General features: G+C 41.3%; 1 protein-coding gene across 2 annotated transcripts; it reads left to right on the top strand.

The window, feature by feature from the left end:
* The first annotated feature begins 43,682 nt into the window (after positions 1–43,682).
* Znf462 (zinc finger protein 462) lies at positions 43,683–188,922 on the top strand. 2 transcript variants are annotated; one of them, XM_042697387.1, is made up of 14 exons: positions 43,683–43,952; positions 103,327–103,576; positions 104,515–110,141; positions 110,918–111,070; positions 112,782–112,850; positions 112,962–113,065; positions 117,284–117,402; positions 121,591–121,782; positions 154,500–154,767; positions 156,298–156,434; positions 166,843–167,066; positions 178,845–178,977; positions 185,001–185,124; positions 186,608–188,922. In XM_042697387.1, the coding sequence occupies exons 2-14, from the start codon at positions 103,357–103,359 to the stop codon at positions 186,816–186,818; spliced, it is 7,581 nt and encodes a 2,526-aa protein (XP_042553321.1). In that variant the 5' UTR covers positions 43,683–43,952; positions 103,327–103,356; the 3' UTR covers positions 186,819–188,922. The 2 variants fall into 2 exon arrangements, with proteins under 2 accessions (XP_042553321.1, XP_042553326.1); XM_042697392.1 differs by lacking the exon at positions 112,782–112,850.
* Positions 188,923–288,358: the final 99,436 nt, after the last annotated feature.

The following is a 288,358-nucleotide window of genomic DNA, read 5'->3' on the forward strand; positions in this document are numbered from 1 at the left end:
TCTTTATTCATCTCTGGCCAATTGTTGACAATCCTTATCCCTTCTTACAGAAAATACTACCCTGCTCAAAATCACACTGCACAACTTGCTCAACTCAAAGTATATTCAGAAAAAATTTATTGTGACGATTGCATGTAGTGAGTTGTAGGGGGGAAAAATCACACTTGAATCAAATTTGAATAGTACATTCAGAAAAGGTTCATGATCTTTCTGCCAATGTCAACATGGCCACCAATAAACTGATCTGGCTAAAGAAACATATTTGTAAAGAAGAAATAATAGATATTATAGTCCAATCTAGGAATTCTAGAAGAGAGTCCAACACAGAAGGGTAACCAAAAAGGCAGACCTTAATAATAGGAGGGAACATGGGGGCGAAGGTAGATGTAGTACTACATAAAAAGGCACAGTGACAAGGTATTTCTTGTCCTGAGCATAAATAAGAGGATTGACTAGAAGAGAGAGTTTCAATCAGGCCATGCTCAACAGTGAGGAGAGAGCTTTATAAGGATGTCTATAAACTGTCAGGTAGAAATAAAAAAAAAAAACTATTATTCCTAGATATATAAAACACCTCATACTTTTCTTTAAATGTAGTGCTAGGGGTGGAACCCAGGACCTCCCAAATTCTAAATAAGCATTCTAACAGTGAGTTACACCCCAGCCCCAACTCATTTTTTAAGAGAAATATATATATTTATATTTTTTGGTCAGTTGTGGGGCTTGAACCCTTATACATATAATCAAGTTGGTTTTTATAACAACTCTCATTATTATTTATGGGTACTGATAAGAAAACTGAATTTTAGAAAGATTAGATGACTTGCTAATCACACTGCAAATACTGAGCTGAGATTTTAAATAAAGGGATCTTTCCATTGGAGCACCAGCAACTCCCTTTGAGTATCTCAAAAACTAAAGGTGATAGAGCAATTAGCATGTATATTTACATTGATGGAAAGAAACATTGCACAATGATTAGACAAACCAAAAATTGGAAAACTACATACCAATGGCTTACACTTATAATCCTAGCTACTCAAGAGGCTGAAATATGGCTGATGAGGGTCTGAAGCTAGCCAAGGCTGAAAAGAGTCTGTGAGACTTCATCTCCAAAACAACCAGCACAAAGCTGGACTATTGGTATAGCTCAAGTGGTAGAGTAAGCATGAGGTACAGGGTTCAAACCCTAGTACCAATAAAATAAATAAATATATTAGAAAATATTTTATTTTTCCCTTTCCAGATTATCCTCTCAAATGTATTCTTTTCATTTTTTTGAATTTCATATTTTTATTTTGTTTTATTATAAAAGTTCTATACAGGGGAGTTACAGTCACTTAAGTAAGATAATGTGTACATTTCTTGTTGAACATTGTTTCCTACTCCTTCATTTTCTCCCACTTTCCTCCCCCCCATTCTTCCCCCCACCCCTTAAAGTTGTAAAGCTCTTTCCAACATAGTGTCTTGTGAGTATCATATTACCTTCAGTCATCCTTAGTATATACAAGACGTAGGGTACCAGAATCAAAGTGATTGCCAAGGACAAACCAAAGGGAAAAAGAAGAATACAGTAAAATAAAAAGAAAGAACTTGATTGTTGTCAATGTGCTGTATCAAGTTCCTTCTCCTCATTTTAAAACAAAAATGAGAACGATTTTGAGTACATCCAAGATGTAAATGAGGATAACTTCATATTTCAAGATTGTTCTTTATGTTATACTTGAGTATTGATTTCTGAACTATAAATCAATTTATACTTATTTTATAAAATTTTGAGAAGAGAAGCCCACTTTGATCCAATCTCTTTCATCATTTTATTGATGTAATATTTTGTTTCTGTGCATAAGCCAGCAATTTCTTTCTGAGACAGTTCAGCATCAAAGGTAGCAGAAAAGACAGTCAGACTGTCTGAATTATACAAAACACTGAATGGCAATCGAGCTACAAGCTGAGATTTCTAGAACTGCACCAGATCTTGCCATTGGGGCAAATAGTATATATCAAAAAAGATCTTGACCCAGTCCAACCAAAGATACCTGGATATTTAGAGAGTGTTTAGGTAACTAGTCCATCACAAATGTAGGAATCCAAATTGGCTGTACCAAGATCAATGGTTTAAAAAAAAAAGTCATTTGAAACATAATCAGATTGGAAGTGAAGTTTTATACTTCTAGTTAGGACAGATTTATTTCCTGAATCTATGACTCCCATAAGGAGTTAATTACTATTTGCTGATTCCCCATGAAGTAATATGAATGTTACATTTATACTGCCTAAAACCCATGTTCGGAATGTGTCAAGTTCAAGTGTGGACCATGGAATCTAGGATCATAAGACAGTGGTCAGCACTAAAATTTACATCAGTAGGGAAATCCAAAAGCAAGAAAACACTCTTCGGATCAGGATACAAACACAGCAAATTTGCCCTCTCATTCATGGTCCTATAAAAATTTAATTCTTAAAAGAGGCTCATTCGCAAAACTGTTCTAAAGATACATGATCATCACTTAAAATAAGTTAAACAATATGAATCATATCATCTTCCCCACTTAGACACAAAACATGCCTCTTTCACACCTGGATGGAAGTGTTTCTCCCTGCGTCCTTCTGTAGGTCAGGGTCACCACTGAGCATAACCTAACGTCTACCATCAATAAAACTTCCAGCTTAGGTTACAGTCACCTCTGAGCATAACCTAACGTCTACCATCAATAAAACTTCCAGCTTACTCATAGTAAGTAAAGCTCCAGTCCCTATGTTTTCCCTGTACCAGAGAGTTAAATGCAAGAAAATGTTTTTTAAAAGAAAACTTTTGGGGGTACTTGTCTGTATTGAGAACATTTCTCACCTTTTGTGGATGAGGGTTCTGAAAATTTCTGAAATTCTTTATTGGTCTTTGTGGATATTTTCCATCACTTAAGTAATAAGCAGAGACACCTTGGTCACTTTCAAACCAAGAGTGTTGTAAAGTGATGGAGAAACAATAGAAGGAAGTTCCATTTCTTCTCTGGACAAGCTTACAGTCTGGTAGATGAATATGAGTAACACAAGAGCTAAGTATATAAATCAGGGGAATTCAGGATTAAACACAATGACATTAGAGTTGAGTGTTGTTCAAGGGATAGCTCACCTGTGTAGTAAGGCAGAGGCCCGGAGCTCAAACCTCACTACTGAAAAAAAATTTAAATAAAGAAAAGTTTTAAAAATTAAAAAGTTTTTTAAAAGTTTTTTTAAAAATGTAAATACTGCATTGTAAAGAAGTCACTCTACGCAGCGTTATCTAATGGAAAACACACTGAAGTCAGATGTAGGTTCAAATCCTCGCAGCATTACTTTCTAGTTGAGGGACTTTGGCAACCCCTTTGACTCTGCATTAGATGACTCTGATCCCTTCCTGCCATAAAATTCTATAACACTCCATGACTCATCCTGAGGTACAATGAAGACAACATAAACAAGGAAAGAAGAACAAAAGGTCATTCAAGATATAAATAGTGTAGAACTAGAGTGCCAGCAGCTCATGCCTGTAATCCTAGTTACTAAGAAGGCTGAGATTTGAGGACTGAAGTTCAAAGCCAGCTCAGGCAGGAAAGACCAAAAGACTCTTATCTCCAATAAATCACTCAGAAAAAGCCAACTAATGGTGCTGTGGCTCAAGTTTGTCAAGCTCTATCTTTGAGCAAAAGGAAGCTCAGGAACTGTGCCAGGCAGTGAGTTATAAGCATACACACACACACACACACACACACACACAGAGTGTGAATTGCTGGAGAGAGGTTGGAATAGCAAAAAGAGTTCCCCCATTCTCTCCTCCCAACTCTAGACCCTCCCTTAATACCTCAGATCCAAATACCAGATCCAAGCCCCACCTCTAGACAGACAGCCAGATGGTAAAAAATAAAGTTCAGAAGGGCTCTGAACTTTAACATGTCACCTACTCCAACCCTACTAAAACTACTTTTATGATGGATTCATTGAAATAGCATATGGGATTCCTCTGAGAAGCAGCTGTAGGATAAAAGAGCTAGGCCTCATTCGATCTGCAAGTTCCTACCAGGTTTCTATCTGTTCACTCCATCTCATCTTCTGGGCCACATGGTTTCTTCCTTTGCAGTAAATCTGTTTCATTCTCCTCTCCCTACAAATCAACTTGTCCTTCCAGACTCAGGTTTTAATTCTTCAGTGGAGTATTTCAATGACAATCAAGTTTTGGTGACTCATTTCAAATTCTAGGAAGACCATTTGAACATCAGCCTGTTAGCAGATCTGTACGCTTTCCGAAATTCCTCCAAGCCTCAGAAGCCAACAGAATTTGTATTCTGCTCCTTCTAGTGCTTTAAATTAACTTAAGCTATATTAGTAGATGCTTTTCCTGTGGCAAGCAAATCAGCCAGTATCTGTGCTTCAAGTTACTCGTGTATGATAGTTTCCATATCCTATCAGTTATTAAGATTATGTGAGCTAATCTAAAGACCTGACTATCAAGTATAACAGAAAATAGTCTTCAATCAACTGCAACCAACTTTTGGAACAAAGTTTATCTTAGATTGAGGGCTCCCTTAATATATTGTCTACCAACTGAACATGATGACAAAATATAGGGGAATATGAGTCTCAGCTTGATTCCATAAAGACATTCCTCCACATGACAAAATCTTCAGCATTTTTAGATACAAATACAGGGAGAACAACAGCTAATCATCTTGAAAACCGTTTTCTTTTAGGACTGTCAAGGAGAAGGTGGTCAACTTTTGAAGGTTTCTAAAGAAACCTCCAAAAGGAGGGAGCTAATATTTGTGTGATAGCCATATTGGGTCTGCCCGTGGCTCACACCTGTAATCCTAGCTACTCAGGAAGCTGGGATCTGAGGATCACAGTTCAAAACCAGCCCAGGCAGGAAAGTCTGTAAGATTCTTATCTCCATTAAACACCAAAAGTGAAAAGTGGAGGTATGGATCAAGTAGAAGAGTGCCAGCCTGGAAGAGAAACTGCTAAGGGACAGTCCTGAGTTTAATGTTCAATCTTCAGTACTGGCACACACACTCACACACACACACACACACACACACCAGTATTTTCCTCAGTACCATTCACTTTGCTTCTCTTAAAGTCCAGCTGTCTTTCATTGAATTGGGTCAAGGTCTCCTTGCCATACCCTATTTGCTCTAATAATGAGATTCGAAGCAACCTTGGTGTGTAGCTAGTTCAGTATGCAGAGTTTCAATAACTCAAATGATCTGCTTGTCTTTCCCTCAGCCTCTGTTGATGAGCAATCTGAGAAAGAAATTGTTGACAAATGATGTACATGCACACACATAAATATGCATGCAAGCAGAAAAAAAAGCCTGCACCAAAGCCGCTATTGTCTCCCCCACATTGTTTTGGATGCTATGATCCATGACCAGATGATTAATACTATGAGAAGGGAGAAGAGTCATTTGCTTGGATCTGATCACAGATACAAGAGTATCTGCAAGCTACCAGATCCACTAAATGTTGAAAGAATATAAGGAAATCCAGGTAATAAGATTTACCTAAGGGCAAAAGAAAAGCTGAAACCTCACCCACACAGACATTTTAGGATGAAGGTGGACCAAATACTGAAGAACCAGAAGAAAGAATAAAATCTGCGAACAGAGTAATCTCAGTGCTGGCCCTAGGGGGATAAACTAAGTAACCTAATAGGTGTTTTCCATCTTTGAATTCTATGACTAGAATAGTAATGAAGGTTTTAGCTCAGAATTGGGATGCTGCAGACAACTTAGGAGGTCTACAGGAAAAAAAAGTAAAAAGGCTGTACTATTACCACCCACACCCTGTCTGGCTTAAACTAGTGCTGACTGATTTCTATTTTCCTAAGTGTTCACTCACCATAACAAGGATTTTACACACTGTGTGCAATCATCATGCACATATGCATGCAATTATGGCTCAAGATACATAAGCATTTGTATATAGATGTTTCTTGAAAGGTAATATTCATCCCTGATGCATTGGTTGTCTGATTTATATTCAATACATAGAGAATGAAAGCATATTTCTTTTAGAAGGGAGAAAGCAGTTGGCTGATGTAGGTTGGAATTTATGGGTCAAATATTAATTCCCTGAATATTTTAGCAAATGAGTATTATACTTCTAACTTTCTATGTTTATCTAAAATGATGGTGTGTGTTTATGGGGTGAAGGGAGGAGAGAAGAGAGCTATAACTTCCTTCATTTAGCGTTCATTATCTGCATTACTTAGCCTACCTATTAAAATTATTATGATTATGTCTTTGAAGGTAAAAATATGTTCCTACTAATCACAATAATTTCCTTATGATGGTAATGAGTTTGAATTACAGTGCGAAAATACTGAAACTAAATAAGCACTAATGCTCATTCAAAGGTTATTAAGAACAGAAGATTTTTCCAGATGGTCTAGAAATTATATCAGTTAAATCAATAGTTAAATAATGTGTGGGTCAAATTCCACAATCTTAAGTTCCATAACAATGTGGGCTTGCAAGAGTACTTTTGTTTAACATTATGAGTAGATGGATATATTAAATGAGCATTTCTTATCATAAAATAGCAATTACTAACCTGGGATCTTTTCATCTTTTACAAACCCATATTTGTTGAAATGCAATCTACATCCCATAAACAAATTTATCTGTATGGATGTAAATCTGCTGTGGCAGAATCCCTTTCAAAACTCCATGTCATGTGTTTTTTCCATTACTAAACATGCTCAAGGATACCCGCTAAGTGCAAGTAAAAGTTATTTTCATTGTGTAAGTCATTAAGTTCTACCATATAAATCTTAGAATATAATAAATTATCATAAAATATGAAATCAAACATACATTGAAAAGCACTTGTAAAATGTATGGGAAAATACTTGAAAATTATGGGGAAAATACTTGGGAAAAACTTGGATAATTATTTCAGCATTTAATCCTCTCGTTCAGATGATGATTTTGTGTGTGTGTGTGTGTGTGTGTGTGTGTGTGTGTGTGTGTGTGTGTGTGTGTGTGTGTGTGTGTGTACCAGTACTCTGGCTTGAACTCAGAGCCAAGCTTTCTCATTCATGGTTGGCACTGTACCACTTGAGCCACAGCTCCACTTCCAGTTTTTTGCTGGTTAATTGGAGGTAAGAGTCACATGAACGTTACTGCCTGCTTTGACTTGGAACCAGTAGCATCAGATTGCAGCCTCTTGAGTTGTTCAGATTACGGGCATGAGCCATCTGTGTCCCACTTGAGAAATAACTTGAATATGCAGACATTTCAATTTTTATTTCCCAGTAGTAGTCTAGAAACATTAAAAATAACTTTCTTGGGGTTGGAGGCATGGATCAGGTGATAGAACACCAACTAATGAATGAAAGCATCAGTTACAGAGTTCAAGCCCCAGTCTCAGACCAAAAATAAAATAACTTTCTTGCACAGTCTCCTACCTTGGACTCTCCCAGAAGAAAAGATGCTTGAGTCCATTAAAGCCTGAGAGCTCTGATTACATGAAGACCCTCATGCACACTTTAAAACTACATAGCGCCCTCCTCTGCAGGCACCAGCCACAGTGTTCAGAGTCTAGGCGACCTTTATTCATTGCTTTGTTCTTTTTTCAACTAACAATTATCTGTTTTGCCAGAAATTATTCTGAATGTTTCATGTGGCTAAAGGCAGACTAGCAGCTAAGGAATAGAGACAAAAACAACAACAACAACAACAACAAAAACCTACATTCATGGAATCAAGTTCTGACTCTTTAGTACTGCCTTTGTTAACAATAATTGCAATAATTACCTTCTGACACTATTGTTTAATTAGAAACATACTAGGCAACTAGGTGCCTAGTAATCCTAGCTACTCAGGAGGCTAAGGTTAGAGGATTGAAGTTTGAAGCCAGCCCAGGAAGAAAAGTCCCCATAAGACTCTTATCTCAAAAAAAAAAAAAAAAACAAAACCAGAAATGGTGCATAGAGTGTTGGCCTCAAGCAAAAGAGCTCAGGGACAGTGCCCAGGCCCTGAGTTCAAGCCTTATGACTGACAAAAGAGAAAGAAAGGAATGAGAGAAAGAAAGAAAGAAGAAAGAGAGAGAGAAGGAAAGAAGGAAGGGAAAGAAAGAAAAAGAAAGAAAGAAAGAAAGAAAGAAAGAAAGAAAGAAAGAAAGAAAGAAAGAAAGAAAGAAAGAAAGAAAGAAAGAAAGAAAGGAAAGAAAGAAAGGAAAGAAAGGAAAGAAAGAACAAAAGAAAGAAAGGAGAAAAGAAGGACACTAGGCCTTGCATCTCTTATCAAATATATAATATGCCAAAATTACAAGCAGGTGTTAGAGATGCATATTGAAATGATACAATAATAACTGCCACCATCACAAACATTTCATATTTAACTACAAGATTATTCTCGTAGATCAAAAATCAGGTGCATGTACTGGGGAGGTAGCTGTGAATGATACATCATGCCAGTATCATGTAAATTGTAAGTGTTCAAAAACACTTTTTTTCAAAAGTATGAATAGATGAATAAATGAATCTATTATCTCATTGATTGCCCAAAAGGTGGGCAAAGTTACCTTTTTGCAGAAGAGTAAACTTCGGCATAGAACAAAACTATGATTTAAATCCAGTTATGACAGGTACTGGTGGCTCACGCATATAATCTTAGCTACTCAGAAGAGGGGGAATAGGAGGGGAGGAAGAAAAGGAGGGGGAGGAGGAGGAAGGGGTGGAGTTGGGGAGGGGGAAGGAAATGAAGGAAGAAGGGGAAGAAGAAAAGGAGAAGGAGGAGGAGGAGAAGGAGGAGGAGGAGGAGGAGAAGGAGGAGGAGGAGGAGGAAGAGGAGAAGGAGGAGTTAGGAGGAGGAGGAGGAGAGACCACCAAAGAGGTAGGCATAGGTAACCTGAAACTTCTGGCTCTACTTTACTGAGAATCAAACCCATTCTCTTATTCAGAGAATGTGCTGAGTGACAATCTTTGTGTGCAAAGGAGAAGGGACAATGACTTCTTGAGTCTAGGCCTGGAGTTTTGTTCTTTTGGGACGACCAAATGTCAACTCAAGCAAGCAAAGTCTCAGGAGTAGAAACTGGTAGAGGGTCAGAAGCTTGGGATAAGATCTTTTCTGCAGTTCCATCCAGCAGTTGCATTTTATGATTCTAACCTCTGACCAATTTTCTGGAGTAATTTAAATAGTCTCAAATACCTGTAAGTGTTTCAAAGCAGAACACCATAGTGTTGCATGAAAGAGGAAGATAAGAGAAACTTCACAACACCCATATTGCAAAGCCCTAATACTAGTGAAATGATTTTTAAATGGAACCACCTGAGTGAGGATGAGGCCATGAATTCAAAAATCCTAATACCAGGAAAAAAATGCATAACCAAGCAGATTTGAGAGAGGGCAATACCTTCCAAGAATGTATTGTGTACCTTGTGAATCTTTCTTAAAAATACATGTATATATAAATATGTGTATACATATACTATCCATATATCTATATATTCATACATACAGATAGATACATAGATACATAGATAGATACATAGACTATGCAGCCTCAGATAGAATATGCTAAAAGCATACAGGAAAAGCAGCTTCTCAAATTTCATACGAAAAATAGAGGCTCTTCTTTCTAGCTTTGCAAAGACCATCAACAATATACTAAACACCTGACTGGTGCCTGTTACAAATAAAAGAGGCAGATATAAGGAAGAAAACTTTCCATTCTTAAATATCTTAATTAAATGAAGATGATAACAACCAATATGTCAGAGTAAAATGACTTCTAGGAGGAAATACAAATAATCTGTTATGGGAAGGTAAAGATTGAAACTAAGGAGCTAGAAGAAAAGTCTATATAGAATGTATTTTAAATTGAAGACTAGTAGGATTTAAAATAAGAAAAAAAAATGGAGAAAATAGCCTAATTTTATTAAAAATAAAAGCTACAGACAAATGATTTCCTCAATGCACAACATAAATAACCAAAAAAACCTTTAAAAAAATCCATTGTGGTAATACTAAAAAAGAAAAATAAGGGAGCTGGGAAGAGTGCTTGCCTTGCATGCATGAGGCCTGGGTTCGATTCCTCAGCACCACATAAGCAGAAAAAGCCAGAAGTGGCGTTGTGATTGAAGTGATAGAGTGCTAGCCTTGAGCTGAAGAGCTGAGGGACAGCACCCAGGCCCAGAGTTCAGGCCCTACAACCAGTAAAAAAAAAAAAAGAAAAAGAAAAAGAAAGAAAAGAAAAGAAAAGCAATTTAAATAGTACAAAGTTATGTTCTGTCAGATTGGTAGACATTCTGTAAATGATAATACCCACTACTGGCACAAATATGATTTTTAAAATAGTTTTATTAAATATCATGCAATATGTATTTATCAAGACCTTTAAAAATGTTAATATATACCATACACCCATGGCTTATGCCAGACATCCTAGCTACTTAGCTATTGCAGAGATTGAGATCAGGAGGATTGTAGGTTCAAGCCAGCCCAGGCAGAAAAATCAGTAAGACTCACTCTATCTCCAAAATAACTAGCAAAATACTAGGCTGGAGGTTTGGCTCAAGTGGTATAGCACTAGTCAAGCAAGTATGAATCTTGAGTTCAAAAATCACAGAACTAGGTGGGAAAAATAAGTTAATAAAATCCTACTCAGCAAATTCAAATGTAATATTTTATTCAAGTCTTATATTTTATACTAAAAGGAAAAAAATCCATATATATAGAGAGAGAGAGAGACAGACAGACAGACAGACAGACATATATCAAGGAATCAGTTACAATGATAACAGGAACTAGTTAGAAGTTCAATGATAGCTATATACTAAAATATAATGCATATATTACATTTATTTTAAAAGATTGTTTAATTTGTTATAATATACGAAGTCAAAAAGAAGATGTCTAAATATATACATATGTCCATGAGGAATAGGCTAGAGACTCTATCTAAAGATATAACACTATTTCTGGATTATAGGATTACGTGATTTTATTTTATATGTAGTAATATCTATAATATTCCAAATTTTAATTTTTAAAAAATGTTATTTTTTAAATAAATTTGAAAATTAGACAAGCAGGGAATTGAAAAATGTCATTTTAGGCCATAAAGCCCATGAGTAATTATGATTATGATGGGCACTTTGTAAGGGAAAGACTTCATATCCAACTCTTCCAGTGAGGAGGGCAAAGTCAACGAAATTAGAAAGCTACCCAATCAGACTACTGAAAACCTTGAATGCCACATTTAGGATTTATTCCTGTTAGTTGTGCAGTTCCCATCCAGGATGATTGCAAGACTGGTCTGGTTCACTGGAAGACCATCCATGTAAGAATGTGCAGAATACAGGATGAATCAAAGGAGGAAAACTAGAAGAGAGTGAAGTTCATATTCTCTATCCTAGTTGTACCTTCCAAACTTTTTAGATCATGACTCACAATGAATATGTTTCATATTGGGACTGCACACATACATACACAAACACACACACATACACTCAATTGTCATTACAAATAATTAAAAGTTTTATGAAAAAGTCATATACTTACATTATGAAAGCTACTCAATACTTTCTATTCTATTGTTCCTTTTCCTTTCCTCTTCTGTCCTGTTCCTTTCTACTTTTAGTTTTTTATTTTTTGTTTTTGGTTGGTCGTGGGGCTTGAACTCTGGGCTTGGGCACTGTCCCTCAGCTCTTCAGCTCAAGGCAAGTGCTCTACCGCTTGAGCCACAGCACCACTTCCAGTTTTCTAGTGGTTTATTGGAGATAAGAGTCTCACGGACTTTCTTTGCCCGGGCTGGCTTTGAACCTTGATCCTCAGATCTCAGCCTCCTGAGTAGCTAGGATTACAGGCGTGAGCCACCGGCACCCGGCCTCCTTTCTACTTTTATAACTTTGTGTTTGTTTTTGTTTTGTTTGTTGTTGTTGTTTTTGCCAATCTGGGGTTTGAACTTAAGGCCTGGGAACTGTGCCTGGTCCTCTTTGTGCTCAAAGCTATTGCTCTACTACTTGAGCCACAGTGCCACTTCTGTGTTTTTCTGAGTAGATTATTGGAGAAAAGAGTCTCACGGATATTCCTGCCCAGGCTGGCTTTGAATCACAATCCTCAGATCTCAGCCTCCTGAGTAGCTAGAATTACAGGCATAAGCCACCAGTACCCAGCTTGATTTGTTTTAATGCTAGCCACTAACTGTAAAAAAATGATTTGATGACTTACATTGTGATAGTCCTCTGAGAAAAATCCAGCCTTCTGTTTTGTCTCCCCAACTCTACTCTTGACCTAGAAAATGCTCCAGTAATGAACTAAGTCCAGGACCCCAGAGCTGGACCATTATAGCAGGAGCTGAAGCTTCCAAGGGAAAAATCAAGGGGAAACATCTTTAATCCCATATGGAGAAATAGTTAAGCGTCTCTTGTCTACTGGCCTCCTTTTCTTGCTTGAAATGCTTCTTGGTCATATAAATAAGTTTACAGCCACATAGTCAGATAAGATAAGTTTGAGTTTTCTCTCTGCTCTCTACTAACCCATCCTATCCCCAGAAGGCCAACAGAAAACTAAGGTTAAGTCAGGAGAAAGGAGCTTGACAAGGATTCTGATTCAGTTCAGACATGGCCAAACCTTGTGGCTAGCATATTATCATCCAACCTAATTCCTAAAACAGAAATTTGGAACCAAAGTCCCATCCATCAGAAAAATACAGTAAACTGGTAGACTGTGGCCAGTATACCTTTCCCTTAGATGCATATTCATAGGCAGTGTCTATGGATAGTACTCATGTTTCCATCTGTCCTGGCAGAAAAGGATTCAATAGTCCTGGTGTAAGATAGCCCAGGCATTTTCTAAGACAGTAGTTGAAGGACAGATCTAATAAACCATCTGTAATAGAATCAGCTGCTTTTGAGATCAACTGGAGAGGCAGGGGGGGGGGGGGGGGGAGGGAGGGAGGGAAGGAGAGAGAGAGAGAGGGAGTGAGAGAGAGAGAGAGAGAGGTTTCCACTTGGGAGGTTGGGATTGAAACGATGTATTCTGATGTCATCTGTAGAGAGGGAAATATGGAAAGAGGAATGAAACTTATGGCAAAAATGATGAATTCTCTTTTGGTACTTGTCCAGAACAGAGAAAATTCAAAGCAGACACAAATTCATTCTATTTCTCTCCTTGAAATTTTCCTCTTTCTTACAAAAGAAAGCAATCTATGAAGAACCAAATAATAAGGCAACTCATGGTTATAACGCTCTACATTCAGATGGAAACGAGACATGCCACCTTTCCCAGGAGCCTGCAAACAACCCCACCTATTCCCCATTTCACCAAAGGTTTCTGGGTCACCTTTTCATTTACCACAGAATGGGAAACCTCGCAACCACTGGCACAGGTCATTGTCTCCACCTTGCAATTGAAAGGGGTTTGTCTGGAATCATTTCAGGTTCTAGAACTTTGTAGCAGCACCTGATCCACCTATAGATTGGATCACGCAAAGAGAGAGAAAGGCTGTCCAGGCAGAGGTGGATCAAGTGGAAAAGTCGTCTCCAACAGTAATGTTGGAATGTTCCAGGGGGTAGGAGTCTTAAAATATGACTTACTCAGATTACAAAGTTAAACTAAGCTGTTGAAGCCTGGGGAGATTGGTCAGTGGTAGTGCATTTGTCTAGAGGAAAAAAAAGCAAAGAGGAGTAGAAGAAGAAGGAGGAAATGGAGAAGAGGGAAGAGGAAAGAGAAGAGAAGAAAGGAAGGAAGGAAGGAAGGAAGGAAGGAAGGAAGGAAGGAAGGAAGGAAGGTAGGTGGGCAGGCGGGCGGGCTAAATTATTGAACATAAAATCCAGGTCACTAGCAAAGTTACCCAGAATTTGATGCTACTTAGGTCATGAAATATGGGCCCAACGAAATCACTTTTACAGCTTTATTGCCTCTCTGAGAAAAAAATCATTTTTTAACTTTTGTGCCAGTCCTGGGGCTTGAACTCAGGACCTGGATGCTATTCCTGAGCATTTTTACTTAAGGCTTGCACTTTTTTTTGTATTTTCTTAGGCAGAAAAGGGTTTTAGCCATTTGTGAATGGTACTAATTGACATAAGTCATACATCCTTTAGTAATGTCAGTAAGGTTAGTATGTGTGAATAATATATATATATATAATTTTTATTTTTTGTCTGTCATGAGGCCTGAACCCTGGGCCAGGGTGCTATCTCTCAGCTCTTCAGCTCAAGGCTAGCACTCTACCACTTTAGCCACAGTGCCACTTCCAGCTTTTTCTGTTTATGTGGTGCTGAGGAATCGAACCCAGGGCCTCATGCATGCAAGGCAAGCACTCTACCACTGAGCCACCTTCCCAGCCTCTGAATTATGTTTTTGTTAGCAACAGTCCAGACCTTTTGGCAGAACATAATCACATTAGCTATACCCCAGCAGCACAGTCCAGTAGGTAAAGAAAAACTTTGGATTCAGACACCCCAATTTCAGTTCTGGCTCCACAATCTAGTAGTTTTGTGACTATGACTGGACAAGTTTTAACAGAATATATCCAAGTCTTAGTTTTAACATCTGAAAAATACAAATAGAAATATCTATCTATATAATAGATTAAAAGACTAAAATGTGAAGCTGGACACAGATGGTTGACACCTGTAATCCTGGTTACTTAGGAGGCTGAGGTTTGAGGACTGTAGTTCAAAGCCAGTCTAGGCAGGAAAGTCTGTAAGACTCTTATCTCCAATTAATCACCCCCAAAAACGTAATAAGTAGAGCTGTGGCTAAAGTGGTAGAGTGCTAGACTTGATCAAAAAACCTCAAGGACAACACATAGGTGCTGAGTTCAAGATTAAAATGTAAATTAAGTTCTGAGGGTGATGCCTAACATAGCAGAAGTTCAATGAATAACGTCCATGATGACAGAAAACAAAACAAAACAAAGAAAAAAAACTAAGACAGTGAAAGCCAGTTTGAAGAGATAGTATTTTTGGATCACTAAGGTAAAATTCACTCTAGAGACTCTAAACTTTCCATAAAAGACAATATGCACTTAAATATATGTTTGGTTTTGGGGTGATCTTGGAAAAAAATATCTTCTGTTCTTTGGCTCACATTTTGCAAAACACCAGAATAAAAAGACTTACCTCTGACCTTTCCAGAAATATAGTGAATATTTGCTCTTTAAAGATCAGTCATGGTTAGAAGCTCCCTTTATCAAAAATCAGTCCACTTCTTGTCGTCAGATAAACACATACCCACTCACACTAACATACAAAAACATTGCAGGCAGAGAAGAGGTAAGCCCACTGGGTGTAGGTTTCCAGAAAGGACATGTGGCCACCCTTTACAAACCCCACCAGGCTATTCAGATATTTTCATGGTAGGAATTTCTTCCTTAGAAGTAAGCAGATTATATTTCAGGTATATTCCCTCAGACTCCTTCCTTAGCAGACCTGCTAAGGAGGACAATTGTTTTCCACTCTCTGAGGGGAAAAAAAAACAACACACAACCTCTTTAAATATTGGAAGATTTACAACAGCTTCCTCTGTCTGTTCCCTTCTCCAAGACAAATCACCCTGGTGTCTTTGACTTCTGCAGAGCATGCTGGAATGCTCTGATTCTATTAAAGCACTTGGCACCCCCATGGACCTTAATAAAATACTCTGGACAAACTAGCTAATGGATTGACTTTTGCCATAGATCTTATTTCCCAAAGTTCTAAACATGCCTGTAGCTTTCCTGTCCAAGTTCAAATGTAGTATAACACATCACAAATGCAGAGAAGCAGAAAGTCCATCGCTGAATCTGGCACCATAATCCTGAGTGGAAAATACCATTTGTTCCCTCGATAATCTATCCTTGGTAAGTAGAAAAGATAATGAAGCAAAGGGTTGATACTACTGTGGAAGAGGTATACTTATACCTCTTAGAAGATAAGGCAAAGTCGGGAAATTTTACTACAAGTAGGGACTGGAAAGGAAGTAAATGCTCTATTATCCACAAGAAGTTGGAGACAGGTCCAAAGGTCTAATGGTCTCATTAAAGGTTGTTTCTGCTTGAAAGTTTATAATCAGGAGTTGTCCCACAGGAAGAAACGGACAGGACAACTAATGAGCAAGTCGCTAGCTTTGCGCAGAGACTGGAAGGCAGAAGACCTTTCCAACATGTTGAGAGCCAAAAGAGTACCTTTTAGTGTTTGTTTTGATTATATTTGCCTTGTAACCCAGCAACTAGGCCCAGATGCCAGGAACCCATAGAGAACATTGCTGATGACTGGGGTAGGGGAAGAAAAAGAATTCCTTTTGTGTCCTTTCTTGTAGAGTCCTTCTCAAGGTGAGTGAAAAGAGCTAGCTAGGACCCTTGGAAACCATTTAGAACCCTTTCTCATTTTTCTAACAATAGTCACAATGATTTATAACAGCACATGTGCTCACTGGTGGTTTCCTCTTTTTTTATTTTTGAAGACAAGACACAAGTGGGAAATATGAATCTTGAGCCAGAGTGAAGCTGATCTTTTAAAGCAACTGAATGTATTTTCCAGTCACTGTACCCTGGTCTTGAGGCTTTCCTTCCTGAGTCATTGGTTTGATCCCTCCAAAGGCAATCATTTATATACGCAGTGTCATTGTAAACTTTAGGATGTCAAGAGTTCCAAGGTGGCTCAATCTGTTAAAATGGTTTTGTTGTTAAGTTGGCATTCTACCAGTTGGGCCATTCCTCAGGTACAGCTTTTTGCCTGGATATTTTTGGAAATGACATCTTGCGGGCTTTTCTGCCCAGGCTGCCTTTGAATCATGATCCTCTAGATCTCAGCCTCTTGAGTAGCTAGGATTAAAGAAAAAACTGCCTAGTGCACTTTTTATTTTAACTCTTCTTCCCCCCACATTTTTCACTGGTACCAATTAGTCATGAAAGAAGGTTTCATTTTAACACACAGCATAAGTTCCTTAATCAGATTTGTCCCCTCTGTTACTCTCACATAAAGCGATTTGATTTCCTTCACTCTCTCTGTTCACCCTCCCACTAGTACCACTTCCTCACCTCCTAACAGGACCTGTTTCACATTCTTATCATCCATTATTTTTTTAAGGGATGCTAATTATTCAAAGGGGTTTCACCTTGTATTTCACATGTGCATATATAGTATTTTAATCAGATTGAACTATTTTATTTTACTCTTCCCACCCTTGCTACTTTTATTATTCAATAGCTTTCAGTGAATTTCATTAACTCATTTTTATAGTCGTTTGCAACCTAAGTTACATCCCCAATGCTGAAAATAATTATTAATGCAATTCCTTTTTTTTTTTTCTAACACTGGGGACTGAACCCAGAGCCTTGCCCTTGCTAGGCAAGTATTCTACCAGCTATACCCAATCCCTGAAGGAAAAAAAAGTTTTATCCTCATCTTTTCCGGATGAATGAATCCAAATTCTTATGACTCCTCACAGGTCTTGTTTGGAATGTTAGAAAAAAAATAAACATTTTGTTATTTCTTTCATTGAGGGACTTCTAGAAGTCCCCACTGATCGGCTAATTTAAGTGGAAAAATCACATACATAAATTTCATTTGGCTGACTGATTTGATAAATGGGCTTCTCTGATTTATTGAACAGTCTCTGTTCATTGAACATTTGAAATTTTGTGAACTATATTTTACAATAATACTACGTACAACTGAGCTTAACTACTGTGGTGACTCACGTGTCATTTTGGAATTCTACATTGCTTCAAAACCAGTTTGCAAGAACCCATTACGCAACTTACATTGGTAGCTTGAAATCAGCCACATGGGAGTCTTTAATCCCACAGAAAGAAGTCAATCCTATGAGGAAAGCCAGCTGTTAAATACTTATATGCCACTGGCACGTACGTAAGAAATAAGGATGTTTTAATTCATCTGCTAAGCAGACATGAAAATGTGGGGGGTTTTTGTTATATTTTTGTTTTTTTGTTGGCCATGGGGCCTGAACTCAGCCTGGGCACTGTCCCTGAGCTCTTCAGCTCAAGGCTAGCACTCTACCATTTCAGCTACAGCACCACTTCCAGCTTTTTCTGCTTATGTGATGCTGAGGAATCGAACCTTAGGGCCTCATGCATGCAAGGCAAGCATTCTGCCACTGAGTCACCTTCCCAGCCCCAATGAAAATATTTTAAGAGAAGCAATTTCTTTAAAAAAAAAAATGAATCAGGCTTTTGAACTCACATAGCATAGGAGGTATGTTTATAAATAAAGAAACTATTGACATCCAGATACTGGTGGCTCATGCTGTAATCCTAGCTACTCAAGAGGCTCCATCTGAAGATGGAAGTTCAAAACCAGCCCAGGGAAAAGTCTGTAAGACTCTTATTTCCAATCAATCATGGATCAAGTGGCAGAGTGCCAGCCTTGAGCAAAAAAGCCAAGCAAGACCATGAGTCTCTGAGTGCAAGTCTCAATATTGGTACATATAGGGGCTGGGAAGGTGGCTCAATGGTAGAGTGCTTGCCTTGCATGCATAAGGCCCTGGGTTTGATTCCTCGGCACCACATAAGCAGAAAAAGCCGGAAGTGGTGCTGTGGCTCAAGTGGTAGAGCACTAGCCTTGAGCTAAAGAGCTGAGGGACAGCACCCTGGACCAGAGTTCAGGTCCCACAACTAACAAAATTAAAAATTAAAAAATAAAAATATTGGTACATACATGCAAAAAAGAAAAATAATTTTAAAGAGTCTATAAAGCTTAATTTCTTACTAAGAACATGCAATATAGGTACAAAAATGCAGGGATAGATATTCCTATGCTAGTAAGAGTGTAAGATAGCAGAAGTTTCCAAGGCAAGTTGGCAATGTATGTCAAAAGCCTTAGAAATATGTACAACCCAGAAATTATCTCTCTAGCAAATGTAGCCTAAGAAAGCAATCAGAGTTTGAAAACAACTATTTGACAATATTAGATTGCTAAAGTAATTAGATGCTTAATTTTTCAGCCAGGTTACATTGAGTAATTCATACAGCAGTACCCATTAATGCATAAAAGAAGTAGAAAGAAGAAATTTAAGTTGGGAGCCCAACCAAGACCAGCAGAGAGACAATTCATTCCCTTAGATCCTTCACATAGAGAATATAATCCATCTTAACTGCGAGTTTTCATTAATGAGAACAAAACACATTGGAATTGGGTTACTCTGATTACTACAGTGGTACTAAGATTTTGCATTCTATTCTTCTCAGTATCCCTTCTACAACATTTCTAAACAGCAGTGTGTTCTGTACCTTTGTTTTAAACCAATTTCTAGTAAGTATTTCCATAGACTTTGCCATGTCTACAGACATCTCCTGCCCACCACTGCAATAACCTCCCAAGTTGTCTGCATTGTTCTTATACCTCCACATTGCATGTCAGGCACTTTCTACTTTGTTTATTTGTTTAAGACAAGGTTTTGCTATGTAGCCCGAGATGCCCCCAAACTCATCATCCTGTACCTGGGATTGCAGGCATGTACCACCATACCACGCACCATTCTTGAACACAGCCTGTGTGTTCTGGGTCACCTCATACACTCCACCCCAAATGCTTCTCAAATTCTCCTCCATCTTTCAGTCCAGTCCAGCTTCTGCCTTTGGCTTTTCTAGAACACTATCTACTCATTCCGTTCACATGCTCACCCTTGGATTCATTCCCTTGGCCCTTTCTGCCCATGATCACCTCCATCCTCACTTCACTTTCTAAAAACCTGTTTTTCAGAGCCCTTGTTTTCGTCAAGGAAATTGTTCTCTGGCATGCTCTCACCAGCAATTTCCTTCAAGTTCTATGCCAGCCGGCCAACGTACCTTTCTGGGAATTACAAAATGTGTCCCTTTCTTCAGAACGCCTGGGAGGAATTCAAACTGCACTAAGGCCAGTGTTCAGACGTTCTTGCTCCGTGGCATTTCAGATGTACTAACAACCTGAACAAACACGGAGGGGCTGTCTTCCTTTCACACCATCACAGCGGCACATTTTCATGTGGAATCATTTCCCCCAGCCTCCTGCGCTCTACTAGATTCTAACCTCCAGAAGCTCACAGACCTGTCTGGTTTGCTTACCATTGAATCCTCATCATCTAGAATAACAGAAGTACTTGTAACTACCAATCAATACATGAATCTAATCTTCCTTTATATCACCATTATTTTCCTTCCTTCCACTTACCCTTTTTATCACCCCACCCCTCCCCACATACAAGGGTCATAGACACTTTCCAAAAGTCTCCAAGAGTGGCTTGTTAGGTGGGAAATACCTTAGGAATGGAGCTACACTGAGGTCCTTTGAAAATATAGGCAATTCCTGTTTGCACAGAATATCCAACACATACGTTTATCATTTGATTCATGTTTTAAATGTACTTACTGTCGTGTTATTTTCTGCACTTTAATGTGCAACTAATAATGGGATACTGGAAAATGCAAAGGATCAATAAACTCATAGTTCTACTTGGAAAATAATTACAAAACACTTCTAAACTACCAGTGGGAAAGAAAGGAGGGGAAGTAGGGTAGTCAGGGTGGAGGACAATTTTTTGGGGGGGAGTCCAGTCGTGGGACCTGAACTCTGGGCCTGGGCGCTGCCCCTCAGCTCTTCAGCTCAAGGCTAGCGCTCTACCACTTGAGCCACAGTGCCACTTCCAGCGTTTTTCTTTTTGTTTATGTGGTGCTGAGGAATCAAACCCAGGCCCTCATGCATGCAAGGCAAGCGCTCTACCACTGAGCCACTTTCCCAGTCCCAAGGCGGGGGGGGGGGGGGGGGGGACAATTTTAAAAAGAAAAGACTAGGTGAAAATATTGCTAGGTTAAGAAAATAAGGAAAACTAGCACTGAGTAATCAAGTACCCAATTGTGCTTGAGAGTGAGAGGGGTTTGTCAAAGGCTAGAATCAGTCCTTTTCCTAGTAGATTTCAAAGAAATGTGAGTTTCCATCATTTTGGCAAATATGAAAGAAATCTAATTCTCAGCTTTAAGGAAAAATTAAGAGAACACCTATGTGTCCATAAATTTTAAATGAATATTTTACAGCTGCCTGAATAATTTCTCAGATTCTAAATGAAGCAATAACTGATTAAGACAAGTGGAGAAAATACAAAACAATGAACACCTAGTGGTTGGAGCAGAGAAGATGAAGGGATGTGACTTAGTGCCTTGGGTTATTTGTGCAAATGTAAAACCGTTATCATGGCTCCTTCCTCTTTTCTATTGATTTTGTAAAAGTAGCAAACAGATGAATGGGAGCATTTTTTAAATATGTTTTTTAAAATATTGAGTGATCCTGAACAAACAATGAATCCTGGTTTCCTCTAATCCTAAATGCAAATCCTATTTGGCACACATTAAAATGCTAGATACAAACTATAATTAAGGCAGGAATAAAAATGAAAGACATATATGAAGTTGTCTGGAACATCATGCATATACATGCACACATACATATACACACACATATACAGTCATTAACTCAGATCTAATTCCCCAATGAACAGAGAGTTGACAGGCAATCTTAGAAAATTATTTTAAAATAATGAAAAAGGGAGGCATGGTTTCTGATTAAACAAGTTATAGAAAACCTTCCATACTTTTGTAGACTATTAAGATTAAGTTGTTCTTAAGAGAAATGATAGTACAAATCTTAAAGCCAATCTCCCCTAATTTACAGCTAGTTTATTCTACCATTCACAATATGTGTGTTGGGTGCTGATCTGTATAAGAAGTTGTAGTAAGTGCTAGGGATACAGTAAGAAATAAATCAAAGTCCATGATTTCTAAGAACTTATATTCTAGATATAGGACAAAGACAATATCCAAATAAGGAAAGTGTAATGTGTCATATAGCACTAACAGAAATAGTGTGTGTATCTGTGTATTTGCACATGTGTGTGTACTTGTGTGAGAGGCAGTGGCAGAGAGGATAGAGTGGCAAGAAAAAGCATCTCATGCTGGGCGCTGGTGACTCATGCCTGTAATCCTAGCTACTCAGGAGGCTGAGAGCTGAGAATCACAGTTCAAAGCCAGCCCGGGCAGGAAAGTCCATGAGACTCTTATCTCCAATAAACCACTAGAAAACTGGAAGTGGCACTGTGGCTCAAACGGTAGAGTGCTCGCCTTGAGCTGAAGAGCACAAGGACAGCACCCAAGCCCAGAATTCAAGCCTCATGACCAACAAGAAAAAAAAAAGAAAGAAAGAAAAGATAAAGCATCTCATCTCCAATAAACCACTCAGGAAACCGGAAGTGGCACTGTGGTTCATGTGGTAGAGCACTAGCCTTGAGCTGAAGAACTCAGGGACAGCACCCAGGCCCAGAGTTCAAGCCCCACAACAAAGAAAGAAAGAAAGAAAGAAAGAAAGAAAGAAAGAAAGAAAGAAAGAAAGAAAGAAAGAAAGAAAGAAAGAAAGAAAGAAAGAAAGAAAGAAAGAAAGAAAGAAAGAAAGAAAGAGAGAGAGAGAGAGAGAGAGAGAGAGAGAGAGAAAGAAAGAAAGAAAGAAAGAAAGAAAGAAAGAAAGAGAAAGAAAGAAAGAAAGAAAGAAAGAAAGAAAGAAAGAAAGAAAGAAAGAAAAAGAAAGGAAGAAAGAAAGAAGGAAGGAAGGAAGGAAGGGAGAGAGAGAGAGAGAGAGAGAGAGAGGGAGGGAGGGAGGGAGGGAGGAAGGGGGGAGGGAGGGAGGGAAGAAAAGAAAAGAAAAGAAAAAGCATCTCAGTAAGTGAATACCTTAATGGAGATCATGCTCAAATGGACAACGCCTGAGTACAAATGATTGAAGAGAACTCCAGTAACGAGGGCAAATACAAAGAATCAAGTTGGAGAAAGGAGCCGGATGAAGCTAAAGAGCTTGAACAAGAGGGAGAATAGAAGGAGATCTGATCCTATTAGATCAGATGGAGACATGATCCTATTGGACTCAACAAACCAAAATATCCAAAAAATAGATTTGATACTGTCTGATTTGGAAATTCATCTGACTTGATGTTTCCAAAAGGACACTCAGAATAAACTTTAAAAGGGTCAAAAATAGATCCAGAGAGATTAGTCAAAGACTATTGAAATAACCCAGTCAAGAGATGATGATGCCCAGTCACAGATGAGTCATGGAAATGTAAAGATTGGCTCAACTGAGGGCACATTTGGAAGTCAGAAACATACGCTTTCAGGAGGGGGAATTCCACTGAGTGAATGTGAGACAGTGAGCTACTGAGGAGATGGCATGCTCATCTCTATCCATTGAAGAACTGCATGAGAGTGCACAGAAGTCATGACTCTCGTGTGTTGGCATCAGGAAATGCACAGCTTCAAATTGAAAAAAAAAAAAACAATAAAACACAAAGATGACAAAAAATATGTTTTGAGCCAGGTGCTGATGGCTCATGCCAGTAATCTTAGCTACTCAGAAGGCTGCAATCTGAGGATCGTGGTTCAAAGCCAACCCAGCAGTAAAGTCTGTAAGGCTCTTATCACCAGTTAACCACCAAAAAGCAAAAATATCTGTGTACCTAAGCACATACCTGGCTGGCATTTAGTGGATAATGCTTTTATCTACTACATAAATGAAACAATCGTCTGGATTTGTGTGTGTGTGTGTGTGTGTGTGTGTGTGTTGTCTTGCTGATCTTTGTTTTTGTTGGTCATGAGGCTTGAACACAGGGCCTAGGCGCTGTCCCTGAGCGTTTTCCTCAAGACTAGCTCCGCTTCTGGAGGTTTTCATGGGTAATTGGAGATAAGAATCTCAAGGACTTTCTTGCCCAGGCTAGCTTCAAACAGCAGTCTTTAGATCTCAGCCCTCTGAGTAGCTAGGATTAAAAATGTGAGCCACCAGCATCTGCCTGAAGTAATAGTTTAACAAATAAATATTTGTCTGAAAACTTGAACCATATTTGCCACTTGAAATAAAAAATTCAAGCACAAATGCTAAATTAAATCTATTTGATCAAGTCATACATCCTTTAATCCCAAACAAGAAAAGTAAATGATAAAGATTATAATTTACTGGTCTCTAAAATGAGCTAATCAAAAAACTGGCATTTGTTATCCACTTACTATGGACCAGATGTTTTTCATAAATGATCTCATTTCATCTGTTAACCCACCTATGAAATAATATTTGACTCCATTTTTAAAGAAAGATATAAATTCCCTGAGAACTTACAAATATTTGAGCCATGAAGCTATCATATATTTGCAGAAGTTAAACCTCAGTCTGATTAATGCAAATACTAAGTTGTCCATTTAAAAATGATTCTTAATTGCAAAAGTAATGTGATCTATGCTTATGTAGATGAAAATATTTCAAATGCTTTACAGCTAATTTCTCCCCACCCAATCCTCTTCATAAATGTACTCCAACCTTTAAAAGTTCTTTATACCTGTGCACTAGTGGCTCATCCCTGTAATCCTAGCTACTCAGGAAGTGAAGATCTAAGGATTGTGGTTCAAAGTTAGCCCAAGCAGGAAAGTCCATGATACTCTTATCTCCAATTAAGCATCAGAAAAAAGCCAGAAGTGGAGCTGTGGCTCAAGTGGTAAAGATTAGTCTTGAACAAAAAAGTCAGGGACAGAACCCAGGGCCTGATTTTAAGCCCCAGCACCAGCATAAAAAGAGGGAAAGAAAAGAAAAGGGGGAAAAAAAAAACAAAGAAAAGAAGAAAGAGAGAGAGAACAAGAAGGAGAGAGAGAGGGAGAGAGAGAGGGAGGGAGGAAAGGAAGAAGGGAGGAAGAGAAAGAGAAAAAGAAATTATGACCATCTTACCTATGCTGTCTTACCTATTCCTATTTGAGAGACTAATTCAGGCTGCTGACCTGGGAAGGTCATTTGAACCCATGAGTTGAAACCTCACTCATACAATAATAACAGCAATAACAAATGAATAAGAAAGTATCTAAAAAGCATCTTTTTAGATACTGTTTTATACATTTATGTGCTTTCATATTAAAATATGTAAATTATATTAATAAAAATTCAATATTATTAAAATATACTGTTTAAGAAATGACACATTATTTCTATTCAACATATCTTGAAGGTGTTTCTCTATCAATACAAACAAATTTTTATAGTAATAATTAAAATATAGAAATTCTTAATAGAATAAATTCATACAAGTTATAAAATATTTCCACTATGGCAGGATGTTGATGGCTCACACTTGTAATCCTAGCTAGAGGCTGAAATCTGAGGGTAGTGGTTCTGTGTTTTGCTTAATAGAAAATGTAAACAATTGAATACATATGTAAATATTTCTATAGGATACATTCTTAGAAATAGTGTCCGGATCACAAACCTACAAATACTTTAAATATTAATAGATTCTCTCTTCCTATCCCACTGTGTAGATCACTGTACAGATTTATATTTTCACTAACTCAGTACTTCTGTAGATTATACTGACACTAAAATATTGTGTTTTAAAATGGTACTTAAAACAAGAATTAAACAATGGAAATAATGCTCAAGATGCCTTGTACTCATAAACTGATATATTGAATTAAAGCCCTTAGTACAACTACTTAAAGATAATTTAAATTTTTAAAGGAAATAGAAAAAGTAAAATAAGGATCTTCAATTTGACTGTCAATTAAAAAAACATTTTCACAATATGATAAATATGATTGTTGTATCATTGCAATTACTTTTACCTTCAATCTTTTTGTAATGTTTGCTTTGTCAATTTTGTAAGACTTTCATTAACAACTCATTAATACTCTATTCATTAAAAAAAATACCATTGTCTTTCTTTCATTGAGTCGTTGGAATTCTTTGAGAATAATATTAATCATTTGTTATATTTGTTACAAATATTTTCTACCATTTCTTCACCTACAACATTTGTTATGTAAGTTAATTGGTCAGTCTTCTGGATTTTATATTGTTTTAGAAACTTCTTTTCACCCCCTTCTATAAAAATAATTTCCTACAAACATTTTTCTGTGTTTATAATTTTAGTCTGACTGGAATTTATTTTTGTGCGTGGTGTATGAAAAAGAAATACAAACATTTCTTCCCAAAAGGAAACGTATTTCCAAAAATAAATCTAAAATAATCAATTATTTCTGAATTGAAACACCTATTTATGATACATTAATACTGGGATGCTTTTAGACTTTGTATTCTGTATTGTGTTCCATTCCTTGTTCTGTTATTTGTACTTTATTCTTATTCTAGTACTACACTATTTTTGTCACTATATTTCCTCCTCTTTCTCCTTCTCTCCTTCCCTCCTTCTTTCTTTCTTTTTTTCTTTCTCTCTCTCTCTCTCTCTCTCCCTCCCTCCCTCCCTCCCTTCCTCACTCCCTTCCTTCCTTCCTTCCTTCCTTCCTTCATTTCTCTTTTGTGCAAGTACCCAAGCTTAAATTCAGAGTTTGGACAATGTTTACTACCTTTGTATCTCCAGGCTGGTCTGCTCGATCCAGAGCTCCATTTCCAGCTTTGTAGTTAAGTGGAGATAAGATCCTCAGATCTCAGCCTCCTGAATACTAGGATGACCAGCGAGCTGCCAGTGCTAAGCTTTCTTTTTATCTTTATACTAAATATTGTGATCTCTGATGGGGAGTCAGGCTACTTAGCTAATAGTCACATTTTTGCAAATGTTCATTTCTTCGTATCTACACATTTTAGAATTACTTCTCAAGATAAGAAAAATGGGCAATTTGATTAGAAAGATTGCTATAGATGTGGAGATTATTTATATGAAACTAACACTTTACCATATGAAATCATATATGAAACTGAACATTTGCCATACTGAGACTTTTCAGATGGCAACATGACATGTCTGTATTTTCCTCATCATTTAAAATCTTTCAGTAAAACTTTGAAATATCATATTAAGTTGAGTATTTTGCTTTTTATTCAAGATATGTAATAGACTTCTATAAGTCAATGTTGGAGTGGCTGAGATTTTCTACTTCCATTGCATTTTGCTATCTATCTTGTATCTACGTGTTACTTCATACAGTGGAGTTCACTGTGAGTCGTGTACCACCACATGGCCCTCTTGTACTTGTCCCTCAACAACCAGAGTCCTAATTTTTGTTTGGGAGAAGCAATGTGTTCATTCCCAGGGGATAAATCACAACTGATCTAAGCCACTGTGGCAGCCTAAACAATTGTGTCTTTTGCTACAAGTGCCCTTTCCCTAGTCACATAGTTTTATGAAAAATGGGGGATGAGAGAAATTCTGACCATTTCTATTCCTCAGTTCAACAAAGCTCCTTTTCTCTTCTTTCTTTCTTTCTTCCTATTTTCAATGTGATTGGATAGCCATGTTGCCTGGTTGGACTAGCTACTCCACAGGCCCCAACTATGAAGGTAAAAAGCCAGCCCTAAGTTGCAAACATTAGTGAACCTGTGAACACACTGGTGAATGATGGCCTTCTCCAGATTCCCTTTTAAAGAAACTAGGTTTAAATTTTGATTAATTCAGTAACTGAAGGCACATAAACATAATAAGATAGTACTGGCAAAGCTAGACACAAATGGCTTGTGCCTGTAATCCTAGCTACTCAGGAGGCTGAGATGTGAGGACTGCAGTTTGAAGCAAGCTAGGGTAGGACATTCTGGGAGATTCTTATCTCTAATTAACCACCAAAAAAAAAGCCAGAAGTGGCGATTTGTCACAAGTAGTAGACTACTAGCTTGAGCTCAAAAGCTCAGGGACAGTGCCCAGGCCTTCAGTTCAAGCCCCAGGACCAAATATTACTGACATACAAGAAAATTATTGATTTTTGCACATTTACTCTGAACTCTAAGTAGTTCCAGTACTTTTTCAGAGGAGTAGTTGAGAAATTTGAATCTGTATTTCCAAATAATAATGACAACTTGCCTACCATCTTTGTAATACTTCTTTATTTTTTCATTATTTCATGAATTATCAAGGAAATATGGAACTGTATCAGCACGTGACAAGTGTGTGTGTGTTTGTATGTGTGTGTATGTGTGTGGGGGGGGGTATGCTAGACAAATGTTCTGTAACTGAGCTGGAATCCTCAGCCTCTTAATTCTTGACCTTCATGGGATTGTTTCCAATATCAAGTGTCAGATTTTAGCTGTAGTTTTCTGGTAGGTTCCTTGGTGATGAGAGATATACCTTAGATTACTAGAAATCCAGTCTCATTTTTATTCTACTTTCTTTTTAGTCAAAATGGGCATTAAATTATACTGAGTATTTATTTTGCTTCTATCAAAATGATCACATTCAAGACAGAGAAGGAGCTTCATGGTTGAGCTTTTGGTAATGTGTACAGGCCCAAAGTTAGTGCTCCCCAGGTCCATGAAAACAAACAAAGGTCATTTCATCATTCTACAATGTTCAGTCAATGTGATGGGCTATAGCAATAGATTTTCTGATTTGAGCATTCATAGTTTTTTGTTTGTAAGTATAGTTTCTTTTAGTAACAGTTATATATTATATATAAAATATACAAATGAGTAAATAAAAACACCAAATAAGTTTAATAAAGTAGTCAGATGAGTGCAAATAAATGGTTAGAAAGCCTACAATATATAAAATATATTTTAGTTAATCAAGTTAAGGAAGGTTTGCTATTACTATTTGTTTGCTTGTTTATTTACTTATTTGTGGTACTAGGGTGTAAACTACCGGCCTCATACTTGCTACAAGTACTCTACATGAGCCATTCCTCGAGCTCTTTTCTTACTTTGGTTATATTCAAAGTATTCAGTATCTATTCATACACTGGTGGGCCTAGGCTGTGAGCCTCCTACCTGTACTTTTCCATATTGCTAGGGATGCAAAAAGCAGGCCTCTGTTCCCTGCCATTACTTGAGATAGAGTCTTACATACTTCTTTTTGCCCAAGTTGTCTTTGAAACACAATCCTCTATTCTCCATATGCCAAGTTGCCAGGATGGTAAACTTAAGCCTTCACACCCACCAAGAAAGGACTTTTTAAATGATGTTGTGATCATTTAGAAAATAATTTTTAGATTCCAACCTTATATCACATATCAAAATAAGGTCTATGTAGATTTGTGAAATGGGAAAATAAAAATCCAAGAATTAATTTAAAAACCAAGTTGATGATGGTTTGTTCTATTAGGGATTTCCTAGTATTTAATCCATGGTAGAAAGCATAAAGAAATAATGAGTGGATATAAATTTATATACAAACAATTTATGCTGGGTGCTGATGGCTCATGCCTATAATCCTACCTACTCAGGAGGCTGAGATATGAGGATCACAGTTCAAAGCCAGCCCAGGCAGGAATCTTTGTGAGACTCTTATCTCCAATTAACCACCAGAAAACAAGAAGTGGCGCTGTGGCTCATATGGTAGAATGCTCACCTTGAGCTGAAGAGCTGAGGAACAGTGCCTAGGCCCAGAGGTCAAAACCCATGACCGAAAAAAGAAAAAAATTAACTGAGGATGAAGATATGGCTCAGTGTGAAATCATTTACCTACTTACCTAGTATGCAAAAAGCTCTGAGTTTGAAACCTAGCAGCACAAAGTCAATTAATTAGTTAACTAATTCATTAATTAGCTTCTGTGTCAAAGGAAGTATTATTGAATTAAAAAAAGAGAAAGAACTAAGGAAAACATTTCATTATATATTACAAGTATTAATAACTTCTTTTTAAAAAGTGGTTCTGGCATTCAAACCCAGGGCATTACACGTGCTAGGTAGGTGTTCTACTACTCAGCCATAGCCCTGCCCCAAATTAATATCCTTAGACTAAAAAATACATCACAAGTAATGGGAAGACACGTATATCCTACCAATATCAATAGAAAGTCAGCAACTTCCAAATAGAAAAGTAAATAGGAGAATTCATTAGTAGTTAGTTTTGTGTTTTGAGGACTATAGATGAGTTCTCATTCTTTAAAGAAGGTTTATTTGCTAAATTCTGATTACTTCATAATCAGAAAACATATATAAATAAATACATAAATGTGTATATATACACACATATACATACATACATAAATACATGCCCCAAACCATGTTCTTAGGCTATTTTGTGAGTTGAATATAGTTAATGATGAGGGAAGATGGCACTACTAAGAAGCAAAAGTTCTGAACTGAAATCAAAGCTGAATGATCTAAAACAAATCTTAGACAACTTAAAGGTTGGTTTCTCCAAGTATAAGATGGGAAATAATTCTCCTAGTACAAGTCATAGTGAAGAATAATTTAAAGTATAAATGTGGAAATACATTGTGAAGACCGTTGTCAGATTTCAGAGATTCCCATGACTGACCTGGTGTAGTATTAGGGCTTTTCCCATCTCGCAGGCAGTATCTGTGCATCTTTTACAAATATCACATCCCTATGTCTGATGACAGATAGGTTGTTCAGGTGGCAGTTGGATAGAGGTGTCTTAGATTTTTCTATGGCCTCAGTGAATGGGACAGGATCATTTACTAGATACTGGCTATAAGAGTGATCACTATTACCTATTCTTCTACCTCAGCAAATGCTTCGTCTTTCCATCTAGTGTCCGTGGAGTTAATTTAACTACCAATTTGAGGCTATAATCTCATGTTCATGACATTAAAAAAAAAAATCCTGACTAATATCACATTCTGTGCTCTAGAGTAAGTCAAATGAGAACACTGGCCGACCTCCTTTTTCAATAATAGAAATAATTCCTCTGTGAGTCTATCAGGATACAGAGTAAACCCAGAAGGGCCAGAGAAGCAATTTTTCTCTCAGGTGATACCTGGTATGCAGAACAAGCTATGCCTCTCCGTTTATATCTCTACGTGAAATAAAAACCAGTATTATAATCTTCCACATGAAAACCATATGCCCTCCTTTGTCTTTTCCTTCTTGATGTGAAGTCTATAAAAAAATCACTTTAGATTGTAAGATGAGAAACAAAATAAGTAGAGGCAAATACTAGCAATACTCAACAATGAGATGCTGATAGGTGAAAAATACACTGAGCTATTTTTCTAGCCCTCAAAGGTTAAAGAAATGTGAAATGAGTTGGAAACCATCAACATAATGTAATGATCATGTAAGAAATATTTACAGGTTTGGGCTGGGAAGGTGGCTCAGTGGTAGAGTGCTTGCCTTGCATGCATGAGGCCCTGGGTTCAATTCCTCAGCACCACATAAGCAAAAAGAAAAAAGCAGGAAGTGGTGCTGTGGCTCAAGTGGTAGAGCGCTAGCCTTAAGCTGAAGAGCTGAGGGACAGCGCCCAGGCCCAGAGTTCAGGCCCCACGACCAGATCCCATCCCCCCAAAAAGAAATATTTATCGGTTTATTAAGCCTTTCATTATTTGTTGGTCTGGTAAAGTATAGTTTCTAATTTTTGGGAATCCGAGGAAAGAAGAAAGAAAGAAAAGGGATTCTAAAAAGCATGAGAGAGAGAGAGGAAAATGAGAGAAAAGAAAGGAAGGAGAAAGAAAGGAAGGCAAAAACACGGCTGAGATTTCAGAGATTTCCACTCAAGAAAATCTCTCAGGCTGAGGTAGGCTAATGGGAGGCAATGGGAGTAACCATGAAGAGGGATGGAGTGATTCTGGGTTTAAGCTTCTATAACTTGGTGTGAAGCCCTGGGCAAATCACTTTTCCTTAAGACCATTTTGTCATCTGGAATAAATCAGTGGTTTTCAACTCATGCTCCAGCCAAGCACGGCTAACCAAAAGCTAGACAACTGAACAGTGGCGGCTCTGTACAATCACAGACAAACAAAGGGAAGCAAAATGCTCCCTCTGCTTTTGTTGATGAGTATTATAATAATTCCTTCCTAGTATGGATTTTTCTAAGAATTGTTTATGGATTTCAGATATTATAAAGTTTTCTTGATTTTAAGATTTCTTTTCCCTTCCACTTACAAGAAACTCCCTGTTATGTCTGTAGCTTTGCTCTTACAAATGACAAAACAAGTTAATAAGCAATGACTAGAGTTGTAACTTAGATACAATTAATAATACTTAAATTTTTTCAAATGTTTAGCTATTGTTGTTGATCTTTTTGTTTAAGCAGTAATGGACTTTTTTAAAAAGTCATAGGTAGGGCTGGGAAGGTGGCTCAGTGGTAGAGCACTTGCCTTGCATGCCTGAGGCCCTGGGTTCCATTCCTCAGCACCACATAAGCAAAAAGAAAAAAGCCGGAAGTGGCGCTGTGGCTCAAGTGGTAGAGCGCTAGCCTTGAGCTGAAGAGCTGAGGGACAGCGCCAGGCCCAGAGTTCAGGCCCCACGACTGGACCAAAAAATAAATAAATAAATAAATAATAAAATAAAATAAAAGTCATAGGTAGATTATTTGTGGAAACTAAATCTAAAGGATGTACGTATCCACGGGTATATGTGTGTGTGTGTGTGTATATAAAATCATGTTATAGATGTATAATCATACTATATAATCAATTAGATATAATTATAATATATATGTAAATGAGTCTACTAATGTGACTGTTTAGAGAGATGAGGAGAAAAAGGATAAAGAAAGATGGAGAGTAAAATAGCATCAAAATACATTGCCAGTAAGAATGGAAAAAAAAAATCACATGTATTTATTCTGGTTTGGGTTCATTGAATTAATGTACCTCTCTCTTTTAAATTTACTTTTTTAGTTTCTTTAAGTAACTGTACAAAGGAGCTTATGAATACAATCTATGTTGATCCATTAGAAGAATGGCACTGTGCCATTTGTAAAGAAATGGAAAGACCTGGAAAAAAATTATACTTCTCTCTTGATCCCATGTCTTGCTTCATCTATGCTGCCTTACAGTAAAGATTTATGTATATAGATCATACTAGTTTACAATTACAGAATCCTATGTTCCCTTTCTTTCTTCCTTTCATTCCTTCCCTCCCTTCATCCCTCCTTTCTTCTTCTCTTCACTCTTCCTTCCCTCTCTACCTCCCTTCTTGCCTTCCCTCCTTCTCTCATTCCCCCCCACTTCCTTTTTTCCTTTTTTCCCCTCCCTCTCCCTCTCCCTCTTTCTCTGTGCCTAGGATGGGACCCAGGATCTCATATGCTACATGTAAGCACTGTAGTATGGGTGGGGCTGGGCGGGGAGGGGGGAGAGACCATTCCCAGCAGCCCCACCACCACCCTGCTCCTTACAGATATTTTAATGATATCTTCCCATAGCCATTGTGCAAGTAATTTATTTCCCTTTTACAGATGTGAAACCTCATGCAGGGAGCCATTAAGACATGCTTTAAGACTTTGTTGAAGGTCATCAGGAAAGAAAGCAGGAGCTTGAAACCAAGCAGATGTTCAGTACTAGATTTGTTGTGTGTTTTTTTGTCTTTAAACAAATGCACTTGTTTATTTATTTATTTATTTTCCAAATAAATACTTACCTTAAACTTTTCTTGTCAGTGAGCAAAATTTTAGGGTAAACAGAAAGCTTCTAAAGAAACTAAACTTGCTTTGCCTTCCAGTAAGTTTCATGGAACAGTGTACTTAACAAATTGCTGAGAAACCCAACTACAGCCCAATAAACAGGGGAGAGTGTGGACTGAATCTCTGCGAGGAAGAGGAGCTAAGGAACTATCTTCAAGACACCAGTTTTAGGCTGGTGCTTTGCAAATGCAGTCAAGTGAATCTCGGGCAGCAAACTCTGTACTAGATGCTGAGCTCGATCAAGTCTGCTTGGAAAATATACTGACTCTATGTAAGGGTTCCAGGACTGCTTTTAGCTGAACATTGATGTCAAAGGCTCTCATCACAGTGTGTGGGAAGTGGAGGCCAGAGGAACTTGAGTTCAAGGCTATCCTGGGATACATAGTAATGCCAGGATAGTCTGCTAGCCAGGAACAACACAATATGACTCTGTCTCAAAAATTAAAAAACAAACAGTAAAAAAGCATGTGTACTTAAAAACAAGGAATATTGATTCTTTTTTTTTTGGTCCGGTCGTGGGGTCTGAACTCTGGGCCTGGGCGCTGTCCCTTAGCTCTTCAGCTCAAGGCTAGCTCTCTACCACTTGAGCCACAATGCCACTTCCGGCTTTTTTTCTTTTTGCTTATGTGGTGCTGGGGAATCGAACCCAGGGCCTCAGGCATGCAAGGCAAGTGCTCTACCACTGAGCCACCTTCCTAGCCCCGGAATATTAATTCTTACAGTTAAAACTTCATTCACAAGTTAGACTAACATTTGATATGGCCAATCTTTATAATGTAGGAGAAATTTTGTATTGCTAAAATTTATTTTCAAGCTCTGAATTTTTTCTTTCTAATTGCAGACAAGCTCAATGAAAAAAACATGAAAGGCCCAAAAATATTGAAACTGGTCAGTCTCACCAATAGAGAATTATAGGATCTGTCTGTCCATATCTTGAAGAGCTTAACAGTGGGGGCTAGGAAGGTGGCTTAGTGGTAGAGTGCTTGCCTAGCATGCATGAAACCTTGGGTTCGGTTCCTTAGTACCATATAAACAGAAAATGGCGGAAGTGGTGCTGTAGCTCAAGCTGTGCTCAAGGGAGCACAAAGATGCTCAAGAACAGTGCCCAGGCCCGGAGTTCAAGCCAGGACTGACAAAAAAAAAAGAGCTTAACAATGTAGAAGTATAAATATGTATAAATAAATATACATATATATAATATTCAGTTGTAAAGGGCATTGTCTTTCATTTTTATAACTGATGAAGTTAAGCTTTTTTCATACTGGACACTGGTGATTTTATTTTGATACTATTTGGTAATACTTTTGGGGATTAAGATTTCCAAATATAAGGATAGGCATTTGGGGCTGGAGGCATGGCTCAGTTGATAAGTTGGTAGAGCACCAGCCAGTGAGTGAAAGTATCAGGTACTGAGTCATGTCTCTGTCTCAATCCTAAAAAAGAAAAGAATGGGAATTAAGAGTCCCAAATTTTAGTTCTCGCACCATTAATGTTGGAAGAGGAAACATTAAATCATTTTGGTCTTCAGTGTCTTAAATTTCGTTTTTCATTTAAATTCAAAATGACTATTTGAAACTTCATTCAATTTTTCTCTGTAAAAATCAAGTAAGAAATATCTATTTGGCAAACAATGTAACACTATTTTATTACTCATATTAATAAATTCTCTGAAACACATGTGTAGTTACCAGACACACAAAACTATCACTTAACTTCAACTATTTTTAAATATTTTAAAACACGATGGGCTATTTTAACAAAGCACTAGGATCTATAGCACATAGATGGGTTATAGATCACTCTATACAGCTACATAATTCATATTGCATATTTACACTCTATACTTTCTAAATTTTTTGTAATGAGAAGTCAACTTACAATGAACACACTGACTTACTTTGTTTCAGAGTAAATTGTTAGGCATGCATTATGGGAAAAAATAATCCCATAATCATATTTTTTACCCAGGTTTCTTACCTAAGATTAGGCCATTTTTCGTTTTAATTACGAAAATCTCATAAACAAATTGAAGCTGTCTCATATGTCATAATGAGGACACATTGTCATCTATCTAAATAGTGCTCTTCTTTTACTCACTTATTTCCAGCTACTTCCTTTACCTCTATCATCTCTTATGCAAAAGTTTTCTGGCTGTTTCCTCAGAGTAGAGTTACTGAAGAGAAACTAAAGGGACAAGAAATATGAACATATTCAGGTTCTAAGTGTATATTGTTAAAATTGAGTTTAAAAGGCCTGCTCTAGTTGTTAATTTCTACCACGAATGGCTTAATGTGGAGGTATTCTAGCCACTATCATACTATCTCTCCCTCTCCCCCACCCTCACACACACTCATGCACAAAGTTCTAGCAGCACTTTTCTCTTCATTTCTCTCCCTCCTCATCATACCTTAGCATGTGTTCTATCAGACTGTTTGATTTGTTTGGGGTTTGAACTCAGAGCCTTGTACTCTGTAGAAAGCACTTTACCGTTTGAGCCGTATCTCTGGCCCTTCTTAGCATGTTTCTTAAGCCAAAAAAATCTTTTTTGAGCCAGGTGCTGGTGGCTCATGCCTGTAATCCTAGCTACTTAGGAGGTTGAGATATGAGGATGGTGGTTCAAAGCCAGCCCCGGCAGGAAAGTCCATGAGACTCTTATCTCCAATTAACCACCAGAAAACCTAAAGTGGCACTGTGGCTCAAGCAGTAGATTGCTTACCTTGAGCTGAACAGCTCAGGGACAGTGCCCAGGCCCAGAATTCAAGCCCCATGACCAACAAAAAAAAAAAGAATCTGTTTTGATTTTTTCTTTTCTTTTTCTTTTTCTTTTCTTTTCTTTTTTTTTTTTACCAGTCATGGGGCCTGAACTCTGGGCCTGGACACTGTCCCTCAGCTCTTCAGCTCAAGGCAAGTGCTCTACCACTTGAGCCATAGTGCCACTTCTGGCTTTTTCTGCTTATGTGGTGCTGAGGAATCAAACCCAGGGCCTCATGCATTCAAGGCAAGCACTTTTATCACTGAGCCACCTTCCCAGCCCTCCTCTGTTTTGATTTTTAAAATTTGATCAACACTATTTGTTTTGATACACATTGAAATGTGCCAGCTGGTCATGTGGCTTACTCCTGTAATCTACATAAGATGGGAGCTGGTCATCTGAAGATCATGGCTCAAGGCCAGCCCAGGCAAAAAGTTCAAGAGTTCCCCATCTCAACCACTAAAAAGTTGGGTATGATGGTATGTCTGCCTGTCACCTCAAGTTTGTAATGAGTGTAAGTGGGAGCTCAGACCAGCTTGGGTAAAAATTAAGATTTTATTTTTTTAAAAAATCAATGAAAGCAAAAAGGGCTAGTTAAATGGTCCAAGTAAATGATGGACCATCTACCTTGAAGCTGAGTTCAAAGCTAACGTAGAAAAAAGTACTTGAAACACAGATGTGTGGAGATTATTGCTTTTAATAAATTAACATTTTTGTTTTGTTTTGTTTTTGTTTTTCTTTATTTTTGAGAGTCTCACTAGAAAGTACAGGCTGCTCTTGTATTCTCAATCCTCTTGTCTCAGCTTCCTGAATGCTGGGATTACAAGCATGTATCATTACACATGGTTTTAATGTTTTAAAAGTTGATTTAAAACATACACACACACACATACATACATACATACAGATATACAGATATAGAACATACATATAGCAATTAATCATACAAGTGATATGGAGACAGCTTTAAAAAGTCTTGCAGGTGGTATGAAAATGACTGGAATAACTGTCTTGTAGATTTTAGGGCTGACAGTCCCTGAGCAGCTCCATATTCTGACCAGACAACTCTCCGGGCTTCAATTTGGCTACAAATCATAGGAAACTGACCTTACTGTTGGAGTGGAAGCCTCTACATTTGAGCAAACTTTCAACAGAAGCTTTTCTTCAGAATTTGAATTAATCTAATTATAATTGACCAAGGTTGCTAGTAATGTATTAATAAATTAATTCATTGTTGAGTACTCAACTCTAAGCTCTACCACTGAGCTATATCCTCAGCTCTTATTTTCTCTTTTAAAATAATCTCTTTGAGTAAGAACTTCATGCTGAATTCTGAGTGAAGGCATGATATAGACTTTACAATGAACTCTGAAATGTTTACCTTAACAAAATATTACCCCTGAATAATTTGATTATAGCAACAGAATTGCTCCAATTCATCAGTTTCCTCATTGGCCAAATTCCTGTATCGCTCTTGAGTATGGAAAAAAAAATGGAAAGCTGTGTAACCAAGAAATGTGATTTTGAAGCTACTTCATAGAGGAGATAGGACATCAAAATCTTGACTCATGGTGGGCTCCAATGGGTCATACCTTTAATTCTAGCTTATCAGGGGTCTAAGATTTGAAGATAGAGGTTCAAAGACAGATAAAGTTGAAGGCTTTTACTTTCAATGAACCAGAAAAATGCTGGAAGTACAGCAGTGGCTTTGGAGGCAGAGTGATACCATTGAGTGAAAAAAAGCTAAGGGACAGCATATAGGCTCTGAGGTCAAGTCCTAGGACTGGCATATTAAAAAATTGGGCTCTTAGCTGGGCGCCGGTGGCTCACGCCCGTAACTCTAGCTACTCAGAAGGCTGAGATCTGAGGATCAGGGTTCAAAGCCAGCCCAGGCAGGAAAGTCTATAGGACTGTTATCTCCAATAAACCACTAGAAAACCAGAAGTGGCACTGTAGCTCAAGTGGTAGAGTGCTTGCCTTGAGCTAAAGAGTACAGGGGCAGCACCCAAGCCCAGAGTTCAAGTCCCAGGACCAACAAAAAATAAATAAATAAATAAAAATTGGGCTCTTTTCATTCATTATTGTATCTTGAGTACTCAGCTCTAAGTGTGGCATATTGTAGATGCGAAACAAATACCAATGGTTGAATTCTTTCACTGGTATCTCAGAGTATCTAGTGTGATAGAACTGTAAGTTTAACTTTTACCTGGGAGAGAAAGCGTTCCTTTTGAATTTAAGAATAGTGCTATTGAAACACCTTCTTTACTATCCAAAGGCATATATACAAAGACTCATACAGAGTCAGTTTAATATAAGTTATTGCAATCTGTCTTCTACTGAGAGCTGCTCAGGATCAAGAATCTTCTACCTTTGTCTTCTTTTTTTGTCGTCCTTTCTTCCTATGCATGAACATCTGTCAGCTAGATACATCTACTTGCATATGGATTATGAGAAAATACATTGATTTTTCTATATGAGATCAGAAAGGAGGTATGCTCTTGACTTCACTGTCTTAGTATCTGAAAGGTTCATAATTATCAATTTGAAGTTTTCAGACAGCTTTTCTGAAGTCTGAGTAGTTTCCAACAAGAGTAAATGTTTCAAGAATTAAAAATAAATGATCTGTTATGGAATCATAAACTCAAATAGTAAAAACACTATATTGAATTGCAAAAAGCACAAACAAACAAAACCCAGGAATTTTTTTTATAAGCACAGAAATGCCAGCAAGAGGTGTGTTAACAATATGATTAAATGTTTAAGGTTGGAATAATTAAGATTTTTTTTTAAAAGTCATAATCTCTATTCACCTGCTTTTCCAGCTGGAATGTAGAAAGTGGAGCTATCTACAGCATTATTAGTCTTTCTTTTTGGTATAGTTTCCAGGAAGCGAGAGACGTTCCTCAACATTTCCTTTTTCATATGATAGAATAGAATGTAAATATTGAAACAATGACTTCAGAATAGCTATCCACTCTTGTTTCCGTGGAAATTTTATCTTTTTCTTGTAATCTCTGGACCAGCCTCCTCTGCACCCCTACCCCTCCATGAGTGGTCCTGAAGGTTTGGTAATAGCCCTCTCCCCTTCCATAAACACTTCTCCTTAAAGCATTTAGATACCTTCTTCTTCTTTTTCTTTTTTTTTAAGGCTCCAACAACCAAAATAACTTCGGGACTATCCTCATGTCACTACTGTCGCATAGCTTGGGCCACTCTGGTTATAGAATTTTTATTATTTCCTGGACGAAAATGGCCAGATTTATTATTCTACTAGTGCTCATAAAGTCACATTTTTGATGAGCCATAGTTTCTCTTTATGAAAACGCTGTATGCCAATCACCCATGGTAAGGGAGAAGAAAAGTCCAGACTTTCAATCATATTCTTATTTCTTGGAATATTAATAAAGTTTCTAGATCCCATGGGACTTCGGGGAGTCAACAAGTCCCTGAGACCTTCTTACGGCAGCCAGCCGGAGAACCAACCTGTTTAATTTTTTTTTTAATGCAAACTTTAACTCTTCCTCCCCCGTGGAGAACCCATCAACTAGGCATTATCTTTGTGAACCATCTTAAGGAACGCACCAGCAAGCGGTGTGAACTTTCTCCTACTTATCTAAATGACCTGCTAATGGCAAAGCCTAATTAGGTTACTTAAGTGCCAAGTTTATTAAGGTTTTTCACTCAAACCATCACCCTCGGTCCTGGCGTTCACGTATCCGAGTTGTTTTCCTTAGTATTTGAGAAACTGTCCTCCATAAAAGCCAACCACTCAAAACAACAACGATAACAACAAACAACAACCCTAAACAACCCACGCTTCTCTTAGGTTTCAGATCTTTGGATGGTTTTACTTGGGGGAATCCAGGCACTTGGGATTCCTTCCAAGTCCGGAGGATCAACGCGCCATAGCATCAAAATGGACTTTTTTTTTTTTTTTTTAAAGGCTTGCCACTTTCCAAAAAGCGGGGCTCTGCCCGGGCGTTTTGTAAGAGTTTACTCCTGGCAACTTTGGGGAGCTTGGCGTAGCTCCTTCTCCAGGAGCAGCAGGCTGGTCTTGGAAAGATCATCCGCTGGTGCCCTACTTGGGATGAGCACCAGCTTCCCCCCCGCCCCCCGCGCCCCAGACACCCACACCAGAAAGAAGGCAGCGGGCCACCGGTTCCCCATCCGCGTCTGCATCTCCACGCTGTCTTTGTCCCTTCTAGACGTGGAAGCCTTGGAGAGGAGGTTTGGTTTCCAAGGATTGGAGCGTTGGAAGGGCGGGGCCATCTCCAAGTCCATCTCCCCCCCCTTTGTGTGTGTGTGTGTGTGTGTGTGTGTGTGTGTGTGAGTGTGTGTCCGCTTCTCCTGGGACCGGAGGGTGGAGCCAGGTCCCCCCGCCGCCGGCTTGGGAGCTCTTGTCTGTCTCGGTCGTTCGAGGTGAGTGTGAAAGGGCGGCAGCCCGTTTAATTGTAGCGCGCAAGGTTAATTTCGCGAGTTCACAGCGGTCGGCCCGCCGTGCGCCGTCGCCGGCCTCCGCCAAGTGGGTTGCCGGGGTCGGAGGCGTGTTGGGGCGCGCTCGCGCGCTCTCCCCGAAAGGCTCCTCCCCGGGGCTCCTTCCCCGGCTGCCAGAGCCTGGGCTGCCCCGGGAGCCCTGGCACCCCAGAGGTTTCCTCTGACCCCACCGCTTCTTCCTCTGCCTCCACCCTCCGGTGCCCTACGCCGCATCCACAACCTCCCTCCCCCCCAACACCCCAGGGGTGATGGTGATGGTGGTGGCAGAGCTGGGGAAAAGGGCGACCCCCCACCATTTTACGACCATCCGACCCCAAGCCAAGCCAGAAAGGGGGGGGGACCGGGTACCTTCACGTCGAGGAAGATTTAATCTTAGCCTCTAAACCCCAGCGGTCCTAGGAGCTTTCAACCTGAGATAACCATGGATATTCCCCCCATCCACCCATCCCATACCAAGCTGGACACTAAAAGTCAGCTTTCTTGTCTTTTCCTTTTAAATATTAAAAACAAAGAGGTAAATGATCAGCCGGGACGCTGGAGACCTGGCGCGCTTCCTCTTGGTGCCACGAGGAATTTGGGGGGGGTGGTGGTGGGGGGGAGGCGGGGAGCGGCGGCCAGCGCTCAGATACTCCCGGGGTCCCGCCAGGGAGGAGGTCGGGGGTGGGGTGGGGTGTGGGGGGGGACTTCCAGGACTTGCCCAGCTCCCATCAGGCAACCTGGATCCGGGGAGTCCGGTGACTGTTCTGCACAAAGCAGAGCAGCCTCACGCTCTCCTGGCCTTTTCTTTTTTAAACTCCCTTTTTGCTTTCGCCTGGCTGCTTTCTCCTTCTGGTCTTCTCTCCCTACTTCTGTCCCCCCTCACCTCTTTCTGCCCACCCCCCTCCTTTCTTCTCCACCGCACGCGTAGGGTCACTTATTTATTTATCACCGCACCCCCCCCCCCAGGCCATCAACACCCTTTTAGGGCTTTCGGTGCTTTTCAATGTGAGTAGGATGAGGAAAGGGCAGGAAGTGTTGAGTGGAAGAGGGTGCGATCGTGCGTCCGGGTGAGAGATTCTGCTCGGGAATATACAATCGGTCGCCCATGGGGCGGAGTGGGGGCGGGGGGAAGGCCGGGAGGACAAAAAAAAAAAAAATCTTAGGCGGGAGGTGTGTGTGGAAATGAGGATTTTAAATCTGTTCCTGAAATCCTGCTCTCCGGTGTGAACCCACTCGGCGCGCGCCTCCTCCTTTCCCTCTTTATTGTACGGATTTACGGGTGTATCTGTCCAGGCTGTCGGGGAGTGGAGCGGGGGGAGATGGTTAGAGGGGGGGGCGAGTATTAAAAGAGGACGATCTCGCCCCGGATCCTCGACGCGGGCGCTTTCACCGGATGCGCGCTCCTCTATGCGAAGGAATCCAACAACATCCCCTCCCTACCTCCCCGCAATTCAGACGCGGACAAAAGAAACTTTAATTAAGGTCTGCCCCGCGCGCTGCGTGCCTCTCTCCTGAGGCTGTGGATGTCCAACTCGAGGATCTGAGAAATAGAAACGGTACCACCAGCCCATGCCCTTGAACTTCATTTGCTCCTGATTTGCTGCATTGATTTTTTTTTTTTTGATACTGTAGTCTCCCTCGCTCCCTACCTTCCCCCCCCCCCCCCATGCCTCTTGCCTCATCCAATAAAAGCCATGGGAGACATTTGACCTGGTGAAAGTAACTGGGGCGGGGGGGGGGGCGGTGTGGAGGGGCGGGGGAGAGTAGAGGATTGGGGGTAGCTGGAGGCGGAAACCCACTCTTTTGCAAAAGAGATAGTCCAGAACGATTTGGAGGCGGGGGGAAATTGCACTAAATAAAAATCCAAGGGGTTGAAAGCTTCATCTTGGCTCGCTCGTCTTCAACACCATGACACCTTATCATTAGGAGCGCTGATTGTTACTTTCCGGGGCTTTAGATGATCAGCCAGAAAGTGCAAACAACGCGGGGCTGGAGGGTGTAAAGTTATTTAAGTAGGCTTTTTTTTTTTTTTTTCCTTTTTGGTGCGCAGTCAAAACACTTCACAAGTTAGGAAAAGAAAGTGGTGGTTCCGAAGCTTGCAAGGATGGGTTCCCTCCCCCCACCCCACCTCCCGTTCCATATCAGGAAAGAAGTAAAACGCACAAATAAGCCTTTATTCCAGAGGAGACGGGCATCAACATAGTGCCAGTCATGGACAACTTGCGCTTTTTCACTGGGAGATACTCACACCGCAAGCTGGGAAGGAATTAAAAAGCCCCACGTGGTTGGCCAGGGCTTTCGACTTGCAACCTCTAGTTTCCCATCTAGGTTCTGGGCAAAGATTGGCCTCTAGATGGATGCGAGTGGAGGGACCCCCGGGCGCCGGGACTGGGCGCCTCGGGCTAGGATGATGGTGGGAAGGCTTTGAGCTTCGGGGCAGGGTCCTTACAAGGATTCCTCTGCCCGCCCGGGTGATTCGGTGCCTCCAGGACGCAAACGCGCACGCTTCTTCGGTCCCTGCGGCCGCGCTCCTCGCACCGCCTTCTCCGCAAGTCTTTATTCATCTCTTCTCCCTCTTCCCCCCCACCCCCTCCCCTCCTCCTTCTCCTCCTTTGCCTTCTCCTCCTCCTCTTCTTCCTCCTCCTCCACGGCCGCCGCCACCTCCTCCTCCTCTTGCATCTCACTGGCCTGGCTCTTGGGTTGCTCCGAGTGACAAAGACAATGTCCCAGCCTTAACTTTGCAACCACCTTGCCTCTTCCTTCTGGGGTTCAGCAAGGGGAGGGGCGGGGGGGGGGAGACAGCAACCACAGCCTGAGCATCTCTTCCAGCGTCTCCTTCTGCGCTTCTCCAAGCTCTTGGGATATAATCCTCCCCCCCCTCCTTTTTTTTCTCCCCTCCCTCCCCTTAGCCCTTTCCTCCGATCTTTCTTTTCTTTCCTTCCCCTCCTTCCTGTCTCCTGAACGTGTTGTTATTAGGAAGGCTTCGCGCACCCCCTGGTGCTCCGGCGTTTTGTGTGGCAGCAGAAGATTGTCTTCTCTCTTTCTGTCTTGCTTTCTCTCTCCCTCCAGTTGCTCATTATTCAGAGAGAGAGACACAGAGGGAGGGAGAAGAGAGAGAGAGGAGAGAGAGAGGAGAGAGCGCGCGAGGAAGAGGGAGGAGAGAAGAGCAGAGGGGGAGAGAGAGAGAGAGCGCGAGAGAGAGAGGGGAAGAGAGAGAGAGATATCTCAGGTCATCTGCAGCTGCAGCGAGTCTGAGGAGCCGAGGAAGGCAGGGAAGATGGCGATCCTCCATTGCTGAGACCCGGCAGAAGCACATGAGACTCCCAAACAACTTCCACAACAATAACCCGAGCAGGAAGAGGAGAAAGAGAAAGAGGATCAGGAGGCGGTGGGGCTGGAGAGCCCGAAGCACCTCCCGGCGCCGGGACGCTTCTTCTGTAAGTTACTGCAATGAAAGCAGCACCTCTGGGTGGTCCGAGTGGCTCGGGGGAGGAGAGCCGGAGCGCGGGGCGGCGGAGGCACAAACGCGCTCATTCATTCGGTCCAGGAGGGCTGGTGGCGCCGGGAGGAGAGGAAGTCCCCTGTATGGACTGGCTGTTGGGCAGAGAAGCTAGAGAGGAGAAGCAGGAGGTGGAGGAGGAGGAGGGGGGGAGGAGGGAGAGCAGCAGGGGGAGGAGGAGGAGGAGGAAGAGGAGGAGAAGGAGGAGGAGGAGAAGCGAGGGAGGAAGAGGAGGAGAAGGTGGTAGGGTGGCACTGGAGGTGGCTGTGCTTTTCCTGCTGACTGCTCCTTCTGCACGGGTGGGGAGGGCGGCTGGGGAGGGGGTGGGGAGGGCGAGCGCCGCGGCTTAATTAATTTCATGTTAGTTCCATCCAGAGAAGGGGAGGCAAAAAAAAAGAAAAGAAAAAGAAAGAAAAAAGAGTGAGAAGAGAGATCTTAGACGGGGATGCTCGGAGCGAGTGCGGGGACCGGAGTGGGGACGGAGAGGGGGGCGGAGGGCGGGAGGCTTTGGAGACCCGGAGCCCCAGCCAAGGCGAGCGAGCGAGCGAGGGTCAGAGGAGGAGCGCTCCGAGCGAGCGGCCCCGACCTGAGCGGGCTGACCTCTTTCTTTCTCTGTCCCTCTCCTTCCTTGCCCCCCTCCTCTCTGTCTGCCTGCCCCCCCCCCCGATGGCACAGGCGTGCGGATTGGCACCCCCCCTTTCTCAGGTATTTGCCTCTCTCTCTCTCTCCTCTCTCTTCTCTCTCTCTCCGAAGTTGGGATGCGGGGTCGGGATGTGTTGGGGGGCCGCTGCTGCCGAGGAGGAAAGAAGTGGGGGGGGGGCGCAGGCCGGGTTGGAGAGGTGCAGGTTGAGGAGCTGTCTCCAAAGGCTTGGGGGTTCCGAAGCGTCTGGTGGAGGAGGACAACGGTTTCTGGAGAAGAGAAGCCATTACACACGCTTGGCTCTCTTCTGAGGCTGGCAGAAAGGAAGGCAGGGGTCTGGAGGGGGGCGTCTCGTCCTGGTGTGGTTCCCAGGGGTCCGTCCTCTGCGAGGCACGAGGGAAGCCGCAGCCGCCCCTCATTGGAACAGACCTTCTCTTTCCTTTTCTTTATCTCCCTGTCCTCCATTTGCAAGCTGTCTGCCTTGGTTCCAGTCCAGACTCCCAAACACAAAGCTCCTTCTCACGTTCATCCTCCAGGCTGTTCACCACTCCTGAAGGAACCTTCATTTTCTTTTCATTGTAGCTTCTGACCTACAAGAGAGCCAAGGGAGGGAGTCTTGCCTGGAGTTCCTTTTCTAATCCTTCCCAACCCCCCAAAAAAAGAAAAAAAAAGTTTTATTTTTAAGCACTCGTCTGGGATGGGGAAAGACTAACCAGTTGGAGCTTTCTCCCAGGGTTCCCGGGAGGCTGTGTCTGAGTGTCTGTTGTTGGCTGTTTGGTTTGCTTTGGTTTTGTTTCTGGATTGCTGGCAGGTTTCTTTATCATGATCATGATCATTATTATTTGAGGAAGTGCCTAGTGTTTGGTTGAGAGCTGGGAACTGAGTCAGGTGAGGGTTGTCATGTTGTAACTCCATCAGAAAATGGAGGAGAGTGGGTTTCCAGGAGACAAAGCTGAGATGAGAAGTGTTTATAAAATTATGAATGTCTCCATTTTGAAGCTCTTGGTGATGGCTGGAGGAGGAGGAGGAGGAGGCGGCGGAGGAGGCTTGCCTGCCTACTCCTTCTCTCTCTCCAGAGGGAGACCTTGTGGTGGCTTCTCACTGGCTATTCATTATGCAGGAAGATGAGGGCTTTCTAGGGTTCCTCAGATTTTTCTCCCACCCAAGGAGTGCTTTCACAAGTTATTGAGACGTTTGTTTCCATTTTAAAGTAAACTTTTGGAATTCTTCCCCCCCCCCCCCTCCTCTCTCTTGCCTCTGGAGTGGACCTGAAGGGTTTTCACCTCCTTCAGGAATGGCAAGGCAAAAACCTTAAACGCTTCCACTGAGGTCTCCTCACAACTTTAGGTCTCCTCAGACTCACCAGGAAATGTTATTTCCTCATTGTGAACATGGCTCTAAGCTGAGTTTTGTTTGTTTGTTTGTTTTGTCTTTTTTATTTCTTTTGAGTTCTGAGGCTGGGTTATCATCATGTTGGATGTACTGCAAGACTTTATTGTCTGGTATGGGTTGGTTTCTCTCTCTCAAAAAAAAAAAGCAAGGCAAAGCAAGTGTTCCTGCTTAGATCTTAAAGGAACTCTAAGATTGACTAGCACCAGCTTCTCACGTTCTCCATTTCCCTTCTAGCTGCTCCATTTCTATGTTAGGCCTTCTTCTGGTTCCTTTGTTTCCCCCCTTTCTCTTTCCTTCTGCTATTTTTTTCCCCCTGTGTTCTCAAGTGCTGTAAGTCTCCTGCAATATCTTCTTAACAATGTCACTATGGAAGCAAATTATGTCAGTTGAGAAAACCTTATGTCTAGGTAGCTTCACCTTTTTAATTGGAAGAATTTATTAATCTTATAGGAAGACATTTTGTGTGGATGATTTGGGGGGAGGTGGGGGGAAAGACCCATTCCTACCCCAATCTACACACATTGGAGTTCTTCACAGATCACTTCTAAAGAATGTAGGAAATTGACTTAAGGAAAGAACTACATTCTGAAATGCTTCAGGAATTAATTTAAAAAAAGAAAAGCCAACCATGAAGATGTTGCTTTTCCATTAGGTAAGGTAGCCATCTTGAGGATGAGGGAAGATGTTGGAAGAATTTGAGGTAGACTATTGAAGATAGGAGAGGAGGACTCCAGAGTGGAATGGAAACTTGAAGGGAATTCAGAACCAATTAATATATATTCTAGGGACGGGGGTTAATTGTACATTGCTTTCAACCAAGTAGAAATACAGGAAAGTACCAGCTTCAACAGCAGTAAGAAGCACACTAGTTAGCAACCTGCACCAGCTTTTTTCTTGCCTTGTATTCTCATTATGTGTCAGATGTGTGAGTGTGTGTGTATGTGTGTGTGTATAAGTTCCTTATGTCTACAGCCTTTCTTTGCATATTGAAGTGGTATCTGATTCCAGATGTAATTATATTCTGTTGAGTAGCTGGTAGCAGTATCACTCAGAAAATGCACAATGCTGTATATGACAACATCACATTTTTTTCAAGCCAAACAGTTGTGTCATTAATTGAGGGTTATTGTTCTTCTGTGGAGTGTGAAAGGAGAGGGGCAAATACATGGTTCTTTAGCTGATAATTGTCCATGGTCAATGAAGTAAAACTATTTGTGCAGATGAAGATGTATGGTTTTCAGTTGATGTGTATGCTCATTTGAAAATATTCTGTTCAAATGTCTGATCATTTATGACAGACGTAGGCTTCTCCAGTAGCACTTACCCAGAATCATACCTTTTATATTCAACTGTAGCGTGTTACCTCTTGATAAAAATAACTGTTGTTCTTAAATGGGATGCTGTCAATGTATGTATATATACACATATAGATGCATATGTATATACATGGTTGCTACATGCTCATGCTTAAAAGTTCAGATGCAGTGGATAAAGAGTTATTTAGCAAAGTATCAGGTGATTTTGCATCTTGTCAACTATATAAGCACAAACATGTTGATCTTGAAGCAAACTTTCATGATATTCTTTTTATTGTTATTGATAACTGGACAGGTGATTAACTTACTTCATTGTGTGTGGGAGAGAGTGGTGGGAAGGAATTTCAGAGTGCCACTTCACCAGTTTGACTCACTGCAGTTTTTACTTTATAACTAAAAGATTTGGTGTCTTCATGGACACATTTCTCAGTTGAAATTTATGGTGCTTTTGGAGTTTAAGAATATGTTCTAATTGATTATCTAAGAAACACACAGTCCTGTCTGTTGTACTTCATCAACATGAAAAGGTCCATGATATTTAAAGGCATTGTTTCTTGAATTAGTCTAGATCTATACATTTGAGCTGAGACAAATATCTGGATAAATCATCATGAAAGAAATAAAATGCCACCAAATTCGACATTCTCAATGGTCACCAAAGCTCAAATACCTTTTTTGTTTTTGAGACATCAAGCTCATAAGGCTTGTTATGCAAATTTCTGCCATAGTACTAATATAACCCAAGGGAGAAAAAAAAATCATTCTGGAGATGTATTTGTGAAATATGTATACTGCAATACAAGAGATTGTTTTGGGGATCTTCATACTTCCTAGTGTTTGCTTTTATAGCAATCTAATTCATATCGTTTTTATAGCAATCGAATTCATTAACCATATTCACTAAGAACTTGTCTTTCCCCTTTACTCCTGCCTGACCTTGGAGTTGGAGATAACTTTTAGAGAAAGAAACTCTTTATCTATTCTCCTAATAAGTCTTCCTGAAGACCATAAGGAAAAAAAAAATTCAACTCTACTAATGGTCTTTAGAGTACTTGTGGTCAGCTTTCCTGAAAGAAAGGAATGGTAAAGTAGCCTTGGGAATGAGTCCTGTTAATATGTGATGGAATTTAATAGGATCTAGTTTGCCTTGAATTATTTCTTGATGTTCAGAGTTCTTGGTTTTTTTCTTTGTGTCTCTTTTAGACTTATAGTTCATTCTGTCATGGGCTAGAGAACCAACAAATCTATATAGAATGTTCTAAGTTGATAACTTGGGGATAGAGATACTACTTCATAATGTTATAGCTATAAATGAAGAACCATACAAATAATGAATGAATTCAGATTGTACAACAGGATGGTTAGGATATGGAAACTATAGAAATCCAAAAGAAGTGGGTGGAGAGTGTGTTTCCAGGGTCTATTGATAATATCCAGTGAGGTGAAAAATGCACCAACTCTGTGTGTGTGTGTGTGTGTGTGTGTTTGAAAGTAAATGGCTGGTGTGATTCACCTACTTCTGAAGTTGATGTCCTTGAAATATTAGCGGGAGTTTGGTGACCAATTAATTGATTATATAAAAATAGGAGATTGTAGATACTGCTAGACAAAAATTCCTCTCCTTCTGTGCTATGCCAAGACATCTGGCAGATGTTATGTTGGGCCCTAAGGAATGGACAGTTTAATTTTAGCTCTAGCAAGGAAATGGGAAGTTCTAAGCTCTTTTAATAGCACAAGACTTAGTTTGGGGAAGGTTGCTTGAAAAAATAAGAAAGGGAAAGAAAAGAGGCATTTAGTATAGTATAGTAGTACTCTAGAGAGTGGAAATTGAGGGTGGGGTGAGGGGGAATAAACAATAGTATTATTTCCCAAATAGACTGTCAAAGTAACTTAAAAATGGACAAGTATGTATACTATGTAAGTTAAGAATACTAGGTATTACCAGGCAAAGGTTCCAATTTAGAAGCTACAATTTTTTATGCCTTAGAGAGATGTGCTTAACTATCCTCCCTTTACCCCCCCCCCCCTTTTTAAACTGAGAAGGAAATTTGCATAAAAACATGAAATGACTTGCACAAGGTAAGAAAGTTCAGCTGTAACCAAGCCAGGAGCGAGCACAGCACAGGCCCAGGTCTGCTGACTACAGCCTAGTGCCCTTTCCACTACCCCAGCTGCACTTAGTGAAACAGCTGTTTTCCTCTCTGGGGCCCAAGGCTCTCAGAGAAACTCTATAGTCATCCACTAGTGGGACAGGAGTAAGGATTTTTAGTTCCTTGAATTTAACGTAGTGGGTACTCAAGGCTGAGCATAAGTGCTTCAGTCATAGATCCAGAAACCCAATCTTGTTCATGAGACTTTAGCTACATAACTGTGCTTTTTTTTTTTAACTTTTTTTTTTCTTCTCTCTTATTTGTTCCACCATCTTCCAGGGCTTGGAAGTCTTTTTCAAATTAATGCCCTTCTTTGGAACTTACAAAAGTCCCTACCACAATTGGACTCTGAGGGTCTGTTTTGCAACAGGGTACTGATTCAAACTGGCTGCTTTCAAAGATTTTATTTTGAATGGCTGAGGGGGTGAAACTTCATCTCAAACAATTACTGGTGATTTTCCAGGGTTCCTCACTCATTCAAAATTGTGTTCTCCATGTATCTTCTTGAAGCCCAGCTCTCTCTTGCAGATCCATGCCTATTTCCTCCAGTATTCATGCAGTCATCATTCGAATAACTTGTAATAACACACATAACATTTAACCATGTGGAATAGGAGCATACGCTAGGAAGGGTGACATGCATTTTCATTCCTGACTCCTCTTGGGTGAGCCAGTCATTTTATAAGGATGAAGAGTGATGTTTGGAAGTTTCCACATTTTCTAAGCTTCTTCCACACGAATGCATAAATTTGTAATCCAGGAGGCAGGTAGGCTTGGATGTGGACTTCTGGGAGAAGCGCAGCCAGCACTGTAAACAGTCGAATCTCAATGTGGCACTCCTCCAAATGAGTTGACTCTCGAAAATAAAATGTTCCAGAAGAACTGGGAGAACAGGAAAGAAGTTAAAACAGCATGGTTTGCATGCCAGTGCTAAAGGGAGAAGAAAAAAAAATTGGAGTTAGAAAGAAGATAATCATTAGTTGCATAGTCTTAAGGATTTATAAGACCCAAGAGAAATTTCCAAGTGTAGGAAAATAGATGTTTTGTTTTTTCCCCTATGAATTTAGATTGCACTTGCAGTTTGCTAGGAAGGCCTTTTGGCATTTTGTCCCCTTGAACTTTGTTGCTGCAGAATTACTGTACTGATAAATAAGAACTCCATTGGAAGTGATTTGGAAATACTATCATAAAATGGGTCATGCCCAGAACTCTTGTCTTTAAGACAAGAAGCATTAGTAAGATCTTTAAAGGCTTTGGATATGTGGCTTCACAAAGTTGGCTTTTTTGTCTTTTGAGGAGTAGGGAAGTAGGTGTGCTGGTGTTGTCAACTACAAAGTCATTGTCTTTTTGCTTCTAGTGAGCAGCTTACTTGGTGCGTTCAAAGCATTCCTTCTTAATTCCTAGCTGGAGACATTTCTTCTTGAGTTATTCTTGGAGGGCAGGTTTTTTTGTTTTTTGCTTTTTTCCATGCCAGGTCATGGGTATTTTGGTATTGATTTCCTGGCTTTCATGGGTTTGCTTGTTCAGTTCACTGTATGTTGCTTCTGGATATTAATAAAATTCTTAGGCAGTGCCTGCCTACATCTTACTCCATTCAAAGGATAGAACCAGCTTGTTGAAGTCGAGGGAGGGTTGGTAGGTGTTTATTTGTATAAAACAACAACAACAAAACCGTTTGAGATACTCAGTGCACAATCCAGCAACTTATTTTCTAGCTATTTCAGCAGACTTGTAACCAAGAGCCAGCAAGAAAAGATGGGGGGAAAAATGCTACCAGGAAGCACTGGATCTTGATGAAAATGTTCTAGAATAACTTAGTGGGAAGTGAAGCTTTTGGCCAAGGTGAGTAGAGCAGAGACTTCCCTTTGGATTCAGAGTGGAAGGAACACAAAAGGAGCTGGAGGCCCAGGCAGGACAACTGTGTCAGAAGTAATTAAGCCCAGGATTTGTGGCGAAGCTTATCCCCTACAGGGCCCAGCTGGGGAAGGCCAAACTGGCTCCCTAAGCCCTTGTCTGGCCAGTTGAACCAGAACACAAGCAAAGGCCCTCAAATTTTGGATTCTTCTCTACCCTATTCAGATGTAAGAAGGGAAAGCCATTATTCTTCAGTTTTTCTCCAGTCTGCGGAGTGTTTTTCTCCTGAGCTAGAAAATGCCAGGGGCTGGGGGTGGGAGGGGGCGGGGGGAGGGGAAAGAGGGAAAGTAGGGTGGGCAGTAAGTGGAGGGGAAGGGAGGGGTGTGCAAGCTGATTTCCGCTGAGGGAACATTCTCCCTGTTAGCACTGCACATGTGCCTATCACATTGTACTTATTACTCAGAAAATAATTGTGCAGTGGCACAATGTGGGATACTTGAAAGATGTTTGCTGCACAAAGGTTCCAATACTCACCTGCAGATTAAGAAATAGGTTTCTAAACCATCTCATTTCTGTTGCTAATGAAAAGCTTTGGAAGGCACCTGTGAATTAGAGCTCCAGCTGCTATCGTGGTAGGGGAAGTTAGGCCTTGAAAGGATACATGGATTAGCCCATCAGAAAAGCAAACAGTAGCATCAGCACAAGTATAAAATAGACAGGGTTGTTAAGCTAAAGAAAAGTAGGCTAAAGTATTGCTGTGATTATATGGTAGAAATTTACTGGGAAGGAAAAGCCTGCTTGGATGGGAAAGGGTAAAGAAGAGAGGCAGATGAATTAAGTTGACAAGTCCAGATAGAAGAGGTCTGCCCACTGGGAAGAACCTTCCAGAAGTAAGGCATTGCTGCTCCTAAGAAAACAGTAAAGCAAGTTGAAAAGGCCTTGTAATCTGGTACCTATTGCATGTGAAATATGAAGACCAGAGCACAGACCCACATTCTTCAGTAAGTTCCTATTGTTAAAAAAAAAAAAGAATAGAATTGTGCTTAGAAGACTATGTGATTTCTGGGTTACACATTTTGGCCTTTTGGATAAGGGACAGATGGAAACTAGAGGGAACTGGTTAAGTAGGATTGGTGGAGATTTTCCTGGAACATGAATGTCCTAAAGAATAGAGCACAGTAGAAAATAGCTGCATTATTGATGGGCAGAAAATTTGATAGTCCTCTAAGGTTATACATAGAGCCTTCTCTTCCTATGCTCTGGGTACTAGAACGAATGCGCAACCAAGAGATTGCTTACTTTGCAGAGGAAAGGAGCAGGTCAGGACCACTACGGAGTGGTGTTCAGTTTGGGATTAAGTCATTTGCTTGAGCCAAACATCACAGGCTGGTCTGTCAATCTACTCCCAGCATTTTAAGATCCAAAATGAGGCCATTGTAGTGCAGAATAGTTTAGCCATTCTAATCCACAAATGCCATCTCTCTGTAGTGAACAATTAATCAGCAGTTAAGCACCAGTCTTTTAGCCCAGGTGGAAATGATCCTAACCTGGAGATCCTTCAAGTAAGGGACAATTCTGAGTTACAGACTAAAAATGGACAAAGAGAGATACCAACTAGAAAGCATGCAATGATTTAAATAGAAAACATACCTACCACCCAGAATATTTTCACTTCTGTGGTCTCCATCTTAAGTAGTCTCTGAAGACAGTTAATTAGTATTTAATCGCAGTAACAGGGAAAGGGATGTATGTGGAGATGGTTTTCGTTGGAGTGTCAGAGTTCAACTGCAAGAACATCACTCCTTTCAGCTGCTAGTTGAATGTGGTCCTAATATTAGGCATGAACAATAGAGAATAAATATGATTGCTTCATCAAAAAATTGTACCACTCTGTATAGCATTTTTATAATAAAAATGCTACAAAAAACTGTACCAACTCCTCTATATCAAAGAGAATTATCATATGGACTTTCAAAAAATATTATTTCCTCCCCTGGACTGACTCACAGTTGGTATTAATACTAGGAAATACTTTCTTTAAAACTAGGGACCATACATATTGTTGAAGAAACCAAGGGTTAAGGAGGTACCCAAGGCTACCAGGGAGGAGAGCCAGGTACTCACACAGAAGATAGCTGTCTGCAAGGTCTAGCTCTTAACTGGTGGGATCTACGGCCTTCCCCCCACCCTGCCCTCACCTTGGTCATTACTTACTTTGTTACCAGCTCATGTTCCTGATGTTGATTTCCTTCAGTTGTCAGGATGATATCCTTGTTGCTCTGGAAGGAAATCTGTACATGGAAAATTAATTGTAATATATTGGTTGATATGAGAGATAAAACCTATTGCAATTATGTGGCAACAGGGTATCTTTTACATTCTGTTCTTCTGAGTTATAAAGGAGATGATGTGGGGAAACAAAAAGACCACGGAGGAGACACTTTATTCTTAAATCAGATCAAACCCATAAAGTGCTTACATATATGAATCTTTAAAAAGCACCTATCTGTCCAAGCTATGTGACTAGTTTTTTCTTTTAAGTATAAGTGTTTTATATTTCTCGTCTTAGGGTCCCTTTTAAAAGACTTTGGTGTTCTACACTAGCTTTGGTTACTACGAACCTGAAAATTGTTTTCAAATGCTATACCTATAGACACTTGAAAATTAGTCCCATTATCTAATGGTCATGTGTAGAAATTGGGGCAGATCCTTTTAAAAAAGTGTGGGTGATGTTCGTCACTCCCTTCAGTGGTCACTGTGTGCTCTGTTTAGATCACGGAGACATGATGAATGTTGAGGGCTTATTTGCCTCTTCCTGACATTCCTCTATAGTAAGGAAGCTGCTGTTCACAGAAGACCACAGATCCCCTTAATAGAGTAACAGGCTGTACTAAGGGAGATAATGCCAAGTTCAAATAACCCTTTAGATACTCAAGATAGTAGATTTTCTTTTCTTTTTTTGGGGGGGGGGTCCGGTTGTGGGGCCTGAACTCTGGGCCTGGGCGCTGTCCCTCAGCTCTTCAGCTCAAGGCTAGTGCTCTACCACTTGAGCCACAGCACCACTTCCGGCTTTTTTCATTTTGCTTATGTGGTGCTGAGGAATCGAACCCAGGGCCTCAGGCATGCAAGGAAAGCGCTCTACCACTGAGCCATCTTCCCAGCCCAGTAGATTTTCTCTAAGATAAGAAATTGGACATTAATTGTGGAGTAACTCTTCAACCCCAAAGCGATTGGTGGAGGCTTCACAGAATGCTCTGTACTGTACATCTGGTCAGTTGATCCCTAGTCCCTAGACAGACCCATAACCAAAACTTGTAGAATGACAAACATATGTCTCCAAAAGTGTGGTAGAGGTCATAGTTACTCATTTTTACCTTATCCATATCATTATCTACCAAACTTGTCAAAACCATTGGCTTTTGTTTTGTAGTGATGGAGTTTAACCTGGGGCCTTTCCCATGCTAGGCAAAGCACTCTACCATGGAGCTAATTCTCTAGTCTCCCGAACATGCCCTTAGATGAAGTACTAGAATAGGAAAAAAAGCTTAGAAACAAAGTAATGATAGCATGGAAGAATGCAAAAATAAATTCACCCAAAGAATGTGAATCTGGATAGAGTTTTGATATAGAGGAATAAGGACTTCACCCAGGGTGACATAGGGGAAGCTTGACATCATGGGGCTGCCCCTCAGCTCTTCAGCTCAAGGCTAGTGCTCTACCACTGGAGCTACAGTGCCACTTCCGGTTTGCTGGTGATTTATTGGAGATAAGAGTTTCATGGACTTACTTGCCTAGGCTGGCTTTGAACCCTGATCCTCAGATCTCAGCTTCCTGAGTAGCTAGGATTACAGGCGAAGCCACCAGTGCCCGGCCTGAACTTGACTTTTTTGCAGAGAATACTACCCATGGTACCCTCAGGAACTGCTTTGCAGAAAGCAACGTGAATTGCATTGACATGCCTTTGTGGGTTCAGTGGCCATCAGACAAAGTATGTTGAATGTGAGAGTTTGCTCACCATGAGAGGAACTGTTGGAGTGGAAGTCTTGGGACCCAAGGAGGTAAACATAAAAAGTTTAAGTATGTAGGCCTGGCAGAAGAATTGAAAACAAAATCACACTTTGAAGTTTTTTTTTCAAAAGCACAATGTATAGATCACATAAAGTAGTATGTCTTTAAGAAAGCTGAATTACATTCTTCCACATATACAGAACTTCTCATCATTCAATCCATCTTCTCCCTTGGCTTGTCCTCTGGTTGGTAATTTGATAGAGAGGGGATATGAGAAATAAAGGGGTGTTGAAGAAGAGATATTGCTGACCTTGAAATTCTTCCCTGACCCAGGTTGACTCAACCTCCCAAGTACCTCATCTATTGTTTTTCTGACCAGTGGAGGTAGCTTGTTAATAATGAATGAACATCACCCATAGGTCCTGAAATTAGCAAGTGTTAAATGTTATGTGATTATTAGGGGGAAACAAGATAATCTAGTCTGTGGGTTTAATTAGGTTGTGATTGCCCAATTGCTGCTTCATGGTAATTATATTCATAACCCTGTTTCTAGACGTCAACTACAATTATCAAAATTGACCCCAGCACAGGTAAGTGTTAGTGATCTTATTTGGAGCAGCTCAATGAACAGGGAACATCTGCTTTTCAAGGTGTTTCTGTTTCCCCTCTGCCACCTTCCCCTGATCTTTTCCCTGCCTAGGTAGGAAAGTCTGTAGCAATATTCTTTGCACATACTACATGTCTTATCTTGATTTCTATGAAAAAATAGAGACTTAGGTTTTCAGGCATTAAAATATAATGGAAACATTAATAAATTAGATGAGATCTTGAAGCCAACAAGAAAACTTAGAAGCCCAAATTGGCTAGACTGATTTTATTTTCTTAGCATAGGAACCTTTGCAGTAGCTTTAGTATGGTACATTTGAGTAGTTGTTGAGGTCATCCAGTGAAAAAGAAAATCACTGTGTGCAAGATAAGGACCATAAGAACTTTTCATGTTGTTCCTTTCTGTCTCCCAAATTCAGGAAATTTCCTAGTACTGTATTATTGTATAAAGTGAACATGTCATTGCTTAGGGATGTTGCTTACTGTTTAATTTCCCAAAAGGAGACAATGATTTCTAAGAAATATAAACAATAACCTGTATGAGAAGTGGGTGTATCAGTGTGAATTATTGGGCCAGATTGTCATTTGGCAGTCTTCCCTTTTGGAAGTGCAGCGTTTATTGGAAATAGTGCACTTACAAGTTTGCTCATCGTGGCTGAGTTTTAGTGTAGTTAGATCTGACTGAAGAATAACTAGACACTTGGCCACTGACAGATATGTATCTATCAGTGTATGTATCTATGTGTCTAGATACATAGACAGGTAGATACATAATACATGCATACACGTAGATGTATATGTAGGTAACATAGCTAGATTCTAGGCACTAGTTTTGTTGCTATTGAAATATTAGGATTGCAGATTTCTACTAGGCAGTCATTTCTTGGACTTGCTGGGTGAAAATGCAGTTTGTTGAGCTGTAGTCTCCTTGAGAAAGTAGTTTCAATTGGAAAGACCTGCCTGAGTACAGGTTAAAATTTGTCTCTATCTTTTCCTAGTGTATGACTTCTATAAGTCACTTAACTGCTCTGTCTGCATGATTTTCTATCCAGTAACATGTGAGTGACAATGATGCAACTGTAGTACTAATAGAATATATATCTACATATATATATATAATTATGTATTATACTGGGTACTGGTGACTCATGTCTGTAATCTTAGCTACAAAAGAGGCTGAGATCTCAGAATCACAGTTCAAAGCCAGCCCAGGCAGGAAAGTCTATGAAACTTATCTCCAATTAACCAGCAAAAAACTAGAAGGGGAGCTGTGGTTCAAGTGGAAGAGTCCTGGTCTTGAGCACAAAAGCTCAGGGACAGTGGTCAGGCCCAGAGTTCAGGCTCCACGACTGGCAGAAAGAAAGAAAGAAAGAAAGAAAGAAAGAAAGAAAGAAAGAAAGAAAGAAAGAAAGAAAGAAAGAAAGAAAGAAAGAAAGAAAGAAAGAAAGAAAGAAAGAAAGAAAGAAAGAGTGAGTGAGTGAGTGAGTGGAGTATATATACATGTGTGTGTTTGTGTATAGGTCCTAGTTTTTTCAAAATGAATTTCTCCTTTCTTTCCTGATGGAAAAACTGAGAAAGAGATCTTCTCCCAGTAATCTACATTCAGGATATCAATGATTTTGTCCTTGAGCTCTTTTATTTAGTTAGTGTAAATTCAGCTCATTTACCTTTGTTGTGTGTGCCTTCACTGGGAGAGGGCCTGCCTGTAGATGTTGCTCATTCTGTTTGTGGACCCAGAAGGATTTCAGCCCTAGGTGCTAGCATCTGTAGGAATTTGTAAACTACCTAAGCACAGTCCCCTTTTCTGTTGCAAAGGTACATTTACATTGTTGCCTGCTCTCTCTCTACACCTTGCAGAGATATTCCCTGGAGAGTTGCAGAAGAACAATTTTTAATAAATGTGATATTTTCTGGACCTTTTGAAAGAAGTTATTAGTGTTCCTGTTGTTTGTTATTATTCTGGCCAAAAAAAAAATTGATTTGTCTAGAAAAACAGTACTCTTTGCAAGGAAATCCCTGGCTTTGTTGTTTTCTGTAAATCTTGGATGGTTCTTGGTGGCCTTTTGCACATTGGATATCTGAGACCCAGCTTGTGGATTCCCCTTGAACCTTGCTTTTAAGTGTTCTGGTTTTCTCTGTGCAAATGTTTATTTTAACAGTTCATGTCTACTTGGTCTTACTAATGGACTATAATATCAGATGTTTTGAGATCTCAGGGGCTAAATTTAGAATGTCTTAAGGGTAGATAATATTTCAAAATGTAGAGTGTGTGGAATTGGGTTGGTAGGGCCTAACAGGCCTTACCCTACCTTGTTTGCTTTGGCTAGAGAGCATTCATTGGTGGCTTCAATGGTGGCTGTGTGGTGGGGATGGGGATGTTAGTGACAGAGGTGAAGAACATGTAGGTGGCTTTTTGGTAATCTCCCATAAAGCTTTGTTCTTTTTGTTGGTGTCTCTCTTTTTTTTTCTTTCTTTCTTTTAACACTTTGGAAATTTCGAAAAAGGCAAAAGTGTCAATGGAATGACACATCTTCAGTAATTATAAAACACTTCTAGTTCCCATTTAAAAAGTTATGGACAGTGCTGTTATTGAGAAGAAAGTTGGCCATGTACTTACTTGGTAATCAAAACTAAGATTCTTGCAAATGAGAGATTATTTTAGTCTTAAGTGGACTTCAACACTAAAGGAGTAGAGATACGGGCAACAGCAATTATAATTCACCATGCTCCCAGTACAGTAAGAAATAGGGGATGGAACAGTAAGAACTGATACCTGAAATGTTTAGCATACCTAAAAGACTCAGAGTGGAAAGGTGTTTTAGGGAGGTCATCTCTACAAGGATTCAATCCTTTACCTGTTTGTTCCCTACCTGACTGCTAGGGAAAGCAATTAGCTTTGGAGTAAGAATTAAACTTTATGCCTTTGCTCTACAGTTATGGGTTCCGCTCCTAGTCCCCCTCTTTGTTTTCTTCTCTTCAGAATGGGACACCGGTGAAGGAAGGCTAAGAGGCATAATGTATGTAAAGCACCCAGCACCCTGCCAGGTCCCAATAAATGGCCACCTCGTGCAGTTCATTTGTAGTGATGAATTAGTGGCCACCTAGTGCCTCTGGTGCCAAAAGGTTGTTTCTGGCCATTCATCTGACGCCTTGTTAGCAGTTGGGGGATGTTCACAGAGTTGGGAAGAATGGTAATGTGACCGCCCTGAGAGGTGTTGTGTAGAAGCCGTTATATTTAAGGAAATTGGTGCCCGTTCATTTATTCATGCATCAAACATTTATTGAGTACCTTTTGAATACCAGACCCATCTGGAGTTTGCCTGAGTCTGATCCAACTCAGGGAATATGGGATCTCTCCCCCAGAGTTGTATTAGGCTCTTTGTTTTGGTAATTGAGGTGATTATGAGGGAGAAGGGTGTCCTTACCCACATTCAAAATAGCCTGGAGTCAGGGAGAATGAATAAGGGTGGCTTAGGCTGTAGGGGGTGGATTGCTGTGTAGATGCCATTCCTTTCTGTGTCTTTGTGTGTATATATTTACAATGTAATTTGCTAACCATGTAGTCAGTGCTGCTGCGGTTCATAATCTGGCAGATCATTTAAATATTTACTCCAAAATATCTTGTTCTCTGTTGGTGTGAAGTAGAATTTCCAGTTATTTTTAGGTCATTTTCATCTTAGCAACCCTGTTGGAGATGAACCAGACACGCTGCTGTAAACTGTCCCCACATTTGGATAGAATTTAATAAAGTAAAGTTTTAATGGGTTGGTCCCAAGAGGCAAACAGACCATCTGGTTAGCAGAAGGTGGGGTCAAGAATTGCATGGCTGCTCAGAGGGCCACAAACCAGCCCCTCTACACACTTGGTAACGTGTCCAGTTGCTGAATGCATGAAGCATTGAAATGGTGCTTTCAGGTCTGCCGAGCCAGCAGTTCTGTTACCACCGCTGTGACGCAGGAGATAATTCAGCTGGGCAAGCGGCAGCATGGGGGTGGATCTACAGTACAGGATGTGTAATGTCAACATGAAGGATGGGAGCTGGCAGAAGGAAGGGAAGCAGTCATTTCATGCCAGTGCAGGAAGCCTAGAGAGATGCTTTCCACCCCCTTCCTCCTCCTTGTCCTCTTCTGGAACTCTCACATTATGTGTTAAATGATTACCTTGTGCATGGTCCATGGCAACCCTTCAGCTGATTTTCTGCCTCTTTTGGAACCTGTCAGCAGAAACAGTGAAACCACATACACATGTAGGGCGGGCAGAGGGAAGAGTTTTGCTGCACAGACTGGGAGGAGGAGAAAGGGCTTCATTAGGCAGGAACATCTTTGTGCTTGAGATGGAATCCCATTGTACGTCCCTTTGTGCTCAGCGTTGAGACCAGCCATCCATTCAAAGGCTGCAATCATCTCTGCACATTGTGCCGCAGCTGTCCTGGTAAGGAGGCTGCAGAACGGTTCCTGTGATTCTGCAGAAGCTTAGCAATTACATAATTGCTATGTAACTGGAGAGAGCCATCAGGGCTGTCTAGTTCTCCTGGGAAGAAAGCATCCACAGTTTGAAGGGTAGATTGTTTTCTTCTGGTAAACTTGAGCACTGGTGAGCAAGTACATCAGGCCATCAGGCTGAAACTTGGTCCTTTCCCTGGCATGGGAGTGGAAGAATTTCCCAAGTCCACTTGACTGGACACTCAGTAACTTCTCCGTGGTATGACAGTTGCACAAGATTATGTTCTCTATGCAATCAAGGCATGGAGCATTCCGGAGCTTTCCTAGGAGTTGGGCTAACAGTTGTCTGTACTCACCAAGAGCTCAATTCTTTCTGCTTTCTGCTTGGAAGGACTTCCACAGCTCTCTTGAATGAATACTTGCCTCAGAGGCTCTGAAATGCTGCCATCTTTGTGGCATCAACCTTTGGTGGCATGGTGCTGCTTCAGTGTAGGGGTTAGAGCAGACTGAGCCGTTGGTTTTGTAGGAATCTCACAGGAATGAATTCCTTCTTTTAGCAACCCCGGCACTTGTTTTTCAAACTTGAGGACACTTTTTTTAGGTGGAGTTGGTTAAATGTAGGTGAGAATGGAGCATTACACCAGTGAGAAGTCAAGCTCCATTTCAGCTAATGTAAAAACCCATCATTTGAAATTAGCAACATCTCCTAAACCCAAGCATGGCCTTGGTGTTTGTTTATGTTAAATAACTCTGCATTTCAGCAACTCTGCCTTTCTGGTGTCAGCTTGTGGAGTTGCTAGAATAGAAAGTGGTTGTTGGGGTATACCTTTATTAATGGCATAAGTTGGACCTTTCATAAGTCTGTATTTCTCTATGTACATGAGTCTGTAGCCAGAATTTCAGTGTAAGGGGTGGGGGTAGGGCATTTTTGGTTCCTTCGTGATTTATAAAGAAATGAATGCCCAGTAGAAAAAGTGAGGATTTGGACACCAGGATGGATTAGGTCCACAGATTCTGAGTCCTTTAACCTTTAGACCTCTGTTTTACTCTGGGTTTAACTTTGAGGTTGATAGATGCAAATAACTTGAATTTTGATTCCTATGAAACAATGTTGTCAGGTTTCCAAGGAGCAGCCTGTCTCTGCCCTGATCTGTTATTTTGTAGCAATCTGGAGGGGAACAGGATCACCCATGATGACCTCGCCTGCGTCATTCCAGGCAGGCCTTGGCATGTTCGAGCAGATGAGTAAGGACAGGGCAATTGGCTAGAGGATCCATTGACTTCATCTTGCTCCCTATCTTAAGAACTGGCCTGACCTTGTGCCACCCACAGTGTTTGGGGACTCTGAGAACCATCCTTGGAGGATCCTGGAGATTGTGCCCAGAGCAGTGTGCAGCCATACAAGGAAGGAACTCTTTAGTCCTTCCTGTGAGGGGAGGCCTTGGCTATCAGTACTGGTAGCCTGTGAAGACCTTGGCAGTGAGGGCTATGGAGTGTACTGGAAAGATCATAGATCAAAGGGTCAGAGAATAATTGAATGGTTTTGAGTGAACCATTAAACCCTTGATCCTTGATTACCTTACTACCATGGTGGTAAGGAGGGTATGGGAATATCTGCTTTGTTAAAAAAAAAAAGTGTTTTTTTTGTCAGTCGTGGGATTTGAATTCAGGGCCTGATTGTTGTCCCTGAGCTTTTGCACTCAAGGGTAGCACTCTACCACTTTGAGCTGCAGCCCACTTCCTGTAAAATTCTTATGGAGGAATATATGACACCATGAATATAAATCTCTGGTGGTACTGGGCCTGGCATATAAGCGGACATATCAAATCATGAATTCCCTTTCTTCTCATTACTGAGTTTTTATTTAAAAAAAAAAAAAAAAAGCATTGGTAGAAACCAGGCACTGATAGCTCATGCTTGTAATCCTAGCTACTCAGGAGGCTGAGATCTGAGGATCACCATTCAAAGCCAGCCAGGGCAAGAAAGTCCATGAGACTCTTATCTTCAATTAACCAACAAAAAGCCAGAAGGGGAACTGTGGCTCAAGTGGTAGAGCACTAACCTTGAGCACAAAAGCTCAGGGACAGTACCCAGGCCCTGAGTTCAAGCCCTAGGACTGGCATAAAAACCAGAAAACAAAACCATAGGCATAAATACTATCGGGTCAGGAGTGAGGATACCCTTCAGTTTCCTACAAAATACCTGTGAGGGTCCTCTCTGGAAAACTTGCCTTGGTGAGACTGATAAACATTTAGCTTTTTTCATTTCTTGACTTTGGAACTGAGCAATACTTTTTATTACATAGTGACTTCTGTGTGTGTGTAGATGCATGCAGTCCTGGGGCTTGAATTTAGGGCCTGGACACTGTCCCTGAGCTTTTGTGCTCAAGGTTAGTGCTCTACCTCTTGAGCCACAGTTCCCCTTCTGGCTTTTTATTGGTTAATTGAAGATAAGAGTCTCATGGACTTTCTTGCCTTGGCTGGCTTTGAATGGTGATCCTCAGATCTCAGCCTCCTGAGTAGTTAGGATTATAAGTGTGAGCCATTAGTGCCAGGCTTACATCATGACTTAACGTCCAGTCTAGTCCTCTATGAAACTCAACTACAAAATCTAGAAAAGGAAATAAAAAGTACCTCTGCAAGTACTATCTTGAACATTCTGTAATGGGTTACATATTAAATTCCTCAGATGAGAGTCTGTGTGTGTGTGTGTTTTGACTTTAGCTACACAACGGACTCTTTTAATACACAACTTGGACATTTCCAAGAATAGCATAGCAGTGAGGGATGTGGTTATGCAGAATCCAAAAGACCTCACAATTAAAAAAATGTTTTTATTATGAAGGTGATGTACAGAGGATTTACAGTTACCTAAGTCAGGTAAAGAATACATTGTTTTTTGGACAATGTCACCCCTTCCAAGACTTCATAATTCTTATGTCTTACAGTCCTCTCTTTCTGCCCTCCAGCTTAGTGTACCATAATCTATGTTGGTGCTCAATGAAGCCTTAATGACTACTTTCAAAGAAAACCTTAGTTAACTTCTAGCCGAATAAACTTAGATGGTCAACCAGTTGTTTGTTTCGTGTCAATTACTAAATAAGACTAGACTACAGCTATAGGAAGACAGATTTTCAAGTCCCCTGTGTCCACGCCTGTATCAGTGGTTCCCTGCTCAGTGCCTAGAATAGATGTCTCAGGTGATACATCTGTTTTGAGTCAATTAGCCAAACCTAACTTTTCTTTCTTTCTTTTTTTTTTTGGTCTGTCATGGGGCTTGAACTCTAGGTGCTGTTCCTCAGCTCTTTAGCTCAAGGCAAGTGTTCTACCTCTTGAGCCACAGAGCCACTTCTGGTTTTCTGGTGGTTATTTGGATTTTCCTGCTGGGGCTGGCTTTGAAATGCAATCCTCAGATCTCAGCCTCTTGAGTAGCTAGGATTACAGGTGTGAGCCACCCGCTCCTGGCCAAACCTAATAATTTTTAAAGGTAATTTTTCTTCTAAATCTTCACTTCCTAAATTTCCATACCACAATGTGCAGTTACATGTCCCCAGAATCCTATCTTTGAAGAAGTATAAATAGGAAGGCAGTCTAGTCTACCTAGGCAAAAAGTGAGATCCTATTTAGAAATGAAGGAAAATTAAGAGGTCTGAGAACATGGTTGAAGTGGTAAAGCACCTGCCTAGCAAGCAAAAAAAAAATCCATCAATTCTGACCCCACTACTGCCAAAAAGGAGGATATTTTAAGGAGAGGATTGCAAGGACTTAATAGCTTTGTGCATGGTGCTTATTGAAAGGAACTCCAAGAAATGGAGTTTTTTTATTCTACTTTTTGTAGGTTTTTTTTGGTTTTGATTGCTGTTTATGATTTTGTCTTGTATGTAAGTTTATCTGATTTGGAGAAGGGAAGGGGACACCCAGAAATGGTAGGACAAAGTGTAAACCAAGTTAACAGTGATACTTACAAGACACTATGTTGAAAATGAACTATACACTTTGGGGAAAGGCAGGGGTCAGTAGGGAAAAAATGAGGAAAAATGAGGGAGAAAAGAAATGGAGTCACGGGCTGGGAAGGTGGCTCAGTGGTAGAGCACTTGCCTTGCATGCATGAGGCCCTGGGTTTGATTCCCCAGCACCGCATAAGCAGAAAAAAAAGCTGGAAGTGGCGCTGTGGCTCAAGTGGTAGAGTGCTAGCCTTGAACTGAAGAGCTGAGGGACAGTGCCCAGGCCCAGAGTTCAGGCCCCTTGACCAGACCCTCCCGCCCCCCAAAAAAAAGAAAAGAAAAAAAATGGAGTCACTACCTTACCCATGTAACTGTCACCTCACTGTACATCACATTTACAATAAAAATTAAATAAATATACCCCAATTCCTGAGACAAAAAACAATGTCTCCACTTCTTTAGAGCGATGATTGCTTTTCTAAATATTACTAGACAGTAAGTAAAGATTTGGTCCTGACATTCTTTTTTTTTTCCCCCAGTACTAGGGGATTGAACTCGGCCTCATGATTGCTCAGCTAGCACTCTATCGCTTGAGGTGAACCTCCAGCCTGTTTTTCTGTTGGTTATTTTTCTGCTTTGGGCTGACTTTGAATTGCATTCCTCCTGAGTAGATAGGACTATAGACATGAGCCATTGGCCTTCAGCCTCTGACATTATTGTAATTTAAAGATGAAAGTTAATATAACTTTTCATCAAAGGAAAACTGCTTACCTCTAGTAATGCATATTACATATATTTTGGAAGAAACAATGTCTAAATAGTAATCTAGGTTAAAGAGTCCAAGGAGAGTTTGATGTTTGTAGCTTTGGGAAGGCTACTAATTGGAGGATGATGCTATAGATTTAGATTTGTGTCAGAAACACTGAAGTAGAAAAAATCTAAGGTTAAGAATATTCAACAATTGAAGGCTATTTGTATGTACTTAAGATATTTGGCCTATTCAGTTTGAATGGATTGTGGTTTGTATTTTATAGGGGGGCGGGCGGTGAGGTGGGAAATGTGTGGTATGGAAGCCTCAAGGAATGAAGAGAAAAATGTGAAAAGAAAAGATGAGTATGCTGTTTTCCTATCAATTTAACAGAGTTGGAGGAATGGAATCATAAAAGCAGGATAATAGTCTATGTTCTTTGAGGATGGTCAAGCGGATTCAGAAAGCCTGCTTCTTCACCTTTGGCTTTAGTTCTTGAACATTTCAATGGAATGGTTTAGGAGGTTGAAAGTCTAGTAGGAGCCGAAGCCTTCTAGGTATTAGGTGACCTTGTTGCATTAAAGAAACCCATGGATCCTGTTAGTTCCAACCTCACTGAAGGACATATTCTGAAGAGCCAGCTCATTAAGCAAGCTTTTGAAGGGTGTGCGCTGCAGAGCAGTTTCCTGTTATTTGGTTAATGGTTGACCTAGTTCTATTGCCATATGCTTCCTGGAACGCATTCTAATATAAAGTATGTGTTAAAGCAAGACTAGGATAATAGCAGGAAAGTCAAAGCCTTTCTGAAGCAAAGACCGTATTAATGCTGGCCCCGTGAAGGTAGAATAGTGGATGGGAAAATGAAAAGACTTTCCTTATAGTCCTGTTTGCTAGATCTGATCACCTTTCAACCCTGTTCATTGTAAGGAGAGTTGGATTTTCCCAGAGTACCTTATATACAGGGCTGTATCATTAGCTCACTGATGGTACATGTGAGACCAAGTTGGGTGTTTTGGTGCCCTGAGTAAAATTATTCCTGCAAGGAAGGATTAGATTAAATTTGGCTAGTGGCAGGTGGTTTTGTTTATGTATTATTATTTTTATATTGTGTACGAGGGATTACTAAATCTTTTTGTCTGAAGTCTGGATGGAGTCCAGAGCTAAGACTGAGGCTCCTTTGACTTATTTATAAATTTACCTGGTATCAGCAGCCTTGGTTGTCTATTTGGGTAGGTGGATAGGAGAGCTCACTTGGTGGTGGGGGCTGGTACAATGTTTTAAAAACTTCAGAATGTGGAGAATTTGGATCTTGACTACTATTTGCTGGCTATTTGGGTGGTAGAGGAAGCTGTTCTGCTCTCTTTTTTGCTCATAAGGAACATGATTGAGGAACTACAAGGGGAAGGGTGGTAAGGGGGAGGTTCCTTTAACAGTCACCATGAAATTGTGGAAAAGGGCAGTGATTCCTAATTCACAGTTATTCTGAGAACTTAGAAACAGAAAATGATTTATTAAAAACATGGACTTTTAGGTTCTACCCTGAGGGAGGGATTCCTTAGATATAGGATGGGAACTTATAATAAGTATTCCCAGAAGCCAAGTGTTAAAACCACTGGCCTTAAGAGTATGATAGAAGAAGCAGCAGCCATGGGGCTGGAATGGCTTATATGTAGAAAGTAAGAAAAGGAAGAATTGTTGTTAGACTTAATAGTCTTTTCTATCCCTGAAATTTACTGTTTTTTTTTTTTTTTTTTGACACCTTAAATGTACTCTAGGATACTATATCCCATGTGATTTAAGCTTGAAAAATGTCATCGTAGTGGGAAACTACTTACTGAGCTTCACTTCTACCATTATCCTTGTCTGTACATCCTTCCTTCCCACCTTGGAAGCTAGGTCAACAAAAGGTCCGTCATTCATCAGTTAAATTGGATGCACATTTTTTAATGTCAGAAACACAGTGAAATTATGTACATTAATTTTTAAATAGAAATTTTTACTGATCTACCCAAGTAATTTTTTGTATTATTGGGAAAGAGATGAGAGAGAGAGAGAGAGAGAGAGAGAGAGAGAGAGAAGGAAGGAAAGAAGGAAGGAAGGAAGGACGGAAGGAAGGAAGGATTTATTGACCAGGTACCTATTCCGTGTTACTTGCTGCCTAGCCTGGTTTGTTGCTGTTGACCCTGTTAGGCCAGTGATATGTGACCTATTTATGAATCAGAGTGGCTAGAAGATCAGCATGATCTAGGAACTAATAGTATTCATGATATGTAGTTGTGCTGGATAGTATAATGAATGGCTGACTAAACCAGATCTGTACACCTTGCCCCAAAGGATAAGAATTGGCTTGGAAAGAAGATTCTGCTTCAAAGTGTTAAGTATGGACAACATAGCTTTCTAAGATGTGTCCTGCATTAATCTCACCAAAGAGAAAATGACCGAGTTACAAAATCAGATAGGTCACACGTTTGCTTCCTAAGAAAGGGGAATTACTTCTTTATGTATTGTCTACCCTCCCTTAAATCTGCTATTACTACTACCATAAAACACATTAGAGTGACTGTAGAAAGCCTCATCTTTCTCTTGTTTTCGTTCTAAGTTTCAAGGTCTCATGTTTAGAAATGGAAGGAAGAAACAATGAACTAGCAAGTAGCAAGTTGAGGTGATTTGTCTGGTTGCCAGTAATCTTTTAGTAACTGAAAGCAGGGAACATGACCCCAGAACTCATGGTCATGTCCTTGGCATGCTTAGAAGTTCCAAGAAGGGAGGAGAGTCTCTTTAAAGTTATTTTGAGGAGTTGGACACTACCTGCTAGGCTCCTAATGCTTACCCCAGTTAAGAGGCTGAAGTGCCTCCAAGGCTTTAAGTAGCAGCTGTACATGTGATCTTGTTAACCCTGAGATGTTGCTGAGCAGCGACTCAGATCACTGTGGCAAATGATCCTGACCAGTCCCAGCTTCCCCAAGAGAAAGCAGCATGAGGTCACTCCTTAGGCCTATAGTCCTGAGCTAATGCTACCATCAGGACTGGAGATGAAGCATCACTTGAAATGGCTATCAACTGAGGTTGAGGACTGCTTGATGTGTTGGAGTCCATCTAATGCCTAAGAGTTTCCACCCCAATCCCTCCTTGTCCTCACATAAACCACATGGGGAGAAGGAGAGGAGGCCAGAGATAATCTTGTTTTTGTAGTCATTTGCTATTTGTATGTGTCCTCATCTAACTAGACAGAGGCTTTTTTTTTTTTTTTTTTTTCAGAAAAAGGTAAAGTATGCACAAGGTAGCCTAAACTCTGTGATCCCTAACTAACTGGTAACTCCAAGAATTGGGTTTGTGGGCGTGAGCATGACAGGAAGTTGCTTCCTGATGATTCATTTAGCATTATTGATGCAAGGTGGGACAGTAGGTGGAAATTGGGTACCAAGAAGGTGATTGGGATTGGGATTGCTCTCGACCATGCTTCCAATTTTCTCTTGTCCTTTCATGGCTCCAGCATGTATTATCCAGACTGACTTTAAAGCCAGAAGTATGTCTCTTGTTCAGCTGTATGAATGCACTGCTTGTTTCGAAAGTTGATAATGGCTCAAGGGCATCCAGCTTTCAGGATTCAAGCCCCTGCATGTTGGCAATGATACTGGGTCCTGGTTTTAAAACTAAAATGCTGGGGATGGCTTCCTTGAGGATCTAGACATAGACTGTAAGCACATTCTAAATCTTGATCCTCCAGTACACAAGCAGAGTTGGCCATAGAAAGCTGGAGGGAGAGAGGGGGGCTGAAAGGGAAGGAGGTGCTGTCATCTGCAGTGATTGGAGTCACTGGTTTTATGGACCTAGGACACCAAGCCACCCAACCCTGTTCACTTGGCGGTTCTGGAAAGGGTTAAGTGATAAGTGATTTGTCCAAAGTCCATAATGTAGGAAGTTAGTTTAGGGAAGCCTGAAATGGAATGGCAGTTTCCTGCCTTGGCGATCCTTGCTTATTCCACTACAACTGTGTTGGCAGATAGCTTCTATTTCTCGAGCCAATTTTGATTGATTGGTAGAGACTGCCTGGAGCTCCACTTTGAGGATTCTGTGCCTTGTCTGGGCTTGTTGGAAGAGAATGTGGAGATCAAGCAGAGAAGGCTGCAGTAGGCGGGAGGGGGTAAATGACAAGCGGTGGCATTTCCCCATACTTGCTGTCCCTTACAATTATGTGATTTAAAAATCTCAGATTTACCCCTGACCAAAACACTTTCTCACTTGGTGTTTATGAAGACATCCTATTTCCAAATGGTTCACAATGAAGAAGAGGACATTTAGTCAGGAGGCAGAGAACCTCATTGGGAATCGCTTGTCCAAGTGGCTTATCCAGGGTAATGAGTTGTTTAAGCAGTGGTTTGAGCCAGTGATGGGCTTTACCAGCTGGCTGGATGGAAGAGCTTTTTGTGTATTTTTACTGAGAGCACTGGTCTCTTGGTATTAGTACCATTTTCTTACATGTTCTTACACATGGCCCATGGTTTGCTTGTCACTGCTGCATCCTCTAAGGGACTTCACAAGCCATGTACTAAAAACTTGCCCTCTAGAGAGATTGGGTGTCGATGGAAGTAAGCAAAGATTCACAAAGATCAGAATCACTCAGGTAACAAACACAGAACAGACTAGAACTCTGATGCTCTGATCACCACTATTGCAAGATACTATGTGAGAGGTTCCTTACTACCATAATTTTGAAACTAGAATCTTGAAGGTTACTTCTTTAATCTCATTTTATAGTCAGAGAAATTGAATCCAAGAGCATTTAAGGGATTTGTTCAAGGCGATTAAGTTGTTAGGTGGCACTAAAATAAATAAATAAATAAAAAATAAAACAAACTCTAGATCTTGACGAGCAAAGCCAAGTCCACATTGTACTTTTTTTCCCCTTTCCTTTTTTATTCCTTCCTTATTTACTATTACCTGTTTATCAAGAAATTCATAGGAAGTATGATTGCCTTGAAAGACATTAGAAACGAGACTTCCTGTGGTTAGACTGATGAATCAGGAATCAAAGAAGACTGACTTTTTTTTTTCTTGAAAGAAGTTCCTCTATGATATAGAATCAGAAGGAAAACCTTTGGTTTGCATAAGGAGTAAAATTTTGGAACCCGTTCTACTTCCAAAGACCAGGACAAATGTGAGGACAGTTGTAAAGAATTCACGTGCCTGGCAATGTACAACATGCTGAGGACTTGTGGTTTCCACACAATGTCATTTACATGATACTTGTAGGTGTAGACTTTAACTTCTGGGTATGAAGGACCTACCACCAGAGCAGCTGATGTGCAAACTGGCAATATTCTGCCCTGAATAGGGTTGTTGTCTAGTAGATTTCCCTGGTAAAGCAATGTGTTAAAGTCTAATACAAGATGAATGCCATTGATAAAGCTACTATCATTGCCCATTCAAGTATATCTGTTTGTCCCACCTCGCTCATCAAAAAGCAAAATTGGGGCTTCTGGGGCTGGGAAGGTGGCTCAGTGATAGAGCTCTTGCCTTGCAAAATTGGGGCTTCTTTGTATTTTTGGCATCTTCTACATCAGGCAGCTCTCTTTTGGCAGCAGTTCTATGGTCTCTTTCCACTTTTTCACATCTCCTGCCATTTCAGCCAATGAAGAGGAAGAGATACTGATTTCTAGGTGATCTGGGTGTCAAAGAGAGTGGCTCAGATCTCTTAGGAAGTAGGTGAAGCAGACCACTTTGGAGCTTTTGTCCTGGGATGAAATTTCCTTTTTGATAGTGTCACCAGTTAAAGAATCCCATCAAGCCAGGTGCTGGTGGCTCACACCTGTAATCCTAGCTACTCAGGAGGCTGAGATCAGAGGGTCATGATTCAAAGCCAACCTGGTCAAGAAGGTTTGTGAGACTTTTAAGTCCAGTTACCCACCACAAAGCTGGAAGTGGAGCTGTGTTTCAAGAGGTAGAGCACTAGCCTGGAGCAAAAAAACAGCTCAGGGACAGTGCGCAAGTCCAGAGTTCAAGCACCAGAACCAGGAAAAAAAAAAAAATCAGCAATAAGAATACTTCCCTAGGGGCTAGGAAGGTGGCTCAGTGGTAGAGTGCTTGCCTTACATGCATGACGCCCTGGGTTCGATTCCTCAGCACACCTAAGATGAAAAAACCGGAAGTGGCGCTGTGGCTCTAATGGTAGAGTTCTCTAGCCTTGAGCTGAAGAGCTGAGGGACAGTGCTCAGGCCTAGAGTTCAAGCCCCACAACCGACCAAAAAAAAAGAAGAAAGAAAAGAATATTTCCTTTGTGGAACTTTAGTCTACCCATGAGCTTTTTTTTTTTTTAAATGGAAGCTAATGGTATAATTTCTATACAAAATCCTGAACAAACTACTCTTAAGTCCTTTTCATACTGTTTCGGCAGTATGGTTCCCTTTCACTTTAACACAAAGATTCTCTTTCAAACTTAAAATATTCTGGATATGCTTTAACTTGCCTTGGGGTCATAGCACACGTCTTCCAGGACTGATGAGTCTTGTCAGTTGCCCCAGGGTGAGAACTTTAATAAGCAAATTGCACACACCTGGTTTTGCAAAATATTGGCCTAATGGGGCACCTAGGTAGAAGTCAGTGCGTCCACTTCCTGTGTACACATCCTTCCCCTCTCCCCTTTTTAAAAGAGACACCTCAGAAATTGCTGCCTCTCCATTTATCTTGTAAAACTTTCCTGTCTCTTCGCTCCCCTGTGCTCTGGTTGCTCCAAGGGGTTGTGATCGTTAATGAGCTCAGGCTGTTGCTATCGCTGCTGCTGTCTTTTGGATTTGAAAGTAATGCCAGTGATGGGTTGTGGTGTATGTGTAGGGGAGTCTGGTTAAAAGGGAACAGGGCTGGAGGATTCTCTTTGTCAGAGAGTGCATCCCCCTTGCCCTTCTCTTTGATTTGTGGCTACCATTGGTGTTTATAAAGCCCAAGCTCAGACTCTGCTTGGTTAGTTAAAAAAAAAAAAAGACACCTGTTTCTCTGTTACTGAATGCTGGAAACTAGGCTTGTTTTTTTTTTTTTTCCCTCTCTCTCTCTTCTCCATTCATTTGTTCATTCATTCAAACTATCCATTCATTCATTATTGGTTGAGTGAGTGGAATGGTGATCAAAACCAGGCCCTCAGGCATGTCAGGCAAGAGCTTTACGACTGAGTTACGACTCTCTCAAAAATGTATGATCTGACCACTTCCAAGGCTCTGTGCGAAGTGTTGGCAACACAGAAATGAAAGATTTAGACCCCTCCACCTTCTAGAAGCTCATAGTTCAGCAGCCATGGGCAGGTTTGACCTATTGCCTTCCATTCTTAGAAGTTCATTTTCTTTGGCTTCTGTGCTCTAATTCCTAAAGATGACCTCTCCCAAATCAAGCTGATTGGATGTTTTTCTTGCCATCTATTTTTCTGGACATATTGATTTATCCAGATGATGAGGATACAAGATGTCTGCCTTAATCGGCAAGCCGTATTCTTACATATGCGTTCCAGGCTCACCCACTGTTTTGGTTTTTAGTGTTTCACTGCACAGTGATCTCAGATTCCATCTATCATCCTTCTGATATGGCCACAAAATTCTTATGCGAGATTTTTCATTTTTATGTTGGTTAACCTCTATATCCTTGACTGATATACTGCCCTAAAAATTGGTAAAATCTGGTTATGGCAATAAAGGCTATGTATATATTATAAGGATTTCTCACCCTAGATTAGAATGACCTCACTCTTCAAATCTGTTGATAGCCAGCCATTTGTGTATATGGACCTCAAAAATTCCAGACAGATACAATACCTTATGTACCCCTTTCCAGGAACACTGGTGATCTAGTTTGTCGTTGTGGTTTTGCTTTTGCCAGTCCTGGAGCTTGAACTCAGGACTTGCACACTGTCCCTGAGCTTCTTTTTGCTGAAAGCTAGCATTCTGCCACTTGAGCCACAGCACCACTTCTGGCTTTTCTATTTATGTGGTGCTGAGGAATTGAACCCAGGGCTTCATGCATACTAGGCAAAGCACTCTACCACTAAGCCACATTGCTAGCTCTACTTACTTCCTTCTTTTGGAGTTTCCCAAATATCTTTAGAAAAATTCTTTCATTTCCTTCTGGAGTACTTTTGGGGAGCAAACAAAGTTAGGGCATGAAATAACTCAGTAAGATACCATATCTACCATTGCGCAGTTCGTTATATCTGTAGCTATGGTGTTTGTCCTTGTGATATTCAATTGGGCTTAATTCTATTTATGATGAGAAATATTTGAGATTAATCTCCACTTCACTGCTGCACTAAAGCGTCTGGTCATAGATCTCATGTCTCAGGTTAACAGAATGTGTCTAGGTCAGAGGGCAGATGCTGAGATAAGAAACTCTAGAGGTCATCTCTGCTTTTGTCCTCTGCCCTAAAGCTCATGTCATTTGCATCATACTGTGACATTGATATAATATTGCATTGTAGGGAATGCGTAAAGAACTGTGTTGTTCAATTATCATGAGATTACTGTACTCTTTAGCCTGGAAAGTTGCCAGTAATAGTGAAATGCGATGACCAACCAACTTTCTTACTTTTATTCTTGAAGACAAAATGGGATACTTAAAACCTGAGGGTCAACTGGGCATGGGTGGGGGTGGGGGAGGGGAAAGCTGAGGATTGCAGTTCAAAGCCAGACAGGACAGGAATGTCCGTGAGACTTTTATCTCCAATTAACTTGCCAAAGAGCAGGAAGTGTAACTATGGCTTAAGTAGGTAGGGTACTAGCCTTAGGTGAAAAAGTTAAGAAATAGCATCCAGACCCTAAGTTCTAGCTCCTCTCTGGGCACAGAAATTAGTTAATTAATTAGTTAAAACTCTATTCTTATTGTTGAGAAAATAATTAGATAATTTAAAAACCATTGTTATTGACAAAGAACGTGGCTAATACAGGAAATCAAGAAGTTTTTTTTAGCTGATTTGTTGAGTAATACTAAAAAGTCAAAAGGTGGAACAGAAAATAGGTATAGCTTAAGAAATGAGCTGATTGATTACCAGGAAATGGAAGATTGGTGTATTCATAGTACTGAAGAGCTCAGTTCTTGGAACGAAAGTACTGAAAAAAGTAACAGACAAAAAGGAAAATGCATTTCTCGTGGTACCCAAAACTTTTGTTACTGGAAATTCTGAACATTTCTTGAATTCTCAAACTTACTTGATTAAAAAAAAATCTAACTTTAATCCAAAATCATCTCTGTTTTTCTGTGTCTTCTTTTCCCCTGAGTTATCTGTGTCCTCTGAAAGCTTAAAAACAAGTGATTTTCCCCCCTCCTCATTTTGTTGGCAGAAACTCACAATGAGCTGCCTTTCCCCTTCTCTGTGGAAAGAATGGAAACATACAGAGAGCCAGAGGACTCTGTAGAGATTGACATTCCTTGCTTCTGCTCTTGAAGTTAAGATGGTCACGAGAGAGAAAAATAATTTTTAGTTCCAAGCCTAAGAAAAGGACATTCCTTTTAGTCCCTTTTCTTCTTGCTTTCAGGGTGTTGACTTCTCTCCAATCATCTTCAGTCCCGTTAATAAATCTCATCTGAAAATGATAATCATTCTTCTGAGTTCTTCATCTCTCTCTACTCTTGATTTTAGAATGCTTTCTTTCTTTCTTTTCTCTCTCTCTCTCTTTCTTTTTGAGGGTGGGGTCTATGCGGTTTGAACTCTGGGCCTGAGTGCTGTCCCTGTGCTCTTCAGCTCAAGGCCAGTGCTCTACCTCAGGCCACAGTGCCACTTCCAGTTTTCTAGTAGTTAATTGGAGATCAGATCACGGACTTTTCTGCCCGGGCTGGCTTTGAACCTAGATCCTCAGATCTCAGCCTCCTGAGTAGCAAAGATTATAGGCATGAGCTACCAGCGCCGGGTGACAATACTTTCTTATATTCATTGCAAGTAGTTTAGGGTATATTGTCCTGGCATTCTTGCCCCCCCCCCCCCCCCCCAAACATCCTCTGGATGAACTCCCATTGTTGATCAAACACATTTGAGAGCGTTTTCCAGAGAGTCCTGAGAAACCCATTCATGCATTCTGTTCTTTTAAACAAAGAATAAATTTTAGAAGTTCCATTTTTCACCTTGCTTTTTAGAGGTAAATCTCAGAAGAATCATTTTCCTTCCAAGAAGATTGGGGTTTTTAGGTTAAATTCCACATTATACAAATCTCCTAATGACTAAGAACCTATGCTACCCACAGTCTTCCTTTGAAATGTATTCCTCCATTGAAAAACAGAGGATTCCATTGGAGGTTGTTGATTAAGATATGACGACAGGGTTTGAAATTGGTGGTGGCCCAAGGTCATTGGTAGAACTAATGGACCATTTGAACATTATTAGCAGCTGGTTTAATAGAGTTTTAATAACTGCAACCACCGTGTGAGAAAAATCCAAGCACAATGTATTTGGAATGCCATCTCTGTGATCTTTTCCTCTTGTTCCCTAATAAGCCTGACATCCTTTTAACAAAAGTGGACAGAAGAGTAAGTAGCTCTGTATACATGAGCATGTACCATAAGTTTTATTAGCTTTACATTTCAGACCCTCTCTTTCTCTTTAATTTTGGCATTAATAAGCACATTCCCATGCCCTACCCAATAACTATCACCTCACTGTCTCACACTCTTGGGGGAAATTTCAGCAACTTATTTAAGAATTCTCCTTCCACTTCCTTTTTTCTTAAAGCTTTTAATCATAGTTAGGAGTTGATGAGGTTTCATTTGTCAAACTCCAGGGCAATGGAGAAAGAGACAACCAGAAGGAATATTACACTTTTTGTTTTTCAAAACATTAAATCCATTTCAATATTCCTACAACTAACAGAATATTCCTAATAGAAAACTATTTTGCTACCGTTGTTGCCTTCTAGCTGAACACACATGTATGCATGCATGTATAAATAATTTTTGATGGGCAAAGAAGTATGCCTGTTTCTGTCTTCTGTACCATGTTAACCGGAGACTTGACATGGAGGAGACATGCAGAGAGCATTCCACTGTTAATGGATTCCACAGCCATGAGTCATTTTGGCCTCTGGCTTCTCCTTTTGCCTCCTTCTATTCCTGCCCTCACAGCCAGAGGTCCAGGTCTCCAGTTACTGCCTTGGACACCAAAAGGAAGGAGGAGATAACATAGGTGACCTAAAGCTAGAGTCCTCTTCTACATCTCTGAGCAAATTCCCTAAATATCTTACCAAAGTATAAAAGGATGGAAGTCAGTTTAGACAGCCTTCCATTGATTTCCAAAGCTTTTTAGACAAAGAGCTTTCAGTCTATATGACATAAATTTATTCTCTACCATAGTCCCACAAGCATACTCTGTGACCCACAGAGTTTAAGCGACTTCTCCAAACTTATAGCTAGTTGGATTTCAGGACAGACACCCAAACCTTGTCTTCTGACCAGTCCTTTCCAGTACAGCATGGATGACTCATCCACCAATGACCAATGCTTGGTAGGCTTTTGAAGGAAGTTGGGGATATTCAGGGGACATTCTCTAACCTTGTGAGGATGTATCATCGTGGAAGGAAATCACCATGTTCTTCTAGAATTCTCTTCAGAATTAGCTGAGATAGGTTGTTATAGCTTATATGGAATGGATTGTAGTAATGCTGAAGACCATGGTAAGTTAACACGTACTCACTGAAGCAATCAACAGTATTCATTACCTTGTGCCTTCGCCTGGAAGAGATCTACTCCAAATCATCTTCTGACTAATGTGCAGAGACTGTGATGGAGAAGGGAAAGGGGAAATGCTAATGGAATTCAGGAGAGACAGAAGTTCTATTTTCCAAGGGCCAGGTTACTTGCTCGCTTGTGATCTAATTTCATTTTTACCGTATTGTTGTGTAGTAGAGCCAATTTTATTGTTCTTTCTACTTTACCTATGAGGAAGTATTATTCTTGGAGGAAACAGAGGCTCCCATAGGTTGAATGACTTTTCCTAGGATTGCAGATTTGTTAGGTGTCAAGGCAGTTATGTGAGAACAGGCCAGTTGTGCTGTTTATTTTGTGTGGTGGTGCCTACAGGTCTTGGGGGAATATTTAAGAAACATGATGCTGGCAGCATCTCTGGAGGACTAGAGACGTTCCTGAGTACATGCTAAGAATTACTATGAGACTATGTGCCCAAATAATTTTTGTGTACTACCTCTTATAATCCTTACTACAGTCCTGTGGATTAGTGCCATTTTTAGCTCCTGTTACAGATGAGGAAATGAAAGGGTAGAGAGGTTATCTAACTTACCAAGACCAGACAATTGTTGTATGGTAAAGGCTGGATCTTTTACCATGGACTCAGACAGGTGGGCTCCCTGCCCAGGCTTCTGGCAGCCATACTGGATCCTAGTAGGCAAGCCAGTGCCAAGTTCAACACAGTCCTTGTTGGCCAGAGGTTGCTTTCAGCTGGATCAGCTCTGTAGTTGGTGTATTCTGAAAATGACCGATTTGGCAATGATAGGTAGTAGAGACATTGTGTTTTGAGAACTATCTTTGTATCTCTGTTGTTATAGAGAGAAGATACAAAAATATTCATTCAACAGTTTATTACAAAATAATCCTTTTTTTTTTTTTTTTTTTTTTGGTCAGTCGTGGGGCTTGAACTCTGGGCCTGGGCGCTGCCCCTTAGCTCTTCAGCTCAAGGCGGGTGAGCACTCTACCATTTGAGCCATAGAGCTACTTTTGGTTTTCTGGTGGCTAATTGGAGATAAGAATGTCAAAGACTTCCCTGCCTAGGCTGGCTTTGAACCTCAATCCTCAGATCAGCCTCCTGAGTAGCTAGGATTACAGGCACAATCCACCAGTGCCCATCTACAAAAATAACCTTTTCTGAAGGGGAAGTGTCTTTAAATTGTTGGTCTTCATCTTAAGGAAAATTTGCGAATTTCATAAGGGTGAAGGTATATTACAGGATGTGATTAGATTAGCATTTTAAACCTCTTATTCTAGATGTTCAGCCGTATTAGAGGAGTGACAATGAAAACTCTTGAGTAAATACTTGGTTCAAAAAGGTCCTTCAAGGTTGTGTAGGTCTAGAATGTCCAATGTGATAGCCTTGACTTGCCTGTGGCTCTTGAGTGCTTGAACTCTGCCTTGTCTAAATGAGTATATCATTCTAGGTCTTAAAATATACTGAACTGTGAAACTTACTAGAAAGAAGACAATGTAAAATGTCTTACTAAGGAAGCTCTTACATTGCTAGACTGATTTTTTTTTCTCTCTAAATTAGGCTAATAGCTTGGACGACTGAGAAATACATGCACTTGTTTATGGCTGCTAGAAAGGGTGAAATGGCATTATGGCTTCCATTCTATTTCTCTATGACGCTGCAGGTCTACATTTCCTTGCTATCTAGTTCAATAGAAAAGACATGGAATGGGGTTCTCAAAGGCTGATGTGCTGTCAGTGAGCACTGTCTGCCCAAACTCTTCCAAAGGAATGACTGCTTTCTTGGGCGACACTCTACACCTTCATTGGCAATATTCTTTTTACATTCAGTTAAAAATCTAATTTTTCATCTATCACTGAAGAACAGATAGCCCTTGACATATATATTTTAATATCAAGCGTGGACCACATCTCATTAGTTACTCTGGACGGGTCAGAAAGTGATAACCTGGTTATTAGAGTTCAGTGAGCAATAGCTTCGGTCCTTTCTCCCTTCCAAATACTGTGTGAGAGTCACCTGTCCACTTGACTCCTCATCCATCTTCCTGGCCCAGACCTGCTTTATCTCTCATCCTGGACACTCATCTCAGCAACTGCTTGGCTGCCTATGTCTCCACCCTTTCTGGTCTCCAGAAGTCCTTCATATTGCCACCAAAATCATCTTGAGAGGATATATCTTTTTTCTTCTTCTTCTTTTTTCTTTTTCTTTTTCTTTTTTTTGTTGGTTTTGGGCTTGAACTCTGGACTTGGGCTCTGTCCCTGCGCTCTTCAGCTCAAGGCCAGGGCTCTACTGTTTGCGTCACACACCACTTCTGGTTTTCTAGTGGTTTATTGGAGAGAAGAGTCTTATAGACTTTTCTGCTCAGGCTGGCTTTGAACTGTGATCCTCAGATCTCAGCTTCCTGAGTAGTTAGGATTACTGGCGTGAGCCACCAACACTCAGCTACTGCTTTTCATTCTATCACTTTCCCCTGATTTTAGATTTCAGGGCTCTTACTAAACTGGGTAAATGAAGAATCTGATTTTGAGACTTTGAATTAGATGTTATCTTCTTTAATCCAATTAAGATGGATAGTTTCCCAGTCCCTTCCTTTCAGGGAAGGAGAACTCTCACGTCTCTTGCCTGAGGTCAGGTGGAAGGTGGGTGGGGTAGCACAGCTGAATTTTAAATGCTGGGGTGGGGCCCCATTAGCTTCTTTTCTTCTTTTTTACTAATACCTCTTCTCCTTTGGTCTTCTGTCCCTTAGCCGTGTCCTACTGGCTGTCAGCTTTCTCAACTTTCTGTGTTTTTTGAGATAAGATCTTGACTCCCTCCTCTGAGCTCGGCCTCCCTAGTACTAAGATTATGGGTATGCCCTACCATACCCTGCTCCAAAACATTTGTTATTAAACCCACCCTCTCTAACCATAAATCAAGTCCTTTCTTTTCCCACTCACTCAGATCATTACTATTTTCTCTTGGAAAATATAACAATTTTACATTTTTGTATAGAGTTTGTCACTCTCTGATTTAAAAAAATAATTTAAAGAGTTGTACAAAAGGGTTTCAGTTCAACAAGTCTTATTATGAATACAATGCACCTTGATCCATGTCACCCTTTCCTTCTCTCATCTTTCCTAATCTCTTTGACTTTTTTTTTCTTGGTCAGTCATGGTTTGAACTCAGGGCCTAGGTGCTGTCCCTCGGCTCTTCAGCTCAAGGCTAGCCCTCTACCACTTGAGCCACAGAGCCACTTCTAGTTTTCTGGTGTTTTATTGGAGATGAGAGTCTCATGGACTTTACTCCCCATGCTGGCTTTGAACTGTGATCCTCAGATCTCTGCTTCCTGAATAGCTAGGATTATAGGCATAAGCCACCGGCATCTAGCTTGGTTTTGCTTTTCTGTGTCTAGAAGAATATCCGTTTTCTGGTAGGCATTTAAATAAATGGTGTTGGCACAATAAGTGGACAGAGTAGATCAATAAATATTTGGTTTTGGTTCAATTGAAAATGATTTTTTTTTAAATGAAGGTTAATTATTCTGTCTACACCAGCCTCATTGTGAGATATGGTGGACCTTAGCAGTGATAACATCTTTCTAAGCTAGACTTTATTTAGCTGATCCTGATCTCAGTATCTTAGATGTTTGTTTCTACATGTTTCTACACAATATATGTACTCCATAGGCCCTCATAGAATAATAGTAACCATTAAATGAGATAGTGAGTCAAGTTTACATTCAAATATGGATTTCTTCTAAATCCTCCAAGTGGGATACATCTGCTCCTGTTTGAAGTTTATGAAGACAGCAATTCCATTTGCTAATAGGCAGTAAAGACTTTTGTGGTCAGTTTTGGCTATCTCTCTTTTATTCACTTGCCCACATTATTTTGTGGACTCATTAAGTATTTAACTACCACAGTGATCACACACCCACACATTCTCTGAAATGTGGGCTGACTTGCTGGCCAGCCATTCATGGACCTCAGGATTTATTTATTTATTTTTTTAAGAGAGACAGTTTCACTGGCTTTCTTATTTCTCCAAAAATACTTAAAACTTTAAAAATAATTCCCAGCTTATAAACCCCATATACTCATAAAACACACACATACATAGACACATTGGAATTCTGACAAGGTGAAAATTCTTTTCAACTCTACAAACTGTTCAGTTTGAGGCATGTCTTCCACTTACTTTCCTATATTTCTATACTAGTGTGCATTATCATTATTTAAAACTATGCATTCTGTTTGCAACTTTAGAAATTCTCAAAAAGAAGAAGGCATTTGGGTGGATAGATGATAGATAGATGATAGATAGCTAGACAGACAGATAGATAGATTGATAGATATACTAATAGAAATAGAATATATATGGAGACCAGTAAGTTCTTTTCCATCCCAATATTTCTTTCTCATCTACCAAATATACCAGTGTAAGGACACTCATCTGTGTCTGAAATCTCATGGCCAGGTGCAGGAATGATAAAAAGAGCAAAGGCATGTGTTAAAGGTTACAAGGAAAGGAGAACAAAAATAAGTCCTAAACTCCCAAGTCTTGAAACAAAGATAGTCTGGAAAGCTGGGCACATGTGCATCATGCCTGTAATCTTAGCTCCTTAAGAGCCTGAGACCCGAGGACTGCAGTTTGAAGCCAGCCCTGATGGAGAATTCATAAGACTCTTACCTCCAACCAACTACCAAAAGCTCAAATTGGAGGTGTGGCTCTAGTGGTAGAATGCTTTGAACAGAAAAAGTTAAGGGACATCGCTCAGAGTTCAAGCCCCAGTACCAGCACAGTCAGTCCATCAATGGATCAATATTTAAGAGGATGATTTGGAGTTTAGGAAGAGTTGGTTGTATTTTGGGAACAAAGTAGAAAAGAGGCATGTGCAGGGTCCTGTTGATCTACTTGAGAAGAGTTCCCAACCATCTTCTGGCTACTGGATTTGTGGCCACACAGAAGAGGATCTAACTCTTAACGGTAATCCTCAGATTCTCTACTAAACCCTGCCTCACACTTCCCTTCCACATGTCCATAAATATATTCAGCCCACGAATAACTCCTCAGAATCATTCATCTCCAATTTCTTATTTCCTCAATCCTAGGGCATTTTGCTCACTTATAGATTTCTTTTTTTTGGGGGGGGGGTCATGGGGCTCGAACTCTGGGCCTGGGTACTGCCTCTCAGCTCTTCAGCTCAAGGCTAGCGATCTACCACTAGAGCCACAGCGCCAACTTCCAGCTTTTTCTACTTATGTGGTTGGTGCAGAGGAATCGAACCCAGGGCCTTATGCATGCAAGGCAAGCACCCTAACATTGAGGTACCTTCCCAGCTCCCACTTACAGATTTCTTAAAAGAGAGACATGGATGGCCAGGCATTGGGTGATATGTACCCATTTGTTTTTTTGTTTTTTTGTTGTTTTCTGATGCTGATCCTGGGGCTTGAACTCAGGGTTTGTAGCTATCCCTGAACTTTTTTGCTCAAGGCTAGCACTCTTCTTAAGCTATAGCTCCACTTCCAGCTTTTTGGATATTTAATTGGAGATAAGAGCCTCCTGGACAATAGAAACATGAATAAATATTCAACTTTTCTGGCCATAAAAGAAATGCAAGTCAAAACAACATTGGGATTCCACCTCACCCCAGTTAGAATGCCATTAGCAAAAAACTATCAATAACAAATGCTGACATAGATGGGGTGAAAGGGAACTCTTATTACATTGTTAGTGGAAATGTAAACTTGTTGAACCACTCTGGAAAGCAATATGGAGGTTCCTGAAAAGACTATGCATAGAACTTCCCTATGATCTAGCAATTCCACTCCTAGGCATTTATTTGATAGAATACAAACAATGGCACACTAAAGGTTCTAGCACAACCATGCTCATTTCAGCATTATTTACAATAGGCAAGATATGCAACCAGCCCAGTTGCCCCTCCAGTGGATGAATGGATCAAGAAAATGTGGTATATGTACACAATGGAATTCTGCTCATCCAACAGAAAGAATGATTTTGTACCACTTGTAAGGACATGAAAGATATTAAGGGAAGTAAGCTAGATCTAGAGAGAGACAGATTGCGTGCTTAGTTTCCCTCATTTGTGGTAGCTTGAATATGCCTATAATTTCACAAGTAAATACACAAGTAAATAATATATATGTATATATATCTATATATATATATGCACACACACTAGGTCATGATAAATTATATAGGTCTCTAGACATTCATATATTTAGGCCAAAGGAGTATATGCATAGGAGTGGATGACAAAGGCTCTATAGCTATGTGCATATGATCATCTTAAATAATATTTTTTGGCATGAACTCCAAGAAAAGGAAACGAGAGAGGTTCTTTTTTCTTTCGTTGCTGTTTTGGTTTTCTTTACCTTTTGTCTTGTCTGTGTTTGGTAGGGAAGGGAGGGGGACACCGAAAAGGTGGAACAAAGTGTGAACAAATCCAACAGTGGTATTCACTAGACACTATGTAGAAAATGTACTGTAGATCCTGTGGGTGAGAATGGGAGGGAGAAACAGGAGAGAGTGAAGGAAGGAGAGAAAGAGATGTAGTTCAAAAAGAATTGTACTCATTACCTGATTCATGTAACTATAACCCCTCTGTATATCACCTCTACAATAACAATTTTTTTAAAGTCTCATAGACTTGACCATTTTGGTGGACTTCAAAACCATGATCCTGGGGCTGGGAAGGTGGCTCAGTGGTAGAGCGCTTGCCTTGCATGCATGAGGCCCTGGGTTCGATTCCTCAGCACCACATAAGCAAAAAGAAAAAAGCCGAAAGTGGCGCTGTGGCTCAAGTGGTAGAGCACTAGCCTTGAGCTGAAGAGCTGAGGGACAGCGCCCAGGCCCAGAGTTCAGGCCCCACGACCAGCCCCCCAAAACAAAACAAAAAAAAACATGATCCTCAGATCTCAGCCTCTTGAGTAGCTAGGACTATCGGTGTATGCTACTAGTACCTGGAATTAGATTATTCTTGACAGTTACTTTGGCTAGGTAGGAAGATAAAGTTTGGTTAATTTATATAGCTTGTCAAGAATTCATTAAACTCATAAGTCATGGGGTTAAGGTCCAACCTAAGGTCTCCTTGACTCTGCTTATCTTGTTTTAGTAGGGAAGATGATATGCTGATAGGCGAGACAGACTCATCTGTGTGTGTGTGTGTGTGTGTGTGTGTGTGTGTGTGTGTGTGTGTGTGTGTGTGTGTGTGTGTGTGTATAGGCGAGACAGACTCATCTGTGTGTGTGTGTGTGTGTGTGTGTGTGTGTGTGTGTGTACACCTCTTGGATGTATAAAAGTTTAAAGTGATCTAGTGGCAAAAGGAAATGAAGGATGAAAAAGAAGTAGCCAAAAAGAAAAAGGAGGAGTTACAATTAGGTGGACTCCCAAATAAAGCAGTAGAGCGAAGACTGGATCAAAGCCTGAGACAGGCAAGTCACCTTCTGTAGTAGAATGTGGAATATCGTTTCCATTGTGGGAGATAGGTGAGAGGGAATGGATAGATGCCTTTAGAGATGAGAAAGGAAAAGCCAGACGGAAAGTGAAAACTTTCAACAACAATGGAGAATAGGAGACAGACTTGGCTGTGTAAACATCAGATTACTGGGTAGAGTTAAGACCACGAATTTGCAGGAATACCATTCTGGGGATATGTAAAGAGAATTTAGGAGAAAACACTCATTTAGACTCTTCTAGGACTGAGACTTTTCCAGCTGGTTATGAAGGAAAATTAATGGGTTGGTCTTTATAACTCCTTCTGAGGTTTTTTCTTCTTCATCATCTATTTAAATTCTTTCAAGAAGAAGATAGAATATAGCTATTCTTTTCATGGAAATAAGTACCTTTAAATGTATTCATAGAGCAACATATTGACTGAAAATATATGATTATCAGATATCAATTAAAAATTGACTTAGGACCTTAAGGCTGGAGTTGTAAATGCACTAAATAAAAACCATCTTAAATTATTGACTTCACACTGGAGAGTTAAAGGAATGTGATGGTGAGTAAGAAAGCCAACCATCTTTTTAGTAACCGGAAGTCACTGGAATTGCTTTACTTTTGATGATTACTTAATTCCTTAGTAAGGAGCTGTATAAAGGGGTTTTCAGTTCCAGAAGTCAGTACAATGTGTGTCGATGGATGTCACCCATTCCATCATTATCCAGCTTTCCCCATCTGACCTTTCCTTAAGTGATGTTTGTGTTTTTTGTTGTTGTTTTGTGCTTGTCTTAGAGCTTAAACTCTCTAGGCCTGTTCCTGAGCTGTTTTGCTGGGGCCCTGTTCCTGAGCTGTTTTGCTGGGGCCCTGTTCCTGAGCTGTTTTGCTCAAGGCTAGCACTCTACCAGTTGAACCACAGCTCCACATCTGGGTTTTTGATGGTTAATTGGAGATAAGAGTCTCACTGACTTTCCTGCCTGGACTAGCTTTGACTTAAGATCCCTAGATCTCAGCTTCTTAAATTAGCTAAGATTACAGGCCCAAGCTACCTTTACTTAGATGTGATGATTTTGTTGTTGTTGTTGTTTATTTGTTTGTTTCTCTGTTTTTGTCTCGGTGGTGGGCCTGAACTCTGAACTGTGGGCCTGGACACTGTCCCTCAGCTCTTCAGCTCAAGGCTAGCACTCTACCACTTGAGCCACAGTGCTGCTTCTGGCTTTTTCTGCTTATGTGGTGCTGAGGAATCAAAACTAGGGCCTCATTCATGCAAGGCAAGCACAGTACCACTGAGCCCCCTTCCCAACCCCTGATGATTGTTTTTAAATATTAAAATAGTAAAGTCTTGTTGAAAAATTTCCAGGTTGTTAGGTAGAAAATGAAAGTGTTCTCCTTGCCTACACCCAGGAACTCTCTGCTCTTCTCCTTAACTTTTGCTTTCTTGAACAAATGCATCAACTAACATTTTCATAACGGCTCAGACGGTTTGACTTGAGTTTTTCCAGTTTTGTCATTAAATGTGATAAGTGTATCTTAAATTCTATCAACTGCCACTCATGTCTTCTCTCTGAATTGATCTAATTAATTTGTTTCCTCTGAATCTCATAATACAATAGTGATAGTTTTCTTGTGTTGAAATACTGCCTTTCTACAGGCAACTCTACTCAGTCTGGAGTGATTACCCATAAATGAGCATCTGGATCTTGATTTTTTTGCTTCAACATTTATTAATGACATTGGTCTGTTGATTACCATCATTGTTATTGTTATTCATTGCTTCACTATAAGCTTTGATACCTGTGTTACATTGGCTTTCATAATACATAAGTAGAAGTCTTATACTTCCGGAGTGGCCAGTTTTAAAAGCATCTGATTTGTAATTCATTGAAGTCTCTCAAGGACTTTGCATATGCTAGGCAAGTGCTTACCACTAACCTATATCTCCCGTTCATCCTGAAGTCTCCTGTAACTTGTGAGTAGATAAGCTTTTTGACTCTTTCCTAGTATTCATTTTTTCCCTTAGATTAATTTGGTAGAATATATGTTTCTAGAAATTACGCATTACATTAGATTAGCAAATATTGTCTTGAGTTATATATGGTAACTTTTTTTACATACTTTATATTTGTGGATAGTTGCTATAACTTTAATTTTTTAAAAGTAGTTACTGGGGTCTATTACTGTTCAACGTTTTGTATCTTGATATTCTATCTTTGTTGTAATCAACTCCTTTTTTTACTTCTCTTCTTCGTATGTGAGTTAGATGTTTGATCATTTAGTATTATTATTTCTTAGTTGGTGATGAGGTATTATTCCTTGATTTATAACTTTCTTTAACTATGAGATTTCTTCTAAGCATCACTTTTACAAAATTTTGTAACACTTTTTCAAGTCATATTCTGCAGTTGATTATCCCACAAATTGTTTTGGAGGATGTTAGAAAGTTTCCCAATGTTTGGAAATTTGTTTCTCTTTTTCTCTACCTTTATTACATTGCAAGTTGAAATTGTACATTGTTTTTTGTGATTATAACCTGTTATGTCTTAATTCTGGAATTAAAGGCCTCGTGGGCACTTGGAGGCCTTTGTGAAAGTCCCACAGATGCTTGGGGAAAAAGGAAGAATGTTTTCTATTTCTAGTATATGAAATTTGAAATGTATCTCAACTCAATTTTGTTAATTATATTAATTTTATCCTCAGTTGTCTTTCTCTGTTCATCTATACATGCTTATGTCTATTTTTTGTGTCTGTTGCCATTTTTTATGTATATGTGAGTATTTGGTGCTGCTAAAAGAGCAGAAATATTCATAATCTGTGGATTGTACATTCTTCCATTATGAGCATCTTTAACATCCTAAAAGCTTTTTTGCATCTTGAATTTAACCATGAATACTATTAATCATGAGCCATACTTTGTTTTGCTTGATATGTTTTTGGCCAAATTATTACTTTTATACTTTATGTCTCTTACTTTAAGAAAAGTTTGTTTTTTAATCTACTTTGAGGATATTTCTAGAAGAGTTTTTCAATTCGCATGTTTTGATATATACTGGAGTACAATTGATTTTATTAATTCTCTTTTCTATTTCAATGTTATTTTCTTTGCTTTCTGCCTTTCACTATATGACCTACATTTTCTTTGATTTCCTTCTTTAATAATGCAAAGCTATAGTCTACTTTTATTTTTATTACTAATTAAATTTTTGTCTTTAATTAACATGCAGCTATCCATCTACTTGGAGTTTTATTAACTTTGGGAATGAAACAGTATCGAGTATTTATGTCCTACTACAAAAGTTAAAAATATTCATTGACATAGTGTCCTCTAAAGTTTCCCCACCCACCTCTTTATTTTGTTATAATGGTTATGATTTTTGCCCCTTCTGAATACTTTTATGATTATTATGGGATAATTTTTGCTATTGTAGTTATTACATTTGAAGGGTTATAATTTCATTTTGCAAGTACTATATTCTTCAACCTTAGTTTAAGTGGATTCAATGCATGCAGTGTCTGCTTACCGGCAAATTCCCTGTTGCTGTTGTCATGGTGGTAGGGGTGGTGATGGTCGTGGTGGTGCCGATACTGGAGGTTGAACTCAGTACTTCATGGTCTATGGTTGTTTGTTCCCCTTATGACTGGTGCTCCAGAGCTTTTAGTAGATTATTAAGAGCTAAGAGTCTCACAGATTTGTCTGCCCAGCTAGGTTCCAATCCAGACTCTCAGATTTTATCCTCCAGAGTAGCTAGGATTATAGGTATGATCCATTAGTGCCCAGCAAATTCCCTATATTCGAGACTTTGATTTTGAAACTTCTCTTGGTTGGACATACATCTGGAGGAGGTTTTGAAGAAGAGTTACTCATGAACTGCAGTTCTATCTGGCGATTTGAATTAGGGGGAAAACAAATGTATGTATGTCCTTTATGTATGTACTGTCCCTTAGTCTTTTCTCTCAATGTTGGCACTTGACTATTGGAACTACAGCTCCATTTTCAGCTTTTTACTGATTAATTGGAGACATGAGTCTCACAGACTTTCTTCACCAGGCTGGCTTTGAACCTCAGTCCTCAGATTTCAACATCCCAAGTAGCTAGGATTAAAGGCATCAGCCACTATTACCCAGTTAACTATTACGTTTAAATGTAGTTGGGAATTTAGTTAGGAACTGAATACTTTTAAGTCTTTCTTAGTTCTCTTAAGCCTCTATAGACATTGCCTGTTTTCTGTCATCGAATGATACCATTAAAATGTCAGAGGCCACCTGACTTTCCTCACTGTCACTGAGTAGCTTTTAAAGGCCTGTTATTAGAATCCAATGTTCATTCTTGAAATCCTGTAAATTCCCTGATGTCTCCGTTTTGATCATTCAATGTTAATTCTTCCTAGAATGTCATCTACTCTATTTTCTCAGCTATGTTCTCTCAAGGATTTGTGCCTGTTTTGTGCTGCTTTGTTTTATTTTGCTGTTTCCTTCTACAATACCTTTATCTGTATATTGGATCTCTCTGTTCAGACCTCATCTGTCATCTCCCCTACCTGCTTTCATCGGCAGTCCCCTTCCTCTGCATTTTGCTGAATGTTTTGATGACTGTTTTCCGTATCATCCCCTTTGGTTTTTGGTTTGTGGATCATACCTTTTATAACTTTAATATATTTGCTAGTTCTGCATGATATTTTTGTCATCACTTTCTTCAAGTGCCAGCTCCGCTCTTTCATCTGATTCTACTGCCTTAGCATCTTGTCTTTGATCTCTTCTTCCATGGACTCAATTAATTGTTGTATGTAATTTTCTTCTGCCTCCTGGTCTTTCAGAATATATTGTTTGCTCATTGATCTTTTCCATGCTATTTTTTTTCTGTTACCTTCTCCCTCAGTGTATTTTTTTTTCTTATCTTTGACTCAGATGTATCTATTAGAACTTCCCTGGCTCCCAACTAATGAGAGTACTATCTCTTGAAATATCCTTAATTGGGTTGGAGGTTTGGCTCAGTGGGTAGAGTGCTAGCCACTGAGTGAAAGTGTCAAGTACTGAGTTCGAGTCCCAGTCTTGGACTTTAAAAATAAAAGAAAAATCCTCTTTAATGCCTGCTCCATTTTCTTCTTAGAGACTGAATCTTGATGCTGTGGGAGTTTTGTTTTGCTCTGTTTTTCCTCTATCTTTTCCTTTCTTTTTAGGAGTCCTTACCAGTCTCAACAAATTCAGGAACATAGTTGGCCAATTTTATGCCTAAATTCTATGATTCTAAGTTTTAAGCCCTATTTTTATAGGTCTATTGGTTTTATATGGCTACAGTTTCTTTTTCCTCTCAATTATCTATACTTTTCTTTGCATTTTGGGATGCTTAGATGCTCTTTTTTTTTTTTTTTTTAAGTTCTCTGTTAATTTAAAGTGAATATCCTTCCTTTGAGAGATTTTGAAACACTTTTGTGTTTCAGGTGTTTCTTAGTGAGTTTGGCTCTGAATTACAGTCTTAGTGCAACATTCAAATGACCACTTCAAGAATAGGGGTGTTTTCTTTTATTCACCACAAAAGCTTTCTATCATGCAAGAATTTAGGGACCTGAGGTTTCACTCAACCTTTAGAATCTTCTGGAAAAAATGTTGTCTTTATTTGTTTGTTTATTTTTGTTTTATTTTGTTTGGTTTTGTGCTGGTACTAGAGCTCTGGTTTGGCTTTTTCCACACAAGGCTAAGGCTCTACCATTAGAACCACACTTCCAATTTATGCTTTTTGCTGGTTAGTTGGAGATACCAACTTCTCAGATTTGTCTATCCAGGCTTGCTTGAAACTGGAATCTTCAAATCTCAGCCTCCTGGTCTTGGATAAAATATTGACAATTTCTATGTATTTCCATGTCTCATGTGAGAAATATCCAGGACACCATATTACAAACAGTTCTGATGTTTTTAAGGGAGATAAATATCAATATCAGCCTTGTATTGGCCACATCATTCATACTTTTAAAGATAGTAATTTTCTCTTTTACGTGTTTTCTTGCTTGCTACTAATAGTTGGGCCCACAAATTAGTATTTTCCCATTTAATTAGTAAATAAGCTGACTATTTGCAAACATTAGTCTCCTCTTTATCCTTAAGAACTGTGCCACATAGCTATTACTATGTTTATTTAATCATCTATTTTAAGCTAAGGTTTCTACACAGTACACAGGGAAAACTCTGTTCTGGTTAGAGGTCTCAGGTACTGTTTCATACTGAAAGGAAAATGGAGCTGGGTATTAAATCCTCTGAGGACATCAGAATTGCCCTGAAATAATGGTAAAGCAGATTGTTAGGCCTTGTCTTCAAACTGGTTGAAGCTTGTAATGGAACCTGGAAACTTGCATTTTTAACAAGGTCTTCTATTAAGGTTGATGCTACAGGTGTCAGGACCAGGCTTTTAATATTAAGAATGAAAGCTATCAGGCTCAACACGGTTAGCTCATACTACTCCGGAGGCTGAGATCAGAGGATCTCAGTCGATGCCAGCCAAGGTAGAAAAATTATGAGAGACTGTTATCTCTGATTAACCAGCAAAAAGCTAGAAGTGGAGCTGTGGTTCAAGTGGTAGAGTACCACTCTTAATGGAAAAAGCTAAGTAAGCAATAGCTTATTCTGATGAACAGATATGGAAAGTTCAACATCTTCTCATCAGAGTGGTAGTGGCCTTCTCCCCTTTATAAAAGACTTCGATAATCAATTAACAGAGAAAAATATCCCAAGTTGCATTTCTTTTGAATGAACTATTAATTTCATTTGGCAGCTGGTCTCAGCCATGTTCTGGTTTGGTTGGTCTGAGCCATTTACCAGGTGGGCCATGAGGAGGTTGGTGTCCTTTCTATGTGTTTGCAGGACTGATGGGTCGTCTTTCTGCGTTACGTGGAACTGACTCTGATGTTTCCAGACACCCCTAAGGCTCTTCACTGACTTTGTTGGCAGTGCACGTTATCCATAAGAAACAAGGCAATGTATCTCCTGGGGTAGATTTGGCAGGCATACCGTTACTACATAACCTTGTTCTGATTCTATGAGGTTAGAGTCTGAAAAAAGATAATTCAGTGTTATAGCTCTTGTTCTGCTGTGCATACCTTTGTCAGCAACTTTCAGACTTTCAAATGTGTTTCCAGAGTATGAACACACTGCTTGCATGCCTAAGAAGTTCTCTGAACAGTCAAATAGATTTTATACTATTTTTGGTTACCCTCCTGAGTGTGAATTCATGGCAGAAGAGAGACACTGGGGGGATTCTGGAATCTGTCTCCCTAGTGAAGAAAGATGCTTATTACTGAGAATCTGTGAAGCATGGACTTTTTAGTGTGAATAGTTGTGGATAAACTGAATAGCACTGTGGAGCATCCTTACTGCTGAGCTCCTTTCTCTGATTATGAAATTTAAAAGTTTAAAAAGTCATTTTCCCTCCCTCCCTCCTTTCCTCCTCCCTTCTTCCTTCCTCCCTTCCTTCCTTTCTTCTCTTTCTTTCTTTTTTCTTCCTCCCTCCCTCCCTCCCTCCACTACTCTACCACTGGAACCACAGCGCCACTTCTGGTCTGTGAGATCAGAGTCTCACAGACTTTCCTACCCGGGATAGCTTTGAATCGTTATCCTCAGATCTCAGCCTCCTGAGTAGCTAGGATTACAGGCGTGAGCCACCAGCGCCCGGCTCAGATTGTGTTTCTTAAGACCTTAGTTCATCATCTGAAAAATGAAGATTTTTGAACCAGGTTGGACTATCTGGTCTTTTAAGTTTAGACTCCCTAGTGGATGTCATGATATTATGGATAATTAACAGAGAATTCTTTCCTGCTTTAAGGAAGGCACAAGTAAATATATTGTTTCAGTGTTTTTCAGGGAGGCTAAGGAGGGAAAATTTGGTTCCTACCTAAATGTGGTGCACTCTGTCCACTGAAAATGTTTCCATGTTCTTATTATACACCGGGGCGGGGTGGGGGGTGGGGGGACTACTCTCAAGCTTCCTAGAATGCTTTGCAAGTAATGTTTGGTGGTGAGCCCCCAGCTGCCACAGCAGTTCACAGTAGCTTAGCAGTGCGATGTACACATGGGTAGAACAATGCAGCCAGGGAAGAGATGGTAGAGGAGAATGGCCCTAACTTAAATATGAAGGACCAGGGCTTAGAATTCTTAGTATCACAGTAGTTAGCTAGCTAATCAGTGTGATGTGTTTTCACTAGCTTTATTAGTTGGAGTGGAACGTGTCATAGAAAATAAGTTTTCTTTTTCTGGTGAGAGAGGGTCTCTGGACTTGCTAAGTTCCTAAACATTTACTTCAAGTTAATTCTGGTTAATTTTCTCTGGCAAAACAGAACTACAGATAGTCATTTATACTACAAATCCAATAAGAGCACTTCATTTGTTCTTTGAAAGAGTAATTTTTGGGTTGCCTGTGGGTCTAGCACTTGAAGGAAGATAAAGTTTATACATTGAAGAGAAGATGTGTATTGTGTTAACAGAAATTTAGTTGGAGACCATGTGCTAAGTGTCAGACATTTGGCCACTTTTTGTGACATTGAACTTTTATTCACCAAGTCCACAGGATAATCAACAGTGTAAGGACCCTAGCACTAAAGAAGGCTAGAATGCTCATATGCCTTCATCTAGAGTTTTCTTAGAAGATTTTTGGTAAAAGAGCCAGATCAGAAAAATAAAACTGAAAACTCATGGTGCTGGAATCAAATACAATGAAAATAGGGATTATACTATGGGGGAAGAACATACAAAGAGACAAAAGAATCACATAGTACATTATACATACATTAAAAACAATAGCAAGAAAGAAAAAAAAAAGTTGTGTTCCTATCTTGGGGTTCATTTTGCTTAACATCCTCTTATATTTTTTAATTTGGGGAGGGGAAGGGAAATAACAAAATGCTGAAACAAGGATACAGGTTGACCCATCATAACAATGAGATGTATAAGACACTATGTTAAAAACAAACTTTCCAAATTGGAGGCAGAGAGGAGTTGGAGAGGTGGGAAGGGAAGTGATGGTAGGGGGAAAACAAAGAAGGTAACAATGCTGGATAGGAAATGTACTCATTATTCAGGTAACAATAACCTCTCTGTGCAGTATTTTTACAATAAAAAACATTTTAAAAAACTCATGGCAATTGCTTGACAGGAGGGCTGCTAAAATCATTTACAATTTAGAGTCATAAAACTTGCAACTAAGAGATTGCTTGTTGATCATCTGAGTTAGAAACTCCTCAGTTAGGACCCTAGAAAGGACTTGAGAAAGGGAGGTAGGTTTTATGAAGAGGCGGAAAGTACCTAGAGATCACTTGTGAGAGGGTTTCCAACCTCAACATCAATGACATTTTGAGTCAGGTCATTCTTAGATGAACTGTCCTAGGCATCATAGAATGTTTAGCAGCATCCTTGGCTTCTACCCATTAGATACTGGTTGTATTCCCTCATCTGGTTATGCTAACTAAAGCTACCTGTGAATATTGCCAACTAGCCCTAGGTTAGGAGTGATAGTGTTTAAAACAAAAATTGTTTAATACAGAGAAGAATCTAGCTTTCATGGCTCATCTTTTTTGTTTTAATGATCCGTGAGAATACTATCCGATTCATTCATTTAGCCACTCTTTTATTCATTCAACTCTTATTTGCTGAGTGCTTATTGAATATAGTGAGGAACCTGTCTCTAGGACTGAAAATTCCATGGTGAAATGACAGACATTCATGACAGAGACAGACCTTCTCTCAGTGTAACAGATAGTTAGAGAAGAACAAATATGTCAAAAAGGAAGGAAAAAAAGAAGCATAAGAGAAAGAAAGTGTGTTTGTGTTATTATTGTGAATGGGAGTTCAATTTTCTTTTTTTTCTTTTTTTTTCTTCTTTTGTCGGTCATGGGGCTTGACCTCTGGGCCTGGGCGCTGTCCCTCAGCTCTTCAGCTCAAAGCTAGCACTCTACCACTTGAGCCACAGCGCCACTTCTGGCTTTTTCCGCTAATGTGGTGCTGAGGAATTGAAGTTAGGGCCTCATGCATGCAAAGCAAGTGCTCTACCACTGAGCTACCTGGGAGAGTTCAATTTTTTAGGGAGAATAATAGACTACTAACATTAGATGGAGTTGTCGTGGAATGACCTTTGAAAGGCTCTCCTTTGAGCCTGAACTTGAATAATGAAGAGGCAGCCGTATGTAGAGTGACATTTTTATGACTTTGAAAAATAATAACAAGTAAGTGAATGAATTTAATCAAGAAAGTCTTTTAGAATATGAGAAGAGAAATCTTGTAATACAGGCTCCTCATACAAAAAGGATAAATATCATAATCTGATCTCTTCAGTTAGAAAAAAACGATGAATGGCTTTAATAGTTTGCTCACTGTGAAGATGGCATGGACATCACACCCACTGTCCCTTTTCAGTTGTAGTGACCTGACAGCACATTCTTTAATGGCTGGATCGACATTTCTGCAGTTTTGCTTTTTTGGACAGCTCAATAGTGAATAACTCAAAAGAACCAAGTTCATTAAACCAAAGTAGGATTTATCAATAAGAACTTGCAGAATATCAGGGAGCACTGGAGTGGGGAGTTTTGTTTGTTTTTCATAAAGTTTTATTGTTATTGTGAAGGTGTTTACATACAGAGGGGTTACCATTTCACAATTCGGATAACGTGTACATTTCTCTTTTGGACAATGTCACCCCTTCATTTTCTTTCCCACAGTTTCCCTATCTCATCTTAGGGGCACATAAGTGAGTGTTTTTACACCATCATAAAATCCATATAGCTATGTTGCCAGTTACATGTCTACACTTTCTGCTTAGTTCTTGCAGGGCAGCAATTACTGATGGCAAACTTGAGGAAAATAGATTGAGGATGGGAAGAAAATAAATTCTTCAGTTGTCCTTAAAAAGATCTAATTCCTGAGTATCTGCCATATAATGTGTTTTTTGTTTATTAATTTGCTGAAGCAAAGGTAGGAAAACCAATGGAGTTAAATGGATCGAATAGTAAGTCAATTTTCTGAATGCTTCTACTACAGGTGGAGGCCAAGATGAGAGGAAAAACAATCTTTTGTAGACAGTCTTGAAAATGTTTATGGTCCACTTAGACCCATCCATTGTTAGCTTTTTCAGAAAGCAGGCCTCTGAGACTTTCACCCTGTTGCTCTCTGCAGGGAGCCATGGTTTGGAGAGAAACCCACAGGCAGATCCTCAGGTGTCAGGCTTAGAGAGTCAGTGTTGTTTCGTGTAAAGAATTTAACTAGAAGAGTCATTATATGAGGGCCTACTACTATTGATAGGCACTGCCACGTGCCAGTGGCGCTCCCAGCTGTGATCCTAGCTACTCAGGAGGCTGAGATCTGAGGATCACAGTTCGAAGCCTGCTCTGGCAGGTTTGAAGCCAGTAAACTACTCAGAAGAAGCTGGAAGTGGTGCTGTGGCTCAAGTGGTAGAGCATTAGCCTAGAACACAAAGATATTCAGGGACAGTGCAGACCCTGAGATTAAGCGTCAGGACTGTCAAAATAAAAAGGTACCTAAAGGAAGTGACCTTTCAGAAATTGTCATTTAAAATTTTTTAATATCTATTTTAATGGATGCATAGTTATTATACATACTTCTGAGGGTGCTCTGTAGCATTGCAATATATTTCATTTCAATACATACATTTACCATGTAATGATCAGATCAGAATCATTACATATCTGTCACTGCATGTATGTCATTTCTTTGTGCTGGGAATATTCAGAATCCCTCCTGGAAACTATTTGAAGATTTATTCATCTTAGTGGTTAGAGTGTAGCTCAGTGATATAGTACTTATCTAGCATATATGAGGCACTTGATTCCATCCCAGACTTTTCTAATACAGAAGTTATACTTCCTGTCCGATGGTACCTATGTATTTGTTAACTATCCTCTGTCCATCCTTCCTTCCTTCTTCAACACTTTTCCCAGAGTCTACTCCTTTGAGACCAACTTTAGCTTCCACATATAAGTGAAAACATGTAGTATTTATCTTTCTGTGCCTGACTTATTTTACTAAACACAGTGTGCTTTGGGTTCCATCCATGTTGCTGAAAATGGACTTGTCTGAATTTTTGGAGCCAACCATGAGTAAAGAAGTCTCCCAAGAGATTACAGTAGGACTTTTTATGGGCTTTTCTCAAATTAAAAAAAAAAAAAAAAGTTCTGGCAAAACTTTCTTATGCCCTCCACAGATCAGCAGCCATCATGCGTTTGTTTGTTTGTTTGTTTGTTTGTTTGACTAATGATAGAGAACAAGGTAAGTTGTTAAAACCCAAACCACTGAATTGAGGCTTAGTATGTGTGACTGGATCTTTTTTTTTTTTGGGGGGGTCCAGTTGTGGGGCCTGAACTCTGGGCCTGGGCGCTGTCCTTCAGCTCTTCAGCTCAAGGCTAGCGCTCTACCACTTGAGCCACAGTGCACTTCCGGCTTTTTTCTTTTTGCTTACGTGGTACTGAGGAATCGAACACAGGGCCTCAGACATGCAAGGCAAGCGCTCTACCACTGAGCCACCTTCCCAGCCCTGTGACTGGATCTTGAGAGCCAGGAACAGTTGGGACCATAAAGACATGTCCATGGCTCAAGAGCATCCAGGCTCAAAAGCTCACAGGGAATAGAGTCAGTGTACATTTTTCATCTTTCCTGATGGAGATGACTTTTACTGTAGATTCTGCTTACTCTGCGTCTTAATCAGTTCTGTAATGAAGACCCAGCAGTATATCTGCAACTTCCCTTTAATTTTACAATTTTTATAATGAGAGTGCTTGTAGTGTGGAAAGTGTTTGTAGAAACCCAGCCAGCATTCTGAAGAGTCTCTAAACAGAGCACTGTGATTTTTTTTTTTCTGTCTCTCCTGTGTGGGTGAGGACAGAAATCAGTTACCTCTCATTCAAAATGCTAGAGCCAGAATGGTTTCAAAAGTTTCCCAGGAACTTCCCCATGAACTCATGACACTTCAGAGCATTCCTCTGTCCTTATCATTTCTAATATATTTATTTGACAGCAAGAATGGTTTCCCATTATTTGAAAGAACACGATGAGCCAGACTTGTCATTTGTCCTGGTTGCATTTTGAGAAATGGAGTGTGGGAGAAGCATCGTCATTTTGTTACTAAGTCTCATCTCAAGAAAATTGTCTAGACTCTTCTCAGAATTAATAGTTATCTGGTGAACTACAGGTACCCTGTTTATAGACAATGAGGTCTAAAGCTACTAAGATACCACCCTGCTTCCTTCCTTTCTTTTCTTGTCCCCTCTCTCCTTTTATCTTCTTGTTCCAGTCACACGTTTCCTTTTTCTAAGGACAGGGGAGTTGGCAGACTGCCTATTGGCCTGTTGGCCCCAGTTAGCCTTAGATCATAGCAAAGGAATGCATGAATTCTCTGCAAGGTCTGTGGTATCTCTTTCTGTGTTAGACATTCACTACCTGCTTTCATAACACGTCACTCAGCCAAGAATCACTTCTTACTTATATCTCTGGCATTTTTCCCCCTGTGCTTGGATTACATGTCTAGATGCTCGTCTCATTTGAATGACCATCCCAAATGCATCTGCTATGAAATATTACTCTAGCCTATGCTATACTACTTGAAAACTTTATGTAGGCGAGCAAGCAGTCCTAAAATAAGAGATAATCTGAAGATTAGCATCTTTGTCCAGGTGACTGGATTATGGATCTGCAAGTTGTCTGTTTCAGACTTTGTGCTTGTCTACAAGATCCCACAGATGGACCAGGCCAGCCACATACAACAGAGGCCACATGCCCTGGCAGAACATGGTCACGTGGTATTTCCTGGCTACTATTTAAATTCAGTCTCATATTGAAGGCTACATATGTGACTGCAAATTAATCCTTTCTCTTCTGAAAATTTGGTTTTGAAGAACAGCTGTGTCTCCCTTCTGAATTCCTTAATTATTTATCCCCCTTGATATGTTAGACCTTTCAAGAACACACAGCATGGCTTCGATCATGTGGCAAACAGCAAAAGCATTTGATGGACATTTGAAGACACCAGTCTATAGTCATAATACCAAATGCTGTGGCATAGATGGTGGTCGCTAGGTGTTGGGAGTTCTATTAGTTTGTTATAATTTTTATTTTTGAACAGCTTCTCAATTCACTGCCTTTAGAAAGACACATTTAATAAACTTTGAGTTAGCCAACGGTTAGCAGGGTTATGGAACAGTGCTCATTGCTAAGAATAGCCATCCAGTAGCACTCTCAAGTTGATTAATTTCATTTGTTTCCCTATTACTTATTTAGGCTCTGGGGCTTGAAATTAGAAACATCAACCTCCTAATGTCCCCCTCCCCCCAATACTTCAACCTCATCATATCTATAGCCTTTGATCTGTAAATACATTTGTTGTAAGGATGCTCTTGAAGTTGCTAGTTTTCCTGTATTTCAGCTATTTTCAATGTTGATGCATTTCGCTACCTGCCCTTGGGTAATAGGGGTTTCCATTCATTGGAAAGTACGTAAAGGAAAACCAAAAGAGGCTAACAAAAGCCCCTTCTTAAGACTGTGACTGAAGAGAACTGGGGAATCCCTGTCTTAGAAATGAAGGTAGGTTTCTGGAGTGGAGAGAGGAAAAGCACCTTATGGTGAACCTGGATCCATTTCTCAAAGGCTTTAAAAGGTTGTAATTAGTTGCCACCGAATCACATGGCTGTGGGGTTTCACAGCTTTATTTCTGGTCTGCAGTCTATCAGTTAGAGAATAAGTTAGATCAGGACCAGGCCTATGTGTTTTCATTTGGTTCCTTCCTAAAACCACGTGGACATTGGCTTGAGGTCCATCTCCTTGTCATCAGGCTTAAAGAGTAGTGTTTGCCATGCTGACCTGGACCAGGGTTGATGGTGACAGGCTTGTGAGAATGCTGAGAAACATCAAGGACACCTTCCCTTCCCTGTGACAGTAAGTTGGAAGGACAAAGGGATGAATGAACCTGTGGCTATCCTTACCAGGTGGAAAAACTGATATAATAGATCCTTGGATTTATGAGCTCAGAAAGTAGGTGGGCATTCTTCAGATTGAGAAAGAGCAGTTTGTGTCATAATGTCCTTTCTCTTGTTCCAGCGTTTATATTCCAGATCTTTAACGTGATCCCTAGATGCGTTTTTAAGAGATTGTCAAGCATGCACGATTGGGTTTAGGGTTTCTCTCTCTCTCTCCCTCTTTTCTCTCTCTTCCCTTTTCACTCTCTTCCCTCCCTCCCCTACATTTTCTTTTCAGACCTTAACAATTGGGTTTCCCTTCAAAGCCTCACATTTTGAAATCTGCAAACTATCATGGTAAACTAAAGAACCCAACCAAACCATTAAACTGAAGTAGTTTGAAGACACAAACAATTAGGATAATACAGTTAGGAAGACTCATCATGTTAGGTGTGGGCTCTTGGAGAGTGACACCTGGCAGGTGTCAGTACAGGTGGCATCCAGAGTCTAGTTATCTGACAGGACTGTTATCTGTTCTAGTTATCCGGCCTTGAAGAGCCTAGAAGTACTGTGTTGGGGTGAGAGCTGGAGGTGCTTGTGTGATTTGTAGCTTGATCTCATCACTTCTGAAAATATTTCTTTTTAGTTAGTTTCAGAAACTTCCTTTTCTGCTTTTGATTATGCTGATTTGGCAAGTAAGAATAAAAAATACCGCTTATCTCCTAATCACAATTGTTACTAAATGAAGTATGTGGATAGAAGATGAAGGCTTTTACTTGCTATCATAATTTTGTGGCAGATCTGGGTCGAGGTTAATTCTAAGGGTTGCTGTTCTTCTGACTAATTGAAACAATCTATGCAATTGTTCAGTTTCTCACCTTTAGTCTCGTGACTGGATTCTTAGAGGATTATTACCTTTTGAAAAATAAAAACCAACATTTTTTGTTGATGAATGAGTAAGTCATTTCCTAGGTCTGGTATTTTCCCTTGCTATCCTTTCTTACTCTTCTTCTACTCTTTTTTTTTTGCAAGAGTAGACATCCACAGTCTTATAAACATATCAAGTTTCTGCTTCTTTGATTGTTTGGGCCATGCCAGCAATTTCTGTTTTCTTCTTCTGTCAGCATCTTCAGAAGAAATGTGTACACAAAGGCAAAATGGCTCTCAAAGTAGGCAACATCCTCATTTCAGTGCAGGTGCAGACATCAAATTGAAGGCCATTCTTTCTACCTGCTGCTGGTTCCATCAGTAGCCTAGAGATTAACCTCTTCTAAGGCTCTGAGCTCTTTTTGAGGTCAAGACTGCTACAACATTAAAGCTAGAACCCATTAGAAAATCACTTTCATCATCTCTTCTTTTTCCAAATCAGTGGTTCTTTTTTTTTTATTATCTGATCTCATAACCCTTTAATCTCCTTTCTAGCGAGAACAAGAAGATGTTTGTGTTTGTATCCAATGAGGTGAGCATCCTTGATAACAGTTTCAGAAGACACCAAAGATTTTAGAGAATGAATCAAGAGATAAATTTTCATCCTCTAGGTGGATGACTTAATACAGAAAGGGACCCTGTGGTTCTCATACACTGCCATAATTTTTGTTGTGGTTATACCAGGCTCAAATTTTCCGAAAGACACACAGCAGAAAGCCTTTTGTTGCATTATTTCTAAAGGCTTGAAGTTTTGAAGGGAAGAGATTTTGTTTTCCTCTCTGCCACACAATGGAGCTTTCAGAGAACCTCTTCTAAAAGGAATAGCTACAGCCTTTGTGTCGAAGGGTGTGTCTGCTGGCAGGGTCTGCTGATGCAGACAGACTGGCTGGTGATTAACAAAGGTCATTAGACTTTGGAATCTGGCAAGCCTCATCGGATGGTATGTCTACTGTGAGGGGAAGGACAGCTATGACTCAGGAAGTCAAGACATTCTGGAGGCGCCCCCAAATCACAGCCCCAAATCCTGGTGTTGTACAACAGTGTCTAGGTCAGGGTCTACATTGTTTCTGACCCAGTGCTCTGCTGGGAATTAATGAACCACTATATCAATCATGGAATTAAAAGAACCCTTGGAGATCTTTGAGGAGGAGCAAGGTGCTGCTTTTTTGGAAAGAAATGCAAACAGTTAATTCTTTGTTGGGGAGGAGAAGAGCTGAGGAAGAGGCCAGCCTGCCTGGGTAGCATTTACTTATGATTGTCAGCCAGCCTAGCAGAATTCAAGAGCAAGAAGCCATGTTGTGCACGGGAGAAGAAGCTCTGAGCTAAAATGGCTGCTCCTAAAGCTCAGAGGACTAGGGCAGCTTAGTGAGTCTTAGAGCTTCAGTGACGCAGGAGCTCCTATCTCCTGAAAGTGTGATAAACACATTCAGCAGAGCGGTGGCTTGTTTGGCTGAGATGAAAGGACTAAGCTGGGGGGGGGGGGGGGGGGGGAGATGGGAAGTACACACTGGATGATCTGCTCTTTTTTTTTTTTTTCCTGTGAAGTGTTCTAAATGCAGGAGTCGTCTGCACCATGGAAAAATTTGTTTTCAGGTCTAATGGACTGTGCGCAAGGAGAAGTGGGGTGGGGCCTTGGTGACTGCTGTAATTTGATCCAGAGCTGATAGCAACCTCTTCCACACAATTTGGGTTGGTGCTTCGACCTGAAAGCTTGTGGATCTGGAATATTGAGACTTCGTTAGCTGAAAAAGAAAAAACAAAACAAAACAAAAGAGTCTGGTGCACAGTTCAGTGTTTATTGAGAAAAATAAATAAAAGGATAAATTACTGGGTGAAAGAAGAGGAGGTAAATATCTGTGTCTCACTCTGCAAGCTCAGGCTGTTCAGAGCTAGACGTGCCAGAAGTTATTTTAGCAGGCAACCAGGAGGAGCATTCTTTCATAGAAAATTGTCATGCCCAGGGCTCCTTGCATGACATTGAATGAGTATTACTGGCCTTTGTTCCCCTGCAGAAATCATTTATTTTTCATTTAAAAAAAAAGGCACAGAAAATTGTATCATAAAATAGATCTGGCTCCAGCTTTAGTTCTTGGACATCTGGTTCTAGATTATAATGACTCAGTAGAGTTTGTGGTGAACTTAATGAAGTAACTCACTCATTAATGTAATAACTGGGTATCTCGATGTAGGATGTATATTTAGATTGGAAGGATGACACCTTTCTAATATGTATTTTGATTTCTTAATGGTGGGACTCTCCACTGAGTTAGTCTGAATCTTTCTATGTATTTCATTCACAAAGTGAACCACCAAATGAAAGAAAGCTGGGCATATTACGCTTTATTCTATACCAGATCCACAGCTTCTTGCATGTATATAATTCCTGTCTATAGCGAAGAAAAGAAAAAGACAATGTTACAACTTAGAGTCACTTCTTCAACATGTCCAGCTTTTGTTGTCTTACTGTAAATTGAGTGCCAAGGTGCAATGTTAAACTAGAATCTGGATTGTCATCCAAAGTTGTTTGAAAACCTCATGAGAAATATTTTATGACCTAATTAGATGGAAGAGGCTGTTAGGTTTTAATTGGTAGGTAGTAAATGAGCAAATAATCATTTAGCTGATGTGAAAGAAAAAGGGAACAACTAGATTATTTGGGGAAGGAAAGAGGTGAACCCCAATATCATCAAGACATTAAATTAGTAAAAGTGATAAACTCTTTAATGCCACTCCCGAGATTTGATCCTGTTCTATCACTTGGTGCTAAAATGCCAATATAATAGTAGTATTAAACTGACTAATCAAGATTAAGATTTGCCTTTTTCCCCCCCTGAATCGAGGTCATCTTTCCTTCTAGTTCAAAAGAAAACGAATCCAAGGCAGGACTAAAGTCAATATTAAGTTACCAAGAAATTTGAATTTAGTGGAGAAGCTCAGAAACTGTTAAAACTTTTGAAGTATTAAGGTTTCTTGAACAAACGACATTTGAAGATATATCAAGCCAGAAAACATTTATCTGGATTTTCTTTCCTTCTTTGAAGTGATGAAGTCAAGGACATCTTCTCTATTATGTCTGCTTGCCTTTCTTTGGCCAATGCTCCAGTTGGCAAAGCCAATAGGAGCAATGTACTGGTAACTGGAGTTTTTTCCATTAGTCCCTGGGTGGCCTCCTCGGCTTGAGTTATGTGCCGAGCACATTCTTTACGCTTTGCTCTGACTTGTGCCTCAGGTTCCTAATGTGAGAGGGTAGCCCCAGATCATGGAGGTTCTTCAGTGTGATGGCTGTGACTTCAGAGCCCCATCTTACGAAGATCTCAAGGCACACATCCAGGATGTCCACACCGCATTCCTGCAGCCCACTGATGTCGCGGAGGACAATGAAAATGAGCCCCGATCCGGGTCCATGAATGCTGGGAATCAGACAGAAGTGGAATTTTCTTCAGTAAAGGATGAATTTGCCATTGCGGAGGATTTATCAGGTAAACCTGTACTACTAACTCATATATTTTTATTGCACTCGTTTTCTTTTCTTAGCCTGTAGCCATGGTTCATAGTGTGTGTGGCTTTGACATTTCTTGGTCTTTGCAAGTCATTGGACATTGCTTTTTCTCCACTTAAGTATCCATATCCTAAATTATTCTCCTTCCAGCTTCTGTATATCTTCTGCTTTTAACTGTTTTTCTTCTTAGGGGATTGAAGGCAGGCTTGTGCTTGCTAGGCAAGAACTCTACTACTTGAACTACACTCCTACTTTTAATTTTGAAAACAAAGTTTCTCTTGGAAAGTTGTAAATATTACAGTTTATAAAAGTTGTCTTCTGATAGCTGTGTTAAAGTATTTTGTATCTAAAGTTAAGTACTTTATTTTTCATCTGTCACAAGGTATAATACATGTATGTTCATCAATGCTCTGTGAATACTCTTGAAGAATATTATTGAAATGGTACTGATTTGCCTGATGGATTTTTTTTTTTTTGAGGTGGGGGAGAGGGAGGAGGATAGTGGGACTCAGGCCCTTGAACTTGGTAGGCAGGCATTCTGCCACTTGAGCCACCTCTCTAGCCCCTTTTTGAATTGATTACTTTTGAGGTAAAGTTTCATTTGATTCCCTGGGCTGGCCTAGGCTGGAATCCTACTGCTAAGCTTCGCCATGTTGCTGGGCTGGCAGGCATATGTTACCAGCCATTGTGTTTCCCCTATAGCTGGAATGACAGGTATGCATCACCACCTCTTTCCACTGGTTGAAGATGAGTCTCGTGTTTGCCCTTATATGGGCTGACCTCACATTTGTATCCCATGATCTCTACTTCCCAAGCAGCTATGGTTATAGACTTGAGCCACCACGCCCAGCCTAAACTTCTTAATTCCCTTTTGCTTTACTTTTCTCATCATTTTTTTTTTTAATACATTGTCTTTAGGTCAAAATGCAACTGCATTGGGGACCGGAAGTTACTATGGCCACAGTCCAGGATATTATGGTCAGCATATTTCCCCTAATCCCAAACCAACAAACAAGTTTTTTCAATGCAAGTTCTGCGTACGCTACTTCAGGTCAAAAAATCTCCTCATAGAACACACTAGGAAGGTCCATGGAGCTCAAGCTGAAGGGAGTTCGGCTGGACCACCTGTCCCCGGATCCTTAAATTATAATATTATGATGCACGAGGGATTTGGAAAGGTCTTCTCTTGCCAGTTTTGCACATACAAGTCGCCAAGGAGGGCAAGAATCTTGAAGCATCAGAAGATGTATCACAAAAACAGTCTAAAGGAGACCACGGCTCCTCCACCTGATCCTGACCCCCTGCCAGATCCTGTGGTCCCGCCTTTGTCCCTGCAGGACCCCTGCAAGGAACTCCCAGCAGAGGTTGTAGAGCGTAGCATCTTAGAATCCATGGTCAAACCTTTGACGAAGTCTCGAGGCAACTTCTGCTGTGAGTGGTGCAGCTACCAGACGCCCCGGCGAGAACGCTGGTGTGACCACATGATGAAGAAACACCGTAGTATGGTCAAAATCCTTTCCAGTCTGAGGCAGCAGCAGGAAGGGACTAATCTACCTGATGTGCAGAAGAATCCTCCAAGCCCCACATCCAACTCCAGCTACCTATCCATGAATGCTGCAAGCCGGGAGATACCCAGCACTAACGTATCTAACTACAGGGGCTCCATCGGCAACTCCATCATGAGACCCAATTCTTCCACTTCCAAGTATTCGCCCATGTCTTACCCTCAGATGAAGCCGAAGTCACCTCATAATTCTGGTCTCATTAACTTAGCAGAGAGATCGCGGTATGGAATGACTGACATGACCAATTCTTCTACTGACCTGGAAACTAACAGCATCCTAAATGACTCTAGTTCTGATGAAGAATTAAATGAAATAGACAGTGAGAACGGTTTGAGTGTGATGGATCACCAGACATCAGGCCTGTCGGCTGAGCAGCTGATGAGCTCAGATGGCAACAAATTATTGGAGACCAAGGGGATTCCATTTAGAAGGTTCATGAATAGATTCCAGTGCCCCTTTTGTCCTTTCCTGACCATGCACCGGCGTAGCATCTCCCGTCACATAGAAAACATCCACTTGTCTGGGAAGACCGCTGTCTACAAATGTGACGAGTGTCCGTTTACTTGCAAGAGTTCATTAAAACTTGGGGCTCATAAACAGTGTCACACGGGTACAACGTCAGATTGGGATGCTGTGAATTCCCAGAGTGAATGCATTTCTTCCTCACTGAACGAAGGCGTGGTGTCTTTCGAGAGCTCGAGCATCAATGGTAGAAAGTCAGGGGTCCTGTTGGACCCTTTGCAGCAACAGCAGCCGCCACAGCCACCACCACCACTACCACCACCACCACCACCACCATCACAGCCACTACAACAGTCACAACCACCACAGCTACAGCCACCACATCAGATGCCCCCTCAGCCACAGCCACCACCTACCCAGCAGCCGCAGCCCCCCACGCCAGCCCCGCCTCTGCACCCTTATAAGTGCACTATGTGTAGTTACTCCACCACCACTCTGAAAGGGCTAAGAGTCCATCAGCAGCACAAGCATTCATTCTGTGACAACTTGCCAAAATTCGAGGGGCAGCCCTCAAGCCTACCACTGGAAAACGAGACAGACAGCCTCCCCTCTTCCAGCAACACTGTGAAGAAAAGTCAGACCTCAATTCTTGGGTTGTCCTCCAAGAACAATTTTGTAGCTAAAGCCTCTAGGAAGCTCGCTAATGACTTCCCGCTTGATTTATCCCCTGTGAAGAAGAGAACTAGAATTGACGAGATAGCAAGCAACCTGCAGAGCAAGATCAACCAAACCAAACAGCAAGAAGATGCGGTGATCAACGTTGAGGATGACGAGGAGGAAGAGGAAGACAATGAAGTGGAGATAGAGGTCGAGCTGGACAGGGAAGAAGAGCCCACAGAAGCCATCCTGGAGGTCCCCACTGCTTTTTCAGCCCAACAGATTTGGGCCAGAGATACCACTGAGCCCCAGAAAGAGCCCAACTTCCGAACTATCGCCCACGATTACAATGCCACCAATGGGGCTGAGATTGAGCTGACCCTTTCTGAAGATGAAGAAGATTACTATGGCTCCTCAACAAACATGAAAGACCATCAAGTCTCCAATACTGCTTTGCTAAGTACCCCAACTCCTATCTATGGAACTGAGCACAGTAATGAAAATACAGACTTTGGTGACTCTGGAAGACTGTACTATTGTAAACACTGTGATTTTAACAACAAATCTGCCCGGAGTGTTAGCACCCACTACCAGCGAATGCACCCATACATTAAATTCAGCTTTAGGTACATCTTGGACCCAAATGATCACAGTGCTGTGTACAGGTGCCTGGAATGCTACATCGATTACACCAACTTTGAAGATCTCCAGCAGCATTATGGGGAACACCACCCCGAAGCCATGAATGTACTCAACTTTGATCATTCGGATCTGATCTACCGGTGTCGGTTTTGTTCCTACACGAGCCCGAATGTTAGAAGCCTGATGCCGCATTACCAAAGAATGCATCCCACAGTGAAGATCAACAACGCCATGATATTTTCTAGCTATGTGGTGGAGCAGCAGGAAGGGCTGAACACAGAATCTCAGACCTTGAGGGAGATTCTGAATTCGGCTCCCAAGAACATGGCGACGTCCACTCCTGTGGCTCGTGGTGGTGGTGGTGGTTTGCCCTCTCCGTTTAGTAAAAACACACCTTCAAAGACTTTTACTCCAGAATGTGAAAACCAGAAGGACCCTGCGGTCAACACCGTTGTCGTGTATGATTGTGATGTGTGCTCATTTGCCAGTCCCAACATGCATTCTGTCTTGGTTCATTATCAGAAGAAACACCCTGAAGAAAAGGCCTCCTACTTTAGGATCCAGAAAACCATGCGCATGGTGTCTGTGGACAGGGGCTCTGCCCTTTCCCAATTATCATTTGAGGTGGGTGCTCCAATGTCTCCCAAAATGTCCAACATGGGTTCCCCACCCCCCCCACAGCCCCCGCCACCAGACCTCAGTATTGAGCTTTACTACTGCAAACACTGTTCCTACAGCAATCGGTCAGTTGTGGGAGTGCTTGTTCACTACCAGAAAAGACACCCAGAAATAAAGGTCACTGCCAAATATATCAGACAGGCTCCTCCCACAGCTGCAATGATGAGAGGGGTCGAAGGGCCCCAAGACTCCCTTCGGCCTCCTGTCTCCATGCAGCCGCTGAACCGGAGCAGTGCGGAGAGAGATGGCCCTCCTGTGGAGAATGAGATGTTCTTTTGCCAGCATTGTGATTACGGGAACCGGACGGTCAAAGGTGTCCTCATTCATTATCAGAAGAAGCACCGAGACTTCAAGGCCAACGCAGATGTGATCCGCCAGCACACAGCCACCATCCGAAGCCTCTGCGACCGGAACCAGAAGAACTCGGCCAGTTGTGTGCTGCTTTCCCCTTCTGGTATAGAGCGAGATAAGACGAAGCTCCGAGCACTCAAGTGTAGGCAGTGTTCTTATACCTCCCCCTATTTCTATGCACTGAGGAAGCATATCAAGAAAGACCACCCTGCCCTGAAGGCCACGGTCACGTCCATCATGCGATGGGCGTTTCTAGATGGCTTGATAGAAGCTGGCTACCACTGCGAGTGGTGCATTTACTCTCACACGGAGCCCAATGGGCTGCTCCTGCACTACCAAAGGAGGCATCCAGAGCATTATGTAGATTATACTTATATGGCGACCAAACTCTGGGCTGGGCCAGACCCATCGTCTCCCTCTCTCGCCATGCCAGCTGAAGCCAAAATGTACAGATGTAGGGACTGTGTTTTTGAAGCTGTCTCTATCTGGGACATCACCAGTCATTATCAAGCCTTTCACCCCTGGGCCATGAATGGTGATGAGTCCGTGCTGCTGGATATTATCAAGGAGAAAGATGTGGTTGAGAAACCCATCCTTCCGTCCGAAGACTTGATAGGTCCTGTGAATTGTGAAAACAGTCTCCCCACCCCACTCCCCGAGCAGGAAGCTGAATGCCCAGAGGATGCAAGACTTTCCCCAGAGAAAACCTTGCATCTGGCTTCAGCAAACCCTGCCATCTCCTCTACCCCGTACCAGTGCACGGTGTGCCAGTCCGAGTATAACAACCTGCACGGGCTCCTCACGCATTATGGGAAGAAGCACCCTGGCATGAAAGTGAAGGCTGCCGACTTTGCCCAGGACATCGACATCAACCCCGGTGCGGTCTACAAATGCAGGCATTGTCCATACATCAACACCCGCATCCACGGCGTGCTGACCCATTATCAGAAGCGACACCCGGCCATCAAGGTGACCGCTGAGGACTTTGTGCACGACGTGGAGCAGTCGACTGACCTGTCCCAGAATGACGTGGAAGAGACGAGCAGGATTTTCAAACAGGGGTACGGCGCCTACCGGTGTAAGCTGTGCCCCTACACGCATGGCACCTTGGAGAAACTCAAGATCCATTACGAGAAGTACCACAACCAGCCAGAATTTGATGTCTTTTCCCCATCGCCCCCAAAGCTGCCAGTTTCCCTTGAGCCAGAGATAACCACTGAAGTGAGCCCCTCCCAAATCTCCATCACCGAGGAGGAGGTGGGAGAAGAGTCCATGTCCACTTCTCACTTCTCTACCTCGCACCTGGTCTCCCACACTGTGTTCCGGTGCCAGCTCTGCAAGTACTTCTGCTCCACCAGGAAGGGCATCGCCAGGCATTACCGGATCAAGCACAACAATGTCCGTGCCCAGCCAGAGGGCAAGAACAACCTCTTCAAGTGTGCCCTGTGTGCCTACACCAACCCTATCCGTAAAGGGCTGGCTGCCCACTACCAGAAGCGCCACGACATCGATGCCTACTACACCCACTGCCTGGCAGCCTCCCGGACCATCAGTGACAAGCCCAACAAGGTGATCATCCCATCGCCACCCAAAGATGACTCCCCACAGCTGAGCGAGGAACTCCGGCGGGCAGTGGAGAAGAAAAAGTGCTCCTTGTGCTCCTTCCAGTCGTTCAGCAAGAAGGGCATCGTGTCCCATTATATGAAGCGTCATCCGGGAGTGTTCCCAAAGAAGCAGCATGCCAGCAAGTTGGGAGGCTACTTCACAGCTGTGTATGCGGACGAACACGAGAAGCCCCCGCTGATGGAAGAGGAGGAGAGAGGCAGCTTTGAGAAAGCCGAGGTGGAGGGCGAAGCTCAGGAAATCGAGTGGCTCCCGTTTCGCTGTATCAAATGCTTCAAGCTGTCCTTCAGCACGGCCGAGCTGCTGTGCATGCATTACACCGATCACCACAGCCGGGACCTGAAGAGGGACTTCGTCATTCTAAGCAATGCCCCCTGCCTGCAGAATGCTACCTACCAGTGTAAGCACTGTGATAGCAAATTGCAAAGCATAGCAGAGCTGACCTCACATTTGAACATTCACAATGAGGAATTCCAGAAGCGTGCCAAACGCCAGGAGAGGAGGAAACAGCTTTTGAGCAAGCAGAAATATGCAGATGGTGCTTTTGCAGATTTCAAACAAGAGAGGGTAAGGATATGTTTTGATTTCCCTTCCCCCAGGAGGCCTCTCATCACTGGTGCCCACATGCACGTCTCCGTTGCCAGCCAAACTGCTGCAGGCTTTGCTTGCCAGAGAGCTCAATAAGTCAATTAAACATTTCGAGCTTGATTATCTCCCCATTCTATGCTCACCCCTCTTCAAGGTTCTGTTTCCCTCCTTCTCTCCCTCTGACTCCTCCGATGGCTCCCCAGGGGAGGTTCAGGGTGGTTTCTATGTTATGTCTCTCTGCCAAGTAGCCCAGTCTGAAGTCTAGTTATACAACAACGTTGTTCGCTCTCTTCTAAGGCAGTTGTGGGGCTGTCTCTTGGTATCCTTTAATACTTCTCAGCCATGTCCTGGTCTTCAGTGCTTGCTTCAGGAACCTAACACCTCATGGAGTAGATGGTTATTTTAACCAAGAAGTTCATTCATGGCGCAGTCAGCTAATGCAACGTGTCACCCGCGTAGTTGAAAACTGGTTGGAAAACCAGATAACCTTAGTTGGCAGTGACGATGAGCTTCTGCACAGAGATCTTCTCTCCTCACAAGCCGTAACATATTTGGGTTCCAGAGACCGGTGTCTGGTAGGCAGTGTGCCATGACTGATGAAGTTTGGTAATAGGAAAAAAAAAAATACACACCTGTATCCCCCTTGGTGTTTCACCTGCTAATCTGCTTTAAAAACCACATATACCAGTAAAGAATATATGCCTGCCATTGCGGGAGGGCTTGGAGTATTGATGGCTACCACTGTATTTTACCAGCCTTTTGGTCATTTAGAAGAGGTGCCAAAGATCAAGGAGAGGAAAGTGGTGGGCTACAAGTGTAAATTCTGTGTGGAAGTGCACCCAACGCTCCGAGCCATCTGCAATCACCTACGGAAGCACGTCCAGTATGGCAGCGTCCCGGCCGTGAAGGTGAGATGGGGAAGGTCCAGATGCACCTTGTCCTGTGTGTGAGTGACTCCAGTTACTTATTAATCCATGGCTTAAAGAAGCTCAGGAGACAGCATCCTGGGATGTGGACATCCCTAAATTATGCTTGGATTGCTTTGGTTTGTTTTGATTTCTTTGCAGGTCGGACCTTCCTCGTCATGGTGTTCCAGAAAAGCTTGGGTTTTGATCTGGTTTTCTTCCGAGGAGCTAGTTGGGCGAACTGAGCTGTTGGATTCTAGGGTGGAAGAGGCTTGGTGATGTCCTCGTATTCTGTGCTGAGTGCCTTTAGATCTTTCCTCTCCCAAGTTGCCAGAGCTCTTGAGCGGAGCCCGGTGGACTCTGTTCCCATCATTTGCTCCCCCCACTGCCTGCCTCTTACTTGTCAATTTCTGGCTGAGGACACAGAGCTCTAGAGACTGGTTTCTGCTTTTCATTCTGGGTCTGCTGGGGAGTACAACGGATAGTAATTAAACCTCAATGGAAAAGGCTTCAAGTCACACTTGACCTCGGGAGCCCTTTGACCTGTCTTGTCTGCTCCCCTCCCTCTTCCTATTGAATGCTGCCCAGTATCTTCCCTCTCCACCCCCACCTGGATGAGGCAGCGTATTTTGAACATCATCATCTAAATAGGAATGACTTTCTACGCCCGAGTCTACCTCCCAGAATATTGCTAAGCACCTAACCATTTCTGATCACAGAAGTGAATTCTGTGGGAGGAAGAGTGTATTACCTTCAGATTCACAGACATTGTTTCATGTCCCAGACAAGAACAACCTGTGGACCAGCTATGTTGTCCTTTCTGTCTGGATACTTGAGTCTTTTGTCTTCTTTCCTTCCTTCCTTCCTTCCTTCCTTCCTTCCTTCCTTCCTTCCTTCCTTTCTTCCTTCCTTTCTTCCTTTCTTTCCCATTTTCCCATTTGCCCTCTTGATATTACCTTATGATATCAAGTTTGGCTAATTTTGTCTCAAAGTAAAACCTCTCCTTTGAACACTGAAGCTTCCGTCTTTGTGCAGAACCGTGACAGCCCAGGGACAGCAGCAGCGAGTAGCTTCTTCTGCAAGCCACTGCTGTGTGTTGCGGGCTTGATTCCTGAAATCCAGTAATCAAAGGAGTGAAATCCATAAATGTCCCATCCTTCATTTTTTGCTCCTTAGTTATTTGGCAGCAGCCTTCAGTTAAGAGGTGAATGCCACATCTCCAGAGCCGCAAGTAGACAGTACTCTGTTTCCAAGTGATGGCTCAAGACTGTTCAATGGCCACTTTACCCTGCCTTTTTACTTTCTATCTTTTCCTTCTCCCTGCTTCTTCCCCCACCCCCACTTTTCTTTCTTCTCTCCCTGCTCTGAGCCATAACCCTAACACATCTTTATTTTAGTTTAGATAAAATCACCATTTGAATTTTCTTTTTTAAGATGAGGAGTCAGCGAACTGGCTTCAGGCTTGGAGAGTCTCCATCACATTTCCCAGGCAATAGCAACCTAGGACCAGATGATGTTGCCCTAAGTCCCCACCGTAGCATGAAAAATGACAGTCAGGCTTGCCCTCCCTCTAGGGGGAGCCGGAGAGGCAGGGGAGGACGCATTACAGAAAATGCTGATGCTCTTGGGAGAAGGAAGGGAGAAGATGAACGCTGTGATGATGGATATTTATTTTGTTGGTGGGGCATGTGTGTGTGTGTGGTTCTCTTAGCAGGAGGCTGAAGACCCTTCCCATTTGTTCCTGGATGGATTGGAAGCAGCCAAAGATGCCAGTGGCGCCCTGGTGGGCCGGGTGGATGGTGGACACTGCTTGCTTGATGGAATGTTGGAGGATGAAACCCGGCCGGGGGGATACCATTGCAGTCAATGTGACAGAGTCCTGATGTCCATGCAGGGGCTGCGTTCTCATGAGAGGAGCCATCTGGCCCTGGCCATGTTTACCCGAGAGGACAAGTACAGCTGCCAGTATTGTTCCTTTGTTTCTGCTTTCAGGCACAAGTAAGTGTTACCAGGGGTAACGGGGAATGGGCGGGGTTGTCCCTGGGAACTACTGAGAGATGTCTTGGTAGTTAAGAGATAGAAGGAGAATCTTAGGTGAGGAAGAAGGGCTCCATTCATGGTTCATTCTTGCTGCTATATCATCTTGAGCCTCAGCCATTTTATCTGTAAGATCGGCCTAAGTAGTGATCGGCAAATGTGGGCATTTCAAAAACGGGAATTGAAAGATGGCTCTGATGTGCCAAAGAGAAGATGCGGATACTAAGAACAAATGAATTTGAGGTAGATCTTCCAGACTTTCAGCCCAAACTTAACCATCATTCAAAGCAATAAAGTTCCATTTCAATATAATGACTGCATCGCAGTGTATGATCTATAAAAATTGAACTTGGTAACTTGAGGATTGGGATGGGAGGGGGAAAGGTGGGAGAGAACAATGAAAATGCAACATTGATCAAAAATCAGCGCACATATTTAATATTTATACAACAACAAAACAAGTTCCATTTGAAAAATGAGTTCTTAACAAAATTCAGACTGCTACCCTATGTGACTAAAGAGTTATTGCTTGAGATATTTTTTTTCTTTAAGTACCTTTAAAAGGTAAAAAAGAAAAAAGAAGAAGAAAGTTATAGATGATAAAGAGTTGTTAGAGATCCAGGGGGGTTGAGAAGTATGAATTTCCCATTACTCACCACAGTATTAAAAGCATAAATTTAGGTCTGGGAAGGTGGCTCAGTGGTAGAGTGCTTGCCTGTATGCTTGAGGCCCTGGGTTTGATTCCTCAGCACCACATAAGCAAAAAGAAAAAAGCCGAAAGTGGCGCTGTGGCTCAAGTGGTAGAGCGCTAGCCTTGAGCTGAAGAGCTGAGGGACAGCGCCCAGGCCCAGAGTTCAGGCCCCACAACCGGACCCCCCCCCCCCAAAAAAAAGCATAAATTTAGGGTAGATATGAAAGGCCATAAGGAGTGATGAAAAGAGAAGAGGATCCTAAGAAGATACAACTTTTCATTGTATAAAAGAGATTAATACCAATAATGTATTCCACAGTCTTTGAAGGAGTTGATTATAATACCAGCTTGCAGTCCATTTCCATGATAAATGAAAATAATTGATAGGCTATTTGCTACTTAAAAAGAAAAGATGCTGATGGGTGCCGGTGGTTCATGCCTGTAATCCTAGATAGTCAGGAGGCTGAGATCTGAGGATCGCCGGTTCATGCCTGTAATCCTAGATAGTCAGGAGGCTGAGATCTGAGGATCGCCCGCCATTCAAAGCTAGCTGAGGCAAGAAAGTCTGTGAGACTTTTTTTTTTTTTTTGGTCGGTCATGGGGTTTGAACTCTGGGCCTGGGCGCTGTCCCTCAGCTCTTCAGCTCAAGGTGAGCGCTCTACCACTTGAGCTACAGCGCCACTTCCGGGTTTCTGGTGGTTTATTGGAGATAGGAGTCTCACGGTCTCTCCTGCCCAGGCTGGCTTTGAACCGCGATCCTCAGATCTCAGCCTCCTTAGTAGCTAGGATTACAGGCGTGAGCCACCAGCGCCTGGCTTCTGTGAGACTCTTAACTCCAATAAACCACCAGAAAATCAGAAGTGGCTCTGATGCTCAAGTGGTAGAGCACTTACTTTGAGCTGAAGAACTGAGGGAACAGTGCCCAGGCCCAGAGTTCAAGCCCCATGACCGACAAAAAGAGAAAAGAAAAGAAAAGAAAAGGTGCCAATTGGAGTTATTGCCAAGCAGGAAGAAGCAGTAATGAATAAATCCCAAACTTTTTATTATCACACACACCCTCAGACCCAATCTTTGTCCTCATATCCATACACTGGTATAAAACTTGTCTCATTCTCTTCAGCTCATTATTTATTAAACAGCACCTATCACACTGTCTGAAGAAAGAAGTGGACCCTGCACTTGGCACTGTGCCTTGGGAGAATGTCAAAATAAACAGTACATAATCCGTGTCCTGAACCCTAGCTTCAGGACACAGGGTTGAGCTATAAAGCTAACAGAGCACTTGCTAAAATAAGGCTTATCTCTTTAAAAAAAAAAAAAAAAGAAAGGATGCCAGTATAATTCTGTAGAATTCAAAGAAAGAAGAGTCTTATAGAGTATGGAACACATTAGAATTAACTGAAGGAGAAAGAATAGAAGGGGGAGGTAAGATATGGAGGGGCAAAAGCCATGAGAGGGGCTGGGAATGTGGCTTAGTGGTAGAGTGCTTGGCTAGCATGCATGAAGCCCTGGGTTCGATTCTTCAGTACTACATACTCAGGGGAAAAAAAGTGAATAAATGAAAGAAATACAATTAAAAGAGAAAAAGTTATTTTAAAAAAGAAAGAAAAGAAAAAAACCATGAGAGGATCCAAGGTGAGGAGGAAATAAGTCTCCTTGGGACTACCTGGAGGTTCATTTGTTTGGTCTTGAAGTTATACGTAAAGGAACTGTAGAAGATAAAGGCTTTAGTAAAGATACTTTAGTAGAGACCATGTTTAGAGTCTTTAAATGCCAGGAATTAGGACTCTTCATTGCATAACTTGTCATATGTAGAGTTTGGTGATAATCGCTCACATTAATTGCATCTCCTTATATGCCAAGGCACTAGATTAAGTGTCTTTACATATTCTCCTTTACATTCTTAAAAGAGCCCTGTGAAGTCCAGTTTTCATTATTAGCCCCGTTTTATAGATTAGGAGATGAAAGCCTAGAGAGATTAAGTAACTTGCCAAAGGCCACACGGTCATAGCTATGATTTTTATCTCAGGAGGTCTGACTCTATAGTTCCCCTACTTGAGTTAGAAAACAACAACATAAGAGCAATAATTTGGAAGAAGTAACAGTAGGACTTAAGAAGTTAGGGAATAACTGCAAGAATGGGTCTGTGTGACTTAGAAAAAGTATATGGGATGAAGGCCAAAGGAAAGTGTTGACTGGAAGGGTAGAAGGGCCACTTATAGAAACGAGGAAATGAAGAAGAGAACTGGTTATGTAGAAAATCCCTGACGGGCTTGTGTAACACAAGTTGAGTAGATATAGAACATCCAGAGGGAGATGTCCAGAGGCCAAGGAGAATGTTGCCTTGGAGCTCAGAGGAGCATTACACATTAAGTGGTCAACAGTAGTATTCCCATCTGAGTCCTTTCGAATGGAGTGTAGATCTCCAGGGTTCCATACAGATGACAACTTCCCATACCTTGTTTGGTAGATTTATTATTTTTGTGACTAGTGATTACTATGAAGTACTAGAGGTTTATTTTAATTAATTCCTCATGAATTGCTCTGGAAGACTGATATTCAACAAACATGGTTGTGTTTATCAGGAAGCATGACCATCCCTTTGATCATTGGACTTGTTTACTGTTGTCCTGTAGCCATGTTAATGTGGATGGTGAAAGTAAAACAGCCCACCGTTTAAAATGCAAACCCAGTCAAGTACAGTGGCTCAAGCATGTAATATTAGCTACTTAGGAAGCAGAATTCGAGAGTGGATACCATCTCAACCAATGATATAGCACAGTAGCCCAAACTTGTTTTTCCAGCTTTTGGGGAAAAAGGATGGCTGAATGTGGTGGTGCTTGCCTGTTATCCCTGATGGTAGGAGGAAGCACAAATAGGAAGATCAAATCCCAGGCTTACCCAGACATAAACTGATACCCTGATTTAAAATAACCAGTGCAGAAGGAGGTGTGGCTCAAATGGTAGAGCACTTGCCTAGCTAGTACAAAGCCCAGAGTTCAATCCCTAGTCATCCTCTACCGCCCCCCCCCAAAAAAAAATTTCCCCACTTGTTAAATGTTAAATTTCTCTAATTCCAACCGTGTGTGTGTGTGTGTGTGTGTGTGTGTGTGTGTGTGTGTGTGTGTGTGTGTGTGTGTGTGTAAGTTAAAAAACCATTCTCACTGCCTGGGCAGAACACACCTTTTCCTTTTGAATAATAACTTGCAATTCTGTCTCCTCAGTAGAAAAGAATATAACAAACTGCCATGCTATAACTTGCCCTACATCTCAATCCAAGAAGGTGTCTTAGCATCTTCCTTTAGCTTCTCCCTGCATGTCCCCACCCCTTAGAATTAACTCTTGCCTAGTTGTAATGATGTGAGCACCATCATCTGAAAATAAGCAGAAGAACAGCTTACTAGTGGATTCCCGGAAAGTGATGATGAGAAGATACTGTATGCCCTTTTAAATCTTGCCCTTTCTCCTTTCTTCCCTTCTATATCAAGTTTGGATCGCCATATGCAGACCCACCACGGACACCATAAACCATTCCGCTGCAAACTCTGCTCCTTCAAGTCCTCCTACAATAGCCGGCTGAAAACGCACATACTCAAAGCTCATGCTGGTGAGTTCATATGGGTGGATCACTTGAGTGTGCTCACGAGATTTGAAAAGTCTTTTGTTGCACACATGAGCGTAAGTTATTCTTTGAAGTGGTTGCAGGTTCTGCTTTACTTTTATCTAATAAAGAAAACTAGAAAAATAAAGCTTATTTGAAGCCAAAAGAATCAACTCTTCCATCAGGTAAGAATTAGAGTCATTTTTTTTTTTTGTAGTTGTTGTCAGTTGGTTGGTTGATTGGTTTTTGTTTATTGGTTTGCTTTTTTGTTTTCATTTTTGTTTTTGCAGGTCCTGGGTCTTGAACTTAGGACTTGGGTGCTGCCACTGAGCTTTTGTGATCAAGACTACCACTCTACTGTTTGAGCTGCAGCTCTACTTCTTTTGAGTGATTAGCTGGAGATAAGAGTCTCATGGACTTTCTTGCCTGGGCTGGCTTTGATCTGAGATTCTCAGATCTCAGCCTTTTGAATATCTGGGAGTACAGGCGTGTGCCACCAGTGCCCAGCTTGGTAGTTTTTAACTTTGGAATAACCTAGTCTTGCTAATGGAATTGCATAGAATTTTTTGTTATTGTTGTTTTTGTTTTGTTTTGTTTTTTGTTTTTTGGGGTTTTTTTTGGGTCCGGTTGTGGGGCCTGAACTCTGGGCCTGGGCGCTGTCCCTCAGCTCTACAGCTCAAGGCTAGCACTCTACCACTTGAGCAACAGCGCCACTTCCGGCTTTTTTCATTTTGCTTATGTGGTGCTGGGAATCAAACCCAGGGCCTCAGGCATGCAAGGCAAGCGCTCTACCACTGAGCCATCTTCCCAGCCCCCTGCATAGAATTTTTATGCACACTAAAGATAAATTTACCACATTATGAGATGCCCTTTGATTAGTCATTTCCTTTTGCTTGAGTCAGGATCGACCAGGAGCTGTGCTGGTTTCTGTCACTCCTTACTTACTAGGCCGTGTACCCCCATGTTAGAGATACCCTATTTAGTCCTCATGATATTCTTAAGTCTCCTTCAGGGTCACTTTTTACTGAACCTGTGTAACACTTTATAACACTTTTAATGATGGAAACAACTATCTAGAACCTGGGTCCTTCACTGGGTCCTTCTCAGCGTTGGGCCTTTGAAACTAGCTTATTTTAGGGAAACTACAAAAGTTTGTCTAGGTGTCCCAAGCCTCCCTGGGGATACCAGGTGGGACAGGGAGATTAATTAATGGGCTTGTCTATCTGTTAGTCATATTATGTTTTCAGGAAATGTCTCCTAACATCCACAGAGTAAGGGGCTTAAGAGTTCAACTCACTCTTTTCTGATGTCTGGGTATTGTAAATTATCCAGTGGAGACAATCTTGGTGAGTTTTTCCTACAGGTCTCAGCCTTGTTAAAAGTCCTCTGCCAGCTGGGAGCTGGGGGAATGATTCAGCTCGTGGGAAGGACTTTGAAGTAGCTGCCCATGGGTTCCAGGGCACACACTGAAATGTATGTTCTTGGAGCTGACCGAGTGAACTGGCCTCCCTGTGCTCATTGCTTGTCAAGAAGGAAGCATCCAGAAAGAGAAGGAGAGCTGTGTAATTCTGCTCTTATCACACCTTAGATGCTTAGCCTCTATGAAGAGGCTCTGAGCCACTGAGAGAAGGTTGGCTGAGGAAAGCTAATGCATTTTCTAAAAGTCTCTGAATTTATTTTGCGTGTTCTAAGTGGATTACTTTATTGAGGAGTAAGCAGTAGTGTGGACCAAACAAGTAATCCAGAATTGAATTCTTTCTCAAATTGTGGGACTTTATAGCCATCCATCAAAGTTCCTGCAACTAAATATTTTCTTTCCTAGGACTTCTGACCTCTTTGTACTTTTTTTCTGTGCTGCATAATGTTGAGGAATTTGAGGGTTTTACAAATCTGTAGTCTAAATGTAATAATAATTATTTTCAAAATACGTGTTTATTACAGAAAATTTAAAATAAAAGAAATATATGTCATCCAGAACCTTATTATCTAAAGAGCACTGTTAACATTTGGTGTTTCCTTTTGGCCATTTTGATGTTAATTATTTTGAAGAGTTGTGATTATAGTGTCATCTAAAATATCCTTTGCCTTTCTATGTATTCTCTTATTATTGTCTGTGTTATTACAAATTTTTCAAGAATTTATTTTAATGATAGTTCACCAGGAGGATATGTTCACATTATTTCTTTGTGCTTGAAATTTTGCTTAATACCTTTATCAAAGCATAAATAATGATATTTATGCCCAGTACTGGTAGCTCCCACCTGTAATTCTTGCTTCTCATTAGCCTGAGATCTGAGAATTGTGGTTCGAAGCCAGCCCTGACAAAAGAGTCGATGAGACTCTTATTTCCAGCTAACCACCAAAAAAAGCCAGAAGTGTGTCTGTGGCTCAAGTGGTGGAGTATCAGCCTTGAGTAATAAAGCTCAGGGACAGAGCCCAGGCCCTGAGTTCAAGTCCCTAGACAGGCACCAAATTTTTTTTTAATATACATATATATATATATATATGAATAAAGTTTTCTACGTGTTAAAAGATACTTTTCTAATAGTGACTTTCAGAAGTAGGACAATTAGATTGTAGGCCAAATTGCTTGTTGTTACCAAATGTAAAATTATTTCTGAATTGATTAATCTAGTATATATGCCCACTTCATACCCACTTCACACCCTGTATCCTTAAAGTATGATTAACTCAGAAGTTGATTTTATGGGCTGGGAATGTACCTTAGTGTTGAGGTGCTTGCCTAGCATGCATGAAGCTCTGGGTTTGATTCCCCAGTACCTCATAAACAGAAAAAGCCATAAGTGACATGGTGGCTCAAGTGTTAGCCTTGAGCAAAAGCAGCTCAGGAACAGTGCCCAGGCCATGAGTTCAAGCCCCAGGACTGGCAGAAAAGAAAAAGAAAAGATGATTTTATGACAAAGGTAAATCACTCATTTTAATTTGGTTTTGGTAAGTTATGCTGTATTTCAGCTCAAATATACTTTTTATTGAAGAATATTAGAGATAGGCACAACTGATTCCCTCCTCTTCTATGTTTGCATGTGAAATTCTCTTCTTAAAAAAAAAAAAATGAATCATTAGCTGGATGCCAGTGGCTCACGCCTATAATCCTAGCTACTCAGGAGGCTGAGGTCTGAGGATCGCTGTTGGAATCTAGCCCAGGCAGAAAAGTCCCTGTGAGACTCTTATCTCCAATAAATTTTAAAAACCTGAAGTGGCACTGTGACTCAAGTGGTAGAGTGCTAGCCTTGAGTACAAAGAGGCTCAGGGAGAATGTCCAGGCCATGAGTTCAAGCCCCAGGACTGGCCAAAAAAAAAAAAAAAAAAAAAAATTATTATTTTTTTTGATTCAGAATTTTTTTGGACGGTTTTTATTGTAAAAATGCTGTACAGTGGGGTTACAGTTGCATGAGCAAGGTGATGAGTACATTTCCTATTGAGCATTGTTACCTCCTCCTTTGAGGAAAAAAAAAAGAATTATTTGGAAGTGGTGTTGTGGCTCAAAGTGGTAGAGTGCTAGCCTTGAGCAAAAAAAGCTCACAGACAGTGCCCAGGCCCTGAGTTCAAGCCCCACGAGATATCTCTCTCTATATAGTTATATAGAGAGAGATATATGGATATATAACTATAGAGAGAGGTATATCTAGATATATCTAGATATATCAATATATCTCTCTCTATAGTTATATTTTATACCCGGTTTTGTACTGTTGAAAGGAAAGTAAGAGTCTGGGATGAAGAGGTATGTAGATAGCCTGGAAGTAAAGATTAAGAATTGCAGACTGAAACTTCCAAAGAGGAATTATGTGCTTGGAAAGGCCATTCATAGCTATTAGATTAGGAATTAGGCATATCATTATGTGTTTATGAAACGTGGCAGAATCATCTCTAGTGTGAAAAAAGAGGAAGACTGGGATTCCTTTCTAAGGAAGGTAACAGACAATCAGTGAGAATGGTCTGCAAATCTTACCTCTGTCCATAGAACATGAGATGAACAGGGATCAGGTTGACTTGATTACGAAGTTTCTTCCCCAGGAAGCCCCTGGTTATGGGAATGGGCCAGTGATTGTCCTGTGAGGGTTCCTAGACCACAAAGCTTGAGAACCGCTTTTCTAGATGGCATTAACTGTATTGTTTTCCACTTGTGCTTTCTCCCCTCCTTGTTCTGTCCCTGTCACCATCTCCTTCCAGGTGAACATGCCTACAAGTGTTCTTGGTGCTCATTCTCTACCATGACCATCAGCCAGTTGAAGGAACATTCCCTCAAAGTCCACGGAAAATCCCTGACCCTCCCCCGGCCACGGATTGTCAGTCTCCTCTCCTCACATGCCCACCACTCCTCACAAAAGACTACCCCAGCTGAAGAAGTAGAAGACTCCAATGGTAAGAACAGGCTTCCACGCCAGAATTAATTATTTAGAATTGAGGTGGACCTGAAGGAATTTCCCACAGGGAAATCTTAAATGGAAAGAGGATGGCTTAAGTGAAGGAAGAACTGTGGGGTAACCTAGATATTAGAGCTGGGGGAGGAATTTGAGCTCTGAGCAAGTAAGTAGAGTCCTGGTAGAAACATCTCTGGGTACCATGTTAGCATTGCCTGTGGAGGGAGCATGCTGGGTAGGTATGTCTGTCTGGATTCTTCTATGGTGGGTTTGAGCAAAGCAATATCTGGCAGATTTCTATTTGTGTTTTTTTTTTAACTTTATATCCTGTTTTATTGTGAACGTTGTGTTCTGTGAGCCATTTGGGCTGCTGGATATTAAGTTAACTACACAGAACTCAGAGTAGGAAGAGCATGGATGGATTGAGTGGAAACTGCCTGTCTGGGCAGGTCATATGATATTGTGGTACAGACTTAAAAATAGTACAGTGATTTCTTATAACTGATGGGTGTTGAGAAAGTGTTGTTTGGGAAGTAATCAATTTGCGAACTTCAGAAGAAACATAGGAATGTTTTCCATGGACAACAGGATCAAAGTTTGTTGGGGAGAAAAAGAGAGTAGAGTCTCGGAGCTTCAGGCAATGGCATAGTGAATGAAGGGAAAGTTTATTGTTTACTGTCTTCATCAACCTGGAAAAGAGACCACCTCAGGTCACCCCGAATAGTTCCAGAACCAGATGCTTTGAAGAGAAGTGAGAGAAGGCTGTGGATCTTGGCAGTGTAGAATTTGGAGTTGTTCTTCTTTGTGTCATCCTTCAATCCCTCTTGGCAGTATCTCAGAGCTGTTGGCTTGAATATTCCAGCAAAAGGGCTATTTCCCAAGCTGTCTGCTCTTCCATTCTTGGTAGGAGCTTGGTGGACCAGAAGGAACGTGGCTCTAAGACCTGGATATTTGAATCTTACTTCTCTCAGTGCTAGTTGTCTTTCCCATCGCAGTTGTATTTCCCTATAACTATATGTAACGTTGGGTAGTGATATCCTCTGATGGTTGTCTTGGGAGATTAATGAGCAAAGGTGTACACAGGAAATATCTAGTATGACATTGGGCACATCGAAGGTACTTAATGGATGGTCAATTTATTTTTGTATTCATGTTTGGTTGCAAATGTGGTTTAGGGGATTGTTTATAACAAGTTTGAATTTGGTGGGTTTTTTTGTTTTAAGTATGTGGGTTTATACAAGAGACTTGAACTTTGTGGCCCAACTTGTTGACTTGGTCTAATTTATGTATTATCTAAACAGCAAATAAGGGTTTTTGTTTTGTTTTATTTTTCTTCATGAGGTTTGTGTATAGGAGGGAGTGGAAAGGTAACTCCTGAGGCAAAAAAAAAAGAAAGTCTTTCTTGAGTTCGATTTTGCAAACTATTAAACATTGTGTTAAATACTCTAACCCCTTACTGGTATCCTGCCTCAAAGGACTTCTGTTTCATAGAGAAAACTGTGCTTATGATCTCCTTAACTGTTGAGTAATAGTTTGAAATGCAGCAGGAAGTCTGTGGTGTTTGCTTTTCTTCCAGAAAAACTTGAAGAATCTCAGACGTAGGGTTTGGTGAAAATATATGTGAGCCAGTAGAGAAAATGCTCCTTTTCTACCTTGAGATGCTATTCATTGGGAGAAAAAAATAGTACATTGCAACCAGAGGGCAAGATCCCAGCCTAAATTGAAGGGTTCCCTAAGGATTTTGTGCTTGTTTATTTGTGTGCATGCACCAGTACTTGGGCTTGAACCCTGGACCTTATGCTCTTGCTTGGCTTTTTTGCTCAAGGCTCTGGCCTTTTGATGGTTAATTGGATATAGGAGTCTCCTGGACTTCTTGGTCTAGGCTGGCTTTGAACCATGATCCTTAAAACTCCTGAGGATGATAGGGCTAAGCTACCAGCTCCTGGCTAAGACCTAATAAATATTAATTAATTGTTTTCTGCTGACTGGAAGCTATACCTGTAGAGCCTGTTAAATGAAATGGATCCATCCAGTCACCATTCCTAGGAAGTAGTTTTCCTAGAGCATTTTTTCTTGTGTCCTTTTGCCTTTCTCCTTGTCACAGGACAACAGAATTTAATAGACTTCCTACTACCTGGATCATCTTCCTCAGTATAGGCTAAGAAAAGTTGAGTACCATCACTTGGCCCTCCAACAGCTTAACCTTTTTAGGGAGTAGTTTTCAACTCTTAGAAGCTGGACTAGGGAGAAGGTGAGTGCTGCAGAAACATGACACTTGATATTGACTAACCCTGTCTAACACAGACAGCCTTTTGACTCAGCCACTGGCAGATCGTATCCTATATGTAAAAGTGTAATTTTATTTTCCTTCTTGGTGGGAAAGAATGTTATGAGAGCGCTGGGTGGCAACCATCTAGTGAGGTCTCCACAGAAGTCATTGAACCCGAGCTGCTTGTAATGCACGTAATAACCCATATCAAAGGAGCAGCCATGATTAGTTTTAACTTGATGACAAAAAGTTGATTAGAAGGTGGCCTGAACAGAAAGGAGGCATGGAATAGGCTGTTCTCATGAGGGAGTAATTATGTGGAAAGAATAATTAATAGTTTATTTGTTCAGTAAGTATTTCCTTGAAGTCTAACTCTAGGTTTTGCATCATTTTGAACAGCCAGGAATAACCAAGGGGCCCACAGTAGGAAGACTCCCATTCAGGGAGCTGGATGGTGGATTCCTAGAAACAGCTCAGTCTGGAGGATGGAAAAACAGCTGTGGGGCTAGACAGTAGCCTGTAAATCATGCTCTGAATGGTGTTTGAAACACACATGTGAAATCCAATTGCACATTTTAATAGGGAGAAGCTGTTGGGGCTATTGGCTCTCAGTTAAGGTTTCCCACAATGCAGATGCCAGGACACTGTGAACACACGACCCAAAAATGTGTTGCAGGCCTGGGGGGAGTTGAGATCCATAAACCCAGGGAAATCAACAGTGTGTCCTTGGCTTGCTGAATCCCTAGTGAGAGATGTGAATAAAATGAGTCAGCATGCTCACTGCTCTTTGCAATGGTCAAATGCTTGCAGGCTTGAGAAGAAGCCAGCCCTCTCTGGCAGAAGGAAGCAGCCCAGATGGGAGGTTCTTCTTAAGCTGTTCTCCGCCCAATGCAGAGGGAAGCACTGTAAGGAAGGCTAGTGGAGAAAGCAGAAATAGGAGGCGCAGGGCAGATTCTCACCCCAGCAGCCTGGCCATACACCTGTTCTGGGCTTCAGCAGAGCTTCTGGGCTCAGAGGTGTCAGTCTTGACAGATTTCGCCAGCACATGGGGTCCTCTGTATATTCTTCATGATGGGCTGATGGAAAGAAAAGCAACAGTTGTATGGTGTTGGTTTTGTGTACTGGGTAAATGACACGTAATTGCTATTCAAAACAATGCGTTGAAAGGGCACAATCAGTTGTCAACAAAGGGAAGTGGAAGCGCTCTGTTCATCTGTTTGTGTTTACAGCGTTCCTTCTCATGCCATAGAAGATACAGGACTGGCTTTGATCAGGTTGTGTATGTGTCTTTGTACAGGAAACTAACACATACGCGCACAACAGTAAATTAACACAAGAAACTAGGACAGCATAGTCTAGCTATGAGATTTGTTCAGGTCTGAGAAGGTACACAAAGCATGTGCAACGGATAGGTAATCTAAAATTCAGTCATGCTTTATAAGAAGGCAAACGAATGGTGACATTCCATCTTTTTCCTCCCTTGTATTTCCCCTGATGAGAGAAAAAATTACTTTATCTTCAGTTATGTCACCAGGAATTATCTGCTTTAAGAAATAGCTATTTTGATACATTAAAGCAAAGGCAAAAAGTAGATACTAAGATTGGGCGCAAACTGAATGTGATGAATGTTTTATAGCAACATAGGTCATGCATACATGCCCTAATTTGTAACAGACAAACCATAAGGAACTCTTATTTATGTACCCATCTCACTGCAATCTGGGTATCTATAGACTCTACCCAACAGAGAAGTCATTGCTGTTATGAAATGATAACCACAAAATGTTTCGAGATGCTTTATGGTTTTCTGTTAAAACGTGTCACTTGCCTTTTCTATCCCAAACTCTAGAATATTTGATCAACAGTTTTTTTTTTTTTTAAATTAAGGCACTTCTTTTTCTTTAAATCTTAATTACCTTTAAGTAGTTGTATAAAGGGGTTTCATTCAACATGTTCACAGATGAGTACAATGCATGTTGATCTTCCATCCTTTGCCTCTCCCTCTAAATGGGCCCTGAACATCCGCAAATCAAAGTGTTCTACATTACACTCACAGATGACCATGTACTTGCTCTTTTTCCCACTGCAGAGTGGTGTAACAACTGATATGCTCCCATCTGTTTTCTTGCTACTTTCAAGTTCTAGCTTCTTCAGCTTGTTTCTCTAGTTCTGCTGGGAGTTTAGAAGGATTTCCTCCCTGTCTGCTTCTTTCTCTACAAATTTACAACTTTTACTCCCTTCTAAGATTGGTTTTTACTGTGTTTATCCTCACTCAGGTGACTCTATCACTCTTAAGGCTCTATTTGTATTTGTAACTAGATTGTTGGTTCTGCCCTTAGTTTTCCAGTAGGGACAGTTAAGTAGGTACTTAGTAAATACTGTGCTCTTTTGACTAAAGCACCCTAACTTTCAACTCAGTTCACTGCTCCCAGTCCACTCTACAGAACCAAATTATCCAAGATATATATTCATTTCACTTTCATTTAAGGGACAAGATTCTAGGCTAGTGGAATAGCTCAAGTGGTACTGAGTCTACATAGCTGTGTGAGGCCCTGAGTTCAAACCCTGGTACTAAAGAGCGGGGGAAAAAAAGACAAAAATCTGAAGAGAAAACTTTAGGAGCTGTTCTCAGTGAAACTTTCTGATGCAATTATTTTGTCAAGATGAAAGATCCTTCTTCACATAGAGTATTTTAAATGTTGTCATTTTTCTCTATGTGAAAAGCTGTCTATGGTGGTGGAAAAGATAGAGACATGAGCCTTTGCATCCCACAGAAAGAGGCTGGAGGGTGATGGAGCTGGAGAAAAGGACATTGCTAGGATGGTCAACAGGTAGCCACACCCCTTCTTAGAGCCAGTGCCCTGGACTGGACAACTTGTTCTCCATGACCTTGAACATACCAGTGTTTGGGAGAAGCCTAGTTCAAATTCCGAAAAGCTATCATCTGAAACAGACCAATAAAACTCATCTGTGGATAGAACTTTGTAATCTCCTAGAAGACTTTTTTTCTCACCTGGCTCTTAAAGTACAACAGTATCTTAGCCAGAATAGACTTACCCAAAGAGAAAAACAATATATTGTTTAGATTAGGCTCATTTTTATAGGTTAACTTCTCCAAACAAGAATTAGCAACCTTGAGCCCAGCACTGGTGGCTCATGCCTGTAATCCTAGCTACTCAGGAGGCTGAGATTTGAGGATCGTGATTCAAAGCCAGCCTGGGCAGGAAAGTCTGTGAGACTATCTCCAATAAGCCACTTGGAAAACTGGAAGTGGTGCTGTGGCTCAAGTAGTAGAATGTTAGCCTTGAGCTGAAGAGTTAAGGGACAGCGCCCAGGCCCAGAGTTCAAGCCCCATGAGCAACACACACACACACACATACACACACACACACACACACACACACACACACACACACACACACACACACACACACACACACACACACAATGGGAGCACCCATGAAATTAACCCAGTCATTCATATATGCCATTCTGAATCTTTATGTTTAAGATATGGAATATGCCTGGGTGTCACTTAAGAATGTAACGACCTAAATATATTCTTTGTATCACACATGAAATGTAAGGCAGTAAAGCTTTAAAAAACATTAGAGCATGCATTACATTTAAGCTTAAAAGAAAAACCTCTAAGAATTGTGTTGAGTGTAGCTTCAAACTATCAACTCATTTAACCTTGACTTCAGCAATACTTGACACTTAAAAATTAAGATCTGAGATGCCTGCTTTTCGAAGAGAAGCTTTTCAGATCTCTAAATAGGTCAGACATAAAATTCAACCTTTAAGAGGATCCAATTAGTTGCTAGGGCATCAGACCTTCTACGCAGGTTCCAATTGCAATCAGATTTCTCTTGGGGTGAAAGAAAAAAGAGGTAGTTTCTTTAAAAAATGACAATAATGAAATGGAGAGTCTCATGAATAATTGTGAAATACAAAGATGTACATCGTTTATTACACATGGGATATAAGGCATAATTTTAACAGCTTGACTATAATTTTTAATAGGTTCAGCTGATCTCAAAATTATCTGACCCAGACATTCCTAACCTTCCCTTTTTGACATCAGAATTTCTATATTAAAATGTGAGCTAGACTGTATTTTAATGCTTAATTTAAAAAATAACATTTCTACAGCGAAGTCTTAGAGGTCTTCAACTACAGGGCCACAAAGCAGCCAGTTTTAAACACCGAAAAAATCCTAAGGGCATAACTTTTAGAGCTGGCCTCATTGGCAAATAGGAACTCTCCAAAATATCATTACCTTGAACTTGAAGACCCTTCCCATGTAACCCATCTACCTAAGATGTGTGACTTTTTGAATCAGCCAGTGTTATGTGCCAAAGATGGAAAGAAGGAGAAGGAGAAGGAGAAGGGGAGGAGGAAAGGGAAGGAGAAGAGGAAAAGGAAGAGGAAGAGGAAGAGGAGGAGGAAGAGAGCATTTTAAGTCCTGGGTACTTAGTCAACTAATCTGCCTCTCTCTTCCAATGCCAACAAAAACATTTGGTCATCCGAAATGCAAGCATTTGCTTCATACTCTATACCTGGCATTTGAATCTCTTGGTGGACTGCTTGGATATCACCATATATCCTCCAGCCCCTCACTTGTGGTGGTACTTTACAGAATAGGGCACTGCTTTTTTATTTATTTATTATTTATTTATTTATAATTTTCTTTTGTAAAGGTGATGTGCACAGGGGTTACAGTTTATATAAGTAAGGCAATGAGTGCATTTCTTTTCAAACAGTGCTACCCCCTCCCTCATTTTCTCCCACTTCCTCCTCCCCGCACCCTTTCCGCACACATTGTAAAGTTCACTTCCAATATAGTGTCTAGTGAGTGTCCCTGTTGCATTGGTTCACCCTTTGTCCCACTGTTTGTGTGATTCCCTTTCCCTTCCCCAGATCAGATAAACTTACATACAAGACAAAGAATATAGAAATCAGAGACAGTTGCCATGGGGAATAAACCATTGGAGAAAAAAAGAAAGAACTGCAAACAGTACACTTAAAAAAAGAAGAAAAAAAAAGAAAAACAAGACAGCCACGAAACAAACCCTCTTGTTTTCATAACATAGAGATCATTTTGATTAGCATCATTTTATATGGTCAAATGTACATAGCTATTGGGCTATTGTGAGCCTCTACAAAGACTATCCTAGGTGTATACTCATTATTACAAATGTTTCTTTGGGTCTGGCTTACTTGACTTAATTTGCTTTTTCCCAGGTTCCATTTCCTTATGAATGGGTCGATGTCATTCATTCTAATGGAAGCATAGAATACCAATATGTATCATACCACATTTTCTTGATCAATTCATCTACAGAGGGGCATCTGGGTCGATTCTTATTCATCAGGAAATCCATGGAATTATTAGTGCGATCACTTTAAATAACCCATCTCCATTCCTTTTTTGGGGGGCAGGATCTTTCATCTTTACATTGCCCACCTTGAATCTTTATGTCCTTGGAGCTGAAGCTAGATGTCTTAGTTTGATTTTATTTGAGTCAAAAATCTCTTAAGTTCTTCTGAGACTTCTTATGACTCAAAATTTTCTTCTTTCAAATATTTTTCCTCTTTCTTTGAAGTTGAAGGAAAGGTATTAGGATTGAGAGGAATGATTTGAGGAGGCCATGATTTGGAGGTAAAAGTCTTAGGCTGTCCTTGCTGTGGTACAGGTATGTCCTAAGAAAGGTGGTAAAAGTCTTAGGCTGTCCTTGCTGTGGTACAGGTATGTCCTGAGAAAGGTGGTAAAAGTCTTGGGCTGTCCTTGCTGTGGTACAGGTATGTCCTGAGAAAGGTGGGTACATGGAAGAGAATTTTTATTTTAGTACAGAGATGAGAATAAGATGACAGAAATAACTTTGAAAAAAATTACTGTTCTTTAAAAGAAATGATAAGTTTTGATATTGTGGTCCAGGAAAGCATGGCTAAAGGATGTGCACATTTTCTTAACTCTCTCAGCATCCTGCCTCATACTCAATAGAACAGTCACTCTGGTGGTGATTACATAAAAATGGCCAAGTTGACATGAAAGGCGAGTTCAGGGAGGAGGATGGGTTTACTTTTTGCTCTTGCTGCTGATAGCCAGGAAGGGATATGTCCCTGCCATAGGCTCTCTAATCCTTTACAAGCTCTACCCAGGGCAGTATTTGACTGAATGTGCAAAGCACAGCAAGCATTTCATGTATTCGTACAGAAAGAGCTCTTGGAGAAGTTACTCCAGGGCTAGGTTCTACAGCCTCCTTGGGGACACAAAATATTCTTAGATGGCTCGCACAAGTCACTCTCCTTACATCATCCTTTATGTTCATGTACTTCAAGTTCTTTACCGGAACTGCGTTGACAGCCGTATTGAGAGATGCAAGAACATTTAAACCCTTAATCTAGTTCATGATTTTTGGGCATTGCTAATTATTTCTTTCTCCTGGACTATCCTTCCTTCTGCTTTACAAAAAGGCTCATTCTGTATGTGTCCCTTGTTTAATTCCTAAAGGAATTGTTTTTATCTATTTAATTTTATGGATTTGCATTAAAATCTGCTTTAATAAGTCTTTAAAAAAAACAGAGGTACAAATAATAATGCTCATTTTATAAGAGGAGGAAAGGAATGAAATGGTGAGTCCCCAAATCACAAAACCTGTAGAACTAAGTGTCTTACACTAAATCTTTGTGCCTTATTGAAGTCTAACAATAAAAAGACACATCCAAGAAATAACCCAGAGTAATATGTGTGGGGTGCTGGAATCTTCTATAGCAAAGTAAAGATAAGCTTTTATTATTTATTTTATTTTATTTATTTTATTTTTTTATATTATTTAATTTATTTTATTATTTATTGATATTTAGAGTTTAAGTTCTTAAATGTATTACAGGTAGTATTAAGTTAAAAAGCCTAGAGTATAAAGAAGTAAGAAATGGTGTGCCTAGATCTTCATGGCTGTAGCTATGAAAAGAGAATGAACTGAATCATGGAGGGAAGACTTCCCAAAAGCAGTGAGACTGGAGTTTGGCCTTGAAGGGTGAATAGACTGTTGCAGGTGAGAACAACATTAGAACTTCTTTACAGACTAAAGGATACTGGGAAAATAAAGAGCCTCATCTAGCTAGAGGCAGGATGTGGTGGAAGGCTAACAGGAGGATAGATGTGGTACCAAATAGTGGTCTGTTTCTTAAGAAATCCAAAGAGGATTTGGGATCTGTTAAGAAATAGACTAAACAGGGAAGGGCAGCAGCGTATTGCCTTTCCCCTGTGCAAGGAGCAGGATGCTGTAGGTGCATTTGGATGTATGTCTAGGTCTTCACTAGTCATAAACGTTCATCATCCTCTTAAGTGGCTGCAGAGATTTAATTTTTCTTCTGCTTGGGAAACTTAAGTCTACTCACAAGAAGAGTTTTATGGCCTGAATAATATACAATGTAAAGGCCACCCAGAGGCTTTCCCCTCCTTACCCAGTATCATCTCTATTAAACAATTTGCAGTAGAATGCTTTCAATATTTGCTCTATGAATATGCATGTAGCTTGTTTTGTTATCATAATTGTTTTTCTTAAACTGGGACCATACTATACAACCAGTTTTTCTTTTCAAAAAAATTTTTTAAGTAGTTATACAAAAGAGCTACCTTTCATTCTCACCCATCCAAACCAGCCCATCCCTTAACATCTCTCTCTCTCTCTCTCTCTCTCTCTCTCTCTCTCTCTCTCTGTGTGTGTATGTGTCTGGAGATGGAAGTGGAGTTGTAGGGCTTGGCTGCTGTCCCTGAGCTCTTTCACTTAAGGTTAGCCCTCTACCACTTTGAGCCACAGTGCCACTTCCGGTTTTCTGGTGGTTAATTGCAGACAAGAGTCTCATGGACTTTCCTGCCTGGCTGGCTTTGAACCATGATCCTCATATCTCACCCTCCTGAGTAGCTAGGATTACAGGCATGAGCCACCAACGCCCAGCTTAATTCTCTTAACTTTGTAGATACACATAGATAGATAGATAGATAGATAGATAGATAGATAGATAGATAGATAGATAGATAGATAGATAGACAGACAGATGTCTACATATATGTAGATATACTTATATATATATCGATGTAGGTATACATTGAGTTCTTGACTGCATTCCTCCCCTTCATTCCCTTTATTCAACTATCCCTCTCCCCTTTACCTTCCCCCACCCCTTGCAAGTACTTGTTTTCCTGGTGCTTCTTTTGTTGGGCTCTCAAAGAAATTAGATGAATTAAGTTCTCCCTTGAATCTACCATATTTTAGTTAATACATTTGTAGACACTTGCATACCACCCAATGTACTGTAAGTTTATAAACAAATTCTAGCTTCCACATAGAAGGGAAAATATGCAATGTTGTTTCTCTGGGTCTGAATTAACTTCACTCAGTATAATTTTTTTCCCATCTTTTCACTCCTTTACAAATGATAAAATATCATTCTTTCTGATGAATGAGTAAAATTCCATTGTGTATGTATGACACTGGGGCATCTAGGATGATTCCATATCTTGGCTGTGGTGATTAATGCTGTAATGACTATGGTTCTACTGGTGGCTTTACTGTCTCCTGATTTGTAATTTTTTTGGATAATGTTTAGCAGGGGTATTGTTGGGTCATAGGGTAGTTGTATGTTTAGTATACTTGTTTATTTATTGATTGAAGAACCTCGATACTATTTCCAAAGTGGTTGAACAAGTTTACATTCCCACCAACAGCAAATCCTTGCCAATATCTGTTATTGTTTTCTTGATAAGGACCATACCAATTGAAGTGAGGTGGAATTACAGTGTTGTTTTGATTTGCATTTCTTTTATGGCCAGAGATGTTGAGCATTTCTTCATGTGTCTGTTGACCTTTTTATTTTGGCTGATCATGAGGCTTGAGCTTAGGGCCTATAACTCAGTGTGCTATATCTGAGCTTTTCACTCAAGGGTAGTACTCTACCACTTTGAACCACAGTACTGCTTCCAGTTTTCTGGTGGTTAATTGGAGATAAGAACAGACTTTCCTGCCTATGTGATCATCATATTTCAGTCTCCAGGCCCATTAGCCATTTTTACTTCTGAGATAACTCTCCTAGCTAACTTAGTCCATTTATTAATTGGGTTGTTGGTTTTTTGAGAGTTTAATGTTTTAAGTTCTCTGTATATTATGGATAGTAGGCCATTGTCTGATATGTAGCTTGTTGGCTATGTCCTTTGCTATACAGAAACTTCCTAGTTTGAATCTTTCTTTGATTTTCTGTGCTTCTGGATCTTTACTCAAAAAAGTTTCTGCCTCTTTCAAGGAGTCCTAATGGTTTCTATTCCTTTCTGTAATGGTTTCATGGTTTCAGGCCTTACATTGAGGTCTTTAATCCATTGTGAATTGATGCCGTGCATGGTGATATATAAGGATCTAGTTTCAGTTTTCTGCATGTGGATATTTATTTTTGCCAGCCCCATTTGTTGAAGAGGCTTTCTTCTAGTCTATGTATTTTGCTGCCTTATCGACTATTAGATGGCTATAGGCCTGTGGGTTTACTTGTGGGTCTTCTATTCTGTTTCATTGATCCTCAGGCCTGTTTTTGTGTCAGTACCAAGCTGTTTTCATTACTATAGCTCTGTAGTAGAATTTGAAGTTTGATATTATTATATTTTTAAAGTACTGTTTTTTTCTGCTGAGGTTGCTTTTGTGACTCAGTGCCTTTTGTAACTCCATATGAATTTTTGTATTGCCTTTTCTATCTTGTTAAAGAGGGATGTTGGGATTTTGATGGGTATTGCATTGAATTTGTAGATTGCTTTGGGCAGTATTGCCATTTTCACGATGTTAATTCTGCAAGCCCAGAAGCATAGGAAGTCTTTCCATTTCCTTATGTCTTCTTCAATTTTCTTCAATATTTGTTCTATGAATATGCAAATAGTTTGTTTTGTTATTATAATTGTTTTTATATAAAACCGGGGCCATACTATGCAATCAATTTTTCTTTAGCAAAGTTTTATTCTCATTTGATAGGCTTTAGCCCATCTAATTTTGCTTTAGGTTTGAAACGAGGGTCCACATATACAAACATACAAACAAGAAAAAGAAAACATTTCTTTCAAATAAAGTGTTGAGTACTTAAATCCCTTGGGTTTTATTTTTTTAATGTGTGATATATGTATTTAAGGTGAAAGTTTTATGAATTGAAAGGCCTTTGAGATTTTACTAAACTAAACTAATTTCGTTGCGTGGTTCATTCATGTCCTCGAAGATGACTTAGGTAGAACCTTTATCCGTACTGTTTACTCAAGACAATATATTTAAGATACTAGCAAATAATCTATAAGCTAAATTACAAAAATCAAGACCGTCTAGACTGTTGAAGTAATGGGCTGAAAAGAAGATTATACTAGGGGATAAATAGAAAACATGTTGGGTGACTTCTGACCCTTGTATTCACTTGTATTTTGGGACTTGCCAAATATTCACATAATTATCGGTTACCATATCTGTCTCCCTAACTTCAACTGTGAGCCTCTGAGGTCAAGGACTGTTTCCTATTTATTTTCAAAGCTATAGCACTTGGTAGGTAGACCATTCAATAAATATTTCCTAAATTGATTTGAATAAGAGCTGCAAAGGCAACCATATAGAAAGAAAGCCAAGGAAGCAACAGTTTATGTGTTTGAAAAAGCCTGGGAATCTGAGTGAACTGCAAGTGCAAAAAACTAAATTTGGAAAAGTCAGAAGACTCTGGTTGCATTTATCTCAGATGTGCTGTCCTGCATTGCTGTACTTGCTTTGATTAGTCCCCCTTCCCAAAGTTATCTAACCCTTTGCCGTCTGTCACCATTGACCACACTGTATCCCTTTTAATTGTCTGCAACCCAAGCGGCTGATAAACAGCCAAGAAGAATGGATGTGTTCCTTCCTTTTTGTTACAGCTTGACAATATTTCTGCTTCCTTATTTAAGGTCTCCTCTCAAATGCCTGTTCTCTCCTTACGTTCCTATCTTCCAAAATGTTCTTTCATCTTCTTCCATGAACCAAGTGCCAGGCTTCTTTTCAATTCCAGCTGTGAAATTCCAACACACTGGACTCAAGGGTAGTAACTCAGCTCCTCAGCTGGGGAGATTTGCTTAATGATAGTCTGGCTATGGCTGGTTTTATTGTAATTGCTTCATCTCAACTCCTCAAACAAAGTGTCTCTAACCACTGCTTTGAGCGCTCCTTTCCTTTTGACCAATATATTGAGGTTGGTCATTCTAAAGGACTTTCTCCAGCATCCTGGTTTTCCAGCCGGTGTCCTTCTCTGGTTTCCAAATTTGCCAAACTCTAGTTCTGACTAACCCTTCTGCTTTCATCTCCTCTAATGATAGCCCATCTTTCTGGCTCTAATCTCTGTCTTTTCCAATCTTTTCTCCACATTATCGTGGTCAATCACAAATCGGATTTACTTTTAAAAATCAATGTGAGCTTATTCAGATTTATCCCAGTATCATGTTAGTTTACCCGTAAGTATTCCACGGAATTTTCTCAAGCAGAGGCAGGAACAGAGTCATAACCGATGTGCTAGAAGTTGCAGATAGCTGTCATCTGTCTTTCTTGTCCCAAAGTAAATGAAGTGAGCAGCTGTAGAGTTAATAGCTGTGGCAATCACAGATTATTGTACTTGCAAGTTGTGATTTTATTATTGCTCTGATTTTACAGTATTTTAAAATTTTGCCCATGGGTAGGTTTTTAATTAGGAATACAGAGAAGGAAAAATGAAGTCATTCACTACTACCTTGCGTACAAGCAAGTGTACTGCCACCACACCAACCCTTCTGTTCAAAGAAACATAGTCATTATGATTACCAAACCACAGACAGACAGTGAATTGTAAGGGAAATTCCCCCAAAACACATTAAAAACAGCAAATTCTATATGTTGTTATGGTAACAATAAAGATCATTTTTGCTAATAGATCTGCAGTATACTTTTACATCTTGGTTTATTACTCCATGATGGAAGCCTGAAAAAAATTAAGTTCACTGTATAAATAATTTTTTTCTCTCTTTGAAAATAATAGGTTTTCTTTTCTGTGACTTTTTGAAATGCTTCATTCTTATGTAGCTTTACCCCAGTATCTCTAAGCCATAACATATCTAGGACAGTGGGTTGAGTTATATGAGTGTCATCCATTATATGTGGCCAGAGAAGTAAAAACTTTGAGAGCTAGAGGACAGAGATGTGAAGTGTCTGTCCATTTCAAAGGCAGATTGACTGATTGACTGATTGATTCTTGTTATCTTAGAGCAGAGACAGCAAAGCATTGTAGAAGAGAGCAGTTGTGTAAAACAACAATACACCCATTGGGGGTGGTTTTAATACTAATCCCAGTTGCAGAGGTCTAATGGGGCTGGCCTAGAACGCAACTGTGAAAGACATTGTGAGACCAGCCAAGCCCCAGAACCCCAGCTGCTCCTTGCAGACCAGAGGGGACAGCTCTCATCATGCTCCTGAGCTTCTTGCATCCAGAAGAGACTCCTGGTTATTGACAGCAACAGATCTGCAGCATGTGATCATTCCACAAGCTGGGCCAATTCCACCCCAGGCATTCTTGCTTGTAGTGGCTCTCGTCAAGCACTCTTAGTCAGGGGAAGCATCCAGACCGTTCTGTGGACCCTCTTCCCCAATTCATGGCAGTTGTTTGTCAGCAGTATTGGAGCCATGCTGCCATACTGGCATGGAGTGTGACTCTTGCTGTGTTTCACTGGATTCATTTTGATTGAGCAAATGCCATGCTAGGATCATGTTCATCCAACTGGAGCTACTGAAAAGTAGAGACAAATGACCCTTTTGAAACCCGTTCTCAGGATAGCTCATCTTTGCTTCATAGACTTCAGATCACTGTGGGATGGTAGGCCCCCACTGCTGGGGTGCTGCTGCAGGTTCAAGCTGAGGAAATATTGGAATGGGCAGTCCTATGTAGACTATTCTGTTAGCTTTAGATCATACCTGAGTATTGTTAAATACTGGTTTTTGTAACACTTAAAGTACTGATACCAACTTTATGAGATGATTTCAAAGATCAAATGAGATAACATGTGAGAGAGCTTTCATAGTCTACATGACTATAGAAATATTATTAAAGCAGAAGAGAAACACATTCCTTATTAATCTGTAATAATTGAACATCAACCAGAGAGTAGTGAGGATTCTTGGACGTTAAGTGAAGTTCTTCTACATTGTGTGTGCAGTTCTCAACAATTGGCTGTTTGGAAAGTGGCACCTAATCTGGTGCCCTGTTTGATAGAAATTTATTTGAATTTCAAGGCCTGCAACATCTTACATAGGAAACTACAGTGCTTCCCATGCAAATGGGCTGGTAGAATGCATTGATAAATCTCAGAGCTCAGTAACATTACTATTATTTTCAGCATGCATCAATGCACATTCTTAATTAGTGATGACTAGTATTGTGTAAATATTGTTTCATTTCATACACAGACAGGAATTTCCATGACTATCTCCCTGATACGTTCGGTGGGAGTAAAATAGTGTTAAGAAAGTTGTTTGACTTGGGAAAAGTTGAGGCAGAAGGATTGTGAGGTCAAAGCCAGATGGGGTTTTGCAGGGTTCAAGGCCAGCATGGGCTACATGGTAAGACCTTGTCAGCCTCTTCCTTGAACCCTTTCCACTGTTTTTTCTCTTAAAAAGTCTAAGGCATCCTAATGAGCCCCCAGAAAAGTGCTCCACATTTTTGAGATATTAATGCCATTCTTGGATCTGACCTTTGGCAACTTGATGCCTACATCCTCTGAATCTCTTGAAAAGATCTGCATTCCCACCTTCTACTTCTTGCCACTTATTTTCTCCTCTGAACCTTTCACAAATGGTATTCTGCCTTCAGTTATTCATTATTGTTCTACTTGCCTGAAGTAATATCTTAGCTACCACCAGTGGCATATTCTTTGGGAAAGGGTCCCTCCTTTCTCTCTCCCCGTCTTGACTTTCATAGGAGCCATTGGTTAAGTCCAGATAAACAAGTCCATGGCTTCTAACCTTGCTTCATCCTCCTTTTTTTTTTTTTTTTCTTGTTTGTTTTTATGTGCAACATTTAACACTGGGGATCTTCTTCCCAGGCGAATTCTCCTTGCTTTGGGTCTGGCTTGCTGTTTGTTTCAGGCTCCTCTCTGGCCTCTTTGACAGTGGTAAGTCTGGTCAGGTGGAAGTTGTGTCCTTTGCTTAATCATAAGATTATAAAACAGTAAGTCATGATTTGGGTTTTCTTTTTCCAGAGCCCCACTATCTTCCAGCCACACTGTTAGGAGCAGACACTGACTCCCATGGGTGTGTGCCATCCTTGGAGCACTCATACATTGTAGTACCTGACGTACTCATCTCCCCTAACAACCTGAGAGCTCTTGAGATATCAGGTCTCATTATCTCATCTAACTTAGAGTAGACACAATAACACAAAAATAAGCAAACCATTTATAAAGAGCTCATCCATGCAGAAGGACATTAGTACAAAATAACATTACCAAATAACATTAAGTTGGTACATGGGATGTTAAAACTTTAGGAGTTTAAGGCTCAGGACCGGGACAGGGTGGGGCATTGGGGGGGGGGGGGGGACAAAACATAAAGAAAAACACTTAGGGAGTAAAATGCAGATCTAGTAACTGTTGAGACTCAGTTTTAGGAAGTAGACTAAAGAGTCTCAGCAGATCATTGCAAGTTATGGACCACATGGTCACCTCTACATTTTTATTGTTCTTCTGTAAGGCGATCAGAAAAAACAGACTACTGAGTTTCCTTCTTTCCTTTTCATAGGTAGAGCCATAATCTATTCCAGGTGTGAACTCAGTAGAAGCAGTAGGAACTGAATTTCAAGTGAACAGTTTGAAAGTGCCCATAAAGCCCAACGGAGAAAAGATATTGGCTTCTTACTTCACAAAACGAGCCCTGGGTCATGGGGCTGCCATCATCAATAAGGAATCCACTTGTACTAAGCTGCCTTCCCCATCTAAGAGAGAATTGATCAGAACTGTGGGTGCAATTTATAGACACAGAAAAGGTAAAAATGTGAGCTCATGCTTCCCCTGCTTAAAACCTTTCATGGCTGTCTACTTGGCCTTCAGATTAAATTCTAAGGCCAGCATGGGAAGCCATTATTTGGGCCATATGCTTCTCCCTGGGATCATTGCTCACCACACCTTGTCTTTCAAAGGGTCTCACTGTCTCCTCTCCAGGCCTTGCTGCTCCTTCTTCCTGGGATCTTTTTGCTGCTTCTTTCCCTCTGCACTTCACTACCTTTCCACTTGTTTTATGGACCTTCAGTGGAAAGAAGGAAAGAGCTTCCTGTCAGACAGGCAGACCCTTAAGCTTTTCAAATTGAATAGCAGGCAAAGAGCCCCGAGGGGCAGTATGTGCTTATTGGAGCCAGATGTCCCCAGGGAAGCTGTGACGCCTTCATCAGTCACAAAGTAAAGCTCCCAATCCATGCAAGCTGAGAGGCTTGTGACAAAATCTCCCTGAGATGGCAAGGGGAGCCAGCTAATCACCATGAGGTGGCAAGAAATGCTGAAATGGGAAAGCCACAAGGGTGGTGGGTGGGACGGACTGGGTTGGAGTGACAGGGAGGCAGAGGAAGATGTGATGGCGATGGGAATGGGCCACGCGTATAAATTGGACTCCAAGAATCTTGAGCAGAAATAAAGGCAATCATGAGAATGTTCAGAGGAAATAAGACCCAAGAATAGTTGCCAGGAAAGTCACTATAGTTTGGGAATTAAGTTGGCTCTGGCAGCCTTTCTTAGGAAGTTGATAAATGACCAATCTGCGTGCATTGTTACCTAACAAAATGAGGGGTTGAATCATTCTGTCTATGACAATATTCAGGTAGAACCCTGCCTTTGAGCTGGATCCAGTCCCCACAGTCAACCCTCTTCCTGCGTTAGCCATCTCCACCTTACAGCAGAGCCAACAGGCTGATGCCAGCAGTAGCCATGTTTTTTGTTTTGCTTAGAGTCAACCAGGCGGAAAAAAAAAAAGACAGCATCTACCTTGTGTGCCTAGAGCTGGGATGAGTATCACATGTGCTTACAGTAGTGGAAGACATTCCCACTCCACTCGACTGTGCAGTCTAGTTAGGAAGATGAGATTCTTTTCATCCATAGAAAACTGTAAATATGGTCTAGGAGGTAGCTCAAGTGGTAGAGCAGCTGCCTAGCACGTATGAGGCCCTGTGTTCAAATCCTAGTACCACTGGGGAGTGGGCGGGGGGGGGGGCGGCGGGAGGGTTGGGGAGAAGCATTGTATAGCCAGGCAATGGTGGCTCATGCCTGTAATTCTATCAACTCAGGAGGCTGAGATTCTGAGGATCATGGTTCAAAGCCAGCCCAGGTAGGAAAGTTGGTGAGATATTTATTTCCAATAAACCACCCGAAAACTGAAAGTGGCACTATAGCTCAAGTGATCAAGCACTAGCCTTGAGCAAAAAGTGCTCAGAGACAGCACCCAGGCCCTGAGTTCAAACCCCACGACTGACCAAAAAAAAAAACCCAAACCAATGATAAATACTATAATTCAGTGCAAAATTTATATGATATAGGAAGAATCACTGGACAAATGAAGAGCAGAGATCTGCTTGGTTGAGAATCTTCACATGTCTACAAAGAGACTCATGAGCCTGCTCTGGAAAGCTGAAAATTGTTCCCTATTTCCTTCCTCTGTTTCTTCATCTAGAAAAAACGGGAAGTAGAAATTCCATCAAGTCATAGGCAAGCTGGAGACTTTTATAAGAAGCGCCAGAGACTAGCTTGACAGCTGCTAACTGAGATAGCTGGTAGCTAAGATAGTAAAGGGTGAACCTGGTTCTCATGTTCTACCAGATCCCTCTGGCTTCTTGGAGGATTATGTCCTGCACCTGAGCCCAGTGTCCCTAAAGAATATTCCTGTCTGGTTGAGTTTGGAGTAGAGGAGCTAGCCTAAGGGAAGAACTTCAATGATGATTAAAAATATAGCTTTGACACAGGGCAAAGAATTTTTTTCCTTACATTGTATGGGATGAGGCGAAAAGAATAAGGAAAAAAGAGGGGTGTGGGGTGGGAATGAGAAGAGAAACCCACTGAGTTTGTTGGTTCAGAGACATCACCTCGGGGACAGTTTTAGAATAGCTTTGTGCTTTGAAGTATAGCTGCTCATTCCTCTTCTTGATCAACAATCACCCTGCTCACCTGATTTCCATACCATTACTTAGAGCTCTCCATGTATCTAAATATATATACTCATGCCTAGATGTCCCCTTTCTTCCTGATTCATCTTTTAAGAAATCTCCACAATAGTTTCCTGTCCAGGCTGTCACATCTCTGTTTCTCGTCAGCCACACATTGTGACAGGCTCCTTGAAGTCAGTGGGCATCTTCCCTCCAGCCAGGTCTTGAGGAAGCATATGGCTTTACCCAAGACCTGTTAGCTCTAAATACCATGTGGGGTTATGCTCAAGCTCTCTATGGTAGAGGACCAGGTCATTTATAGAAAGAGGCTTTTGTACTCTACGCTTTTCGTTGGATCTTTCAGCGTGGTAAAGACATCTATATGATCTAAACGAACAGCAGGAAACATTACTTCCTCATCATGCTATTCAAAAGAGTCACAGGTTGAATTATGCATTTGGCATTGTAAGAGCTTCTCAATTAACAATGGCAGATGCCACCCAGAGTTTCCTTCAACAACAGCACCCCCCAAAAAAAATTAAAAATTAAAAAAAAGAAAAGGCTCCTTGGCCACACATCCATATGTTTCTCTGCAAAATTCCAGCCTGTTTTAAGGAGGGGTTTAAAGAATAGAGAGAGGCTGTAGGTTATGAATTCCATTTAGTGCAGAAGGAATACCTAATGGCTATAGCAGAAAAAAGAACACTTTTTTTTTTTTTGAAAACTGGGGCATTCAGGTGCCCCAGGGTATGTTCCTGTTTCTTCTGACAACTGTCCCAGTAACATGAAGCCTTCTCTGCTTTTCCGAGCTACCATACGACCATACGCAAAATGAATCATCTGTATGTTCTGTATCTAGGACAAGATGGAGTCCCTAGTCTATTCTTGCCTAATGGAGGAAAATTGGTAAAGCATTTGTACAGAAAAAAATGTTGTTCCAAGCAGCTGAAAGTCATCCAGAAATTCCTTATGGATTGCCAGTGGCTCTATTTGCATGGCCTTGGCATTGACTATGGAAAAGTCTTGGCGTGCTAAATGCAGGTCAGGTGTTCTACCTGAGCATTTCACAAGTATCTGTGTCTACCAGTGGCCACACCAAGGGAGGAAGAAAGCTGCTGGAGGAACCATTTGAAATGACATCAGGTTTCCAGTGTCTGTTTTCACTGATTTAGGATCAAAACTAGAACATAATACCTTTGGTTTCTTGGGATAGTCATGAATTCCATTGCGTTCAAATTCCAGTTTTCAGAAGTCATTGTCCAGATCATTTACAACGGTCTAGACTTGTTTTGGTAAAAGTGGGTTAGTATTTCAGAGGGAAGACATCGTTAAACCAAAGTGCAGAGTGTTATTGGATCATTCAAGTTTTCCTTTGACTCTTGAGTTGTCCATCCAACCCCTGTGTTCAGTTTGAACTCTACGTGTTTACAACTGCTTATTGAGCACTTGATTTAGGCTAGGCCTTGAGCTGATTTGGGAGCATGTCAACTTACAAAAAGTTAAAAAGTTATAGATAGATGAATACATGCATGGATAGCCTGCTTTCAAAGTCTGGTGGGGTAAAAGAAATTGATCTTAATATAGCATGATGAGCACCAGTAGGAGAGACCCAGAGGGGGACTTGAGTAAGCGTATCCAAAAACCAGAGGAAAATCTTCATAGTGACAGCAGATTAGAACTGAGTTCAGCTTGATAGATTAGTAACAGTACATCAAGCTGAAACATCTAAGGAAGGGTATTGCAAGAAAGTTAATATTAGAAACGTTCTCTGCAGCTGGCATTAGGCAGTGTGGGAAGAGTGTGGGTCTAGGGTGTAATTGATTGGGAAAAGTACAAAAGAGCTGATTCCCATGGTCCAGAGTCCGGAATATTCTTCCGGTAAAAAGGAATAGCATGATCATACTTACATTTTAGGATGCCAAGGAATCTGAAGAGAATAAGAAATTGGGAAATAGAAAATCAGTCAGAAACATTTTGCAGTACCAGTTCCCACAAGGGCCCCTCAGGGCCGGAACTAAGCAGTGGCAGTGGACTAGTAAGTAGATCATATGCCTTCCAGAAAGCTGAACCAGTGGAGAGCAATTTTTATGACTTATTGAAGAAAAGACAAGGAATCAGAGCATTTATTTTTATTTTATCAACTTGATAAATGGTGATGCCATTGGGAGAGGAAAAAAAAAAAAAAGGCAGAAAGGCCAGTGGATTTGTCTCCAGAGACAAGTGTGAAAAGAAAGCCCAGGAATCTCCTTTGTCCTAGGCTGGACCTGCCTGGAACTCTCCCCCAAATATAGAGAGAATGATACATGGAGTGCGAAGCCTTGGAGATACCCTTTTGTAGGCAGTGGACTGTGATAGAAAACAATATCTCAAAAAAAAAAAGAACCACCGCCTCCTTTGCTTCTCCCTCTTCCTTCCCCCTCCCCAATGTCTCTGCAGTTTTGAAGAGTCATTTTTTGTTTGTTTGTTTTAGTTTTTCTCTCATCTACCCCCTGATCATATTTCAAGGTTTTGTTTTTACTCATCAGAATGACAGGAAGTTTTCAGTGTGTGTTTCCTTCAAGTTTGGCCTCAACCTTATTTTGAGGAATAGGCGTTTGTTTTTCCGTTTGCCTCCATGACAACCAAGCCTAGAATTCCTATATATAGTCATCCAGCATCCATTGTCCCACCCTGGCCATTGTATCATAATCTTGTGTGTCCAGGCCAGAGAACTCCACTGATGATAGAAGACAAGGAGGTGCCAGAGTCCTTGGCCTGGAGATTTTCAAGGCATAATCAAAAGAAGGAAATAAAATAGTGTAACTGCCTCTAGAGATTTATTCTCCCCCTTAGAGGCTATGCAGAAGAAGTTGAAATGGTTCATGTTCTAAAGCTTAGCTTCTAGCACAGTTTTCTTTTGAAATGGCTCGTTGTAAAGCACATTTGAGATTCTTAAGGAAATCATTGGAAAGAAGCCTTGAAGATCTGTAGTTTTTGTTGTTACTCTGGATGTGAGTTTTCTTTGGTGTTATTAGCACAAAGTGAACAGCAAGTATCTTGAGAAAGAGAGTTAAATTGGGGGCATAGGCATTCAGACAAACCCTAAAAAGTCACCTTAAAAAGTATGCTTTCTGAAGTCATGTGGCAAACTGTTCTAAAAGCTTAAGTCTGTATATTTATGGTTATGCAGCCCATACATGCATCTAACTATGTGTGGTTGTATAGTTATCCACAAATTCAGCTCAGCAAACTTTTTATCTTAAGGACCTATCTAGGCACTTCTAAGCACTTGAGATACATCAGTTGAAAAAAAAACAGCAAGAGTCCTTACCCCCTGTGGTGCTTACATTGCAGTTTAAATAGGCAGAAACAATATCCTGTGTGCCTTTAAAACTACAGTTGTCCACAACTTCAGTCCAGCAAACATTTCCTTAAGTGTCATAATTAAATAATTATGATGATAATTAAAGTGCATTTAGTTTATAAAGAACTTAACAGATTATCCTGTCTAAAATCACGATAAAAAATATTGTGGCTACAAAAACATACAACATGAAATCTGATCTACCCTCTTATCAGATTTTCAGTGTATAGTACAGTAGTACTGTTAACTGTATGTACATTATTGTCTAACTTTTGCGTTTCACATGACTATAATTCTAGTTGAACAGTAACTTCTCACTTTCCTCTCCACCTTGCCAATGACAACCCTTGTTCTATTTTCTAGCCCTTTGAGTTGATTCCTCTATGTACCTTGTAGTAGTGCACTCATGTAACATTTGTCCTTTAGTGACTGTCATATTGCCCTTAGCATAATATTCTCCGGTTTTATCCATGTTGCATCACAGGACAAGATTTCCTTCTTTATTTAAAGGTTGAATACAACACTCCATTGTGTGTGTGTGTGTGTGTGTGTGTGTGTGTGTGTGTGTATGTATGTGTGTGTGTGTGTGTGTGTGTGTGTGTGTGTGTGTGTACATTTTCTTCCACTTACCTGCCCATGGACATTTAGGTTGTTTCTACCTGCTGGCTACTAGAAGCAATGTTGAAGTGAGCTTGCAACATTGGGAGGGTGGGCAGTCACCTCTTGCAGAGCCTTATTTCAGGCTTTTTGGGATTGCCGGAGCATACCAGAGTTCTATTTTTCTTTATTAAAGGAGAACTGATGCTGTTTTCCATATGGCAGAACCATTTCCCATTTCCACTAATACCATACAAAGTTCCCTGTTTCTTCACATAGTTGCCAACACATATTTTATAGTTTTTTTTTTTTTTAATAATGCCATCACTACCTGTAAGCTTTCTCCTAAATTTATTTTCACTGTGATACAGGGTTGAGCCCAACTGGATGCTCTATTTCTCTCCTGCTTAGACCACACTCCTACATTATAGCACATACGATTATAGCTTCAATTTCTTTTAAGCAGAATTAGAACTGGGATATTTGCGAAACAGTCTTAGAACAGAGTTCTAGATTTTTATGTTCTCAATCTTTTATAGTTCATCTCACCCAAATGTAATTTGACAGTATTTTTTTTAGCAACTTGACTTTATCAAGTCTTTTCAAAGCACTTAATGTAGCTTTCATTGGAATAACTTTTTATACCTATAGGGTTCATCCTCTTATAGAATATTACTTACACTGAATAAACATAGTAACATACATAACATATAGATAGAGATGTCTGGGAACAGGCTGTGGGTGGGGTTTAGTGATAGAGTACTTGCCTAGCAAGTCTGAGACCCCTAGGCTCCATCCACAGTGCTCCTTCACCCTTTAGAAGTCCAACTAATTCCTGATAGCATTAACTTAATTCTTAGAATTAGAAATGGATGGGCCTGCTAGAGTAGCACCCACTACCATCCCACATACCACTCTTGCCATGGGTCTTCTTGGTCAGGCTGTTTTAAGTGTGGGGCATTGGCATAGCCAAGTGTGTAGGCAGAGCTTGCTTAAGAGGACTTGCAATGCAAGTGTTGCATGAAGTGCAGTAATGAGGTCAGGGCCAGCATCACAATATGTATGTGTCGGCAAAGTGTAACATTGAGCAAAACGTTTTCTTTGGATGATTGAGATTATTGTCTCGTTACAGAGGTGACATTTTAGTTGAGCTTTGGAAGCTGGGTAGGAATTTGCCAAGGAAAAGGAAGAAAAAGAATAGCAAGTAGCCCTCAGCAAGAACCAGAAACGATGCCATACAGAGAATGTGCTAGGAATTGGACACTAGCCAGAAGTCAGGCTGGAGAATAGACTGAGGAGTTGTGTGTACCAGTTTAAGGGATGGAGACTATTTGGCAATAGTGCAACATCATATAATTATACCAGGGATGGATGTAATATGTCTGTGCTACATAATGCCATCCCCCCCAGATCTTAGTGGAGAATTGCACATGTTGACACTGTCTAGGATTTGGGTACCTTTCTCTGCAGATTAAAGGATTAAAGGGCAAGAAAGTGTTTAAAACAGACCAAGCACTTTTATTTGAAAGTGAAAAAAATGACAGTGAAATGGAGTCTTTGTTAGAAGAGGGCATCTGGAGCTAGTGTCTGCAGTCTTTCTCCAGGACTGCATTATCTAGGGCTACCTTGCCTCCTCCCCCTTAGGGTATGCTCTGTGTACAATTGGACAAAGGGTTAGACATTCCCTGTAGGGAGTCTCATCATTGGTCTATTTCCCTCAGAGCACAGGCAAGGAGGTTTCCCTGTTTTCCCCCCACCCTCGCTTACAAGTTCAGATGGGGCTCCTGATTGGATAGAGGCTAAGGGAGCCTAAGCTGGGTCATGGCCAGGAAGGGCACATGCATCTTATCATGTCATCTACCCATATTGGAGTGGGTTCTGGCTGCCATCTTCTACCTCACTGTGTGATGGAGACCTGAAAAATCAATGAGTGGAAAGTTGGAGAGTGGAAAGGAAAAGCAGTGATGGTTGACCATGGGAGACATCTCCAGGATGTGGTGAAATATGTTAGCACAAGAAAAGCAATAGTCTGACGACTGGAATGAAGAATCCCACAATTTGAGTTTGAACAAAGACATGAGTTTGAACAAAGACATGGGCCATCCACTAATATTCAGAATGCAAATGTTTGAGGAAAGATACCATTTTCATCCCATTGGATAGGTTACAGGCATCCATCAAACAGAAGACTTGAAACAGATTCTTAGCTTTAGAGGAAGAACTTGGGTCATCTGTCTGCTCACTATCATATACACCAAAATACATAGACTATCTTTACTCTTTGCCTGAGTTTTAAGTAATGATTATAATTTGCATGGAATCCCAACAGTTTTCTGGCAGTTAGCTAAAGTATGTGCTTGGCTACTCTCTTATTGTTAATGGACCTTTCTCAAAGTTTCTACAGTCTCCTGAGTGGAAATAGCAGATTACAATTCTGCTTATTTCAACTCTGCCTCTATCTTGGCTTTCTGTAGGCATCTAATATTTTCGTTTAAATTATCCAGAGTTAATATACTACTTCGAATTGATTGTAACGAGTTAATTTTTCTGAAGAAAATAGTTGGGATTTTCAATGCTATTTTTGAACTTGGAGGTTTCAAATTGTGACTTGCACTACTTTCACTCCACCCTCTGATGCACGTGTTTTTCTGTTCAGACTCATCCTTCTCACCCTCTTCTCTCTCCTTTCTTCTTAAGGGAATTAAGTCACTTTTTTTTTTAAATCACTGATAAGAATGTAGTGTGTTATGTCTCTTTACTTTCTCCAAAATGACTCAAAGTGGAAGTGTGAACTGAACATTGCAAACTGAACATTTCAGTATCTGCACATCCAGTGTTGATCTCTTGGCATCCCAACTCCTTCTCCCTAATTCCCCTTGCTGTCATCAAGGGTGGATCAGCCCTTCATCTCCTATACCTCTTTGCAGATGGCTTTATTAAAATAAGTTTTGCATTGTATCCTACTCAATCTTGACATATCTTTCCAAGACTGTAAATTGCTTGAGAGCAAGGATCAAGTCTTACTATCCCAGAATATGATCTCCTATTCATTTAGATGTTCCATAACTATTGCTTGAGTGAGTAGATAGAATGTAACCATTTGTCCTCTGACCACCTTTAAAGCTTGCTTGCCTGAAATTTTTGTCTCTCATTACTTCCTGGTACTTGATTCTCATTAAGCCTGTCTTCCAAGTCTGCACAAAAATCCAGCTCACGCCTGTAATCCTAGCTCCATACTCCCATTCGGAGAGAGAGACACAGAGAGACAGAGACCCAGACAGAGAGAGAGAGAGGTAGAGCTGTTCCTCAAGTGGCAGAGCACTAGCCTTGAGCATGAAAGCTCAGGACAGCATTCAGGCCCTGAGTTTAAGCCCCAGGATAGGTGCGTACGCGCGCGCACACACACACGCACACACACACACACACATCTACCTACCTAGCTCTCATATAACTGAATGTGGTTGCCAGCACCAGAGTTCTTCAGCTTCCTCCTCCTTTCTGCTTAGCCCTTAAGCACCGCTGTAGAAAATTGAGAATTAATCTCTGGTATGGCTTCCTTTCCACATCACACAGTATGCGAGGGGCCATCCTCCACTGCTCCCACGATTTACTGCCCAATTGGTCCTCAGTCTTCCTTCTGTCTTCCCTAATCTCCCAGTAGTTAAAGTCCTGTTACTGTTCATTTGTTCTCTTTGCTGCTTTTATTCCTTCAAGCAATGGGATATGTTTGCCAGAGGCAAGGAAGATGTGTCTTTTCAGAGCTGCCCACTGCCCAGTATCTTCCTGGAGAGATCTGAGTTGCTAGAAGGCACCCTACTTCTCTTCTTTGACCTTGAATAACAAAAGTCAGCACCTACCTTGGCATGGGACTGTGGATACTGAGGAAAACCTCTCGTTCTCCTCCTTGCCATTCTTCTAGAGCTCACTTTTCTGTCTTTGTTTTCTAAAGTGAAATTTCTTGTGATTGCTTTCTATGCTGGCTAATTTCTGTGGTGGGGGGCATAAAAGAACCCTGGAACTGATACTTAAGTTTGGCTGGTATTCTGGAGATCTAAAATGACTAAGAACTTAACCATTTCTTCAGGAACATGCAGAAATGAGAGGGCTGCCAAGTCCCATCTGAAATGCAGCCCTTTCCTGCTTTGAAATTCTGACATCTTCTAGAACCACCTAAAATCACTCACCTTCCACTGACATTTGTGGACGTCTCTCGTCCCAGCTACACCCCACTTAAGAATTTTAGAGCATTATTATTTAAAGACAATCTAATAAGCATCCAACTAAAGCATAGCTTTAGACAGATGAGTTTCCCACTCTGAGTATCTGCTATGTCCACCTGCCTAGCCTGCTTCTAGAAATGTCTCCTGTGTTGTTTCTATAAAGCACTTGGCAGCTTTGAATACTCCTCTTCCCTCCCAGGAATCTTGGTTTATTTTGCTCTGCAGTGGTTTACTGTTTTCTTTCCTTTCAGTTTAATGTTATTTCTTAAATATTCTCTTGTCTTACATTGTGATAATGATGGTGGTGGTGGTGGTGGTGGTGGTGGTGGTGATAATGACAATGATGGTGTGGTGGTGGTGACTCCAAGTCCTTGTATAACAAGTACTGTCTCACTGAGCTACATCCCAGATTTACCTTACTTGTGTGTCTTCTAATATGATCTTAACTATTTCAGCCTTGCTGCTGCTTTCTGTCTCTTCTCTCTCCTGTGTATAGCAGGGGGAGAACTCTCTTGTTCTTTCGTATTCATCTGATTTGTGTCATGACACTCTACCAAATCACCCCGGGGTGTGGAGAGGACTGATATTTTTACAGTCAGATAAACCCTGCCTTTGCATCTTGGTAGCTGTGTGGCCAGTCGTTCTCAGCATTACCTCACTGGCAAAATTGGCATACTCGTCTATAAACGTGTAGTTTGGTCCTAACTTTACCAAACAGAATTCTTTCCTCATGATAGACAATTTACAAAATAGATAGCTACATATAACATAAGCAAATTTAACTTATTAAACTTACACATAAATAAAAACACAACTCAGGGCATTGAACTCTTCTCAGACTGTGTATGTCAAGGGTGGTTGGGCAGGAATGTGTGGTTTTACACTAACTTGTGAGCTGTTGTCACAAGTAGGCCATGTTACCCTAATCTTTGCTGCTGGTTTCATTGTAGACACTAATGGCCACGCAGCTGATAAAACTAACTCAAGGCAGTCTACCCTTGGGTGCAGAATTTCCCACTGTGCTTCATCTGTTGTTTTACCATGACCAAAACTTTGTCTTCCCATACACAGGGTAGTTTTTTACTTTCCTTTCCCTAAGCACAGAATGAAGAAAAACAGTTTTAATGATGATTTCTAGTTTATGTGACATGTCCTTCGCTGCTAACAATCGGTTTGCCTTTCTAACCTGCCTTTCTAAGCTTAGCTCTTGGGATTAAGCTTCCTAGACAAACTGGAATTTTATGTTCCTTAGCAAGTGGGCTTTTTAAAAAGAATATCCCAATCATACATTCAAGTCTTTGTCACTTTATTGCCCAATGTGTTAAAATTGTACATTATTCATAAACCTTAAAAGAGGGAAAGGAGAAGAGGCTGAGAATGGTAGGCAGCAAAGAAAAAGTAAATCTGTAAGACCCACAAAGTTATCACCTGGGCATTATTAAAGATGTGTCCTAACTGATAGGATTTGCTTCTCCTTGTAATTACACTTGTCCATCCAATTGTAGCGGGGAGGGCGTGGTGGGGAAGCAAAGGTTCCTCTCACATGGTGGATGATGAGTTTCACTTTTATTTCTCCCAAGTTCCTTATCATATATCAATACCAAAGGTAATGTTTAAAAGTTTATATTAAGTGAAGTAAGCCAGACCCAAAGAAACATAGGTCCCATGGTTTCCCTTATTTGCAATAACTAGTATACGTCTAGGATAATCTTACCAGACAAGCAGAAAAGGTCAAAAGTTATATACATAGGACCATAAAAGATGATGCTAAGTGATATGAAACCCAAGATAGGGACACAAAAGGTTTTATCTTTGTTGCTGTTGTTTTTAATGTACTTATAATGTACTATGAGATTTTTTTTGTTGTTATTGCTTTTGTATGTTCTTCCCCCATGGTATAACTCCTGTTGTCACTGTATTTGATTCTGGTACGCTGCATCTTATATATACAATTTTCTAATTTGGAGAGGGGAAGGGAAATAACAAAATGCTGCTATAAGGATACAGGTTGACCCATTGTAACGATGAGATGTACAAGACACTATCTTGAAAATGAACTTTACAACTTTGGGGGAGGGGGCGGGGGAGGAAGGAGTTGGGGAGGTGGGGTGGGAAGGGGGGATGGTAGGGGAAAAACAAAGGAGGGGATAACAATGCTCGATAGGAAATGGGCTCATGATCTTACTCATGTAACTATAACCCCTCTGGACAGTATCTTTACAATAAACATATATATTAAAAAAATTAAAAAAAGATTTCTTTGAGATGGATAGAATAATACACAGTAGTTCCTAGAAACAAGATAAAGAATTCATTTCTTTGTGTGTCTGTTAGTATTGGGGCTTGACTGAGGGCCTGCGTATTGTCCTTTAGCTTTTTTCACTAATGGCTGGAGCTCTACTACTTGAGCCACTTCAGCTTTTTGCTTTTAATTGAAGATGAGGTTCTCGTGGGCTTTTCCGGCCAGGCTGGTTTTGAACTGTGATCTTCAAATCTCAGTCCCACCCCTGGCCTGAGTAGCTAGAATTACAGGCATGAGCCACTTGCCCAGTTTGGGTTGGGTATGAATGGCAGCTAAGGGGAGGATCTATGAGGTTTACCATCTGTGTCTTAGTCCTCTATCACTTTGATGGGAAGGGATTAGAAGCTGTCAGGTGCCTGGTGCTACCATCCAGACTTGCCTATGAAACTCCCTGAGGTGTGTGTTTGTGCTAGGTCGCAAAGATTTCAGGTGCTCCTTCAGGAATGGCTCATTCCTTGGGAGAGTGGTGTTGGTCTCCGAGTGGATTTGTGGCTGGTGGACAGATCTGGCACAACACGACCTGGCTTTGCCTTGGTGCCTTCAGAGTTTCTATTCTGCAGAGCTACGACCAGTACCACCAAGAGAACTAGGTTTTCTGAGGCTCCTGAGAGGCAGTTGTCAAGCTGGGTGTGAGAATTGTGTTAACAGCAGAGGTACAGTGCATCTTGTGTTTCCTTGTGTGTGTTTTAAGCAGAAATGAGTCCTGAGGGTTTAAACAGAAAAACCTCAAACAATCCATGAAATGGTAAACAAACTTGCTATTGAAAGAAAAAATGAGGAGCTGACAATTGCGTTATTGTGGTCCTGAGCGGGTTCATTGGTGGAGGCTAGAAGAATAAAGAAGGAGATGAAAGAATCAAGTCAAAGGAATCCAGTTGTGTCATCCTTTCTTCCTTTGTCTTCCCTTTTCCATCTGGTAATGAACCCATGGAGACCTGGAGGGATCCTTCAAGTTTCCTTTTGTTTTAATTTTCTTGTATGCCAGATTGGTTTACAATTTGCAAGGGTTTTTTTCCCCCTCTTCTTCCTCCTCAGTCTTGGGGAATGTGACTTAAGGATCGAAACAGAAAACAAGGAAGGAAAGCATCTTAATATTTTGAAGAAAGGCGGTGGCCCCATAATAAGGGAGGTTGCTCTGGCTCTGGGCTTTCTCTTTCAGAGGCCTACAGGCCTACAGGTCTCATCAAATGTGGGTTTTACAGAATTCCTCCATGTCCTGCCTCGGGGATGCATGCTTTCGAAAATTAACTGTCCATCAAATCAGGAGGAAGCTTGTACAGTTTCTGTCCCCTTTCCCCCTTGCCCGATGAAAAGCTAAGAAAAGAGCCCTTTGTTTTCTTTTCAAGGAGAGTTACACTGGAATTCTGCTGTGTAGTATGCACAGATTTGCTCAGTGTCATTCACGGACAGCTGCAGGTTGAGGAGGACAATGTTGTTGGATTCTAACCTCTACTTTCTAAGCAACGTGGTGGGAAAAGGGTTCAAGATAGTTTACTGTCTCGTGCACACTCTGTTTTCTTTTCCTTTTTACTTCTCTCTCCTATTTAAAGAAGAATCTCCAGCTTTCCTCTTCTCCAGATCTAATTTCTCCACCACATGCCACCGACAGCTCTTCTCACGGTTAAGATTTATGCCTGTCATTTCCGACATTTTCCTCAAAATTGCAAACTTGTAAATACCTTTCGGAGAAACTTGTTTGGAATTTCATTTTAATGGGATTTATGAATAAATCTCCATCTTAATGCTGACTAAGCTTTAAACATCTATTCCAGGAGAGAACACTATTGGATTTTATATATATATATATATATTTTTTTTTTTTAATTTAAATCACTTGAGTGTGGAGGCATAAAGCACTTTTAGATTTGTGTGAGTGCCATGTGTTTGAGCATTTCTGTGAAAGACTTTTTTTTTTTTAACTTTATTTTTTTTAATTCGGTTTGGTGTGAATAATTCTGGGCTGCAAAAGTAGAAAGATTGCATCATCCACCTTCCTTCCCCATGTAGACTCTGTGGTTTGTTTATGTCACCAGTGTGGACCAATGTCCTTTAAACAACACTTTACTTTCTTCTTTCACTTTGAAACCCTTAACCTCAGGATTTTATTTTTAAATTTCATGAACCCTCAAATTCAGAATCAAAGAGGGCAGCACTTCCTCCCTATATGCATTTGGCAGCTTTGGGTTGTTGGATGCAGATGAACAAAATCAAGATCACAGACAATCCTGGGCAGGTGATTCCACTGGTCTTGGTGCAGATTTTTAGTTAGAAAATATCATATGTCACCCACTGGCTGCAGGTGGCTCACACCTGTTTTCCTAGCTCCTCAGGAGGCTAAGAGCTAAGGATCACAGTTCAAAGAGCCTGAGTAGGAAAATCTGTGAGACTCTTATCTCTAATTAACCAGCAAGAAGCCAAAAGTAGAGCTGTGGCTCAAGTGGTAGAACACCAACCTTAAATGAAGAAGCTAAGGGATAGTGACCAGGCTCTTGAGTTCAAGCCCCAGTACCAGTGTGGAAAGGAGGGAGGGAAATGTCATCTCAAGCAGATGCCCAGTTAGTTATACAGTACACCAAAGAACAGTAGCCATGGAGGAAGTGGCTGCCTTCATTAATTCAGTGTGGTAATGATTCACAGTGTACATGTGTGTAAAACCAGGGTGTACACCTTAAATATGTGTTTATTTTGTCAGTTACCTCAGTGAAACCTTTTAGGGGAAGTCCCTAATGTCAGGAGTGTTCAGGAGCCCGCCTCCACTGAGTTTCCTGTGCCTAGGGTCATTTTCTTCATCTCTCCACAGACTCTTCCTACTCCGAACCCCCTGATGTCCAGCAGCAGCTGAACCACTATCAGTCAGCTGCTTTGGCGAGAAACAACAGCAGGGTTAGCCCTGTGTCTCTTTCTGGGGCTGCTGCTGGCTCCGAGCAGAAAAGCGAAGCTGTTCTTCACTGCGAATTCTGTGAATTCTCCTCTGGCTACATCCAGAGCATCAGGCGCCACTACCGGGATAAGCATGGCGGGAAGAAGCTTTTCAAGTGCAAAGACTGCACCTTTTACACAGGCTTTAAGTAAGTGGCTTAACTATAGGAGGACAAATGTCTACCCTTGCTCCAGTTCTCACCACTCTGGCCCGGTCCCTTCTCACCCAGAGCTCAGGGAAGGCCCTGGCCTGGATCATAGGGAGGCTGGGTACCAGTCTTCATCAAAGGAAGCTAGCTTCAGCTTACTTGTAGGAAGATCAAAGAGCTATATCAAGACAAATGCATTTAAAACTCAGAGCAAGTAACTTCCTGAGTGGTGTGAGATTTCAACAAAGCAGTTCACTGACCCAGTACAATTTTCGGAAAATATCACCCTGTCTTATTTTAAAAAATTAATTTGAATTTAAAAAGTTATTATAACTGTTAGAGTTCTTATTTTGCACACCACGTTTTATTATGTAATCCACACTAGCCTCAAACTTGATCCTCCTGACTCAGTTTCCTGAGTGTTGGGATTGGAGATGCTTACGTTCACACCTAACTTCTTTAAATGTACTAGTTTTTATTGGGGAGGGGAGGGTAAGGTAGAAGAAACACCTAGAGATAAAATTCAGTAAGTAAGTCAAAAGAGAATATCCAGCAATTATGACTTCCGTGTTCCTGTCTTAGAAAATTCATTTTTAAGACTGTGGTATTGAAGACACCTCAGGAATCAATCCCACAGCCTTGAAAAGATTAGACTGAAGCAATCGCACAGAAAAATCATTTGAGTCTAGACTAAGTCTTCCTTGTCCCTGTGTTTGACAGCATTGGTGAACTCAGTGAAAAAGTGGAGTTCTTCTAGCAGATAATCTCAACTCCTGCAATTTCATCACATCTTGTGAGATGTTGTGTGGGCAGTGGTGACAGGTGGAGAATACGCAGCCACTTGATGGCCATGCCACCTTAAACAGGTCATAAGTCTCTCTCTGTCTCCATTTCCTCCTGTAAACTGAAGATAATATTATCTGATACTGGGCACTGACTTCAAGCCACAGTCCTCAGATCTCAGCCTTCTGGGTAGCTAGGATCACAGAGATGAGTCACCAGTGTCCAGCTTAGGCTCTGTAAGTTTTTGAAGAGTTGAGCCATGGACCATCTCTGAATTGAGTTGTCCCGTTGCTGATCATTATGACCTGAATGCCTTCGCCCCCTCTCTCTATCTGTGAAGAGTCATGTAGACAATTGGTAGATCAATCTAGCTTTGAAATGCCCTTCCTTCTCCCAAGCATGAAACTGGTCTTCTTAGGGTCTTTGTTCATGCTATTAACAAGCATCATCTAATTTTCAAGAATAAGATGTTTGGGGGAATTTGTTCCTTTTCAAATGAAACCCTAATCCTAGGCAAGTGACAAAATTTCCTCATAGATGTGGCCACTGTATTTCTAAGGTCAGCTATTAGTCAGCTATTAGTTGAATGGCCAAGGAATTCATGGTCAGCAGAGACCTAGCTTTGCTTTGGCCTTCTCAAGCTGAAGAGTCCCATGTGCACACCTACAGTGGGGTGGCTGGCAGTGATGTACACATGAGAGAACCCTTCGTCACACTTATGGCCGCTCTCCCCACCCTGTCTCCTAGATCTGCTTTTACTATGCACGTGGAAGCTGGGCATTCAGCCGTTCCTGAGGAGGGTCCCAAAGATCTCCGCTGTCCTCTCTGCCTCTATCACACCAAATACAAGCGCAACATGATCGACCACATCGTGCTGCACCGAGGTAAGGCACTGCCTGACTCAGTTTCCATGGCAACATGGTGGCATCCTATAAATCCTCTCTCAGGACCATAGTCCCACCAACCACCTCTGCCTGAGTCCCTGTTGCTGTAGGCAAGAATCAGGACAACCACTGACACAGGCAAAGTGACTTAAGGAAAAAAAAAAGCAACCACTTTCCTGCTGAGAGATTTTTCCTCCTCCTCGAGGGAAGTGAAGGGGGTGGGTGAGCTCCTAATGCACCTTTCCTGAAGAGCAGAGCTGCTGGGGTGAGGGCTTTTGGTACCCACAACCTAGGAAAGAAGGGACTCCACCAGGAAGAAAGGAATGAGAAACAGAAAGGGTGAATGGGGGCAAATGAAAAACCTGAAGGGCTACGTGATTGTGAGACATTCTTTTGCCAAAGACCAACGCGATGATTCCTGAAGCAAAATGTGCAGGAAGGTGGATAGGGAGAAAGAATTCAGAAACAATGAAAGTTTACCAACTCCCTAGGCTGGGCATTAGATTAAAACACTGGTTTTGAATACTACCATGTTTAACCTCTCACTTAGGAAGAGATAAAAATGATTTCTATGAGTAGTCGAGCTCCATACTTACGTAAAATATTGGCTCTCAGTGATCAACTGTAGTTTTAAGTCCACCTTGATTGTTTTTATTTGTTGATTTGGTTTGCTGAGACAAGGTCTTTCTTACATGACCCAAGCTAGCCTTGGACTCATGATCTTCTTGACTTAGCTTCCTGAGTGTTGAAATTACAGGCATGTACCACCAAGCTCAGCTCACTTTAGGTTTTCTTTGAGCTACTCTTGTCAAACAATGCTTTCTTTGAATTGGAAGGGAAAATATGATTGCATAGAACCTACTTTGTCATGAAAAGATTCAATCTGTAGGCCAGGAGAAAATGATTTCTGGAATATCCATCTCCTGATGGGTCCATCTCTTATTCTTCATTTCTTCTCTCTCTCCCTTCCTTTCATACTCTTCCTGTCTTCTTTTGCCCCTAACCTGGGAATATGTTTCAGTATTTACTGCACAGGCCTGATCCATGCACATCATCTACTCTCCTGCTGTCGCTCTCCGTGACACACTGGCTCTTGGGCCATGTTTGTAAGGTAGCCCCTGTTTTCTCTGAGCCACTCACTACCTTTGGCCAGCACACTTCCTGACATGCCCTGAGTCTGCTACAAACCACGTGGCAAGCTCAGCATCTAGTGTGCCCGGGTGTTCCGCCTCCCCATTGCATATTCATGAGACACAAGGTGCTTGCTGGCTGAGACATCCACCTGCAAGCTGGATAGCACAACGCAGCACAGCAACATGTAGGCAGAAATTCTTGGCCCAAGAGCTCCCCCCCTGGAGTTCTGCCTTAGTCACCTGGCTTCCAGTCCCCGCAGTCCATGTGTTGCCATGGCTCTGGGTCCCAGCCCAGCTTGGGTGGAGGCCATCACTAGAGTTGGTGCTGAGAGAGCAGAAATGGTGAGTCCTTGCTAGCTGTGGTCACTTCCTTTCTTTTTCCATGTTATTGCCTGGCAGGATCAGAGCTTTGATGTATCATGAGCTCAGTGTCTTGCCCTCACTGAGTAGAGATTTTAGGGAAGAGGGATGGGCAGCAAAGAGAGATTCCACATGAAGGTCATGAATACTTATTCGATTAAGAGTTGCTTTCAATCACTTCTGTCTCTGCCCTGGTGAGCAGTGTTGTTCTCACTTGGATTTCTGTTTTACATATGAGAAACTTGAGGGTGAGAGAAGCCAAGGTTTTTGTTTTTAATTTAGTCTATTTATTTGTGGTCTGCTTCACTTCACAAAAGAATTAAGGCAGCTTAAAGAATGCCTGTAGAGCTGTAGAATTAAAAACAAATGAGGAATTAAAGCAAATGGAAAATAAAAATGCAACCAATAGAAAAGTGCAGCAGACAGTTTGGAAAAGCTGTGGAGGACTGTGGAGACCTCATGGATACAAGAGGTCCTATCATTGTTAGCCCTGACTGCGGATTTGGCCCTGAATTTCCTGCCTTCCTGTGAGAATGAACAGAATCAACTGGATGTAGAGTATTGCTTAGGGTTTTTTGTTTTTGCTTCTGGTGGTAGAGTTGCTCTAGGACCTCCTGCTTGCCAAGCAGGCATTCTACCACTTGAGCATTTTTGTTTTTATTATTTTTCCAATAAGATCTTGCTTTTTTGCACAGGTTTTTTTTGTGATCACACAGCTGGAGAGACAGAAACACATGATCATGCCCAGCCTTTTTATTGGTTGAGATGAGGTCTCTTGAACATTTTGCCCAGGCTGGTTTCAAACCACAATCGTCCTGATGCCATGACCCTTGAATTGCTGGTAGTACAAGCATGAGCCTCCACACCTAGCTGAACTTTTCAAGGGTTATTTAGGAAATTTTCAGGAATCCTACATACTGAAATGAGAAACATTTTTCCAGTGGTTATCTTGGAGTGCATGTTATTCCTACTACCATACCTACAAGACAGTTTCAATATCCCTTACCCAGCTTTGGATCAGTCATGTTTCAGACTCTGATTTTTCTTTTTCTTTTTCTTTTTTGTGAAAATATCGTACAGAGGGGGTTACAATTACATGGGCAAGGTAATTGAATTTTTTTATTTATATTTTGATTGGATTATTTATTTACACTTTCATTGAACTTCCCCTAATCCCAAATCATAAATGTACCAACAAAATCAGAAATGTTTTAGCTTCATTGTTGATGCTAAGAAAGTTTGGATTTCAGATTTCAGATGGGCAGGTTAGAGTTACTCAATCTGGAGAAATTCAACCAGTTACACAACCCATGCAGTGACATTGGGCCAACATCTTTTGACCTTATGTCCTGTCACCGTACAGGCCAGGGGTTTACAGTCGCTTCATTTAGGGTGATAATTTTCTAAGTATGATCTTCACCATTCTGAAATAAAGAGCATTTCAGGACTATCAGAATAGTAGCAACATTAATAATAACAACAGTGGTCATCATTGGATCACAAGCACTGTACTAGATGAGTCATACAGAATGCTCACAGAAACCTTCATAGTGTAGAGGACTGCTATCCTTAATGACAAAGGAGAGTCAAGTTCTGAAAGGCTAAGGTCAAATGACTGCTCAATAACTCCAGTGTGTCTGACCCACAGCCTCTTGCCTTGAACCACAAGAACCCTTGGGAGGGTGGTATCACCTTATTGAGTTGATAGTGACTGTGCCAGCTGGATCTGAAAACAGAATTAGCAATGGGAGCTAGAGGTCTGAGACCAGGACCCCTGATCCCCAGATCGCAGAGGGTTGCACGACAGCTGAATCAGCCATCTGTGTCCCCACCTGGCTTTGATGTCCATCTCAACTCAACAGCAGTTCAGTGGAAAGCTGGCTCGACGTGCCAGCACACACAGTCACATGTCTGCCTTCGCTTTGGCACTAGAATGGGTCTCATAGTAACAAGATGTGGCTCCTTTTGCACCTGTACACTTCTTGTTCCATGGATGAATAAACATCTTTGGTCTCTAGGGTCTGCAGTCTGAGATCTTTCTGAGGCCTTAGTTAATTAAAATCCTTGGGATGAAAGGCAAGAAAAACAATTTCTGAACTGTTCCTGAGACCGAGCTACTACTAGCAAGAACAGTTTTCCTCTCTCTCTCTCTTTCTCTCTCTCTCTCTCTGTCTCTCTCTCTCTTTCTCTTTCTGTTTTGGTTGAGACACAATGATACATTTTTAGATGAGGAGGAGAATCCTTTTAACTCAAGGGAAATAAGAACTCATCAGTGATTTGTGTCAGCCATGGCAAAAAGGATGCTATTGTTTGTTCATGCATTCAGCAAGCATTCATTATTTGCTTGGTAGAGTATGTAATACCCAGCACCTGCCTTCCTCAGGGAGAAGAAAGCATTCACAGTATCTCCAATGGTAAAGATCTAGGAGTTTTATTTCTGTTTAGCTTAAAAAAAAAAAAAAGGATGGAAGACAAGAATGGCTTTTAAACTGAGTCATGAGAATACCGCAACTGGAAGGGAAGGCTAACATTGGGTATATTAATTTCCTTGGACCAAGTGCATCACTTAAAGTACATTCTCTGTCACAGTTCTGGAGGCTAGATGTACAAAGTCAAGTAGACAACAGATCTTTGTTCCCTCTGAAAACTCCAGAAGAATCCTTCTCTGCCTCAGCTTTTGATGGCTCCTTGGATCCTTGGCATTCCATGGCATCCTTTAGTTCATACCACATCTCCACATCCCTAGACCTCATTTCCTGTTCTGTACCTTCTCTTAGGAGAATGCTCATTTTTGAATTTAGGGGTCATCCTGATCCAGTAGGGTCCCATCTTAATTACATCCACAAACACCATCTGCTCCAATAAGGTCATATTGGGAGGTTCAGGTGAGCATCAATTTCTGGGCGGAGGGGGGGGAATTTTATTCCATCCACTACTTGGAGCAAAGAACAATTTTTATGCTGCTAACATCAATAGGAGCAAGTCATCTTTGCAGATTGTGAGATCTAAACAGAATAATTGGCATTCTTCTTTTATGTTCTGAGCCAGGCACCAGTGGCTTATGCTTATAATCTTAGCTACTCAAGAGGGTGAGATCTGAGTATCACTGTTCAAAGCCAGCCTGGGCAAAAAAGTCTGAGACTGTTAACTCCAACTAAACATCAAAAAAAATCTAAAGTGAAACTGTGGCTCAAGTGGTAGAGTGTAAAAGCTCAGGGACAGAACTCAAACCCTGCGTTCAAGCCCCAGTATGGTCACATGGCATGGGCCCATGCTCTCTCACACACACACACACACACACACACACACACACACACACACACACACACACACAGAGGCGTGTTTTCGTCAAATTATGGAGGGCTTGGAGACTAATTTTGCTCAGTAGACAGAAAGCCAGAACAAATTTCATCATATTACTGATGTAACACCTGTTATATATGAGCAAATATTTAACAAATTAATATAACAGCATAAGGTTGAAATGAGGGATTAGTAGATTCAGCTACTTTGGAGACTGTATAGACTTAGGTCAGATCAACATTTGGTGAGATTAGCCATGATTTAATGAGTTTAGGAAAAATGTAAGCCCTGAGAGTGTAGTTTCAAGGACAGTGTTACTGGTATGACAGTTGGTGGGTTTTCACTTGAGTGATCTGTTTATTGAATGCCCACTGTATAGTAGCCCCCTTTTAATGGAGAGATGATTAACATAGTATCATGAGTAAAGTTGAGTTTATCCCCATTGAAAACATAGTGCCTCATGCTTGACTTTACAATATATATGCCTTGTATTCTATAGTGATCTCAAAATTTTGAGTGTAGATTAGATTTTAGGGGTGTAATACAGCTTTGTAAACATTTGCATTATGTAGCTGGGTGATCATTGCTACTAGTCTATAGTCGCCATGTTCACTTTCGGTTTTCTACTGGGTAGACAAATGCTACATGTTAACTGGGTCTTGAAGGTAGAAGTCATTGTCTCCCTTAATTTATTTGATCAGGGTCATAATTTATCTTATGGGGCTGGGAATGTGGCTTAGTGGTAGAATGCTTGCCTAGCATGCATGAAGCCCTGGGTTCAATTCCTCAGTACCACATAAAGAGAAAAGGCCAGAAGTAGCACTATGGCTCATGTAGTAGAGTGCTAGCCTTGACTCAAGGATGGGGCCGACGCCCTGAGTTCAATCTCCAGGACCAGCAAAGCAAAAGAAAAAGGAAAGAAAAAAACACCTTGCCAATCCTTCTTTTATTTAGTGAAATAATATGTTCCCTCCCAACCCCATGAAATATCTTTGTCTGCCAGAGATACTTTCTCAACTCCTCTAGTAGCATGGCTGGTGTCTATATTTCCTATCAGGAACTGGTGTGCATATGTGTATCTATTTGGGGCTTTAGTTTAGTATGGGTTATTTTGGTATATACTTTTTATTGTAAGGTGATGTACAGAGGAGTTTCCATTTTATAACTCAGGTAGTGAGTACATTTCTTGTAGGGCAGTATCACCCCCTTTCCTTTCTCTTCCAGTTTTTCCTTCTCATTCTTTCCCACAAGTTGTATAGTTCATTCTCGAGTGTCTACTGCTGTATTTGTTCAATCTTTGTCCCTCCATTTCCGTGTCACCCTTTATCACCCCCAAAGATAGATAAACAAGCACACAAGAGAGGGGGGAACAGGAACAAGCAAAAAAAAACAACCAAAAAGCAAAAACAGACAATGCCATCTTCACCAACAACAGCTGTAAAGTAACAAAAACAAGCAAACAAAAAGCCTTGTTTCCATTTCCTGTAATTCACTTTGATAAATACTGTTTTATATGTTCAGAGGCACAGAGACATTGTGCTGTTAGGTTCCTCCCTTAAGTAGGATGGTTTTAAAAATAATAGTGTTATTAGAGGGGTCTTTGGTTCAGTCCAAAGAAGGACTCAATCCACTGGGATAATCATTTGTGTAGAAATTTGCTGGAGTTTAGGACTTCCAGATCTCTTCTTTCCTCATTTATACTTGGCATGTTCTGAAAAGAAAACTCATCTATTTTGTGATTTATATTGTGAGGAAGAATTTTTTCTTGGTCATGCTGTAGTCCGTGGTGTTTGCTGCTGACTTGGGGAGAAGTGAGTTCTGTAGATGTAATTCTTCAGGTTTTCCCACTGAGTTCCAGGACAGTGTAGTAGCATGTACTTCTCAGCTCTTAGCTTCTCAGATTTTCCCTCCCCTGAAGCACCAGATATCTTCTGAGTACTAAGACATAAGACACAGTCTATCTTGTGGTCCAACTAATGAAGTCATAATATTGTTTGCAGACAGTGCTAGAGATGGAGTCACAGTGAGTGTGAATCAGGCCTTGATTTCTTACTCAAGATAATTTTGAGAGGTGTGAAGTCAAGGAAAACACACAGTTGTCAGTCATTGTCCCCACAAGGACAAAAAAAAGTCCTGGGCACTGTTGGCCAAGGCAGGGCCCAGTTGATACCCGGAAACATGCCAGTCCTTCACTCTATGTCCCTCACTTGCTTCAGTAATGAATAACCTCATTCAGAAAACCCTGCCTGTCATTTGCCCACCTTTCAAAGTTTATCTTGGTTTGTTTTTGTTTTGATTTGCCAGTCTTGTTTGTGTTAGCCAGGTTTTGAGAAATAAGAAAAAGTGAACTTTTCTGACATCATCAATATTATTATTATCTTTGTAAAAAAAATTCCTATTAATAAGAGATAGGGCCCATTTGTGAGGTCTTATGTTTGGAAATAAGAAGAAGTCTTACATTCAGAGGAAATAAGCAGGGAAGTGGCCATTTAATAATTCCAGAAAAACGTTGAGAGACACTCAGGTATAAGTAGTTACACTGGGAATCTGGACTTTTGCATGTTTTAAAATATTAAAAATAGTCAAGCACCAATAGCTCACACTGTGAGGCTGAGATCTGAGGATTGCAGTTTATAGCCAGCCTTAGCAGGAAAATCCATCAGACTCAGCTCCAATTAGTCACCAAAAAACTGGAAATGAAAGTGTGGCTCAAATGGTAGAGTGCCAGCCTTAAATGGTCACCCAAGAGTGCAAAGGCCTTAAGTTCAAGCCCTTTCACAGGCACACCCAATAAAACATTGGGAACAAAAGATTTACATGAACACATATGGAGACTAGATGTCCCAGGGAAACTGTTAGCAGGGGTGAAGGAGGAAGTATGCTGGATGCGGTCAGATCTGCGTACCCAGGCTACAACTTTGTGCTAAAGTAGAAATGTGATTTTGAGGAAGTAGTTTGCTTGATGACTTCTCAGTTTCCAAGTCACCTGAAGAAAAGACCCCTGACTTTGTCAGCTATAACGAGAAGTTTTTTAAAAGTCCTGATGAGAGCAGGACACCCAACAGAGTTCAAACAGTGCACTTAATAAATTGTACTCTTCTTTACATTGATTATTACTATTTGAACTCCAGGGCATTCTTCTGAGTGCTCGTAACTTTGTGTAAAACTCACTTGGATACATATAGTGAAATTAGAAACTGCAAAAGAAAACTCACCAAGGTGGTAGAGGAATTGAAAGGCAGACCTGAAAAAAGGTCTGAAAGAACCGATTATTTATCGTAGGACGTGAAGACTGGTGAGTGGCTGAATGACTGTCCTGAAGGCGTCTGGGGCATCGTTATGTGGGAAATTATACCCAGCTGTTCTCCATTTCCACTGAAGTTGACAGATCCAGGGCAGACGGGACAGGCCAGAGCCAAAGAACAAAAGAGAAAGCAGTAGACATGTCAAGATATAAATCAGCAACAAATGTAGAAAGAACAAGGGGGCTGCAGCCTCAGGCCAGTGCCAGGGAAATTCATGTCAGCCTTCCCCATGAAATCGGTGTCCCCGTGTGTACCTTCTCCCTCATTGATCCTACCACTCCTCTTCTCAAGCCCTGGATACCACCTTGCTCTTGGGTTATGTTCAGGGCTGCCTTACACAGAGCAGTCACAGTTCATGCCCTACACTTTGCTTAGAGCAGTGGTTCTCAGCTGGGGGCAATCTTGCCTCCTCTGAGTACATTAGTCTGCAAGCATTTTCAGTTGTCATGACTGGGGAGAAGGGAATGCTAGAAGCATCTGATGAGTGGAAGCCACAGATGCTGACAAACACTGTACAATGCCGAGGATCATCCTTACAACGGAGAATTGCTCTCAAATGTCAATCATACAACTATGAAGTCATCCTATGCTAGGGGAATAGAATATCCTAGCATGGGCTCCTTAAGACTTACTAGTTTATGCCAAAGCATTTGCGTGGAACTGAATGGTTTAGAAGACTGCTAAACATTTGCTATTCTAAGAAAATGTGTGGATTACATTATAATCATGTGTTTCTTAGCTGTCTGCTATACTTCGGGTTTAAAAATATTTATATTTCTAAATAAGCAACTGACTCTTTGTATAGGGAAAATAACATATGCATTAGAGCTCCAGGAAGTATTACATAGATACCACCTTCTAAGCACCCTCTTTCCAGCATTTTGCTGGCCAGTGAAGTGCACACATTCAAGAGCTCCCAAGGCAGTGTCTGATCTGCAGTTAGAATATTGTGGTAGAGACCAAAGCATGGTGATGGGTAAGGAAAATTCACCAGGATCTGAACACAGGCCAACAACAAAGGGAAGACTGGAGGATCCAGTGTGATAAAGACTGAAACTCTTAAGAATGTTTCTGCTCAGTGACTCTGAGAAAAAAAAAAAAAATCATGCTTTCTTGATTTAATAATACATTGCTCTTTCTAAATAATCTAAGTGTATGTTGTGTGCTGTGCGTCCATTTGTAAACTTTCAGTCTTCTGAAATCCAGACACAGCATGAAAGCACACATGCTATATTTGATTCTTGCATAAATAGCACAGATTTTAATTTTATCCTGGTTATGGATATCTGGCGTGTGCGCCGATACTCTGGGCAGACTGGTGTGAAATTTAATTTGAGCAGTTAAAACACAAGGGTGAGAGAGTGCAAAGTAAACAAGCACACGCATTTCCAACCCTAACAGCATTTAGTGTGTTAGCAGGCAAGACACCCAAATCCTCTCTCTCTCCCTTTTTTTCTTTTCCTTTTTTTTTTCTATTGTGCCAATCAGATTACAGATTGTCTGGAGAGAGACAAATCCTCTGTGTCTCCTGTGGCAACCCTACTTCCCCCTCAAGTTGCCTGTAGCCATTTTCTTAGTGGGTTCTTCAGAGTTGGGATTTGGCCTTGGAGTGAAAGGAAGAAAAGTTTTCTTGGTTTTCATACCTTTACTACTAGATTAGAGATAGACTTGCGTTCTGGACAGGGGCGGAATCTTCTCTGCAAAGGGGAAATGGGAAATCATGGCAATAATATATTTATAGCGACACTGACTCTGGTTGACATCTCAGCTTTGCTGATGACATGAGCTGTGAGTGTTGGGGAATAACTGAAACTCTGCTTCTTGCTGAATTTATTCTAAAAATCGGGGTAACTGCAGTGTTGGAGAGGTATTGGAAAGAAGGTGCTAAAACAGAAGTGGTACATAGGCACCTCATTAGTAGTACCCGAGACATTTCTACCCTCAGCTGTCTAGGAAGAAGGCCAATGCTGATGGTTACTGTCACTAATCTAGATTTTTAAAAAAATGGTGGCCATATCCATACCCACCCCTACCTGAATCAGGACTTGGCACTTTTCAGTGTGCCCTACCTCTAGGTATAGGTTATTCTGGAGAAGCAAGTACAGAAGAAGCTGGTGCTAGTGGAATGTGTGGTTTGGGTGACTAGGAGGAGGGCACTGTGTGTGACATTCATGGATCCAGACCCAAGAGAGGTAGCAAAAGGGAATGGGTCAGTTTTCTTCTTCTATTCAAAAAAAGGGGTGAGGGGGAAACATGTGCCTACCATCAGTAAAAACACACAACTTTCCATTCAATTTGTTTCCACAGAAGAGCGAGTTGTCCCCATTGAAGTATGCCGGTCCAAACTGTCAAAATACTTGCAGGGAGTAGTGTTCCGCTGTGATAAGTGCACTTTCACCTGCTCCAGCGACGAGAGCCTGCAGCAGCACATCGAGAAGCACAATGAGCTGAAACCTTACAAATGCCAGCTCTGCTACTATGAGAGCAAGCACACCGAGGAGCTGGATGGGCACCTTCGGGATGAGCATAAGGTACTTGCCCAACACTTCCTTGCTTGCCTGCCTGTGGAGCACTCCTGTGGGGAGAGGGGCCAAGCCAGGAGTCAGGTGAATTTAATCCCACTAACTCTGCACAAGACAAGAGACAGGAACTGAGATAAGCTTAAAGTGCAAGTTTGATTTGTCTATTGTGATAGAACTAGGAAGCCATGGCCTGGGAAGGTGGCTCAGTGGTAGAGCGCTTGCCTTGCATGCATGAGGCCCTGGGTTCAATTCCTCAGCACCACATAAGCAAAAAGAAAAAAACCAGAAGTGGTGCTGTGGCTCAAGTGGTAGAGCGCTAGCCTTGAGCTGAAGAGCTGAGGGACAGCGCCCAAGCCCAGAGTTCAGGCCCCAGGACCGGACTCCCCCCAAAAAAGAAATAGGAAGTCATTTTTGAACATGGCAAAGCATAGATGATGGAAATCAGACCCTCCTCCCCCATAATGTATTTCTTTTTTTGTCTGACAAGAGTATATTTTCATCTTTTTTTTTTCTTGGTCAGGGCCTGTGCTCTGTTGCTGAGCTCTTTTGCTCAAGGCTGCTATGCTGCCCCTCTGAGCCATAGCGCCACTGCCTTCATCTTACTTTAAATGTGTTATCACAGGGTTGGCAGAACTTCTGTAAAGAGCCAGAGAGTAAACATTTTAGACTTTACAGGGCTACATATGACTTCAGTGAAGACAAATGCTCAAGTCTGCTGTTATAGCAAGAAAGCAGATTATCGGTGATACATAGATAAGCAAGCACAACTGTTTGCTAATAAAACTTTATTTATTAAAAAAAAAAGGTGAGCCATTGTTGCTAACTCCCATTGTATCTGATTGATATACCACCATGTCCTCCAATCTTGTGGGTTGTTTCCAATATTTTTCTAACTACTGTATGTATCTGAATTTTTTTTTTTTTTTTTTGTCGGTCGTGGGGCTTGAACTCTGGGCCTGGGCGCTGTCCCTCAGCTCAAGGCCAGCGCTCTACCACTTGAGCTACAGCGCCACTTCCGGTTTTCTGGTGGTTTATTGGAGATAAGAGTCTCACGGTCTCTCCTGCCCGGGCTGGCTTTGAACCGCGATCCTCAGATCTCAGCCTCCTGAGTAGCTAGGATTACAGGCATGAGCCACCAGCGCCCGGCTTGTATCTGAATATTTTAAGCATCATAAAACATGTGCTTGACATTGGGAAGAGAATTAATTTTTAATACAAGACATAAAACTTCTTTCCAAGTGTTTGCCGATCAGGGGATTCAATCAGAATGGCTTTCTCACCTCACAGGGTTTATTTGGCCCAGGGTGAACTTAGATGATGATTTGTATATTGCCTGAGTAGAGGAAGAGTTCATCAATAGCTAAAACATGTAGTGTCTTCTCTTAAGATCCAACAAGAAACACTTTTGATATTGTTTCCTTTTTTCTTAAACTGTCTTGTCAGTAGCAGAAGGCTTTGCTGATCTTCCAAATGCAAGTTACAAGAGTTTGGTGTCAGGCATGTATCTAATGGGGTGTTGAGAAAAGGGGTTGAGCTTTTTCTCCTGTCTACAATGGCCCAGCTTTATGGTAACTTTTTTGCTTTAGACTGCATTTACTCTCTAATGTCTATCCAAAAAAAAAAAAAAGTGAAAGCAAGAGGAGAGGTATTACTTCAGTTAGAAATTTTAATATTCATTCTTATTCAAACTTCCTGAGCATTTCTAACCCAAACTCAAGGGCAAATCATTTACCTTCCAAACTAGGACTTTTGGGTTTGTTTGCATGTATCTTACTTATGCAACCATCTTTTTATTGTAGTGTTAAAGCTGTCAGGCTGGCATTTGGGGGCAGCAAATGGCCTGTTAGCTGGTGAGGAAATCTAGTGAATATTAGAAATCATACCAGATATGGCACCAAAGGCTTCCTGAGCAGTGGGAAGAAGGCCGAGACTTAGAAATACAGATCAGGGAAACGAGTTATCCAGAAAAGTAGAGGTTCCATTTAGAGCTTTTGGAACCAGAAGACCTGAGTTTAAAGACCTGTCTGCATTTATTGGTTGTGCTTTGAGAAGCACATCTTACTTGTATCTGTACACCTGCCCTCTGATTTTTAAGTGGGAATTCTTAAACAGTCTCAGAAACTCTACAAGATCAAGTGTAGTGCTTGCATTTCCCCTGCTTTGACAGGGGGAATTCTGTTCCACAGAATATTTGTTAATTAAATTGTGCTCAAATACAATGGAAGATGTGTCTGTCATAAAGCCAGTTATATTCTCAAAGACCTGAGATATGTTATGAAATCACTAATTATGCCTTGCATTGTAGACAGTCTTTGATGTTATATTTGCACTAAGTCATATTATGTCCTTATAATTTTACTCTTTCTCATGGTTGACCAGCTGATTAAGCCCAACAAGGAGCTAATTGAGGCTAAAGAATTGCCACTTTCAGCACGCCTAATGATTTTCCTCTTTGTCTCAATTGTTGTTAAGTTAATGAGACTCCAGCTTATTACTGACAGCAGTACTTTTCTCATTTTCCATTCTTTTTCCTAAATGATGAGTACAAAATTCAAGTTTTGAAATAACTGTCCAAATACTATTTTGTAAATAGAGATGGCAGCAATATTGAAACTGAATTTTTCTAGGCAAGTGGTTACTGTTTGCTAGCTAAAAATAATAATTTATTAAGATGGAAGCTATTCAAATCTCTTCATGAAGGATAGATAACTGATATGGTACTAAAGAAATTTGCTGATGATTCAGATATGAAAGTTTGGGACTTAAAGGCAAAAACAAGAAATTAAAGTCACGGAAACTGAGAAAGAAGAAATGTAAGTAGTTTTATTTACAGACAGTGTGATCTTTGTTAATTAGAAAATCCACAATAAAAATCGACTTGGATATTAGTGAACTTAATGAGTTGACAGGCTATAAATTCAATATATAAAATCATTTATACTATTATATATCTATAGTAATAGAGAACCTGAATCTCATCAAATAGAATAAAATACTTAAGAATGAATTCAACCTAAAGCCCACAAGAACTAAACACTGAAAAATGCAAAGTGTTAGGAAATTATTGTAATATATACCATGTCATGGATTAGAAAATTCAATATTGGTAATTATTCCCAAATTGATCTATAAATCTGACATGGAAACACTCAGAAAGGTGGAAATTGACAAAATAATTCTAAAATGTACACAGAAATGTAAACAATCTAGAATAAACAGTGTGGGAAAATAACAGTCAGCGTACCTACCCTTCTTGCTTTCAAAACTTACTGTAAATCAAGTTCTTAAGAGAGGATATTTCTGGTGAACACATAGATTAATGGAACAGAAAGTCCAGGAATAGACTGTCACATGTAGTCTACAGCCATACACCTGAACTCGCCCAGTCTCACCTGATCTCAGAAGACTGTCACATGTGTGGTCAATTGATGCTTAGGTTATTATTTTCTTTTAAATGGAGGCTGAAAGAATTAGATTTACACAAACTCTACACAAAAATTCAGTCAAAATCAATCATACACACATGAGCTAAAATGATTTTTTTTAACTTCTAGAAGAATAGTAATAAGAAAAAAAAGCTGTGGACATTTAAAGCCATCAGTAAATTGAGTTTCATCTGAATTAAACTTTTGATCTAGGAAGACACCATTATGAAAATAAAAAGATGTCAACAGACTGGAAGCAAATATTTGTATAAGAAAGGACTTTATCTATAATGAACTCTTAAAGTCAGTAACAAGAAGATAAGCAACTCAATTCAAAATGAGCAAAAGACTTATACAGACATTTTGCAATAGAAGATATACTGGTGACCATAATATACTGAGATCTATTATACCATAATGGGTACACGTTCATTGAAAGATTTTCAATGTCATTTACTGCTAGAGCAATGAGAATTAAGGCCGGCAGTCAGAATGGGAAATTTAAGAGTGACAGTAATACCAGAGACATGGGGACAAGGTACGCTCATACATGGCTGGTGGGAATGGAAAATGACTTTGGAGTAACTTTACAATTGTTTAAAAGTTCAACATACAATCACCATCTGACCCAACAACCCAATTCTGAAAGTACATGGCTAAACAAAGCATGGTATATATCCATCTAATGGAAAACTACTCAATAAGAAAGAACGAGCTATCAGTATTTAACAACATGGGTGAATCTCAGGTTATGTAGTGTGAGACTAAAGACTGCATAGGGTTTAATTCTGTTTACATGAAATTTCAAGAATAGATAAAATTATAGGAAAGCAAAGCATCTCAGAGGTTGCCTAGGGCTGAAGATAGAGTGTGGGGATTTGAAGGAACTCCCCAAAGGGACAAAAGTGTACTTAAAATTGGATGAGGCTTAGATGATTAGACAAAATGCATGAAGTAAAAGTAATTGGATTCATTTAAAATAGATGTTTTATGGTAAGTTAAGTTATAACTTAACACCCTGACCTCAAACCTATAGTTAAATCTTTGATGTGCATGTTCATTTCTGCCTTCTTTGATTGTAAAGCTAAATCCTTGGAACAAATAGATCAATAAGATACTCAAGATCCAGATTAACATAAGAACTACTAAAAATAAGATATAAACATAGTAGTTCTAAGTCAGTGTCTACTCACTTGCCTTTTCAGTAAAATTTATGCTTTGAGTGCATTGCTCATTATGAATAGGATTAGCTGATTTGAAGCTGTTTGTTATCTAAACTAATAAATGAACTCATTGCTTCTCCAAAGTGATTTGGAGCTATGGAGAGAACCAAAAGAAGTATCTATAAGATATTATTGTATGTATTTTGTTTTCAGCCAAAAGATTTCACTAGAAAGAGCTGAACATTCAAACTGGACATTGAATTCTGCCTGTCAAGGTTATAAAGCTCAGGAACATCTCCAAAGGTGTCAGACTACATCGTTCATTCATGGGTTGGATGAGTTCTGGTAACAGCAGGAAGGGTCCTTGAAGTCAGATATATCATTCCGTTTAAGAACCAAAATGTCAAGTGCACTTGATGTAGGCAGCCATGTTTATCCTCAGAAGCCAGAGTGCAGAAGAGAAGGGATGACAATCAGAACCCTCATTTTTGTAAGGGACAAACAAAATCCTGTTCTCCTTCGCCTTTATCTTTGAGCCACCTGACAAGGAATCATGTGTAATCTCCTAGGATCTAAAGTAAACAGTGTAGGCTGCTTTATTGTATCATGCCTTGACTCCTTTCACTCCATCTTTTTCTGATCTCAATAGATTTTCTAGAAGGCTATTTTATATTTTATTTTCTCTCAGTCTTTCCTTCCTTCCCCATCTCCTTTTTCTTTTATTCTTTCTCTTTCTGTCTTTCTCTATAGCTCTCTCTGTCTCACATATACACAGTGCTATATCGATCATTAATGCAATGCATTAAAACAAATCTATGAAAGATGAACACTTCACAGTCCTAGTAACCATAAAGTTTTAGGAGGAGGGGAACACAAACTTTGCAATTCATACAATTCAAAAGCACACATACCTTTATGTTTGGGAGTAAATTTAAATATATGCATTACCTTGTTAGTGTTCTTTATGGTTCTAAAGCCTCTTTGCCAGTTTAAGGAACATAAAAGTATATTATCTCTAACTTGGTTTGCTCATAAAATTGTCATGTTCACTATATTAAATTTAGAAAGATAGTCTATTCAGGCAATACACATTCACTAATTGAATTTACTTTGAAATGTTTTTAATTTTTTATACAAATGGAGCCTCAGGCAACTGAACTCTAATAACCTCATATCTTTTCTTTTTGCCAGTTTTTGCCGAAGTGAGAGAACATTCAGTTCAAGGCATCTCCAGCCTTTTTAGTTTTCCAATGAAATTGTTCAAGTTTCAGTGCCAGTGAAATTCAGTGTCAACAATATCCCATAGCCAGGCATAGCTGGCTCACGCTTATAATCTTAGCTATTCAGGAGGCTGAGATATGAAGATTGTCGATCAAAGCCAGCCTGAGCAGGGAGTTCGTGAGACTCTTACGACCAGTTAACCAGCAGAAAATTGGAAGTAGAGTTGTGGCTCAAGTTGTAAAGCACTAGCTTTGAGTGAAAAAGCTAGGCGACTGTGTGGTCCAGAAAGTTTAGAACATGTACTTCTCTGACCCTTGTCTGCTTGTCTGTTATCATTCATACTTTCATGGCACTGCCCCTTTTAGTTTGTGACCAATGGTCACTGGTGATATAAGAGGCAAACAGTGACATGCAATGTTAGGTAACACAAGCCTCTTGACTGACATCATTTCCTTTTGAAGACACTCATGTTCAGTAAACGGGAGAAAGAATCCTCAGACTTGAGACTCTAGAATTGTTCTGTGGACTTTCTTCTCTGGTTTCCTCTACTGATGACTTATGAGAAAAGACGCGAGTGCCCACTTCATTCTGCCATTCACAAACATGCTTATGTCTCTCTTTCTCATAAGATTAGATTGCACAATATGAAGATGTATGTTCAACTTGGTAATAGAGGTGTGTGTGTGTGTGTGTGTGTGTGTGTGTGTGTGTGTGTGTGTGTGTGTGTGTGTGTGTGAGTGTGACTGGTGTTTAAATTTAGGACTTTGTGCTTCCTAAACAGGCACTGTACCACTTGAGCCCTGCCTCCAAATAATATTATTTGGAGGTAATACTAATATTTGCAAATCGTCCACTTTCACATGATAATCAACAGTTATAACCATAATAACTGTTATTAACATTTGTAAATCATCTAATTCTTAGAATAAGCCAGAAGTATGGAAATACCCACTAAGAACAAATCTGGACCTTTTTGCTGAGTGGTTAAAAACTGACAAATGGAAGCACCAAGATGTGAAGGTTGCATGTTAGCTGAGCATGGAAGGGCATCTGCACATGTCAGCATTTCAGTATTTTCTGGTTGTCTGCACAGCTGACTTCACCATCCTCTAGCTTAGTGGCCTTCATGGGGAATGTGGGGTTATCAAGCACTCACAAGGATGAGCATACAGTTGTGTGTGTGTGTGTGTGTGTGTGTGTGTGTGTGTGTGTGTGTGTGTTTATGCTGGTCCTGGGGCTGGAGTCATAGGGCCCAGGCGATACCCCTGACCACTTTTGCTCAAGGCTAGTGCTCTGCCTCTAGAGCCACAGCTCCACTTCTGATTTGTTTTGGTGGCTAGTTGAAAATGAGTCTCACCAATTTCCCTTCCTGAGCTGGCTTTGAACCACGATTCTCAGCTCTCAGCCTCCTGAGTAGCTAGAATAACAGGTGTGAGCCACTGACACTCTGCTGGTATACAGTTTTATAGTCAGAATGATTGTGTATTTGAACAACGCACACTCCATGAACATATATGAGTCACACCTCCAGTCTGACTTTTTGCTTGTTAACTGGAGATAAAAGTTTCATGGACTTCCTTGCCTGGGCTAACTTCAGCTCTCAATTCTCAGCCTCCTAAGCAGCTAGCATTATAGGTGTGAGCCACCAGAACCTGGCTTAGGACCTGGGTTCTAAATCTCAAACTCTCAGCCTTGCTCTGGACCTTTCAGGAAAATAGAGCCATAAATTACTTCTGATCTCCAGAGGAGGAAGTGAATCCCCTTCAACTTGTCCTGCACTCTCAGAAGATGGTTTGTTAGTTACTAGATTCCAGGTTTAAGGCATGTGTAAAACATTTCAGAAGCCACCTGAGGAATGTATTGGAAATTTACTAAAGTGTGCACCCTTCGACTTTGACATTTTAATTTCACATCTGGAAATTTCACTCATAAAATTAAAACTTAGCATGAAAGCAATATTGCATGCAAAAAAGGCTTATTAGATCGTTTTTATAGTGAAAAGCCTGAAATCACTCAAGGTAAATTCCTAGAGGAAGTATAGGATCCAATATAGCCTCTTGATCAAATAGGATATAGATTAAAAATTATATTGACTTCAAGAAGAATGTGCATGCTGTGTGAAAGAGAAAAAAAATCAAGTACATTTCTATGTTTTAAAATGATATAGAAATGAGCTGTAGTTAGAAAATTAGAAGGCGGAAATCACAACGATTATGGATGGGTAGTTGGACTTTAAATAGATTCTTTAGTTTCTAAATGTTCTATGCAAATGTGTTTGAATGAAAAAGATAGTAAATAAACCAAAGATACCCAAAACAGCACCAGATCTAGATTCTGCTGGTCAGTGGAGAGTAGCTGTGAGATGCAGGACATAAAGGATTAGATGATAGGCGAGGCATGCTGTCAAAGCAAGTGTGCAAATGTGGGAGAAGCCAAGAGCCAGGGTATTTAACCAAGGAGCACTGTAGGGATGGAAGATTATCTGGGTAAAGTGACCATGGCTGGCCTAGTAGATTTTGGTAGTACATGAAGGACCAAGATGAGACGTGTCGTACAGTTTAACAAAATGAATACCAAGAAGGTGAAACGTGTGTTGTTGGGAAAGGAGGAATGTTAAGTGGAGGAGCAACAGGTGAATGGAGAGAGTAAAAGTGAGCGAATAAAGTCATCATATTCAGTGTGTATATGTGAACATGGAACCAGGAACCTTGAAGGAATGGATTGGTAGGATTGGGACAGACAGGAAAAGGGGTGACATGGATCAAGGTTATTGAACCTTATACATTGACATGTTGAATTGAAATCCCTTGGTACAACTACTTAAAGATAATTTTTAAAGAAATTTTCTTAAAAGATGAGAAGTTGGCAGGTGTAGAAGTAAACTCATGGGCATGGTACACTCCCAAAGCAGCAATATGTTCAGAATGCTACAAGGGGGAACATGGAAAGGGTGGACCAGAACGAGTAATAGTAAGCCATTCATGCTTCTTAAAGATAGCTCTGGCAACAGGGATTATGGTTGCAATATTCTAGCTAAGAATGATGATGGGCCTTCAGTACACAGAGTGGGAAGAGTCTTCCTTTTGGATTGACATTGTTGCTCCACATCTGGATTTTTTTTTAGGATGGGGGGATAGTTAGTTGGAGATGAGAATCTCATGGACTTTTCCTGCCAGAGCTGGATTTGAGCTACAATCTTCAACTCTTAGCTTCCTGAGTAGCTGGGATTACATGTGTGAGCCACCAGTGCCTGGCCTGTTTTAGAGATCATTAAGTATGGTTTTTCCGCTTTCAAATATTTTTCATTGCCTTCCAAAGACTGTAAGGTGAATAAGGCGTGGGTTCTCCCCTGATGAACATCTTACCATGAAAATGCCATATGCAGTTTGAGAATAGTGTAGAACCCAAGAGGTGAGGGGATGGTGGCCATGGAAACACAGTTCTCAAAAAAGTAAATAAAAAGGCTAGAAGGTGGAAAATAACATTTCCTTTAGTGCCAGATCTCCCTCTATCATCTTGAGTTCCAGATGAAGTTAGAGGTTATACTTAAAGCAAGCCCTCAGGGAATCTATACTGAATGAGTGAATGAGTGAATGAATGGATACAAGCAGCTGTATTTTTTTTATTTTTTATTATTTGGGGGGGGGGGGGTCCGGTCGTGGAGCCTGAACTCTGGGCCTGGGCGCTGTCCCTCAGCTCTAGAGCTCAAGGCTAGCGCTCTACTACTTGACCCACAGTACCACTTCTGGCTTTTTTCTTTTTGCTTATGTGGTGCTGAGGAATTGAACCAAGGGCCTCAGGCATACAAGGCAAGCACTCTACCACTGAGCCACCTTCCCAGCCCCAAGCAGCTGTATTTTAAAAGATGCCTGAGGAATTTTTTATTTTATTTGTTTTTGCTTTCTTGGTCTTATGGAGAATGAGAAAATGGTCTAGAAAAGACCTAGAGTCCTAGTCACTTAAAAATCGTTTTCTTCAAATATATCTCAGAATAAGGCAAATTAGCCTCCCCCTCCTGCCACCGGCCCCTGAAAAAAAGCAGCAAACCAGAAAACTTTTATTAAAGTATTTCTCATAAATGCTCTCTGGTTAAAATGTAGATTTTTGTGGTCAAACATAAGTTTATAAATATGCATTTACAGTGCTTGTCATAAGCATTTCCAAATGCCAGAATTGTAAAAGACCCACATTCTCCATTAGGGAAAAGGAAATTACATTTGGAAGACTATTGTGTTCAGTGCAATGCTGACATTGAGGATGTGTGTTTTGAATGACTAGTGATTAATGGCAGACTCTAAACTTGAACTCGGGCCTGTTTGATTTCAAAGTTAATGCTCCTTCTGCTTTAGCTTTTATGTGATAAGAAAATAATTCATAGTGGAGAGGTGAGGTATATAGTATATAAATCCCTAATTACCCGAGATCTATAAGCAAATGTCCTTTCAAGATTATTTTTTAAATTTTATTTATTTACTTATTTATTTATTTGATCTCAGGGCCTGGGTGCTATTCCTGAGCCTCTCTGCTCAAGGCTAGTGCTGTGCCACTTCTAGTTTTTGAGTGGTTAGTTGGAAATAAGGGTCTCATAGGGATTCTTCTGCCCTAGTTGGCTTTAAACCAGGATAGGATTACAAGGTGTGAGCCCCCAGTGCCCCGCCATTTCTTGAAACTTTTAAGTGAGCAGAACAAGAAGTTATCTCTTCTTTTTTTTTACCTTGTCTTCAAAAACCAGTGGAATTCGTGGATCCCATTCTTATGTCTCCTGTTTTAAAAAGAGTTTCCTTCTTGAGTTTTCTTCCCCCTTTAGGTGTACCTATTCTCTACACACCACGGTAGGGACAATGATGAGCCTTTTCATAGGACTGCCGCGTAGCCCTGCTGCTCTGAATCTCTTTCTCTCACATCTGTCACAGTCCATGACAGAGGCCCATCTGCCAGGCATATGGAATTGGTGTTGCTCAGCAAATCTTTGTTCTAGTCTGATCCCAGAGAGTATTTTGGAATTGTCTTGTAAATTCTCTGTCCTCTTCTATGCCCTCATTGCACTGGTCTACGGAGGCAGTCGAAATCCAACTGATGATGTCTGTCTTCTCTCTTCCACTAAATGGTGGGCCTTTGGAAGCTAGAACCATGTCTCACTCACCATGTGTGTCCCCTCCCCTAGCCCCAAAACAAGGGGAGCACAGCACCTTACAGAGGAGTAGCTCAGCCTGTTCTTTGGCTTGACTCTTGTCCCACCTACCCTTCCTAATAGTTCTATCCATGCACCTGGAGAGATTCTGGAAATGAGTGACCAGATAAAACTTTAACACTGCCATTCATCTGAGAACCCTAGCCAGAACATCATTAAAGACTTGGTGGAAATTTTTGTTTCCTTTCAATGATAAATCTTGCAGGAAACTTACGTTCTCATAATTCTAACCACATTTTGTATAAATAAGAACCAGCCATGATTAATACTTTTAAAGGGCTTTTTATGGAGCTAGTTTTCTGTGTTTACCTCAGATAATCCTAGCCTTGACACATGTGCTGTGGTACACTTCATCACAGTAAGCTAACAGCAACAAGATTGTCTTCCACTTAAACTATGGTTGAAGAGTTAAATTATTGTCCTCTGTCTGACCTGGAGTATCCCTGAGCCCCAGTTGATAAGATTATGGGCAGAAGGTCATGGAATGAGGGGTCATTCCCACGGCTTAAGACGAGGACACCTTGTAGGGTCTTTTTGTTTCCAGAAGTAGCCAAAACTTGAGTACTTTATAAATGTCATACCTTTGACTTCCACTAAAAAAAAAAAATACTTACTGGATGGCACATAGGAAGGTCCATAGTTGACAGTTGCAGTGAGATCTATCTCCTGCACTGCTGGATGCTACTTAAAAAGAAAAAAAAAAGACACACTCATCAGGAAAAGATGTTGGGAAAACCCCATATGGTCTGTGGTTCATTATTCCATCTTCTGTTTGGACCTTTCTCAGGTAAGCCGTAACTTTGAGCTTGTTGGACGGGTTAACTTGGATCAGCTGGAACAGATGAAGGAAAAAATGGAGAGTTCCAGCAGCGACGATGAGGACAAGGACGACGAAATGAGCAGCAAGGCTGAAGACAGAGGTTAGTGGTACCCTGCTCTCTGAATCGCAGATGGTACCCGGTACGTCCTTGGAGAGACAGAAGGAAGACAGGAGGTTGCTGGGGGAGGAACAGAAGGAGTGATCCCTCTTGGTTAAGTAGCAGAACAGACTGACTTGAGACTCATCAGGGGCCGTGCCTTTGCTAAAAAAAAAGAAAAGAAAAGGAAGGAAGGGAAGGAGGGAGGGAGGGAGGGAGGGAGGGAGGCAGAGAAAGAAAACTAAGGAAAACAGACATTTTCCTTCTGATATAGATATGTGTGCGCTTAACATATGTATATGATAGTGGCTTTTTTTGGACAAGGAAAACGAGGCTCTAAAGAATTTTTAGATGAGGATGGACAGAGACCAAGATGAGTGATGCTCTAGGGTTGTTGGTGAACATGAATGAACATGGAGTTGAATGTTCTTCTAAAGTAACTGCTGGGACCAGGGTGGGAGGTGTCAAAGAACTTGAGCCCTCTTCACATGTTGATTGGTCTCCATGTGTCCCTCTGCAGGCCCTGTTCTAAACTCCCTAAAGCCCTGAGTCCAGTCTGTAAAGAGAAGAAAGAGAGGCAATGTCTTGCATTAGACCATGTACTTCCAGAAATGAAATCTTTGAGTTCTCTAAATTCCTACCAGGTTTCAAAAGTGTTTAGTTGAAGATAGGGTGTTCTTTTTTTATACTGTTCAACATATTTGGCCATTCCTTGGGCTGTTTATACAAAAACAAAAATAAGGCTAAGATGTATTCCTTTAGTTACTGTATATACATCAAAAGTATGTGTATAATCTAACTATAAGAAATACACATTATAGATGTCAGCCCAGTGATTAAAAGAGTAGTGTTAATTGCCTTTTTTTTTTTTTTTTTTTTTTTTAGTACCAGGGTTTAAGCTCAGGGCCTTGTGTATTCAGCTGGCAGTCTACCACTTGAACCTTGCTTTAAACCCAGTTTTCATTTTTGGAGATGGAGTCTCATAGACTTTTCTGCCAAAGCTAACTTTGGACCATGATCTTCTGGATCTCAGCTTCTTGAGTAACTAAAGATTACAGGCATGAGCTACAAGCAACTGGCTTGAAAAATACATTTTTAAACTAAAGCTTCACATTTTGCACTCTGATATTGTATTTAATTCATACATATATGTCATATATTATTTCATATATATATATTTAAGAGTTATAAACTATATGGAAACATATAGTATACGGTACACAACATAATCCCTGGAAATATGTATTGTAGAATGGCTAATTTAAGCTAATATATTATCTCACTTCATTTTGGGGTGGGAACACAAAATTGAATCAGCAATTTTCAAGTATATAACATATATTAGTAATCATTATCCTGTCCTATAGTAGATCTCCATAACTGATTGTTCCTGCTTAGCTGAAATTTTCTAGCTTTTAACTAACATCTCTCTGTTCCCTAATTTAGCCCTTGATAGCCACTATTCTACTACATTTTTTTTTCTTTCTTTCTTTTTGGTGCCAGTACTGGGGCTTAAACTCAGGGCCTTGCACTCCTAACTTGACTTTTTCTTTCAAGGCTGCCCATCTACTACTTAAACCACACCTTCACTTCCAGTTTTCTGATGCTTAATTGGAGATAAGAATCTCAGGGACTTTTCTGCCCCAGCTGGCTTTGACCCTCAATCCTCAAACATCTTGAATAGTTAGGATTACGGGCATGAGCCACTGGTGCCAGACTAATACTTGTTTGGTGTTTTTGTTGGTGTTAGTGTTGTTTGTGCTTTACTTCCTTTAGCCCAATGATCTAGGTTCATCCATGTAGTCATTCCTCTTTTGTCGTTGTTGGTGGTGGTAGTGGTGATCATGGGGTCTGAATTCTGGGCCTGGGCGCTGTCCCTCAGTTCTTCAGCTCAAGGCTAGCACTCTACCACTTGAGCCACAGCACCACTTCCAACTTTTTCTGCTTATGTGGTGCTGAGGAATTGAACCCAGGGCCTCATGCATGCAAGGCAAGCACTCTACCACTGAGCCACCTTCCCAATCCTAAGTTTTCTTTATGGTTATTATAAGGGTAATGTACATAAGGGTTATAGTCAAATAGGTCAGATAATTAGTACATTTCTTCTTGGTCACTGTACTCTTTCCCTCACCATTCCTTTTGTTTTTGTTTTTTTTAAGCTGAATAATATACTGTGTGTTTGTGTGTGTTCATATATACACATTTTTTTCTATTTATTGATGGACACTCAAGTTGTTTCCATATCTTTGTTATGAGTACTATGTTATGGTGCACCTGGGAATACAAATATCTCTTGCACGTACTTCTTTTTCTTTGGAGGTAGTGATAGGATTTGCTATTACTATAGTAGTAGTAGTAGTAGTGCAATGGCTGGTTTTTATGGTAGTTCTATTTTAACTTTGAAGAAATTCCAGACTGCTTTCCATAATGACTATACTAATTGATATTCTTAGTAAGACTATGCATGGATTACCTTTTTCTATTTCCTCACCAACATATGGTATCTTTTTGTTTGAATTCCCTATGTATTTGGGATATGGACCCATGACAGATTCATTTACAAACATTCCCTCCCACTACGTATTGTTTCTTTGCCTGCATAGGAACTTTTTAATTTTGACATAATCTCATTTGTCTATTTTTGTTACTTGTGCTTTATGGGTCATATCCAATATGTCATGGAGTTTTGCCCGTGTTTTCTTCTAGTAGTTTTATAACAGTTAAGCCTTATATCCATTTTGAGTTGATGGGTTTCCTGGCACTGTTTATTAAAGAGACTGTCCTTTCCCCTTTGTGTGATCCTGATAACCTTCTCAAAAATCAACCAACCGTAAAGGTGTGTATTGTTTTCTGGACTCTCTGTTCCTTCCACTTGATCCACGTGTGTTTTTATGTCCATCCCATGCTGCTTTGATTACCTTAGCTTGGTAGCAGATTTTGAAGTCAAGTAATGTGATACCTCTAACATTATTCTGTGTACTGCTTGGGACCTTTTTTTTTTTTTTTTTTTTTTTTTTTAGTTCCCTGGGTTGTATTGTGGGGGCTGGAAATGTTTTATAGTAGTAAGAGCACTTGCTGAGCATGTCCATGGCCCTGCTTCAAACCTCAGGACTGCTTTCCTAAAATTAATTAATTACATGTGATAACACCTAAGCCTTTAGCCCAGTTCCTGGAACATAGAACCACCTCGTAATGCAGTAGATGTTATTACTGTCATTTTATAAATGAGAAGATGAAGGTCTAAACAATTTTGTGAGCTTGTCCAAAATAAAATGTATAAAAACATTCATAATAAGAATATGTACATATGCATACATACATACATACCTATATACATATAAAAGAAAACACTGGAGGTTGAATTTACGTCTTATGTTCTCCAAAGACAAGACTTCTACTATTACCAATTTTCCCATCCCTTGAACAGTGGCATAGTAAAGGAAACCTAGCCTTGAAATCTGAGAATTTAGTGGCTCTTAGGGCCTCATTGTAAGTTGCCTTTTTGGGGGGGGGCGGGCGGTGCTAGTCCTAGGGCTTAAACTCAGGGCCTGAGCTACCACTTGAGCCACAGCTCTACTTCCAGCTGTTTTGGTGGTTAACTAGAGAATAAGAGCGTCTCACAGATTTTTCTGCCGGGGCTGGTTTCAAACCTCCATCCTTACAGCTCAGCCTCCCAAGTAGCTAGGATTATAGGTGTGAGTCACAGGCACCTGGCATAAAGTGTACTTGTGTTAGTAGAGACTATATTCACCCATTTCTTACCCACCTCCCAAAAAAAGAGAGAGATGGCTTTTTTTTCTTTTCTTCTTTTTTAAGACCTTTTCATAACTAGGTTCTTCACAAGGAATCTTTAACATCTGTGCACTGTTATGAAAGTACTCTGGGAAAGAGTGCTTCTGAAAGAGAATACAAAGATTCCTTCTTCATGGTGCTCTGTGACCCTGCTGTTCCTCTTTGAGAAATAAATTATTCCTCATTGGCTCTCATGATTATTTTTAATCTCTAAAGTAAAGCACAGGTTATTTTTGAAATTATTACAGAGGAAGGGGGGGAAAAAACCCTCCAAAACCACCTTGAAGTTCCTTCTTTCCCTGTGACTCCTAAACACATAAATAAATAAAGCCTTAAGAAATGAGTAGAGACAGAATGGCATTGGTGATGTGTGCAGGCATTTTCCCTGACTACCCTATGTGGTCTCTTGTTAACACTAGGCTCCACACCAGACTTCACTAGAAAGCACTTCATGATGTCTGCTTCTCAGTGGAGAGGAGAGCATCCACATTCCTGAGCCTGTACCACAAGCAGAAAAGTTCTGCACGGAGAAGCATGTATTTGTAGCTTCTAACCACATTGGTAGGAATTGTGAGCTAAAGCCTTTGTTTTCCCCTCACCCGTCATCCTCATAAGAACGGCTGTCTTTGTTCCATCTCCTTTGAATGGCCCTAAAATCAATATTCTTGCCAAGCAGACAATAGCCTTAGGGTGTTTTTGCCAGACATTCTGGCTTCTAGGAGTAGAGGGTGGGAGGTGGAGTTATCCTAGCTCTCAGGCTGATTGAGAGCAATTTGAAGTGTGGCAGGTAATGGGTGGCCTCTTCCTTTGAGGATGCAACTTAGCATGTGCCCTTGGCTACAATAGATGACTGGTTTCATGTTTCCTAGGGGAAAAGGAGCAAGTGCACCGGAGTACTCTCCTTGTTGACATGTTAGACTTTCATCACACACACCCTCAATCTCGCAAGTCCACATCCTTATAGCTGTCCTTATAGCTCCTTTCCAAACCCAGAACGTAGACATGGGGCAGGGCTTGTATAGGAAGAAAGCTCAGGAAAAGTGAAAGAACCAGGCATGAGGAAAATCAAAATGAACCCAAGCAGAATGCTGCTCACCCCGCCCCCTCTCATTATGCAGTTGGGAGGAGTCAGGAAGGCATTCTGTTGATTTCTTGCCCAAGATAATCCCTGCTAAGGAATTAATGCGCAGAGCAGATGGTGCTGTCTCATTTCCAATGAAAAGAATCAAGGAAGATAGTCTGTGCAATTATTTTTAATGGCTTGTGTGGTGATCTTCTTAATTTGTGAGAAAATGTTTCATCTTTTGTGAAAACTGGCCCTGTTCACATGGCGTTCTGTGCGGAAGATGAAGGCGTCCCAGAGCATCTGACTTGGGAGGATTTTATTAAATGGGGGCGTGTCAATCAGGAGATGTGCCTGTATCACCTTGTATGCATGGGTCCAGAATGGTCTCACATGTAAAGATGATCCCGCTTCCCCATACGCTTCCCTCATTTTGCAGCCTGGCTACACAACTGACTAGTCCTGCTGTTTATTACCCACACAAAGACTTGTCCCTCTGTGATCTAATGAAAGACATATGGGCTTGGGATTCAGGATAGCACAAAGGCCATATAGCTATCATCTTTGAGTTTCTAAGGGGTGTGGCTTAAAAACAATTAGCCAGCCAATCCAGATTTGTCCAACTCCCTAACATGTGTCCAGAACTATGGAGAACACAGAACAAAGAATTTAATATTTGATGTCCAGACCTGTCCAGAACTATCATCTGTCCCCACAATTGTGAGTAGCACTGATTGACAAGCTGATGTGGGAAGCTGGCCAGAATCCCTCATTGTCTGGGGTCACACTTAGTAAGTGAGTAGAGGTCAAACTATGGGCCTTGAGATAGAAGAAAAACCAGGAGAGAGAGAGAGACCCAAGTAGAGAAGAAATGCTCAGGAGCCATTGGAGTAGACAGGGGGCTTCTTCTGGCAAGAATGCCTTGGACTATTGGTGATGGGAGATTTTGGGGGTGGGGTAAGGAGACATGGGGAGACTTGGAACTGCTCTTAGGAGCTATCTAAGAAGTGCCCTTTGGGGAGGTCCTTGGGGAATCTGGAACGCACTTTCGCCTTGTGGCTTCCCAGGTGAGGAGCACAGGTTCGCTGGTGAAGGATGACCCATCTCTCTGCACGTTCGTGTTCGTGTGGCATGCCGGTGATAGGGTGACACTATTGCTTTCTCTTTGCAGAGCTGATGGGATTCTCAGACCATGGAGTGCCTGTGAACAGCGAGAAGCGTTTTCCATGTGAATTCTGTGGACGGGCATTTTCACAGGGCTCTGAGTGGGAGAGACATGTGCTGAGACATGGCATGTAAGTCCTTTGTCCCATGGTTGATGCTTGGGAGAGGAAGTCAGGGTTCTGTGTCAGAAAGTGGGAGAAAGACCAGGTTTCTCCTCTGTTAAATTTGAAAATGGCCACCCAGCCACAACTCATGAAGGAAACCATTGCAATATATTGGAGATGAACTTTACAGCTTGGAGAGGAGAGCCAAGGGGGGTGGGGGAGGGGAGTGGGAGAAAATGAGGGAGGGGGTAACACTGTTCAAAAAGAAACATATTCATTACCTTACTTATGAAGCTGTAACCCCTCAGTGCATCACCTTTACAATAAAATTTTAAAAAGAAAGAATGATATGTCCTACATAAGTCAATGCAGAAGTATAGCATTTTCTCTAGCCTATCTCCCTTACATATTTATTAGTATTACCTTCTATGCAACAACATGAATTTTTTTGTGTGTATACTAGTCTTGGGGCTTGAACTCAGGACCTAGTAACTGTCCTTGAGCTTTTTTCCACAAAGCTGACTGCTCTACCACATGAGCCACAGCTCTGCTTCTAGGTTTTGGTGGTTACTTGGACAATAGAGTCTTACAGATTTTCCTTTCCAGGCTGGCTTTGAACTATGATCCTCAGATCTCAGCCTCCTGAGTAGCTAGGTTTTGAGGAGTAAGACACCAGTGCCTGGCTATGAATTTGCCTCTAAACATCTAACTCTTATTCTGTCCTCTGTGACTGTCTATTCCCTGAGTGGCTTTGAACTTACACATGTACTGGGCAAGAGTCCAAGGAACAGAGTCAGTTTCTATCTTTCCTCCCAAGTAGGTGAGAACTTTCCTTTGTAGATACTTAGTCTAAGCTGCTTAAACATAGATTCATCCCTTTGGCAAGGTGCCTTTGGTCTACAAGACACAGAAGGAAATTAGGATCTGGTTTTCTAGAATAGGCCCTGAAACCTCAAATGCCTAGATTTCTGAGAATGCAAAACTTCCTGAGATACAGGTTTGTCTACAGGGCTTTTGCTTTTTGTTTATTTCTGTGGCCTTAGTTATGGACCTGTCCAAAAAAAAAAAAAAAAAAAGGTTTTGATATCTAAGATACTCTTTTTAGCTTAATAAATATTAGCCAATCTCCAAGCTTCTGGAATCAGCTGAAGCATTTGAGCACAAGACAATCCTTGTTAGCGTTCTAATTATTATGACTCAGAAAAGATGACATGAAACTATTATGTTAGTCTGGAAACAAAAACATGGTGTAATCAAAACATACGCTAATAATGGATATTTTTGTAGGTTCGAATGATACAGAAATACATATCCCACACAGAGCAGACAGCAAAGATATATCACTGGCAACTGACTCATAGACACCCAGAGCTTTGTATCAAAATAAACCCAAGGCTCCTTTAGGATTTTGAGAACTATGAGAGCACTGGAGTCGTGTTTATTTGATTAGGAAATGCATGCATACTGAACTGCCTCTTCTGTGATTCTCCCCTCCATCCCCATCCCTCAGGGCATTGAATGACACCAAGCAAATAAGCAGAGAAGAGGTGCACCCAAAAGAAATGATGGAGGACATGCTGAAGATACCTATCTCCATGGAGGAGAAGGAAGACGATGAGCCAATTGGGATAGACTTTTCCCTAAAGAGTGAAACGGTAGCCATCTGTGTCGTAACTGCCGACAAATCTCTCCTGGAGGATGCAGAGGCCAAAAACGAATAAGAGTTTTGTTGAAATTCTTCATCAAACCTGACTTAACCCATGATGAGAAAGTGGGAGGGCTGGCATGGGCTGAGAAGGGAGGGACAGAAAAAAATAAAGAAATAAAGAAAGAGAGAAGACAGAACAAAGCTGCTTTTTAGGGACTGAACAATCTATTTTCAAAGCACTGGTACCTGTGTGAGTGAGTATGTAAATTAAAGTTATTTAAATGGTTGGAATATGTGGCTCCTTTTCCATCACTCCATCTTTTTCTTCTGGATCTTCACCATGGAAGTTTCCTCCGCTGCGGATGTGGGAATACCTTCTGTGGGCACGGTGCGTTCCATGGTCCCCTTGGACAGTCTACGGAAATACACGCTCCGGGACAGTGGAAGACGTCTCCAAGGGGAACAACTTTTTGACGCACAACTTTCTGTGCGTTTTTCTAGTTTTAATACCTTAAGCTTTTTCAAGACCTAACTGCAGCCGCTTTGGGGAAAATAATAATAATAATAATAACAAGACAAAAAAATAAAAACCAGAAAACAAAAAAAGAACTGCTTTGCATAAAACAGTCACCTGTTTCCTAGTACCTCAAACTTAACCAAGGGAATTCTCTGCATTTCTCAGTACTACCTGTCGTCCTGTGGCTAAATGTAGAGAGAACTGCTGGGCAAGATGGTGAATGGAGGGGGAAATAAAAAGAGTTTTAAAGAAAGGAACACAAATTGTGCTTAAAATCCCCGTGTGGGTTTTATTTCTTAAAATACTGTGATTTTTTTAATTATTTTAGTAAAAAACAGAACAAAACAAAAAAACAGAAACAGACTTTAATTATTAGATCACTGTTTGTGAATGGTCATCCTTACTCCAGGTAAGCTGTTTATTCGTGTTCAACTATAATTTAGATTTCAGTAGCTTCATGTGAACTAATTTTAAGGTGATGGTGGCATTTTGTTTGCCACCTGTTTATTTTCTATCCAGTTGAGTGTTACAAACACAGCACAATTAAGTTTTTTTTTCATTACTTGTTTGTGTGTGTATGTGTATGTGTGTGTTGTTTGTTACTATTTTAATTCCAGGGCAAGGGAGATTTAGTTTCTTTGTGAATAGGAATGTTTTTATTTTAAACATGGAAATAACAACATAAAAAAGTTAACCTCTTTTGTTTTTCTTTTTAATTTAATGATAGAACCAAACTTTCAGCACAGCTATACCATCTATAGGCCAGGCAAAGAGGTCCTCTTTTGTTGTTTATCAAATTAACACCTTATTTGTCTCACATCCATAATTTCTTAGGATGGCTGACTTTTGTTTGTATTGTATTTTGTAGGGGTTACTCATTTGTTTGGGGGACCGAGGGGGACATGCTAGAGTCTCTTCCCTTTGGCGAGAGTGGACAAGAAATGATAAACTACAAGGAGCCTGGAGAACTACTTTTTTGATTTGTTGTTTTTGTTTTTAAATTTAGTTGTCAGCTGCTCTGTTTCCTTGTATTCACTTTTTCTGGAGGAAGCAGCTTAAACTAAAGCTAAGCCTACATTTATAATATGTTCTGATTGTGAACAAAAGAGTTTCGTTCCAAAAAGTAGGAAAGAACTTTTCTTAAACCCTAGGTTTTAGAAGCTGGTGTGTGAGCTTGTGTGTGTTTGTGTGTGTGTGTGTGCGCGCGCGCGTTTGTATGCATGCACATGTGTGTGCCAATGTGTTCACACACGTGCATGTATGAGTCTTGGTTTTCATGATTTTGGTGGTGTTTTTTTTTTTTTAACTTGGAATGGGAGGGGGAGGGAAGGGAAGGAAGGGCAGGGGATGACCATGTCCCACACAGCTTCAAAAAAATCCATGGAAGATGTTGCATTTGTGGAATGATTGCTTACTTGAAAAGCATGTTCTTTATTTTCTTGCTGTTAAGAATTTTTATTTGTAGATTTAATTTAATTTTTTTCCCTTAGGGATGAGGGGCCATCATATGGAAATCAGAAAAAGGGAAGTGTGAACTCTAGACAAAGATTCATGATTCATTTTTGTGTCCGTATTTGTTTTTAATTGGCCTCATTTCAAATGTGCTAAACAGTTTCATACCTGGATTGGGTGTTTGTAATGGCTACCAAAAAAAAAAAAAAAAAAACCAGAAAGAAAAAACTTAAAAAACAAATGAAAAACTGCAAATGAAAAAGAAAAAAAAAGAAGAAAAAAGGAAGAAAAAGGAAAAAAAGAGAAAATAATTGTGACATGCTTTTATCACTACTTTATTTTTCAAATAACATGTAAATACTGTAATCCATTGGATTTTGTTTTGCTAACCTGTTAATAAAAATATGGGACCATTATCCTTTTAACAAGGCTAGAATGTCATTTTTTGTTCTTTTTCAAACATATATCTGATATTTTGTGGCCGCACATTTTGTATGCATTATTATAATTTTGTTGACTGTAATGACATAGAATTTACAACCCTTTTTTGTTGATGTTTAATTTATACAGAGGACATTTTTTTTTTCAGAGCTTGAGAGAAGAGAATAAATAGCAAAATGATGACCTATTGACTCTAGTAGTCAGTGTTTCCCAATACTTGATGAAAGGGAGGGGGATTCTGAATCCTTGAAGCCAAGGGTTTAAAAAAAAAAAAAAACCACAAGTAGGTTATTCAAGTTGTTTGCAACATACATTTTGTAATGAAATGTGAGAAATTAATAAAGAATTTTTTTCACATGTGTCTATGAGCATCTGTGGTAAGTCATTTGTGGATCTGACAAAGATAGGGAATGGAGCAAAGGCAACCAGACCTTCAGTGCCTGCACCTGAGAACTAATTCAAGCCAGTGAATGGCTGCAGGTGGGCAAGGCCAAGGTAAAGCCAGGGAAGATGTGAGCAAGGGCTATGAAATGTTAGTGTTTCCACACCAAGTGTTTATCAAGGAGGGTTACAGGGGGAATGTTTTCCATCTAAAATGTGAACCAAAGTGATGTTTGAAGCTCCCAGAGAAAGAGTCAGTGTTTCAGTCTCACCACTGGGTCCATGTGCACACTCCTTTCAAAATTAAAGTCCCTGCTCATCCCTTAAACCAAATAGCTACAAGCTATCTACCTGTGTGTCCTGTACAAATTACCACCACTTATTTTTTTTTTTAATGTTAGCCTCTTTTAAATCAGGAGGGGGGGAAATGAATATTCATGAAACCCAGTGGAGTAAAATTTAAACCAACAGTTTTTGTTAAACTGAGCACCAGCTTGCTCCTATCAAATGGCTCATGATAATTTTTTTCAGAGTTCATTCTAAAAACCTCACCTTTCCTCTTGTCTTGTATCGGGTTTGCCAAAAGAATCTGTATGGAAACAGAAAAGAGTCATTAAGACACTGACAAAGCTGCGTAGAAAGGAAACTAAGTTGGATAAATTAGGATTGCAATGGGAAGCACAGTGATTCTAGTTGTGAGTTGGTAAAAATGTTCTTGTGAAACCTGATGTAAGTCACATGTTTGGGTCTAAGCTTGCCTGGTAGGTAGGCAGATAAATAAGAGGATTCCCATTCTCCTTAAGTCACTTATCATCATAAGAGATACTCAGCCTTTTCTAGGGTTGTGAGTTGAGAAGTTTCTCCTGTCCTATAAAGGTGGACTCCATTGCCACACAACTGTTCTCGCCAGCTCCGTTGCACATTGTGAACAATGTCTATCCTCCCAGTTGGTTTTATGGTGAGAAAATGGAATTTATACCTAAATTAGTCATAATAGGGCTCCTCTACAGCAGTTCCTGACATCTTGGGCTTAGTCCAATGGAGGCTTGCTTCCCAGGGTTGATTTGTAGAATTCCTTTTCCCCTTGTAACTCAGGAATCTAAGCTCCTCTTATCTGGGGATACTATTACCCAGGGTCACTACTGAGAGCGTGGAGGTATTCTAACCCCTCAAAGGCTGCATCCAGGTAATGGCACACCTCACTTGCAATCACACTGCATGACCCCTCCTACTCAAAAGAGAATGGGGAAGTGTGTGGATTCTGATCTACCAAGGAGTAGATTAGCTACTAGTTTCTGCCACAATCAAAAGCTAAGGGAACAGCAGAGAACCTAGAAATTCTCTGAAAATGAGATGCTGTGCATCAGCCAGGTACCTGGGTCAATATTTCTTAGCAACTATTTGGTTCTGGTCCCTGTATAAGAACAAAACTGGAACTTGATGTTGTTGACAGATGGAGCATTTGGACAGTATGGCTTTCCCATGGCAGAGGTAGGACTTGCTAGACCTTCCATTTCCTCTCTGGAAGCATTGGACACACATCTCTGTTGATGCTGTGGTGTGGGGGATGTGGTGTTGTGAGTGAATGGGTTTTCTGACCATCTAAGGGAGCATTTGATTTAGGAGCCATACAAAGAAATTGGATACTCCTACATACTTGGTGAGCCTTTTCAGGCTTAAGCTTAAACTGAAAATTACTACCATCTTTCCTTGCAGGAATCCTTATTCACTATTTGCCGAGTGTCATGCCACAACTCTCAGAGAAATAAACATAGAATTAAAACAAAGCAAAACAAAAAACCTAGGAGCCCTGGATTTTTTGTTTGCACATGGGGTTAGAGGAGGGAAAGATGTTTGCTTCAGCCATTGATACTTGGGATGTTGGGCTTTTTATTAAAGAGGAAAACTGTTTCTCCCCACTGAAAAGCAACGCCAACTGAACTCAAGATGAGTTTGCTGAATGCATTGTTTTAATTAACTGAGCCTCCTGAGCCAAAAGATTCCAAAGCTTTGCTAGGTGCTAGTGTCTCATGCCTGTAATCCTAGCTACTCGGGAGGCTGGGATTTGAGGATCCCAGCAGTTTAAATCCAGTCCAGGCAGGAAGTCCATAAGACTTTTATCTCCAATGTACCACCAAAAAGCTGGAAATGGAGATGTAGCCCAACTAGCAGAGCACCAACAAAAAAAGACAGCAACCAGGCCCTGAGTTCAAGTCCCAATAGAAGCTAAAGGAGAGTAAGAAAAATCTCAAAGCAAAGTTCCAATAGAGGACTCTGTTCTGTATTGACTGGGCTGGCTAAGCTGGTATTTCTTAAAGCCCTTAGGAAAGAAGACTTCAATCCTGTTAATCACATTTTGTCAGAGGAGCTATGTAAAGAGCTGTCTGCCTTGGTCTTTCCTCTCTTCTGCAGCCTTAAGTGCAGAACACATAGAAACTAGGTTTCCAGAAGCTCCAAAGCTGGGTGAGTAGGAAAGAACCCTTCATTGCAGAGTTCATAAGATGCCTCCAAGTAAAGTGCTCATCATTTCCTGAAATGTCAGTCCGTTTCCAGACCAGTCACCCTGCATGTGCTTCAGTGCTGACTCCTTCGCCTTCTGGAATCACCTGCCCTTTAGGATTCAGCCTAAATGTCACTTCAGACCATGTGAAGCCTTCCCTGACTCTACATGTCACAAGAAATAAATTTGCACACTAACCCCCATCTCTTCCCTGCTTTAATAAATAAGAAAGACTTGTTACGTTCCAGGAATATGTCTCAGTATCTCAGATAGTTTTCCCAGGGCTGTTGGAACAAATGAACACCAACTTGATGGCCTAAAGCAACAGAAATGTATTCTATTGTTCTGGAAGCCAGGCTCCTTATGGAGGCTCTAGGATAGTGTGTTCCATACAGCTTTCCTGGCTTTTGCTGGCTGTGGACAGAGCCCTTTGTGTTCCTTAATTTATGATTATGTTATCCCTGTCTGCCTCATACTTCATGCTGTCTTCTGTCTTCTTTTCCCTCCTCCTCTCCTGTTCCTTTTTGTATGTATGTGTGTAACAGTGCTAGAGATTGCACCCAGCACTTGGGCATAATAGGCAAAATCTCTAGCCCCTCCTGATCTCTTCTAAGGATGTGAGTTCTTGGATTTAGGAGCCTTTTTCCCTCACTCAGGAATGATCTCATCTCAATATTCTTAATAACATCTGCAAAGTCTCTTCTTTCAAGTAAGATCATATGCACAGATGTCCTCTTATCTTTGTGGTGGAGGATCACCATTAGATCCACTAGAATCCTAACAGACATCTGAAAAGTAACTGCTATTAGACCAAATTTGAATCCTTGGTGAAAAGGTACATAACTAACTGTCCAGCATTCACAGCTCGGGAAGAGTTGCAGAGCTCTGCAACTCCCAAAGTGCCATTGCTTAACCACGGTGCCACATGCTTCTCTTTGTCTTATTCATTTTTATCTTCCTAATGCCATACCCAGAACCTGGCTGTGAATCAGGACTCAATAAACGTCTGTGGGAGAAATGGATGGATGGATGGAGAGACATTCTCCCCCCCTCCCCCACCCAGCGCAGACTTTCAGTAGCAGAGACACATTGCTGTCAGATGCAGCTAGCCTTTTTAAATTCAAATATATTCCTGTTGATACCAAGTGTTAGTTCTCATCTGATTTGGCACCGATGTTACATTTTCTTTCAGAGCTTGATATTGCTTTTTTAAATATCCAAGTAAAAATATGCAGCTTGGTAGATGAGAAACGTCTTTGTCTGCAATTTCAGGCTATCTCTGTGAAAACACCAGAGAGCTGAGCACCAGCATTCGCTCTTAAAGGTCACCTTGACCATCCTCCTCCTCTCTTGCCCAGAGGTGGACAGGGAATGAATAAGGAGGTCTAAAAATTAGACGTCAGTGGTAGCTACCCTGGATAAGAAGGAGCAGAGCAGAAGCCAAAATTGGCTGTGGTAGGTGTGGAGACACATGGCTATGACAAGCAATGTGGACCGTGTGAACATGCTTAATGAACACACAGAGTGGCTGGTAGCTTTGAGAGAGATAGGGTTGAAGGAAACTTCTTTTAAAAAAATTGAGTGACTGAATATTGGGCGTGTTTATCATACAGCAGGGAAGAAGGAGCCATGGCAGCTATGACTGCCAGGTGAACTGTCCAGAACAACACAGCAATTGGCGTCGGTGATGCAGAAGAAAGGGAAAGGAAAGGAGCACACTCAACTCTCCACGTAGACAGAAGATCCAGGGGCTGAGTTCATTCTGATGAGCCTTGTCTTTGAGGTGGGCACCCGCATGGAAGGTGGGGATGGGTAACAGGGAGGTTACCATCTGCAGCTGCTGCTGAGGGCCACATGGAGAACCCAATAGAGGGGAAAGGAAGATGAACAAAACCCAAACCAGTTACTATGCTTTTCTCCAATACAACAGAAGGGGCCCCCAGAGGAGCAAGGGCCACCATACTTTGTGAGGATTTCATTACCTCCCAACACACACACACACACACTCACACACACACACACCACTACCATATGAAGAAAGGAGAGAGAGTGAGGGAGGCTGGGAGGGAGGGAGTCACTTAGAAATCTGAAGGGACACTTTCTATCCCCGCCTACTTAATTATCTGGCTTTTTGAATTAGAGCTCCAGCAGCAAACTTTCCTTGTTACTATTCAGAATTTCTCTCTTGAGCTTGCTCCCATTAATGAAACAGCTTAGTTTGGTTTAGCTAACTGCATGCATGACTTCCAAAAAACCACAGCACAATGCAGGAGGAATGCAGCCTCTAGCAGCTACAGCAGCTTAACCACATTGTTTAAAGAGGAGCCGGGCAGCAACAGTGCCTCTGAAATCCATTTAAGATGTGTGAAAACACAAGATTGAAATTCTGACCTTTCCCTGAAGCTGAAAGAGCCCACTCCAGGGGAGGGGCCGTGCCGAAGCTGCAGCTACAGGTCTGGGCCCATCTACAGCTTGCCATGATGCCAGCTCTAGGTGGCCCATCAAGGAGCAAAGCCCTGCCTTTGTCCCTTGGTCTGTCCTTCTGTCCCTAGCTGGGGCTCAGCCTGGAGGCTGCTAGGCATTTTTGAAAGGGGAATGCTGTTTAGAGAATTGCCACCAAGGCCAGAAGACGATAGGAATTATTAAAGGGCAAGTAGCAGAAAAGAGGAAAAGCTTCCTTTAGTATGTGTGGGGCCAAATCGACTGTCATTCTCCGCCTTTACAGGCTTGAGTGAGTGAAAGGATTCCATCATGATGGTCCTTCTGGTGGCAATCCAGATGCCGCAATGTTACAGGTTCCATAGGACAGGAAGCAAGGCGTGTAACTGGGAACTTGATTCACATGATCAAAGTTTCATCCCAGGCCATGACCACAGACGTACACAGAGAGGCTAAGGGCTGGAGATGCTGCTGAGGGCTGGCTCGGTTCCAGATGAGTACAGAGTATCCAGAAACAGGCTGCCTTAGCTCATGGCCTGATTACTCCACCTATTCAGTAGCCTTGAATAATTAACTTGATTCCCCCATGCCTCGATCTCTCTAGCTGTACTGTTGGCAGAAAAGGACAGAGTCATATATAATCAACCTTCTGCACCCATGGATTCTCTAGCTATTGATTTCACCAAGCACAGATTGGAAATATAAAAAATTCCACCTCTACTGAACATGTACAGTTTTTTTCCTTGTCATTATTCCCTAAGCAATACAGTGAAATGACTGTTTACTTAGTATTTCATTGCATTTGGTATTGTGAGTAATCTAGATATAGTTTAAAACCAAGAAGAAGATTTACATAGGAGATATGCAAATACCATGTCATTTAATAGGATGGACTTGAGTATCTATGGATTTGGTTAACTATTGGGGTGATGGGGGAATACTGAAACCAATCCCTTTACAACTATTGAGTGCCTACAGTACATGTTATATATGGCTTAAGAAAAATAAGTGAGGCATTTAACATAGCACCTTTCCCATAGTCTGTGCTCAGTTAATGCAATTGTTCCTCTCTTCCTTCTTGCTATTCAGATTCATTCTTTTTTTTTTTTTTTTTTTTGGTTATGGGGCCTGAACTCTGGGCCTGGGCACTATCCCTCAGCTCTTCAGCTCAAGGCTAAGGCTCTACCATTTGAGCCACAGCACCACTTCTGGCTTTTACTGCTTATGTGTGCTGAGGAATTGAACCCAGGTCTCATGCATACAAGGCAAGCACTCTACCACTGAGCCACCTTCCCAGCCCTTGGATTCATTCTTTAGTGACTTAGAATCTCCATTTCCCCATCCATAGAGAACGGATAAAGAAATCTACTTTCATCTGTAAAATGCATAGTCTATAGCAGGCACTTCATACGTGTCCACTGACTTAATACCTCCAGTACTACATCTACTGATTTGCAAAAAATGTGAAGGGCTTTATTATTTTAAAAATAGGTTCTGGGGCCAGATATATCTGGGTCAAAGAGCCATATTATCTTTTTACTGTCTCTGAGAACTTGAGTTATTTAGCCTTATTATACCAGGTATTTTCATCTATAAAACAGAGAATAATAGTATTCGCAATGAATGTGCCATATGATGCAGTAGTATCCGTGGGCAGCTCTCTGCCTTCCCTCTCTACCTCACCTGTGGCAAGGGTGTTCAATGAATATCTGTAGCCTGACTCACCAAGAAGTGAAGAAAAGAAACATCAGAGCAGATCTCTGAATGGAGGCATGGCCCAAGGGGACCTCAGGATTTCACTCTAGTATTATTGATTGAGCAGATGCCATCATCAAAGATTGACCTCTTTTTTTCCTTAATGAAATTCTTACAGTCTTCTAGAAAAAGAAGTCTTGTTCTGCAAAACATTTGTTTTTAATGATCAACATATGTACATGCAGAGTTAAGTGAATGTAATCCAACATTTAAGGCAGAGAAGGGAACCGATACACTATAAAAACAGGTGTCAGCCCTTTTCATCTCATTGTAGTAGTCTATCAGACCTCTATAGACCAAGTGAAGAGTCAATGTTTTCAGCAAGAGCAGACACCTATCTGGTCTCTGCAAAGGGAACCAAACAACAGTTTTCATAACCTACGCTTCAGAAGAATTATCCACAGCCAAGCTAGTAGAAAGCTAATGTATTGGTCAGCTGTGTGACCTCTCAAATTAGTGATTTATTGTTCGTTTGTTTCTGTGCAGATCCTGGGACTTGAACTTAGGGCCTAGGCATTCTCACTGAGCTTCGTTTGCTCAAGATGAGCACTCTACTACTTGAGCCACAGCACCACTTCTGGATTTTTCTATGTAGTTTATTGAAGGTAAGAATCTCACAGACTTTCTTGCCCTGGCTGGTTTTGAACTGCTATCCTCAGATCTCAACCTCCTGAGTAGCTAGGATTACAGGTGTGAGCCACCAGTGCTCAGCTCAAATTGTGATTAAAAAAAAAAAAAACAATCAACTAAGAACAAATGCTATGCTTTTTCCTCTGGCAAACTATCTAACATTTGAATGATTCTGGGAGCTTATAGGGAGAATTTTATCAGATGAGATTGTTCATTAACAATCTCCTCCTCCTCCTGTTTTAGTTAGCACCTTAATCTTGAGGGATTTGGGATTTATTGGAGGCCATTTGTTGTGGTCATCTTAAACTCCACCCATTTCAGCTGGTCTAGTTACAAGAGATTTTTAGTCCATTAACATTCTGACCTTGTAATCAAATCTGGTGTTTTGGTGACAAAACTGTTGAAAGAGAACAAGCATAAGGCAGAATAAAACATCATTTTTTTAAACCTGATAGAAGATTAGGGAGGGGCCCACAGTGGTCCCCTTTTGGTGGTCCGTATATGTACACAGCCTGTTTCTCTAAGGGGTGGTGAGGACAAGAAAAAACAGGCACCTTTGGAATCTGATGAGTCTATCTTAGGACTGGTTTTACTATTAACTTGGAATAGGGCCATGAAGAAGATGCATACTCTACCTGAGTCCTCTTGTCCTTTCTTGTAGCAATAGGAGAGTCATAAACGAAACTCCCTAGTCCTCTTCAGAATAGAAGAATTGGGATTTGGAGAAATTAAGCTCTTACAAAGAAGAAAGAGGGAAAACTGGGCCAGCTCAACTTGAATGATCTCATGAATACATGTTTCTAATTTTTTCCTAATATAGAGACACTAAATGTCAACGGCATTGAACATATATTAAAACACTAATACCAAGGGCCAGCCAACTCACTTCCACTTGCCATTCCTTGCTTGTGAGGACATCTTTAAGATCTCCTTTCCTTTAATTTCTCAAAAAAACTTTCTCAAAAATTTCAGACTGTCGGTAAAGGAGGGGTGAAAAGGTGTTTATGTTTCTTGGTTCCTGCATATGGGTGTTTACCTGAATATTCATTGGTTTTGTGTTGGCTTGTTCTGCCATTGTTTTCCCCATTCACTCTCAAAGACCTTACACCATGCGCCATCTGTCCCCCTCGGGCCTACCACTCCCCCTGGGACTCTGAGTCAGGGAAAGTACCACTCTATACCCAGTTATCAAAGAGAAACCCAGGCTTCAGCCCTGACTCCTTTTCCCACTAGCTTCTAACCTCTAAGAGGTCGGCTGCCCACTCTGCAGTCTATCAGCCTCTATCCATACGCAGTCAGCCCTGTTCTCTTGCTTAACTTTCATTGTATGTCACCACCTTTCCAGCAGCCACTGTATCTGGTTTCCTCCAATCTACTAGGACCACACAAGCAGCCTCGAAGGGGCAAATCTAAGTCTATTACCTCCTGTCTTACAGCTCAAGACCCTCTAGATCTTTTCCCGTGTTCTTTCTCCAAGCCTTCTATCAACCTAGATATCAGTCCTAACACATACCTGTGCTATTATACTTAATGCTCTATCCACTCTCCTTGCCATTCCATATAATGCTCCAATTACTCATAACACTTCTTTCACCCTCATTCTGCCTAATTCCTCTTTGCTTTTAACTAGCTCAAATTTAACCACTCTGTGCCTCGGGATTTTTTTCCCCATAAAATGAGAAAAATAGAAGTATATACCTTTCAGGTTGTTGGAAGAAATAAATGAGTCTATCTATGTAGAACATGAAGAACTACGCCTAGCAGTTCCACAGATGTTAGCCATTATTGTCCTGTCCATGGTGTTCAGCCTCAGGCCACTCTCTTCTCTTTGCCTCTGCATTATTACCCTACACTTGCCTCATCACAACCCTTAAACTGTACTCAAGTTGACTGGCTAGGAATTTGCATTCCTTGTAAACTCATGCAAGGTCATATTTATCTCTGTGTCTCCGCTCAGGGTGTAGGGTCAGGAGCACCAAATGGACATAGTACATTTTACTTGAATGAATAAATGTTCAGGCCCAAAAGCCCTTTTACCACTGCCAGAAAGTCATCCTAGATAAATAATAGAAACTCTGTCTCATTAGGGCTTCTGATAAAATACCCCTGAGATGTCTGGGCTTTGGCCCTGGATCTCACCAGCCAGGGACAACCTCATCACCTTGCTGAATTAGTAACATGACAGCCAGAGACACTTTCTCCTACTACACTTTAAAAAAGAAGGTTAAAAAAACATGAAGAGGAAAATTACTTAGTCATCACTGTCAATCCTGACAAATAAACATCGCTATTACATACTCTAAAACTCAAGCAGCAACACATAATTAGGCACAGGTTCAATCAGCAGGCAGAGGCAGGTTCGGTTGTGAGTGGCTCATTTGTGCTGCAGAAGAGGAGGGAATGTTGATTTTCAGGCAAACAGGGTCTCAAAGATTCACAATTAAATAAGTGCATTAATATTTTTAAAGTCTATCCTAGGTGAAATGTTGATTTCTTGAAAAAGAAGCAGGGAGTTGTAGACTGGTGTTTCAGAGTGACAGCAGTAGATCTATTGGAATTTCATTTGCTTTCTGATCATAAACGTAATATAATTGCATTGCAAGCACCTTAGAAAATATAGAAAACAATAAAGAATGAAATAGACACTTTTAATAATCTTCTAGATTTGATCTGTGTTCTATTTGACTTACTGTGCATCTGTATTCTATAACTGAATAAATGACCTCACCTAGTCCCTAGCTCTAAATGCTGCCGTTATGCTTATGATTCTCAAATTCATATGTCTGGCCTTGTTCTATCCACCAAGCTCCAGTCTGGATGTCAAAGATATAGAGCCTGTGAGCATTTAATCACATTAAAGGTTCAATATGGCCCCAGTAGATCTCCTGCGGTCTACTCTCTCCCTGTAAAACTGTTTTCTCCTCCAGCCTCCCCCTATTAGCAAATGCCATCATCCGTCCAATTATTTAAGCCAAAATCTAGAAGTCAGATCATCAACCTTCATGAACTACGTGTCTCTATCAGCAAGTCTTAGTGACACTTCCAAAAATCATCCCAATATCCTGTCTTCTATCTTTAAAATATCTGCTGACCAGGATATAGTAAGACTACTTCTCTTACCATTTTCATGAAAAGCCCATGTACAGAAATCATCTGTAATATGAATTGCACCAGCAATGGATTGTAACACAACATCCCTATGTATACCATTGACTTGGCTAAGAGCAAGCTTTAATCTTTTTGTTCATTTATATTTATATCTCTGTTAGTGACTAAAGCTATTACTTCATTGATCATTTCATATTTATATAACCGTAAGAATTTTCAATAGGTAGAGCAAATGATTTTAAAAAAGTTTCACTCAAGATATTTTTCTCCTAATTGAACTTAGTATCTGTGTAGAGCCTCTGTGTTGTTTAATGCCTGAAAACTCCATCTATAGGGCTGGGAAGGTGGCTAGTGGTAGAGCTCTTGCCTTGCATGCATGAGGCTCTAGGTTCGATTCCTCAGCACCACATAAGCAGGAAAAAAAAGCCAGAAGTGGCACTATGGCTCAAGTGGTAGAGCGTTAGCCTTGAGCTCAAGAGCTGAGGGACAGTGCCTAGGCCCAGAGTTCAGGCCCCATGATCAGACCCCCCCCCTCCAGAAAAAAACTCCATCTATATAATTCTAGAAAAACTCATCACTTAAGATTTCCCCCTCATTTAAGGTTTCATCACAGTCAATTTTGGGTTTTCTAGAGTCCTTCCTTCTATTCAGAACCTAAAATTTATCCAAATTGCTGGAGTTAGTAGGCTTGGGAATGACTTCCTGAAACCTAGCTTTCTGCAGTGAGGGAGAGGGGGGTTTATTTCTACATCTGTCATCTATTCCAGCCAGAATCTAAGAACTTTGCGCCATGTTGTAGAAGTTGGTCAATCCGACTCCTCTCAGTTCATTCATCCTCTACTCTGCCAGCAAGTCCAGGTGTCCGTTGGTCCAGGTGTCCCTTGTCTCATCCTCTAGCTGCCATTGTTGATTTACATGGCAACCTTGAGGATCACAGGAATCCTTAGACTTCCATAGCAGACTGAGGCCATGCAAGACTGGAAGAGACATTTGGAGTCCTCTGCGTCTTGCTGTCATTCCTTTTCTTCCTGTATGCCATGCTTCCCTTGAGCTGTATACACTAGGGAAGTTCAGCACAGACCCTGCCTTCATGCCTTCCAAACCTATTCAAGTGCTCCATCTTCTTCTCATCTGAGATTAAGCTTACAGAAGAGAGAATTAGGGAGATGGGCTTGGAGATATACTATCCAGCTCCTTCCTTCTGAAAGGAATTTCTGCTCAGCTGTAGGGAATGAGGAGAGTTCTCCGATGGTCCACAGCTGTCTTCTCCTTGTAGCTGCAGCAAGTCACCATGGCCCACGTCAAGCCCTTCCCAGAGCATCTTATTTCCAGGAACTCAGTGAGGTCCTTGCTACACAAGATTTAGAAAGGCCCCTATCACAGTTCAACTTCACCCAGGTCTGCTCTCTTCTCCTTGTATACTTAACCAAACCTGTAATGTTCAGAAAGCTGAATGTGCACTACAACTCTTCTGAATCTCCTTGGACCCTGTCTCTCAGCAAAGCCCTTATTATCGCTACAGACCCCACAGAGGTCTATCACTAGTCTTTATAGATCATTACTTAGTGTCCCCTGATCTTTTAACACACACACACACACACACACACACACACACACGCTCTTGAAACCTAAAAACTTTACTTCACCAAAAGTTTGAAGACACTTGAAACTTAAGGTTGAGCATGGATATCCTTGTTCTCTTTGCTTTGGCTATGGCCTTCCTTATTTGAGGCAATGAGCTTGAATCGCCATGGCTGCTGTGGGAAATAACAGAATGAACTTGGGATGCCTCTGTGTGGAGGTGTGTGTGTGTGTGTGTGTGAGAGAGAGAGAGAGAGAGAGAGACAGACAGACAGACAGACAGACAGAAAACACTTATGTTAACTCAGTCTTAGCTGAATGTATTCGTCAAATAACCTTCAGGAGTCTAAATGCTAATGAAAACAGAGAAAACTCAAATCTGTGCTGGTTTTGAAGCCGAGACATGGATGGCAAAGGCATAACAAGGGTAAAACTGAAAGATGTTCTATGAAGGACTTGGAAATAAATATTATCCTGAGAAAGACAGACACATTCAGCTGAGTAAGAGTAGCACTTCAAAGAGCAGGTCTCTGTTACGTATCAAAGGATACATCACTCAGACAATGAAGGTGGAAATATTAGGCAATACTTTATCAAGAGAAGTGTCTCTGAAAGAGAAGAGAACAATCCTTCTGGAAGTCCTTCCCTATGATACGAAATGTTTGTGGTGTTCTGCTAGTACAGTGGCCTTCAACGCACCACAATCTGTTAGTCCTATCCCTTAAGTCTGGGGCTAGTCCTGTGACATGCTTTAACTAATAACCAGCAGAAGAAGTGATGTACCAGTTCTAGGCAGAAGTTATTCAATGTAGCAGATTCTATTCTTGTACTCTTAGGAGCCCTGGGTCTCCCAGTCTCCTAGTTAGGAATTTGGCAACACTGTCATGAAGTCATGAAGTTCTTTAGAAAAATCACAGAGAGACGGGGTGGGGGAGGAGAGAGAGAAGAGAGAGAGGGGGAGAGGAAGAGGGAGTGGGAGAGAGGGAGAGAGAGAGAGAGGGAGAGGGGGGAGGGGAGGAGAGAGATGGGAGGAGAGAGAGGAGAGGGAGAGGGAGAGGGAAAGGGAGAGAGAGAGGGAGCTCCTGAGATGATAGGAAAAAATAGGAGGCCCAACCATCTGAGCATTCCAACAGAGCCCAGGCTCCACTAACCCACCAGGTGCATGCAATCACATGGATAACTTACCAGTAAGACCTGTAAAAGAAGTTTCCTGCTGAGCCTAGCCAATTTTGCACAATTGCGAGAAGCAATACAACGTTTTCTGTTTTAAGCTTAGGTTTTTTTTCCTTGTGTATGTGGTTTATTATGCCCCTTTAGATGACCAAAGGGAGGTTATAACTTACAGACTTCAAGCCTTTAGGGCAGGCCCTCCCAATTATGAGATGAATTCATCACAGACAGCTTGGTGTAATGCCATTAAACACACACTTCACCTTACTCCCTCTGTGCTAATTGCAGGTTCACCTAACAACCCTCCAACCTTCCCCTGACCCTTCAGCTCCTGTTCCTGCCATGCAGTCCTGACTTAAGAGAAAGAAGGCACTTACTGAAAACTAAATAATTTCTGCTTTCAGGGTTTTTATAGCAAGGTGCACAGTTCTATGGATTTGGATAAAAATACAAACACCCTTATAACTCATGCCCTCAGTACATGTATAAAGCATCTTTGTAAGCTCTGAAGGTTCTTTTTGTCTGCTTTTCTTATTAGTCCTACCAACCCTAGAGCAATTGTTTGTGGGGATACTTTCTTCATGGATTAGTTTTGATCGTTTCTTAGCATTATATATATGGAATAACGCAGCATACATTCCTTGGTGCCTACCTATTTTCCATCATCATTAAGGTATGTGAAATTTAATTACTGCTATGAAAATTGATAATGATTCGCTTGTCTATTGTATGGATATATTATTCTCTAGCCAATGGATTTTTTTCAGGTTTTTTTCAAGTTCTGACTATTAAGAGAATAGACAAGTCAGATGCAATGATACTTTCCTGTAACCCGGAGCACTCAGGAGACTGAGGAGAACTGTGTGTTTTAGGCCAGCCTAAAACCAACATACAAAGCAAGACACTGGCTAAAATTTAAAAAAAGAAGAAGAAGTAGAAGGACATATACTCATATAACCAGTAAGTACATGAATGGGTATTCAATATCATTAGTGATCATATGACAGATCTTTTCACCTCCATTAGCATAGCTAAATTAAAAAAGCCTAACAAGTCTCAATGTTGGTGAAGATATGGAACTCTTATACCATGACAGTAAAAATGTCAAGTGTTGAAAAACACAGTAGCCAGGACATCTCTTCCCTAAGGAGGGACAGACCAGAGTGACACCCATGAGATCATTCAAAAACTCAAGAAGAAAGAATCTAGGGAGCCCCTGGCCATGCTTTTCTCTCCCATAGGATATGGCAGCACCTGTTGATGGGTGGGACCTGGGAGTCAGGGGGACAGAGGAGAGAAGGTTAAGGTCAGAGCCATAAGTAGCAAGGAAGGAGCCAACAGGACAGTGAACACTTGAATGAGGTCAGAAGCCCTGTTGCAGGTTGAAAGCATGAATGCATGCTATGCACTTCTGTTTGAGAGCAACCTGGTTCAGGAGTAGGAGTAGAGGGAGGAGAACAGTGAGTTTATCTGAGGAGAAAATAAGAAAGGGAGAGAGATTGATTGTGTTGAGGGAGTAGAATGTAGTTAAAATATTTGCCTGGAATTCAGGCTAGGTTAGGAAGGTAGCAAAATGAGGTGGGCCAAAACTTTAAGAGATCAGAAATAATGGGATTTAAAAAAAAAGAGTTTAGGTGTATCTGAGAAATAGTCTCTCATTGCACAAAAAACTAGTTAATGATTCAGATTGTGAGTAGACCTAAAGCCCTTGACTCCTTGATCTCATTACTCCATCCTTTCTCTTTCTCGCTAGATGGATTTCCAAGCTTGCATGGTCATTGTGTAGGTCATTGTTGTCACAAAGCCTTTGTGACAACTGCAGGTTTGTATGAAGCTATGTTTATGAAGAGAGACCTTAAGAAATGAACAATCATTGAGAATTTCACAAAGCCTAAGAGACATGTTTCTTAGAGAGAGATGATTAGCTGCAGTGTTTGGGATTGGAGATGGGTGAATTCTCCCTGGATTATCCCAAGCATGCTCATAACTCTAGTGTAGGTTAGACTCTATAAGATCTGTAATTCCTAGATATGTGGCCTTGGGCAAGTAAATTAATTTTCCTGAGTCAGTTTCTTCATCTTGGAAATGACTTTCCTTCCAGGGCTATAATGTGGGCAGAATGAGATAATGGATGTGAAGTAATGTAAAGGTTAGTCATTAAATATTTTGTTGGAGTGCCCAACTCTCCTGTTTCTTGGAGGCTGGCCTTTTTAACTGGAGACTTCGCTAAAAGAATGATCGGAGTGAGACAAGGCCAACTGCCCTGCATAAAATTTCACCAGCTCCACTGAGGCAAACTGGAAGGTAGTTGTGTACAGGAAGGATCAGAAGTGTTGCAACCACGACAGAAGTAAATCCTTGGTCTAAAGCAGTCGTTTCCCAGCTTTCAAAAGTTTTAGAATTCCCACGGAAGGCTTGTTAAAACACAGATGGGTGTGTTCCAGCTCCCAGATTTCTGAGTCAGCAGATCTGGGGTGGGGCCCAAGAATTTCCCAGGTGCTGCTCTTGCTGATGCTGCCCTGAAGGCCCCACTCTGAGAGCCACTGGCCTGTAAGAACTCCAGATCTGACACAGCAAGTCGCCTCCCACGTGGGCCTTTCCCAAAGCAGAGCCAGCCCCAGCTCCCTGTCAACAGAGGAAGACATTTTTCAGCTCACAGATGAGTAAGGACTCTTACGACCTCTTTCCCAATCAGTAGTCAGAAGGGAAAGTGCTTGGGTCACTGTGATTAAACTCTGGAGCTGGGCTGGCCGGTCATTAGGGCGGAGAGTTTAACCACAACACCTCCATGAATGAGGCAGGTCAGTCATGAAGTGAGCTATTTCTAGAACGATAGTGCTGATAAAGTCATACTGGTATGATGCAGCAGGAGGTGACTAGGAATTCTGCTTGCTCACGCTGTGTTTGTAAGGCTTTCAAAGAGTAAGAAACTGATCCAAAGAGTCAATGTAATTGTTAGGCATGGGAGTCACTACTGAGGACAGAATGCTAAAGACAACAAAGAGTGCTAAGACCTGGCTTCTAAACCTCTTGGGAATTACGAGATTTGTGAAGTTGGCTCTGAGATTCACAAAAGCACCTGAGAATACCAGCATTTGTGTTTCCTGACGGAGAGCTAACAGTCAGTGCACAAACTCCAATCTCTACCAGATGTTAAAACACAAGAAGCAGGGTTGTGAATATGGCTTAGTGGTAGAGTGCTTACCTAGCATACATGAAGCCCTAAATTCGATTTCCCCAGTACCACATAAACAGAAAAAGCTGGAAATGGGGCTATGGCTCAAGTGGTAGAGCAAAAGAAGCTCAGGGACAGTGCTCAGGCCCTGAGTTCAAGCCCCAGGACTGGCAAAACACACACACACACACACACACACACACACACACATACACACACACAGCAGAGATTACCCAGAACTCACATACCAACGGTTGGGGCAATTCCACTGAGTTTCTAAAAGCATGCTTCTGAGTTCAGGCATGCTGGTGGTTTCAGGTACATTTTCTAGTGTCCAGTACCCAGGGAAAGGAGTAATGTCTCCCTTAGGCTACTACTGAGTCTGGTTTGGTCAGTGGTGTTCTTAGCTTCAGAGCCTCTAAGCCTGGTGTCAGAGGGGTTTTTGTTGTTCCATTTTGCTAAATGTGTGCATGTGGGATTTGAACTCTCAGCCTCACATTCTTGCTCATCTTTTCTACCATTTGAACCACACCTCCAGTTTTGGCTCTTTGCTGGTTAATGAAGTCTCTCAGATTTGTCTCTTCAGTCTGGCTTCCAACTGTTATCCTCAGACCTCACCTTCAGCTAAAAAGACGTGCAGCTAAAAAGTCTGCTTAATTCAGAATCTGACCAAAATAAACCTGGAAATCCCCAAACCCAGTTTTGAGTGCAAATCTGTTAACCTATCTGAGACTAAATTCCTTAGGCTGTAAATAAGGAAGAGTAATTTCTGCACAAAAGTAGTAGGGATTAAAATGAGGCAAATATGTGGAAATATTTAAATGATATTGCATTATGGGTTACTATTTTTGTATTCATATAGAATAGGGCACATGGTCTCTATATATGAAGCTTTGAGTCTTCCCTCAAAATCAGTGAGCCTTCCCCTTTCTGTACTCAATACAACTTCACAGTATTTTTACTTAGGGCATTTTTATGTAGAATATATATATATATATATATATATATATATATACATATATATATATGAAATTTGAACTCAGGGCCTTAAGTTGCTGGGCAGATGTTGTTCCACTTGAGCCACGCCCCAGACCTGACTTTGGTATTTCAGGTAAGGTCTTATGTTTTTTGACTGAAGCCATCCTCCTGCCTTTGCATCCCATATAACTGGGATTGAAGGTGTGAGCTACCCATGTACTACCTGCCACCCTTACACCCAGCTTATTGATTAAAATGGAGCCTCACTTTTTACCCAGGCTGGTCTCAAATCATGATACTCTAAATCTATGACTCTCAAAGTAGCTGAGATTATGGGTATGAGCCACTGAACCTGGGCTTATAATGAAGTTTGGTTACTTATGTATTAATCTTTCTCTTCTACCAGACTATGAGTGTCTCCAGGGCAGAGCTTTATTTACTGTTATTTCCCCTCTAGTGTCTACTGATGTATAGTAGGTTTATAATAATTGCCAACTGGTTGAGAAAAAATGTAAAAGATGTCCCTGGTGGTACCGGTCTGTAAACCTAGTACTCAGGAGACAAACAGGAGGATCACAAGCTCAAGGCCAGCCTGGGCTTCATAGCAAGACCCTGTTTTGGAATAAAAAACACAAACAGCTGGATGCTGATGGCTCCATCGGAATTCCAAAATGTTCCCATTTCAGATGTGAGCTCGGTCTCTTTGCTACCAACTCTGTGAAGATCAGCAGCAGCAGCAGATGCAAGGGACAAGAGAGTCATCAGATAGAATCTGCTCCTGGTGAGGTTCCCAGTGTCCTCCAGCTGCAGGTGAGGAGCAGAGTGGAGGGAATGCATCTTAATTGGTGGCATGGAAAACATTTCCCAGGTGCTAGGTTGGGTTGTAAGTACCATCTGTCCTGCCACGGAGGATTAAAGGGAAGAACACTTGTTGGGTCTGGGGACAGCCATAGGCATGAAGATGAGCTGCTGGCATTAATGTGTCCGTGCTCTGCCTGCCTAATTGCAGGTGAGGGAGTCTGCTGAGGCCTTCTAGCTTGAACTAGGGGAGGGTGCAGTAGCAGCTCTCTCAATCCTAGGATTTGGTTGGATTTGTTAAAGAGAATTCTAGGGAAATAAGAATTAAAGAGTTTTGGACAGGTAGTGGCAGAGAGCTCTTAGAGATTCTAATGTTCCAAGAACTTTGACATTGTGCAATTAGAAACTTGGGTGTAAAATTCAGTAATGTGGTACTATGGTACAAAGTGTTCAGAGTTGTCCAGAATTCCGCAGTATTGCTTATTCTGTTTTAGAAATACGTCATGCATTCATGGAATCCAGTTTTCATAAAAATCTTCACTTCTCTTTAAACTTCATTTTATTTTAAGAAGCAATTTTGAGTTCCTAACATAGGCTTGATTTGTTTTTTATTTTTCTAAAAAAGGATGCATTCTATCAGTATGCAAAAATGTAGACACATCTCAATAAAGTTATATTATTAGTCAAAAAAAAAGTTTTGGCCTGTTTTGGAAAGTTGAGTTTCTGTTGTTATAATTGTTTTGTTTTTGTGCCCTACTGAAGGCTTTAGCTGAAGGTCAGGTGCTGACCCTTAGCTTTTTCATTCAAGGATGAGAGTGAGGGGAAAAAAGAGCTAAACAATTATTGTATTTGTTTTTCTTAAAATATAAGACTTCCTTTTGTAAGACAAATGCTGGGGTAATTTCCCTGACATAATTTTAGAAAAAAAAAGAGTCAGGGAATAATCAATATATAATACCAATAGTGCCTAGGTAGTTTTATTGGGGGGAGGAGCACTTTATATACATGTGTGGGTGTTAGGATGGCATACACCTGTGTGTAACCCATGCACGAACCTCGAAGTCAACTGAAGAACAGCAGCTTCCATCTTCAATAATAACAATAAAAATAATATCATCCATTTATGATATACCTTCTGTACAATCTAACATGATGATTAATGTTTATGTACCCAGTCCAACTGTGATCAGAACAACTCTGTTATAAGTAGGATTATCCCACATTTTATTTTTTTTATTTATTGATCTTTTAAAAATTATTTTTTTTTTTTGTTGGTCACAGGGCTTGAACTCTGGGCCTGGGCGCTGTCCCTCAGCTCTTCAGCTCAAGGGTAGCACTCTACCACTTGAGCCACAGCACCACTTCTGGTTTTCTGGTGGTTAATTGGAGATAAAAGTCTCATGGACTTTCCTGTCTGGGCTGGCTTTGAACTGTGATCCTCAGATCTCAGCCTCTCGAGTAGCTAGGATTACAGGTATGAGCCAGTGGCACCTGGCTTTTAAATTAATTTTTAAGTAACTACACAAAGGGGTTCAATGAATCCTATCTGTTTATGCATCAAAGCATCTTGATCATTATTACCTTTTCCATTATCGTCCTCCATTTCTCCCAACCCCTACCCATCTCCTTGAGCTACCTGGCTCCATTTTCACCTATGAACATTGAACATTAAGTCATCCCATATTTTAGATGAAAAAAATTGTCCCCAGAGAGTTTAAATAAGTTATTTACAACAGCTAGTAAACCAGGTGCTTCTTTTATACTGTATTTTCTCTGTCTTTCCGATTCCCCAAATCGTAGCTCCCACCAGGAACCCAGGGCTTCAAGCGTGCTAAGCAAGCACTCTACAGCAAGCTCTACCATCCACCCCAAATCCACTCCTGAGTATCCACTTCTGTGAGAGTGAGTGTTGAAGTGGAAAATGAGTTTCTGGCACGGAAGAGAGAATGATTGCTAAGGTGTCATGGGGGAACATGAGAGCTAGAGAAACTGGAAGATTCAGTCATTCCAGAGGGGAGAATAAGGAAGACTGATCTGTTCAATGATCTAGATTTCATGTAAGTAGATGCAGAGGGTGAGCCTAGGAAAATGAGTGGCGGGATTAGTAAGTGTTTTCTAGTAGCCCAGAAATCAAGAGAATAGGCTGCTCTGAGGGGACACAATTCAAGGTGTCCAGACACAGGACTGGAAGGTAGCAGGAAGTTAGACATACTCTGAAGTTAGATCTGTGACATCTACTTTTTGTGACATCCAACAGATGAATGATTTATACTCTGTGTGTCACTCTCCTCATTATAAACTGAGCCTAATATTACCTGTTATGCAGGCCTGTTTTGAGTATTAGAACACCACACGCATGGAGACACCATGGGCAATGGTAATGTAACTCAGACCATGGTCGTCAGTACCATAAATTGCACATCTCCTTGGATGTAGCTGCTTTAGATTCAAGAACCAGATAAGAACGGCAGAGTACTGACTGGTAGAGAACCCACAGAGGCAGAAAGCCCCTTAGGAAGCATGAACACTAGCCTCATGATTCCAGAATGCTTTTGAGAGCAGAACTGTCGGCTGGGTGGTGACAGTCTCTAACAAGCATTCTTGTTTCCTTCGTGTATGTTGCTGGAGGGGTGGGGAGTTCCCTACATTATATATATTTCATCTCCAATAAAGGATCCAGTTACTCTCTTTGACTTAACCACAGCAGTCTGTTATGTCCCCTCTATCTCTCCAATTCTCACCACTAAGTTTCCAGTTGATTGATTGTTCCTTCCACATACTATAATTGCTTCATTAGAGGCTTCAGATGGTTCATTGTATTGGCAACTTCCTATAAAACTGTCTGCACAGTCAGGGCCAGACACATGCCACTCCATTCAGGGGCTAGAGAAGGTGTGTGTGTGTGTGTGTATGTGTGTGTGTGTGTGTGTGTGTGTGTGTGTGTGTGTGTTCAATAACCAGATGTAATACAGAAATTAATCCCATGGCTGAGGAGCACCATGTGGGAAAATATGATCTCTTCCTCGGCAATCTCCCCAACTCCATGCATCCACTACTGTCTATTTATTAACTACTCCTTATACCAGGCATTGGTAAACCAAGCTACTCAGGAGGCCGAGATCTGAGGACTGCAGCTTGAAACCAGCCTGAGGAAGAAAGTCCGTGATAGCCCTATCTCTGACTAACCACCAAAACAGCTGGAAGTGGAGCTATTGCTCAAGTGGTAGAATGCCCACCTAAGTGAAAAAGCTAAGGGACAGTGCCCAGGCACGAAGTTCAGGCACAAGTACTGACACAAAAAGAAAAACAAATCCTTACTTCAGCTCCACTTCAGGTCTGTTGACTGGACTTCAGGACTAGATAGCAAATACCCTGAGACAGCCCTCTACATGGCTTCCTCCGCTGCTCAGCCTCCCCCAACCTGTCCTCCCCACCTTCATTCTCCCTTCCTCCCCATTACCCTGTGCAATCTCAGTCCATGTCGCTATCCACGCACCATCCCACATCCACCTCTGCTCATCTCCCAGCTACTGAGCCCTAAATTCCTTCTTCCTCTTTTTCCTTGGTTGGTATACTCCTTCATTTCCAGGGTCACTTCTTTTGTCTAAGTTGCCGCTCTGTCTTCCATGAACCATGACAACAGCCTGTGCCATTCAAACAACCTCCAGGCCCCAGGAACCACAGCCACCCTATTAACTCGAGGCTCATATTTAGAACTCTTCAAAAACACTTTCCAACGTCCCTAGGACAAAGTTATTAAGACTTTCTTGGGTCAGGTTATAATTCTTCCTTAGCTCCGAGTATACCTTCTTCTTTTAAAATCTTCCTTATTTCTCATAACACTCTGCACCCTGGCATCCAGGTCAGTCTTTCTGATTCACCACTGCAAGCTGTTGGTCACAGACAAGGATTTTCGGAACCATCTGCTGACCTGTGGCCACAAAAGCAACAGAAGGCTTCTGGTTAGCTGGCTTTTCACTCCCTGATCTAAGACAACCCTAGGGGTGGAGAATGGACCACACCTAACATAATGGACCATTCTGAAAATGGGGTACATGGCCTTTCACAGATGTGCCTTTCCAGCTGCAGTTCTAGCAAACCTTACCTGCTTCTCCAGCCTCTGTCACTGCTCCGCTTCAGGGATGAGAACTTCCTCTCCTCCCCACATCTAAACACCACAAGCCCACCTCCATCACCACAGCTTTGTGCCAGTTATACCGTATCTTTACCCACCTAGGAATTTCTACTCATCCTCTAAAACACAGCTCAGTGATCACCTTTATCCCTTCCCCAAGTGAAGATAGTTGTTTCTCCTTGATAGTATTTAGGTTCTCATAAATTAGCATAGTATGCTAAGGGGCTTCAACCACATGTATTTCTCAGTTTTGGAGTCCAAGTTCAAGACCAGCAAGGTTGGTTTCTGTTGAGGGCTCTGGTCTTCATTTGCAGATGGCTTCTTTCTCTCTCTGTCCTTACATAAAAAAAGAAGGGCGGGGTGAGACGGGGAGCAGAGACAGAGAGACAAAGACAGAAAGAAACTGATTTCTTCTTTTAAGGGCACTACTGCCATCCCAGGGGCTCATGACCTCAAGATCTCATCTAACTCTTATCACTTCTGAGTAGCCTCACATTAGGGATTAGAGCTTCAACAGACATCTTCAGGGGACACAAACAACTCTCAGTCTATAACATCCTTCTACCCTGCCTTCATACACCATTTTAGTGGCTATGAATATTAAGCCCTTGTTAAGTGCTGCATATTTTTTTATTTCATTTAACTCTCACAACTATCCTAAGAGTGTAGGTACTTTTTTCTCTATCCTAGAAATGCGAAGTAGTTTCAAAAGTGAATAGCCTTTTGCCCAAAGTCATACAACCCACACATGGTTGTAGAAAGGATAATCTAGAAAGGATAATCCCAAAGCCAGCATCTGAGCACCTTCTGATATCACCTACTCAAGAAGTTGGGGAATGTTTTCTATCAAGGGCCAACTCCAAAATATGTTAGGCTTTCCAGGCCCAATGTTCTCTATCCTAACTACTCAGTCCCACCATTATAGCACAAAAGGAGCATAGGAAACATACAAATGAATGAGCATGGCTTTGTTCCAATAAAACTTTATTTATGGCTCCCATAACTTGAATTTCATGTAGTTCTCCTGTGTCACAAAATAGTCTTCTTCTGAACCCTGCCTCCTCCCCCCCCCCCCCCCCCGAAATCAGTAAAAAATGTGAACAGCCACCATACTGTCATTGGAAACTTTTTTTTTTTTTTTTGCCAGTTGTGAGGCTTGAACTCTGGGCCTGGGCGCTGCTCCTCAGTTCTTCAGCTCAAGGTTGGCACTCTACCACTTGAGCCTCAGTGCCACTTCCAGCTTTTTCTGTTTATGTGGTGCTGAGGAATCGAACCCAGGGCCTCATGCCTGTGAGGCAAGCACTCTACCACTGAGCCACCTTCCCAGCCCTTATTGTAAACTTTACAATAAAAACCTCAACATTTTTTTAAACTTTAAAAAAAAAGTGAAAACCAATCTTAGCTCCCAGGCTAGACAAACACATATAGCTTCTGATCTCCACCCTATACACCATAATGATCTTAGGAGAGTAACTATTTTTTAAACGTATTTCTCCTCTCTAATTTCTCCTGAGCATCAGAAGCAGGGACCTGTACCCTATTTCAACCACAGTCTACTTAACATTTCCCACCTTAAGGCCCTTCACTTATCCCAACTGCGTCCCTCGTGGCCCTGAGCCGCTTCCTGGCCTCTAGGTCCCAGCTCAGATGTGGCAGGACCTGGCCACTGTCACCAGTGCTGGACGAGCCAGCCCCTCCTGTCACTCAGACTGGAGTCTGCACTGCCTGTCTCCTCTCGACTCTGCACTAACCATCTACCCAAATGTCTGTGTCCCTATTTATCTTGTTTATGGACTTACCTCATTTGAATCACAATGACTCCAGGTAAAGACTTTTGTTCTTGGATGAAAACCCAGAACCTAGAAAAAATATATAGCAACTAGGAAAAGCTAAATAAAATTTGATTAATCAATCCGTTCATTACCTAAGTCATTTACTGACATATATTACAAAATAGAAGGGGAGGGGAGGGAAGAGAGGGGAGGAGAAAGTGGAGAAGGGAGGGGAGGGAAGAGGAGGGAAGGCAAGTCAAGGGAGGGATTAAAAAGCTTGGATGCAAAGCTTCCTGAGGTTTGAGGTCTATATCTTTTTTTCTCCTGAGATCTCATCATCCTGGATTTTTGGAAAAACCTTCCCTATTTCCCCTGAGGTTTGTGTAGGGCAGACAGACTCTTGCCTCTTCTTTCTGGGCTCCCTGTTCTGTGTGAACCAGTGCTGAGATTTCTTTGCTCTGTGAACTCCTGACCCTGTTCCTTCTGGAATGCTGAGCCACAGCCTCTTGGGGAAGAGGCTGGAGGTGATGAAGGGATAGGAATCAGCCTCAGACAGGAACAGCAGATGGAGCCAGGGGCATCTTGGTGAGGGAGGCCTAGAATTCTGGCAGAAGAGGGAAATGGTACGTGCCAGGGCTCCTGGGCGAGCTGGCAGAGGAGGCCAAGCTTCTTGTTCTGTTAATTGAGGTAATTTTTGCTGCCACCTTTTGGATAGTAACAAAATTCTCCTTTCTCCCGCCACCCATCATCTTTCTGCCTCCTGCTAACCACCATTGTACAGAGACGAAGCTCTATATTTAGCTACGTTTATTTAGCTATTCCTTAAAACTTTGTCACTTAAAAAATAATTATAGGATTTCTCTGACAGACTGCAATACACAGAGTGCACCAAATTACAGGTGTAATTTGGAGAGCCAACTGAGATCACCAAATAAAACTGACAGCTGTGGCCTATTTCCAGAAAACTCCAAGTGGTACTAGAGAGATGTTGCTCCCAAGGCCCCTCTTTTTTGTCTGCATAGGGTGGCAAAAAGTTAAAGAAAACTAAAGGCAGGAATTTCTAGGTCAAGGTAGGGACCCTGCCTTTCTTCGCTGGGCAGAGCCGGCCAAATCCCAGGATTTTCAGAGAGAAGAGAATTAGTCTCTGTTCTGTCCAACCAAGACTCTGACCTGAGAAATAGTGGAGAGTCTCATTCATTTGGGAAAAAAAAAGTTCTTTTGTACTTTCCACGATTGTCAACTACAAAAAAAACCCCAAAGTTGGTCTCCAGAGCAAAATATTGATATGTAGGAGAAAAAGAACATGTCCCTCTGGACATGGAAGACCCTCTTCTGCAGAGCTCTGGAGTACTGAAAGCCCCAGGGAGATGAATAACTCTGCCACCACCCTGTTCTGTCTATACACAGCGCTAAGCAACCAGTTTTTTTCAGACTCTGGGGGCCAGAGCAACTCCTAGAGATAAGAGAGAGTTACCCAGACTAAGAGCTTGTACAGATGCCACACAAGGAGATGAGAGATGATAGAAGGTGGGTTTCAAGCAGAAGAAAGGACCTGACAAAGAAGATGATACCACCCTGCTGGTGACCTCTGGTGGTTGCAGATTCTCCTCTCCCAGGCAAGCTCCTTGGTCTCAGTGGTTCATCTTGGCTCTCAGGTAGAAGCCAAGGGCTTTCTAACAGGGGCCTCTTCCCTCTTGAGTCAGGGCAGAGGCTAGTGATTCCCTTTAGAAGCTGTTAACCCTGGCACAGCTGGTGGCCCAGAGTACAAGTACCATTAACAGTCAAGTTAAAAAAGATGGTTGAAGCCGGACACCGGTGGCTCACGCCTGTAACCTAGCTACTCAGGAGGCTGGGATCTGAGGATTCTGGTTCAAAGCCAGCCCTGGCAGGAAAGTCCGTGAGACTCTTATCTCCAATTAACCACTAGAAAACTGAAGTGGAGCTGTGGCTCAAGAGGTAGAGCGCTCGCCTTGAGCTGAAAAGTGAAGGGACAGCACCCAAGCCCAGAGTTCAAGCCCCACAACCAACCAAAAAAAAAAAAGAAAAGAAAAGAAAAAGAAGGTTGATATTCTCTGGACCTAGTTCCATGTTTACTAGAGTTGCTAATTCAAGCATTTAAGTGATTTGTCATAGGTCAGACAGTGAAGCTGAGGCCAAGACCATCAAAGAAGGCAGCTTCAAGGCTAATGGGAAGAGCACTGTCTTTGGAGCCAGATGTCTTTGGGTTTGAATCTAGGCCCTACCATCTGCAACCCTGAAGTAAGTCGCTTCAATAACTGCTATGTCCTCATCTGTAGAATAGGGACAGTTTATTCCCACCAGGCTTCCTGCACCATGCAGGATCCAATGGCCCAGCTTAGGAGAAAGAGTTAAATGTTAAAGTGCAAAGTGATTACTGCTCACATTGCCCCTTGTAGCCCAGCTTGCAAGGAGCTCACCCTCCCAACTTCAGCCCAACCAGAACGGCAGAAGAACATGACACAAGGTGGGATAGTGGACTAGAGGCTGTATCCCCAGAATAGTTCGAAGGCAGAAGGCAGACCTGCCAACTCCCCCTGTCTGTCCTTCCCTCTTTTCCCTTCCTCTTTCCTATTGGGCTTATTCACGTTACACAATAGCTATGAGGCCTTAACTGTGAAAACCTGCAGGCAACCCTGGGCATTTGACTAAGCTCTTCCCTGCAGATATGCATATCTCCAATCTCCAACTTTTCCTCCTTTATTCCCACAGAGGACTTTGTCTTGGGCTGCCCATCTCCCAAGAAACCAGAATTATCCTATAATCTAGAAGATGCTACCGTGTTGAAGAGTCCCAGGAGGGGATAAATGGAGGAAGCTGATCCAATCCCTGTCCACTGCTTCAACAGGGCCTGGGACCGGATCCACCAGCCCCACTGAGGAAGCCTCCAAAAATCTCAGGCCCCCACAGGGGCCCACACCCCCCAGTACCTGAAGGAACTCTACCTGAGGGATCAAAAGGCACACAAGCTGCCTTTGCAGACAGCCTTTCTTACCAGTGACCACCTCTAATCAGATGTCACTTCCTGCCCTAAGAAACAGAGGGGATACTCACTAAATACCTTCTTTATAGAATTAAAAAAAATTGACAGTCCTGGTGCTTGAATTCTAGGCTTGGGCACTGTTCCTGAGCTTTGTGCTTAAACTAGAGCTCTACCACTTGAGCTCTACCTCCACTTCAGACTTGAAGCTTTTATCGCCAATTAACCAGCAAAAGGCTGAAAGTGGAGCTGTGGCTCAATGGATGGAGTGCTGCCAGCCTTGGGTGAAAACATTAAGTGAGAACTCAAGACCCTAAGTTCCAGTCCAAATACTGGCACATGTATTCACAACAATAGCCAGGCAGGAAGATGGTAAGTTGAAGCCAGCTTGGGATATATAGTAAGACTTTATGTAAATAAATAAATAAATGTAAATCTATAGAACATAATGAAAATAACAACATTTATTAATAACTCAGACCACAAAGCATAATTCTCTGCACACTATTTTTCCTTATACAAGAACCCTGTATGGAAATCTAATCATTATTCCCACTGTACAGATGAGGAAATGGAAGTGTTAGGATAGTAAGTCATTTACCCAAGCTCACTAACCTAGTGACTGACACCGTCAGGATCGGAGCCCACAACCCAACCAAACTCACAAATAAAAGGAGAAACTGTGATACAGGAAGTTGGTAGTAAGAGTTAAGTGTCATCCTGAATACAAGTGATTGTGAGAGAAGTTATGAATTCACTATGGGAAACAGAGAGGACTTTAGCTTTTTTAACACTCACCAATCATCATTCCACAACACTGAGATTCTGAAGGAACCCATTCCTAAGAAACTCCAAGGAAAGCTGGGAGCCAGTGGCTCACACTTGTAATCCCAGAGACTTAGGAGTCCAGAGCCAGTCCAGACAGAAAAGTCTTTTAGACTCTGATCTTCAATTTAACCAGAAAAAGCCAGAAGAGGAGGGTGGCTGAAGTGGTACAGTGTCAAACGAGCCAGGTGAGAGTGCAAGCCCTGAATTTAAGCCTCACTGTATACACACACACACACACACACACACACACACACACACTTATACAATTCCAAGGAAAATCAAAATGAGAACGAATTTCCTCTGTGTTGACCCTGTCCCACAGCCTGCTCTCCCTCTGTTCATAGTAAATGAGAACCATCCACTTGCAGTTCCCAGCATCCCTTGCCTTCCCTTGGCTAGGTAGGAGCTCAGCAGAGAATCTCACCAACACCAACTACAGAAAAAAAAATCTGTATGGGGGAGAGGCCAGGAAGGTGGAGGAAAGCAATTTTTGTTTCACATCATTCCTTTGTGCAATGGTGTATTCTTCTGACAAGTCCACATAATACAGCTTAACTTCACCAATTGCTGCCTTAAGAGAAAACAGTGAGGCCCTATCTTTAACGTCAAAGGAACAATGGGCATCCTTCCCAAGGAGGAAAATGACTCGCTTTGAAAGAGCTGGAAAAGCAAAGTGCAAAATGTTCCAGCTTACTACGATGGGGTGGGAGGGGCGGGGAGGGGGGGGGAGAGGTTAGCAGCTGTGTCTGCTTGTCACCTTCCAGCTGCAAGACTGGGGCGACCTCCCTGAGCCTCATCTGCTCATGGCAGCAGCGTGCTGAGGAGGAAGTCTCTTAGCACAGGTGAAACTTGACAGAGGCTGGATTTCCTCGGGAGAATAGGTCACCTCGCCTCTCCCTCCTCCCCTAGCCTGGATATGTGTGAGTGTACAATTGCCCAGTGCCAATTCACTGTAATCTGCTCTAGAAACTCACAAAGGCTTGGTACATCACATACTATTTAGGGCTACCTTTGGTTGTTTTTTTGTTTCTTTGTTTGGCATTCCTCATGAGACAGGGACCTCCTAGAATCATCTGTGCACTTTCCGATTCCCTATCTGCTAATTCATGTCTGATAGTTCATTCACATCAAGCTCCTTGGAAGTTCCTGATGGAGTGTTTCCTGTGTTCTTTCTCTGTGCCCCAGGGTCTTTGCATGTGCTGTTTCCTCTAACTGAAATGCCACCTGAGAAAGTGCTGCTTATCTTTTATGAGTTATCCACGATACTTCCTCCTTCTTGAATCCTATATAACCTCTTCACCTGCTTCTTTTGGGCCCTGGGGTACTACAGTCATAGCAAAACATTAGCCTGTATGGATTTCATTGACTTCCCTACTCCCAAATTTGTGATAATGGTTTCATACCTTCTTCATGTGAGAATGTCTGACAACGTAGCTGCTGCCACTGTATCTCCATAGGCTCCACCTAACCCAGTGCCTACCATTGGGTCTCTCAATAAAAACAGGCTGGGTTAGAGCATGGAAAACCCAGCTTCTCCGTCCTGGCTACAATTAGAATTTCATGGAGAATTAAAATATCTAAAGCACTAGGCACTAGTGGCTCACACCTATAATCCCAGCTATTCAGAAGGCTGAGATCTGAGGATCATGGTTTGAAGTCAGCTTGGGCAGAAAAGCCCATGAGACTCTTATCTTCAATTAACCAACAAAAAGCCAGAAATGGAGTTGTGTCTCAAGTAGCACTCCAGCACCAGACTTGAGTGAAAGAGCCAAGGAACAGCACATGGGACCTGAGTTCAAGCCTCAGTAACAGACCAAAATAAATTTAATGTAATATACCAGTGATAGGCTTCCCCTTAGACCAAACTTAATAGGATCTTTGGAACTGGGAACTGTCCTTAACCTGCATTGAATCGCCTGCCGTCCCAATAAGGATCCTAAAGCTCACATGCTGAGCTCCACCTTTTCCGAGCTCAACTGGTCTGAGGCAAGCCCAGGACTAGTTGGTATTTTGTCCCTGCCAAGTGCTGAGGTGGGAGGTGGTTGCTGTGGATCTGAAGACTGTTGTAGAGACCACAGGTTTTCCTTCTGGTTGAGCTCCTCATAAGTACTCTGCTCTGGGCAGTGAGTTTGAGCCAAGGTCCCCAAGTGTCCTAAGGAAATATTAGTTGTAGTACTTCTCAAATATAACTGTCCTAGGAATCACCTGGGATCAGTTAAACTACTGAGCTTGAGTGTAGAGGTATGGGGTAGCCTCAGATTCTGCTTTAGAGTGGGGAGGTAGTAGTAGGGCTTGAACTCATGGCTTGGGTGTTGTCCCTTAGCTTTTTCATTCAAGGTTGATGCTCTTATCACTTAAACCACAGGTTCACTTCTGACGTTTTGCTGATTTACTTGGAGATTAGAGTCTCATAGACTTTTCTGCCTGGGCTGGCTTCAAACCATGATCCTCAGATCTTAGCTTCTTTTACAGCTAGTATTATAAGCATGAGCCCCTGTGCCTGGCTGAGATTTGCATTCTAACATGTTTCTGACTTATGCCACCCTTCTGCAGCAAACTAGCAAACATTCTGTGCAGAGTATATACATTTACCAACTGGTAAATATATTAGGCATTTTGGGTCACAGAGTCCCTGTTGTAATGATCAACAATGCTCTTCTAGCCTGAAAGCAGCCACAGGCAATGTGTAAATGTGTGGACATGGCTGTGTTCCAATAAAACTTTATTTACAAAAACAGGCTGGAAGGGCCAAGTTTTCCTCATGGGTTTTCATTTACTGATTCTGATTCTAGAAAGAGTAAAGATTAATGTATCTGTTATGACAGAGTAAGGCTCAGGAGATTGAAGAAGAGGGAAAGACTGAGTTGGGTTTGTGGCTAAGAAATTAATTAAGCTCTAAACAAAGGAAGGAGAGGAGAGAAAGCCTAAGGCAGGGCAACAGTCAGAGAGAAGGCACAGAGGAAGGATGGAAAGTCTTGAAAGAACAATGAAAAGGCCAGAGTACACAGCAATTAGACAGTTTATTAGCTTCAAAGTGACCCACTGAACTCTATCCTCACCTCTTCCACATACCAGAGTTAAAAGTCTGGTTTAGACCATTTACTTGATTAGTATAAGGGACCAAGCAGTGAATGACCTGGAAAGTGGGATCCTTGAATCTATCATTTGTTTTCCCACAGTCAAGTCAGAAGTGGCGATTGCAGAAGCATCATCAGCCAGAGGTCCTGGGACTTCTGAGTCACCAGGAGGCATTTGGTGCAGTGATTCATACAGCTATGAACTGTGACTACCAACCCTGTGTTGGGGCTGTGGGATCATCCCCAGTCAAACCACATGTTCCAAAGAGATGATTCCCCAGAAGAAGAAGAAAAGAGGTATTCTGTAACCAGAACACAATACACATTTAATCAATTGCACTGCCTGGTTTATTTACACACCTATCACAGGAAAGATATTGCTTCTAAAACTAAAAGAACACTCACTATTCCAGAGAGAATCCACACAAATAATAAAACAACTGATGTCAGTCATTGCTATAGTTGCTTTATGTGTCTTAAATTATTAAATCCTCATAAGAAGGTGATGAATTAAGCATGACTGTTTTGAACCCATTTTTCCATATGGAGATATGGGGGCACAAAAGACTGATATACGTTATAAGTAATGATATACGTTATTAAGTAATCCATGGGCCTATGCAAGTAAGCAGAATTCAGAGCCTGTGCTCAATACTTGCAATGCTTTTAAACTTTTTCTACTTCATCTACTATGAGGGCAAGTTTTCTATAATGAACATTATAGTCTGGTATAAATGTAATTCCTGGTACCTAGACACTCATGGTTAAATAACGTTCAGCCAGGCACCATTTGCTCATGCCTGTAATCCTAACTACTCAGGGGACAGAGATTGGGAAAATGTGGTTCAAGGCCAGTAAAAGTCTGCCTGACCTCATACAGTGGTACCTATTTATCATCCAGCTATGTGAGAGGCTCAAGTTGGGACAACTGGGATTCTAGAACCATCTAGGGCAATAAATAGATAAACAAATAATAAATTGTGAGACTCCATCTTAACAGAAAAGGCTGGGCATGGTGGCACATATCTATCCCCCTTGGCTATGGCAAGAAGATAAAAAGGAGGATTACAGTCCAAGCTTGCCTAGATTTAAAAAAAATGAGACTCTATCTCAAAAATGATCAGAGCAAAAAATATAAAATGTACGAGTTAGATGGTAGAGTAACCTGTCTAGCAAGCACAAAGCTTTGAATTCAAATTCCCATACTGGAAAAAAAAATCTTTTTCTCACTACTTATCTAACACATATGAAACACAATAATGGAAAAATGAAGATACATAAATGCAAGTTCCCTCTTGCAAAAAGAGGAAAGAAGTCTTGCAGTCACCAATGTAGGGTACATGCCATAGGGATAATGGCATGGCCGGCAGGGACAACAAGGAAGCCTCTTCCTTGACACAGTCTGCTTTCCCCTGATTCTACTCTCTGCCAGAACTTCTCATCGACTGGCCCTGTGGCCACAGCTGAAGTGGATCAGGGGAGGCTTTGTGCTTTCTTTTAATTAGTTCAGGAGCCTGGGACAGATCACAGGTGGGGCATTTTCTTGTATATGATCAGTATCTGAATCTTTCAGGCACTACAACTTTCTCAAACCTTTGTCTTAATTGTTATGCGGTCAGTCAAACCCAAAGCCAAAACAATGGGTCATCGCGTCTGGATGGCTATGTGTCTGTTTCATCCAGGAGCAACAGGCTTTCCTATTCTATCCTACATGCTAACCGTGCTCTAGAGAAGGGAAGCAAGTCTGACATATTTTCTTGCATGCAAGAAAATGTTTCTTCATGCTTTGGAAGAAAGGAGAATTTTGGAAGGTACTGGGAAGTTTTATAAAGGTGATGTACAGAAGAGTTATGGTTACCTAAATCAGGTAAAGAGTACCTTTCTTTTTGGACAATGTCACCCCTTCCCTCACTCTCTGCCAGTGTTTCCCTCTTGGACCCACACACAAGTTGTATTCTTTCAACACAGTGTCAAGTGAAGACCACTGCTTCATGTTTACCCTTTGTCCCTCCATTTCTGTGCTTCCCCTTCCCCTCCCAAAGACATATAAGTGAACAAAAAGGACAAAAAGAAAAGAAAAGCTGGGCACCGGTGTCTCATGCCTGTAATCCTAGCTACCCAGGAGGCTGAGCTCTGAGGACTGTGGTTCAAAGCTCGCCTGGGCAGAAAAGGCCATGAAACTCTTATCTCTAATAAACCACCAGAAAACCAGAAGTGGTACTGTGGCTCAGTGGTAGAGCTTTAGCCTTGAGCTGAAGAGCTGAGGGACAGTGCACAAGTTCAAGCTCCATGACCAACAAAAACAAACAAACTAGAACTATGTGTATGTGGAAGCTTAATAAATATTTCTAATGGTAATATGAAAACAAAACAAAACAAAAAAACAGCAAAAAAGAAAAAAAACTTGTTTCCATTTCTTAGAGTTCATTTTGATAAACATTTTCTATGATCAGATGCACATGGGCATCGTGCCTTTTTCTTACTTTCCTAAAAACATCCTCCCTTGGTCTCACTGTGTATGAATGCCTAGAGACCTGTATATTTATTGTGTCTCAGTATATTTTATATCTAGCTTCCACATACGAGAGAAAATATGCACCATTTGTCTCTCTGAACATAGTTTACCTATTTAACATGATTTGTTCTAGGTATTTCCCTGCAAATGACGTAATATTATTCTTTCTAATGGCTGTGTAAAATTCTATTGTATATAAGTATCACAGTTTTTGGATCCACTCATCTACTGTAAGGGCATCTGGGCTGTTTCCACAACTTGGCTATTGTGAATAGTACAGCATTGAACTTAAGGAGTACACTGGCTCCTGCCTATAATTTTAGCTATTCAGGAAGTGGAGATTAGAAGGACTGAAGTTCAAAGGCTAAGCAAAACATTCATGAGACCCTCATTTCAATCAATAAATGCTGGCTGTAGTGGCATACACTAGACATTATACTATATCGGAAGCATAAATAGGAGGATCGCAGTCCACATTGGCTTAGAGAAAAATTGAGACTTTATTCCAAAAACAATGAAAGCCACTAAGTATGGGGGCATAGCTCAAGTGATAGAGAGCCTGCCTAGCAGGTGGCTCAGCGTGTCAGTATAGTTTCTGACAAGAGGCTTATCCTGGGTTATAGAGTACAGACCGTAAATCTCAGTCAGAAAGGCTCCACCTTCGTGGACTGACTGCTTCCCAAAGGCCCTGCTGGGATCAGAGTTTCAGATCACACCGGGATCAGAATTTTTACATATGGATTTTGAAGGGATACAAACACTGAAGTCATGGAGATACAGTGGGGTCAGATGCCCAGGGATTTTCATCCAAGGTTTGGAGTGAAGAGAGCATGTCAGAAGACTCCTGAGTATAAGCAGAGTCTCACTGATGCCACGCGAAGAGGTCACATGCTCTCTAAGGGGGCTGCAGCCTAGCAATCAGCAAGGCTGCTCTGGATGGGACAGAACAGATGACCCTGGGTTAAAAGCACAGGGTGTAGCATGAATCTCATGGTATGTAAATTGTGTCCCAAAAGAAAAGCCCATTTAAAAATGTCAATTACATAGGGAAAAAACAACTGTTTCCCCCCAAATGAAGAGGCTTTTTTTTTCCCACTATGGGATTTGAACTGTGCTTGTTAGATTGGCCCTCTACTGCTGAACCATGCCTTCAGTCTTGGATTTTGCTCATTATGTTTTAGGATAGGATATTATTTCCCTATCCCAATAGGCTGAGACCTGCCTACTTTGGCTTCTGGTTATTGCTGGGATCACAGGCACAAACCATTGAGTCCAGCTTCTCTCTGTGGAACTAGAACCTCATCTAGCTTGGCATCACAGTCCTCCAGGTCTTAGCCTGCCATACAGCTTGGGATGACAGCTACTCAGCACTGTGTCCAGCTGTGGGTTGAAAAAAGGTCTGGCAAACCTTTCTTCCCTGGGCTGGCCTCAATATACAATCCTCCCATTCTTAGCCATCCAAGTAGTGAGGATCACAAGCAGGAGCCATTGGAGCACAAGCTCTGAGGTTTAGGTTTTAGAAAATGAGGAGAAACATGAAGATCCATGGCTAATCTGTAAGCAATAACGACTATTTCAAAAAGACTCTGAACACAAGGAAACAAGTTCCTTTCCTGCTGCGTTTCTCACTTCAGTGGCATTATCTGAGCTGGGAAATGTTTCAGCTCAGGTTGGAAATGCCTGACAGAAGAGCGAAAAGTTTAGTTTCCTTGAGGCAGAGGGGGATGGGGATGTGGGGGCATTTAAAAAAAGGAAATGAAAAAAAAATCACAATGAATTCTACTTTAAAGGTTAAATTTCGATCTGGGAGCTATTTCAGCCCTGTCAAATAATTATTATTGTTATTTTTACAAATCTGTTTCACTTTAAAACAAGTTGAGAAATTTGTGACTTCGTTTAAATGAGACCTCAATTCTCCCAGGCTTGATCTGCCACCTGAGGCAGGACCTCCCACTGCATGCGTGCTGCGCGGGCTCATTAAAGTGGCAGCTCCCACGGAGAGAAATAACCGAGCCAGATTCTCACTGCAGAGCTGCTCCTCAGTGGGAGGAGGAGAGGGGGGAGCTAATTTTTGCAGGCAGATCTGAGCGCTTCTTTTTCATAGGCACTCTTAGTCAATATTTATCTAGCTATTCAAAGAATTATAACAAAGCTTTTATCTCTTTTTCCTTGACACTGTATTTCTCTGTCTCTTTGTGGTGCATTAAGGTTGGGCAACAGAACAAAGTTCTAGCTTCTTTACTGTCAGCCTTACGAGATCAGAAGGAAAAACCTGGGACTGGGGTGTTTCCAAATAGTCAAGCTCAGATAACTGGTACGAGACTCTTGAAAAATAAAGATGAGGTCCTTCCTCCAGGACATGGATAATAGAGCTAGGCTGAATTAGGATGAATGATTCCTTCTTCCTTCCTTCCTTCCTTCCTTCCTTCCTTCCTTCCTTCCTTCCTTCCTTCCTTCCTTCTTTCCTTCCTTTCTCCCTTCCTTCTTTCCTTCCTTTTCTCTGTCAGATCCTATGCTTCAAAGGAAGTATAAAAATGTAGATAGGAGAATTGTTTTAGGCTGGCCACAGGAAAAGAATGCAAGACCCGATCCAAAAAATAACTAAAGTAAAATAGGATTGAGATGTATGACCTTAGTGATAGAGAGCTTGCTTAGCAAGCATAAAACCTTGAGTTCAAATCTCAATGCCAAAAAACCCACAGAAATTTGTATACACCACATTTATTGCTGCACTATTCACAATAGCCAAATTGTGGTATTAGCTTCTGTGCCCATGAGTGGACGAATTAAAAAATGTAATATATACATATATATATACATATATATATATATACACACATACACACACGTATATAATGAAGTATTATTCAGCCACAATGAAGAAAATCATGTCATTTGCAGAAAAATGGGTGGGGCTCAAGACCATCAAGTTAACAAAATAAGTGAGACTCACAAAGACATGTTTTTGCTCATGAGGAGAATCTAGACCAATATTGAAGTAATGATAATCTGAGCATGGAAGAAAGTCTAATTGAGGAGGAAAAGGGGGGCATGAAAAGGAAGAGATAAGAGATGCTAGGGGAGGTATTAGAGTGGGTTGACTGATTCCAACAAAGCTTGATACATGCATGTAGGTACATGACAGAGAAACATATTAATCTGCATAGTTAATATGAATTAATAAGAATATCTCCCATAAATGTGTCACAGCATATAGCTGCATGATTGTGTATATATAAAGTTTAAGAATGGTAAAAAAATAATCAAAACAAATTGCCCATCCTCTAGCTAAACTATTTTTCTGGTCTTTTTTATGGTATCATTGGGGTAGGAGGATTGCTAATCTAGTCTTGACTTACTACATCTCTGGCTTCAGAAAAGAATGTTTTCCTGGGAAAAGAAATCTGGTTTGTTATTTTAAAGTACAGTGTAACACACAAGAAAATGTCATTTTTAGAGTAAAAGAACCCAATTTTTATTTTTGGTTCGTCGTGGGGCTTGAACTCTGGGCCTGAGCGCTGTCCCTCAGCTCTTCAGCTCAAGGCTAGTGGTCTACCACTTGAGCTACAACGCCACTTCCAGTTTCTTGGTGGTTTACTGGGGTTAAGAGTTTCACGGCCTTTCCTGCCTGGGCTGGCTTTGAACCGCGATCCTCAGATCTCAGCCTCCTGAGTAGCTAGGATTACAGGTGTGAGCCACTGGCACCCGGCTCCCAATTTGTTTGTTTATAGTAACTGTCAGAAAAACCTGGTCCTACTAACCTTGCCTGATCTGAAGAGACAACAGAGCACAAGAAGCCTGGGTATCAGAAGGCAGAGGTCAAGTTCACTCTGTGTGATTGTGTGTGTGTGTGTGTGTGTGTGTGTGTGTGTGTGTGTGTGTGTGTGTGTGTGTGTGGTGTGTATGTGGTCACCCTACAAGAATGTGAAGGGAGCCGAACTGGAGAAATTGATGTAGGATTCCTTTTAGAGATGTTCAAGGAGGAGGGTTGGGCCTCTTCGTACCCACAATCACCAGAGGTTGGCTGTCTGGCTGGAGGCTGTCCTCAGAGAAGGAAAGGCTTCATGAGAAAAGCCATTTTCTTCAGCTCAGGATGATTCCTGACAACACTGCCTGAAGCTTGGAGTGGAGAAGGGCATGGACCTCACTTCTGAGGGCACCCGAGGGGCATGACATAGCTCCCAGCTGGACCACTTCTCAGGTGAACCCGGTTTGTTTCTGAAGCTTCCCTCCATTTTCCTCTGTCGATTGCGGGGCTTACACTCAGGTCCTAGGCACTGTCCCTGAGCTTCTTTTGCTCAAGGCTAGCACTCTACCACTTGAGCCACAGGGCCACTTATGGCTTTTTCTGTTTATATGGTACTGAAGAATCAAACCCAGGGTTTGACGCATTGTTAGTAAAATGTGCTCCCTTCCATAGCTTAGTATACTCCTTCCCCTCTCCACAGCATAGCATGTCCCCTTCCTAGGCAACGCTAGGCCCATTTAGTAAAGGCAGTAAATAATCAGCCTCCAACCCCCTCTACCTTGGGATGGCTCTTCTCTGATCCAACCATAAGTGGATCCTAAGTAAGCCCCAAGGTTTCCCCACAGGAGCTGTGTGGTCTGACTTGAGTCCCAAAGCCCATTCTCCCTGCATATAGCTGCCTGGTTTGCCAAGGCATTCTGGAAGAATCAAAGCTCTTTCTCGTCCTCCTGACCCCCATTTTTGCCTCATTTTTTACCTTATATCTAAACCATCTTTATGTAGAGCAAATATGACTCTCTCTCTCCCTGTTAAAGTCATTCTGTGGCTGGATGTTGGTGGATCATGCCTATAATCCAAGCTACGCTGAAGACTGAAATCTGAAGATAACAGTTCAAAGCCAATCAAGGCAAGAAAGTGCATGAGACTCTTACCTCCAATTAAGCACCAAAAAAAGCTGGGAGTAGGGCTGTACTTACTCAAGTGGTAGAGTGCTAACCTTGTGCAAAGAAAGCTCAGGGACAGCACTCAGACTGAGTTCAAGTTCCAGGATTGGCACACACACAAGTTTCTTTCTGTTGTGCTCTTCAGCTTTCTCCTGATATAAGAGGTCTTGATACTTCTGAAGCCTCAAATACATGCCAAGCCCTTAACACATTCCCCTTTTCACCTTTCAACTCCAGCTCTCTCAAAAACCAACAACAACAACAACAAATCATCTCCATGTCACCTCCTTCAGGAAGTCTTCTCTGATGTGTCAGCCTGGGGAAATGTCTCCAGTGTACACCTTGTGTTGAACCCAGTTCCTCTCTTACCTCTTATCACTACTTATTAGTAGTGATTCACTGTGCTGTGAGTTCCTGGGAGATGGAAGGTGACGATAAAGCTATTTGATTTGTATTCCAAGCACAGAGAAGCTATTTAGTAACTGTAAAGAGAAGCCACTCAAAGTAGCAGGAACAAAGGCACAATGGGGTACTGCCATAGAGAATGGGGGGGGTACTGGATAGCAAAGGGTGTCTGTGAAGAAGTAAATGGCAAACTTTGCTCTGAAAGATCGCAGAGTAGACATTTCAGGCTTTGTCTGCCAAAAGGAAAAATACTGGTAGACGTTTAACATGGAACCACTCACTCATACATGTAAAAAGTCATTCTTGGCTTGAGGTCCTTCAGGGTCACATTTGGCTCATGATTTGCAGTTTCCCAATCCTTGCCACAAAGGAGAGAGAAGAGGCTGGAGAAGGGAGGAGATGCCTAGACGTGGCGAGCTAAAATGGTGGGTAGAAGATCTAGAACTTGATTCTGAAACTGATGATTCATCAAAGGCATTTCAGCAAGAAGTGACAAGATCTGATTTGTTTTGGAAAGGCTCAGATACCAGCAATGAAGAAGAGACACTTTTTATTTAAGTAAGCATAACTAGATCCATCCAGTACACCTTCTGACCCTGTCATGGGGCCAAAACAGATGGGCCCCTGACCCTATCTCTTTCCCAACTAAGGAATGGTAGAGAGAGAAAGCACTCAGGCATAGAATCTCATCTTTCTGAAGGAACCAGGGCTATCTTGGGTTTAAGAGCACATTCCCAAGAGACAATTTTTCCTATTCTTTCCAAGGAAAATAAGAGTCATTTGAGACCATGGAGGGGAAGTCATGAAGAATATTTTCTGCAGATCTTCAGATCCCTTTCTGCCTGGGTCTCCTCCTTGCCAAAGGTTACTTATCTGACCTTTATTTCCACATCAGTCCACCTCATACACTTAGTTCCAAAACAGGTCTTAAATCACTAAGGAGCCACGCCAAGCAAGACTGAAAGAGGAAGTAACCTTGGCCAGGCTAGTGTTCCAGTACTCTCTACAGACATCAAAACAAACACCGGGTAAAGTCCGATGAAATCACCCGCAAACAATGAAAGCAAGATATCTTAAAAAGCCCGATCCAAACTAAGATCACAAGACCTTTGTCTAGAACACGCAACTCTGGCAGAAGGCATTCAGTGTTAGGAAGCAGGACCTTAGTACGTAAATCAATTAATGACCTGATCAGTGACTGGGGATTCCAAGCTGAATTAAATGGCTATCTGCATTTGGATGAGTGTTTTGATTTACAGAGGAAAACTCAAGAATGATTTACTTAACACTAGCCAGTGGTAGCCACACCCCCTTCCTTGCTCTTGGTAACTTCTCTCTTCCACCTTGAATTTGAATGCCTGGCAAGCTCAGGTTAGTGGTAACTTATTGTGTGATTGTCATGCTGGTTCTGTCTTCTTATGCAACTTCCTTAAGGAGGAAATGGGCTTAAGTGCTGGTGTGAGATCCAGTCAGCTAGCTACTCATTCAGATGAAATTCTGACCCTGCAGCATACATTCTCCAGGCAGTGACTTTCCCCTGGCAGTTGGGGAACCTCTTGGGATGATGTCCCCAAGGATATGTTTTATTTGTTGTTGTTTTATTTTGTTTTTTTGTCGGTCATGGGGCCTGAACTCCGGGCATGGGCACTGTCCCTCAGCTCTTCAGCTCAAGGCTAGTGCTCTACCACTTGAGCCACCTTCCCAGCCCAAAACTTCTGGTTTAAGAGTTCTAGTATTCCATACATTCAAATATCCAAGTTTTCACTCATGTGGAATCTAGACTTAAAATAATAATGATAATAATAAAATCAGAGTAGAATTAAAGGAGGGCTTTGGAGGAGGAGGGAGAAAGGAGAAACTAATGAGGTGAATACAATTGATCAAAATACAAATAAATGTAAACAGCCTAATGAAGTCCACTAAATACTTATAAAAGGGAGGAGACAGGAGGGCTAAGAAAGTGTAATAGAGGGAGTGAATTTGATCAAATTACATTAGATGAGTGTGTATGAGAATGTCACAATGAAACCCTATTTGCACAATTAATTTATCTTTATGAAAAAAATTGAGCTTCAGAAACAGAGCTTACATGGATCAAATAACTTGAGGTTGGCAGAATCCACAGGTTTTGAAATTATCTTGGGAAAATCACCTTGAGAACTATTGACAGTTGACCCAGAATGAAACTGAAGTTTCAGACCTCAGGTCCAAACTCCTGAGATTCCACATACTTGGCTTCTTACCCCAATATGCCCAATGAAGAGACCCGTAAAGGGCATAAGAAAGAGGTTTACGGGGCTGGGAAGGTGGCTCAGTGGTAGAGTACATGCCTTGCAAGCATGAGGCCCTGGGTTCGATTCCTCAGCACCACATAAACAGAAAAAAAAGCCGGAAGTGGCGCTGTGGATCCAGTGGTAAAGCGCTCGCCTTGAGCTGAAGAGCCGAGGGATAGCGCCCAGGCCCAGAGTTCAGGCCCCATGACTGGCAAAAAAAAAAAAAAAAAAGAAAGAGGTTTACTACATGATAAGGGCAGCCACAGGAGGACAGCACTTCATCTCCAGCCATTTCTCAGGGTACAGACTTGAGCTTTCCATTCTAGCAGAGGAAGAATAAGGAGTAAGGGGTGAAAGGTAAGCATTGCTAAACAACCCTAGTTACGGTATGGCTGGTTGGTCATCATCTCAATTCTAATTCTCTGGGGTCAGTCATCACTTGAGGGGAGCAATCTGGTCCCTATGAAATGGGGTATAGCCTCATCACTATTGGTCAGTGTCCTCTTTGGGGAGGTGGTCTGTCCTACAAAACCCTGCTGTTCCTTAGGGTAGTTTTGGTCCCTTGTCTTAAGATGTTATTGATCATTTCTGCCCTTCCTGGAACCCAAGGTCATTGCAAATTGACTGTAACAAAGACAAGTGTAAACTGGAGATGGGTACTAAGTTACTTTCGTGCTTTTTCACTTAACTTGGGAATCCAAGTAAGGAGTCTCTGCTTTTCCACAAAAGTAGGTAAGTACCTAGCTCAAGAATAATCTAATAGAGGGGCAGCGCCCAGGCCCAGAGTTCAAGCCCCACGACCGACCCCCAAAAAAAATAAATAAAAAATAAAAGAATAATCTAATATTTGGGGCTGGGAAGGTGGCTCAGTGGTAGAGTGCTTGCCTTGCATGCCAGAGGCCCTGGGTTCGATTCCTCAGCACCACATAAGCAAAAAGAAAAAAGCCGGAAGTGGCACTGTGGCTCAAGTGGTAGAGCGCTAGCCTTGAGCTGAAGAGCTGAGGGACAGCGCCCAGGCCCAGAGTTCAGGCCCCATGACTGGACCCCCCCCCCCCAAAAAAAGAATAATCTAATATTTAGACAAATAAATATTTGACAAAACATTCCCAAAAGTAGCTTGAGTTATAAGCATCATTTAATTCAGACCCTCATATTTTAGTATCTAATATCAAATTCATAAGTAGGTATTCTGGGATGTGGAATATGAGTAAATAAAATGGACTTTACAAAGTACTGTAGATATAACAAATTAGCCTACCAGCCTTGGTAGGTTGCAAACAATTTTTTTTTCTATTATAGTAAGAACTCTGTTCATTTTTTCAGAAAAAGACTTTGCTGATAGGACATGCTTAGTTTAAGAGTTCTAGAATTCCATATATTCGATTATCCATGTTCTAACTCATGGGGCTCAGAGTAGGCAGAGGTAACAAGAGGATAATCTAGATTGTTTCTGGATATCTGAGTCATTCTGGGATACCGGGTTCTTTTCTGGATTGCTAAAGCACTTATTATCCTATTGTGAGGTCAACTAGTTAAAACTAGACTACTATTTAAAAGGAAACTCCAGAGAGTGACAGTAACCCTACTACTCCCCCCTCCCACTACCGCCTCTGGTGAAGAAGGGCTGTGAACAGGTATTTATCAGCCCATTGTCAGATACTTGTTTTGTGAATGTTTTCTCCCAGTCTATGAGCTGTCTACTTGCTTGCCTTCTTGGTAGAACTTTTCCTTTCTTTCCAGTGTGAGGACTGAACCCAGGGCCTCACACAAGCTAAGCAAGCTCAGTACATCCTGAGCAGCCCTGAGGAGGTATTTAAATTTCTGCCATTTGGGGCTGGGAAGGTGGCTCAGTGATAAAGCACTTGCCTTGCATGCATGAGGCCCTGGGGTCGATTCCTCAGCACCACATAAGCAGAAAAAAAAAAAAGCCGGAAGTGGCGCTGTGGCTCAAGTGGTAGAGCACTAGCCCTGAGCTGAAGAGCTGAGGGACAGCGCCCAGGCTCAGAGTTCAGGCTCCACAACGGGACACAAAAAATAAAAAAAAAAAAAATAAATAAATAAAATTCTGCCATACTGGAGCCATTGTAGCCACTTTTGTCCCTAACTACTAAGTTGAGGCCTAACACTCCCTATTACAATGCATTTTCTGGACATAACTCCATCATCAATGAAGGGACATCTATAATGAGGTATCTGCTTTGAAAGCCTTGGGGTTATATTAGAGAATAAGGGGGAAGGAGGAAGGAAAATCTATATCTCTCATCTTCAAAGATGTGTGTGTAGGAGAGACAAGCATCCCAAATTTCCAAGCTACTATCCCTATGGGCAATCATGGGCAAGTTTGGGGTACATACATCAAAGAGTGAACTGACACTTCCATGCTTACATATATACTTGTAAGGAGGAGCAAGGAAATATACACAGGGTGACTTGTTGCATCATCCACTATACTAGGCTAACTCTCCCACCAAAGCCATCTAGATGAAAGGAGAAAGATGCTATTATTTGTCATTAGAATTCCTCATCACAGTTCCCCCAGATGACAGAGAAGCTCTAAAAATGGATTGCCACACAAAGCCCTTAAACAAATGGGAATGTGGAATGCCAATAAAACTCCACAAGTGCAGCTTATGGAGGGACCCTCTGGTTGTCTAAATGCAACAGATGTCAAATGCATTAGTGCCTCTGTCACTGTGGCTCCTAGCTTGGCTTGGCAGACCCAGCTGTGGTAGCAATTCTCCTGGGGCAGCTCCCCTAATCAGACCTCATGAGAATCAGCTATCACACTGATCCACTATGACTTACTTCCCTGGGCCACCCAACTCCAATACCTGGTACACAACGAAGGCTGGGGAGTCAGTGGTGGTCAGCTCTTTGATGCTCAGTCTGTACCCTCAAGCTCTATAGCAATATGACTCCCGTAAAGATATCTCCTAGTTCTATAGATGGAACTGTAACCTGAATGATCATTATAGTCATGAGTTCTGTTGGCCCTTGGCTGGACAGATTTGGCAGAGATAGACTGGCCATTTTGTGAGCTTTGCCACTTTGCCTTCCCCTTAGTGAGATCCACCCACAGTCATCCTGCTTTCCTGGATTGGGCAAGTTTCTAAGTGCCATTGCCTGGGGACACCTTCTAGCTAAGCCATACCACTTAGAAACTCATAAAGAGGACAGTGCATGACTTCTCTGAATGAGAAAGCTGAACTCTAAAACTGAATGGATGCCCTCCCAGTGCCCTAAACTGGGGTTGGAGGAGTGCCATGCATCTTATGCCCCACTGATGTGATAGGTGGAGAGCAGAGAGTTAATTTCTTTAACCCTAACAGCAAACATTTGTAAAGGACTTGCTCTAATCAAGTCAATTATCCAAATGCTTTGCATCCAAGTCACGGAAACCTCCCAACTTTTTTTTTCCCCCATTATGGGGCTTGACTCTGTCTGAGCTTGGGCACAGGGACCTCTTCAGCTCAAGGTGAATGCTCTACTGCTTGAGGTACAGCCCCACTTCTGGTTTTCTAGTGGCTTTTTGGAGATAAGAGTCTCACGGACTTTCTTGCCCGGGCTGGCTTTGAATTGCGATCCTCAGCTCTCAGGCTCCTGAGTAGCTAGGATTACAGGTGCCCAGCTTGCAAACTGTTTTTTAATCATATGTTGTATGTGAGAAAAGCAAGGCACAGAGGAAGGAAAGGTAGTAAGTGGATGGTTAGTTGAAGAGTCAAACTGAAGCTACTTCTTGGTTCCTGTGCCCTTAAGGTTGGACAGTATGCATCTCCTGGGATTATATACAACCATTTAACTTTCCCAGTTTTACTGGACTTGTTTTATCAATAAGAAGCTGAGTTGTGCCAAGCACCGGTGGCTCACGCCTATAATCCTACTCAGGAGGCTGAGATCTGAGGATCATGATTTGAAGCCAGTCCAGACAGGAAAATCTATGAGATTCATCTCCAATTAAGCACCGAAAAAGCTGGAAGTGCTGCTGTGACGCAAGTGGTGAGTGCTACACATGAGCAACAAAAGCTCAGGGACAGTGTCTGGACCCTGAGTTCAAGCCCCAGGACAGTGTCTGGACCCTGAGTTCAAGCCCCAGGACAGTGTCTAGACCCTGAGTTCAAGCCCCAGGGCTGGCACAAAAAACAGAAACAAACAAACAAAAAAAAAACAACCAAACTTGAAATACGGAGAGGTTAAGTAATTTCTCTAGAAATCACAGAATTCATAGCTAAGAAGAGATTCCAATACCTATTTCTACAGTTCAAACTCGATGCCAACATAGATTCATTTTCCAGAAGTCTTGAAACCATGAGGCAAGGGGAATGGGGGAAGTAGGAGAGTAACTTAGGTGGGAGAGGAAAGTAGATATTTAGGGAACCATTAATCTGTGAAACATGATTTTCAAGATAATATTGATCTGGCGTTCCGTCCAGTGTGACTCAGTCTACAAATAATGTGTCTATATCTTGTTTATTTAGTGACATGAAAACCTAGAGGACTGAAGCAAATTGGGACCATTGAAACATAGCAAAAAATAAGCCTCCTAGGGAAGTTGAAACACACAAATTGATTGATTTTTTTTTTTAATGACATGGCTTCTCCTCTTTGGTTACAGCAGAGGTATGCAGCAGTCATATATGATTTGCAGGTGACCATTTGGGAGAAAGTATTTTGGCCCAATTGTTCAGCTTCGCCAGCCCAACCACAAAGGGTGGTACACTCCAGAGAGCTGCTGCCATCCATCAATGGGCTTTGCTTTTACAGCCACCCCATGGGGAAGGGCAATTGTGCCTCATGGTCCCAAGGGAAGACGTCAGTTTGGCAGTGACAGTCTCCAAATCACAGAATAATTGTTCCAGGGGAAGTATTATAGGACCAACAAAAAGAAATCTGTGCTGTATTATTTTGCAGGTTCCAACTGGCTGAGTCTAAAACAAAACAAAAAAGAAATTACATACTTGATGCAAAATTAGAGCATTTAACATTTCTATTTCTTTCTTTCAGACATTTTAATCTATTCCTCCATGAGGATAGCTAATGGTTGTCTAAAAGCTTTTGCCACTTTTCTCTTGCATTTTAGATGCCTATTTGGTTCAGCGAGTCCTTCCCACAAAACCATGCTCATTTTGTTCTTAGGATTTATTTCCAAGGATACAGTTCTTAGAGTAATTTAGGAATTATCCAAAGAATTATTAAAGGATTTAAGTCTTAATATAGCAGTCTTAATTTACTCAGGGATCCGTCAAGAAATTTTTCTTTGAATATCTGATGGTGAGAAAAATTGTAGGAAAAAATATTGGAGCTATAGTCTTTAAAATAATAACAAAAAGATGGAGAGATATAATTATTGTAAAAGAAGTCTAGTCACATACATATGGATGTACATTACATACACATCAGGCCAAGTCCCTTGGTGGTACTGGGCTAGGATTTTCTCCAAATACCTCCTATTTCTCCATCTTCCTGAGAGATCCATGATGTGTAAGCTGATCTATAAGAAGGGCTGATTGTTGATGTGAATGCTCTTTCATTTACATTTCTGCTCCCAAAGCTAATTACATTGTCCTTTGATCTGAAGCTTAATAATAAGAACTATTTGGGTTTCAAAAGTCATATTTAATATCAGAAAATGGGTCCTGTAAGCATTTCCTTATGCTAGCTACTGCTGAATGAGCCAGATGGTACTGATTAAACACCCAGTCTTGACATGGAAGAGCACAAACAAACCCAGGACTGATAGTTCCTTCCTTACTTTCATCTAAGGCATCTTTGTTTATATACTCCTTCCCCAATAATTAATTGGAAATAGAAATTCATCTCCTTCCAGCATTTCTGTGAATTGTGGGGGAATACTGTGAAGGGCATGTATGGGGGGCAATAGTTTGAAAGACATGTTCAAGCCAGTGCTGTTTAATTCTAGTAATCCTAGTAAATCCTGTAATCATAGCTACTCAAGAGGCTGAGATCTGAAGACTTGTGGTTCCAAGGGCAGGAAAGTCTGTGAGACTCATACCAATTAGCCAGAAAAAAGCTAAAAGTAGAGATGTGGCTCAAGTAGTAGAGCACTATCGTGAGTACAAAAGAAAAGCAAGCATGAGAGACACTGAGTTCAAGGGTTCACACACACACACACACACACACACACAGAGATGAATTCAAGGGCTTGAGTATGAGTATGTTCACATCCCTTCTAAGGTGGTAGGTCTAGTAACAAGACACCACCCCTTTCTTTCACTGAGCTACAGTGTTTGGAGAGGCAACTGGAAAAGAAAAGGAAAATGTTAACCGTTCCATTGGTGGAAAGACTAAAAAAGAAGGACCTCTTGTGGTTGGATAATAGAACAGGGACTGGGAAAATTGAACTTGACATTTAATTCTGAATACTGTTTCAATGCATGGGACATCTTTTATCGGTGTTCCTTACATGGTCTTCAGTGAAGTCCGCAAGGCAGTTGTGTATAGAGGGAAGTTTAGAGAGGAGGAAAGGGAGAAAGAGGCCTGGATACATTCTCATGGAACCAATACACGTTATCTATCCATTATAAGTTCCCAAATCTATAGGCTTGAAAATAAGTTCAAAAGTTGTGAGTACTTTCAGAAGTGAATAGTGGAGGGCAAAATCCCAATTCCTTCCTACGTAAATTATGTGCAGGATCCATTTTAGAGTAAAAGTTGAAAGAAAACAACAACAAAAACAATACACAAAATACTCAGACTCACAAATGAATAATCTATTAATAATTATCGTATTGATAATTTAACAAGCATGTGACCACAAGAAAATCTTTTTTTTCTGTAATTTATTTTGCCTGGTGTACAATATAAGATTTAAGGGGGGGGTGAGATGGGAAGGGATGGGAAGGGGAAACAAAGGAGGAGGCAACAATGCTTGATAAGAAATGTACTCATTACCTTGACCATGTAATAAAAAAAAGATTTAACTCAGGGGTTGGAAACAACCAGCTCATGGCCATGTTAGGCCTGTGAAATTGTCACATGACCAGAAAAACATGCATTCTTCTTATTGGCTGCATTAATAATTCTGTATAGCCTACCAATGATGTTATAAATGCCTAAATGGTCTTTAGCAGAAAGATTCCTCATCTGTGAGTCCTTGGTCTGAAAATTGTATGTGATCCACCTATCATCATATGGTACATATATGACCTAGTTTGTATGCTAATTTATGATAACGTATCATCTTTGATTTAACGTAAACATGAAGTTAGAAATTAGAAAACAGCTTCTTTGTTCTAGTTCCTAAGATATACCCAGAAACCAATACTTTAATAACTAAGAGACAACCTTTAACAGGCACTTTTTTATTTAGCATAACAAGTAACAAATTACTTTACTGGAACAAATATTTCTCCACAGAAGTCAGTAAACCTATTTTCTTTTCATTTTGATGGATGACAATCTTGTACACATTTTGGCGGGAAGTAGAAAATGAAAACTTGGGTGTTACTGGAGAGAATATATGTAAGTTTTGTGGAGATTAATGGTTATAATTTCTCCATAGACAATCTATACTAGTTCTGTGTTATAAGTAGAAGCCAAGCGCTTATAACTAAATTCCTTGAAACAATTTACTTCCCACGTTTTTGCTGATTGTAAATTAATCAGAACTTCCCTAACACTTACAGGTTACTATTTTGAGTAAGAAGCAAAGAAATGGAGGCACTGGCAAGGACTTGGCTCTTTGTTCTACTCCATTATAAAGGCCATCTCTTGCTGTAAAAAGTTTCATTATGGATTCCAAACCTTATGTGTAACTAAAGTGACAGTCAATGGTCACCCCAGAAAACAATGGGGTTAACAATACATTTCCCATTCTTCTCCTGGTTTCTTTTCCACTTCTAATTCAAACTTAACCTAGCCACCATGATACTTTACCTATACCCCAGCTCTGATTCTATTAGTTTATTGCTCAGAAATCTGCAGTGTTCCCAACTCTTGGAAAACCAAACCTGAGATTTTTTTTTTTTTTTTTTGCCTGGCTTCTCATACCTCCTGTCAGCAAAGAATGAGGCATCTCAGTAAACTCTACTGGGACATAAACCTCACCCTGCTCCCTATCTACATTTCATTCACTCTATTCCTCAGAACTGGACAGCCCTGGATGGTCTCTAGAGATTCACTGAAGAGCTCTCCTTTTGTAGAGAGCTGCCTGGAGAGCTAATCAAACTACACTTGGAGTATTTTGTATCTCTCAGATGACACTGAATCATCTTTTAATAGATTTATTTTTAGTATCTTATTATCTCTTCAAGACTATAATCTTCTGCATGGGACCTTCTTTATTCTGCTCCCAAACTGCTCCTTTCCTGGAGGAGCCATTAGACTACCCCATAGTAGTCTTGAAATTGAGACACATAATTGCTTGTTAACATATAGGTAACCTCTATTTATCTCCTGACAAAGACGAAGGTCAGTGAGTCACCTGGCAAGACTTGCAGCCCCCGCCCCCGGCCCGCCATGTACAAATGCACTCCTCCACACCTCTTCATGAGACAAATAGATGGTCAGAACATCCATCCTCCTTCCCCAATCAAATGCATTTGTAACTTAGGGAAGACTGGAAGGTCTTTTTAGGGGTACCTGTGTTTGTTTCATGGGGCTGCTGTAACAAATGACCACCAACTAGGTAGTTTAAAACAGCAGAAACATATACTCTCACATTTCAGGAAGCCAAAAGCTTAAATCAAGTGGGTGATGGGCTTGAACTCTAATTTTATCACTTGGGAGGCTGAGGCAAGAGGATCACAAATTGGAGGCCACCCTGGACTACAGAGTGAGAACTTATCTCAAAGATGGTGTCATGCTCTCTCTAAAGACTGTCTTTCCTCTACACATTCAACAGCTTCCAGCAACTCTTAGTGTTTGTTGGATTGTCGATGTATCCCTCCAACTCTGTCTTCATGTAGTGTCCCAACTCACATGCTTCCTTTCTCTGTATCTGTTCTCATTTGTAGAACACCAGCCATGCTGGTTTAAGGCCATTTTATGTTGATCTTATCTGCAAGATCGATTTCCAAGTAAGGTCACATTTGTAGAAACTGGAGGTTAAGACTTCATTACTTTTCAGGGGTCCAAATGCAACTTAGAACAGCACTCCCACTACAGCTCAGTGCTCACAAAGTAGCATAGCACCATTTTCCATGTACTGCAAATGAGCACCTCGTCTTAACCCTCCTCTCTACCATTTAGCAGAGGAAGAACACTAATCTCAATTCTCTTGAAAAAGAAATGTTACTTTAAAAAACAAAGTCAATTGATAGCCAGGTGCCAGCAGCTCCCAACTGCAGTCCTAGCTAATTGGGAAATTGAAATTAGGAAGATCAAGGTTCAAGGCCAGCCCAGGAATAAATGTTAGACCCCTTCTCAATCCAGTAGCTGAGCTAGTTGGTATATACCTGTCCACTATGACAGAAGCCTTAAATAGGTGGCTCATGGACCAGGTAGACACTCAATCAAGAAGCAAGACACCATCTCAAAATAACCTATGCACAAAAAGCACTGGAGCCAGGCACTGGTGGGTCAGCCTTTAATGCTAGGTACTTGGGAGGCTAAGATCTGAGGATTGATGTTCAAAGCCAACCTGGGAAGGAATGTCCATAAACTATCATGTCTAATAAACAACTCAACAAAAGTTAGAAGTGGAGTTGTGGCTCAAGAGACAGAGTGCTAGCTTTGAGCAAAAGAAACTCACAGATAGTGCCCAGGCCATGAGTTCAAGTCCCAGAAGCAGCACCAAAACAGTCCACACTGGAGTCATGACTCAGTAGTAGTTCTGCTTAGTAAGCACAAAGCCCTGAGTCCCCATACCAATGCTCCACAAATTAACATATAATTTAAAAAATGATATTCATAATTGTGGTAAAATACATACGACAGAATTTGCCAGCTTAAACACTGTGCTCAATTCAATGGCATTAAGTACATTCACATAATTGTGCAACCGGCAACATCCACCTTCAGTTGAGTTTTCTTGCAAAAACAGGAACTTCAAATCTATGTTTGTTAGAAGTGAGAACAATGAGACTAGTGATAAAGTCTCTATTCTAGATAGATATAATGAGCAAGCCTGGTGCAATCAAGAAGACTTTTGCACTGCTTGTCCCAGAATGTGACCCAATTCCCTCATTTAACTGATGAAATTATTGCCTAAGCAAAAGTGACTCTGGCCCATTGGGTATGTTTGTGATAAATCCTCATGGGAAGGTATTACTGGCCCCATTTGAGAATGCATTCAAATCAGTGCTACAAACATTTGTTCATCGCTCTTATCTGTGCCAGACACTGCTCCGAAATAAATAATCCAGCCCTAGCTCTTAACAGCTTGAGTCTCCATTATGGAGTTGATGTAGGTATTTAATACTAGGAAGTATCTCTGGAAGCACTTCTTTTAAAAAATATTGCTTTTTTTAAATCTTCATTTAAAAAAAAAAAGATGGTATAGAAGATAATCAAAGTAAATTATATATGCAGAAAATATCATTAAAAAGATGGTACCATCTTCAGTTGCTCATCAATTAATTGATTGATTTAGTGCTACTACAGAGCAGAAAAACATTTGATAAAAATCTAGCACTTGCCAGGCTACAGTGGCTAATGCCTAGCTACTCAGAAGGTGGAGATCTTGAGGATCACAGTTAGAAGCCAACCCAGGCAGGGAAGTCCATGAATTTTTTTTTTGTTAAGTTTTTTTTCCTTTTTTTATGAATAAGTTTTTTATTGTGAAAATACCATACAGAGGGGTTACAATTACACGAGCAAGGTAATGAGTACATTTCTTATCAAGTATTGTTGCCTCCTTTGTTTCCCCTTACCATCCTTGCCCTCCCATCTCTCCACCCAACCATGAAATTCTTACCTCCAATTAACCACCAAAACAAACAACAACAACAAAAAAGGCCAGGAATAGAGCTGTGGCTCAAATGGTAGAATGCTAGCCTTGAGCAAAAGAGCTCAGGGATAATGCTCAGCCCTGAGTTCAAACCCCAGTCACAGCATGCACACATGCATGCACACATATACATATATGTGCACACACACTCTCTTTCACACACACACACACACACGCACACACACACACACACACCTAGTACTCATTCATGACTTTAAATTTTTTTCAGCAAAATTTAGGAATTAAAAAGAATTTCCTCAAATTGATAGTCTATAAAAATTGACATTTAACATTATACTTAGTGATGAAAAACCTAGTATTTACTCCCACAAGTCAGAAACAAGCTAGAGAAACTTGATTGCTTACTTAATGTAGCACTGCAAATTCTAGCCAGTGCAATGAGTCAAGAAGAAATAAAAGCCGAATGCTGGTGGCTCACACCTGTAATCCTAGCTACTCAGGAGGCTGAGGTCTAAGGATCGAGGTTCAAAGCCAATCCGGGCAGGAAAGTCCATGAGACTCCTATCTCCAATAAACCACTAGAAAAGCGGGAGTGGCTCTGTGGCTGAAGTGGTAGAGGGCTCGCCTTGAGCTGAAGAGTGCAGGGACAGCACCCAGGCCCAGAGTTCAAGCCCCAGGACCGACCAAAAAAAAAAAAGAAGAAGAAATAAAAATTATGTTAGATGGGAAGGGATGGGAATAGGAAACAATGCTTGATAAGAAATGTACTCATTATCTTGCCCATCTAATTGCAACCCCTCTGTACAGTATTTTTACAATAAAAAATAAATTAAAAAAATTATGCTAGATGAAGGGAGAAGTAAAACTGCTTGTTTCTGAAGATGACATGATTGTGTAAAAAAATCTCAAGAAATCTCTTCCCCTATACAAAATCCTAAAATAAGTAAATTAAAGGAACAAGATGCAATATATACACCTAAAAATCAACTGTAAAAAAATAAAATAAAATAAATTAAAATCAACTGTATTTCTATATGTTACCAATGGACAAATAGACACTCAACTGGAAAATGCAATGCCTCTAAAACTGCTAAAAATATAAATATATATTATATATTGTCACATATATATGTAATATATAAATGTATGCATTATATATACGTATATATGCTTGAGGTGTCAGGAACTACAGACTAAGAAAAATAACAACAACAACAACAAAAAGATCTATACAAGTTAAGAAACATACCGGATTCATGGATTGGAAGACTCAACAGTTATATGTCAATTTTTTTCAAATTAATATACAGACTTAACACAATTTTTTTTTTTTGTCGGTCATGGGGCTTGAACTCTGGGCCTGGGCGCTTTCCCTGTGCTCTTCAGCTCAAGGCAAACACTCTACCGAGTGAGCCACAGCATCACTTCCAGTTTTCTAGTGTCTTACTGGAGATTAAGAGTCTCACAGTCGGGCTGGGAAGGTGGCTCAGTGGTAGAGCGCTTGCCTTGCATGCATGAGGCCCTGGGTTCGATTCCTCAGCACCACATAAGCAAAAAGAAAAAAGCCAGAAGTGGCGCTGTGGCTCAAGTGGTAGAGCGCTAGCCTTGAGCTGAAGAGCTGAGGGACAGTGCCCAGGCCCAGAGTTCAGGCCCCATGACCGGACACCCCCCCCCCAAAAAAAAAAAAAAAGAGTCTCACAGTCCTGTCTGGGCTGGCTTTGAACTGGGCTGGCTTTGAACTGTGATCCTCAGATCTCAGCCTCCTGAGGATTACAGGCATGAGCCACCAGCACCTGGCAACACAATTCTTATCAAAAGCTCAGCAAAGAGCAAAACTGGCTATCTACACACAGGAAACTGAAGGTAGACTCTCATATATCACCATGCACCAGAATCAACTCTAAATGGATCAAAGACCTCAATGTAAGTTCAGATACTGTGAAGGGGAAACCTTAGACCTTCTAGGTACAGGGTGAAACTTCCTAAACAGAGATCCAGAATCACAACAAATCAAAGCAAGACTGGATAAATGGACTGCATCAAACTGAAGAGCTTCTGCATAGTAAAGGACATACTAAGATAGTGTGCAGAATGGGAAAAATCTTCACTAGCTATACAGCTGACAAGGGCATCATATCTAAAATATACTTAGAGCTCAAAAAATTAAGCTCCTCACAAATAAACCCTCAAGGGGCTGGGAAGGTGGCTCAGTGGTAAGAATGCTTGCCTTGCATGCATGAGGCCCTGGGTTCAATTCTTCAGCACCACATAAGCAGAAAAAGCTGGAAGTGGCACTGTGTCTCAAGTGGTAGAACGCTAACCTTGAGCTGAAGAGCTCAGGGATGGTGCCCAGACCCAGAGTTCAAGCTCCACGACCGACAAAAAAAAAAAAACAAAACCTCAAAAACTCAACAACCCAATCAATAAGTGGGCTAAAGACTTAAAGAGAGACTTCTCAGTGGAAGAAAAAAGTATGGCCAATAAGCACATGAAGAACATCTTTGGCCATAAAAGAAATGCAAATCAAAACAACATTGAGATTTCACTTCACTCCAGTTAGAATAGCCATTAGCAGGAAAACTAACAGTAAGAAATGCTGGCAGGGATGTAGCCAAAAGGAAACTCATATTACAATACTGTTGATGGGAATGTAAACTCCTTAAACCACTTGGAAAGCAATGTGGAGGGTCCTTAAAAGACTACACATAGAGCTTTCCTATGACCCAGCAATCCCATTCCTGGGCATTTATCCAATGTATCACAAACCAGGCCACACGAAAGTTACCAGTACAACTGTGTTCATTGCAGTATTGTTTACCATGGCCAAGGTATGTATGTAATCAACCTAGATGTCCCTCAGTGGAAGAACAGATCGAGAAAACGTGGTATATATACACAATGGAATTCTACTCATCTATCAGAAAGGATGATATTATACCATTCATAAGGAAATGGAAAGACTTGGAAAAAATTATATTAAGCAAAGTAAACCAGACACAAAGAAACGTAGGCTGAATGGTTTCCCTCATTTGTGATAACTAGAATTTGTCTATAAATCTACAAATAAACACACTGAATAACACACACATATGCATACACACTGGAATATGATCAATTATACAGGACTCTGGTCACTCACATACTGAGGCCAAAGGAGGATATGCATAAGAGAAGTGGACAAAGGCTTGGTGGCTATGTACAGATGACCATATAAAATCATATTCTGTGAAATGAACTCCAAGAAAGAGACATTTTTAGTTACCAATGTTGCTGTTTTTGTTTTCTTTTCCTTTTGTCTTGTTAGTCTGTTTGTATTTGGGAGAGTACGGAGGGCACGCAAAAGATGGGACAAGGATGAACAAATGCAGCACTGGTGCTCACTGGACACCATGTGGAGAATGAGCTGGATATGTTGTGGGTGGGGATGGGAGGGAAAAAACCGAGAGAGAATGACTGAAAGGGAGACACGATTCAGAAAGAATTGTACTCACTATATAATTGTACTCACCTGATTCATGTAACTGTAACCCCTCTGTATATTAACTCTATAATAACAGAAAAGCTCAGCAAGCTTTTCTGAGAATATAGAAAGAAAAATATAAAGTATCTTTGAAAAAGACAAAGTAACTAGAATACTTAAAAACAACTTTTAGAAAAAGGAATGAAAGCTAGGTGTCAGTGCCTCATGCCTATAATCCTAGAAGTCTGAGACCTGAGGACTGGGGTTCAAAGCCAGCCTAGGCAGGAAAGTTTATGAGACTCTTATCTCCAATGAATCCCCAAAGCCAGAAGTGAAGGTGTGGTTCCAGTGGTAGAGCACTGGCCTTGAGCACAAATGCTCAGGGACAGCACCTAGGCCCTAAGTTCAAGCCCCAGGGACAGAACAAAATAAAATAAAATAAATCTCAATTTAAATATTGGATATTATACCACAACTAACTCAAAATCAATTACAGGTTTAAATATAAAACTACAATCTTTTAGAAATAAAAAAAGAAGGAAAGATCTTTTGGGTCTAAGATTAGGAAACAAGTTTGCTAGGGTTTGAACTCAAGGCCTTGTCCTTCCTAGGCTGGTGAGATTCTGCTAAGCCATCCCTCCAGCCCAAGTAATAAGGTTTTAGATACAAAACCATGAGTACATAAAAGGAAAGAGGGAAAGGTTGAATTTACTTTGTGAAACATCTTAAGATAGTGAAAAGCCAAGCCACAGTGAGAAAAAATATGTATGCAAAATCACATCTAACCAAGAACTACTACTAAGAATTTTCAAAACTCAACCATGAAAGAAAGACAAACCCAATTAGAAAAGTGGCAGGATCCATGAAAAGACATTTCACTGAAGAGGATATACAATGGAAAGTATATGCACACTTTGACAGTCAGTGTCATTAGCTAGCAGGGAAATTCAATGCAAACCACAGTGAGATAGCACTACAAGAATTGTTGCAATCAAAATAATGCCAGCACTGAGCACCAGCCAGGATATTATACATTTTTCTGGTGGAAATGATCAATAGCACAGCCACTCTAGAGAAGTTAGGCAGTTTGTTATAAAAATGGAAACCTGTGACTACTACATGACTTAGCAACTGTGCTTTTAGGCATTTAATACAGAAAAATGAAGATTTCTATTCATACAAAAAACTGTATGTTTATCATCATAAAAAATTTTAAAACAACCTGCATGACCTTCAGTGAGTGGATGGTTGAGTAAATCATAGTGCAGTCATATCACAGAATACTGTCTAGAACCGAAAGGATTAGCTAACAATGCCTGTTGTAACCTCCAAAAGTGAAAGGGGGGGAAGAACTTAAAAACTTACCCATTTCTTGATTCAATTTATATAACGATGTATGTAGAAATGGAGAATAGATTAGTGGTTGTTAGGAGTCAGGAGCAGGCAGGAAGGTGTATGTGTCCATCAATGGGCAACATGAGGGATTATGGAAATGTTCTATATCTTTACTGTATCCATATTGGTATCCTGGCTAGGATATTCTGTTATTATTTGTTAAGACTTCACAACTGGAGGAAATGAAATAAAAGGTACATAGACTATTATTCCTTGCAAATGCATCCAGCTTTAATTATGCAAAATTTAGAAGTTTAATGTTTGAAAAAGGAAAGCTGGCCAGGCGCTAGTGGCTCACGCCTGTAGTCCTATCTATTAAGGAGGCTGAGATCTGAAGATCTTGGTTCAAAGCGAGCCTGGGCAGGAATGTCCGTGAGACTCCTATCTCCAATTAACCACCAGAAAACCAGAAGTGGCCCTGTGGCTCAAGTGGTAGAGCACTGGCCTTGAGCTGAAGAGCTCAGAAACAGCACCCAGGCCCAGAGGTCAAGACCCACAAGAGAAAGAAAGAGAGAAAGAGAGAAAGAGAGAAAGAAAGAAAGAAAGAAAGAAAGAAAGAAAGAAAGAAAGAAAGAAAGAAAGAAAGAAAGAAAGAAAGAAAGAAAGAAAGAAAGAAAGAAAGAAAGAAAGAAAGAAAGAAAGAAAGAAAGAAAGAAAATAAAAAAGAAAGAAAGAAGAAAGAAAGGGAAGGATGGAAGGAAAGGAAGGAAGGAAGGAAGGAATGAAGGAAGGAAGGAAGGGAGGGAGGGAGGGAGGGAGTGAGGGAAGGAAGGAAGGAGAGAGAAAGAAAAAGAAAGAAAGAAAGAAAGAAAGAAAGGGAAGAAAGAAAGGGAAGGATGGAAGGAAAGGAAGGAAGGAAGGAAGGGAGGGAGGGAGGGAGGGAGAGAGGGAGGGAAGGAAGGAAGGAGAGAGAAAGAAAAAGAAAGAAAGAAAGAAAGAAAGAAAGAAAGAAAGAAAGAAAGAAAGAGAAAAAAGAAAGCTGAAGAACTCATTAAATTCAATAGGTTCATAGATGAATAAATCACAGCCTAGAACTCAGTTATTTGGCTCCTAATGGCCACTTCCCACTTCCCTCCTTTCTTTCCTCTTTCTTCCTTTCTTTCCTTCTCCTGCCTTCTTTCCCTCTCCCTCCCTCCCTCCTCTCTTCCTCTCTCCCTCCCTCCCTCCCTCCTTCCCTTTCTCCCTTCCTTCTTCTTCTTCTTTTTTTTTTTTTTAAAGAATAAAAGATGCTTTCTAGAGCTTTGCCTTGGTTGTTCAGTTTGGGGGATAGAAAGACCTGGACTTCCTAGGTGCCATCACCAGATCCTCACATGAGCTTTCCCCAACTCTTAAGCTACCCAAGAAGGAGAAGAGAGGAGAGCATCCTGTTTAGGAAAGGAGAGCCTTGGGAAGTCACCAAAATCAGACATTATTAAAGATAGGTATGTTGCGTGTATGTGTGTGTGTATGTGTGTGTGTGTGTGTGTGTGCGTGGGCATGCACATGCATATGAAAGAAAGGCAGAGAGAAAGAGAAAGTGGGGGAGAGAGAAAGAGAGAGAGAGAGAGAGAGAGAGAGAGAGAGAGAGAGAGAGAGAGAGAAACATAGGCTCCCCTGTCTTGGTAATCTGGAAGGTCACTGTCCATAAGAGAGATTGTGACCCTTCTAAATTTGGGAAACTGATAGAGACAAATCACTACTATCCAAGGAAATGACTAACAATTCAAAAGCATAGAAGTAGCATCTATTTAAAGTGGGTATACATTTGGCTCAAATCAAGGGAACACTCTAGAGAGCAGAGTGGCCAGAAAGAAGGAAGTGTTTGCCCTATGGATAGACATGCTGGTCTATCCTATGCCAAAACCCCACAAGGAGAGTGTAATTCAAAAGTGGACACATGTGCAGACGGCATAATTGGAGCCTAGAAGGTGTGCAGCTAGACAGAAGGGGCACAGGAGTACTGGGAATATTTCCCATTGAACCAGGGCTCAGATCACCTGGGTTGGTGCAAAGATATTTTGTCCTGAGGCAGAATATTACCATCAGCTTCAGTAGGAAATGTCTTTAATTCTAGCCCCTTCTAACTGTTTATAAAACATGGAAACATGTAAGTTAAAATAATGATACTCTTCATAAATGGAAAGGGGAGAAGAGAAAATTTTCTCTAAATTGAGAGACCTGTATATGAAAGTTTCCAATGAAAGGTCAGGGTACAATAAATAGGAAGGTGGGAAGGAAGGATTCCTCCTAGAATCTTTCTCCTCTGTGAAAATGTTGGAATGCTAAAACCTCAATCTGATTGTCAGAGTCCAGTATACCATCAGAACCCAGTTGAGATGCATGGTTGGTTGGTTGAGAAGAAACCAAAAGGGGACTATAAGGCCCAAGGACAGACTGTCACTATGTGGTCAGGCTCATTTTTAGGGGACAGAAATGACATGAGGCTTGTCACCAAATAACAAGACTTATATACCAAGTCTCTCCCTCCTGGGTCCACATCCGGGGATCATTTGTGGATACCACTGGTCCCCAGTTTCCCTCTCTGAACATGGGTTTCTGGTGATACCTGCCATAGAAATCAAAGCAGAAGGAAAGTCTTATACACTGTATTCCTTCTTCTTGCTTCTTTTTTGTTGTTTGTTGTTTTTGCTTTTGAAGGAACATTCTGGAGACAAATCTGGCTCAGGTTTGTACTATATAGACTCCTTTCTTGATGGGCTCGTGAAGAAAAAAATTCCTTTTTCCTTTTATCTAATTTTGCATGGGATCCCAATGGATGCTTTTATTTCCAAGTGCTCAGTGGTTTGATTTGAGAGTCTGTAAATGCAATGTTAATAACAGAAATGCCTATGCCCCTTGAACTGTCAATCTTCTTCCACAGAATCCAGCAAACTATGTAAGTTGGTTTTGGTGAAGAATCTTCATTCAAGCTTAGAAATAATGTGTTCTTCATATATTCTTCAAATAGCATTAAACTAGAAAGGTGAAAGTAAAATCAAGAGAAAAAGAGTATGCTGAGATGCTGGGTATATGGTTGGTATAGTTACTGCAGGTGAATGTTAGCTCTAAGCTTCATGATAGCAAAGTGTGTTAGATTGCTTAATGCTCACTATATGAGGAAGAAAAGTATAAATTAATTTTAAAGCAAAATTATTACAGTGAATATTGTATTAATTTCAAAATTCTATACCCTAGAGGCCAGTGACTCATGCAAGCAATCTTAGCTACCCAGGAGGCTGAGATATGGAGATCTTGAGGTCACTTCAAGCAGAAAATCTGGAGGCATGGCTCAAGTGGTAAAGTGCCAGCCAAGCAAGCGAGCTCAGAAGAGTGAGACTTTGAGGTCAAACTCTAGTACTGGCAAAGTAAATAAAATAGTTAGCAGCAGGACATGGTGGTGGTAAAAAGCTTTAATTGAAGCTATTTGGAAGGTAGAGGCAAGAAGATCTCTGCTCAAGACCAGCCTGAACAAAAGTGTGAGACCCTATCTGGAAAATAAACTGAAAGTAAAATGACTAGGCTCAAGTGTGGCTCAAGTAGCAGAGCACTTGCCTAGAAAGTGCCTTGGATTCAATCCTCAGTTTTTAAAACAAAAGAAAAGAAAGCAAGAATAGCATTTTTTTTTTTTTTTGGTCCAGTCGTGGGGCCTGAACTCTGGGCCTGGACGCTGTCCCTCAGCTCTTCAGCTCAAGGCTAGTGCTCTACCACTTGAGCCACAGTGCCACTTCCAGCTTATTCTGCTTATGTGGTGCTGAGGAATCGAACCCGGGGCCTCATGCATGCAAGGCAAGTGCTCTACCACTGAGCCACCTTCCCAGCCCCAAGTAGCAATGTTTTTAAGGGAGCCGTTTGGGGAGTTAGGGGTATAACTCAGTAATAAAGTACATGCTTAGCACAAGGCTCTGGGTTCTATGTCCAACACCCCCTCCCCAAAACAAATAAAAGATTTTTGTGGGGGAACTATGACAGAGTGAACTATGATTGCAAACATTGTGTTCATTAGGAAGCCAGGACAAAGGAGATTAGCAGCTTTTAGTGGCCTAAACACAGAACTCAGATACAGGCTGTGGAACTTGCGCAACATATTCCCAGCATGAGTCCAGTTCTTGTTACACATCATGAACAGCTGTAGAGAGACAGGTTGAGAAGGGCCTAAAAGCCTGCATTTTCTCTGAAGTTTCCTTAGTGGTGCTGATGTGCAGTGAGACTCAAGAACCATGGTAGTCAGGCCTAGTGACACATGCTTGTAATCCCAGCACTCAGGAGGCTGAGATGGGAGGGTCAAAAGTTCAAAGGTTACATAGTGAAAAACTTGTCTCAAAGAGCTAAAGATTGGAATATAGTTCAGTGTTAGAGTACTTGCCTAGCAAGACCCTGAGTTCAATCTTCACCACTCTCCCCCCCAAAACAAAACAAAAACAAAAATAAACCTGAGCTGGTGATGGTGCTGGTGGCTCACGCCTATAACCCTAGTTACTCAGGAGGCTGAGATCTGAGGATCACAGTTTGAAGCCAGCATGGGCAGGAAAACCCATGAGACTCTTTATCTTCCATTAGCCACCAAAAAGCCAGAAATGGAGCTGTGGCTCAAGGGGTAGAACACTTTTCTTGAGCACAAAAGCTAAGGGACAGCACCCACGTTCAAGCCCTGAGTTCAATTCCAGGACTGGCACAATATGGTGATTATCTTAGCAAAGTTGTTAAACAATATACAGAGGCCAGCTCTTCCCTCAAAGGACCATGAAGTACTTCCTTAGTTGCTAATTTTTTAAGAAATGCAAACAAATCTTTGTATCCTCCAGATCATTTGAAAACACCCACTTGCATTTGATGAGTCCTGGCACCCTCCTTTGCATGGTCTCCCAAGCACAAGGTAAGATATTTGGGCAGTTTGACTCTTGGACATTTTGGCATTGGACAAATCATGTTCTTTCATGCCTCAAGCCCTAAGGTCATGCAGCTTCCTCCATCTTTTCCCCTCACACTTCACTCCCCTTCACTCTACCCCCATCCCTCCCCTTGCCAGTACTTATGTTTAAAGGCAGAAAGTCATCCTTCTCTGGACAGACTTGATCAAAGTCTTCCTGCCATCAGCCTCTCCTCGAATTGCCCCAGGACTTGTAAGTTTCCGGTTCTCTAGTGTCTTCTCTAAGCTCTCCCAGGGTAACTACCATTTAATCTTTACCCTGTGTCTCTGGTACTTGGAATCAAGTCTAATTTAGTGCAAATGTCTAACCAACAAACACTTGTTGAGTGGATAAAAGAATATCTGTCCTGAATAATGCACATGTGAGAAAACTGAGGACTAGGCAGACTTCACCCAAAGCTCAAATGCACATCACTCACTAGCTGATGCTAGGAATAACATGACAAAAATGCACTGACCCTTCACCAAGTTTCTGGCACTGTGCTAAGGGCTATTCATCTGTTATCTAGGTCAGTCCTCATCAGATGACTATGAGGTAATTTCTAAAACCACATGCCATCTTGGGTTCTCTTTCCCATACACTCTCATCTAATCCCTCACCAGGGCCACTGGCTCCACCCATAAAATACCTCCCACATCTGATGGGTTGCCTGGGCCACTGGAGACACTGACTTTAGCCTCCCAAATGTATTCCCTAGCAGTGGCCAGAAAAGTATTTTTAAAATAGAAATCAGGTCATGTCACTTTTCTGCTTAAATCCCTCCTAGTACTTTCTGTCACACTGAGATGAAATATCCAATCCTTAAGCATGACCTGGAGAAGCAACAGGCTAGACTCCTGCCCAGCTCTCCAACCATCTCTAGAACTTACCGCTTACTCTTTATGTCTCTTCAGCCATACTCCAATCCTTCAACTGTATTATCTGAGCCCCTCAAATGTAGGCTTTCTGCTGGGCCTTTTCACCTGCTGGCCCAGCTACCTGACACACTCTTCCCACTGTCCCACCACCCACACCCACACCTGGTCATTCTGATCTCACTCAAATAGCACCTTTTCAGAAAGGTCATTCCCAACCTGCCCCAACCGGAAGTATGCTTTTTCTCCCCTCATCAGTATTTAAAATTTATACAATTATGCATTAGATATCTGTGTCCCTCATGTGCATATTGGTTTTCTGACGTATCAGCCTTCAAGGTATCATCTGGCCCATTCTGTATGTCCCATACCCAGAATATCATTTATTCCCTGCTTACAACAAACTTTTGAATTACTGGAAAACACACACTTTTCTTTTCTTTTCTTTTCTTTTTTTTTTTTTGTGTCTGGTCGTGGGGCTCAACTCTGGGCCTGGGCGCTGTCCCTCAGCTCTTCAGCTCAAGGTTAGTGCTCTACCACTTGAGCCACAGCGCCACTTCTGGCTTTTTTCTTTTTGCTTATGTGGTACTGAGGAATAGAACCCAGGGCCTCATCCATGCAAGGCAAGCACTCTACCACTGAGCCACCTTCCCAGCCCTGAAAACACACACTTTTCTGATGGGACAACTGAGCTTTGGAGAAACTGAATGGCTTGTCGAAGATCACATATTTAAGAAATGGCAGAAATGACTTTTAGCCGCATGTCACCTCTCTCTGAAAATGTCATCCCTAAAATCCTGATTTCCTGTCTTGGTACTGGTCAGGGTCCAGGTCTCTGCAGCACTCATGATTCTTGGAAGAGGAGGCCTGGGAAGTTTTTTCTTTTCTAATGGCTGAGATCTCCAGATGAATCTGGTTTTTGAGAAAGCTAAAGGAGGTATGGTGTCAGGGTTTTAGCAGCTTTACTCTGCCACTCAACCCATGCTTGAAGGCACTTTTGTAGTCCCCACGGGGCCCTTCAGAGGAGCCAGGCTTTTCTCAACTCCATTGTGGGATCTCAGATGGGGAAAAAATGTCTTCCATCTTGGAGCCAAGGGGGAAATGGTGAGGTGTACAAATGAGATAGAACTTTACATCAAGGTGCACACAGGGCCACCAGGCTACCACACTGGTCTAAGAGCCTGGAAGTGAGGGTTCAGAGGTGAAGCAGTGCATAAGCGAGTACACACCTGTGGACAGCGCTGCTGTCTGGAACTTTGCGGCACAGTTGGAGGATTCTGGAACCCCTCCTCCATCCAGCACGTGTTCATGAACTGAGGAAACTCCTTCCCTAAGCACTGACTTACCTGACTTTAAAATAGGGACAGCATCTCCTGTGTACACTGTCTCACTTGGACCAGGAAGCCAGGTAGCAGAAGAAAGGAAGGGAAGGGAACAATAGTTTCTGCCCTGCCTGCCTCAAACAGCTGTGACCTTGTAGGCCCAATGCTTTACAATGAAGGTCATGGTACATAAGGTAACTGGCAACTCATCCCATTGCCAAATGCCCGCTGGCTTTTCATCTTACTTTCCCTCCCCCATTTCTGGGGGAGAGACTGGAGATTTGAACCTAAGGCCTCATGTTTATCAAGCAAGCCTTCTACCACTTGGGCCATACGTCCAACACTTGTTTTTGAGACAGGAGTTCCCCAATAACTTTGTCTTATATGGACTGAAACTTTGAATCCTCCTGTCTCTACCTCCTGAGTAGAGCTGGGACAGCAGGCATGAGCTACCACACACATCTCATTTCTTTTTGGAAGCAAAAGGATGTTCTCTGAAATGGATACTTCCTACCTGTTTTCCAGAATCTGGGAGAAGATTCTGGTATAATCTGGGAGGATCCATCGGTCTTGGGGCAGCATGGTAGAGTTGCAGTCTTGAGAAAACATGACAGTGGGGTACCTGATGATTGCAGTTAAATAGAGAGGGCCCTGGGATCCCAGCCCCTGTGTGTCCCTTGGACACTTTTGGAGAGATCTCAGAAGGTGCAGAGCCATAACAAGAGCCTTGCCACAAGCGGAAGGAGCCCAACCCAGGATGTTAGGGAGAGATCCAAGTTATCTGCAGGACAAAAGTCTGTTCACCCTGGGTGAAAGGGTCAAAGTCACATCTCATATACCCTGCCCTGTCTGTCCCCGAGGCCACACGTGCCGACATCACGGCCCACAGCGAGTGCCCTGTGGGCGGCCTCAGGCCCAGCACACAGCCACCCCTGACCTCCTCACACTGGTAACCAGTGCATGTCTTATCCTGTTCAATTCCCCACTTATTGTGCCGTTTAACAGCATGAGAGGAGCCGTGGCCTGCCCTGGGGAGTGTCTGCGGCAAGAGCAGGCACTGAATTGATTTTTGAGATTAACTGTCATCCCCAGCTGAGAAGCAGTGCGCTCGGGAACTGAGCAATCTTCCTGGGTTTTCTCCTGTTTCAGAAATCTCTTTCTCTGCCAGGTGTCTGGTAAAGGCTGGATTGGTAACTCTCAGGAGGTCTTTTCCTGGGCACTGAAGGATAAAGTCCTCCAATGTATGTATACAGCAAGTACCAAGGGAGCCTCTAGTTAGAAAGGTTCACCCTGGGACTGTAAGTTTATTCTTGCTGTGTGATCCTAAGCAAATTATTTACCCTCTCTGAAAAAAGTAGGTTCTTTAACTGAAAAAAAAAAGACAATTAACATCTACCTTCTGGTGTGCTTGTGAAAATGAGAGACAATGCATGTAAAGTGCCTGGCATATTAAGGCATTCAATAAAATGAATACCAGCTGTTAGCCAACCCCTCCAGTAACTGACCTCGTCCAAGGATACTCCTCAAGCTGGATTCTTTCCATTTTAAAGAAGAACTGTATAAAATAGAAAGGCAGAGAAAATGTGATTACCACAGGGTCAGATCCTGGCATTTCCATTCCATGGTGATTTTCTCCAAGTTCACCTGCTCATCTCACTTCTAGGCAGTTAGTCCTGCAGAGGAGACACAGAAGCTGTGCTTGTCCTGTCTCTTGGACTAGTGCCCAAGCCCTTCCTTATTACTGTTCCCTCTTGGAATCACTCATGCCCTGTGAAGGCGCCTTTTGACATGAGATCCCTGTTACCATGTTAATCACAGGCCTCTGAGTGTCCTCGGTTATCAGCCATGTCCATGTGGAATGTCACAGTGTACTGAGTCGTATAAAGACCAACTTACCAGACACTCAATCACAGTGGATGTTTACTAGAGATTCAGAGGCCTTGGACACATCCACACTTTGCCAAGAAGAATCTGTACGGAGATAGTAGGAATTTGCCCATAAAGGAGACCAAATTATTGCTATGCTCATGAAAGTTTGAGAACCACTCTAGGAAAGTAACAGGAAGGCCTCAAGGCTGTATAGATCCCCTCTGCTTTTATCTCTAAGTAGATGTAAGCACCTGAGTGAGGCAATCCACTGTGCGAAGCTTTTGTAACTGGGACATGCCCCTTGTGATCAAGGACTTGCAACATTGAATCTTCAGGCAAAATTAGTTCCTATTCAGGTTCTTTCATTTCATATAGTCCAGCTCTGGCCAGCAGAACATGTATACCCAATGTTCCATTTTGGTTTAGATGTCAACTTCCATCTGATGGGTAAAGGAGGAAGAATAATTGATTCTTCTCTTTACTTCTGTCAAAAGGAATTTAATTTTATAATTTTACAGATTATTTGACATCCATGGAGGAAAGTTTCATATATACACACATACACACATACACACAAACTCTAATGTGCACAGCAGAAAGATATATCCTCTTATCTTTCCAGTGAGACCTTACTCAAACTGAGTTATTTGTAGAGAAAGAGAAGCAAGAAAAACTAAGACTGTCTATGCCCCAAACATCTCCATATATTTTTATGCAACTTCCTTAGTTAGGTGTTATCAGTTCCATCTCCAGATAGAAATTGTTGCAGGGTTTGATTATTTTCCCTTCTCTCCTTGTGCTATTCAATGGAGCTCACTGTCAAACTAGAGGCTCATTGATTCGGAATCTGTTCACTGGATTTTTTATTTTTTGTCGGTCATGGGGCCTGAACTCAGGGCCTGGGTGCTGTCCCTCAGCTCTTCAGCTCAAGGCTAGCACTCTACCACTTGAGCCCCAGCGCCACTTCTGGCTTTTTTCTGCTTATGTAGTGTTGAGTCATCAAACCCAGGACCTCATGCATGCAAGACAAGCACTCTACCACTGAGCCACTTTCCCAGCCCCCACTTGGTCTTTATTCTTTGTTTCTTTCCTAATGCATGTTTGGGTGGCTCTTCATATTTATTCCTAAGTAGATCAGAGTAATGGGCAGTAAATGGACCTGGATTTAAAGAGAGCTGGTGTGAGAGGAACTCAGAGGAGCAGAGCAGGTGACATTTACACCTCACTGTGGAAGGCAGCCTTGGGGATTGGCCTAGAAAAACTGCTCCAGGGCAGGAAGAGAGTGAGAGGGCATATGCACTGGCAGGAACAACACAAGTAATTGTGTGGAGGAGGAAATAACAAGTAGTCCAGATTGACTGAAGGAGCTGCAAAAGCTCTATAAGGAAGGAAGATGGACTTCAAATGAACACCAGTGTCAGTTTTTGTTTGTTTTTGTGCCAGTCCTAGGGCTTGAAGTCAGGGCCTGGTTGCTTAAGGACAGTGCTCTACCACTTAAGACACAGCTCCACTTCTCACATTTTGCTGGTTAATCGGACATAAAAGCCTCACAGACTTTCCTGTATGAGTTGTTTTCAAACATCAATCCTCAGACCTCAGCCTACTGAGTAACTAGGATTACAGGTGTGAGCCACTGGCACCTGCTTAGTTTCACTTTTTAGTTATCCAGAAACATTCTGCAAATCTGGAATCTGGGGCAAAGCAACAACACGAGGTCTTGGATTAGGCAAAAACTGTTGAAATTTTATGGTACAGGAATTGGTAGAAGGCATCCATGACTCTGGAAATTCCAGTGGGCTCTAAATCTAGGTGGACAGCATAAGGAAGTTGAGATGGAACGAGAAAGAACAGGAATCCATGATGACAGATTTAACTATTTTGATGTCTTCAGCCATGAGGAACAGAACATCTAAATTAAATTAATTAAATAACAAGAAAACCCATGTCAATCTACATAACAGAAAATCCATAGAGCTGACTTTGTTCTTCTTAGAACCTCTGGGCTCTGTTCTTCTCCAGACATCAGCTACTGAAAGTACACAGAGAAATGTATACAGAAAGCATGCAGAGGGAAACAGGACCCATCTTTTTTCTTTTATATAAATATATCTTACTAGGAAAAAGAAAAGAGTCTTCAAAAGCCTTCAGATTGCCTCTCGTGTCCCATTAGCCAGAATTAGGTCACCTCTACACCAAGCAGAGCACAAGAAGAGGTTCCCATGACTGACACCATCTGGGGTATGATAGATGGTGGTGTCTCAGCTAAGTGGCCCCTACAAGGGGGAAAGGAGGGGCCCACAGGCTCTTCCTATGCCCTTAGGTGCTTTTCAATCTCTGGTCAAATGCTGTCACTTTCGCTTCACAAATAAGAAAACAGTGGCTCTGGGAGGTAGACCCTGCCTGGGGCCCTACATTTCTGTGTGCTCCAATGCCTCTGCTCTTTCTATTACTCTACACTGTAGATTCTGGGAGTAAAGTGGAAAGACAGATGCTGTGCCCAAAGAGGGGATTAGTAGTGTTCAATGTCCGCCATGTGGCAGCATTTCTTTTGAAGTGTTACATGCTTGGTTGGCTTCAATGAAGCCCTCTAGGACTGAGGACTGTGAGAACAGCAGTTGAAAGTATCATAAAAACAACATAGAATCCTCAAACAGGGAGGCCCAGAGGGGAGAGTGTTGGAAATAACCAATAGAATTGAGGAGGGTGAGTCAGGAACCAGTCACTGAAGGTCCTGGGAAAGGTCACGTACCTTGGGCAGTAGGTGAGAAAAGTTGGGTGGGGAGCCAGCCTGCCTGAATAGGTTGGCTTAGACATTTTCTTTGCTCTCTCTTCTTACTATGACAACATATGTCATCAACTATGACAACAGATGTCTGCCTATCTATCTCTAAAGAACAAAAGTCCCACAGTTCAACTCATATAAGTTGGGGACCAAATAAAGTAATGCTTTTATCTTCATTCTCTCCCCTGTACCACCCCCTGTCCAGGCATTTATAGAATGAGAAAACTGTGAACTAAGCCCAGTGCTGATGGCCCACACCTATCATTCTAGCCATTCAAGAGGCTTAATTCTAAGGATCACAGATTGAAGTCAGTGCTGGCAGCCAAATCTGAGGCGTCTCAATTACCTAGCAAAAAGCTGGAACTGGAAGTGTGGCCCAAGGGGTAGGGCACCAGCCATGAGTGAAAAATCTAAGGAAGCCTGAGCTCAAGCCCTAGTACTGGCACAAGAGATGGAAAGACAGAGGGAAGGAGGAAGGAAGGAAGAAAGGAAGGAAGGAAGGAAGGAAGGAAGGAAGGAAGGAAGGAAGGAAGGAAGGAAGGAAGGAAGGAAGGAAGGAAGGAAGGGAAGAAAGAAGGGAGGGAGGAAAGAAGGGAGGGAGGAAGGAAGGAAGGAAGGAAAGAAGGAAGGAAGGAAGGAAGGAAGGAAGGAAGGAAGGAAGGAAGAAAGGAAGGAAGGAAGGAAGGAAGGAAGGAAGGAAGGAAGGAAGGAAGGAAGGGAAGAAAGAAGGGAGGGAGGAAAGAAGGGAGGGAGGAAAGAAGGGAGGGAGGAAGGAAGGAAGGAAGGAAAGAAGGAAGGAAGGAAAGGAAGGAGGGAGGGAGGGAGGGAGGAAGGAAGGAAAGAAGAAAGGAAGGCAGGGAGGGAGGGAGGGAGGAAGGAAGGAAAGAAGGAAGGAAGGAAGGAAGGAAGGAAGGAAGGAAGGAAGGAAGGAAGGAAGGAAGGAAGGAAGGAAGGAAGGAAAAGAGAGAGAACAAGATCTGTAAACTGGAAGCAACATTGACCATCATATGGTCATTTGGAAATGGAGAAAAGTCAGGATTCACATAAGCCAAGCTGCCTGTCTTGGGACAGTAGCAGAACTGGATTGAAGCCCAGTCACATTTTGCAGGCCAATCTTTCCTCCTCTGAACTGGCTTGATTTCCTCTGATCTAGTTGACGATCAACACTGAATAGACACAGGATTTCCTTGAAGTCCTGGTGTGGGTGAGCATGCCCCCAGAGTCCCCACTGAATTGGTCATGGGCTCTTCTCAAAAGTGACAATCACAGAGCTTTCAACTTCACTACTCCTACAGAGGGTCCACACTGGCTTAAGTTTATTTGCAGTCACTCCCTTGTTATGCCAACAGTGTCCCCTCACCTCCAGCAACCGGATAGCTCTTTGCACTTTTCCTTAGCCACTTAATCCCCACTACATATTAATAACACAGGGCTAAACCATTGGGAATTACTGAGGTTAAGACTATGCAGGCAGAAGTTGCCCAGAATGACAGCTGCTCTTTATTTAGGGCAAAGGTAATTATAATTCATAAAGAGCCATGAAGTAGTCTTTTGGATCAACGGAGTTAGAACCAAAAAGATGGCTCTTTCAGATCAAGGACCCTCACTCTTTGATTCTAAAAGTTTGAAAACAAGCTGTGTTGCTGACCTCCCACCCCTAGCAGCCGAACTCTCATCTACCTTGACTTTGAATCTTCTAGGTCTGGAAAGCCAGGAATGGAAGTATGTGGTAAGCATTTCCAGAACCAGCTTCCAGACCTGACGTACTCAAGGCTGGCACAAATCAACAGCAAAAAGCAAACAGAATTAGTAAAATGCTGTCACTGGCTTGAGAAGACTTGCAAAATGCTATTAGAAATGTCTGACACTAAGTTCAACTGAGAGGATGGCAGAAGGACTTGGATATAGTGACATTCTCATCTCCTTTAGCAGGAGCATTTATAGTATCTCCTATCCAATCACTCCTTCATTCAGTGCCTATTATAAGTGATTACCTGTAATTCTCTCCTCAATCCACAATTCATTCTGCCTTGAAGGTAGGGATCTAAGTCGTATTCATCCTTTGCTTCCCCACTGTACTCTCCAGGGGCTAAACTGTTGGGTAAGGCAAACCATACTGAGGAAATTTAAGAAAGCTGTCATTTTTACAGTTCTCGTGTTCTTCATTCTAGATGCCTGGCTTGTCTCACACTGTTCCCCACACTGTCTCTCTCTTGAATACCTGACACACAGTACATGGGTGGTGAATGTTTGCCTAGGGTACTCCACACTTCTTGAATCCTCAGATCTCTCCCCATCTGCTACAAAAGGAAGGCCAAACTGCTGAATGGCCAACACAATCCTTTGTGAGCTGGTTCCTGGCTCCATCCTCAGCCTCAGAGACGGCCACTTACCCATATTTTATACTCAGTGATTTTGTACACATGACCCCTGGAAGTCCCCTTCCACTGGGTCTAGCTCACATTGCAGCTGATACTCATTGAGCCTGCCAAGTAAGTAGACATGCAAGTCCTGAAGCACTACTTAATACACAGATACAACAACTCCCTATGAACTAAGAATTAAAAGCCAGGAAAATAGGAGTCTGGATAAGAGGTCAGTATCTGGAGTCTAATTCCTTGGTGGGGGACTTCAGCTCAATCCAGAATTATGGAACAGACAACTGTTTTCTACGTACTGTTAGTTAGAGGAGGGGAAGAGAGAGGAAGGAAGAAGGGAGGAAGGAAAGAAAGAAGGATCTAAATACCATGGTTTCTGTATAGATTTATATAAACTCTTGGCATAAATGGCTGACACATCCAAGTGCTCAATAAATGATAGTTAATGTTCTTACAAATTGAAAACAAAATCCAATCTTAGAGAAGTATTTATAAATCTACTGACTGCAGCAGAATTTCAGGAGGTGACAGTGACACAGAGCTAGCACCGATGCCTCCAGATACCCAGAGAACTCCACGTCCTCTCTTTAGCACTTGCGTGCCAAAACCAAGATAGAGAGACAATTTCCCAAGCTGCAGACTTGTCCTGGAAGATGCCCCAGAAGAATAAAGACACAGAGCCTGGATTTCCATGTCTTCGTAGCAAGACCCTGCACCAGAATTTGTTCCCTCATTACTTAGTGTCTAAGCCTTGTAGAAAACATGTAAATTATGCAGAAAGGCACCATATTGTAGGAGGCAAATGAGACCTTCATTATCCCTGTGTGAGTAGGGCTTCGCCAACAGACAGAGAGAAACAGCAAACCCTTCAAGGTCTGGCAGCACAGATGGGTGCTCAAAAAGGTTCCAGGGACCCTCAGAGCAGGGCCAAATGCTGTCATTATTCAAGTGATTAACACATGGCCAGGCACGTGGTATGTCCCTAATGATTCTGCCTCTCTGCAGCCTTCTCCAAGGGAGGGAGTTCATCTGCCTACAATCCTCACTGCCACACCCTTAAAAACATCTCTCCTCCTCACAGCCCACTGATAGCATGTACATTCCTACATGATCCAAAGACCTTCCTACCTCCATGAGAGGTGCAATATTGTTGTACCATTGTTTTCTCGCCTAGCCTCTGTCAGTATTCTCATTCTTCCTCTCCTGGTTTACTGGAGACCATGGCATCCTGTTCCTGGCATCAAGCAGGTAGTCACTCAACATTTGCTCAATGTTGGCACTGGTTTCCGGTCTTACTTTCTTCCCCCCCCCCCACCCCTGCTGCCATTTCAGATGGCCTCAGGATCTGTTAAAAAGATCCTTCCAGCATTGCATACCCCAGATCCTGCCGTACCTGTTTCCTTAGCCTTCTCTTCCGTTCCAGGAAATTACATTCCTGGCCACAGTCTGCCCTGCCAACACTTATCTCTAAAACCTTAACCTCGCATCGTAAATCAGTCTGTAATGATGTTTTAATTGTTCTCCTCTCTGGTTCCTCAAAGACTTGACCTAAGTAAACCACCATCATTTTCCTCCAGCCCTATCCTTCAACTGTTCTGCCATTACTCATGATAAAGGTTACCTTACAGAAACTCCCACTGGACACCATCTAGCCCCTGACCTGTCTGTTCACTTCCAAAATTAACTATGTTTTTCTATTATTGTTTCTTGTCTTGTGGTCACTTAGGAAGGGAAGCTTCTTTTCAAAGCTAATCATCAACTCTTGCAATCCTGTCACCTTCTTGAAATGTGTATATAACACCAACTGTCTATCAATTGACCAGAAAGGCACTTTCTATTTGTTAACCCCAATGACCTTTCAGTGAGTATCCTTAGTTGATGCATCTGATGTGTCTGGCCAAGTTGGACACATCCTTCTTAGCACTTTCTTCATTGTCCTTTGAAGTAGCATCCATCTTAGTTTTTCTCTTATCTCTTATTCATCCTTGTGGGTAGCTTTCCCTGGATTTTCTATTTCTGTTCATTCTTCAAATGCTGATAGATAGATAGATAGATATCCATTCTTGGATCATAGTAGCTATTCACACAGCTTCTACTATACTCGGGTCCATATTATAGCTCACAAATAAATGACGACAGCCAAGACTTCTCCCTTGAGCTTCAAACTATTGTACTCAGCTATACATGAAAACCTTCAACTATATGGATGGAGGTCCTAGCCCTTTTTAGAACCCTATGCCATCTCTTCTAGTCATATCTGCCCAGCTCCTTACTTCTCCACATCACTTAGTGGCCCGCCATCCATCCAGTGAGGCCCAGACATGTAATTGAATAGACCATAACCTGACCTAGCATTCTTCCTTCTCTCCCTGAGATTGGGTGAGCAGGAGGATAGACTACAGCAGCTGTAAAGTAACTGACCCTAAGGCATGATGGAGATTCAACCTGAAAAGGAAGGTAATTTCAGTCAGGATAGAAGGGAAGCTGTTACTAAGAAACTAACTGGGAGTTAGGACTTCCAAGGTCATGGAAAGAGAAAGTAACAGAAATTGAGAAATACCTGGCATTTAACCAGAAGAGGCTATTGTCAGTAAATATCATTGAATCCCATTCTTATAAGGAGTTCTGTCCAATTTGGAAAATATACTTTATCTATTCATTCCAACTCCTTCTGTCTCCCTACATACCCCGAAGGGCTGACCTGAGCAAGGTTCAGGCCCAAACAGTTGAATGGCCATCTTTTTACTTTGCAGGCTGGACAACATAGCTTTGCTAAGCCCAGTGAGACTCTTGGCTGTACAGATAGCTCTGAGTATTCTTTTCTCACCCAAATACAGCTCAGTGCTCCTCCCTCACAACATTCCTTCCAGAATTGTTGTGAGTTCTGTGAATATCTAGTGTAATTATCACTGAAAGGGGACCCTGTTTTATCTTGGGATTTTCACACTGTAGGCCTAGAGATGACATAAATGCATTTGATTCATTGCTACACCTCAATCAAATATGGTGACACCAAGGAGATACATAAGAATTCTGTGTAGAATAGAAGGATGAACAGATCGATGAGGGGTTGGGGTGGGGAGTGAGGAAAAGAAGGAAGGAGTGATTGAAGTAATGGACTGAAATAAAGATGAAAACCCATCAAGGAGGGCAAGGATGCTGAGCAGCTGTTATGGAGAGAAATGATGCGGGATTCACTCAGAACATGGAAGAAAGAAGAAATATACAAAAGATCCCAAAGAGTTCATTTAACTCCAAATCTGAGAACCATTTCCCCCATCACCCCATATTTCACCTTAGCTAACTTTATGAGCAAGTGATATACTCATTTCTGGAATGGTTTGCTTTTATAAGGCTCCAGCCCTTTTTTCTCTTCCCATGACCCTATAACTATTCATTTGGTGAGAAAGAAAATTGTGTATGTCTCTTCTGAAGTCAAGTATTCTGAATCCCCATTAACGAACAATCATGATACTTTTTATCATAGATGACAATCCTCATGCATCTACAGTGTGTCAAATATTCTCCAAAGTATCTCATTAAATTTTCACCACACTATATACACCGTGTATTATTATTTATCCAATTTTATGGATGAGGAAAACAAAGTTTACAGAAGTTAAATAAATTTCTTAAATACTTACCTAATATGGGAAGCCAAAATTTAGACTCATGTGTTCTGACTTTGGAGCTATCCTTCACCCTCCCATGCTGATCAATGGTAGTGAGTTTCCATTCAGGAGCACTTGCCATGGGACACACTAACTCTTCTGAGGACACTGACTCCATCGTACCTGGTTCAGTTGAAAAACCATCTTACTCTTCATTTTACAAACAAGAGTGCTAACTAAGGTTTATACGACATTGCTAGAAATTGAAAAAATTGGAATTTAAACCCAATCTGGTTTATTGCAAATTTGTGTTCTTCACCCTAGTGCACTGCTTCCCAGAAGACGTATGGTCTCACTCACTGGATAGTTGTGGGGTTACAGAAAGAGCTGTAAACTTGAAATCAGGTTTTTGGTTTTTTTTACATTTGGGTCTTCACTTTGGTTTATGGAAAAACCATGAGCATATCCATTAGTATTTCTGAGCCTTGGTTTTCTCATCCATAAGATAGAGCCAACGAGGCCACTTCATTGGATTCTTGTGAGGGTCAAACAAGAAGCCAATGCTCATGAAAGCTCTTTTCAGACCTTTCCTTCTGTGAGGAGAAAGGAGTCGATAGATGCAATTGCATTTGTTCTGGGAATGGATAAAATGAATCTCACAGAGATGAAATAACAGTTTCACAGAGTCATTCATTAGAGCAGGAATAATGCCCAGATGTCCCTAGGCAGAGGTCCATGGGTCTTCTGCTAGGGGCAAGCATTGTTATTTTGCAAGAGTTAGATCATGCCTGCCCCAAGTGCCTCTTCACTTTCAATGTGCATCATCTTCACTCCTCCTACTCGACTCTAGCTCTTCCATTCAGGATATGAGTCTTTTCCCATCTTTCCTTGGCTTAACTGCTGAATTAAGTGGTCTTGTTCTGTTAAAGAGATCCACCCACAACGAACCATTTTGTGAGAAGGCAGCATGACTCTGGTCAGGATGCTTGTCAAGAGCTCGAGCCCTTCTGCTAATGAACATCGTTTGGGAGCTGGCTGGGATTAAGCCATTATCTGTGTGATCTTCACATGACCCTTTATAGACTCAAATTCATACATTCCAATTCTGTGCTTAACTAGGAAGGCTTTGCGACTCCTCTCTCCTCTGCTATCATTTCTCTTCAATCTCTGGGGCCCATTATGCAGCAATTTTGCTTTCTCAGATTTCATTTTCACTTTCAAAGTAAATGCCATTTGTCAAGCAAACCATATATTCTCTGGATCCCTATCTACTAAATTATTTCTAAACTTGGCTTTTTTGGGGGGCCCCATTCTGGCTGACCTAAATTCTTCTCTGTCTTCTGCCATTTCTCCCTCCTCTCTGAAGGCAGCCATTTGTGGCTTCATTGCCTAAAGAAGCTGTTTCTGGAAGCATTTATCTGCTACCCCAGTTGGAGAGTTATCATTCCTATCTAAATTAGCTAGTGTGATCTTTTATCTGAACTCCAGGCAAAGCTGATTCTTTGTATAAGAACTACCCATCAGGTTTCAGACTCTTCTGCAGGCAGCGTCATCTGCAGATGATTCATTTTGGAACAGAAATCCAGGTCTTTAGTATTTCTAAATGCAATGTCTGTCTCTGTAGACAGTTTTTAAAAGAACTCTCCACTTTTAGAGAAAGGATACTTGAATCCCTGTCAGGTCCTCTTCTGCCCCTAGCCCACTTCGAATGAGATACCTTGGGTAGACTCCTGGCTATTTTGTCCTAGTATTGCCAATTGTAGACAGAATTCATGATGAAGAGCAATAGTTTCAGAGTAGCAAAACAACTGCATGTAATTTACCTCCAGAAGCAGCAGCAAAGAGAGTTGGCAGTGAAACCATAACTATTAACACATGTCATCAATGATCTTACAAAAAGAGCCCAACAGCCCTGTTCCATCCCATGTTGAACAGCCCATGGATAGAACTCTGGGCTGGGTTTGAAGTATCCCATGACCAGAGGATGTGACCACATGTAAATTCTACAGAGAAGACCCAAGCTTGTGCAAAAACCAAACTGTGAGGATGGTTAAAAAGGACTGGAACGTTTGGCTGTAGAGTGGAGAGTTTTTACAGGGTTTAGAAGGGTGGAAAACTTTGTCTCAGACTCCTGCTTTACAAATTAGAAACCTGAGACTTAACACAAACCCAAAGAATAACCAGAGTGAACTTTTCAAAGAATAAATGGGATCATTTTGTTTTGCTGTTTAAAACTCTCCAATAATTTCCCCACTGCTGTTAGAATACAGAATCCATCCCCGAACCCCACACAACAGCCCTAGCTTCTCACACACCAATCAAATTCCAAGGCAGAAGTTTACTCCTACCTTGTTACCAATGATATTATGAGTTCTGTAGACTGGAGAAGGCTACAAAAACGCCTAGTTAGCAATTGCAGTCATCCCATACTTCAAAAAAATACCTATGAATGAAAACAGCCACTCACTGACTTTATGTGCATGATGACAAGGAACAAAAGCAGCCTAAATGCTGGGTGACAAGCAGCTCAAATAAGAACAACATACATCTCAAAGAAATGAATTGTAATGCTAATGCACAGATGATATCTGCTATATTTAGGCCCCTGAAGAGTGATAAATCTTATTATAAATTTAAAACATTGAACTGATGGAAAGAAGTTGGAGATGAGAAATCAAGGGCAATAGGAAGGCGCCAGCATCCGAAGTGGAACTTCTGTGACTGGTTGCAGGTGGAAGCCAGGGCACTGACACTTCTAAGAGTCTCCAATGTGTCAGCTCCTCAGGGGACGTTTCCTGCCCACCCTATCTGAAGGAGCTCACCAACCAGAGAACATCTCAACTCAATACCTTGCTTGTTTCCTTCATAGCACCTAATACAATTTATACTTATTTTCTCACTTGTGTAATTATTTTTGTGTTTCCTTTCCCTTCCTGACTCCCACTCGTCCCTATAAGAGCAGGGTTGTTGACTATGTATGTCTTAATTATTACTGTGTTAATTATCTAGTACTAATTATCTAGAAGGGCTTAGCAAAGCATCCCAAAACAGATTAGCTAAAATAACAAGCACAGGCTATCTTATTTTCTACAGGTCAGGAATTCAGAAACAGTATTCCTGGATGGGTCTGAACTACAGTCTCCTGACAATGTGTTCAAGATGTATACTGGGCTGGGGGCTGTGGTTATCAGAAGGCTTGGCTGGGGCTACAGCTCTACTCTGTTCCAAAACGGCTCACATTGGGCTGGTTACTGGCAGAAAGCCTCAATTTCTTCCCACATGGTCTTTACCAGGCATGGTTTGAGACACCTCACAACATGGAGGCTGGCTTCACCCAGCAATCTAAGAGAAAGTAAGAAAGAAGACACAAATCTCTCATGGCCCAGCCAAAAAAACCAACAACATTATTTTGCAAGATTCTATCTTAGATCTGGTCAGCCTTCGTCATACAGTGGGAAGGGGAGCACATCAAAGTGTGAATATGACAGAAGAGGGATTATTGTGGGCCATCCTGAAGGCTGGCTACTACAAAGACTCTTTTCTTCACCAGCCAATATAATGATGGAATATGAATTGCTTGTTTGCTTAATGAATGAGAGGATGACAGCCAAGATGAACTCAGTCTTATCAAGATTGGTAGCTGATGTCAATCCTGAGATCAGGTCTTTGGTCCCTTGCTTGGTGTTCTTTCAAGATACCACAAGGCCATCTTCATCACTTCCCCCAACACTACAGGCTCCCTTTTCCAATACCCTGACCTAGTCCCTGTCTCTCGCAGCTATACCAGACTATATCCAAGTCTGACAATGGCTTTACAAACAAATAAATGCACTGTTAGAAGATATCTTTGTTCTATTATCTGGAGAGGAGAGCAGGAGCCCTGGAAGGCTCAGGGGGATGTGAGGGTCTATCCAATGCCATCCATAAATAGCATTTGACAGAGTCTAAGTCTGTGGATTCAAAACTTCAGCCCGCAAACAAATCAGCAGGGAGTTTGACAAGATGTCCATGGTAGAATTCAGGAATCCAATTTGATGGGCTGGTAGGAGCTCTAATTGCTGGTGGTTAAAGGCACTTTATTTTTTGCCCCATTGACATCCTTCTGGTGTCCGTGGAAGGCTGGGGATAAGAAGAGGAATCCAGCCTTAACATGCCAGGGGAAGAAGAGTGATGCATACTCACCAGGGAAACCAAGGAGGGGAACTTGGGGGGGAGTGGAAGGGAGGGCTCTGAGAACAGGAGGGTAAAAGATTCCTTAGTAGTAGATTTGCAAGGAACTGGACAGTTGGTTCTTAAGGTCTTTAAAAGCTTTTGTTTGTGTTGTTGTTTTTGTAGGGGCTCTATGTATACAAAGTGTGTGTGTGTGTGTGTGTGTGTGTGTGTGTGTGTGTGTGTGCATATGCATGTGCATGTGTGTGTGTGTGTGTATATGTGTGTGTGCATGTGGTATCTCTGTAAGTTAGCTTCTTCTGGTATCCAACTGGGAATCTGATTCATTTAACTTGTTCAGAGTCAGTCGCAGGAAACCAGGTGGTTTTGCATTGCTCATGCAAATGATTTCTCCTCACACATGGCTACAGCCCCAGCTGCCAAGATGTTGTCATGTTCTTGTCTCCAGAGTCTTAACAAGAAGAAAAGATACAGTCTGGAGCATGTATGGGCTCAACATTCTCCCTCATTATTGCTAAGCCTGTGTGGCCTATCAATGGGCCCATTCTTTCCAAGCTGGGAGAAGAGGTGGGGGGATGTGCCTGGGGCTGAAGGGTCAAGGGGTCTGGCTCCTAAGGTCACATTATGCAAACCACTCAGTTGCCTTGAGGAGGCAACTGAAATCTCACATTCCTGTCCTACTTCAGTATCATAGACTAGATTTGGGCTCAAACTAAGGATGCCATAGTGCTCTGATTCTTGGGAGAATTGAGGCAATTAGAGTCAAGAGTCCCAGTCATTTTTACTTCAAGGTTCAGAAAAATATAATATTTGTATAGTACATGGGTAAACATAAAAGATCACTAGGGGCCAAAGTCAACCTCTAGAGGTTTTGACCATCCCAGTCTCTGCCCATCCATCCTGTGGCTAAAGGGTTATGTCTCCATGGTAACTGATTACTACTCACCCATATTAATGGCCTTCCCAGTGAGAGCATTATACTTCTTCACACTAAGAACTCCTACATGGCCATGTGTAATTCTCTAGCCCACAGAATGTGAGTAGAAGTAACATGCCACTTCCAGGCAGAATCTGTATTTGAAGACACTATATAAAATTGGCACATAAAAATTGTATATATGCATGTGATGTTTTTATACATGTATATATTGTATAAGGATCAAATCTGGCCAATTACTATAATGATCACTTCAAATTATTATTATTATTATTATTAGTAGTAGTAGTAGTATATGTGTGTGCACACGCATGCACGCACATGTGCCAATCCTGATGTTTGAACTCAGGGCCTAGGTGCTATCCCTGAGCTTTTTTGCTCAAGGCAAATGCTCTACTACTTGAGCCACAACTCTACTTTCCTAATGGTTAATTGGACATAAGAGTCTCACAGACTTTCCTGCCTAGGCTGGCTTTGAACTGTGATTCTCAGATCTCTGCCTCATGGGTAGCTAGGATTGCAGGTGTAAGCCACCAATTCCTGGCTTCATTTTTTAGAGTTTCTATCAGTGGTATATTTTGTGATTCTGATTTATCCTCAGTATAGCAAAGAGAAGGCAGAAAGTTCTACTTACTTATCCATATGAAGAAAGGTTTTCTCTTCTTATGTTTCCTTCAGAAATGTTTAAATATTTGCAGAAGGTCTATGGAAGCTTCTGTAGAATATAATTATAGTAAGAGTGACAGAGTGACAATTATGGGTATTAGAGTTACCAAACCCTGACTCTTACATCTTGGGTGATCCTAGGCAAGAAATTTAATCTCAGTTTATATATTTGTGAAATAGTAATAACATAAGGAACTCAATACATCATTACTAGGAATAAGCCCGTTAATATGTGTAAGGGTTCGAGGCAAGTACCTGGCTCATATGCTGTACATGTTAGTAGTAAACACATGATACAAGCTTGCCCTTCTTTCTTGTGGCTTTTTGTTAGAAAATCTTCTAATATGGTGAGTCCAGCTTTAGTCCCTAATCCAGAATTACACACAGAAGGAAGGTCTAGGAAGCAAGAACTTCAGCTTAGCTAAATTGATCTAAATCAGCCATTGAATCTTCTGGAATGCAGGAGGGCTGAGTAACCAGACTAAAGTTTTGGCAAGGACCTGTACCATATTAGAAAGCTTTTAAAAAATTTTTAAGTATGAGTAACTTGAGTGGATTTGCATTTAGCAGATCTCTTTGATAGCAGGATGGAGAACAGACTGACAAGTAGAGTACAAGAAACAGGAAGGTCAATTCTTGTGGTATTTTGTACTTTCTGAAGTATTACTCCAAATCCTTGTGAAACAAATGGAGAACACACAAGCAATGCACTGAGAAGGTAATTTTAGTTGTAATTCCCTGTAATAGAATATAAAAATAAAATAGATAAACACACATCAAAGTGAGATACTTCTGTTGTTTGTACCCCTAAAGGGACATTCAGTCCAATCAATTAACTATAAATGTGGTGTTGTTACTAATTTAATTCCGATTCTTTTCACTGACAATGTAACTATGTCAAATAATCTAAATGATTCACTTATAATTTCTCTTCATGTACAGTGTAAAACAAAAGTGAAGGACTGAATTCATTTACCCAGAACCAAAGAGCTCTTTCAATAATAGCTCTACACTCACGTGCAAATTTCAGACTAAAAAAATACCTATGGATATAAGAGAGCCAGGAACAAACTTCCATCAACAGCTCCTTGGCAGAATGACCACAGGTTCCCTTCTGTCTTTCATCCTTCCTGGGGATTGCTTGGGCGTTTGTATCTGGGTCTGACTGAGGAACTCCAATGAAAAGTAATGTTTCCCTGTAGGCTGATGTCCCTTGGAGCTGGAATGTCTCACTTAGTTTTCTCTTCCCTTTTCTGGTGATATAAAATGTATGTGTTCTATACAACTGAGCCACAGGATGGAAGAGGGTTCTCTGATCAACATAGAGCTTCATCGAAACAAAAATTAGATTTAAAAAAAAAAATAAAAGTTGTTATTTGTTACTTCAGTATGCCCTAACATATCCTAGTATATCTGCCAAAATCTGAGTCACACACTCTCATATATGTTTTCTTATTGAGGCATCAGTGAACCTAACCATGATTAAAGTTGTACCTGGATTATGTATAGCTGGGAGCTGGTGGATCACACCTATAATTCTAGCTACTCAGGAGGCTGAGATCTGAGAGTCATGGTTTGAAGCCAGCCCAGGCAAGAAATACCATGAAACTTTGATCTCAAATTATTAAAAAGCCAGAAGGGGAGATGTGACTCAACTTGTAAAGTATGAGCAAGAAAACTCAGGGACAGTGCCCAGGCCCTGAGTTCAAGTCACAGTAACACACACACACACACACACACACACACACACACACACACACACACACACGACTTTAGATCCCTCCTAAAAGTAGAATCATGAAGTGGTTGCTATGACTGCACATCTTACTTAACATACTATCGTCAGGTAATCTGTGCTTCACCTATAGGGGGATTTTTTTCCTTGTTGATGCTAAATAGTCCTTTGATATTGGTATTGATGAGAGAGAATTAACATTTTTCTCTTACATGCTTAAGACTTTAACTTATATGTTAGTATAGCTCAAAGGTACATACAAATCAGAAAAAGGAAAATTTGACATTTTTAATAGCATAGATACTAAGATATCTTTTGAGACATTTTTCTAGGTGGTATTAAAATTTTTAAATAACATATATATAGCTTTATAATCTACTTTTTTAATTTTAGTAAAGTTTTAGATTTAACATTCCATGTCTGTAACTATTACATAGCTGTGCAGTATTCCATTCTGTGGATGGATCCTAGATGGTACAGCTGGCTTCCAATTCTTTGACATTGTGACCAACCCTGAGATGCTAGTGTGAAATAATTATTTATTAACTCTGCTGTATGATTCTTGTACCCATTCATAAGTTTCCTACTTGTTCTTATGATATATAATTAATAAGTTTTCCATTTATACCTATGTAATTGCATATCAATTACTCTTAAGTCAAAAGAACATTGAATTAATTACAATAGAACACATGTTCACACAAACCAATTTTTGTTTCATCTCAGAACCAGTGTATGAATCTATAGACTGTTCTTCATAAATCAGAATCTTTTTACAAATCTTTTACAACAGTTCACAAGATTTTCTTTGGTAAGAAGGGAATTACATCATTACTTAATCATTTAGACAGGAGAAAAAAGTTCCAAAAGAAGGGACTTTGGGTACAAAAGCAATTTTCTAAATTTTAAACAATGTTGTACAGTGGAAGAAATAACAGCTTATATGAACTTGGAGTCAGACAATGAGACTAGTGTTTGGCACTAACCTTTATTTGTTGTGAGTACTTGAATAATTAACTTTTTGGAGCCTCAGCTTCTTTCTCTATAAAATACTTAGCGATTGCCTGGTGATTCTAAAGATTAAAATGATGATAAGTAGCTGGGGTAGCTCACGCCTGTAGTCCTAGCTTATTCAGGAGGCTGAGATCTGAGGATTATGGTTCAAAGCCAGCCCTGGCAGGAAAGCCTGAGAGACTATTATCTCAAATTAACTAGAGATGTGACTCAAGTGGTAGAGCATCCTTGAACACAAAAGCTCAGCACCTAGGCCCTGAGTTGAAGCCCCATGACTGGCACTAAAAATAAAACAAAATGATAATAAGTAATACCAATGGATTTTTGCTACAAATTAATAAAGGGAGTACTGTAAAGCCCTTTGTTCTTATCCAAAGCAATCAAGAAAATTCTCCTCCTCAACCATTAGATATGGAAAGCAGCTAGAGTTAAAGGCCTCTGCAACTGAGAAGAAATCATCTCTTAGTCCAATTTTTTCTTGGCTATCTCAGAATAACAGTATTCTCTATTAACTAGAGACTCTATGGCCAAATGAAGACATTTTCCAAGCATGAAAGCTTGTTGAGATTGGTGTGGGAAGAGGGGAAAGAAGAAGAAAGAGTGATGGAGGGGCTGAGTGTCATCAAGGTACATTGTGTGCACATGTAGACTTTCAAAATGAACTCCTTTATACAAATAATTGATGCTAATAAAAATGTGGGAAAATAAATGAAAGCCAAAAAGGGCTAGAGACATGGCCAAGTGCTTGCCTAGCAAGTGCAAGGCCCTAAGTTAAATTCTATGTACCGTAAATAAACAAATAGAGATTGATCTACAGTCCTTAAGAAACTCCTGGTTAAGCTAGGAAGACAAATGCAGAAAGCATTACAAAAATGTATACAGTTATGCATTGCACCCTGAAGGTGTGCGTGAAGCACTATGGGATGATACAGAGAAGAGAGCCATTCACTGTTTGGTAGATGGCTAGACTAGATTAGCAATGTTTGAGGTGCCTCAAATAACATTTTTCAAATGCAGGAGTATGCGAATGTTCACAGTGAGACTTAAGGAGGTCTGAGAGTGTGGAATATTTGAGGATCTGCTCCGTGTATGGTTTGGTGGCATCCACTGGGAAGTAAGGTGCAAGGCTAGCCCTGACTCCCTCTTTGAGTTCACTACCACTCTCTCTGAAATGGAAACCTAAGCAGAACAGACTTGTAGCTCCAGCAACCTGTGACAGAACTTCTCTAAGGTTCCAAGCCATTTTCTTTGATTTTTTTTTCTTTGTGACAGTACTAGGGGCTTGAACTCAGCCTTTCTGCTCAAGGCTGGCATTCTACCACTTCAGCTACACATCCAGTTCCAGCTTTTTGATGGTTAATTGGAGATAAGAATCTGACAAATTTTCCTGCCTGGGTTGGCTTCGAACTTCAATCCTCAGATCTCAGCCTCCCGAGTAGCTAGAATTATAGGCATGAGCCACCAGTGCCCAGCTTCTTTGAACTTCTTTAATAATAATATAGTTTTAATGTCTTAATATGTTCTTCTCCGTGTGTGTGTGTGTGTGTGTGTGTGTGTGTGTCTATGTGTGTGTGTATTAAGCCACACGCTCACTAAACACCATCAATCTTCTGCCATGTTTTTGTATGAGTGTAAGCTTTATGAATGGATGCCTATCAAACACTTACACACAGTTGTTATTTAGTGGAATTTTTCTTATAGAAGTGGAGATTAGTATATTCTCATGGGTAATGAATGTGAGACCAAAACTCACCCTTGTACTTCTTGGCCCCCTTTCTTGTTTTTCTGCTATCATCTTGTAGAATATTGAAAGATAATAATATCATTCTAAACAATTCTGACCTTTTTAGAAGGCAACAAATGTTGTCTTTGATTCAAAGCACTTCCTTTTTTTTTTTTCCTTTAAGGCAATTGAGAAAATGAGCAGTGCAGACATATGGTGTAGGGATGCCGCAAGGACATCCTCATCTCAGAGGTCCCATTTACCCACAACAGACAGCATGCTCTGTGCAAATGAGAGTGTGTCTGTGTCCTCAGAGCCGAGGGGCAGACCAGGCACTGGTGGCTCATGCTTACAATCCTAGTTATTCAGGAGGCAGAGATCTGAGGATCATAATTCAAAACTAGTCCAAGCCCCCCAAAAAGTCCATGAGACTCTGATTTAGTTAATCACCAAAGAGCCAAAAGTGAACTGTGGCAGAGCACCAGACTTGAGTGAAAAAAGTAAGGGTCAGCACCAAGACCTTGAGTTCAAGCCCCCATACCAGCATGGGAAGGGAAAAAAAAATCTGAAAGTGGAAGAAGAGGAGAAAGTGTGCCCCCGGGACTTTATTAAGTCTCTTGCTTCCAAAGGACAGAAACTCAATTTAAACAGGGCTCAGGTAAAAACATTTTTAAATGATTTATTGGATGACTGAAACCTTCAGGGCTAGGACTGATCAGACATGTTCAAAGGATGTCATGGAAATGTATCTCTTTCTGTCTCTCAGCTCTGCTTTCTTATTGGCTTGCTTCATTCTCCAGTAGACTCTTTAATCCTGATGACAAAATGACTACTCACTGGCATGGCTCCATTTCTTTACAGCTCAGCAATGTTAGAGCAAAGAGAAATTGCCGTTGCCAAAAGTTTCTATGGGGTCCTGAAATTGTGTCTCACTGGGCCAGTTTGGGTGATGAGTCAATCCCTGAACAAGTCACCATGTGCAAGGAATATGCTAAGGTTTAAGCATCCCCTCCAAACTCATGCTCAAAGTACATTGCTATAGTAGCAGCACTAAGAGGTGGGACCTTTAAGAATTGAATAGGTCAAGAGGAATCTGTCTTTAGAAATGGACTAATGTTTGTAGCTGGGTGCTGATGACTCATGCCTGTAATCCTAGCCACTCAGGAGACTAAAGCCAGCCCAGACAGAAAAGTCCATGAGACTCTTACCTCTAGTAAAGTACTTAAAAAGCCAGAAGTGGCACTGTGGCTCAAGTGGTAGAGCATTTGCCTTGAGCAAAAGAAGCTCAGAAACAGAACCAAGGCCAGAGTTCAAACCCCAGGATCAGCGATAAATAAATAAACAAACAAACAGAGTGGGTTAGTTATAGAATGGAGTATGGAGTTCAGTCTAGTTGCACTCTCTCTCTCTCTCTCCACCCCCATGCTGGTATTGAGGCTTGAATTAAGGCCTCTAGCTCTGATTCGCTTTTTTTCCACCAAAGGCTAGTGCTCTATTACTTGAGTCACACTTCCACTTTCAGCTTTTGCTTATTAACTGGATATAATAGTCTCACAGACTTTTCTTCCTGGGCTAGCTTCAAATCACGATCCTCAGATCTCATTTTCTTGAGTATCTAGTATTACAGGCATGAGCCATCAGCAACCAGAATAATAATATTTGTTCTCTCTCTCTCTCTCTCTCTCTCTCTGCAGTACTAGAGTCTAAACTCAGGGTGTCATACTCACTTGGTGTTTCTGCTCAGTTGGTGCTTCATCACTTGAGCCATGCCTCTAGTCTGGCATTAACCTCCAATCTGGTTAATTGGAAATGAAGTCTAGAAGAGTTTTATACCCTAATTGGCTTCGAACCTAGATCCTCCTGATCTCGACTTCCTGAGTAGCTGTGATTACAGGCATAAACCATTAACAGCTCAACTCAGTTTTCCTTTTGATCTTACATAGGTTCATTTGGTCTTCTACCATGCTATGACACAGCATAGTAGATGCCAAGTACCATGAATGTGGAATTTCTGGCTTCTGTCACCTTGAGCCAAGTGAAGTTCTATTGCTTACTAGCTACCTAGTCTGTGGTATCCTGTTAAAGCAGGAGAAAATGGACTTAGGCAGAATGCAATAAGGCCAGGACTGCATCATCCTGGGTCTTAGATGAGGGAGAGGGGGAGGGAGGCTCCATTCAGGCTTAATAATCTGAGACATGGGGAGCAATGTCACCCATTATATGACAGTGATTAGATCATTCTCCACAAACCTTTGTTCTCTTCTTCCTAGACACACATTCTAGTTTATCCTCCAGTTCTGGCAGCTGTGTGTGACCAAGAAACTTAATTCAAGCTAATAGAAGGTGAAAGAAACTAATAGGTATCTTTTCTAAACATATCAAAACCTCCCAGCTGACTTTGGGAGTCACAGAGAGAAAACAGAGGAAACACAAAGGCAAAGGAGGTTGGGCCCGTAGGTGTGTGTAACTTGGAGGACAGCTACCCATCAAATATGCATCGAAGATAGCTTATCATGTTGGAAACCGTACGTATTTTGAAGGGTTTGTTGTAGCAGCTAATATTATCTCAGTAACACATACACATATCAAGAAAGGATTTTATTTTTAAATAAGCAGGCAAAAGCTAAGCAGTTTATGTTGCCTACAAACACAGTTGGTGCTTTCACATTTGGAGCTTTCAGGCATTTTGATGGGTTTAATAGGTCAGTTACCCTGTCCTAATGGGAGCATTGGTTAAGGAGTTAGAAGCCAGACAAGGACCAATAATACTTCTCAGTCCTCTACAATCTGACTCTTATTTTCATCCAGAAACTGGCAATTGCAATACCTGATTGGCTGCCTGACTATGAGAATCAAATGTAATTATTCAAGTTTGTGTGTGATGTAGACTATGCAGCCCTGAGCTGGCCTATAAGCAAACTGCTAACCCAATGCCATCTGAAGCAATGAAAATCATGCAGGTCTGGCCAGCTGGTTAGAGAAAAGAATTAATGAGTCCATTTAGTCTCATTTTATTTTATTCTTAGAACCACAAAAATCAGCACCAGGCTCAAGACTGAGAAGGAAAAGCTGAGCAAGTTATCCACCCTGCCCTAGGGAGGACAATAAAGCAGTGGTAAGTCGGCTATGTCAAAATCAGCTTCTCTCTCATTTCCTCCCTCATCTCAATCAAGTGTTATCCAGTATTCAGAAGTCTGCTTGTTTGTGCATTTTTGTTTTCCAAAGCTAGCAACTCCTCAGGTATCTCCCTTCTCCCCACCCCCAGCACCATGGACCACTGAGAGCCAGTCCAGTCCATCTGCCCCATGGCTACTGAGTGAGCCTTCCAAAAGGCCATTGTATCCTTTCTCTGGGCCTAGACATCTCTGGTTTTGTTGCTGATGGTTGTTTATGCTAGTACTGAGGCTTGAACTAAAGGACTTACACTCTTGCTTGGCTTTTTCACCAGGGCTGGTACGCTACCACTTGAGTCACACTTCCATTTTTTGCTTTTTGCTGGTTAATTGGAAAAAAGAGTCTCTTGTACTTTTCTCTCTGATCATGGTTTCAAATCATGATCCTCATCTCTCAGCCTCCAGAGTGTCTAGGATTACAAGCGTGAGACAGAAGTGTCCAGTTGACCCCTGTTTTTTAATCCTGAATTCAAGATGCATGAAATCCATATGGCCTGACTTTCAAGAACCTTCAGCACCTGGTCTCAGCCTACTCTTTCCAATCTTATTAGCCCCAGTTCAGGTCAAACAGACATTCTCTCCATTCCCAATTGTCTTGACTGTTGTCTGCCTGGGAACAACAGAGGTCCAGGTGGCAGAGGGAAAGGCGGGAGCTCAGGAGAAACCAAGCCTGAGACATAGAAAGGGATATCACAGAAGCAGGGACTGCTTCCCCACAGCAGGTAAGATGAGAAGGTGGGACAGGTGGAGAAGGGAAGAGGAGCTGAGAGGAAGGGAGAGAATTTCAAGAAGTCTGAAATTAATATTTGATCTGAGAGCATGAGCCAAAGGAGGCCAGGAGCAGGCATCTGGGGGAAACACTGGAAGAGGGGATAGACCCAGAGCACAAGGGAGGAGAAAGTGACCAGCTTCAAATACTGTAATGCAGGAGGTCAGGCAGGCAGGACAGGGAGGAATGGATTTGGCTGAGAGAGTAGAAACTGGCTTTTCATTGAAGAAAAGGAAATGAGGAAAAAGAGGCAGTGGGGGAGGAGTGGGCCCTTTGGAGAAGAATGGCTGGTGGGGTAACTTGAGAGCACTCCCTAAAAGGGAGCCCATTATGTCTGGCCTTGGTGGTGAGGAGTGGCTCCCTGCCACTGGGGAAATTTCCCTGGGGAAATTTCAACAGTCACCACCTGGTGACTGCTGTAGTCTGAGCTCTTTCCACCACCATTTTAAAGAAAATTCAACAACAGGTGCTGAAATCCCATTCACTTCAAAGCACTTTGCTATTTCACTCACCTGGCTCAGAAAGGCCTTTCATACAGGATAACTGGTGACTACTTCCAAAGATTTGCTAATCCCATCCCCAGTGATCTACCAGGAACTGTGTTCTAAGCACAAGAACCAAAACATGGCTCCTATAGGTTGTAGCTTTGTGACCTTTAGCAAGTCTTCTGTCTGGGCCTCAAATTGCCCAATGGGAACAACAGGATAAACCTGATGACAAATCCAAACAGAGATGTCAAATCTCATAAAACATTGTAATGCTTCTCTCCTGGGTTTGTTGCTAAGTGTTCTGATACAGGGTTGTATACTTGCCTTGAGTTTTTCAGGCAGGTCACACATTCTTAATTCCTCTCTTTGTTTCACAGCCTCTATCTGTGGCATCAAAAACCTTGTGAGCTTTATCTTCCATACATATAATGAATCTGACCACTTCCCACCACCTCCACTGCTATGCAAACTTCCCCATGGTCCAAATTGGCATCATCAACCTCTTGGGAAATAGTCATTGTTGTTGGATTAATATTTGAAATGCTGTATTTCTGAGATGGGGAAATGTCTCAATGGTAGCAAGCTTGTCCAGCATGTACCAGACTCTCAGTTTGATCCCCAAACTACATATACACACAAAGGCAAATACAAAATTTAAAACCTTACATTACTCATCTCTTCTCTTTTTTATTTATTTTTATTTTTTAATTACTTTGCTGGTCCTAGAGCTTGAACTCAAGGCCTGAGCACTGTCCTAGGGCTTCTTTTGCTTAAGACTAGCACTCTGCCATGTAAGCCATAGCTCCACTTTCAGCTTTTTTGATTCTTTAGTGGAGATAAGAGTCTCATTGACTTTCCTACCTAGTCTGGCTTTGAACTGTGATACTCAAATCTCATCTTCTTGAGTAGCTAGGATTATACACACACACACACACACAGAGTAGACCTTATGCCACCTACCCTTAAAACCCCTTAATGGCTTCTCATTGTACTGACCAAGAAACTACAAAGTTCCTGCTTTATTCTATAAAGGCTTCCATGGCTGTCTCCTACCTGCTTCATGACCACACCCTGAGTGATCCCACTCCATGGCTCTCTCTGAGGGATGACTCACTTCCTTACTTCATTCAGGTCTTTATTCAGCAGCTCTTAGACAGGTCCTTACGTTACCTATTTCAAATTACCCCCTTCCCCAGCACCCAGCTGGCAAATCTACCCCCAACCCAGCCTGTGGTTTCTGCAGAACACTGATGTCTTGTTCCCATGGGTTTGTTTGTTAAGACAAGTATAATATTTCTCCTTGTTATCCTTAGTTCCTAGAAGAGTGACTAGCAGGTGATAAGCCCTTAATTTCTGTTGGATGAGTGGACCAAAGTTCTTCCCACACCTGACTAGCTCAGCAGCATCATGGATGCCAGAGAGAGGGATGATTTAAAATAGTATAATGGGCAGAACCTCTCCAGGGGTTGCTGTTTGAGTAAAGACCTGCATGCAGCAAGGAAATGAGTCAGTCGTGAGAGCAGAGGCCTCTGTGGGAATGCACAGGATTTGGTCATGAAGCAGCAGTATCTGGCCATTCCCATTTGAGCTCCGTGTACAAATGGGACCTCCCCTCCAACCTCCTGGTTCTTACAATCTCAACTTCTTGAAAGACAAGGAGCAACTTACTCACTGGGTTTTTGTTTTGTTTCTGATTTTTTTGTGCAAGGACTGGGGGTTCAACTCAGGGCCTAAACTCGACATGTCCTTGGCTTTTTCAAGACTAGTCCTTACTTTTTTTCAAGACTGGTTCTAAACCTCTTGAGCCATACCTCTACTTCCAGCTTTGTACTGGTTATCTAGAAATAAGAGTCTCATCGACTTTCCTGCCTGAGTTGGCTTTAAACCATGATCCTTTGATCTCAGCCTCCTCAGTAACTAGCATCATAACGGTAAGCCACCAGTGCCCAGCCTGTTAAACCTTTTGAGTGGCAAGAAAGGTGCAATGTAGGGGGAGGGGCAGAGTCCTGGGGTTTGAGCTTCAGGCCTTATCTCAGCTGGTACTCTACCTCTTAAGCAACACCTCCAGCCTGGCTTTTTGCTGGTTAATTGGAAATGGAATCTCACAGACATTTCTTCCCAGGTGGGCTTTGAGCCACCATCTTTTAGATATCAGCCTCCTGAGTACTAGGATTATAGTGTGAGCCACTGACACCCTGCTTGTAATCTTTCATTGCCCTTTAGCATATTCTTCTAATAAAAAGTGAATACCTTCATTATAAAATACTGTAAAAAACTTGTATGCAAAGTAAATAATAAAGATCCCTCCCTTTACCACACTACTTCAAATCCTTCCAGGTCCCACCAGACTCCACTGTGAAGGGTTTCATGCGTTTCCTTACAAACATAGTTGTGGGCCAAAACACACGTAACTCTACCTTCTGAGAGCTGGTGACTGTTCCATTTCTCTGTAGCTCATTTACCTTTTCAGCAGAACATCTTATATGTCCTCCTGCTGCAGTTCCTCTAGATCATACTGCCTGCCTGGTATCCCACAGTGGAGATACAGTCAAACTTTACTTAATGCCAAGTGGAACATATAGCCTAGCTCCTATTTTTGGCTATTCCAAACACTACTATAACCAACTTCCTTGTATATACAATGTAGCACACATAGCTATTTCTGTAAAAGAGCTACTTAAAGGGAAAGAGAATGTCTGAGAAGTCAGTCATATTTCTGCAGAGTTAAAATATAACTATGCTATCAAATAATCTTTTATCAAAAGATCAATAACTCACGGGGCACTGGTGGCTCCCTCCAGTAATCCTAACTACTCAGGAGATTAAGGTCTGAGGGTCATGGTTTGAATCTAGCTGGGGCAGAAAAGCCTGTGAGACTCATCTCCAATTAACCAGCAACAAGTAAAAAGTGGAGGTGTGGCTTAGTGGTGCCCACTTGGATTAAAAAGCTAAGGGACAGCACTCTGGCCCTGAGTTCAAGCTCCAGTACACACACACACACACACACACACACACACACACACACACAGAGGAGAGAGGGATCAATAATTCATCAGGATGTCTGGACCTTTCCATAGAAATCTCACATTAAGGCCTAGAACCACTGTGCAGGATGGAGGTCACTGCTGCCCTGAGGATCAGGAAAAAAGCAAGGCCTAGAGATGGCAGCAGCACACCCAGCTATTTAGTGGCCTGTTCACAAAGTTCATCCACCTTCTAATACTGCATGGGTTTTCCATTCCAGTCACTTTTTTATGGTTAATAGAATATTCACCTGCAAACACTTTTTATTTTGTTTTGCACCAGCACTGAGCCCTCGTGCTCTTGCTTGGCTTTTTTGCTCAAGGCTGGCCCTCTACCACTTGAGACACACATTTGCTTCTGGCATTTTGCTAGTTAGTTGGAGGAAAGAGTCTCACAGACTTTTCTACCTGCACTGGCTTCAAACTGAGATCCTCAGATCTCAGCTTCTTGAGTAGATAGTATTATAGTCCACAGGCATGACCAGCACAAGGTCATTCGCTCATTCTGAGACACCTAAACTCTTCGCTCCTGCTTTATCACCCCTCATGAAACCAAAAGGGCCATCCAATAAGAGAAAGGGTTTTCTGAGGCTGCTCTCTGCCTATGGGAAGCCAGTCATGGCTGTCCCAGGCTCAGCAGGCCCCAGGGCCTTTGGAGAGTTCTGAAGCACAGAGAGAATGGATCCCTCAGACTCCTCAGAACTGAGGCTCTAAATCAGCACTAGAGGTAACAGAGAGACAAAACATTGTCTTGGTAACAAAGAAGGCTTCAAGAGGCTGGGATACCTTGAATCTCAAAGGGCTAACATTAAAACAGAAAAGGCAAGGAGGCCAGGCTCACATCTGTAAAGACTTCCCAGGGGGAGGCTAGGAGACAGAGGCAGCTGAAAGGTCAGCATTGAGGAGTGGTCAGTGGAAGAGGACTGGTCAGTGGAAGTGGAGCTGGAAGACACAGGGGGCATCAGCATGACAACGCTGGAGGGGGTCTAAAAATTGGGCCCATGTGACTTCTTATTCAAAACTGAGGGTGTATCCTGAAAGCTTTTTGCATCAAGAGCAGCATTAGATGGAGATAGGACCCAGGTTTGCATTCTTGTACCTCTAATAGCTATTTCCCTGGGATTCTGAAACCAGGCCTTTCCTACCACTGCAGGCTACTCCCTTGAGACCCCAGAAAACAAGTCCAGTCCTGCTTTGTAGAGCCAGCCAGAAAAGAGTCTCAATTCCCTGGGCCTGTGTACCACCTTCCCAGCATGCCTGAAGAGGCTGCTGGTTAGAGCTTTCTTAACAAACAGATCTAGCATTTCATTTAGGAGAGAGCTGTCTGGACAATGAAAACCAATCTTGCTTGTCTTTTCAATCTACAGCCAGATGGGGAGGGAACAATAGCCCCAGGAGAAGGGGGGAGGGGCCGCCTCTTCACATCTTAATGAAGGTGTGAACTTTGAAGCCGTATTAGGAGTACTTGAAAGCCTGCCTCTGGTTAAGCTCCTTTCAGCTGCACAAAGTCACCCTGGATAATGAGGCGGCAGCTGTGTGGGAAGCACTAGGGCTGAAGAAGGGGAGGACTCAGTTATCTGGAGGCTAGAGCCTCTCGGACCATGGCAGGAAAGCCACACTTGGCTGTGGACACTGCCCCATGACCAGACCTGAGCAGTTTTCAAGGACAAAGAGCTCTCTGTTCAAGCCAAGGAGAGCAGTTTCCTATTAAGGGCAGGAGAAAGGCCTGAGGAGTCAGTTTCTTTGTTTTATAACTTCCTAGGTAACCTGGAGGACACCTGACATCTACAGGTCATTTTGATGCAAACAGGAGTCTCAGGAGGCAGAAAGGACCTTGGCTTGGAGAAGACAGTGACAGTCACTTAACCAGTAAATGGTCAGTCAAGGAGTTGCAACCCAGGTCTTTTTCTATCCTAGGTAGGACCAAGTCCTCCCTGAAACCTCATCAAGCCTCAAAATGACTGACACTGGTTGGTTCTTTAGAAGATAATGTTGACATGAGCTAAGGACTTTCTAGGTCTCTAGCTATCTCCATGTCTATTTATTCTATTTTATTCTCCTCAACAACCAGATGAACTATATATTAATATTACAGATGAGAACCTGAGGCACAGAGAAAAATGACTTAACTAACATCACACAGCCTGTCCATCAGACAGCCTGCAGGATCAGAGTGTCAATTCAGGCTTGTCTAGAACCTTAGTTCACTTGTCTCCAGTGTAATACTTATTAGAGAAATTGAGAAACTCTATAAATACAGGAAAAGTAAGTTTCATCACCAGTCTTGAGTGTTCTATTCACACCTTGGCTTTTATCTCTATGTATTTATGTTTTACATGTATGTATTCAATATGTATATATTCAGCATCAATTGTATATCAAGTATAATTTCAGGGGATTCAGAGATGAATAGGATCACAAGGCCCCTGCCCTGGCTGGGGCAGACAGGGGATGGTTGGGGGGGGGGGCACTCCAGGGAAACCTTCTGTTATCCCTGGTGGCTTTCATAACCTTATCTCCCCAGCACAACCGTCATATAAGGTGCTTGAAGACCGAGTCACAAATTCATGAACACTCTCAGAGGTGGGTTTTGTTTTGTTTTGTTTTTAATATGGTCTTTCTTTCTTTCTTCCTTTCTTCCTTTCTTCCTTTCTTCCTTTCTTTCTTTCTTTCTTTCTTTCTTTCTTTCTTTCTTTCTATCTTTCTTTCTTTCTTTTTTGGTGGGTTGTGGACCTGGCTTCTGTCCCTCAGCTCTTCAGCTTAAGGCTAGCACTCTACCACTTGAGCCACAGTGCCCACTTCTGGCCTTTTCTGCTTATGTGGTGCTGAGGAATTGAACCAAGGGCCTCATGAATGCAAGGCAAGCACTCTACCACTGAGCCACCTTCCCAGCCCAGAGGTTAGTTTTTTCACTGCTCAAATGACTCTAAACAAAGAGCCATGTGTTCAGTGCCCTGTGCTAATTGCCAATGTGTGTCAAGCCATTATAGTGTTGGGTTTTCTCCTTTCCCGCTCTCAGTTTCCACAAAAATAGAAAAGTTAGTCTGATGTGCCATTGCTGAAATTGCAAGGCAGCAATTGTGTAACAGCAAGATGTCATGGTGAGTAAAGATAAGCAAGAAGGTGATGATGGTTTCAGCAAGATATAGACTGAGTGAGCTGGCTAGAAAATGGAGCCAGGCCTCTCTGCCCTTCTGGCTGGTCCAGGTGCATAGGCCTTCTAGGCATTAACCCCTCACTTGCTACACTGAGAAACAGGAGTCAAGAAATAAAAAAGTAATTTGCTCTGGAAATCAAAGTCAGGTGTGTGTGGTCAAGCTGGCTCTTGAAAGTTACAGGATCAGAACTGCTCAGTGTCTCAAGAGGCACAGGTGACAGGTTAAACACAGAGGAATGAAGAGGCTGGTCAGCTCAGGAGCTGAGAATCCACTTAGCAGCTGATGGTCTGGAGCTATGGTTCTTAAACAGTTTGCTCTCAGGACTCTTTAACACTTGTAAGAATTATAAAGAACCCCAACGAGTTTTTGTTTATTTGGATTATGTCTATTGATACTTCATTAGGAATTAGAGACATACTTAAATGTTTGTTACTATTTTGTACTGTGGCTTGAATTCAGGGCCTCAAGTTCTCGCTTAAGCTTGTTTCCCCAAGTCTGGTCTCTCCTACTTGGCCTACAACTCCACTTCCAGCTTTTTGCTGGTTAAATGGAAATGAGAATCTCATAGGCTTTTCAGCCTACCCGGGCTGACTTGTTCATCAGATCGTATCTTCCTAGGTAGCAAGAATTACAGAAATGAGTCACCAACTCCTGGTTCTTTGCTGATACTTACTTGGCTCTTTGGTCAGCTAGGCAGAGTCAAGAAGTGGGAAGATTGTCAGCTGATCAAGCTGTGTCAGCCGAGGTTAAGAATGAAGTATTGAGGTGGGTTTAACAAGGGGGAACAAAGGTAGAAGAAACCTTCTAATTCTTATTTTTGTCTGTCTTTTTAAAAGTTTTGAGTCATAGCAAGAAGATTCCAGAAAAAGTAAGATCAAGGGCCAAGGATGAAAAGAAGGGAAACAAGCAAGGCTGGGAGCAGCAGGCGCCCAGATCGTCTTATTGTTCTCCATGACTCTGTCCCTCACCCAGTTCTGTCCAGGAAGTGTCTTATGCTCAGTGCTAAGTCAGGCTTTTATCACCTCTTTGCTTTTAATGGGTCATTCCACCATCAGGGTTAGCTCTTCAGCCCCTCCCCTCTAGCCCTTCAGTCAGAGCTCTTTCTACAATACACATTTGATCATTTCTTACCCCTGCTTGAAACCCATAAGCTCTTGTTGCCACTGTCCACAGGTTCAAGTGCAAATTCCTTAGCGTGGCACCCTAATCAGGCTTTTGCTAGCCTCTACTATCCTTTCTTCTCCTCTCCTGTTGTTCTCTTCTTTCCAGCTCTGGCTCTTCCTGCCTCCACCAAACACCCCAAATAGACTTTTACCATCTTTTTGCTTTTGCACAACTCCTTCCAAGGCCCAGAAGACTGAGGGAGATTTTCTATCTGTCCTTCCACATCCAACTCACTTATTACTTCCTCTCAAATGGAACTTGGCACTTTGTCTCTCTTTGCACATAATTATCCATGTGTTTTTCAAGATGTGGTAGTGATTAGTGCTGTTGTCTTGATATCTCTGCCTTCCCACACCCTCCTGTTCTGTGGTTGGATTGCATTTCCTGGCTCCCATGTGCTTAGATGGAGCCTAATATCTAATTCCAGTTCTGTGCAATGAGTTTCTAAGAAGTGAGAGTTCTGGCTCAGAAAGAAAACACTTCTAGGCCAGAACATTTAATTAGAGAACAACTATCCAGGGCTCTCTTTTCCTCTGGAATGGTAATAGGCAATGTCTGAGGTATAGCCACTCTACTCACTTGGGTCCCTGAATAATTTGATGAATACAGCCCTTCTTCATAGTACCTTTACTACTGTCCTGCCAACTCAAGACTGTCTGTAGTATATCCTCATAGATTTGGGGATGGTTAATACAGCATTCATAACCCTAAAGTAACTGAACAGTACTCAAAGGTAGTGACCAGAAATGACCAAACCAAAAGTCTGCTTTGACTCTGAATTTTAAACAAGACTGCCCTTACCCCTAATCACCACAAACCCTTCCTTTCTGGTATTAGCTCTGTTCTTGCTTTTTGCTTCAGTCCTATTTATCAGAAGCACAACCTTTTTTCTTTGTCTTCCACTGCTAGTCCCTTTGACTTAAGGTTAAAATCAGCTTCCCTGGTGTTGACCTTCAGTACTCTCTATCTGTCATTCTCAGTGATATAGGGGAATGAACTCTCCCAAAATGGGCCTGCTCTACCCCTCAAATCCTTCCCCTGGTGAAAGAAACTTTGCTGATTAAAAGACTAAACCTTGAAATGGGGAGATAATCCAAGATCATCTGATCATATTCGTCCTTAAAAGTGGAGAACCTTCCCCATCTGTGAGATGGAAGTAAGTCAAAGAGATGCAATGTAATGGGCTGAGAAGATGGAGAAAGGGACTATGGGTAGTCTTTAGACTCTGGAAAAGGCAGGGAAATGATGGTCCTTTTACCCTCTGCAAATGCATACGGTTCTGCTTTTCCTTCATTTTAGCCCAGGTAGAGCTCTGTCAGACTGCTGACAGAGGATAATACATCTGTGAATTTTGAAAGACACCAAGTCTATGGTATTGGGTACAACAGCAATGGGATAAATACTTCCTAAGCTTTGGAAACTTTCTTGTCTGAGGGGGGCTGAGAACATTCTCCAGTATACCTATGAGGTGGGACAGAATGGTGAAACCATGTCCTAGATTAGTCTTCCTTGACTGGGAAGTTATGAGAGAAGACTGCAGACACAGCTAGAAGATGGAACCACTGCCTCTCTCTGCCACGCTGAGTTAGCCCACTTGTCTGCTTTACATTTGAATCTCTGAAATGGGAGGGTTCCATTTGTTCTCCGTGCCCTTCTCTGACTTTAATTTCTCACATCTGTGTGCTTCAGAGCTACTGTCACTCAACCAAGGCCCAGAGAAGGACAGCAAAGGCAGAGGCATCCCAGGTATCTACCATACCAGTCTCAGCTCTGCTTCTGAGACAGCTGTAGACAGAAAACAGATGTATCAAAGGAAGAGGAGCAGAATAAAGGTGGGGGGGTTACTTCTTATTTTTGAATGCTTACTCTAACGCGTCCTTATTGTGTGACCTTGGATTTGCTTCACTTTTCTAAGCCTCAGTTTTCTTTTCTTGTAAAATTTAGACAGTAACCTTTGCTTAAAGATTGTTATCGACTAACCAAGATAATAGACTGTACCCGATAGAGAACGTGCAGACAGTAATCACACAACCAACTGCAGCTAATAGAAGTGGAACATAAATGGGCATAGGAGGTGGGTTTCATGTTGGTGACAGACTGAAACCACCAGGGGTTATTCAAGAACCCCCTCTGCTCCATTCCCAAGGAGAAGCAATTCTCATCTTTGTTAGACACAGTAGGGCTTTGCCTAGAGAATGAAGTCTTCTGTCAGTGGAAAAAGTTAATGCTGCCTCTCAGATCTCTCTTTTGTGGACAATATAACTGTTCTCCCTGCCCTTACATATGGCTGATATAGCCAGAGGGAATGG

The sequence above is a fragment of the Dipodomys spectabilis genome, unplaced genomic scaffold (assembly GCF_019054845.1).
Source record: "Dipodomys spectabilis isolate Male_0828 unplaced genomic scaffold, ASM1905484v1 ptg000006l, whole genome shotgun sequence".
NCBI classification, from domain to species: Eukaryota; Metazoa; Chordata; class Mammalia; order Rodentia; family Heteromyidae; genus Dipodomys; species Dipodomys spectabilis.

Bases quoted from the DNA above. Each gene is read 5' to 3' on its own strand.
- Znf462 (XM_042697387.1), top strand. From the start codon at position 103,357: ATGGAGGTTCTTCAGTGTGATGGCTGTGACTTCAGAGCCCCATCTTAC. The intron at 113,066-117,283 runs GTAAGTGTTACC...TTCTATATCAAG, and splicing joins GTTTCTGCTTTCAGGCACAA to TTTGGATCGCCATATGCAGA. The intron at 167,067-178,844 runs GTACTTGCCCAA...GACCTTTCTCAG, and splicing joins ACCTTCGGGATGAGCATAAG to GTAAGCCGTAACTTTGAGCT.